General features: G+C 42.4%; 5 protein-coding genes and 1 pseudogene across 13 annotated transcripts; 3 read left to right on the forward strand and 3 right to left on the reverse strand.

Moving 5' to 3' along the window:
• Positions 1–73,146: 73,146 nt before the first annotated feature.
• Fam133bl1 (family with sequence similarity 133, member B like 1) lies at positions 73,147–78,038 on the reverse strand. The gene has a single exon (XM_063280434.1). It carries the CDS (start codon positions 75,025–75,027, stop codon positions 74,305–74,307), a length of 723 nt encoding a protein of 240 aa, XP_063136504.1. The 5' UTR covers positions 75,028–78,038; the 3' UTR covers positions 73,147–74,304.
• Positions 78,039–84,166: 6,128 nt separating this feature from the next.
• On the forward strand, positions 84,167–86,247 carry LOC134484119 (large ribosomal subunit protein eL19-like; annotated as a pseudogene).
• Positions 86,248–105,900: 19,653 nt separating this feature from the next.
• Med14 (mediator complex subunit 14) lies at positions 105,901–197,137 on the forward strand. 2 transcript variants are annotated; one of them, NM_001191727.2, is made up of 31 exons: positions 106,216–106,600; positions 111,849–111,875; positions 114,101–114,206; positions 119,134–119,307; positions 120,122–120,251; positions 120,696–120,824; positions 121,095–121,202; positions 121,938–122,070; positions 122,812–122,962; positions 123,939–124,050; positions 140,470–140,595; positions 144,784–144,862; positions 148,215–148,374; positions 151,015–151,209; positions 152,098–152,232; positions 154,160–154,236; positions 161,346–161,506; positions 161,591–161,737; positions 162,799–162,890; positions 164,241–164,393; positions 164,663–164,932; positions 169,753–169,890; positions 172,707–172,818; positions 176,812–176,943; positions 179,233–179,415; positions 180,256–180,491; positions 181,650–181,829; positions 181,929–182,036; positions 191,607–191,732; positions 192,071–192,263; positions 194,849–195,467. In NM_001191727.2, the coding sequence occupies exons 1-31, from the start codon at positions 106,368–106,370 to the stop codon at positions 194,920–194,922; spliced, it is 4,380 nt and encodes a 1,459-aa protein (NP_001178656.1). In that variant the 5' UTR covers positions 106,216–106,367; the 3' UTR covers positions 194,923–195,467. The 2 variants fall into 2 exon arrangements, with proteins under 2 accessions (XP_038955685.1, NP_001178656.1); XM_039099757.2 differs by lacking the exon at positions 176,812–176,943 and having other exon boundaries at positions 105,901–106,600; positions 194,849–197,137.
• A 292-nt stretch (positions 197,138–197,429) lies between these two features.
• Cxhxorf38 (similar to human chromosome X open reading frame 38) lies at positions 197,430–220,127 on the forward strand. 8 transcript variants are annotated; one of them, XR_005497979.2, is made up of 8 exons: positions 197,430–199,116; positions 199,273–199,407; positions 203,706–203,825; positions 205,882–206,031; positions 207,297–207,476; positions 210,531–210,693; positions 212,220–212,449; positions 219,759–220,127. XR_005497979.2 is itself a non-coding variant. In XM_063280042.1 (7 exons), exons 1-6 carry the CDS (start codon positions 198,901–198,903, stop codon positions 210,690–210,692), a joined length of 963 nt encoding a protein of 320 aa, XP_063136112.1. In that variant the 5' UTR covers positions 197,430–198,900; the 3' UTR covers position 210,693; positions 212,220–213,581. The 8 variants fall into 8 exon arrangements, 6 of the variants coding, with proteins under 6 accessions (XP_063136112.1, XP_063136113.1, XP_017457550.1 ...); XR_005497980.2 differs by having other exon boundaries at positions 212,296–212,449; XM_063280042.1 differs by lacking the exon at positions 219,759–220,127 and having other exon boundaries at positions 212,220–213,581.
• On the reverse strand, positions 215,497–216,368 carry Mpc1l (mitochondrial pyruvate carrier 1-like). Its single transcript, NM_001109365.1, has one exon. The coding sequence runs from the start codon at positions 216,011–216,013 to the stop codon at positions 215,654–215,656; it is 360 nt and encodes a 119-aa protein (NP_001102835.1). The 5' UTR covers positions 216,014–216,368; the 3' UTR covers positions 215,497–215,653.
• Positions 220,128–253,202: 33,075 nt separating the features above from the next.
• On the reverse strand, positions 253,203–280,165 carry Atp6ap2 (ATPase H+ transporting accessory protein 2). Its single transcript, NM_001007091.1, has 9 exons — positions 280,041–280,165; positions 273,021–273,151; positions 271,677–271,808; positions 264,668–264,763; positions 264,372–264,509; positions 263,294–263,347; positions 262,451–262,600; positions 260,871–260,990; positions 253,203–253,426 (listed from the first exon to the last, which is right to left on the reverse strand). Exons 1-9 carry the CDS (start codon positions 280,078–280,080, stop codon positions 253,235–253,237), a joined length of 1,053 nt encoding a protein of 350 aa, NP_001007092.1. The 5' UTR covers positions 280,081–280,165; the 3' UTR covers positions 253,203–253,234.
• Positions 280,166–288,358: the final 8,193 nt, after the last annotated feature.

Here is a 288,358-nt window from a genome sequence, read left to right on the forward strand (position 1 = left end):
GTTTTTTTAAAAGATGAGATAGAAAAGAAATTTAAGGGAACATGAGAAAGAAAAAGAGCCCCTCACGCCCCAGAAGCTGCTTTAAGTTTAGTGTCAAGAATTTCAGGATGGTTGACCAAATTGCCTGCCATGGTTATAGTCAAAACATAGTCTTGTCCTCAGTGTGACCCGTGTATACTGAGAGTTCTTCTGGTATTTTTTCTGACTTACGACTTTATTTTACTGGTGCTTCTTTCTTATCTGTAAACCTGTGTGAAGTACCTCAATTTCACCAGAAAATCTCATCCATGAAAGAAAAATCTTCAGATAGACATCAATATACCCAAACTTTTAAAATCATCATTTAAATGTAGGTAGAGATGATGACCTTTGAACAATTTCAAAAAGCCATAAAATCATATAGACAGTTCTTGTTAGACACTCTAGTGTGACTGTCGCAGAAGCCCACATCTGCCTGCTCAGTGTCCCAATGTCCTTTGCCCAGTAAACCCTAACTTTGCTTCATACTTAGTCACCCTGAAATTCTTTTCTGTGGCCTACAAGATCCAGCCTATAGCTGAGAATATAGTTCGGTGATAAAGGATTGCCTACCATTCACAAGGCCTCTGTTTAGAAACAACTTGTGTTTCAAGATGGCTACAGGAGGTTGGAGAGATGGCTCAGTGGTTAAGAGCACTGACTGCTCTTCCAGAGTCCTGAGTTCAATTCCCAGCAACCACATGGTGGCTCACAACCATCTGTAATGGGATCTGATGCCCTCTTCTGGTGTGTCTGAGGACAGCTACAGTGTATTCATATAAATAAAATAAGTAAGTCTTTTTTAAAAAATAAGATGGCTACATATAGACCCAAAGCTGCAGGATTTCCATGACTCTTGCCATAACAAGGTCTCTGAGAGGAGTCTGGGTAAGTATTATAGTGTAGCAGAAGCCAGAGGCCTCGGACAGGACCAATAACTCACTACAATCGGTATTTGCCAGTGAAGCTGTTTGGGCAAAGGGCACATTGTGGGACACAATGTAGCTTCCACAGGGAGGTTTCATTTTTAATTTTAATTTTTTTATTTTCTCTTAAGGGGGGTAGTTACAAGGGTTGAAGGCAGATATGGAAGGGCTGGGAAGTGAGTGGGATTGGGATGTGTGTTGTGGAATTCACAAATGATTAAAATTATATTAAAAATAAATTAAAAAATAAAATGGCTGCACAAATGCATGAGCAGTACATGTGTGCCTGGTGCCTCCCAGAGGTCAGAAGAGGGTGTCGGATGCTCTGGAACTACAGGTATGAATGGTCGTGAGCCACTATATTAGTGCTGAGTGTCAAACGCAGGTCAAGAGCAGCAAGTGCTGTTAACCACGGAGCCGCCTCTCCAGTCCTGGAATTGCCCATAATGTAAAGGCTATGTAGGAGCAGGAGACAGCTTGGCCAGTTATATGCTTGCTACACAAGGGGTAGGACCTGAGTTTGCTTTCCCAGAACCCAGGCACCATAGCATGGACTTTAATCCCAACACTGGGGGCTGCAGAGGCAGGGACCAGAGGGTCTCTAGGTTTGCTGGTCTATAGTGTGACTTTATGCTCCTGCCTGCTGCCAAGAGTTCCCCACATCTCACCAAAGAAACCCTTTCTCTCTTAAGTTGCTCCTTGTCTCTCATTTGGTCACAGAAACAAGAGTAACTGGTATGGTCACTATTAAAAATGGATCATGTACTATACAGTCAGACATTACATGAGATCTTTGCAGTTTTATTTGAATTACTACAAAAGAAATAATACTGGGCAGTGAGTGTGGTAGACATTACAAGGATGCCCTTGAGGACTCTAGAATGCCCTTGACAATTTTGATTATAAAAGAGTGTTGGGGAGGAGCCCAAAGGAAGAGGTTTTTTTAGAGAATGCTGCAGCCATGCTGTGAGTAGAGTCAGATGCTTCCAAACCTCAACCATCATGAAGGTAGGAAGGGGACCTCTTAAATAGGTTGCTGCGTGTTTCCTGGCTTGGGTATCTAGAACTGGAACTTCAGTAACAAACTAGGACAGGGAGAGACACACAGGGGAGCAGCTGGGCCCCTAGTGTGCAAACTCTATGTGAAGACGTGTCAAGCTAAAGCCTGTCTTCTAGAACCTTTCTGGAAATATAAGATGCTTATCAAAGTGGATGCAAAGAACAGGGCTGCAGTTTGTAGACATTTTTTTTTCTGAATCAAATATCCTTAGGGAACCAGAAAATCCACCACCAACATCCCTAGATGCACCATAGCCATCACTACCCACCAAGGGGAACCATTGTCCTAACTTCTGAGAACAGCAATTTATTCTCCCTCCTTTTTTCTTTCTTTATTCTCTCCCCCTCCCTCCCCCTCCCTCTCCCTCCCTCTCCCTCCCTCTCCCCCTCCTCCCCCTCTCCTTCTTCCCCTCTTCCTGTGTTTATTGCTAAAAGAACAAACCCATGGCTACATGCATCCTGGAGTATTGCTCTAACCACCTAGAACTTTCTACTCCTAACTCTAACATCTGGCACTTTCTATGTCAACCAAGTATGCTGGTTAGATTGTTTTTGTTTGTTTGAGCCATCACAGGGAACCCTTAACTAAAAACAAACAAATAAAACCTCAACCAGGTTGACTTGTAGATATTTTCTTTTCTTTTCTTTTTTAAACTTTTGGTTTTTTGAGACACAGCTTCTCTATGTAGCCCTGGCTGTACTGGAACTCACTCTGTAGACAAGGTTGGCCTCAAATTCAGAAATCTACCTGCCTCTGCCACCACCGCCTGGCGTTCCTGATTTTTTATTGTGGGCTTTTGAGGATGGAGCTTGTGTCCTGTTTGCATAGCAAGAGCTTTAGTGAATGAACCCTATTATTTTTTTAAAAATTTTTTAAAGATTTATTTATTATATGTAAGTACACTGTCGCTGTCTTCAGACACACCAGAAGAGGGCATCAGATCCCATTACAGATGGTTGTGAGCCACCATGTGGTTGCTGGGATTTGAACTCAGGACCTCTGGAAGAGCAGTCAGTGCTCTTAACCACTGAGCCATCTCTCCAGCCCTAAAAAAAAATTTTTTTTATTTAATGTATATGTCTGAAGACAGCTACAGTCTTCAGACACACCAGAAGAGGGCATCAGATTCCATTATAAATGGTTGTGAGCCACCATGTGGTTGCTGGGATTTGATCTCAGGACCTCTAGAAGCAGATCTGGAAGAGCAGTCAGTGCTCTAACCACTGAGCCATCTCTCCAGCCCATGAGTCCTGTTCTTTATTTAAATGGTTCTTGGATCTTTGCCCTTAGAGCCTGACTGCATTTCCTCAGTATTGCATTTACGAGCTCCACCAGTATTGCCCATGTCACTGGACTTTGTTCACTTTCTCTTCTGTTATAGCATCCCATCACATGAATAGTCATGGTTTATCTGTTCTGCCATCTGACAGACACTTGTGGAGTACCCTGGGTCTCCCAAAGTACGTGTGATGGAAAAGCCTCTCCAGTGTAGAAGCGCAGGAAGACTGGTCATGAAGGCTCAGCCCTCAGGGATAAATTGATGTTGTTATTTTGGGAGTGGATTAGTTACTTTGGGAGTGTTAAGTTCCAAACTTGGCACAAGCAGTTGAGACGCCTATTTAATCTATCAAAGCCAACCTTGCCTCCGGGTCCCTCAGCATCCCTCAATCCCTACAAGTTACGTGGTATGGCTGCCACACCCTGCCCACTACCCTAAAGTCTTCAGTCCAGGGGCTGAGCTGCCCTTCCCCCAGAGACTCCCCTGGATAATCTAGATGCTTTGGTTATCCACTCTTCTTTTGCTCCTTTTGTACCTTTGTCCTTCTGGCTGCTGTACTTGGTTCCCCCTCTCTCCCTTCATCTCCCCATGTGGCTCCAGGTCATGACCACTCTGGGAACTCTCAGATGTGTCTGCCTCTGGCTCTGCTCTCCCACATCTCTACAATGGACTTTCTCCCCCACCATACCTAGGAACAGTCGTGTCCTTTCCTTCCTGCTTCCTTCCTCCCTCCCTCCCTTCCTCCCTCCCTCCCTTCCTCCCTCCCTCCCTTCCTCCCTCCCTCCCTTCCTTCCTTCCTTCCTCCCTCCCTTCTCCTTCCTTCCTTCCTCCCTTCCTTCCTCCCTCCCTCCCTCCCTCCCTTTCCTTCCTTCCTCCTTTCCTTCCTTCCTCCCTTCCTTCCTCCCTCCCTCCCTTCCTCCCTCCCTCCCTTCCTCCCTTCCTTCCTCCCTCCCTTCCTTCCTCCCTCCCTTCCTTCCTGCTTCCTTCCTTCCTCCCTTCCTTCTTTTTTCATTCAGAGAGAGTCTGTTATTAAAGCTGAGTTGATCTTTCTTTTCAAAAACAAATATTTACTTTTATTATTATTTAAATTTTTTATTTTTTAATAGGAGGGGATATACGTATATGTATATGGGTCTACAGAGGTAAGATGAGGGCATCAGATGCCCTGAACAGACTTCTCGGGCAGTAACTCACTTCCTTTGGAAGAGCAGTTCTCACTGTTAGCCACTGAGCCCTCTCTCCAGCCTCTGTCTTTCTCTTCTGCTTCTTTTGCTTTTCTGCTTTCCGCCTTCCGAGCAACATAGCAGGGGACCCAGCCTCAGATGCCAGCACCTTTCATGTGGGATTTCTTAGCCTCGGAGAGTGAGAAGTCAAATTTTTGCTTTCTTTGTTGTTTCTGCGATAAATTACCCTGACTGTAACATGCTGTTGTCACGACACAGTGAACAAATGCTTGGGAGCTGTGAGGACCCAGTCAGAAATCTGTAGATTTTCTGGGCACAGTGGCCCACGCCTTTGACTCCAGCACTGAGAAGGCAGAGACTGAGTTTGGGGGTAGCCTGTTGTACACAGTGAGTTCTAGGACAGCCAGTGCTACACAGAAAGACCCTGTCTTGGAAAAAGAAAGCAAGAAAATCAGTAAATGAATTATCAGATTTGAAAGTCACTGAGGGTGAACCCTTCACTCCTAATTGACTTCAGGCCCCCGAATCCCTGTTTTTAGGTTTCCTGTGTTCCCTGTAATACACTCACTTTAAAAAAAAAAGTATTTATTATATATGAGTACACTATAACTGTCTTCAGACACACCAGAAGAGGGCATCAGATCCCATTACAGATGGTTGTGAGCCACCATGTGGTTGCTGGGAATTGAACTCAGGACCTCTGGAGGAGCAGTCAGGGCTCTCAACCGCTGAGCCATCTCTCCAGCCTTTGGTTTTGTTTTGTTTTATGTTTGTTTTTGTTTTTCTTTTCGAGGCAGGGTTTCCCTGTGTACCCCAGGCTGTCCTAGAACTCACTCTGTAGACCAGGCTGGCAGAGATCCACCTGCCTTCGCCTTCCAAGCGCTGGAATTAAAGGTGTGGGCCACCACCTTCCGCCTGTTTATGATCTTCACTTGTGTGTGTGTCTGAGTGTCCACGCATGTCACCCATGCAACTGCCATGCGTTTGTGCAAGTAGAGACAGGGCTTTGTGTGACATTTCTTCCTCTATTGTTCCCATCTTATTTTTGTAGAAATGGCTCATCCACTCTGGTTAGAATGTCTGGCCAGGCAGCCTCCAGTCTCCACTCCTCACTTCAGGAGTTACAGGTGTGCACCTCCTAGCCCAGCTCTTTACACAGGTGCTGGGGATCTGAACTCAGGTCTTTATGCTTCTGCCACAAACACTTCATCCACTGAGCTAGCTCCGCAGCCCCGCGATTTAAAACAACTTAACATAGAGCCGGGACCATGAAGGGAAGCCTATTTCTTCCTGATAAGATATTGCTATTTTGACAGATTTAGTTAGGTTCTAATTTTTTTTTCTCTCTGAGATCCCTTTTAACTTACTCTGTTATGTGAGTTTTTGTTAAAAGAATGGCGTGTGAGTCATATGTCTAGCCCTGGATGCAGACATGAAATTTTGAGCTGCCAGGAAGATTATAGGATTACCATGTAGCAGGAAAAAAGGCACCTTGTCGCTTCTTGTAAGAGTTAATCCGAATAGGGCTGTCAATCACCTGAACAGGAAACTGCCTTGCAGGAGAGCTGGTACAGAAACTTTCAAATCGCTTAGAACCTAACAACACCTGAGTCCAAACGATGGCGAGCTCTCTAGCTATGGTCCTTTCCGACTGGCAAAATGTCTTCCTTCAAATGGTCCCTGTTAAGCAGTGCCCACCACTGCCCTTGTGTGTGCCTCGTGCCATTCTGTGAAAACCTTTGCCTGTCTGACCTGAGAATAGAGGGATTGGGAAGACCAGGAGGCCAGAGTAGATTCCCAAACAGGAAGTGTTATGGATACTCTGGCCACTGGATGGAGTAGGGTTGCAGGGTCAAGGTCTGGTAGGCAGGAGCCCAGGAACACAGGCCTGTCTACAGAAATCTTACTCCAGCATAGCATCCGTCCCAGCTCAGTGTGGGTGCAGGAAGGACTTCAGGTTTGGAGACCTGATTTTTTCCTGACCAATTATCTGGCTTGGTTCTATGACCTTGTGACCTCTCCTGCTCTGGGCCTCACGTCTGTGGCTTTTTTCTGCCTCAAGCTGCTATTTCTTTGCTTGCTCTCTCTCTCTCTCTCTCTCTCTCTCTCTCTCTCTCTCTCTCCCTCTCCCTCTCTCCCTCTCTCCCTCTCCCCCACTCCCTCCCTCCCTTCCCCCTCCTTCCTCCCTCCCTCCCCCCTTCCTTCCTTCCTTTTAGTCTCTCTCTCTCTCTCTCTCTCTCTCTCTCTCTCTCTCTCTCTCTCTCTTTCGTGTTCCTATCAGCACAGTAGCCTACTGGACAGTTAGTCTTTTCATTTGATTTTCTACAGAAAAATCTGCCTTTGTGCATCCCATAAAGAGGATTAAATTAACAACATGGGGCCTTGAGAGATGGCTTAGTAGCTAAGGGTACTTGCTACCAGGCTTGAGGAACTGAAAATTGATCCCCAGGACCCATGTGTTGGGAGGAGAGAACAGATTCCCACAAGTTGCCCTTTGTGGCTTGAAGGCACCCACATATACACATGTATACAACAAATAAAATGTACTTTTAAAAACTGGATATAGGGGGCTGGGGATTTAGCTCAGTGGTAGAGTGCTTACCTAGGAAGCGCAAGGCCCTGGGTTCGGTCCCCAGCTCCGAAAAAAAGAACCAAAAAAAAAAAAAAACTGGATATAGTTAATATGGTGGGGGGCTGAGGAGATGGTCCAGTGGTGTGCTTCCAGTCAACCTGGGTTCAATGCTCAGAACCCACATGGCAGCTTAATTCCAGTCCCAGGAGATCTGATGCCCTCTTCTGACCTCCATGGGCACCAGTCACACATGTGCACAGACATACATGTAGGCAAAACACCCAAACACATATAAAGAAAGAAATGCCAGGTATTTTCTTTAAACATGTACACAGTGCTTGCTCAAAGGCAGTTGCTATGCGTTGTACCAACCTTGTGGGAAAATCCACATCCATCCTCACACAGCTGGTATCTAAAGGCAGAGAACAAAGGTCATCTATGTACTACACATTCACTGATGCACTGCTCTATCAGAGGATGGTAAGTAATTACAGATTTCAGCACGGACCTGAAGATTTTTTCTCTTCATCTGGGAACTTGTCTTATCATTTGTATTCAAAGGTTAAATATAGAAGAAGGAATAGGAAAAAAAAGACTCCAGACATTATGTAGTCACTGTCTGGAACGGCAGGCATTATATTTCAACAGGATATTATCACTAAGGCAAAGAGAAATGATTCTTACTGGGTAGGAAATGATTGCACAGAGCGGTGTTGTTCAAGCAATCAGAGATCACATCATGTGGTGAATGAGGAGTTTGCAATTCTATTGTTCATTTAAAATGGGCTGCAGAGAGAAAAGGGCTGAAAAGAGCTTAGGGAGCAATGTCACACACAGCTCCCCACCCCTCCCCCACCCCGCACTCCGCCCAGTAAATTCTGGAGTTCTCCTAAAGTACCCCTCTGACATCAGCCATCAGCAACCTTGGCTCTTTGAATTCCTTGCGTTTAGCTTGCACTGCCACCGGTTCCCCTGGGGCGTTCCTAGGGAACTGAAAAGGGAGCACGAGTGTCTTTCCAAAGGTTTGTTAGGAAATCTTAGAATTCATAACAGATTTTCTTCAGTTCTCTGCCTGACTTCTGTTCTCAAGCAGGCCACTTGAGCGAGTGTCACCCTTAGAAGTGAGCAGTTGCTAAGGATGGCAGTGGAGACTCTGGTTCCTGGCGATCTCCAGCTGAGGTGCCATCTTGGAGCAACGCAGTCTTCCCCCTCCCTTCCCTCCTCGCCTCTGCATGCAGAAGAGCGGGAGGAGAAAGGAGGTGGGAGGCACCGAAGGCTTAGAGCAGAGGTGGGGACTTCCCAACACTAACAGAAAGAGGAAGGGAAAAGTGCTAGGGGTGGCCAGCAGTGAGACAGGGAGCGAGCAGGGAACATTGATGAGTGTTAGCCGCCATCAGGAGGAACTGGCAGGTTGTCACTGGCAACTGCAGTGATAGGAACTGAGGTACTGTTCAGTCAGTGTACAACTTGCTGGTTTAACGTTTTACTCAGGCCCACTGAAACCTAACATTTTTCTTATTTCAAAACAAGCCTTCACTGTATCTCTCTCTGTGTCACGTACATGTACACACACACACACACACACACACACACACACACACACACACACACACACAGAGAGAGAGAGAGAGAATATATAGCAAACATCTGGTTTAAGATAGAAAGCAGGTCTGGGGCTGCTGGGCTTGGTGGTGCACACCTTTGGTCCCAGCACTCTGGAGGCAGAGGGAGGCCGATCTCATGAGTCTGCGGCCAGCTTGGTCTACATAGTGAGTTCCAGAACAGCCAGGACTACATGGAAAGACTCTGTATCAAAAAGCAAACAATAACAAAAAACAGAAAGGAGATAGGGCTGGGGAGATGGTGCTGCACCGTGTTGGCATGGAGACTTGAGCTCAGACCCCTCCCAGCCGGGCACAGTACCCTGTGTCTAATCCAAGAGCTCCTACGGCAAGATGAGAAGCAGAGACAGGAGAATTCCCGGAAGATCTCAGGCCAGCTAGCCTGGTATACCCAGGGGCGAACAGGAGACTTTGTCTCACATAATGTGAAAGATATAGACTGATACCCAAGGTTGTTCTTGGACCTCGAAACATGCAATGTAGCATCCGTGTGAGTGCATTCACACATATGGACAGATACACACCGGCACATATATCATATACATATAAACTCACAAAAGATAATAAATACAAGGTAGAGAATGGCTCAGATATAGCCAGAGGCAGTCCCTGTGTACCCCCAAGACAACCAGAAGTTTTGAGTAGTATTATAATTTCCATGTGGACTTTTATTGTTTTGTTACACACATATTCATTTTGTCAATCTTAAAGGTATATTAGTCTGCTTTGGGTTACTATAACGAGATACCTAAGGCTGGTTGTTTGTAAAAGGTTCCTTTAGCTCCCAGGTCTGGACACCGAATAGTCAGAGCATGGCAGTAGCTACTGACTCCATCACAACACTGCAGAGGACAACATGTTGGCAGCTCATACAAAAGAACAAATCTCAGAGTGGAACAGTAAACTGAAAGTGACCTGGATCGTGACAATTCACTCCTGCAGGGAACAAACTTACAGTCTCATGCCATCACCCTGATCCTTTCTGAAGACACTGAGTGCCCCTAACCAGCTCCAATGACGCTTATCTAAAGGTTCAACCACCTCTTAGCATTGCTACACTGGGACCCGAGCTCTCAACACATTATCATTTAGAGACATACTAAAACCACATCCAGACTACTGTACCATATAAGTGAAATCCCATTAGAAATCACTAGGGAAGTGATTTCTAAGATTTTTGCATATTTTAATATTTTTTAAACACTAGCACATTCAATATAGCCTTCTGAATTGTGCTTTTTTTTTTCTCATTACGCTCTTAAAAACCGTGAGCAAGAGCATCTGACACATCCATTCTAACTGCTGTGTAGCATTTCATCATCTGAATAAGCACACCCTCGCTACCAGCCCCAACCAGGACCCAGCCACACACTCAGCTGCTGCCCATAGGAGGTTTGATTCTTAGTTCACAATTAAAAGACCAAATAGCCCACAGCCTTTATCCAAGCCCTCTTTCCCAGACCTCAGGAGAAGCTGCCAGTGGCTATCGCTGGCTGCTTGGTGTGATAAGTTCAGAATATTATCTGACTTTGAGTGAGCAATGCCTTTGCCACTCAAGTGGTGTCCGAGTGACTCAGGTCACTGAATTCCCTACGTTTTTCCCCTGGATGGAGTCCCAGTCAGGCTCTTGATGGGAAATCAGTTTGCCTATCAGACAAGGGAAAGGCGCATCAACAGTGTAGGAAAACCACACAGCACAAAATAGATTACTGATCTCCCTCTGGAGCCCCAACTCCCAGCCTCCAATACAAGACAGAAGACATTTTGGACATCAGCCTAGCAAGTCATCTGAACCAATTGCAAGACTGTTGTCCCTTGGAGACTTAGAAAGGGGGCCAAGGCAGAACACTGCAAAAGCTGAGTACCACCTTGGCAATCACTCAGTGACAGGACAGCCATTTCTCTCTGGCCTCAGCTCGTCAGGAATCTCCTGGCTGAAGGTCCTGTCTTGGGATTTCCGGCACTCGGTTTTCTGGCCTAAGTCAAACATTCCTTGAGAACCGTCTAGCCAGTCAAGTGCTGGCGCCTGCCACGCTGTTTGTAGCCAGATCACTGAAGGGCTCTTTTGAGCTTAAAGCCAGTGGAGGGAGGCTTCTCATTTCTCAGTTTTTCCAGCACCCTTTATCCTATAAGCAGGAACTGAAGAAGAATCCCAGGAGGGCAGGCTGGCATGAGCTCTTGAGATGGTCTTGTTTAACATCTGACCCGTCATTTGTTAATTTTATAAATAGATGCTAGGTGCCTACAGTGGGCCAGATTCTGGACTAGGCACCACATTAGGCTCCTCTATGTATCAAGATACCATCTCAAAACAAAAGCAAATAACAACATAAAAATCAAAAAACCACGGGCCTGGAGAGATGGCTCAGTGGTTAAGGGCCATTCTGCTCTTGCAGAGGATCAAACTTCAGTTCCCTGCAACCATGTGAGGAAGCTCACAATAGGCTGTAACTCCAGTTCCAGGGGATATTCTCTTCTGCTGTCCATGGTCAGCTGAACTCCTGTACACACGCCTCTAACTATGAATAGACACATACGGAAAACTTTAATATTACAAAAATCTTTTAATCAAGAGACAGACAGACAGACAGAGAGCCTTGCTCTCTTGAAGATTGCACAACAGTGAATGGGAGCCAGAGGTGACCCATGTTAATGGGGCAACCACACAGATTTCAAATCATAATGCTACGGGTCAGAGGAGGTGTCTAAATTACTTTTCTGTTGCTGTTATAAGACACCATGACCAACTTACAGAAGAGTCATTTGGGGCTTACAGTTGGAGTCCACGACCATCATGGCGGGGAGCATGGTGGCAGACAGGCCTGGCACTGGAACAGCAGCTGGGGGCCCACATCTTGAGATATAATCACCTGGCAGAGAGGCAGAGAGAGATGGAATTAGAATGGCAGGAGTCTTTTGAACCCTCAAAGCCCCTCCCTGTGACACACCTCCTCCACCAAAGCCACGCCTCCTAATTCCATCAACCAAGGACCAAGTATTCAAATATATGAGCCTAGGGGGTATTCACATTCAAACCATCACAGCGATTGTGGTGGTTCGAATAGGTTTGGCCCCCATATACTCATGTGTTTGAATGCTTGGCCCATAGGGAGTGGGACTATTAGGAGGTGTGGCCTAGTTGGAGTAGGTGTAGCCTTGTTGGAGGAAGTGTGTCACAGTGGGGTGGGCTTTGAGGTCTCCTATGCTCAAGCTATGCCCAGTGTGGCTCATTATTTCCTTCTGATGCCTGTGGATCAAGATGTAGCACTCTCAGCTCCTCCAGCACCATGTCTGCCATGCATGCTACGGTTCCCACTTTGACAATAAACGAAATCTCTGAACCTGTAAGGCAGCCACAATGAAATGTTGTCCTTTATAAGCGTTGCCTTGGTCATGGTGTCTCTTCACAGCAGTAAAACCCTCAGACAGGGAGCTTCTGGTCACACCACATGAGCCATAAGGCCCAAGGAACTCTCTGTCCTAAAAGCAACAGAATGCCACAGCAGATCTTCAACTAGGCCATGGGGCATGCTGACAGAGAACTCTTGACTGTTGTATGGAAACCGTGCTGCAGAGGTATCCACGGAAGGTGCTTTTAGGCAAGGGACAATAGTGACTTGGGCTGGGATAGTGGAACAGAGAAGGCAGGTCAGACGCATGTTTAAAGGAAAAAATCCACACGATGTCTTGGATAGGGATAGAAAGGCGTTTCGGAGCCGGTTGTGTTGGCTCACATCTATCTATACATGCAGCATTGTAGATGCATAGGCAGGAGGATCACTGCAACTTCCAGGCCAACCTGATCTACATAATGAGCTCCAGGCTAGTCAGGGCCATATCATGAGACACAGTCTCAAATAACCAACAAGTAAAAATCCATTTTTAACAGCCTGGATCTCCAGCCAACAAGCTCTGTAGTTCAGTTTTGCTCAGAGTAGGATCTGGAATGATCTATGACTAACGGGCCTTTTGACCTTTTGAATTTCTACGGTGAAGGGCCCTTGGCAATTTCCTCATCTGCTCAATGCCCACACTAAGAAGAAACCACTGTTTTCTCCATGATCAAGTAAAGGGCTAAGAAGTCTTAGTCTGTTTGGGCTACCATGTAACAGAATTCTACACCTGCTTCTGGGTCCATAGGCAGCCTCACGTGAGAGATGGATGGGCTCTGAGGCTTTTTTTTTTCGGAGCTGGGGACCGAACCCAGGGCCTTGCACTTGCTAGGCAAGCGCTCTACCACTGAGCCAAATCCCCAACCCCATTTCTTTTTTTTTTTAAAGATGTGTTTATTTATAATACATAATACATTGTAGCTGTCTTCAGACCCACCAGAAGAGGGCATCAGATCTCATTAAGATGGTTGTGAGCCACCATGTGGTTGCTGGGATTTGAACTCAGGACCTTTGGAAGAGCAGCCAGTGCTCTTAACCACTGAGCCACTTCTCCAGCCCTCTCTGAGGCTTCTTTTATTTTCTGTGTCTTCCTTAATTCTCCCCTCCTCTTCCTTTCTCTCTCCCTTCCTCTTTCTTTCTTTCCTTTCCTTTCCCTTTTTTTTTCTGGGACAGGGTCTCACATAGCCTAGGCTGGCCCCAAACTTGCTATATAGCCAAGGATGACCATGAACTTCTGATTCCCTGCCTCTACCTCCAGAGTGCTGACATAGCAGGTTTGCACCATCACATTCAGATTACTGGGTGCCAAGGATCAAGTTTAGGGCTTCCTGAATGAAACACACTCTACTAGGTGAGCTACAGTCAGCCTTCAGGACCTGTTAGAAGGGAACTAATCTCATTCGTGAGGGTTCTGCTGATCATGACCTAATTAATCACTTCCCAAACACCTATCTCCTAGTGCTAGCAAATCAAAGGCTACCCACATCAAGGGTTAGAAATTCAAACTGCAGATTTGGGAAGGAAGTTCTTAAATATTCAATCTATAACAAAGATGTGCTGGATAAAACTTATGGGATACTATTTGGACTAAAACCCTCCTATACTATGTCCAAAAGATTAATCCAAAATGGAGTCACTCATGCTCAGGTTCCTTGTCACAAAGGAAACTCAGGCTATTTATTGGTAAAGCTGACCTCCCAAGAAATCAGGAAAGAAATAATGGCCAACTCCCAGCAAGCCAACAGAATTCCCTGGTTTTCCCTAAGGAACGTAACTTCAAAATCAGCAATCTGGCAGAGGGTGTTGGCAGAGGAAGGCAGATCCCAGTGACTTTAAGACCAACCTGGTCTACATATTGAATTTCAGGCCAACCATAGCAACACAGTGAGACCCTGTCTCAAAAAAAATATAGATGTTAGATAGATTAATTAAAACAAATGAATAAATCTGTTCCTTGTTCCTAACTTTCTCTTTCCTCAACCCTTTCGGTTTTAGTGTATTTTGTTTTTGTGGGGCTGTGGTGGACTGAACCCATGATCTCATCCATGCTAGCCAAGTATGCTACCTGTGAGCTTTGTCTTCCAACTGCACCGCCCCCCTTTAGAGGGTCTCACTACGTTATCCAAACCAGCCTTAGAACTTGTGGTCCTTTTGCCTCAGCCTCTCAAATAATTAGAATTAGAGATTTTTACCACCAGGCTTAACTTCCTCAGCCTTTCATCTATCTGTCTCTGCTTAACTTGTCAGAGCTCTTTTCTGTTTTGCAGATCAACTGTTGCGAAGTTCGGGAAGTTTCTAATAAAGTCAATTAGAGTGGCAGAATGTTTTCACTCCAGATAATGTCTCTTGATTTAACTTTCTGCATTGCAAAAAGAAGAAGGAAGCAAACTAACAATACATTAGATTAAAGAATGCAGTATTTCATTTTGTGTGTGGGGGGTGCTTTACTTGCATGTACACTATATGCATGTGTGCAATGCTCATGGAGACCAGCAGATGGCGACAGATCTCCTAGAACTGGAGTTACAGACGAATTTGTATCACCAAGTGGGCTGGGTGCTGGAGATGTAACCTGGGTCCTCTGCTAGAGTGGCCAATGTTCTTAACCACTTAAGCCATCTCTCCAGCCCCTACATTAGATCTTTAAAACTCTGTTGTAGATCTGGCTGTGGTGGTACCTGCCTGTTTTGTTAAAATAGCCATGTAACAGTGTCAAGTTCACTGACCTAGGGTAGGAAGGATGACTAATTACCTCACTTCTCCAAGACTTTCCCACTTTAGTGCCGAGACCTCATCTTTTAGGAGCTCCTGAGTCCCAGAGTAAGTACGCAGTTGGTCACTATATATGCTGCGCCATACCTGTGTGGTTATGCAATTTGTACCATACCCAGCTGCCCAAGGGCTTTTGCTCTGGGAAGTCTGGTTGGATGAACTGGAAAAAAATTACCTATTAAGCTCCATTCAACTCATTTGATTCTTGGCCCCCCACTCCAGACCTATCAGATCTGAATCTTAACACAAATGTACTACATCTTATGCAGCCCTGCTCCCACATCACTTTTATCAAAACTGACTTCACCTGGAAACTATGTCCAACAAAATATGGCCCCTGCTCTCACCTCTAGCACATCTCACATACATGGTTGGCCATGTGGCTCGGATAACTGGTGTTTGTTTGTTTGTTTGTTTATTTTCCAGATCTTTCCCCTAGTGATCCTACTGCATAGCCCAAGTTGAGAAATACCATTCTAAAAAAAATAAAGAATTCAGGGGCCAGCGAGATAGCTCAGTGCATAAAAGTACTTGCGTTGTGTGCCTGACGACCAGAGTTCAATTCCTAAAACCTGTGTAAAGGTGGAAGGTGAGCATCAACACAGATAAAGAATATAAAATAATAAAAACAGATCTTTAAAAAATAATAAACAATCCGGTGTAGTGGAACTCGCCTTTAATCGCTACTCAGGAGGCAGAGGCGGCAATGGGGACAACATGAAGTGTCTTCCTCAATTACACTATACCTTGTTTTTGACACAGGGTCTCTCACTGAACATGGAGCTCCTGATTCAGCCAGCCCAGCTGGCGGACGAGCCCCAGGGATCCTCATATCTCACCTCTTCAGGGTTGGTGTTACAGGTGAGCCTATGTGCCTGGCTCTTTTCCATGGATGCTGAGGGACTGAACGCAGGTCCTCATGCTTGTATAGCAAGCAAGCATTTCCCAGCTGATCCATCTCCCCATCTCTTTTAATTTTTTTGTTTTTTTAAAAATTTACTTATTTATTATGTATGAGTACACTGTCGCTGTCTTCAGACACCAGAAGAGGGCATCAGATCCCATTACAGATGGTTGTGAGCCACCATGTGGTTGCTGGGAATTGAACTCAGGACCTCTGGAGGAGCAGTCAGGGCTCATAACCACTGAGCCATCTCTCCAGCCCTTTCTTTTAATTTTTTAAAAAGATTATTTATTTTATGTCAGAGTGTCTGTCTGCATGTACACTTGTGGGCCAGAAAAGGGCATCAGATTTCATTATAAATGGTTGCAAGCTTCCATGTGGTTGCTGGGAGTTGAACTTGGGTCCTCTGGATGAGCAGACAGTGCTCTCAACCGCTGGACCATCTCTCCAGCCCCACCAATCTTCTTTTATGAGTAGACTCCAGAGTCAGCCTGGCTTCAGTGAAAACTCAGTATACACTCACATGAGAGCTAAGTCCGGGCATTCTACTACTGTTCAGGACTGGAGGAACCCAGGCACTGAGATGTCGTCATCAGAAGATGATGCCCTTTGCCCTTTCACTTACTGTTGTGTACCCTTTATCCTCCGACAGCCTTTCTGGGCCATTTTGCCCATTGCTGTGTTAAAAGCTGCTTAAGGGAGGTGGAAGTTGTTCTGGCTCAGTTCCAGAGGGATTTTACTTCCGTCCCATGGGGCAGCTTGGTAATGAGAACAGCAAGGCACCCAAAAGGTTGCAGGCATGAGATTCAAGAATAATGAGATGATCTGTCCTTTGTGCATGAAGTGTAGTACAGAGGTGTTGATGACATAAACAGACAAGCAGACGACAGCCTTATCTTATGGAGTGGGCTCTGAGGTTCAGGGCCAGTCCTTACTTACACATTTTAGAGGAAGGGGGAAGGGGGGTAGATTGAAAAGTTTCCTTTCTGACCCACAGTTAGGCCCTGCTGGGGGTGACCAGTGAGGAGTGAGCTAAAGAACCTTAAGTTAGATAAACATGAGCCACACATGTAGAAGGAAGGAGTCAGACAGGACAAGAATGCTAACAATCACACTTCAACATGGCAGAAACACACACACACACACACACACACACATATACATATATATACACATATATATATATATATAATTGTAGCTGTCTTCAGACACACCAGAAGAGGGCATCAGATCTCAGTACAGATGGTTGTGAGCCACCATGTGGTTGCTGGGATTTGAACTCAGGACCTCTGGAAGAGCAGTCAGTGTAGTCAGTGCTCGTAACCGCTGAGCCACCTCTCCAGCCCCCAGGGTAACTGTTTAAAATTACTGACGACTGCTCCCAAGGAAAGCCACTGGAAATGGCAGAAAGAAGCAAGTGGAAATGGGATCTGTTCAGCGGGACATCAGAAGACAGAGGGGGAAGGAAGGCTAACTGCAAAAGAGCTGCATCCGACCAGCCCACTTCCAGCATTTAAGAGCAAATGAACACTAGAAGGAAGAACGTTTGTTCCGTGTTGGTCTTCACATGGAGACCCAAATGTGGACTTGAGTTTTGGTCTATGAGTAGGGTGTTTCAGCTCCTCACACTGGGAAGTGCCTGTCTCCTGATCCTGTTTCTTTTTCGTGCCGTTTAAGGTTGGTTTTAGCTTTAGTTTTGTGTCTACCTGTGTTTGTGTATGGTTCTGCGCATGTGAGCACAGCTGCCTGAAGAGCTGGGATTAGAGCCACTGTGGGTATTGGGAACTGAACCCGGGTCCTCTGTAAGACAAGTATGTGCTCCTAACCATGGAGCCAAGTATCAGCCTCCAGTTTGGTTGTTTGGTTGGTTTTGAGATAGGGTCTCACTGTGTAGACTAGTCTCGTCTTAAACTCAGAGATCTGCCTGCCCTGCCTCTGAATTAAAGGATGTACCATTGTAGCTGATTCTCCATGAGCCCTGGCTCTCCTGTCTCACCTCCAGAGTGCCTAGCTTATAGGGTGGTACTGCCATGTCCAGTTAGGGTGAAACATCCCAAAAATAGAAGAGGGGAGAGGTGAGGGCTCCAGAACACCAGGAAGTGGGAAAGAACATACTAACTGGGCTGTGTGGGCCCTGTGTCTGCAAACAATGTTTGCTGGGGCAAAGCCATAGGTGGCAAAGAAACTCTCTCAGTATGCTAGGACTGTGTTTATCATAGACTGATTTTGTACACACCCACACACATATACAACACACACACAACACACACAGCATACACAGATATACCACACACACACCACACACATATAACAGACACACACCTAACACACCACACACATATACCACACATAACTCCCACCACACACATACACACATACACACACCATACATACATACCACATGCACTTATACCACCCTCCTCACACAGCACACATCTGCCCCCATGCCACATATAAGATCCTTGGGGTCTAGAAGGAGGCCAAGTTCTCAGGCTTAACACCCAAACCAAGGGCTGCACGAGGGAACCTCGTACCTTATCAAAATAAAAATGTGTTCTGTAAGCCCATGTAAGCTAAGCTAAAAGGTCTGTCTGGTGGCATCTACCTGGGACACCCCCCCCCCGTGCCCTCCACCTGAGGACTGGGCATCCAGGTGTGCACCCTTCAAGTAGATCAGTGCATCTGTCAACCCTCATCGGAGAAGCTCCTTTTTTGCAGTATAAGGTTTAATACAGACATACTATGGCACAACCTGAGGAAAATAAGAGTCTGTGAAGTGCTCAGCCCTGAATGGGATACACTTAGTATGTGTTGATATGTATATGCACACGTGTAAGTATGTTGTGTGGCACTCCTTCTGGAAGCTCACCCCGAGCTTGAGTGTACTAGTTCAGCTTATCTGAGAGTGACTTTTTTGCTAATATGCTCTTGGGAAGGGAGGAACCTAATGAATCTGGTTAGTTTCAAGGACTTCCCGAAGCTATTGTATGTTTACTTCCTGTCTAAAGATAAAGGATGGAGTATCCCACCTCCCCTTAGAACATCCTGTTGTGGGGCTGGAGAGATGGCTCAGTGGTTAAGAGCACTGACTGCTCTTCCAGAGGTCCTGAGTTCAATTCCCAGCAACCACATGGTGGCTCACAGCCATCTGTAATGGGATCTGATGCCCTCTTCTGGTGGGTCTGAAGACAGTTACAATAGCTGCAATGTACTCACATACTCATGTCAGAAGAAACTGCTACACAACACAGCACAGACTCCTCAAGGGTTAAGGACTATCTCAGAAGAGGAGACAGGAAGACTCTAAGAGCCAGCAGTAGAGAATGGCTACTGGCTCCTCAGGAAGAGCCCTGATTGGTTACTGTGAAACAGTATTCCCTGGACAGGACAGGTCTGCTCTACATGTGACTGCATACACATGACCTGTATCACATCAAACCAACCAAAATTCCCAGGACAGATTGGGGAGGGGCTCAGGAAGGTCACATCCGACTGAGGAGCTACTGTCAAGTGATACTGCTGAAGAGGAAGACTGTTTTCATTAGGGATGCAAGGCCTGAGAAGCTAACAAATGGCCCTGGCCCTACACCCAAGCATAGACCAGCAGCACTAAGGGTTTTCTTTTTTAAAGAATGCATGAAGTTGGGAGGGGAAAGTGGTGAGACATAGGGGAGGGGTTGGAGGAGAAGGTATGGAGGGGGTAGATTAGATCAAAATGCATCATATGTCTGTATGAAATTCTTGCTGGGCAGTGGTGGCACACACTGTTCGTCCCAGCACTTGGGAGGTAGAAGCAGGTGGATCTCTTGAGTTCGAGGCCAGTCTGGGTCTTTTTTTTTCCAGAGCTGGGGACTGAACCCAGGGCCTTGAGCTTGCTAGGCAAGTGCTCTACCACTGAGCTAAATCCCCAGCCCCAAGTCTGGGTCTTTAGAATGAGTTCCTGGGCAGCCAGGAATGCACAGAGAAACCCTGTCTCCAAACAAACAGACAGAAGGAATTTCTCCAACAATTTATAAAAAGGAAGAAAAGAAAGAAAAAGAAGCAGGTGTGACTCTCTAGAAGCCCACGCTTGTCCTGTGTCTGCATTTCACCTCCCCCTCCTCTCTCTTTCTCTCTGCACGCTTTTCCTGTTTTTGACAATATTTTATTTTATGTGTGTGCGTGATTTGCCTGTGCGGGTGAGTGTGTGTGCACCATGTGCCTGCCCGGCATCCTCAGAGTCCAGAAGAGGAGTTACAGATGGTTATAAACCACCACGTGGGCGCTGGGAACCAAACCTAGACGCTCTGTAAGAACAAGTGCTCTTACCTGCTACGTCATCTCTCCAGCCCTTCCTCTCTATTTTTAATACATTCAACTCTGCTTCAGATTTGGCCCACTCTGAAATTCATTTTTGCAAAAGCCGTGAATCATGGGTGGGATTCTCTCGGTGAGGATGTCTGGATACAGCTCTTCAAGTGACTGCCCGCCTGGGAGGGTGCTGGGCATTTATTTCAGGAATAAAATCACTCTGGACAAGAGTTTGTTAGTTTCTTTAAAGCTCGAATCGGTGGGCTATGGATGAGGCTCAGTGGTAAACTAGAGGCTTACCTTGGAGACCCTTCAGCCCAAAATAAATAAACAGACAAATAAATATAATTTTAAAAAGTCTACAAAGCAACCTGCCAGTCAAACTCCTGGTATTAATTCTAGAAGAAGAAAGGCTACTGTCCATGCAAAACCCATACAGAAATGTTCATAGCACCCATCTGTAATGACCTAAGACTAAAAACAACCAGGCTTGACCTCAGCGGGTAAGTGGTTGGCCAGAATGTGGGGCTCTGTACCACGGAATTCTATCCCATGTAGTTTTCACAAGAACACGTATTCTGATTGGTTTCGATTGCTTTGTGACAGGTTTCCATATAGTCCCGGGGTGCCTTCAAACTTACTACTATAGCTGAGGCTAGCCTTGAGCTATTGATTTTCTTGCCTGTACTTCCTAAATGCTAGGACTACAGTGTATAGCAGCATACCTGACTTATTCATGGCTGGGGATCAAACCTAGGGCTTTGTGAATGTAAGACAAAGTACTCCATTGATACAGCTATATTCTTACCTCCATTTAGGCTAAATATTATTTTATTAATACTATCTTAAGCAATTTATATGTACTATCTTTATGTGTATGCATGGGTCTCTTAGAGTGTATGCTGTGTGTAAATGCTCACAGAGGCCTTAAGAGATCATTGGATCGCCTGGAGCTGGGGTAACAGAATGGAACAACCCAGTGTGGGTAGCGGGAACTAAATTCACATCCTCTGTAAGAGCAGTGAGTCCTCTTAACTCCTGAGCCATTTCTCCTGTCCTAATAATACTGAAATACACCCAACATGGACATACCTGTAGAGAATTGTGTTGAGTGAAATAAAGCCAAATCCAAAGCGTCCTATGTAAGATCTTCAAAACGATAACATTTAGAAATGGAGAACAAATCAGTGGTTACAGCAAGTTGAGGACACTGGTGAGGGAGAAGGCATGGTTATAAAACAGGGCACAGCAGGGAGCCTTGGAGTACATTAAAAAAGACTTCATTACTTTTATTTTTCTGTGTATGGGTGTTTTGTCTGCAAGTATCTGTGTACCACACACCGCGTGGTGCCCACAGAGGCCAGAAGAAGAAGCTAGATCTCCTGTAATTATAGTTTCAGGCAGGTGTCAGCTGCCATATGGGTTCTGGAAAATGAACCTGGGTCCTCTGCAAGAGCAACCAGTTCTCTCAATCATTGCGCCATCTTCCAGCCCGCTTGGGGTGCACTTGGATTGTGATGGATATACAAGTCTACACAAAGGACCAAATCACAGACCTGGCTACATCCAGCATCATGTTCAAGAGCTCACATACACACACTTTTTTATTGGATATTTTTTATTTACATTTCAAATGTTATTCCCTTTCCCGCTTTCCTGTCCATAAGAGCCCTATTCCACGCCTCCCCTTCTTCTACAAGGGTGTTCCCCTCCCCAACCACCCCCCATATACGCTTTTTAAAAAGTGTGTGTGTGCGTGTGTGTGTGTGTGTGTGTGTGTAGGTAAGAGGAGGACACAAGGTATTCCCCTGTATCACTGTCTGCTATATTTCCTTGAGACATATTCTCTCAATGAGCCTAGTGCTGGGCTGAGAACCTTCAAGCCCCACCCCACCCCACCCCCACGCCCAGCACTAAAGTCAAATGTACTTGCGCACAGCCAGGTTTAAAAAATAATTTTATGTATGTGTATGACGTATGCATTCCTGTTTATATGTGAGGGTACACACATATGGAGGTCAGAAGACAACTTTTGGTGGCTTTCCCCCTTGTGACTTACATTGGAAGCCTATTAAGGGAAAACTATTCTTGGTCAGGAGAATGGAATCTGTCTCTGGGTGGAGACATGGCATTGTCCCTTGAATCAATCCAGTTGGTCTGGTTATTATATAATCCAGTGCTCTGGGCAAGGACCGCCCTTCTGGAAGTCTGGTTCAAGGAAAGCCATGCTACTAGAGAGACAGGTGGAATGACTAGCCCTTTAATCAGCTAATGTATTTTCCCTCTCCAGAGCAGTTGCTAAAGAGCTGCCATGAAGTCTATTCCAAAGTATAATTTTCCTCCTCCTCCTCCTCTTCCTCCTCCTCCTCCTCCTCCTCCTCCTCCTCCCCCTCCTCCCCCTCCCCTCCTCCTCTTCCTCCCCCTCCTCCCCCTCCCCTCCTCCTCTTCCTCCTCCCCTCCTCTTCCTCCTCCTCTTCCTCCTCCCCTCCTCCTCCTCCTCCTCCTCCTCTTCCCACCCCTCCTCCTCCTTGAGCTCTGGCCTGGTCCCTACCACTTCAGGCTTTCCCACACCCTGCTGTGTGGCTCTGTTCACTGTGTGGCTGACCTCCACTGGTAAACTCTCCTGCTTAACTGAAATAACATAGTTTCCCTCTTCCTCGGCTGCCGCCTTCTGCTGGCTACCAAGCTTTCACAACTTGCCGTCCCCGCTGCTTTTCCCTTTAAACTCCTTCAATTATTTTAGTAACAAGACTAAGAATTCCAAGAGGGGGAATCTCAATTTCCTCAGTACCATGAATGTATCTAAGTGGCGCTTCCTAAAATGTCTGTAACAGCTAGCTTGCCAGAGAGCTCCCAGGGGACTCGGTTTTCCCCGTCCACCTCCAGCTTTGTGGTGATACAGAGTGGAGTCACTGAATCTGGCTTTATCACAGGCCTTCCAGGGATCTCGATGGGCTCGGCAAGCATTTGAAAGCTACTAAAGTGCTCGCCAAGAATCCTAGGATCCCTGCACACTTCACCTGAAGCTTTATTTCTTGCTCTGCTCCTCCACTTTTATCTTCGAGATGGGCGTGGCCTTGTTTTATAATCGCTTGTAGACTTCCTCCTGACCCAGTGAGCTAGTTAAAGTTGGGGCCTTGAGTGTGTTTTCTTGACAGTCCTAGAGTCAGCCCTCTGGGAGCCCCAATATGAGTTTGGAGAATTTAACTATTCAGCTCCAGGGAATTGGACAAACAACGAACCTTCCACACATTTCACTGGCTAGAACTACGTTGTGGTATGGCACACGAGCTAGCTTTGGAGCTCTGTTTTATTATCAAACTTGAGGGTCACAACCTGTGCCCCAAGCCTCAACCCATCCTCAATAAACCAAGTAAAAGAGCCAGATGACCCAGGGTACAATGGTGCATGCCTTTAATCCCAGTACTCAGAGACAGAGAGAGGCGGATCTCTGTGAGTTCAAGGCCAGCCTGGTCTACATAATTCCAAGACTGACAGGGTTACAAAGAGAGACCCTGTCTCAAAAGGGGGCGGCAGGGGTCAGAAAAAGGAGATTTAGTCTGTGTGACCACCTTGAAAAAAGGGGCAAAGACATCTAGCCTCTGTTCTTGTGTCATCGTGCTTCCACCACCACCACCACCACCACCACCACCACCACCACCACCACCACCACCACCACCCCCCCCCCCCCCGTCCCCTATTGCCTCAGCTCCAGTCTCTTCAGCAAGGTAACCTGACAAAATGGAAAGTGTTCTCCATTTCCGGTCTCAGCCTTCCGGTTTCTGAGCATGAGGTTTGTAGGGAAATTGCAATTTTAAGGGTGTCTATTGTTTGAATACTCTGTTTGCCAGGTGTCTCTTTACAATATCCGCATTCTTGCCTAGCAGGCTGGCTACAAACCGGTGGTGGTTGGGGCTGTGTGTGTGTGTGTGAGTGTGTGTGTGTGTGTGTGTGTGTGTGTGTGTGTGTGTGTGTGTGTGACATTTCTGTAGCACACCTTTCCTCCATTCCAAGAAACGGATCATGGTCACTAACAGCTCATCAATTTAGTGCCAGATTTTCAGCCTGGACTAAGGAGACCGGCTGGTACATTTAATTTCAGAAACGGTGATACTGGAGGTCATCGTGCCCCTTTCACTGGAGGAATGGTGGGAAGAAAGAAATGCGTCATTGCAATCGGAAAGGCTGCCTCTTTGTCCTTGGTGATACAAACTAGTTTGCAGAATTGGCTGCTGTAATGAAAAGAGGGAGAGAGAGGCTGAGATTTTCCCAAGCGTAGGAGGTAATTACTGGAGAAAGGTTGCGCGGCTGCAACGAGCAGGTTACAGCACACGAACAAGAAAACCTCGGAGCATTTTTCTAGCTAATAATGCCCATCCAAAAGCAAAGGGTGGGAGGACCCTGCGGCCCCGCAGGCCTAAGCTGTTGACAGCAAACTGCTTGGCTGGGATCCAGGACGCTGCTGGCAGCTGCCCATTGCTCACTTGTAGGGGGAAGGGGCGGAGAGTCAGCTGGAGCGGAGCAGGGATGCAGCCTCTCAAACGCCTCAGCATTAGCCGGCATTGTCATTCCAAATCCCAGCTCCCTTAGGGATTTCGTCCAAGAACTCGGGCTGGCTGTCTTTTGCTAGTTAGGACCAAAATAAAATCCCCTGCTTCTGTAGGATGATCTGGTTGTAGTTCTGCGTAAATCGGCTTCTAGCCCTTTAAAAAAATCTTTTCGCTCTTTTCTTCTCCAAGGTCTGTGACAGATGCTTCAAATTCCTCTTTGGCAAAAGGAATTCTCCTTTGCAGCCTTTGCTTTTAAATGCAAATAAGGCCCGGGTGGGGAAAGTGAATCAGTTTGTCTGCTGTTAGCATGTGGATTCTTGCACAAACATAGCACAAAATGAAAATGATGTGAATCAAGAACTTTATTGAGGGGTAAAGGACCACCTTTGGGACCACCACCAGTCTAGCCTGTTGGCGGAATAATTTCATCTGGTCACGTGCTCCCCCAGGCACTTTTCAAAAATCACTTTCAATTATGTGTGAGTAAACGCCGAGTGTAGATATCCTCAGAGGCCAGAAGAGGGCATCAGATCTCCTTTAAGCTGGAGCTAAAGGCAATTAGGGAACTGCACTCCGGTCCTCTATTAAGAGAAGTAACACTCTTAACCACTGAACCATGTCTCCAGCCTTCCCCAAACTTTCTGATTAAGGGTTACTAAGTACAATAGGTTTGAGATATGAACTGCCCCCCACCCCCTGGCATACCCCCGCCTCCCGATCTGTGCGGGGGTGCAGGCACCAGGCATGCAGTGCTTACACACACACACACACACACACACACACTTCCAGGCACCGAGCCAGGCCCTGCAGGTACAAGGACATGCTTCCTCAGAGGGAGGTTCAGAACCATGCTTACAGGGTGGCACATACAATCGGGGCTGGGTTAGGTAGTCATGGAAGGCTTCTTGGAAGAGGAAGGGTTAGTTAGCTGAGTCCTGAGTAACGTGGCATGTTCTAGTGTTATAGAAGCCATATGCTTTCTCAGTGAGAAACCAGGCCACAAACTAGAGATGATTGAAAGCTCTTTAATAGTGCTTGGCCAATTGGGGCTAATGCCCAAATAAGAACTGACCCCCATCAGAAGGTCTCACTAGCTTATATACACTTTAGAATTATGTATCCACGAACATTGTCATCCTTATATCTCTTTTCAGTCCTAGCTCCAGGTTATATTTTGAACAATTTAAACAGAGACAGGAGACTTTAAGTCTGGTCACTTAGGACGGTAAGGGGTTCACACAGCAAAGACATTGCAAATTGCTAGAATTATTTTTAAGTACTTGAGTGTTCTTTTTTGAATAGTTGTCCCACGGGGTCATCTTGTTAGAGGTATGTCTTTGGGAATGAGAATCAGGGATAAGTGGCTGGTTTTAAGTCAAAGCTGTGTCCTTTGTCATGGGAATAGGGTCTAATAACTGGGAAAAATTTACACCCTAGCACCCTAAATTTTGCTTATCTTTAGCACTGACATCATCGGCTATGCTACCACCAGCCACGAAATGTCTCACGTGTACCTTTTAAAAGGCCATTGTCATCATGACCCGCTCTCTCAATCTTTCACTCTGTCTCTCACTCTCTGTATGTGTCTCTGTGTCCATTCCCCTCCCTGTTCAAATCAATCTCGAGTGTGAGATCTGTTTTGTGGTGTGATCTTTGCTTTAGCCCTGACCTGCCAAGATACTCGTCCACCGAAACCCTATCTGGCCTGGTTAGCACAGTGTTTATCCTTCAGGTATTCTGGAGGCTGTGCTCCCTTAGCTAAATTCCATGCCTCCTAAGCAAATCTATTAATACATTCTTTATAACGTTATTTGTATTTATTTTGAACTTCTACCTTATTAGTGTGGCAGGAGAACAGACTGGAGACTCCAGCAAGATTAACATATAGGTTAATCTAGGCACTCCAGAGGCAGGAAGCAGGCTCATCTCTTATTCGAGGCCAGCCTCTTCTACTTAGCAAGTTCAAAGCCAGGACTACATAGTAAGACCATACTAAAAGAAAAAGTAGAGGAAAGGGGATTAAGAGGAAGAGGAGTAGTGAAGAAGTAAGTTTCATAGATACAAGAAACAAAGCTGTAAGAACGAGGTTCTGGGAACACAGGAGCAAGGTCATGGTGGTCAGAGTGACCAGGCTTAATGGAAACTAGCCAAAGCAAAAACAACTGTTCTCCCTACCCCTCCTTGTGGTAAATTCCGAGAACAACCACAAGATGTCATCCTGAACTTGCCCGACCACCCAGTTCCTCCCCCTCTTCTGAGGAACTTTCCAACTTAGCCCTTTCCCAGTGATTCTCCAAGGCCAGGTGTAGGGCTGGATGAGGAAAGTGACCAACTGAGCCAAGAACAGCCCCTTGAGCAGGCCAGCCAATACCTGACCAGATCCTTTGTCCTGTGTACCACCAATGAGAATGGGCCAGATAACCCTGTTGCTGCCTCTGTAAGGAATAAAAGTTGCGTGCTTTTTGGGTTCGAGGTTGCCTCTCCCTGCGTGGATGAGCAACCCCACTTATGTGGATCATTAAACCTTTGCCATTGCAGCGCTCTCTTTGTCAAGTTGTGTTTTATGGGTTGCACTCCTGAGGTAAGGTCACTCAGGGTCTTACAACAGGAGGAGGAGATTAACTCATAAAAGAAGCCAGTTGGCAAAAAGAATAAAAAAAAGGCCAGGAAGCCCTTCTTCACTTCAGCTTTCACACAGCTAATGAAGGCCATTTGCAAAGACCAGGACCCTTGGAAGGGACTACGAGTTAGCCAGCCTGAGGCAGCCAGAGAGAGAAGCCATGATTAGATAATAAAGGTGGTAAATGTCCAATATGGCTGCCTTTGGCCTCACCCTACTGACCAGCAGCTTAAAATAAAGGCCTGGTGGGTTTTTATCCCTCCAGTCAGTAGGGCCCCACTCCTGACTTGTTCAACAAGCTCAAGGCCAGATCAACATGTGTTTATGTCAAAGTCTTGGGCTTATCAGTTCAAATTGACTAGCACTAAATCAGGGGAGAAACCTTAAAAGAACAAAGCAGTCCTCCAGAAAAGATTGGATTTTTGTTTCTTTTTTTAAAGATTTATTTATTATATGTAAGTACACTGTCACTGTCTTCAGACACACCAGAAGAGAGCATCAGATCTCACTACAAATGGTTGTGAACCGCCATGTGGTTGCTGGGATTTGAACTCAGGACCTCTGGGAGAGCAGTAAGTGCTCTTAATTACTGAGCCATCTCTCCATCCCCGAAAGACTGGATTTTCAACTTCCAGAATGCCATGCTTTTGACAGGTCTTTAGGTCTTGAATTGTTTGTTTCTTGTCCCTAATTAAAAGCCTTTCTTCACCACCAATTCTGTCAGTGGTGTTTGAGATTTTCCCTGATGCTGCTGTCTTTTGCATTTGATGTTAGTTCAAAGGTGATTCTACAAGGTTCCTACCAGGGATCTAGCACCTCCTCCCTCCCCCACTCCCCATTCCCTCCTCCTTCCCCTCCCTCTCTGTCTCTGTTCCTAACATTCTCTCTCTTTCTCTGTCCTTCTCTGTGCCCCCTCCTCTTCTCTGGCCTCATGTTTCCAGCTATCTGTCTTTTCCAGGTCCTTACATCTCCCCCTTCCCTTAATAAACCCTTTTTACCAGATCTGTTGCCTGGGCGTAATTTCTCAGGCAGGCACCTTGTCATGGGCCCATCCTGTACCCCTTGCCACATTATATTTCATAACACTTGAGATTTCCCCTGACATTTAATTGTTTAACTGGCAGAGAAAACAAACCCAATCAAGATCCCTAGAGGTAACAGTCATTCCTGAACTGGTTGATAGAGAGAAGTAAATCCCTGGAATTCACTGGCGAGCCATAACACGAAAGACTCAGTCTCAAAAAGAAAGTCTAGAACCATCAAGTGATGGAGAAGAAAGATGAACAGAATTGATGTTAAAAAGGAATTACTTTGGGGCTGGGGATTTGGCTCAGTGGCAGAGCGCTTGCCTAGGAAGCGCAAGGCCCTGGGTTCGGTCCCCAGCTCCGAAAAAAAGAACCAAAAAAAAAAAAAGGAATTACTTTGTGATTTGTGGTGAAGCAGCCCATCTCCACCTTAGGCTTGAAAGCCATCTTATGGTAAAGACAAACTAGGTCCGTTCCTCTATATGACTACATCTGTTTCTCAAGGAGTGCACTATGCCCTATGTACCACTAACTACAAATGAGTCTCTAGCCTGTTCCGGGAAGCTGCAACCATGCCTTTCTTTCAAAGGCCATTATGACCACCAATTGTTAGGACTACCTTATACCACCTTGCAACGACATGTTTGCTTCAGGAGGTTATTATGAACAACCTACTATGTTTATGTTCTGTTCTGTAACCCTATTTACCTGTCAAATCCCCATTTGGAAACCCCCTACCCCTGAGCTAACCTTGTCTTCCAGACAGGTGGTGGTGGTTCCTCTCTTTAATTCCAGTACTAAGGAGGCAGAGGCAGGCAGATTTCTGAGTTTGAGGCCAGTCTGGTCTACAGGGTGAGTACAGGACAGCCAGGGATACACAAAGAAACCCTATCTGGGAAAAAAAAACCCAACAAATAAACTTTTCTTCCTCACGTCCAAGGATGACCTCTTGAACCCTGCCTAGGGGTTTGGGGGGAAGCACACCATGTACACAAAGAAAAAAGCTTGCTTTAATCTATTTGACATGATGTTTTGAGTCAGTGGTCTTTCTCCCCCATCTTTGACGTTATCATTTGCTTAGGAGACATTAAATCACATGTAGTAGAATTGAGCTAAGGGAGCAGTGGCTCTGAATTATCCCAAGGGTAAGTAGTACACTAAGCAGACCTGTTAGAGACAAGTGGGGTTTTAACAGACTACAAGGTAAGCATTTGTTCACTGACCAGCCATTGGGTTCCATTTTCACAACAAAGAACATGTCTCTAACAGGCAGCTCAAGGGGGCAGTGCAGGCCTGCCTGTCTTAAGGAATCTAGTTCTGTTCTTGACAGAAGCACGATTCTGTCAGGTGGGTCCCAGGTAACAACTATTTGACAAAGTACACCAGTGTCCTTAAAATAATTCTGGCAATACCTTTGCTGTATAAATCTCCTATGTGCCTCAGTGGCCAGACTTGCTGTCTCCTGTTTCTGCTTAAATTATTCAAAGTATAACCTGAGGCCAAAACCTAAAAGAGCTTTAAGGATGACAGCATATGTGGACTACACAAGCCTAAGGTATTCGCATAAGTTTGCAAAATCTTATGCAAGGCCAGCACCTTTTTGAGCATGTGGTAGTTTAAAAGAAAATGCCCCCCCTGCCCCCGCCAGGAGGCCCATAGGGAGTGGCACTATTTAGTAGGTGTGGCCTTGTTGGCAGAAGTATGTCCCCGGGGGGGGGGGGGCTTTGAGGTCCCAGATGCTCAAACCAGGCCTAGTGTCTCATTGTGTCTTCCTGCTGTCTCTGAATCGAGATGTAGACCTCAGCTCCTTCTCCAGCACCATGTCTGCCTGGACTCTGCCATGTCCTGCCATGACCATATGGACTAAATCTCTGAATTGTAAATCAGCCCAGATTAATAAATGTTTGCCTTTCTAAGAGTTGCTGTGGTCATGGTGTCTCTTCACAGCAGTGGAAACCCTCACTAAGACAGCATTATCCAGAATTGGATGCTTGCTATTAAAGAGCCTTTTCTTTAATCGCTTAAGTGTGCTGAGTGACTTCTCAGTGGGCGCACACTTGATATCAACTTCTGACTCACACACACACACACACACACACACACACACACACACACACACACACTTGCTCTCAAAAGCACATATGAACACTATCCAACCATGTACAACACAGACAGAGAGAGAGAGGGGGGGGGAGGGAGGGAGGGAGGGAGAGAGAGAGAGAGAGAGAGAGAGAGAGAGAGAGAAGCTCCATGTTCCTAGTACCAGTCTGGGGATGTAGTTCAGTTGGTGGAGTGCTTACCCCCCACCCCGCATAAGCCCTGGGTTCAAGTTACACCACTCTACAAACTATAGTAGTACTGTAGTACTGGCACACATCTGTGATCCCAGTTCTTAGGAAGTACAAGCAGCAGTATCAGAAGTTCAAGGTCATCCTCTGCTAACTTCATACAGAGCAAGTTCCAAAACCTCCAGGGTTTAGCCTAGAGACCACGCTCTGGGTGCCTTTATTAAAGCACACCCCAGACTAGCAAACACCTTGTCCATACAAACAGGAAGCCAGCCTTTCACAGACAATGCCTGCCCCTGCTACCTGTGCTGCTTGTTGGCATTTCTCATTGGATTCAAATCCGATTCCATTCCTTTGGATTGGGTTGGTTTTTGAACTGGAGGGGCCATCTCTTAAGTCGGCCTCATGAGCCTTTACTGTACCTCAGACGGCAGTTTGGAAAACAGTTTGCTCTGAGGCCTAAGGGTATCAGGACTACCTTTTCTTGGAGTTGTGTCACTTCTACACTTTGAATAATTTAAGCAGAAACAGGAGACTGCAAGTCTGGTCACTGAGGCACATAGGAAATTTATACAGCAAAGGTATTGCCAGAATTATTTTAAGGACACCAGTGTACTTTTTCAAACAGTTGTTACCTGGGGTCCTCTTACCCACCTAAGAGAATCATGGTTTTCTCAAGAACAGAACTGGGAACCTTAAGACAGTCAGGTCTGCACTGCCCCCTTGAGCTGCCTGTTAGAGGCATGCTCTTTGTTGTGGAAATGGAACCTAATAGTTGGTCAGTCCTGGTGAAGGAACACTTATATTCTAATATGCTTTTTGTTTGGAGAGTAAAATGTACTCAGTTGTCCTTTGGCACCTAGTTTTCTGTAAGTGTTGACATGTGACTTTGGATAGGGGACCTGCTTCTCAGACTGGAGATGCGGTATATTTATGTCATGTGGAAATACTGATTGAAATATTTTACTAGACACTGCTATCTGCTGGGTGCCTTTTAAATTTTTAATATTATTTTGAGGAGAATGAGGTTAATAAAGACATTTTAATATAGCGTTTAAGGACACTGATTAACAATGATCTTTTAAGGTTTATTTGTTATGTATTTTATGTACAAATGCTTTCGCTGCATACCCACATGCACACCAGAATCAGGCATTGGGTCCTGTTACTGATAGTTGTGAGCCACCATGGGGTTGCTAGGAATTGAACTTAGGATCTTCACAAGCGCAGAGCAGCCAGTGCTCTTAACACTGAGCCATCTCTCCAGCACCAAGAAAGAAGATTTTAAGCACCAGGTCTTAAGAGCAAAAGAGACAATCAGGAAAAGACTGAGGCACAGTCAAGTATGGGCATGGGCTTCTCAAGATAGAGTCACCTATTTTTATTTGGGATTGGAGGGAGAGGCAGTCAGTGCCAGCCACCTTCTGCAAAAAAAAAAAAAAATCAAGATTGGGGTGGTCTCCTGATCCTTCAATCTTTTAAAGGGCACACTATTAGTAGAATGCAGCTGTCACATCTCTGAAAAGAAATGGACAGACAAAATGACAGACAAGGCAGAAAAAAATTAGGTAGTCAGAAGGCAATTTAAGTTATGGTTATGGAAGGGCCAGGAGTTTTTCTAGCCATAAGCTAAGTGAGATGGTTCTATAGAGGGTTGCTTTTAAAGAGTGACCAAGCAAGCCAGGGAGAAGGCTCAGCAGGTAAAAGCACTTGTAAGCCATGTGTTCTGGTTTGCCTTCTGTTGCTGTGATAAATACTATGACCAAACAAACAACTCAGAGAAGGAAAGGGTTTCTTTCAGCTCTAAGTCCCCCAGTCCATGCTTGAGGGAAGACAGGGCAGGAAGTTAAGCAAGAACTGAAGCAGAAACTGGAGGAATATTGCTTCCTGGCTTACTCTCTGGCTTAAGCTCAGCTAGCTTTCTTACGCAGCGTAAACTCACCTGCCTAGGGATAACACTGCTCACAGTGGGCCGGGCTCTCCAGTGATCATCAGTCACAGTCACTTCTCAGCTGAGATTCCTTCACATGACTGTAGGCTGGCCAAATTGACAGCTGAGGCTAACCAGAGCACTGTACAGGTCTGATACTTGAGTTTGATCCCAGAACCCATGGAGGAAGGAACTTATGTGGATTCATGCAGCAAGGCTTCTGAAATAAGTCAGAAAATGTCCCTAAGTTCTCCAAGATCCTCGCCATTTGCTACCAGTGGGCAAATCAGGGTGTGGCATGACTGACTTTCTTCAATGTCCAAAGCCTTCACTATGTGGATGATTCTTAGTAGACTAATTATATACAAGTATCAGCAGCCTTGATGGTCAGACTATAACAGCACTGGTGGAGCCTGTGCCTAAGGACCTTTGACAAATTCTAGGGGTTTACTCATTAAACATAGTTTTTTTGGGATGGAATTACAATTACAATACCTAGTCTGCCTCTTGGCCCTTATTGCTAAAATTCTTTCCCAGGAGAGATGTAAATGACTTCTACTCACTTACTTATCCTAAGATCCCATCAACAAAACCAAAGTACATTTCCACCAAACTTCACTCTGGGGAACAAGGGAGTTTATTGGGCTTACAAATAGAGCATGGGTGATGAGTTAGTGACAGGAACATGGGTGACCCCAAAGCAGCCACATTGTAAGGTGTACAGGCAGCATGACTGCCCTGTGGCTTTGTAGATGGAGCCCCCAACCCAAGCCTCTAGTCTTCCCCATCCTATATGCTTGTCTTAATTAGGGTTTTACTGCTGTGAACAGACACCATGACCAAGGTAACTCTTATTTAAAAAAAAACATTTAATTGGGGCTGGCTTACAGGTTCAGAGGTTCAGCCCATTATCATCAAGGCAGGAGCATGGCCAGGCAGACTTGGAGCTATAAGAGCTGAGAGTTCCACCTCTTTCCCAAAGGCAGCTAGGAAAAGACTGGCTTCCAGGCAGCTAGGAGGAGGATCTTACATCCCATACCCACAGTGACACGCCTACTCCAACAAGACCACACCTCCTAACAGGACCATTCTCTGGGACAAGCTTATTCAAGCCATCACAATACTGTAGCCCCTTCTTATGATTCTGAGGCCACCTGCAGTTAGTGAGGGCAGAATTGTGTACTGGGAGATATACTAGGGTGAGAGTCCAGTAACTGTCTATACTCCTCCTCTAAAGGTATGTGAACAGCCTACAGACCAGATCAGGGAGTTGCCTGCAGGCCGGCACAGCTGATCTTATGGAGATCGTGACTGGCTTGGAGGATAGTCCTGTACAACAATCCCCCAAGCAGGAAGAGAGCTACACCCTTTATTGAATCCTGTGGGTACGGAGAATGTCTGTGCTTCATTCAGACATAATATGTGGTCTTTTGAATCAGTTCATGCCCTGAAGCAGCATCCTTTGAGTGGGACTTATACCAACATCTGTGCCCTGTAATTTCATGATCTCTATGGGTGATTTGATGACTTGAAGACTCAGACAAGGGCTAGGGCTATAGCTCAGTGGTAGGGTGATTGCTGAGCATGTGTGATCCCTAGTACTGGAAGATGCTGGCAAAGGGAGGGAGCTTCAGTCAAAAATGCCCCTTGGCATTTGGTGTGAGTTTTCTTCCTGACAATGGCTACCGGAAACAACCCTATGGAAGAATATGTCTTAGCCTGTTCCTGGGTTCTGATAGAAAAGGAGGGGGCTGGGGATTTAGCTCAGTGGTAGAGCGCTTACCTAGGAAGCGCAAGGCGCTGGGTTCCGTCCCCAGCTCCGAAAAAAAGAACAAAAAAAAAAAAAAAAAAAAAAAGGAGTGCTTCCCAAAATTTCCTGAACAAAACACCAATGGCTTATGCTCTAAGATCAAGAATCGACAAATGGGATCTCATAAAACTGCAAAGCTTCTGTAAGGCAAAGGACACTGTGGTTAGGACAAAACGGCAACCAACAGATTGGGAAAAGATCTTTACCAATCCTATAACAGATAGAGGCCTTATATCCAAAATATACAAAGAACTCAAGAAGTTAGACCGCAGGGAAACAAATAACCCTATTAAAAAATGGGGTTCAGAGCTAAACAAAGAATTCACAGCTGAGGAATGCCGAATGGCTGAGAAACACCTAAAGAAATGTTCAACATCTTTAGTCATAAGGGAAATGCAAATCAAAACAACCCTGAGATTTCACCTCACACCAGTGAGAATGGCTAAGATCAAAAACTCAGGTGACAGCAGATGCTGGCGAGGATGTGGAGAAAGAGGAACACTCCTCCATTGTTGGTGGGATTGCAGACTGGTAAAACCATTCTGGAAATCAGTCTGGAGGTTCCTCAGAAAATTGGACATTGAACTGCCTGAGGATCCAGCCATACCTCTCTTGGGCATATACCCAAAAGATGCCTCAACATATAAAAGAGACACGTGCTCCACTATGTTCATCGCAGCCTTATTTATAATAGCCAGAAAATGGAAAGAACCCAGATGCCCTTCAACAGAGGAATGGATACAGAAAATGTGGTACATCTACACAATGGAATATTACTCAGCTATCAAAAACAACGACTTTATGAAATTCGTAGGCAAATGGTTGGAACTGGAAAATATCATCCTGAGTGAGCTAACCCAATCACAGAAAGACATACATGGTATGCACTCATTGATAAGTGGCTATTAGCCCAAATGCTTGAATTACCCTAGATCCCTAGAACAAAGGAAACTCAAGACGGATGATCAAAATGTGAATGCTTCACTCCTTCTTTAAATGAGGAAAAAGAATACCCTTGGCAGGGAAGGGAGAGGCAAAGATTAAAACAGAGACTGAAGGAACACCCATTCAGAGCCTGCCCCACATGTGGCCCATACATATACAGCCACCCAATTAGACAAGATGGATGAAGCAAAGAAGTGCAGACCGACAGGAGCCGGATGTAGATCGCTCCTGAGAGACACAGCCAGAATACAGCAAATACAGAGGCGAATGCCAGCAGCAAACCACTGAACTGAGAATAGGTCCCCCGTTGAAGGAATCAGAGAAAGAACTGGAAGAGCTTGAAGGTGCTCGAGACCCCAAAAGTACAACAATGTCAAGCAACCAGAGCTTCCAGGGACTAAGCCACTACCTAAAGACTATACATGGACTGACCCTGGACTCTGTCCCCATAGGTAGCAATGAATATCCTAGTAAGAGCACCAGTGGAAGGGGAAGCCCTGGGTCCTGCTAAGACTGAACCCCCAGTGAACTAGACTATGCGGGGAGGGTGGCAATGGGGGGAGGTTTGGGAGGGGAACACCCATAAGGAAGGGGAGGGGGGAGGGTGATGTTTGTCCGGAAACCGGGAAAGGGAATAACACTTGAAATGTATATAAGAAATACTCAAGTTAATAAAAAAATAAAAAAAAAAAAAAGAAAAGGAGTGCTTCCCTATCACTGCAAACAACAATAAATAAAGCTGATCACTTCATTCACAGAGGTCCCGGGACTGTCTAGGGTGCTTTCCCCATTTGCAGCTGTGTTGGTTTTCAAGGGAATGGCCTTCATGGACTCATATATTGAAATTCTTGACCCCCAGTTTGTGGAATGGTGTGGGAAGGATTAGGAAGGATAGCCTTGCTAGAGGAGGTGTGTCATTGGGGGCATGCTTTGAGGTTCCAAGTCTCTTAACATTCACAGTGCTCTCCCTGTCCTCTCTCCCCTCTCTCCTTGTGTGTGTGGATCAAGATGTAGGCTCTCAGCTACTACTCCAGCACCACACCTGCCTGCATGCTGCTCTGCTCCCCACCATGATGGTCATGGATTTTAACCTCTACAATTGTGAGCCTCAAATTAAACAATTTCTTTTCTAAGTTGCCTTGCTCATTATTTTAGTTACCATTCTATTACTATGAAGAGATATCATGACCAAGGCAACTTAAGAAGAGAGTTTATTTGGAGGCTAGCTTACAGTTTCAGAGGGTTAGAGTCCCATGACCATCATTGCTTTCCATTGCTGTTAGTTAACAGTGACCAAAACTGACCTTGAGAGGAAAGGGTTTATTTAGCTTACTGGTTATAGTCTATCAACAAGGGAAGCCAGGGCAGGAGCTCAAGGCAGGAACATGAAGGCAAGTAGAGACCATGGAGGAATACTGCTTACTGGCTTGGTTTCTCTGCCTTATTCAGCTTCGTATTTTATACAGCTCAGGTCCACTTATCTAAGGATGGCAAAGCCCACAGTGAGCTAAGGCCTTCCTATATCAATTAGCAATTAGGAAAATGCCCTCACCGACATGGCCACAGGCCAATCTGATGTAAGTAACTCTTCAGTTGACTTCCCTTTTCTCAAGTAATCCTGGGATGTATCAAGTGGATAGCTGGAATGAACCAGGCCAGGACCAAACCCAGGCCCTCACACTTGTGCTGCTATTATTTTAGTGACTTAGCTACCTATTGCTGCAGCCTCACAATGGATCTTTGCCCCTCTTTGAGTCTATGGGGTGTAGGGTGGGGGGAGTCATTGCTGTTGACATTCTTCCAAGTTGTGGTGTTGCTGCTGCACTCTGTCTAGCTGAGTTTGAGTAAATCATTGTGACCTGTGAGGCTACTCCATGTCCCGTGGTAAATACCAAGTATATTTGAGGCTGACAATAATGCCCCTTTTCTTACAGAAGTTACACACATTGGGCTCATTGTTAAGGTATTCAATGGGCCTTCCATGGTGCCTAGTATCCACAGACCTCTGTTAGGGGAGAGTATGACCAGTGTCCTTTGAAAAGCCCTCACCAATGGTGTGATAAAAGATGGAACCTTGGGTCCCAGCTTGCAAGTCCCAAATGTCTTGGACCTATATCCCCAGCTCCTCAGAAATCTTTAAAGGACTTCTTTTTTTTAAATATTTATTTTATTCACATGAATACACTATAGCTGTCTCAGACACACCAGAAGAGGGCATCAGATCTTATCACAGATGGTTGTGAGCCACCATGTGGTTGCTGGGAATTGAACTCAGGACCTCTGGAAGAGCAGTCAGTGCTCCCAACTACTGAGCCATCTCTCCAACCCTTTTTTTTGGGTTCTTTTTTTCGGAGCTGGGGACCGAACCCAGGGCCTTGCACTTCCTAGGCAAGCGCTCTACCACTGAGCTAAATCCCCAACCCCCTCTCTCCAGCCCTTTAAAGGACTTCTAACTCTGCTTTCCTCAGAGACTGCCCACTCCAGTTGGCCTAGAAAGAGACTGCCCCTCCCCCAGTTTTAAAAATTTTTATGGTAGTCCCGTGACAGGACAAGACTGTGGAGGTTTTTCCACCTTGTCTTCTTGCTGAGGCCATTTCAGGTTCAACTAGAATTTGATCTCCTTGATATGAGATCTCATTGAATATTACCCTACTCTATTCTAGAAACCCAAGGTTAAAATGCTCCAGCTAACTTACCTTAGCTTTTGTTAAACTACATTTTTGTTCAAACTTCCCTGTCCAGCTGCTGACTTATCTCCCCATCTGTTACTCTGCCTGCTTGCGCAAACCTCCCCCTCCAGCTAACAGCTTATCTTAGCTTCGAAACTGTCTGCTTTCAGATTGCCCTAAACAGTCTCCTGCAGCTGCCAGATAAGGCAATAAGGCCCTAAATGCTTGGCGACCCTTAGATCCCTGACTATCTGGGTGGAATAAAACTTTCAATTGGCTATAAACTGTGTGTAAGTGGCCAACCATGGTGGGCTCCCTGTTACGGTTTAACAAGAGAATGCTGGCACAGTTGAAGATGATTGAAGCTTCAGCACTCCAGGACATTTTTAGGTTGAGCTTAGCCCACCAGTCAAGATGGCTTGGATTTGCCTTGAAGATACGGAAGAAGCAGCATGTCCAGACACAGCCCAGAAAGAATTCGTAATTATCAAACACTGGGGCTGGAGCAATGGCTCAGGACTTAAGAACACCAGCTGCCCTTTCAAAAGACTCAGATTCAGGCCTTGGAACTTACATGGCAGCTCACAACCGCCTGTAAGTCTGGAAGAATCCTTCACTACTCTCTCTGGCCTTTGAATCCACCAGGCATGCATGAGGTACATGGATATACATGCATAAAAAGAAACACCCATACACAGAAAACAGTTTTAAATTAAAAAAAATAAGGGGGGCTGGGGATTTAGCTCAGTGGTAGAGCGCTTACCTAGGAAGCGCAAAGCCCTGGGTTCGGTCCCCAGCTCAAAAAAAAAAAATAAGGGCTGGAGAGATGGCTCAGTGGTTAAGAGCACTGACTGCTCTTCCAGAGGTCCTGAGTTCAATCCCTAGCAACCACATGGTGGCTCACAACCATCTGTAATGAGATCTGATGCCCTCCTCTGGTTTTCCTGAAGATAGCTACAGTATGTTCATAAAATAAGTAAAAAAAAAAAATCTTAAAAAATAAATAAGAAGAGTTCAAGACCAATCTGGGCTACCTAGAAACAAAAGGATACAAAATAACAGCCACAAGAAAAAAAAAGAACAATACCAACACAGCAGAGAGGGACCCAGATGACACAACTTCACATGGAATAGTTGTCAGCACATTCAGATAGCTGTCTGCCTAATCCATGCTCATCATTCATTGACTCAAGTGGACAAAAGTGCCTCTAGCAGGTACTGTGAACTAACAGCCCTCAGATAAGCTCTGTGAAAATGAGGACTAGACTGGACTATTCAAATAGAGCTGGGGACTCGGAGGTGTTCCTAGAGGACCACATGGAACCCACCGTTCATTGGTGTTCCCCTAACTTGATGGATAAGTGTTGTCATCATGCTGGGAGTGGGGAGAATAATTGCCCACCCCTTCACCAATGGACTGCTGGACTGCTGCTTGCTTTCACCCACTTCTGGTTTGTCGTCAGCCCATGGCAAGTGTTGTGTTTTACATCTGGTACATACCCCAATACCCCAGCATAACACACACACACACACACACACACACACACACACACACACACACACACAAGCTATCTTCAGACACATCAGAGGGGGGCATCAGATCCCATGACAGATGGTTGTGAGCCACCATGTGTTTGCTGGGATTTGAACTCAGGACCTCTGGAAGAGCAGTAAGCGCTCTTTTTTTATTTTTTAAAGATTTATTTATTATATATAAATACACTGTAGCGGTCTTCAGACACACCAGAAGAGGGCATCAGATCCCATTACAGATGGTTAGGAGCCACCATGTGGTTGCTGGGATTTGAACTCAGGACCTCTGGAAGAGCAGTCAGTGCTCCCAACTACTGAGCCATCTCTCCAGACCATGATCCAAATTTCTAAATGCTTTTCTTCTTTTGTCTTGTTTTTTTTTTTTTTTTGTTTCATCTCTCTACCCCTACTTAAATTTTTTTATGTCAGGGTGTTATATAACCCAGGCTTGTCTAGAACTATTCACTATGTATCACATGGTGCTAAAGATGACCTTAAAGTCCCAAACCCCTGGCCTCCATATCCCCTGGGCCATCTGGGTGGCTCCTAAATGGCCTGAGCTCAGGCCTTTCACTTAGTTCACTGGGGTTGCTCTAACTGCTGTGTTCGCATCCGTTCCGTGTCTCTTGCTTTATTGATTCCAGTGTGTACACCTGCGTGCCACAGCACATGTGATCAGAGGACAAGTTTCAGGGTTCAGTTCTGTCCTCCCAGAAGTGAGAAGGTGCGGCTGAGGCCAGGGCACTCATTTGTTCAAGGGTGGTATTGCTGCTGTTTGGAGAAGGGAACCATGTCTCTACCTGGATCTGCTTTTCTGTGGGATTCAGGTCTGGCAACAGCTAGCCAATTCACTTCATGGTCTCAGCACTGTCTCAACCACCTATCCTAGTCTGTTTCAGTTACCGTGGCGCTGGAAGCCTACACATGCTATTTCAGATAGAGCTTTGATAGGCTATTGTCATGTCAGACTAGACGGCAGTAAAAAGGGGATGCTATCAAGCTCCCAGAGTGGCAATGACAGCCCTGGTCAGGAGATATAAGTAGCGCAGATGGGCTTGTGACCCCAGGCCCTGGACAGCAGTAACTTCCTCATACTGCTCAGTACCCTCCTCCGGAAAGCAAAGTAGCTCTTTCCTTGTGTCTGGGGCCCGACAGTCCCCTCTAACCTTAATACCTTCCTCATTCCCTGCATAAAAGCCTTCCTTGCCTGAAATAGTCACCACACAGGGTTTAGACACTGTTTTCAGACAGGGGCACCTGTATCCCAGGCTGAGAGTCTCATTGTTCTGCGTCCTCCTCCAGAGTACCCTGAGTTCAGGTGGATACATCCCACATCTGGCTTATGGGTGTTGAGGAGGGCGTCGTACATTCAACGCAATCATTCTGTGGACTAAGCTACAGCTCAAGCCCGATTGCACATGGTGGTTTCGGTTTGTTTGTTTGTTTTACTAGAAATTAACACCATTATTCTCCAGCAGCCTTTTAAACCTCTCTAAGTCATATCTGAAAGCATGTGATTACCGGGAGAACAGAAACTGAGTGCTTACTGAGTCCAGAGACGCCTTGGCCTCTGGCACGTTAGAAAAGACAGAAATGTTCCAAGATAACTACTGCCAATTGACCAGAGATAAAGTTCATAAAACCAGGAGGTTTTTTTTAAATCCATCAGATATTTTCTAACAGTCTCGAGCCAGACATGGTCTTTAATCCCAGCAGTCAGGAGGCAGAGGCAGGCAGATCTCTGTGAGTTCAAGGCACAGCAGGACGGTAACTGTACAGTGAGAAACTGCAAAGCCCAAACCTACAAACAGTTCTAGGATACACTAATAGCAGGAACTGCAAGGCTCCAAGAGTCCTAAATCATCAGATGCAAAAGTCACTGGGAAGAGGAAATGGTTGCACCTGGATCCGAGACGGGTGGGAGAAATGAAATGAGATGGACGGCTGGGGCACAGTTCAGTTGGTCAAAGTGCTAGCTATGCATACGTGCTCAAGGACCTGCGTTCCGGAGAAAACCATGGCCCCAAGTGCTGTTTGTAATTGCAGTGCTGCGGAAATGGAGGCAGGAAGATCCCTGGGGCACAACGGCCAACAGGCCTAGCCTAATGATGTGAGAGCCCCAGGCCTGTGAGAGAGACACTTTGTCCCAAAACTAAACCAAAGAGGATGCACCTGGGGAAGGATTCTATCTGAGGTTGTCCTTTGGCCAGACATTTTGGCCAGACAGTTCTCCGGACATTTCTGTCTTTTCTAACGTGCCAGAGGCCAAGGCGTCTCTGAACTCAGTAAGCGCTCAGTTTCCGTTCTCCGGGTAAACTCGCATGCTTTCAGATATGATTTAGAGAGCTTTAAATGTTGCTGGGCAATAGTGGTGTTGATTTCTAGCAAAACAAACCCAAACCACCATTTATGATGGGGCGGAGACTGTAGCTCAGTGAATAGAATATCCATGAGGACTTGACGTCTGGCTCCTCCTACTCATGCTGCTCCCCAGCCCCAGGCCAATGCTTGCTGGAGTTGGTGAGGGAAATCTAAGCTTGGAATCATGAAAGGAGGTGGGTAGGGCCTCTGTCTAGAATGTCTGGGATGAGTTACTTTTGTCATGTTGGTACCTGTCCATCTGGAACAAGGAAAGTGTGTTTTCATCCAGGGATCTATCCATTAAGGAGAAGGGAAGGAAAATGGACACTGTCCAAAGGCAGGAAGTTGGCTTCACCCCTTTATTTGTGCTGTATATATGCTCTCCTAGAGAACAAAGCAAGGGCTGGGGAGATGGCTCACTCAGTGCTGTGGTTCTCATCCTGTGCGTCTCGATCCTTTTGGGGGTCGAATATCAGATATTTACAATATAATCCATAATAGCAAAATTATAGTAATGGAACCCTAATGAAAATAATATCTGGCTGGAATCACAACACAGGGAACTGTAAAAAAGGGTCACAGCCTTAGGAAGGTTGAGAACGACTAGCTCAGTGGGTAAAATACTTGCTTTGCAAGCTATGAAGGTCTATGTTCAGACCTCCAGAACCCACATAAAAGCCTGGTGTGGTGGTCTCCATCTGTAATACCAGCTCTGGGAATGAAGACAGGTGGTTCTGGGGGCTGTTGCTGGACAGCCAGTCTGATCAAAACTGAGAGCTCCAAGTTCAGTGAGAGATTCTGTCTCCAAAAATGTAAAATAGAGAGTGATTAAACCCTACGATACTGGCCTCAGGCCTCCACATACCACAAGTGCATATAGCGAGAGTGTGCAAACACACACACACACACACACACACACACACACACACACACACACACACACATAACCAAGACAGATCAAAGCAATCAGGTACAGAGCTGAGTCAATGACCAAAGCTTAACTCTGTCACTGCATTTATTCCAATGTCTCGGAGGCCAGCAGGACAGTTGACTTTCCTGGGCTGCCAGAAAGTCATCCCACAAATCCCAGCCCTGTTGGAGTGGGCACTTAACTTCTAAGCCATCATCTCCTCTGTTTGTTGACTGGAATGAGAAGAATTCCCAGATAAAGTCCTTGGTGCTTCCTAATCTGAGGAGCAATGTGAACACAGCCCTAGTGAGAATTGTAGCCCCGGTACAGATGAAGAAGCTTCTAATGGCTACAACGGTTAGGGTTTCTATTGCTGTTAGAAACCATCACGGCCAAAAGCAGCTTGGGAAGGAAAGGGTTTGTTTAGCTTACATGTCAGGATCAGTTCATTATGGAGGGAAGTCAGGGCAAGAATTCTAAGCAGGATCCTAGAGGCAGGAAGTAGAGCAGAGATTACGGAGATGTGCTACTCACTGGCTTGCCCGGCCTGGCTTGATGAGTTTGTTTCTTCCACACCCCATGCCCACCTGCCTTGGGATAGCAACCACGCACAATAGGCTGGGCCCTCCCACACAAATCATTCAGAAAATACCTCACAGCCTTGCCTACAGACCAATCTTATGGAGGCATTTTCTCAATTGTCAGTTGCCCCATTGTGACATACCCACCATACAAGACTACTCGGACATGGATTTAAGCCAATAAATGGTCTTCATTAGCTGGCCAACAAGTTTACTAGGTATTCGGGGTCCCCAGTGTAGCACTGAGCCTTTCTCAGGGTGGGCTTTTAAGTACAAAAACCATGATCTGGGTTGACACACTTCAGTTAACAAGAACAGTTAGGCAGAAGTGGAACTATAGACGCCAATAAGCAAGGTTAGTCCATTCAAGGACTTTGATGGATTAGGTTTTGTTCTTGCTTTGACTGATGGTACTTTCTGCATGCTGGGTTCTATGGCCTGTATGATACTTCCATGAGTTATGCTAGAGGTCTAGGGACTGGAACACATCCTCTCAGATAAATGTAGCCTATGTCAAGTTGACAAAAATATAGTCAGCACAGGTATAAAGGGAGAGCAAGACACAAGGAGATGAAGATCCGTTTTCTCCTGGAGAAGAGGGAGACAGTCACCTTGGGGAAGTTTGAAGAAAGGGAAGCTGGAACCAAAGGCAAGTCTAGGTTGCTCTTAAACTCCTCATAGAGATCTGCATGCTGAGTGCTGGGATTGACGGCACCACCACAATCCACCTCTTGGCTGACACTGCTCTGGTAACTTAATGTGGCAAAGTGTCCAATGGGCCGGAAACACTTTAGAACCAATGCTTCAGCGCCAGTCCTGGTTAATAAGGAATGGAGACTGTGTCACCAACACTGAATGTGGGGCATCCAAATTAGCCATGCCCTATCACCCACAGAAACTTGAGTTGAAATGTGGAGGCTTTGCCTGCTAGCACTGAGGTATTTGTGGTGGGCCGATGACTTGTTAGCTTGCAAGTAGGGAAGACCTCAGAATTTTTCAGTCTTCATCTTTTCTGGAATTGCTATAAGTATCATTTGCATTTATTTTTATTAAGATGTATTGGGTCTTAGTATTTATTTAAGAGTGTGTGTGTGTGTACGCACATATGAGCAGGTCAGAAGAGGGCATCAGACATGGGTGCTGGAAACTGAACTGAACTGAACTGTGGTCCTTTGAAAGAACAGCAAGAATTCTAAACTCTCCATCCCTATCATTTTAGTTTACTTCTAAAAACTGTTAAATTCTATTTACTTATTGGTTGTGTATGATTGTGGGCGAGGGCACATGTCCCTAGGAAGGCAGAGGAGTCGGAGAAGGAAGAGGAAGTCTGAGTGAGGCCTGAGATGCCCAGGAAACCCTACTGCCTTCTTCCCTCACCCACTCCTACCTATGGATGCCCTTTCTCTTCTCATTCATTTGGTTCCCAAGCGACAGATTCACTTAATGACCATGAAATGGTTTAGAGCCCCTGGAGAATGGAGTGAAACGTGATGAATCCACATGTGGTACGTTTTTCTGAACAATGAACTGTAGTAATAAACAGCCCTCAGACACTGAATAGGAAACACTCAAAATATTTAATTTTAAAAAGCATTCTGGGGGCTGGGAATTTAGCTCAGTGGTAGAGCGCTTACCTAGGAAGCGCAAGGCCCTGGGTTCGGTCCCCAGCTCCGAAAAAAAAAGAACCAAAAAAAAAAAAAAGCATTCTGGTAATGCATGCAAATAACTAAGAGGTAGGGTCAAATTAAGATGCAAAATAGCGAGGTGGGCACTCCTGAGGCTGCAGAGCAGAAGAGACCACCAACACTGCTCACCCCTGCCCACATCCCTGGCCCAAGAGGAAACTGTATAAGGCCTCTGGGCTCCCGTGGGGGAGGGCCCAGGAGCGGCAGGACCCCTGCCTGAGACACCACCGGAACCTGAAGGAAACAGACCGGATAAACAGTTCTCTGCACCCAAATCCCGTGGGAGGGAGAGCTGAACCTTCAGAGAGGCAGACAAGCCTGGGAAACCAGAAGAGACTGCTCTCTGCACACACATCTCGGACGCCAGAGGAAAAAGCCAAAGACCATCTGGAACCCTGGTGCACTGAAGCTCCCGGAAACGGCGGCACAGGTCTTCCTGGTTGCTGCCGCTGCAGAGAGCCCGTGGGTAGCACCCCACGAGCGAACTTGAGCCTTGGGACCACAGGTAAGACCAACTTTTCTGCTGCAAGAAAGCTGCCTGGTGAACTCAAGACACAGGCGCACAGGAACAGCTGAAGACCTGTAGAGAGGAAAAACCACACGCCCGAAAGCAGAACACTCTGTCCCCATAACTGACTGAAAGAGAGGAAAACAGGTCTACAGCACTCCTGACACACAGGCTTATAGAACAGTCTAGCCACTGTCAGAAATAGCAGAACAAGGTAACACTAGAGATAATCTGATGGCGAGAGGCAAGCGCAGGAACCCAAGCAACAGAAACCAAGACTACATGGCACCATCGGAGCCCAATTCTCCCATCAAAACAAACATGGAATATCCAAACACACCAGAAAAGCAAGATCTAGTTTCAAAATCATTTTTGATCATGATGCTGGAGGACTTCAAGAAAGACGTGAAGAACTCCCTTAGAGAACAAGTAGAAGCCTACAGAGAGGAATCGCAAAAATGCCTGAAAGAATCGCAAAAATCCCTGAAAGAATTCCAGGAAAACATAAATAAACAAGTAGAAGCCCATAGAGAGGAGACACAAAAATCCCTGAAAGAATTCCAGGAAAACACAATCAAACAGTTGAAGGAATTAAAAATGGAAATAGAAGCAATCAAGAAAGAACACATGGAAACAACCCTGGATATAGAAAACCAAAAGAAGAGACAAGGAGCTGTAGATACAAGCTTCACCAACAGAATACAAGAGATGGAAGAGAGAATCTCAGGAGCAGAAGATTCCATAGAAATCATTGACTCAACTGTCAAAGATAATGTAAAACGGAAAAAGCTACTGGTCCAAAACATACAGGAAATCCAGGACTCAATGAGAAGATCAAACCTAAGGATAATAGGTATAGAAGAGAGTGAAGACTCCCAGCTCAAAGGACCAGTAAATACCTTCAACAAAATCATAGAAGAAAACTTCCCTAACCTAAAAAAAGAGATACCCATAGACATACAAGAAGCCTACAGAACTCCAAATAGATTGGACCAGAAAAGAAACACCTCCCGTCACATAATTGTCAAAACACCAAACGCACAAAATAAAGAAAGAATATTAAAAGCAGTAAGGGGAAAAGGTCAAGTAACATATAAAGGGAGACCTATCAGAATCACACCAGACTTCTCGCCAGAAACTATGAAGGCCAGAAGATCCTGGACTGATGTCATACAGACCCTAAGAGAACACAACTGCCAGCCCAGGTTACTGTATCCAGAAAAACTCTCAATTAACATTGATGGAGAAACCAAGATATTCGATGACAAAACCAAATTTACACAATATCTTTCTACAAATCCAGCACTACAAAGGATAATAAATGGTAAAGCCCAACATAAGGAGGCAAGCTATACCCTAGAAGAAGCAAGAAACTAATCGTCTTGGCAACAAAACAAAGAGAATGAAAGCACACAAACATAACCTCACATCCAAATATGAATATAACGGGAAGCAATAATCACTATTCCTTAATATCTCTCAATATCAATGGCCTCAACTCCCCAATAAAAAGACATAGATTAACAAACTGGATACGCAACGAGGACCCTGCATTCTGCTGCCTACAGGAAACACACCTCAGAGACAAAGACAGACACTACCTCAGAGTGAAAGGCTGGAAAACAACTTTCCAAGCAAATGGTCAGAAGAAGCAAGCTGGAGTAGCCATTCTAATATCAAATAAAATCAATTTCCAACTAAAAGTCATCAAAAAAGATAAGGAAGGACACTTCCTATTCATCAAAGGAAAAATCCACCAAGATGAACTCTCAATCCTAAATATCTATGCCCCAAATACAAGGGCACCTACATACGTAAAAGAAACCTTACTAAAGCTCAAAACACACATTGCACCTCACACAATAATAGTGGGAGATTTCAACACCCCACTCTCATCAATGGACAGATCATGGAAACAGAAATTAAACAGTGATGTCGACAGACTAAGAGAAGTCATGAGCCAAATGGACTTAACGGATATTTATAGAACATTCTATCCTAAAGCAAAAGGATATACCTTCTTCTCAGCTCCTCATGGTACTTTCTCCAAAATTGACCATATAATTGGTCAAAAAACGGGCCTCAACAGGTACAGAAAGATAGAAATAATCCCATGCGTGCTATCGGACCACCACGGCCAAAAACTGGTCTTCAATAACAATAAGGGAAGAATGCCCACATATACGTGGAAATTGAACAATGCTCTACTCAATGATAACCTGGTCAAGGAAGAAATAAAGAAAGAAATTAAAAACTTTTTAGAATTTAATGAAAATGAAGATACAACATACCCAAACTTATGGGACACAATGAAAGCTGTGCTAAGAGGAAAACTCATAGCGCTGAGTGCCTGCAGAAAGAAACAGGAAAGAGCATACGTCAGCAGCTTGACAGCACACCTAAAAGCTCTAGAACAAAAAGAAGCAAATACACCCAGGAGGAGTAGAAGGCAGGAAATAATCAAACTCAGAGCTGAAATCAACCAAGTAGAAACAAAAAGGACCATAGAAAGAATCAACAGAACCAAAAGTTGGTTCTTTGAGAAAATCAACAAGATAGATAAACCCTTAGCCAGACTAAGGAGAGGACACAGAGAATGCGTCCAAATTAATAAAATCAGAAATGAAAAGGGAGACATAACTACAGATTCAGAGGAAATTCAAAAAATCATCAGATCTTACTATAAAAACCTATATTCAACAAAACTTGAAAATCTTCAGGAAATGGACAATTTCCTAGACAGATACCAGGTATCGAAGTTAAATCAGGAACAGATAAACCAGTTAAACAACCCCATAACTCCTAAGGAAATAGAAGCAGTCATTAAAGGTCTCCCAACCAAAAAGAGCCCAGGTCCAGACGGGTTTAGTGCAGAATTCTATCAAACCTTCATAGAAGACCTCATACCAATATTATCCAAACTATTCCACAAAATTGAAACAGATGGAGCACTACCGAATTCCTTCTATGAAGCCACAATTACTCTTATACCTAAACCACACAAAGACACAACAAAGAAAGAGAACTTCAGACCCATTTCCCTTATGAATATCGACGCAAAAATACTCAATAAAATTCTGGCAAACCGAATCCAAGAGCACATCAAAACAATCATCCACCATGATCAAGTAGGCTTCATCCCAGGCATGCAGGGATGGTTTAATATAAGGAAAACCATCAACGTGATCCATTATATAAACAAACTGAAAGAACAGAACCACATGATCATTTCATTAGATGCTGAGAAAGCATTTGACAAAATTCAACACCCCTTCATGATAAAAGTCCTGGAAAGAATAGGAATTCAAGGCCCATACCTAAACATAGTAAAAGCCATATACAGCAAACCAGTTGCTAACATTAAACTAAATGGAGAGAAACTTGAAGCAATCCCACTAAAATCAGGGACTAGACAAGGCTGTCCACTCTCTCCCTACTTATTCAATATAGTTCTTGAAGTTCTAGCCAGAGCAATCAGACAACAAAAGGAGAGCAAGGGGATACAGTTCGGAAAAGAAGAGGTCAAAATATCACTATTTGCAGATGACATGATAGTATATTTAAGTGATCCCAAAAGTTCCACCAGAGAACTACTAAAGCTGATAAACAACTTCAGCAAAGTGGCTGGGTATAAAATTAACTCAAATAAATCAGTTGCCTTCCTCTATACAAAAGAGAAACAAGCCGAGAAAGAAATTAGGGAAACGACACCCTTCATAATAGACCCAAATAATATAAAGTACCTCGGTGTGACTTTAACCAAGCAAGTAAAAGATCTGTACAATAAGAACTTCAAGACACTGAGGAAAGAAATTGAAGAAGACCTCAGAAGATGGAAAGATCTCCCATGCTCATGGATTGTCAGGATTAATTTAGTAAAAATGGCCATTTTACCAAAAGCAATCTACAGATTCAATGCAATCCCCATCAAAATACCAATCCAATTCTTCAAAGAGTTAGACAGAACAATTTGCAAATTCATCTGGAATAACAAAAAACCCAGGATAGCTAAAGCTATCCTCAACAATAAAAGGACTTCAGGGGGAATCACTATCCCAGAACTCAAGCAGTATTACAGAGCAATAGTGATAAAAACTGCATGGTATTGGTACAGAGACAGACAGATAGACCAATGGAACAGAATTGAAGACCCAGAAATGAACCCACACACCTATGGTCACTTGATTTTTGACAACGGAGCCAAAACCATCCAATGGAAAAAAGATAGCATTTTCAGCAAATGGTGCTGGTTCAACTGGAGGTCAACATGTAGAAGAATGCAGATCGATCCATGCTTATCACCCTGTACAAAGCTTAAGTCCAAGTGGATCAAGGACCTCCACATCAAACCAGACACACTCAAACTAATAGAAGAAAAACTAGGGAAGCATCTAGAACACATGGGCACTGGAAAAAATTTCCTGAACAAAACACCAATGGCTTATGCTCTAAGATCAAGAATCGACAAATGGGATCTCATAAAACTGCAAAGCTTCTGTAAGGCAAAGGACACGGTGGTTAGGACAAAACGGCAACCAACAGATTGGGAAAAGATCTTTACCAATCCTACAACAGATAGAGGCCTTATATCCAAAATATACAAAGAACTCAAGAAGTTAGACCGCAGGGAAACAAATAACCCTATTAAAAAATGGGGTTCAGAGCTAAACAAAGAATTCACAGCTGAGGAATGCCAAATGGCTGAGAAACACCTAAAGAAATGTTCAACATCTTTAGTCATAAGGGAAATGCAAATCAAAACAACCCTGAGATTTCACCTCACACCAGTGAGAATGGCTATGATCAAAAACTCAGGTGACAGCAGATGCTGGCAAGGATGTGGAGAAAGAGGAACACTCCTCCATTGTTGGTGGGATTGCAGACTGGTACAACCATTCTGGAAATCAGTCTGGAGGTTCCTCAGAAAACTGGACATTGAACTGCCTGAGGATCCAGCTATACCTCTCTTGGGCATATACCCAAAAGATGTCTCAACATATAAAAGAGACACGTGCTCCACTATGTTCATCGCAGCCTTATTTATAATAGCCAGAAAATGGAAAGAACCCAGATGCCCTTCAACAGAGGAATGGATACAGAAAAAGTGGTACATCTACACAATGGAATATTACTCAGCTATCAAAAACAACGACTTTATGAAATTCGTAGGCAAATGGTTGGAACTGGAAAATATCATCCTGAGTGAGCTAACCCAATCACAGAAAGACATACATGGTATGCACTCATTGATAAGTGGCTTTTAGCCCAAATGCTTGAATTACCCTAGATCCCTAGAACAAACGAAACTCAAGACGGATGATCAAAATGTGAATGCTTCACTCCTTCTTTAAATGAGGAAAAAGAATACCCTTGGCTGGGAAGGGAGAGGCAAAGATTAAAACAGAGACTGAAGGAACACCCATTCGGAGCCTGCCCCACATGTGGCCCATACATATACAGCCACCCAATTAGACAAGATGGATGAAGCAAAGAAGTGCAGACCGACAGGAGCCGGATGTAGATCGCTCCTGAGAGACACAGCCAGAATACAGCAAATACAGAGGCGAATGCCAGCAGCAAACCACTGAACTGAGAATAGGTCCCCCGTTGAAGGAATCAGAGAAAGAACTGGAAGAGCTTGAAGGGGCTCGAGACCCCAAAAGTACAACAATGCCAGGCAACCAGAGCTTCCAGGGACTAAGCCACTACCTAAATACTATACATGGACTGACCCTGGACTCTGACCCCATAGGTAGCAATGAATATCCTAGTAAGAGCACCAGTGGAAGGAGAAGCCCTGGGTCCTGCTAAGAGTGAACCCCCAGTGAACTAGACTATGGGGGGAGGGCGGCAATGTGGGGAGGGTTGGGAGGGGAACACCCATAAGGAAGGGGAGGGGGGAGGGGGATGTTTGCCCGGAAACCAGGAAAGGGAATAACACTTGAAATGTATATAAGAAATACTCAAGTTAATAAAAAAAAAGATGCAAAATAGCTATACACAAAGAGATCTATGCGGGCCGGAAAAGTCAGTGAGGAGCAGTAAAGACAAATAGCGGAATATTTTTCTCTCATATTCATAATAAAGAATGTTATTCATGTTCAAGGCTCCTGAAAACTGAACTGAAAAGAATAAATTACATATTATATAATGATGCTTTTAAAAGGCATTTGGAGCTTTACAAAAAAAAATAAAAATGAAAACAAACTACTGTTTTGGCATGACCTTTTCTTTGTGGAGGGATGAGTGTTTGTGTGGGTACAGGTGTGGGGGTGCACGTACATGTGTAGACCAGAGCCTCAACCTTGGGCTATTCTTCAAGAGCCATCTGCCTCCCCTACACTGTACTGATTTAACTAGTTGGGGGTGGTGCTTGCAAGCCACAGTGCAAGTCTGGAGGACAGGTCAACCCACGAAGCCCATTCTCTTCTTCCAACATGTAGTTTTAGAACTTGAGCTCTGGTCACCAGGCTTGTGGGACACTATCTACCAAGCCATCTTGCAGCCCCCAACCTTGTTCCATAAGACAGTCTCTGCCTCCTCCAGTCTGGGATTGCAAACTCAGTACCTGAGTGATTTTACTTGGGTTCTAGGGATGTTTTCATGCTTGTATGACAGGCACTTTACCAAACGAACCATTTCCCCAGCCCTGCCATGACATTTTGCTTGTTTTGTTTTGTTTTGAAGATAGGGTTTCTGTTTCAAGACAGGTAGCCCTGGCTATCCTGAAACTTCCTCTGTAGGCCAGGCTGGCCTCCAACTCACAGAGCACACCTGGCTTTCTTTTTCCTTCTTGACACTGGCTTGTTAAAAACCTTACAGGCCCCCAAGGTACTGTCTTAAATGACCACCTTCTCCAAAGATGCCTGTAGTATTTCTTATCTCTACTACTTGTTTGGCACTTAATAATAATAGTTAGCACTTAGCTATTCTATGTCAAATTCCGAACTAATTCTTTAAGGACAATTACTTAAGTAAACGCAACAATTCTTAAATTAGCACTATCATGCCAAATTACATTGAAGGAAGAGGAGAAAGAGGAGGGGGGGAGAGGAGGAGGAGGAAGAAAAGGAGGAGGAGGAAGAAAAGGAGGAGGAGGAAGAGGAGGAAGATTTAAAATCAATAATGCCAGTCTCTTATCAATCACAGCTAACTTTTCAACTCCAGCTAACTAGCATCTCCTGTCCCAGTAAAACAAAGAAAGCATCACACGAACAGCCCCGATAGTTTTACTTTTCTCTAAAATTTCATAAACCAGGCTTCTATCTTTGACATTTATCTTAGCATTCTTTCAAGTTCCCACAACAGCTCCTCAAGCAATGGGCATTCAGTGGATTTTCTAGCCCAAAGCTCCAAAATCGTCTGCCTTCCTCCCATAAAACAGTTTAAAGCTTAAAAGCTACATGGTGAGGCCCATCACTGAAACATGCAACTCTCTGGTACCAATTTCTGTCCTAGTTTGCTTTCTGTTGCTGTGAGAAACACCATGACCAAAAGAAACTTGGGAAGGAAACGGTTCATTTCATTTTATACATTTTCAGTTCCTCATGAAGGGAAGACAGGGCAAGAGCTAAAGCAGAGAGAATAGAGGAATGGCACTTACTGGCTTACTTCCAGGTCACATTCAGCTACCTTTTTTATCACCCAGGACCATCTATCTGTCCAGTGGTGGCACCATTTATGGTGGGATAAATTCTCCTCTGTAGCTAGTCTTTGTTTCTTTGATGGTTTTTCTTTTCCTACCTTTTATCCCCCATTTTCACCTATCGCTAGCTGCCTCCATTAGTTAGCAATCAGGAGAATGCTGCACACAGGCCCATTGGCCAGTCTCATAGAGGCAACTCCTCAAATGACATTCCTTCTTCCCAGGTGCCTATAACTTGTGTGGAATAGGCCTGTAACCCAACACTCAGGGCATTGAGGCAGGAGGATCAGGAGTTCAGGATGATTCTTAGGTATTAGTCCTCTAGAGTAACAAAATTTATAGAATAAACCTCTCTATATAGAAAGGGGATTTATAAGAATGGCGTACAGGCTATGGTCCAGCTAGTCCAATAATGACTGTCTACTAACAAAAGGTCCAAGAATCCAGTAGTTGTTCAGTGCATGAGGGTGAGTGTGTCAGTCAGTCTTCAGTATATGTCAGAACCCTAAAGAAGTAGGCTCTGATGCCGGTGAAGGAATGGACTTGCCAGCAAGAGAGGAAGCAGGCAAAGAGCAAGCTTCCTTCTTCCATGTCCTTCCTATAGGCTGCCAGCAGAAAGCATGGCCCAGATTTAAGGTGGGTCTTCCTACCTCAAATATCATGATTAGAAGTGGATCTTCCCATCTCAAATTAAGCAAAAACCCCTCACAGGTGTGCCCCTCCATTTTCTGGGTTTTAGTTAATTACAGGTCTAGTTGAGTTGATAAACAAGAATTGCCTTCACAGGTATGTACTAAGTTCAAAGGCTAGCCTGGGAGACATGAGGCCTTGTCTTAAAACAACAGAAACAGTAACTAGAACCTTCTACGCACAACCCACTGGTAGAACAAGCACTTAGTCTGTACAAGGCTCCAGCCCCAAGACAGACAGACAGACAAATGAATTTTCTGTTATTAAGATTACCCTTGGATCAGGGGTTGGGGATTTAGCTCAGTGGTAGAGCGCTTGCCTAGGAAGCGCAAGGCCCTGGGTTCGGTCCCCAGCTCTGAAAAAAGAAAAAAAAGAACCAAAAGAAGATTACCCTTGGATCAAGGAGCAGTGGAGCCAAGTCCCAGTTGATACATCTAGCAAACACTCCTATACAGGAAACATTGAGAAAGAAGGGGCAGAAAGAGTGTAAGGGCCAGAGGGGATCACCAAGTCTGCTGTAACAGTATGTCTCCTAGTAATAGTAGAAGCTCCACTCATAATGTCTCCCCAATATGACTGCAAATGTGAGCTGAACAAAGATGACGCTAATGAATGCCCCAAACTGGATAGGGAAAAGTCCATAAGACCTCAATCCCATACATACCACAGAGTACTATAGGCATCCCAGTAAAGCTGCGGATGAGAGAGGAGGCTGTAGTCAGAGTTTGGGTTTCTTTAAAAACACAGTTATGTTCTGTGAATATGTTTTTCTTTTAATCCCAGCTGTGGGATAAGAGGCTGATTCACAGCAGATGATTAAGATTTGCCTGGTGCACTAGCAGGGCATGATTTTTGTCAGCTGCAGAGAGTTTAATTCTGGGGACTCTGGAGGGGACAGAAGTGGGAGACCACTGAGAGGGCCTGTGGTGATTGCTGCTGCTGGGTCCTGCTGCACTGCTATTTCTGGGTTGCTAGATAGCCTAACTATGAAGACTGGACTTCCCCTAGGAACCTGACAGTTCTAATCAGCAGCAAGTAGTCTAAAGAGGTCTATGCCCCCAATGCCCTCTAACCTTCTCTCTCCCATCTAGTTTTGGGGAGTTGATTAGGGTAGAATAAGGATTGGAAGGGTGGTAGTTATAAGAACTCAATAAAATACCTAAACAAATACGCCAACAGGGGCCTTTCTCTGGGGAAGAAAAAACATCAATTGGCTGTCAAGTGCCAAATGGTCAGCCCTGAAAATATAAAACAAGTAATATTATATGAGCGGAACAGGTTATAGTTAGGAATGTATGTGTATGTACATATATGCAATTAGTGAAAAAGAGGCCATGAATTTGAAGTAGAGTGTGGAGGGGTATATGGAGGGGTTTAGAGGGAGGAAAGGGAAGGGGGAAATGTTGTAGTTAATATAAGCTCAAAAAAATTAAATTTGAAATTGTTTTGGATGGCCAACTAATATTTGTCTGAAAGTCCTGCAGACAGGGCCATCACACAGGTTAGCTGCATGTGGTTTACATATACGATGTTATTTGTTTTTAATGAAGAACCCAATTTTGCTCAGTCGGTGGAGGCCTGGGTACAACTGTGTAGTGGTTAATATTCCAAGCCACACAGCTTCTAAGAGAATTAAGGCACTCTTTGGTAAGTCAATAAATGTATGCTTTTTGCCAATACTCATTCAGATGACAGACTCTAACAGGTATCCAGAAAATTCCTCTAATCAAGGTGCTTTGTGTGTCCTTCTTTCTTCTCAAATACACACTGTTCCTTCTGAGACCGTGTCTTCCTCCCTAGAGTCCGACACTATGCTGGGCACACAGTAGGTGGTGGGTTTCTGCTGTGTGCATGGAATGTTCTAAAGCTGTAACAGTCCGGCACTGCAAGGCATGGCATTGGGAAGAGGTTGGGGCCAGTTCTCTAGTTTGCACTGTTTTTGCTCTTGGAGTGTCTGTATCCTGTGTTATGGTTCTGTTCTTTGTGGGGCTGGGGTTCTGCCAAATATGATTGACAAAGTGACATTGAAAGAGGAGATGATTTGGGCTAGCAATACAGTGCAGTGGGTAAAGGTGCTTGCTGCCAAGCCTAATGACCTGAGTTTGATCTTAGAAACCCACTTGGTGTAAGGAGAGAAGCCAGCCCTGGAACTTACCTTCTGATTTCTCCATTTTCAAGTGTGTGCATGCATGTGAGTGTCCATGCTCATCAGATTTAAGATGGCTCTCATAACACTGGTAAGAGAGCAAAAAGAACTGAGGCCAAGGTGGTGGCCGCTTTCCTGTCTTCACAGAAATTCTAATAGGTGACAGTGCTCATCCCCCTGCCCCAAATGTGGCAGTACATGCCTATAACCCTAGCACTGGGGAAGCAGAGATAGGAAGATGCAATGGCCACACAGTCTTATTGAATCAGTGAACTCCAGGTTCAGTGTGAAACTCTGTCTGAAAAACCATGATGAAGGATGGAGGAAGACACTTGATGTGCATCTAAATGTCAGTGCCATGAAAGGTTAAAAATGTTTTCTCTCTCTCTCTCTCTCTCTCTCTCTCTCTCTCTCTCTCTCTCTCTCTCTCTCTCTCATGAGTGCACTGTCACTGTCTTCAGACACACCAGAAGAGAGCATCAGATCCCATTACAGATGGTTGTGAGCCACCATGTGGTTGCTGGGAATTGACCTCAGAACCTCTGGAAAAGAAGTCAGTGCTCTTAATGGCCAAGCCATCTCTCTTACCCCCCCCCCCCCGTGCCTTTAATTCTTTTTTTTTTTTTTTTGGTTCTTTTTTTTTGGAGCTGGGGACCGAACCCAGGGCCTTGCGCTTCCTAGGCAAGCGCTCTACCACTGAGCTAAATCCCCAACCCCCGTGCCTTTAATTCTTAAAAAGGTTGGGGAGAGTCTCTCTCACTTGAGAGAAGCCACTTTATGTCCTGGACCTTCTACACACTCACACAGGAGCACATACCTTCTCTCCACTTGTGCTCTGCCAGGCCTCCTCTTGTAGTCAGTGCTCTTAACCACTGAGCCATTTCACCAGCCCAAGTTCTTTCTTTTGAAAAGAAAGTACACGGGAGGCAGAGGCAGGCTGATCTCAGTGAGTTGGAGGCCAGCCAGGTCTACATCATGACTTCCAGGATAGGTCAGCTAGAGCTGCATAGTAAAACCTTGTCTCAAAAAAGAGAAAAGAATAGGGAAACAAAGGAAAGAAAAAAAAAGAAAAAATGGCACTTCCAAGGTTAAATGGCAGATGAGAAATTTTCTCTGAATGGTTCTGCATATAGCAGGAGTCAAGATAACAAAGATCAGACTATATTCCAAGGTTGAGAGAGAGCATCTCCAGTCAGACACGAAAGGGAAGTTTACCAGAAAAAGATAATTCACTAAGAAGCAGGGAGAGGTCCTCAACCCAAGTCCCACTTCCCTGAGAGTACTGGAGCTGAAGGGCACAGCACCACCTAAACCTGGAGAGTGCGGATAGCCCTAAGGACACGAGTTATCAAGGACAATGCCACAAACAGCTAAGAGTAAGGTATGTTCTTTCCTGAAAATGTCTAGTGCCAAGAGAAACCCATGGCTCTCAAACCTTAAAGTAGGGATTTGCTGTAATACTTAGCAATTGAGAATACCATCACACAGCTCCTCGTGAGCACTCTCTCCAGGCACCATCCTGAGACGGAGCTTCTTTGGAGACCTGAAAACAAGGACTAGCCAGTCCCAAGTCAAGAGCCTGGGCATTCCTTGTGTGGTGACTAATACTGTCAGTTTGACAGGATCTGGAATGGCCTAGGGCTCCAGCCTCTGGGCTTGCTCTCAGGGATTATCTAGATTAGGTTAAAGGAGGAGGGAAGATCCTCTTCAAACATAGGTGGTACTGCTAGTATTCCAATACTGGATAAAAAGAAGCAAGCTAATCTGGCAGTGGTGGTGCAAGTCTATAATTCAAGCACTCTGGAGTCAGAGGTACGTAGATCTCTGAGTTTGAGACCAGTCTGGTCTATAGAGTGAGTTACGGGACAGTTAGAGCTAACCAGAGAAACTTTCTCAAAAACAAAAACAATCAACAAGAACAACCATTAAAAAGGGGGGGAGGGGTTGGGGATTTAGCTCAGTGGTAGAGCGCTTGCCTAGCAAGCGCAAGGCCCTGGGTTCGGTCCTCAGCTCCGAAAAAAAAATTAAAAATAAGGGAGGGAGGGGGAGGGGGGGAAGAGGAGGAAGTCAGCTTCCACTCTCTGCTTCCTGACTGTGAATACAGTGTGACCAACTTCCTCAAGCTCCTGATGTCAGGGCTTCCCTAAGGTGGACTACAATTTACATGAACTGAAATAGAACCTTCTTCCTTTCCATTTGTAAATTAATTAAAGTGCCCTGTGATGGTGTCTGAGAGAGGCACGGGCGGGCGGGCAGTCACAGGAGAGGGAGGGTCAGACTTGGACCAGCTGAGAAGTTCCAGCACTAGGGAGATGGGGGCAGTGATAAGAAGACTCCACATCTGTGGTGAAGACAGAGCCCCATTGTGGATGACCGGGGGAATGAGCCATGCAGCCTGTGGTTGTCTCCCTGTCGCAATGTGCGGTAGGTAAGGGCTGAGTAGCAAAACGAAGGCAGGCTGAGTTCCCAGCTTCTCCCCTTCAGGTAGAAGTCCATGCTCTGTTTGATCTCCCCACCCTGGTTTTCTGTTGCTGTCCAGGCAGGCAGCTTTCTCCTCTAAATGGTATGAGGTGTTGCATCCTCAAGAGACAGCTGCTCACAAGATCTTTGCACGAAAGGAGAGAGATCCATTCTAATAGTGGCACAACGGTCATCAGAGACACAAGAAAAAAAGCCATACGACACCTCCAAATGTTTGCAATCTTCCAGGTACTAAATCTAAAGATATCAGACTGGATGAAATGCTGGATGGGTTGTTCTGAAGGCTAGAAAGAAATGGCTTAATTCAGTCACATATGACCTACCACAGCAAACTGAGAGCCTATAAAAATACCTAGTTAGGCTGGGTGGTGGTGCCACGCATCTTTAATCCCAGCACTCTGAAGGCAGAGACAGGTGGATCTCTGAGTTAAGAGGCCAGCCTGGTCTACAGATTGAGTTCTAGGACAGCCAGGGATGATACACAGAGAAATCCTGTCTCAAGCAAAACAAAACAAAGCCAAAAAACATCAAACACAAAAAATAGCAAAAATCAACCTAGTAAGATCAATAATGAACAGAGATTGAAGCGATGATGACCAGTGACCATGATAACCGATGACCATGATGCGATGACCGATGAGCATGATGACCGATGAGCATGATGACTGATGACCAGTGACCGATGACTGATGACCATGACGATGATGATGATGACGACAACGACGACGACAACGATGACCACAGCAGGCTACTGTCAAGGAAAAGCCTCATACCTGATAGATTCACTGAGTAACAGTGTTTCCAGAGGTTGGAAGTGCAGGTGAATTGCTTAGCATGCAGGATACCCTGGGTTCCATCCCCAGCACTTGGGAAGTAGAGGCAGGAGGATCAGAACTTCCAGCTCATTCACTACTACATAAATGAATTTGACAGCCTGGACTGCATGAGACCTTGTTTATAATAAGACAAGACAAAACAACAACAGAATGCTTCCAAAAGAAATAAAGGGTATGGAGTGGGAATGGAGTCAGTGAAAGGATTTCCACTTTCAAATGATGTAATCTATTGATATTGGTGTTGGTTGTAGGTATAGCCAGAGAGAGAGAGAGAATCTCACCAAAATGCTAGCCTCAGTTTCCAAAGGAGCAGAATGGTTCAGCCTTCGTGGGAAAGACTGACACCTAACTAAATCACTCCAACATTCAAACATTATACAAGGTTAATTGGGGCTGGGAAAGGTTCCAGATACCAAAGTTATCTTGCCATTGCTGCCAGTTAGAACAGAAAACCACACAAATCCATCCATTTTGACCATGGCTAGCCACAATCAAAAGTAAGAAAGAACTCCAGGTTTGCCAGGATTGTTTTGGGACCAAGATTAGTGCACCCGCAAGCTCTCATGTAGCACCAAGTGCAGATTCTCTAAAAGAGACATTTCTTCCAGGTTCAAACAGTCTCAAAACAATTTCTCAGCCTTGACTGATTCTCCCATACATAGCAAAGGCTTTGCTGAAACATTTCATTTAAAGCCAGATACAAAGGCTTTACTATACTTTTCACTACACTTATCGATTTTTATTATTTTATTTTTAATTATTCGTTTTCTTCATTCATTTCTTTTATGTGTATAATTGTTCTGCCTGCTAGTATGTCTCTGAACATGCCTGGTATCAGTGGAAGCCAAAAGACAGTTGTGAGCTGCCATGTGGGTGCTGTGAATTGAATCCAGGACCTCTGGAAGAGCGGCCACTGCTCTTAACCACTGAGCTATCTCTCTAGCCCCAATTTCTTTCACTTTTTTTTTTTATGTTTTGTTTTTTTTTTTTTATTAACTTGAGTATTTCTTATATACATTTCAAGTGTTATTCCCTTTCCCGGTTTCCGGGCAAAATCCCCCTCCCCCCTTCTTTCACTTTTTATGTGTCTTTAAAAACTCCTTAACGAGCTGGAGAGGTGGCTAAGTGGTTAAGAGCACCGACTGCTCTTCTGAGGGTCCTGGCTGCTCTTCCAGAAGACCTGGGTTAAATTTCCAGCACCCACATGGCAGCTCACAGTTGTCTGTAGCTCTACTTCCAGGGGATCTGATATCCTCACACACACAGACAGGCAGGCAAAACACTAATGTACATAAAATAAGAATAAATAGGTCATTTAAATATATTAAAAATAAAAATGGAATAAAAGAAAGGGAGAAAGAAAGAAAGAAAGAAAGAAAGAAGGAAAGAAAGAAAATAATGACCAGCTAGCCATCACTGGAAGACATGTTAGAGGGAGTCCTTTGTGCAGAAAGAAATGTGAATCTATATAAAGAAAAACATAGAAATAGCCCCTAAGTATGTATGAGTGGCATAGTCTGTTAGGACTGCTATATAGTATATGTTCACCATAGGCTTATGTTTTTGGGGACTTGGCTGCCAGTGCATGGGCTTCTTCTCAGGATGGGATCGAAGGACTCTTGCCTGTCCATTGGATTCATCTATTCATAGATTCATCGAATGATGATGGCACTATTGGGAGGTACTGAAAAGTAGGAGGCGGGGTCTAATCAGAAGTAGGGAGTCGTCAGGGATGTGATATGGAAGAATTGTTGTTACTGCCAGGGATGGAACCTAGGACCTTGACCATGCCACACAAGCACTCTGCCACTGAGCTGCACCCCAGTCCCACAAAGATGATGTAACTTGTCTCTCTTGTCCCTGCCTCTTCTCTCTTTGCTTTCTGACCTGCCATGAGGCATAGTGGTTTGCCCCACTACATACTCTCTGCTATGATGTTCTGTCTAAATATGTTTTTTTTTTAGTCTTTAAATGTCCTTAAAATACTAGCAAGATAAATATATAAAGTGTAAACAACTAGAATAACAACTATAGTCCATAGGGTGGTGGGTGGGTAGGGGTGGGAATCTCATAGGGTAGGTGTGTTGGTATATGCCTGCAATCCTAGGATGTGAGAGACTCAAGTAGGCAATGACCAGTTTAAGACCAGCCTAGACTACATAGCAAGTTCTAGGCCAGCCTGAAACAGACCAAACAGAACAGAATGGCTGGCAAGATGGCTCAGCAGGGAAGGATGCTTGCCGCCAAGTCTGACAACCTCAATTCAATTCCTAGAATCGAAATGGTTGAAAGGGAACTGACTCTACACATTGTCCTCTGACCTCCACATACATTTGGTGCTGCATGGGCATCTATATCTAAGCCCCTCTACCCTCCCCACAAAAGTAGTAGACATCAAAAGTTTATAAAACAAGACAAAAATAACACAAAACAATAACCAGTGAGTTTTGGCAGGGGTCAACTGACTGTTGCTTTCAGGTAGTTGTTTGTTCTCCAACACTAACTACAGTGGGGATTGACGTCAAAGCATGGAATTACACAACCTGACTGAGAGAGTAATTCTTCTACACTGAGTGACACGGGGTCCCAGTGGAGATGGAAAGGGTCCAGGTAACCAGAAACACCAATAGAACCATTTGCCTGTGGGCTATGGCAACTCTGAGCATCAGGAATCAGAATATCACCAAGTGTGTCATTGCCGTCCCCAAGGATACTCTGTGTGTGTGTGTGTGTGTGTGTGTGTGTGTGTGTGTGTGTGTGTGTGTGCTTTTAATGCAGTTGATAAGGTCAGTTCTACTACATGGTATCAGGCCAGGCTCCAGATGTACTAGAACAACAGAAAGGTTGACCGGAAGGTGGTAATTTCCCTAGCAGCCAGTTCAAGCACAAGGGCCAGCAGGAGGGAAATGCTGTGTGGTCCTCAGAGAGCTCCTTTGGGAATCAGCACTTGGGGGTCAAAAGCATCAAGAAGGGAGGTGGGACAGAAAGTACCACAGAGTACATCTTCACACAGTGCCCCAGGGGGTTTTCTGGGCCCTTCCCACGGACAATGACTTCACTCTGCTGGCAGGGTAGCATGTTCACTATTGCAGAGGCTCAGGAGTGAGGAAGCACAGTCTAATGCATCTCAAAAGAAAAACCAACCTTTCCCCCAAAAGAAAAACCCCAGATAGAGGAAGCTTGTTCCATGAAAAGTGACCTGATCTGTAGTGAATTTGTGCACATTGCTAGAGTATGATCTGAAAGGGCATTATATGTTTAAAAAAATGCTGAACTCCATGTGACCAAGGATGGTAGCTCAAGGACAAAAGACGGGGCTGGAGAGATGGCTCAGTGGTTAGGAGCACTAACTGCTGCTCTACAGGTCCTGAGTTCAAATCCCAGCAACCACATGGTGGCTCACAAATGTCTGCAATTCCAGTTCCAGGGAATCAACTATCAATGCACATAAAATAAAAATAAATAAATTACTTAAGAAAAAAAGAGCAAGGGGCTGGGGATTTAGCTCAGTGGTAGAGCGCTTACCTAGGAAGCGCAAGGCCCTGGGTTTGGTCCCCAGCTCCGAAAAAAAGAACCAAAAAAAAAAAAAAAGAGCAAAATTGGGGAAAAATTCTCAAGGAAAAATTGTTTTGTTTTGTTTTTCGAGACACAATTTCTTTTTTTTTTTTAATTTATATATTTTTTTCTTTTTTTCGGAGCTGGGGACCGAACCCAGGGCCTTGCGCTTCCTAGGCAAGCACTCTACCACTGAGCTAAATCCCCAACCCCGAGACACAATTTCTTTATGTATCCTCATCTGTCATGGAACTCACTCGGTAGACCAGGTTAGCTTTGAACTCACAGAGATCTACCTGTCTCTGCCCCCTGGGAGTGCCAGGATTAAAGGCATGGGCCACTTCCAGTCAACTCAAAAGATGTTTTTTATAAAGTTACAATTCATACACACTCTATTATAAAAACTAGTCTGTGGTAGCATATTTAAAAACAAAAACAATCAAAATCTTCACTGATGGTGTGAATTTATTGAGCAAGTGTGAAATATGGCAGCTATAATATACTCTGAAAAGGGAGTATATTTTTTTATTAGTTTGTCTCACCAAACTGTAGCCAGGAGAATTGAAGAAATTACAAAATCTATCAAGAGAAATCTGGAAAACAGTCATTAATATTCCACCTTATGCTTTACTAACAGACGCTCCTGCTGATGAATATGTCATTGGAGAAATCACTTCCTCAAAGCTGGCATAATGGCTCAATGGGCGACCTGAGATTCATCCCCAGGATCCCCTTAGAGAAAGGAAGAACAGACTTTCACAAGTGGTCCTCTCACTCCACATACACACCCTGGCTTACCCGTGTGTGTGTGTGTGTGTGTGTGTGTGTGTGTGTGTGTGTGTGTGTGTGCGCGCGTGTGTGTTTCCTCCACCCTATACCATAAATAAATTATAAACGTGTTAAAAATGGTTTCTGAAAAAAAAATGGCTTCTGTGGTGCTTTGAATGAGAATGGCCCCATAGGCTCATATACTTGAATGGTTGGTCCCCAGTCCGTGGAACTGTTTGATGGATTTGGAGATGTGGGCTTGTTGAAGGAGGTGTGTCATTGGGAGGGGGGCTTGGAGGTTTTTAAGTTATTTGCTTATGTGTGTTGACATTTTGTCTGCATGTATATTTATATGAGGGTATCGGATCCTCTGCAGCTGGAGTTACAGACAGTTGTGCATGCTGGGAATTGGATCGAGGTCCTCTGGAAGAGCAGCCACTGCTCATAGCCTTTGAGCCATCTGTCTAGCCCCAGGCCTTGAGGTTTAAAAGCATATGCAAGGCTACTCAGCCTGCCCCACCTCTCACTCTGCTGCTTGTGGATCAAGATGTAAGCTCTCAACTACAACTCTAGCACCATGTCTGCTGTCATGCTCCCTGTCACGGTATTTATGGACTATTCCTCTTAAACTGTAAGCAAGCCCCAGGTATATGCTTTCTTTAATAAGACACCTTGGTCATGGTGTTTTTCCCAGCAGTAGAAAAGTAACTAAGACGACAACTTTAACCCAGGCATGGTGCTACATACCGTGAATCCCAACACTTAGGAAGCAGAGTTAGGTCTCTGAGTCTGAGGGTAGCTTGTTCTACATAGCAAGTTCCAAGACAGGCAGGACAAGATAGAGAGAACTTGTCTCAAACACAAAACAATCAGACAGGATTTCTTTAGTGCCATTAAAAGGCATAACTAAATCAAGAGATTTATACAAGGCTATAAAGTTAAAGTGATGTTTTTTGCCCTTTGGCCACATATCTGGTACAAGGAGTGATGGTGCCCCAGTGATAAAATAGACTGTAACTGACACCAAGATCCATGTGTAATGTAGTATCAGAGTCTTTAAGAAATTTCAAAAGCATTAAAAAGTACCCTGTCTTGAAAAAAAAAGTCTGAGAACTGCAAGGATAAATGAATGCTTGTAATTCATTCTGTTTTCATTCTCTCGACTTAATTAATAGAGCAAGTTGACAGAAAATCAGCACAGCCATAGGACACTTCAACAACATAATCAATACGTTTGACCCTTAGATAATTATAAAACATTCCAGGGGTTGGGGATTTAGCTCAGTGGTAGAGCGCTTGCCTAGGAAGCGCAAGGCCCTGGGTTCGGTCCCCAGCTCCGAAAAAAAAAAAAAACCATAAAACATTCCATCCAAAAATAGCAAAATAGAGAACATTTGCCAAGTTAGCCATATTATGTGTCATAAAAATCAGTTTCAATAAATACAAGCTGGACACTAAAACCTGCAAAGCATCGCTGAGATAAATGGAGGTCAATTCAGTAGCCAATGATCTTAGACACTGAGCCCCTATACACTATTTAGACATTTCAAATTACATTTATTAATTTGTTTATTTGGTGTGTACATATATGTGCATGCCTCTGTGTGTTTCAAATTGAGGTCTATGGCATATATGTGTAAGACATAGGACAAGTTTCTGGACTGGATTCTCTCTGTCCACCATATGAGATATGGGGATTAAAATCAGGTTATAAGGCTTGGTGGCAAGTGCCTTGACCTACTGACCCATTTCAACAGCCTTATATATTATTAAACATGGCACATTTGTCTTTTTTGTTGTTACTCTTTTTGTTTTTGAGGGATACATTAAAATTAAACACTTAATGTAATTGTGTGTGTGTGTGTGCGCGCGCACGCGTGCGTGTCTGTGCACACGCACACGCTAATGCATGCCATAGTGCACTGTGGGGGTCTGGAATACTTTCGGGAGTCAGTTCTCTCCTTCCATGATGTGATTCCCACGGATCAAAATCAAGTCATCAGGCTTGGCAGCAAGAACTGTTACCTACAAAGCCATTCCAACCACCTCTAATCTCTATAATAAAAAATCCCAGCAAGCTTTTCCATAGAAACAGACAAAGTCATTGTGCATCTTAAACAGAAGTGTGAAGGACTTAAAATAGCCAAAACAGCTTTGGAAAATAAAAACAAAAACGACTAAAACTACCTGATTTCAAACTCTATAAAGCTACAGTTACTAAGACGATATAAGATAGATGTCAAAATATACCATTAGATGGGTGTAATAGATTACAGGCTAGGAACAGACCTATACATATAAGAACACATGTTTTTTTTTTTTTACAAAGATACAAGATAAATGAGTGGAAAAAAGATAATCTTTCAAAAAATTGTGTTTGCAAAAACAATTATCTGGGTTCATTCCTCACACAACTAATAAAAATAGAACCAAAATCCTTTAGGCCTAAATATACTAGCTATTCACCTTCCATAAGAAAAGATGAGACAAGAATGTATGGGTTCTGAGTTAGGCACTTATTACCTAGAAATGACACCAACAGCTCTATCAAAATAGCAGAAGAAAAAAAATTAATAGGTTGTGGGTTTTTTCCTAATAGGATCGACAACTTAAATTCCATCCTACTTAAAACCTCTTCTTGGACTAGTCAAAGAGAAGCATTCCTATAATCCTAGAGGCACTCTAGAGGCAGAGGCAGGAGGATCTCTGTGAGTTCAAAACCAGCCTGATCTCCACATCGAGTTCCAGGCCAGCAGAACTACACAGTGAGACCTACCTCATCTCAAAGAAAAAAATCCTTTCAAATGACACTGTTTTCCTGGTAAAAAATGAAGATCTACAGACTTGGAACAAATACTGGCAGCTGGAGTCACAGGCAGTTGTGAGCTGCCTGACAGGTGCTGGGACTGAACTTGGCCCTTCCACAAGAACAGAAGCACTTTTAACTGCAGAACCATCTCTTTAGGCCCTTTAGGAGAATATTTTTAAAAGTCTCATAACTCAAGAATAAGAAAACAACCCAGCAAATAACATACAGAAATGAACTTAAATGGGATTCCATACCTGAACTGTTAGGAAGACGCATAGGAGAAAAAACCCGTTTCAGTGACAGACAAACAGTTCTTAGACACAATACTAACACTAGTACCCGCGATGGGCATGATGGCGTACAACTCTAATTCCTATACTTGGGAGGCAGGCACAGGTGGGTTCCTGTGAGTTGAAGGCTGGCCTGTTAGTGAGTCAGTGAGTTCCAGAACAATGACCATAGGGAAACATTTGTCTCAAAAGAAAAACAAATAGAGCACATGTGCGTGAGCGTGCGCGCGCGCGCGCGCGCACACGCACACACACACACACACACACATCCATAAATCAGGTGGAGTAGCACGTGACTGTAATTCCAGAGTTTGGGAGTCTGAGGCAAGAAAATTTCCAGGAGTTCAGACTAGCCTGAACTACAGAATAACCTATCATATACATAAATGTAAGTATTCTTGACTAAAAGCAGGACTTGTATCTATGGTATATAAAGAATATTCTAAACTAAAATATAAAAAGTTTTAAAAGATACTGTATGTTTCCTGTGGTCTAATGTGATGGCTAACGTGTTTTAAGTCTAAATTACTATGATTAAGAATCTATAAAACAAAAACCTCTCTAACCTATAAGCCCCGCTTGCCCAAAGACAGATAACTCTAGAATGTTGGGGGCTGTCGATGTACAAGCTTGGCTGCCCAACTGCATAGGATGTGTGGTTGATTACACAGAGTCAGGATTTACATAGGCCAGAAGGAAGTCAAAATGTATGATAGCCTCTGATTATACAGAGACTGGAAGGATTTAAGTTTTGCCTTTACAAGTCCCTGACTAATATAATTTGTCTGATGCTCTGAATAAAGTGTAAGGATGTTGTGTATTGGGGTTACAAACAGTTGTCAGTTGCTATGTGAGGGCTGGATATTGAACTCAGGTCCTCTGGAAGAGCAAATAGTGTTCTTAACCACTGAGCCATTTCTCTAGTCCCCTTATTAGCTTTTGAAACAGCAGTGTGTATATGTGTGTTCATGTACGGAGGTCAGGTCAAGACACTTGAGTGTTGACAAGCTATCTGGCTCTTACATTTCTGGGAGATCTTTTTCTGCCTTCCATCTGGACACAGATATGCTGGGACTCCAGACATGCCTCCACTGCATCCAGCTTGTATTGGGTTCTGGAGCGCGAAATTTTAGCCATTATGCTTGCACAGTAGGCTTGTGTGGCGAGCACTTTTACACACTGAGCTATCCTCTCAGCCCAAGTTCATTAACTCTTAGAGAACCTTTGTACCCAGGTATGAGGATGCATTTCCTTTGTCTACCTTGTGAGGAAATCGACTTTAAGTTCTCCCTCCTGAAAGCATATATTACAGTAACAGGTGTCGTTATCTCACGTCACCCTGAACCTCCAAGCATCTTCATCTGAAGGATTTAAATCTTTAGCTATCATAAAACCAGAGCAACAGCTCCTATCTGCCTGTTAATCTCCTTTCTCTCCCATTCCTGCATGAAATATATTCCCAGATTTTGTAATATAACTTAATTTTCATCAGCACTGTGAAGAACTGGCTGGAGAGATCGCCCAGCAATTAAAGGATAGGCTCACAAGCAGAAGTACAGAATTGTAAAGGACAAATGAGCCAGGTAAGAATTCCTTCCTTTGGGTTGGGGATTTAGCTCAGTGGTAGAGCGCTTACCTAGGAAGCGCAAGGCCCTGGGTTCGATTCCCCAGCTCCGAAAAAAAGAACCAAAAAAAAAAAAAAAAAAAGAATTCCTTCCTTTTGTTTGTTCAAGCCCTGACCATTCCTAATAGCTTCTGTTGCCTGGTGCACCAATTCAGCTCAACAAAAAGGACACACACACACACACACACACACACACACACACACACACACACACAACCCTGTCATACTCCTAAGTTGAGTCAGCTGACATCTTCTCTTTGGTTTCCCATTTTAACATTCAAGTTATTCAACTGCAGCTTTCTTAGACAAGCTCCTACTCAGAGGGATTTGTATTTCCTTTAAAATGTTTATGATTTCTTTATTTACTACTTCACGTGTATGTGTGGGTTAGGAGTGTACCATGGCACATGTATGAAGGACAGCTTTTAGAAACTGGTTCTCTTCTCCCACCATGTGGATCCTCGGGCTTGGCAGCAAGCACCTTTACTCACTGTGGCATCTTCTCAACGCTGTTAGCTTTCTTTTTTTTTTTTTAAAGATTTATTTATTATTTATTATATATGAGTACACTGTAGCTGTCTTCAGATACACCAGAAGAGGGCATCGGATCTCTTTACAGATGGTTGTGAACCACCATGTGGTTGCTGGGAATTGAACTCAGGACCTCTGGAAGAGCAGTCGGGTGCTCTTAACCACTGAGCCATCTCTCCAGCCCAGCTTTCTTTTATAAATAGGATTTATCTGTACAACAAAACTAATGCTGTTTTATCCCTCTGCAGTACAAATGTAAAAGCCAGGAGTAGTGGCACATGCCTTTGAATTCCAGCACTTGGGAAGCAGAGGCAAGTGGATCTCTGTGAGTCCAAGATCAGGCTGGCCAGTCAGGGTTACACAGTGAGATTCTGCCTCAAATTTAAAAAGACAAAGAGAAGCTGGGGTGAAGCTCAGTGATAACAGTATCTGGCTAGCAAGTACAAGGTCCTAGAGGTCATCTCCAGCAAAACACACACACACACACACACACACACACACACACACACACACACACACACACCCATGTCACCCATGCCTGTGCTGGCGCTGTGACTCAGTGGGTAAAGGTGCTTTTGATGAAAGCCTGACAACCAGAGCTCAACCCCCACGATGAACATAAAAATGGAAGGAGAGAGCTGACTCCATAAAGTTGTCCTTTGACTTCCATACATGTACTATGATGCAATCCTCCTCTACCCCACAACAATAATAGGTAGAATATTTCAAAAAAAAAAAAAGAACACACTCAGTGAGAGAGAGAGAGAGAGAGAGAGAGAGAGAGAGAGAGAGAGAGAGGCAAACATCAGGAGTTATGCTACCCACAGTGTCACTGTTGATGTAGAAAGGTACTCAGGGCAGCAGTAGCACATTGTGGACCCAGGACGACAGCAACTGCACACTGACAAAAAGCATAGAAAGCCGAATAAGAGCAGGAACCACGGTTGTAAGGACTCCAACAGGCCAGTGGTAATGTTCCATGAAGAAGCATCTTCTTGTATGGGGTCATTCAGCTAAAGCATGTTTTGGGGATAAAGGCCTACACTGAACAGAATTGTTCGCTAATCTGGACTGAATGGGACCATGACAATAGAGACAAACAGATCCAGGGTAACTAGGGTAAGGAAACAGTCTGGGCCTCTTGGAATCAAACAGAACCCTTGCTTGCTGGGCTACCAGCATCTACTAGGCATTTACTGAAACGGGCTCACAACTGAAATATGTACCTTTCATAGCTCTGAAGCCTTTTGCAAGGACATGAGAGACATCAAAAGAAGACCTAGGTCATCTGTAAGCCTGAGTGGAAGAACAGGATCCAGTTTTGATCTTTGCAAGCCAATAAACAGCTTGCCCAGTCTCCTTTGTACTCAGCAGTCTCTTCTACTTTTTATATCTGATTCTGAGTTTCCATGCTTTCTTAGTTACTTGCCTTCCGTTGTCTTTGAAAATGTTGCTGCTCATACAGCTGAGTGGTACATTATCACTTTCGTAATAGCTCGGCTGTAGATAACATCTCTGACATGTGAGTCAGGATGATAATGGTTGCCTAGGTTACTCTTTGGAGACTTGAAGGCTGGCTTTATTTTATCTTTGGTTATTGTTTTCCCCATGAAAACCTGTGGACTCTTCTTTGGGGTCTGAACAGGTGTCTGATGGGTGACCTTTTGACATCAGGAGGCTGAAACCTCCATCCTCCGTGCATGGTGTCGCGGCTATCTTCTGAGCACACATTCTATGGGGAGCCAAAGAGACTGAGTACATGTACAGGCCACTGATCCCTTCACCTCCAACCACCCTCCTTCATACCTTCAACTACCCTGCTCCTTTGCCCTGTCACTGGGAGGAAGATTTGAGGCTTGAGTCGCCCATGTTTACTTGGCAACCTCGCAGATGCGTTCTTTGTCTTTTGCAAACTCGTTGTTTCTATAACTGCACGCCTCCAACAAACAGAGCCTGATTTGGTACCAAGAAAATAAGCCACCATATTTTAGGAGAGTTCACAGCAACAGGAGACACTTTCCAGCCATGAAGTTTGAAAATTCATTCCTATGTTCTAAATCATAGACATTTTAAACTTATTTGACAATGGGAAGTACATCAGAACAAAGGACAAAAGCCACATGTCCATTTCTTGTTCCCTTTTCCCCCCTCATAAAATGGTTATTCAGAATTTACTCTGCAATACAATGGTGACAAATTAAAATCTTAAGAAGCTGCCACGCGGGGTTGGGGATTTAGCTCAGTGGTAGAGCGCTTGCCTAGCAAGCACAAGGCCCTGGGTTCGGTCCCCAGCTCTGAAAAAAAAGAAAAAAGAAAAAAAAAAAAGAAGCTGCCACGCCTTAACATTCTGTTGTGTATTATATGCAGCACTGACCCATGGAAAGGCACAGCTTTATCTCCGACTAGCAGAGTTCAAATCTCTCCATTCTCCTTCATGAGCATGGGATCAGCACTGCTCAGGCAGTCCAGAGGAATAAAGACTTGTACTTTCATATGAACACAAGACCAAGGGCGCCGGTTATATTGTCATACATTCACAGCATATAAGAAAATACACATGCAGGGAAGTGAAGGGTTAACAAGAATCTATTCATGAGTCATAGGAACACATGTACAAAACAAGGCTAAGCAAATGAAAGGGGACACAAACCAGCTTTTTCTTTGGAGCTTTTAACTGTACCCTGTGCACATATATTGAGGGGACAAAGGACCACCAACATGCACCAAGACAGGATAGAAATCCTGCATTGTATTCATTTCTTTTGTTTCTCAAGCCAAGGTTTTCCCTGTATAGCCTTGGCTGTCTCAGAACTTGCTCTGTAGGTTAGGCTGGCCTGAAACTCAAGAGATCCAGCTGCTTCTGCCTCCCAGTGCTTGAATTAAAGGTGTGGCCACCATACCCAACTGTATTCATTTTTTAGACATATTTAAGATGAGGCTTTGAGCTGGGCATCCCTTTAATCCTAGCACTTGGGAGGTAGAAGTAGGTGAGTCTCTGTGAATTTGAGACCAGTTACAAAGTGGGACCCTGTCTCAAAACAAATCATATGTTGAACAAAGAGGGGAAGCTTAGAAGTAACACATTGAGTGAGAACAAACATTAAAATGCAGTGCCAGTGAGATGGTTTGGTGGGTAAAGACACTGACCCCAAGCCTGATGACCTGAGCTCCATCCCTCTGACCCACATGATGGAAGGCAAGAAACAGCCTCTTGAAGTTGTCCTCTGGTCGTCATACGATTGCTGTAGCATGCACACCCTCAGCCCCCACACTAAATTTATGTTAAAAAATAAGGTATGATCATTTGAATGGCTCCTATAGGCTCATAGATTTGAATGCTTACTTACCAGGGAGTGGCACTGTTTGAAAGGATTAGGATGTGTGGCCTTGTTGGATGTAGTGTGTCACTGGGAATAGGCTTTGAGATTCCAAAGGCCTATGCCAGGCCCAATCTCTTGGCAGGCAGATTAGGATGCAGAACTCTCAGCTAGTAAGCCAGCTCCTATTAAATGCTTCCTCTTACAAGAGTTGCCTTGGTCATGGTGTCTCTTCATAGCAATAGAACGGTGACTAAGATATAGAGGGTTGGAGGAATTGCTCAGTTGTTAAGAGCACATTCTGCTCTTAAAGAGAGGAAAGAAATGTCAAGCCCAACCCCATGTCAAACAGGCAGATCTCTGTGAGGTTGAGGCTACCTGGTCTATATAGAGTTATAGGACAGCCAGGGCTAGTACTGAAACCCTGTCTGAAAAAAATAAAGAAAAAATTAAATCACTAGTAGCACTTGGTCATATCAATAGATAAATGAAAACATATAACACTCATGTTTATATATATATATATATGTATATATATAATTTATGTGTTTATATTAATTTGTTTTTAAGGTTTTCTTTTTTTTGTTTTGAGAGAGGGTCTTTACAATTTATTTTTTTTATTTGTTTTTTTTTTTTTTTAATTTTTAAAAATTTTTATTTATTTTTTTAATTTTTTTTTTTTTATTAACTTGAGTATTTCTTATATACATTTCGAGTGTTATTCCCTTTCCCGGTTTCCGGGCAAACATCCCCCTCCCCCCTCCCCTTCCTTATGGGTGTTCCCCTCCCAACCCTCCCACCATTGCCGCCCTCCCCCCATAGACTAGTTCACTGGAGGTTCAGTCTTAGCAGGACCCAGGGCTTCCCCTTCCACTGGTGCTCTTACTAGGATATTCATTGCTACCTATGAGGTCAGAGTCCAGGGTCAGTCCATGTATAGTCTTTAGGTAGTGGCTTAGTCCCTGGAAGCTCTGGTTGCTTGGCATTGTTGTACTTTTGGGGTCTCGAGCCCCTTCAAGCTATTTGTTTTTTTAAAACATGTGTTTACTAAGATTCTGGCAATAGCTTTATGTAACAAGATACAGCATACCAGGCCTGCCACTCAACTTGTTTGTGGTAAGTCTCAGCTTCAATATGAAGCCGTTAAAAACAAAGACCAAAAGTCCTGCTTTTTACATGCTAAATATCTTGAAAGTGTGCCATTAAACAGTTATGAACTTAAGACAGCAAGAGTTAGTTAAAAGCTAAACACTGCAGCCTAAACAAAGTTTATACAAAACATGAAGTGTCTATCACTGGCTACGTAGAAATCCCGACTGGTTAAAACTTGTGTAACACATGCGCTTTACAACTGTCAGTTGTCCAGCTCAGAAAGTACCAGTGTCTAGTAAACCATCCCTCTCCAAAGCCAAAGTGTAGTCAAAATGAATTCAAATGTCGCAACACTAAAAACATTCAGTTATTACTGATGTGGAGGCAATTCCAGAGCTTTGGGGGCTTTCTCAGGCTGCAAAGGGCCGGGTACGTCTGGTTCATTCCAAGCAGCATATGACAAAGTCTAAGGATGTCATTAACCTCAGTCAGGGCAGGACCGATGGTGCCCAGCTCTGCCCTCCCAGGAAGCATGGCTACTGTGTCAGTAGGATGTGTGAGATCAAAGGCACGCTGTTCTGGTAGCTAAAGAGATAGCAAACCACCCCCTCTTTAAAAGCTCCTTCCCCAAGCAAATCAAAGCATACGTGGGGAAAAATTAAAATATACTTATCCACAGAGTAAGGATTTTGAAATATTAATGTAATCCCTACTTTGAAAATTTTTACTAGAGTCATCTCATTATTTCTGGTTACATCTTAAAATATGGATCCAGATTCAGTTCCTGTTGAATTATTCTTAAGTACTTCTAGTAAAAAACATTAGCTTTTATTCCAAGTATCTTAGCCACTAGTATGACTGCAAAGTACTATCTCCCAGAGTCACCAAGCACTGGAAGGGGGAAAGGTGTTCAAGCAGCAGGCAACATCCATGGCCCTTCACACAGCGGAATCCAAGTGGTTACTGACTAGTCCAGGACAAGTCTAAAAACAAGGGGATTCATGCACGTTACTAAGTAAGTCATAATCTTCACAGTTGAGAGCTCCTTCGACATCGCACTCTGTGAGGACCCTGGTCTTCTGGATGCTACGGCGAGTCTGAGCTTGCACTGGCAGCCTTCTTTTTCTTCTTCTTGCTGTGTTTCTTATGCTTCCTTCTCTTTTTAGCTTTGTCTGTTGTTCTCTCTCGCTCTTCACCGCTTTTCTTCTTTTTCGCTTGCACCTCTGCACAGTCTGACTCTGACAATGAGTCAGACAATAAAGGCTTATCCTCATACATCTTTCTCTTTTTGCTGACTCGCTTTTCTCTTTCAGTTACATCCCTTGACTTCTTTTTTGAACCATCCTTGCTGTCTGAGTCTGAATCCGACGCGGAGGTCTCGCGAGACTTATGGCAATGGCTCTTCTTTTTCTTCCTTCTTTTTGTTTGCTTTTTATCCTCATCCTCAGAATCTGAAGAACTGCTGGACGAATCAGAGCTCGATGAAGAAGAAGATGAATACCTACCAGATTTCTTCTTTTCTTTTTTCTTTTTCTGTCGTTTTTTGGATGAGCTCTCATTTCCACTTAATACTTTTTCTCTATGTTTTTCTAGTTCTTTCTTCCAATTCTCATTCATTTTCTCTTCAAACTCAGCCAAAGCCTTGGAGCCCTTCTTTTTCTTTTCCAGCTGCTCCTTCACTTCCTCCCAGGTAGGCCTTGGTCGATTCAGATAATCCTGGATTGTTGGTCCTGAAGACTGGATTGGACCCCTTGACCGAGCCATTGCTATTGGATTCATGTAGGCCACGCGATTGTCTCGCTTCCTCATGGTAGCCGGCCGAAGGCGCGAAGGCGCATGAGGCCACAGAGAGAGCAGGCCGGAGAAGGAGCCGAAGCGCCGCCGCCCCCCCCGCCCCCTCCCCCACCGTAAATCCGGGTCTTTACAATTTCAAAGCCTTCCTCTTGTGACGCACTTTCTCCAATAAGGCCACACCTCCTAAACCTCCCAAACACCATCACTTGGGGACCAGGTGTTCAAACATCTGAGCCTATGGAGGATAATTCTCATTCAAACCCCACAAACCAGACAAACCCTGTATGTCTGTAAATGTATGGAACAAGTGTGCCAGTGCCCAAGGAGGAGGATGCTGGATCCCCTGGCACTAGAGTTACCCATTAATTGTGAGCTATGGGTGCTGTTGATCCCGAAAGAGTGGGAAGCATTCAGTAAACTGCTTACCTTGCAGTGCTCATGGACCTGAATACAATCCTCAGAACCCATATTTAAAAAACCCTGGGTGTGGTGAGACATGATGGGGCACACCTTTAATCCTAGCACTGAAGAGGCAGCGATCTTGAGCCAGTCTGGTCTATATAGCAAGTTCCAGGCCAGCTGGGCTAGCTACATGGTGAGACCCTATTGTAACAAAACAAAACTCTATAAAAGCAGGCCATGGTGGCTCATGCTTGTAATTCCAATGTTGGGGAGGAAGAACCAGACAAATCCCTGGGCTCATTGCCAGACACTCTCCTTATAAAGACGCAGGCTGGAGAGATGCAGCCAGGGAAAAGGTACTTGTCGCCAAGTCTGATGACCTGAGTTTAATCCCCAGGGCCTATGTGTTAGAAAGAGAAAACCAACTTCTTGAGGTTGTCTTCTGACCTCCACATATGTCCTGTGACATGAGTGATCTCCCTACCCCCTCATGCATTTTAAGTAAAAATGTTTAAAGAGCTAGCAGTCATCGGAGTAGGTGTCACCCTATTCCACTACGATTTTATCTTAACTGAATGACATCTATAAAAACCTATTTCCAACTGTGGTGGACATATTTTGAGGAGACAACATATGATTTTCTACTGCTGTACAAAAAAAATCACCACAGACTCAGCAAGTAAAACGATGATTAGGCTCCAGTTTACTAGGTCACAAGTCCAGACAGGCTCAGACGATTTCTCTGCTTCGGATTTTACAAGGCTGAAATCTATTTGCCAGTAAATGTTAGCTCTAGTCTAGTTGCTATGAGTCAGTCTCAGAGACTGTTTGGGCTAAGTGAGACATTGTCTGGGAAAAAAACAGGCTAAAAACAAATGACCAGGAAAAAAGGGCTAGAGAGATGGCTCCTCCAGAAAACCTGGGTTTAATTCCCAGCACGCACATGGCATCTCATAACTGGTTGCAACTCTAGTTATCGGGTATCCTGTTTTGAGTTACATGGGATGATCAAAGAAAGCAGGTCATTCCAAGATGAGATGTGGCCTTGAAGACAGCAGGGAGGTCCAGCCTCTGATGGACTGAACCTCAAACTATAATATAGAAACATATTTATTGATTCCTACCCAACGTTGTTTTGGAGGTAAAGCAAGTTTCTCACAGCAAAGCCCCTGACCTAATCTATATGTTTCTTGAAGGAGCACATCACAATCTCTGTCCTTATTGTGCACTGTTTGCAGTACTTGTGAGTAAAACATGCAAAAACTGGAAAGTGCCCTCAGAAAAACAACTCTGTAAATCACAGAAAAATAATCACTATTTTCTACAACCATTTCTTCAAGGTCTACGAACTTCTAGAAACAACTTCATTCTGATGTTCACCTAAGATATAATGACTCTACTAATTATTTTCCCTGTACAACATCCAATGCTCTCTTCTGGTCTCTGAGGGCCTTAGGCATGCACATGGTACACACACACACACACACACACACACACACACACACACACACACACACACACAGGCACACAGGCACACACACAAACGACCCACCTAAGAGGCACTAGGTTAAAGCAGTTTTAAAACCCAGCTGAGAAACTCCTTTAGGTATTGAGACTTGGTAATAAAGTCCCGTAGCTCCCAGTTTTGCCCTTAGGCCTTCCGGCTCATCCCTTTGAGTCATCCTTTTTTCCCCCCTGAAAAGTAGAAAAGTATTTACATCCTGAGTAATTTCATTGTGTGTGTGTGTGTGTGTGTGTGTGTGTGTGTGTGTGTGTGTGTGTTGTGTGTGTGTACCTGAGATCAACCTTAGGACGGCCACCCACGTTGTCTTATAAGATAGGATTTTTTCACTGGACTGACGTTTACCACATAGGGATCCTTCTGTCTTGGCTTTCCCAACACTGAGTTTATAAGAGTGTACCACCCATCTGGCATTTTTACATGGGATATGGAGATCAAACTCAGGTATTCATGCTCAAAGACAAGCATTTTACTGAGCTATCTCCCCAGACCTACAGTCATTTCTCCTAAATTTTCATGTAACTTGTTTGAAATCTGAATTGAAATTGTGTCCTTCAATCCTCATAACAAATGCACAGACCTTAACATACCTCCAATCCCACTTCCAATTCTACATATTAGTATTTTCATTTCATTTTTTTAAATGTGTAGCCCAGGCCAGCCTCGAACTCGTGATCCTCTTGCCCCTGCCTCCTTCAGCAAATCCTACCAGTGTGTGCCACCACGACTGGCTTCATTTCATCTTTAATGTACTCCAATTAATCATTGTTGTATTTGTCTTTTGAGAGATTCTCTCTCTACTTAGCCCAGGTTAGCCTCAAATTCAAAATCCTCCTGCCTTATCCTCCCCAGTCCTGCAATCACAGGTATGCACCATGGGAATTTGGTTCATTTCTATAGTTACAGGAAATCAAGATCATATTTAAATGTTTTTTGTTAGATTTATTTATTATAGATGAGTACACTATAGCTGTCTTCATGCACACCAGAAGTGGGCATCAGATCCCATTACAGATGGTTGTGAGCCACCGTGTGGTTGCTGGGATTTGAACTCAGGACCTCTGGAAGAACAGTCAGTACTCTTAACCACTGAGCCAGCTCTCCAGCCCCAAGTTTAAATTTTTAAATAAATAATGCCAATAGATTTATCTTCATATTTGTTGATTTTTAAATTTATTTTATGTGGGTGGTATGTTTGTGTGCATGTACACAAGTACACACTCGTGTGTGCATGTAGAAGTCAGAGGCTATGGTGGTTTGAATAGGAAAGGTCCTGACCTCATAGATACAGATTTGAAGGCTTGGTAACCAGGGAGTGGCATTACTTGAGAGGGATGAGGTGTGGCCTCTTTGGTGTATGCATGGCCTTGTTGGAGGAAGTGCGTCACTGGGGGTGGGCTTTACAGTTTCAAATCTTAAGCCAGGCCCAGTGTCTCTCTCTTTCTACTGCCTTCAGATCTGGATGTAGAACTCTCAGCTAACATGCTTCTTTGTGTGCTACACTATTCCCTACATTGTAGACTATGGACTAAGCCTCTGAACCTGTAAACCAGCCCCAAACAAATGTTGTCCTTATAAGAGTTGCCTTGGTCAAGGTTTCTCTTCACAGCAATAGAGCACGGACTAAGAGAGCAGCCAACTTGCTGGAACGGGTTCTCTCCTTCTACCATGCAGGTTCTGGTGATCGCACTGAGTACGTCAAGCTGCTGAGGCAGCTGCTGGCCCCACACTTATCGAATTCTTTCCCAAATGTTCCCTAGCTTCTTTTCGTCCCACTGCTGCTTCCATCCTATCCTGTCCTTCTGAAAATATTTCTTTTTGAAGCAAATCCTTAAGAGGTCCTCAGGTGACACAGAAAGCCATGCTACATCTACAAAGTGTCAGTACCAGGCTGCTGGTTCAAAGCCAAAGAGATGGTTAGATGTACAAGGAAATTTATTTGACGTAGAAGACACATGAGTGATAAGCTCACTTAGCCTTTGTCTGAAAATGTCTTCATTCCTTTCTTTTCAGTACAAAATTTAGTCTCATGATGTGGCAGCTACGGAAATACGCCACTCTAATCTCTTGTTCCGAGGAACATAAGTAACAGATGGCCTCAGCCTGCTGTCTGAATCTACCACGGCATCAGTGCAGGCACACACAGTCCCTCACAAAGGCTGCCGGTAGCAAGCAGCCAGTGACTAAGTATGGCATGTACATCAATGCAGATCCATTTCTGCAGGATGTGTGTGTTCTGATGGGTATTTTGGGCCTGAGGCTGCTTCATCAGCCTGTCAAACCTTTCCCAGAACTGCACTGCAGCGTTAAGAATCTCTGGAACAGCCTACCTTCCCCAGGCACCAGAACTGCATTGTCTGAAGGCTCCTCCCTTCTCGCTCTTATAGACATCTCCCTGATCAGTAGTCAGTGGCCAACCCCATCCTGGCTTCTGCTTCTAAGAGAGGCCAGCCCAATGCACCACTTTGATAAGTGAAACCAATAGAAAATGCATACAATTAAAGTCCCAGTCCCATTCCTGCCTACATCACCCCCCCACACACACAGCAAATGCATTGCGTTTAATTTCATTATTTGTCTGTCATTGTGATTGGCGATGGAAATATAATAAATATGAGCACACTGTTTTTAATTTTTATTTGAGATTCAATCTTTGCTTCCAATTGTGTCACAAGTACTGGAATTTCAGGTACCCCAAAACCATACCCCACTTTCTTTTCCTTTCTTACATACAAGGGATCATACTATAAACAGTTCTCTTAACATTACTACTGTTATTGTTGTTGCTGCTGCTACTACTACTATTATTATCATTATCATTACTACTACTATTATTATTATCATTAATTTGTGAGTTTTGAGACAGGATTTCTCTGTGTAGCCCTGGCTGTCTTGAAACTTACTCTGCAGACCAGGCTGGCCTTGAACTCAGAGATCTACCTACCTCTGTCTCCTGAGTGCTGGGATTAAAGGCATGTGCCACTACAACCCGGCTTCTCTTAGGTTCGTATATTTAATCTTCTAAGCCTCAAATGTGTTTATATGTTTCAATTTTGTGTTACTCCAGGTCACAGCATTCAGAGAAACTGCCTTAATCTATTTCAGTGTATTTACTTCTTTTCAGCTATATCTAATCTCCTTTGCAATATATCCACTGACTTACTTTTCAGCTCCTGCATTTTAAAACATATTTTTACATTAATTTAGTTTATGTCTATGAGTGTTTTATCTAGTTATCTGTATACCATGTGCATACAAGGTACTTGTAGAGGTCAGAAGATGGCAAAAAATTCTCCTGGAACTGCTGCTGTTGGGTATAAGCTACCATGTGGGTGTGGGAATCCAACTAAGGCCCTCTGTAAGAGCAACACACATTCTTTTTTTTTTTTTTTTATTAACTTGAGTATTTCTTATATACATTTTGAGTGTTATTCCCTTTCCCGGTATCCAGGCAAACATCCCCCTCCCCCCTCCCCTTCCTTATGGGTGTTCCCCTCCCAACCCTCCCCCCATTGCCGCCCTCCCCCCACCAGTCTAGTTCACTGGGGGTTCAGTCTTAGCAGGACCCAGGGCTTCTCCTTCCCCTGGTGCTCTTACTAGGATATTCATTGCTACCTATGAGGTCGGAGTCCAGGGTCAGTCCATGTATAGTCTTTAGGTAGTGGCTTAGTCCCTGGAAGCTCTGGTTGCTTGGCATTGTTGTGCCTATGGGGTCTCGAGCCCCTTCAAGCTCTTCCAGTTCTTTCTCTGATTCCTTCAACGGGGGTCCTATTCTCAGTTCAGTGGTTTGCTGCTGGCATTCGCCTCTGTATTTGCTGTATTCTGGCTGTGTCTCTCAGGAGCGATCTACATCCGGCTCCTGTCGGTCTGCACTTCTTTGCTTCATCCATCTTGTCTAATTGGGTGGCTGTATATGTATGGGCCACATATGGGGCAGGCTCTGAATGGGTGTTCCTTCAGTCTCTGTTTTAATCTTTGCCTCTCTCTTCCCTGCCAAGGGTATTCTTGTTCCCCTTTTAAAGAAGGAGTGAAGCATTCACATTTTGATCATCCGTCTTGAGTTTCATTTGTTCTAGGTATCTAGGGTAATTCAAGCATTTGGGCTAATAGCCACTTATCAATGAGTGCATACCATGTATGTCTTTCTGTGATTGGGTTAGCTCACTCAGGATGATATTTTCCAGTTCCAACCATTTGCCTACGAATTTCATAAAGTCATTGTTTTTGATAGCTGAGTAATATTCCATTGTGTAGATGTACCACATTTTCTGTATCCATTCCTCTGTTGAAGGGCATCTGGGTTCTTTCCAGCTTCTGGCTATTATAAATAAGGCTGCGATGAACATAGTGGAGCACGTGTCTTTTTTATATGTTGGAGCATCTTTTGGGTATATGCCCAAGAGAGGTATAGCTGGATCCTCAGGCAGTTCAATGTCCAATTTTCTGAGGATCCTCCAGACTGATTTCCAGAATGGTTGTACCAGTTTGCAATCCCACCAACAATGGAGGAGTGTTCCTCTTTCTCCACATCCTCGCCAGCATCTGTTGTCCCCTGAGTTTTTGATCATAGCCATTCTCACTGGTGTGAGGTGAAATCTCAGGGTTGTTTTGATTTGCATTTCCCTTATGACTAAAGATGTTGAACATTTCTTTAGGTGTTTCTCAGCCATTTGGCATTCCTCAGCTGTGAATTCTTTGTTTAGCTCTGAACCCCATTTTTTAATAGGGTTATTTGTTTCCCTGCGGTCTAACTTCTTGAGTTCTTTGTATATTTTGGATATAAGGCCTCTATCTGTTGTAGGATTGGTAAAGATCTTTTCCCAATCTGTTGGCAACACACGTTCTTAAAGGCTTAGCTGAAGTGGAAACTTAAAGGTTCTTTGCAGTCGGTTGTGTTGGATGGTGTTTTGCTGGGGCAAACAAGTAAAGGAGTGTTTTTCTGAAGTGGACACAGGTTTTTAAAAGGCTAAAGCAGACTTGTGAAGGAATGTTTGGCTGAAGCAGACACAGGTAAAAGGGATGTCCTTCTAAAGTGAGCATGTGAAAGGACATGTGATAAGGGATTCTTTGCTAAATACACACATGTATTGGTCCCCCTTCATTGCGTAGCTGAGCTCCATTTGTCTGGACTCCATAGACAGAAATGCACCAAAACCCTTCTGGTGGTGTGCTGCACTTCCTTGCTGCTTCCACGGACTCAGGCTGATTGGCAGAGTGATGTCAGCTGCGTCAGATGAACATGCTGGGGCAAGATGGGTGCTAACACAAGATCTGTGGAGGACATGTGATGTTTCGAGAGAGTATAAATAGGACTTAATGAACAGTGATGGGGGCTGATCTTGGCTTGCTTATAGAGCTAGCTGTGCAAAACTTGTTGGTCTCGCATCTTCACTGATATTTGCTTACCTGAGAGAGGCTGGCACTCCTGCTGGTCCCTCCTGCTGAGTCCTGGCTGTCACTGCTAGGTAGCTGCGCAGCTCTGTAAGCAAGCCAAGCTCAGCCGTGTGTGTCCATGGAGTCCTCTTCATACTCCCTCCAAACATCGGTGTTCTCCATGTGGCTTGCCTCGCCACTTGTCTTGCCTCAGCACGTGCATGTCTCAGCTGACATCATTCTACCTATCAGCCTGAGTCCTAGGAAGCAGCAAGAAAGAAACGGCAGCACACCACCAGAAGGGTTTTGGGGTGTTTCTCTCGATGGAGTCCTGGCAAATGCAGCTCAACTATGCAATGTAAGAAGGACCAATACATGTGTGTTGTTAGTGAAGACTCCTTCATCACGTGTCCTCTCACTTGTTTGCCTTAGCAGAACATCCTCTCTCCTGTGTCTGCTTCAGCCAAACATTCCTTCACGAGTCTGCCTTAGCCTTTTACCTGTGTCCACTTCAGGAAAACACTTCTTTCACCTCTTTGCTCCAGCAAAACACCATCTGATACAACTGACTCTGCAAAGAACCTTTAAGTTTCCACTTCACTTAGCCATCTCTCCTGCACCCATTTTTAAAACCTGTACATTTGTGGCGTTTTTCCCAATCTAGTTTTTATTTTTAAAATATTATTATTTAAAAATAACATAAATGTTTGTGGGTAAGTGCACATGTATGCTGGTGCCCATAGAGGCCAGAAGAAGGTATCTGGCCCAGTGGAGCTGAAGTTATAGGTGGTGGTGAGCAGCATGGCATGGATGCTTAGATCCCAACATGATCCTCTCTGTAATGTTTTATATTAGTGTGTGTGTACGTGTGTGTGAGTGTGTGTGTGTGAGAGAGAGTATGAGTGTGTGTGAGTGTGTGTGTGTTAGATTTTGGAAGCAAGCATCTTTATCCATGGAACTATTTCTCCAGCACATGCTTTGTGTTGGGGTAAGGGGTGTCCTTATTCTTCTTTTAGGTTTTACAGTTGTCCAAACTGAACTTATTTTACACTCTTTTGATTCTTAGCTCACTGTCTCTATTGTAGCAGTGGATGTGGGCTTATATCCTTTTTCTGCCTGTTATAGCTGCAAATTTGTGCTAGTGGTGGATTGGTTTTCTGACAGCTTTTGAAATATTTATGTTTGTCAGTGGCAGGATGTCATTTTTCAAAGGGGAATTTAATCCAACCTGGATTCTTTGCATTTAGTTTTGTCACGTGTATCAATTAGGGTGCAATAAGGAGACAGAAACCATACCAGTAATTTGAGCACAGTTCACGTAAAGAATTACGAAGTAAAGATGTTCACTGAAGGGATGGAGAGTTAGGGAGATGGCTCAGTTAGTAAGATATTTGCTTGAAAGTGTAAGGACCTGAGTTCAGATCCCAGAACCTCTGTCAAAGCCAATGGTGATGCCATTTCCTTGTAATTCCCATAAGGATGAGATAAGAGGTTGAGACAGGCTGACCCCATGCACCTACTGGCAAGGTGGCCTTGCCTACTTGGAGAAGCTCCAGTCCTATGAGAAATCTTATCTCAAAATAATTAAAATGGTAGGAGACTCCTGGCATCCAAATGTATTTTCTGACTTATTAGCATACATGAACACACCTGCGTGCAACCCCCAGATACACCCCCCCCCAAAGGATGACTGACAGAAGACTGGAAAGAATGGAAGAATAGCATTTCAAGAAGCAGCTATCTCTCAGTGGTAGAGCGCTTGCCTAGCAATCGCAAGGCCCTGGGTTCGGTCCCCAGCTCCGAAAAATAGAAAAAAAAAAAAAAAAAAAAGAAGCAGCTATCTCTAGAGTTGAAGGGATGGACCCAAGGTAGGCCAACACATGGCACTGTCTTGCCCTGTAGAGACTAACATTCACACTGTTTGACAGTAGAAAAGCAGCAAGGTAAAAGTGGGCAAGGCTAGGGACAAGGGAGCTGCTTGCCATGGCGCTGTGGGTGAGCTGCTGCCACCAAATAGCCTATACATTGCTAAAAGGGTGCTACCCACCGGGATGCTGGCAATTGCTGAATGGTGGGTTCTACATCTTCTATACACCACTGTGACCATAGATGCCAGGAAAAGGAAACAAGCCAAACTAGAAAGACAAGTTCCTGATGTTCTCTGGCTTTGTACTGTTTCTCCAGCACCCTCACCTGATCAAGCTTGACATTGTGAGACCTAGTAACCACTTACAATGCCAATATTACAAACCAGGCCCCTGAAGAAATAAAGTTTCATAGTTTCATAGATATGAGAGACAAAGTTATAAAAACAAGGTTTTGAGAAATACATCTGGCATCAGGTTGCCTAATGCTATGACAATGTTTTGGCGATCAAGATATTGAGTCAGAAGACCAGGCTATTCTGACCGAGGTAAAGTTAAAACAAAACAAAAACAACTGTTCTCTGAAAGACCCCCTACCCCTCCCTGTGGAGAATCCCGAGAACAACCACAAGATATCATCCTGATTCTGCCCACCCACCCCCCAAGGGACGTGACAACTTAGCCCTTTCCCAGTGATTCTCCAAGGCCAGGTGTAGGGCTGGATGAGGAAAGTGACCAACTGAGCCAAGAACAGCCCCTTGAGCAGGCCAGCCAATACCTGACCAGATCCTTTGTCCTGTGTACCACCAATGAGAATGGGCCAGATAACCCTGTTCCTGAAGTCTGCCCTCTGTAACGAATAAAAGTTGTGTGCTTTTTGGGTTCGGGGTTGCCTCTCCCTGCGTGGATGAGCAACCCCATGTACATGGATTAAAAACCTTACACCCTCTTGCTATTGCAGCAGTCACTTTGTCAATCTGTGCTCTGTGGGTAGCGCTCCTGATGTAGGGCCACTTTGGGGTCTCACAACACCCCACAAAGGGCATAGGGTGTAGCAACTAGGAACTGTGAGGCCAGAAACTTATAAATGGTATAACTTGTTCTAGAGTGGGAGTTACTTGGATGGGTGAACTTTTAATATGGACTTTACAGATTGGGATGACCAAATGGTATGGGTAGTATAAATTAGAAGAGGAAGTTTTGGAGATTTTGAATACTGACCAGCATGGTTTAAATATATTTGGCCCAGGGAGTGGCACTATTTGGAGGTGTGTCCCTGTTGGAATAGGAGTGTCACTGTGGTTGTGAGCTTTAATACCACCATCCTAGCTGCCTGGAAGCCAGTCTTCCACTAGCAGCCTTCAGATGACATGTAAAACTCTCAGCTCCTCCTGCACCACGCCTGTCCAGACACTGCCATGCTCCCACCTTGATGTTGTCCTTTATGAGAGTTGCCTTGGACCTTTTGGTGCTGTGTCTGCAGCCATGTGTATGCTCAGGGACAGAAGAGGCTTGCCTATAGTGTCCTTCACTGTGGTAAAAAGAAGGTCTGGTTGGACCCCAATGAGACCAAAGACATTGCCAATGACAACTTCCGTCAGCAGATCAGGAAGCTGAGCAAAGATGGGGTGATTACCCGGAGTCTATGACTGGCCATTCCTGGGCTTGCTGCTGGAAAAACACCTTGGCCCGATGGAAGGGCAGGCATATGGACACAGGGAAGAGGAAGGGCACTGCCAACGCTCAGATGCCCAAGAAGGTCACCTGGATGAGAAGGATGAGGATTCTGCACCAGCTTCTCAGGAGATACCAGGAATCTAAGAAGACTGACTGACATGTGTATCACAGCCTGGACCTGAAGGTCAAAGGGAATGTATTCAAAAACAGGCAGATTCTCATGGAGCATATCCACAAACTGAAGGCAGACAAGAATCGCAAGAAGCTACTGGCAACCAGGCTGAGGCTCGCAGGTCTAAGACCAAGGAAACATGAAAGCGCCGGGAGGAACGCCTCTAGGCCATGAAGGAAAAGATCATCAAGACTCTGTCCAAGGAGGAAGAAACCAAGAAATAAAACTTCCCTCAAGTCTGTACACAGTGGCCTGGCTGTGGCCTGGCTGTGTAGCCTCACATAGATCAGTCATTAAAATAAAACAAGCCTTTGTCCTAAAAAAAAAAAAAAAAAAAAAAGACTTGCCTTGGTCATGATGTATGTTCACAGCAATAAAACTCTATCTAAGACACTGATGTTTTAGGGCAGATTCTATTACCCTAAAGCTTACTATATAACAATGTCTGCTTGTAAAGGACTCCCCAACTTTATGTGGCACCATTACATATATATTATGGATGTAAAACAACTTACATTTTGGAGCTGGGGATATGCCTCAATTGGTACAGTGCTTGCCTAGCATGCATGAAGCTCTGGGTTCTGTTCCCAGCACTGGACATTGGTGGTACATGCCTGTAAAAGGTATAGTCACTTAAAAGGTAGTCAGGAGGACCACAATTAACAAGGTCATTCTTTTTTTTTTTCTCTTTTCTTTTTTTCGGAGCTGGGGCCCGAACCCAGGGCCTTGCGCTTGCTAGGCAAGCACTCTACCACTGAGCTAAATCCCCAACCCCAACAAGGTCATTCTTAGCTACATAGTGAGTTGAAGAAGCCAGGAAAAAAAACCCTTCCATTTTGGTACTGAAATATCTATTCTGCAGATTAATTCAGCTAACAGAAACCTACCTTGAATCTCTCATTGCTAAAACACTGACTTCCTTCTGTGGAAGAAAAATTCACAGACCAAATAACAGTATTTTGGGTCGTGTTACATGGCTCAGTGGATACTGATGCTTTATGCATAAACCTAGTAACCTGAGTTCCATCCCTAAAACTCATACACAGGAAGGAGGAAAAAAAAACAATTCATAAAAGTTGTCCTCTGACCAGATCTCCACAGGCATGCCCCTGCCCCCTGACAATAATATAACATAATTTAAAAAAAAAAAACAGAGTATAAAACATTCTCCTGCCACCTTTATCTCCACCTTCATCAGACCTGTGAATCCTGAACCATACAGGTAAGCTTCCCTCCGCCCTGCTTGATATCCCCTCTGGGCCAAACCAAGCTGCCCTGAGCAGCCTGCTATCCCAGGGGGACCTTCATTCTCCTGCCACCTCTCTTCCCACCTTCATCAGGCCTGTGACTCCTGAACCACATAGGTTAGCTTCCCTTTCCCCAACCATCTTCACTGCTTTCTGAGTCCTCTGGGCCAAGCCAAACTGCCCTGAGCAGTCTGCTATCCCAAGGGGACCTCCATTCTCCTGCCAGCTCTCCATCTACCTTCATTGGACATGCCACTCCTGAGTCATACAGACCTGCAGATCTGGAACCATATAAGCCAAGGATACCCATCAGAGACCTGCCACACCAGGACCACCCTCCTGCCAATACCTATTACAAGAACATCGGGACCAAAACCATCCAGATGGTTAAAGGCCCTTAAAAGAACACAAGCAACAAAAAAGCCAGGGCCATATGACACCTTCAAAGCACATCTACCTCACTACGAAAAGCCCTGGATATCCTAACACAACCAAAGCACAAGAAAAATGACTGTAAATCCAATCTTATAAAAATGATAGAAGCCTTTAAAGAGGAAATGGATAAATCCTTTGAAGAAACACAGGAAAATACAAACAGACAGAGGTCTTTAAGGAGGAAACAAATGAATCCCTTAAAGATATACAGGGAAATACAGTTAAACAGATTAAGGAAATAAATAAAACTGTGCAAGACCTGAAAGTGGAAATAGAAGCAATAAAGAAAATAAAAACTGAGGGAGTCCTGGAGATGGAAAACCTAGGGAGGAGAACAGTAACAACAGAAGCAAGCATCACCAACAGAATACAGGAGGTGGAAGAAAGAATCTCAGGCATAGAAGATACCATAGAAGAAATTGATACATCAGTCAAAGAAAATGTTAAATCTAAAAACTTCCTGACACAAAACATCCAGAAGTCTGGAATAACATGACAAGACCTAACATAAGAATAATAGGAATAGAAGAAGGTGAAGATTCCCAGATCCAAGGCTAAGAAAATATTCTCAAAAAAATCATACAAGAAACTTTCTCAACCTAAAGAAAGAGAAACCTATAAATATACATGAAGTATATAGAATACCAATCAGATTGCAACAGAAAAGAAAATCCTCCCACCATATACTAATCAAATACAAAATCTACAGAACAAAGAATATTAAAAGTGGCAAGGGAAAAAGGCCAGGTAACATACAAATTACACATGAATTCTCAACAGAGACTCTAAAAGCTAGAAAGGCCTGGACAGACAGATATCTTATAACCTCTATAAAAAACCATAGGTGCCAACCTAGACTACTGTACCTAGCAAAACTCTCAATCACCATAGATGAGAACACAAGATATTTCAAGACGAATCCAAATTCAAACAATATCCACAAATCCAGCCTTACAAAAAATACTAGAAGGAAAACTCGAACACATGGAAAATTACTACATCCATGACAACACAGGAAATAAGTAATTCTATATCAGGAAGAACAAGGAAAGTGTACTTGTGCACGCACACACACGAACACCACCAACATCAAAATAACAGGTAATAAAAATCACTGGTTGCCTTAGTTAGGGTTTTACTGCTATGAACAGACACCATGACCAAGGCAATTCTTTTTTTTTTTCTTTTTTTTTTTTTGGAGCTGGGGACCGAACCCAGGGCCTTGCGCTTGCTAGGCAAGCGCTCTACCACTGAGCTAAATCCCCAACCCCGACCAAGGCAATTCTTATAAGGACAACATTGAACTGGGGCTGGCTTACAGGTTCAGAGGTTCAGTCCATTATCATCAAGGTGGGAGCATGGCAGCATCCAGGCAGGCATGGTGCAGGAGAAGCTGAGAGTTCTACATCTTCATCTGAAGGATGATAGCAGAATTCTGACTTGCAGGTAAGTAGGGTGAGGGTCTTAAAGCCCACTTCCACAGTGACATACCTACTCCAACAGGGCCATACCTCCTAAAATGCCACTCCCTGGGCCAAACATATTCAAACCACCACACTGGTCATTATATCTCTCAGCACCAATAGACTCAATTCACCAATAAAAAGACACAAGCTAACAGAAGGGATACAAAAACAGGATCCATTATTCTGCACCATATAAGAAACACACCTCAACAATAAAGATAGACATTACCTCAGAGTAAAGGGCTAGAAAAAAGTTTTCTAAGCAAACTGACCCAAGAAGCAAGCTTCAGTTAGGGGAAGGACTAAAGGCGCTGAAGGGGATGGCAACTCCATAGGAAGTACAACAATATCAAGTAACTGGACCCTTCAAAGCTCTTAAGGACTAAGCTACCAACCAAAGTGCATACATGGGCTGGTATGTGGCCCCCACTACATATGTAGCGGAGGTCTGCCTTGTCTGGCCTCAGTGGGAAGGGATGTGCTAGATTCTGTGGAAGCTTGATGTTAGAGGGAGAAGGGGGCAGGGGGAAAAGTACCCTCTTAGAGGTAGAGAGAAGGGGGATAGGGTGGGAGGGCTCATGGAAGGGGGACTGGTGGTAATGGGGATAACATTTGAAATGTAAATAAAACAATTAATAGAGAAATGAAGAAAGATAACTTCAGACCAATTTCTCATATGAACATTGATGCAAAGATATTCAATAAAATACTTGCAAACCGATATAAGATTATATCAAAAACATCATCTATCATGATCAAGTAGGCTTCATGCCAGGGATGCAGGGATGGTTCAATATACAAAAATCAATTTACATAATCCACCATATAACCAAACTCAAAGAAAGAAATCACATGCTCCTCTCAGATACCAACAAAGCTTTTGACAAAATCTAACACTCCATTATGTTAATGGTATTAAGGAAGTCAGGGATACAGGGCACATACCTAAACATAATCAAAGCAATATACGGCAAGCCAATAGCCAACATCAACCTAAATGGAGAGAAACGTGAAGCAATCCCATTAAAATCAGGGACATGACAAGGCTGCCCACTCTCTTCTGATCTATTTAATATAGTACTTGAAGTTCTAGCCAGAGCAATTAGACAACAAAAGGAGATCAAGGGGGTATGAATTTGAAAGGAAGACATCAAGATTTTGATATTTGTAGATGATATGATAGTATACATAAGCGATCTCAAAAATTCTTCCAGAGAACTCCTACAGCTGATAAACATCTTCAGCAAAGTGGCTGGATACAAAATTAACTCAAAGAAATTAGTAGCCCCTCTTTATACAAATGATAAACAGGCTGAGAATGAAACTAGGGAAACAACCTTTATAATAGCCATGAATAATATAAAATAACTTGGTGTAATTCTAAGTAAGCAAGTGAAAGATATGTACAATAAGAACTTCAAGTCTCTGAAGAAAGCAATTTTAGAAGATATCAGAAAATGGAAAGATCTTCCATGCTCATGGATCGGTAGGATTAACATAGTGAAAATTGGCCATTTTACCAATCTACAGATTCAATGCAAATCGCATCAAAATTCCAACATAATTATTTACAGAGATAGAAAGAACAATTCTCAATTTATGGAAAAACAAAAATCCCAGTATAGCAAAAACAAATCTGAAAAATAAAAGAACTTCGGGAAGAATCACCATCCCTGACCTCAAGCTGTATTACAGAAGTATAGTGATAAAAATGGCAAGGTATTGGTATAGAAACAGACAGGCTTCTCAATGGAATAGAATTGAAGACTGAGAAATAAACCCACATACCTATGGACACTTGATTTTTTTTATAAAGAATACAAAAGCATACGGCTGAAAAAAGAAAGGAAGAAAGCATCTTTAACAAATGGTGCTGGTCTAACTGGATATCTACATGTAGAAGAATGCACATAGATCCATATTCATCACCCCGCAAAAAGTGCAAGTCCAAGTGGATCAAGGACCTCAACATAAAACCAGATACACTAAATGTTATAGAAAAGAATATGGGAAATACTCTTGAATGTATTGCTACAGGAGACAATTTCTTGAAGAGAACACCAATGGCTCAGGTTCTAATATCAACAATTGATAAATGGGATCTCATGAAACTGCAAAGCTTCTGTAAGGCAAAGGATACTGTCAATAAAACAAAACATCAGCCTACAGATTGAGAAAGGATCTTACCAACTCCATAGGGGGCTAATATATAAAAGTTACAAAGAACTCAAGAAGTTAGACAGTGTGGTGGTCTAAATATGCTTGACCCATGGGGTGGCAGTATTAGGAGGTGTAGCCTTGTTGAAGGAAATGCGTCATTGTGGGAGCAGGCTTCAAGACTCTTGTTCCAGCTGCCTGGAAGCGGTTCTTCTCCTAGCAGTCTTCAGATAAAGACACAGAACTCTCAGCTCCTCTTGAATCATGCCTTCCCAGACACTGCCATGCTCCCATCTCAATGACAGTGGACTGAACCTGTAAACCAGCCCCAATTAAATGTTGTCCTTATAAGAGTTGCCTTGGTCATGGTGTCTCTTCACAGCAGTAAAAGCCTAATTAAGACAGACACCAACCACACAAATAACTCAATTACAAAATGGGGTACAGAGCTCAACAGAGAATTCTCAACAGAGGAGTCTCAAATGGCTGAGAAGCACTTAAAGAAATGCCGAAAGTCCTTAGTCATCAGGGAAATATAAATCAAAACAACTTTGAGGTTCCATTTTACGCCCATCAGAATGCCTAAGGTCAAGAATTTAAGAGATAGCACATGCTTGTGAGGATGTAGAACAAGGTGAAGACTCCTTCATTGGTGGCTGGAGTATAACTTGTACAACCACTTTGGAAATCAACTTGGCAGTTTCTCAGAAAAATGGGACTAGTTAGTTCTACTTCAAGACTTAATTATACCACTCTTGGGCATATATACCCAAAAGATGCTTTAACATCCCACAAAGACACGTACTCAACTATGTTCCTAGCAGCTTTATTTGTAATAGCCAGAAACTGGAAACAAGCTAGATGCCCCTCAACTGAAGAATGGATAAAGAAAATGTGGTCCATTTACAAATGGAATATTATTCATCTATCAAAAACAAAGCCATCTTGAATTCTGCAGGCAAATGGATGGAACTTGAGAATATAACCCTGAGTGAGGTAATTCAGAGTCAGAAGTCATCAATTGTATGTACTCACATATAAGTGGGTATTAGCCATCAAATACAGGTACCAATGCTACACTCCACAGACCCAAAGAAGCTAAACAAGAAGGAAGGCCCAAGAAAGAAAGCTTGAATCTCACTTAGAAGGGGGATAAAATAGTCCTAGGAGGCAGATGGATGGAATGAACTTGGAGGGAGCAGGGATGGGAAGGGACAGGAGAGATGAGAATGAATGGAAATCTGCAACTGACTGGGATGGGGAGGTTGGGGGCATCTCTAGGAAGAAACAGAGATCTGGGATAAGGGAGGTGCCCAAGAATTAGTCAGGGTGATCTTAACCATGACTTACAACACTAGGATATAGAAGAAGAGACCATCTCCTGTAGTCAGGCAGGAACCCCAGTGGAGTGATAAGGACACCAACCGACTCACAAAACTTTTGACCCAAAATGTATCATGTCTACAAGAAATGCAGGGATGGGGGATGGAGCAGAGACTGAGGGAATGACCAAGCAATAACAGGTCCAACTTAAGGCCCATTCCATCGGCAAGCACCAATCCCTGGCACTGTTAATGATATTCGGTTATGTTTGGAGATAGGAGACTAACATAACTGTCCTCTGAGAGGCTCCACCCAACAGCTGACTCAGACAGATGCAGACACCCACAGACAAACAGTAGATGGAGCTTGGGGGAATCTTACAGAAGAATAGGAGGAAGGATTTCAGGCTCCAAGGGGGACAGGAACTTTACAGGAAGACAAACAGAGTCAACTAACCTGGACATTTGAGGCTCTCAGACTCTGAAATACAAACCAAAGAACATACTCAGGTTGTACCTGGGCTTCCCAACACATTTATAGCAGAAGTGCAGCTTGGTCTTCATGTGGATCCTGAACTACTGAAGCTGGAGCTATCCCAAAAGCTGTTGTCTGTCTGTGGGATATGTTCTTCTATCTGAGCTGCTTTGTTTGGCCTCAGTGGGAGAGGAAGCACATAGCCTTGCAGAGACTTGAAGTGCCAGGATTGTGGGGAACTTGGGGGGACATCCATCTGCTCAAAGGAGAAGGGAGATGGGAGAAGGATTGTGGGAGGGGTGACTGGGAGGGGGTAGTGAGTAGGATATAAAGTGAATAAAAAGTTAAAAAAGAACAGAGTATCTTAAAGAAAAAAAAAACAAACAAAAACAAAACACCAAGCATACAACTAAGAGTAATTGAGAATGATCATTAGCACACAGGTTGTCAGGAGTACCAGGCCAGCCTGGGCTACATAGTGAGTTCCAGGTCAGCCTGGGGTACCGAGTAAGACATCTGAAAAGAAACTAAACAATAAAAATAAATGCATGTTGGTTGTTTTGAATACTTAGAGGTCTCTTATATCCAGGATACCCCACTGGCCAGGGGTCTCAGAGCAGCTGCATGTCCCCCAGCCACTCTAGGATCTGCTCTCCTGCTGGCACCAGCGCAGTAGAGGGTGGCACTCTGAAGCTGATGGCATAGACATCGAGGCTCTGAGAGGAGGAAAGATGCTGTGTGAGCATCAGGAATATACCCTGTCAGTCTTCAGAGACCCCACTGATTCTCAGGGACCCTGTTGTTGTGCCTCGGCTGTGAGCTAGCCTGTACTGTTTTGTAGAGGGAGGGAGGGTATCCACAGTGGGGATGTGTCACTCTTGGCTGAGGGTCACAATTCCTGTTCTCTCTGTGTGCTGTGGTGCCAACTGTCACAGGTCAGAGGGGACAGAGGGATATTGCCAGTCTCAGAGGCTGTGGACCCTTAGTCTAAAAGTCTGAACTCTAAATTGTTCTCTGATCTCCACATGGCTGCTGTGGCAGGTACACACTGCCTTACACATGACAAACAAATAAGTTTATAAAATTAAGGAGAGGGGGTTGGGGATTTAGCTCAATGGTAGAGCGCTTGCCTAGCAAGGCCCTGGGTTCGGTCCCCAGCTCCGGAAAAAAAAAAAAAAGAAAAAGAAAGAAAGAAAAAAAATTAAGGAGAGAGCCAGGCATGATATCCTGGGTTTGATCCCTAGGACCTAAAATCTAATATCGCTAGGGTTGGATGCAGAATTAGAGATCTGAGTCAATACTGCTGTAGTCTCATGAAAGAGAAAGAAAGTAACAGGAAGGATGAGCTTGCCCTGTAGCAGTACTGCCTGTACTCATGGGCTGTGACAGAAGCCCAGCTGAAAACATCACTTCTAAGGACCATTTAAGATTGTTTTGGAAGGAGGGTTGGGGATTTAGCTCAGCGGTAGAGCGCTTGCCTAGCAAGCGCAAGGCCCTGGTTCAACCCCAGCTCCGAAAAAAAAAAAGATTGTTTTGGAAAAGGGTCACTGGAGAAACAAAAGTAGGCCTTTACTGAGCTGTACTAGCTACTTTTCTTGTCTGTAATCTCAGCATTCCAGAAGTAGTAGATGGACTGGCAGAAGGACCAGTCCAAAATCATCAGCTACATAGCAAATTCAAGGCCAGCCTGAGTTTCCAAGTCTGTCTCAAAAATTTAATTAAAAAATAAAGTAGTGTTTTCCTCAGGCTGGGCTTCACTTATTTTTGTTTTTGTGAAGTCAGAGCCCACGGTGTTACAGACTAAGATACAATCTGGTATTTGGCTGAGGTCAGCCTGGGACTGGGCAAGTCTATAAATGAGATGTTACAACTACATACCAGGGACAGGTGGGCTAAAGTTCAGTTCCATGACTCATCAAAACAGGATTGTGAATAGTCTCTTCAACCTACTTATTGTTTGTTCTATCTGTAAGCATGCTCTCTTGTAAAGATTTAATGCTGTGACATTAAACCATGACCTGCAGTGTCAGACTAATAGAATGCAACATCCATAAAGGCTTTGACTCACATTCAGCAGGACAGACTGGTACCTTTTGCTAAATATAAGGTAATTTTGTCTAACTTTTCTGGAGTTAAGTGGAGATTCTAAGGGCTAATTAAAGGTTGGACCCAGTGTTAGGATTCAAGGTACAGTTTCATTCTCTTGTACTTGGATATCTTGGTGGCACACTGCTTTAATAATCTTTTGACAATATTCAGAGGAAATCATTTATTTAGCCCTCATAAATAGCAAAACACAATTCAAGTATACAAGAGCAGTATGGAGTTTATATCTATAATCTCAGGCCTTGGGATGCAGATGCAGATGCAGATGCAGAAGTAAAACAAATGCAAGGCCAACTTGGGTCACACAATTAAATTTCAGTTCAATCTGGACCACGGAGTGAGAACCCTCTCAAATCCCAACCCTCAACAAAGCAACTATAAAACTCAGGTTATAATTTTGATTTTCTGGGTTTAGCCACCAGCAAGTCCCAGATGCCAGAAAAGCAAGAGGCTCCCAGGACCCAATAGGGATGAGATCAGCTGAAACTCTCAACAAAGGAGAGGGAGAAACTGTAGATTCCATATCCAGAGATTAGGCAGGGCCCCTGGTTGAGGGATGGGGCCACCCACCCTTGTCAAAATTTTTAACCCAGAATGGCTCCTGTCTAAAGGGAATATGGGAACAAAGAGTGGAGCAGAGACTGAAGGAAAGGCCACCCAGAGACTGCCACACCTAGGGATCCATACCATCTGCAGCCACCAAATTCAGTCACTATTCCTGATGCCAAGAAGTGCATGCTGACAGGAGCCTGATATAGCTGTCTCCTGAGAGGCTCTGCCAGAGTCTTACTGATACAGATGAGGATGCTTTGCAGCCAACCATCAGACTGAGCACAGGGACCCCAATGGAGGAGTTAGAGAAAGGACTGAATGAATTGAGGGGATTTACAACTCCATAGGAAGAACAACAATATCAACCAACCAGACCACTCCCCAAGAGCTCCCAGGGACTAAACCACCAACCAAAGTGTATACATGGAGGGACCTGTGGCTCCAGCTACATATGTAGTAGAGAATGGCACTGTCTGGCATCAATAGGAGGAGAAGCCCTTGGTCCTGTGGAGGCTGGATTCTCCAGGGTAGGGGAATGCCAGGGTGGTGAGACCCATTCACCACTAGGTGGGTGGAAGGGGGAGCACCCTTATAGAAGTGTGTGTGGGGGAATGGGATAGGGGATTTCCAGAGGGGAAATCAGGAAAGGGGATGACATTTGAAATGTAAATAAATAAAATAGCCAATAAAAACATAAAAATAAATATATTCATAATATTCTTCAGAAAAAATAATTTTTATCTTCTTCTGAAATAGTGCTTCTCTCTAAGCTTTATTTAGTTTGGAATTTAGTTTCTCTTTTGATTCATTCCATCTTCTTTAAAACTGTAGGAAATAAAAGAGTTTAAGTTTGGCGGTTTTAGTTGGGAGTGCCAGAATCAAGGTTTCAGGTTTGTTCTTTGTAGAGCTCAGGAAATCCATAACTGCCTTGGGCAGTTCAGACCTGACTGGAGCTCTTTGTCCTCAGCCTTGCTTTGAACCTAGCACAAAAGTGACTCATTTAACGTCACTGGCTTCCCAACTTTACCCTAAGTTTCAAAGTCATTCTTTCCTTCCCTCCATCTGGCAGCCTAAGGCATTATTCCTACTGTCCCACTGTGCTGTCTGCATTTCGGTATACCACCAGTGTGCTCATGGAGGCTAGAAAAGGATGTTGTATTCCCTGGAGCTAAAGTAACTGACAGTTGGGAGGCCCTAACCAGGGTCCCGGGGACTAAACTTCAGTGCTATGAAGGAGCAGCCAAAAGCTCTTAACCACAGTGGTTTCTTCAGAACTATTCCCACAGGCTTTCCTCTGAAAGATACCATTTCAATAGGTACTTTAGAAAAACAAGTTTCTCAGTCAGCTTGGGAGCAGGAGTCACCCAAAGGTGCTGGCTCTTTCGGTACTTTCTAGCTGTAGTGATCCCTTGGGAGAGAGGTTATTTTCTGTTACCAATCAGTTGGCTTTTTCTGGGTATCATTCCAGCTTAATGAAAGGCTGGGCAAATTTGTACTTTCTCACTCTGAGCTGACTTATTTCCCTTTTGGCCAAGAGCCATGAAATTCGGCCCCCACAACATTATTTTGTGAAATCTAGAAGTGTCTTACTGAAATCCAGTCAGTGGAAGGCCATGTAGACAGTTGGAGTGAAGTCAAGCTTTCTTGTTCCTGGCCTTGTGAGAGGAACTGTTAATTTATGTAACAATGACTGAACAGTGGCATTTATGAGTTAAGATAACACACTTGAACTCTGCAACAGACAAATGTAACATGTTTTGTAAGCTTTGTAGTGAGTGCACTTTGAAAAGGAGTCAAGTGCATCTAAACTAAACTCAAACCGGCTATCTTCTCTATTCTGTTCTGAGGAGTCCAGAGGCAGACACCTTATGGGAGTAGTAGGTATATCAGCCTAGTTTTCTAAGAGATTTCCTTATTCCCTATAGAGTACTTGGTGGTGCCATCACCCAGGAAGCTACTTGGTAAACTGGCTGGCCTATCACAAAATGTCTAGACTAAAGGAGTTGGATAGACAGTGAATACAAACTCAATGGTTGCTTTTCCTTTTCTCTCCTGAGACAGAGTTTCTCTGTCTAGCCCTGGGTGTTCTGGAACTCTCTATATAGACCAGGCTACCCTCCAGCTCGCAGAGATTCACCTGCCTCTGTCTCTCAAGTACTAGGATTAAAAGTGCATTCTACCGCCACTGGGCTAAGTTGCTTTTTTACTTTTCAGACAAATCACAAACAAATTGCAGTCAGGTGTATTGTTAGACCCAAGAAGCAATTAAAGCTGCAAAGTACAATATTAAAACTATGGGCACACATATTATCGTAGTTGTTTTACATATTCTCACTGTGAGCCCTGGCTGGCCTATAATCCGCTAGGTAGCCCAAGCTATCTTAGAACTCACAAAGATCTGACTGCCTTTCTCCCTAGTGCTGGGATTAAAGGCGTGTACTACATGCCTGGTTACAGTTTTGAAGATCTCAGCAATTTAATCCTTATGTGGCAAAAAGGAATCATTTCTAGTGTTATGAGTGGATGAAATTTGGCCACATCTGGCTGTGACTCAGTCATCCTGTGCTTTAGGGACATCATATAAAGGGACACTTTGAGATACTTGGCTCTAAGGAGCAATAACATGGAATATTAGTCTTGTGTTAGGTTAACAGTACCGGCCAATGATCTTCTCCTTATACCTTGCAAGATGTTTTCCTATAATTTTTCCTCCAGAGGACAAAGTGTCTGGCTTTCAATTATAAAGAGGTTTCTTGTCCTCAGCACCACTGACCAAAAATTCTCTGCTATAGGAGGACTGTCCTAAGCACTATAGGAGCTTCCCAGTGCCCTTTGCTTCTACCAGCCCCACACCCCCACACCTGAGAATGGAAAGTGCTTCCAGGTTGTGCCCTGGTCCTCAGGTAGTGGAGGAGCTGCTGCAACTGCCCCTGTTCAGAGGATGTACTGAAAAGTATCCTTGGGCCTGTGAAGAGCAGAAGTGATTTGGGCAGTCAAGAGTTGGGTTAAACGTAATCTCTTTTCTTTTCCCTTTCTTTTTAAAAATCAAGGTAAGGTCTGCCTTTGTAGGTTTGTAGGCCTGGTTGGCCCGGAACTGTATTTAGATCAGGGTAGCCTCCTCCTTGCAGGGATTTACCTATTCTGGGATTAAATGGCTGTATTACCGCCATGCCTTATTTCTTGAGACAAGGTCTCCCTTTATAGCCCAGTCTAGCCTTAAATATACACATACTGGAAGACAAACTACAACTTGTTATTCTCCCGTCTCCATTTCCCGAGGACTGAGATTACAGCTACGCATACCATGCCCGACGACTGATAGGGGCTGAAGATAGGCAAAAACTCTACCAACTGGACTCCGTGCCCAGACCAAGATGTGCAATCCTCAAAAATAGTTAGCTGCAGTTATAGCGAAGCATCACTATTATTGGGAAGAAAAGTCAACATTTTTCAAGCGAAAAGTATTAGCAGGTTTTTCTGCTACTGTTATAGTTGTATATTTATTTTTCAAGTTTTGTTGCTGCTCAGAACAAATACAGAATGGACAGACACATTTATATGTTATAGTTGGGGGCAGCTAAATAAAAATCAGAAGGGAGGTGACAGGCTTTGATTCCGGTTTCTAGTTCATTTTTACAGTTTGGACAGATTCATAATAGAGGTGGGAAGGGCATCTTTCGACTTTCCCTACCAGTGCTGGTTTTATAAATTTGTGAATTTGCTGAGTGTGGTGGTACACACACACCTTCAGTCTGGGCGTTCAGAAGGCTGAGGCAGGAAGATCTCTGTAAGCTGGAGGCAGCCTGGTTGCCATAGTGAGTTTTAGGCTTTAACAACAATGAAACAAAATAACAAAGAACAAATCAAGAAGCTATTTAATTTCTTTGGGCCTTGATGATGTGACAGACCAACTCCTGTCAGCACCAGTGGGACAGAAACAAGTGGGAGCCTCTCTTAGGGTAAAACACAATGCTTTTACAAGGACAGAAAAAGTTCTGGGGAGTACGAACATGTCACAAACAATGGGGACAGTGACAAGTTTCCAGGCTTCTTTCCTTTTACAAAACATTTACTTACCTTCATTGCCACAGCCCTCCCCACCACTGCGGGGGTGCCAAAAGAGTACAAGGGATGTCCTAGAGCTTAAGTTACTCGCAGCTGTCAGCCACTTCATGGGCACGTGCTGGGAATTGAACCCTTCTTGGTCTTTAGAAACACAGCAGGCCCTCTTAACTACTTAGTCATCTCTCCTGCCTCCAGCCCTTCTTGATTTTTATCTTTTAGCAGTCTAGCATTACCTTTCATTGACAAGGATACTGAAACCTGAAAGGGAAGCAAATTTGTAGACAACTACGTAGCAATGTATGTGCTATTAGGAGCACATTTACTTTCACTTGAAGGTCCACAATCGCTGACAAGTATTCAAGCTATTTAATTTATATACAAGTGACCTAGGAAGACTGAACTTGTTTGATTGGTTACTCTCACAAATTTTCCTCCTAGTCCCTCCCCACTAAACCTTGGGGCATACAGAATCCTTACAATAGTTTTGAGTTCAAAGATGAAAAGGCTGAAGCAAATCAAACTAGTGTTTCTATTTAAGTAGTATGCCTTCCTATTTGTTTGTTTGTTTAAGACTGTGTTTCTATGTGTAGCCCTGGTTGTTCTGGAACTTGATCTGTAGAATAGGCTGGCCTAGAACTCAGAGATCTGCCTGTCTCTGTCTCTGTGTAATCCTTGGAGGCTGAAGCAGGGGGATCATTATGAGTTCAAGGCCATCTGAGTAGAGGTGCAAGATGTTGGGTAAAGGAAGACAGTGGTTGCTACTGTCTTAGTTTGGGTTTTATTGATGTGAAGAGACAACATGACCACTGCAATTCTTATAAAGGCAAACATTTAATTGGGGCTGGCTTACAGTTTTAGAGGTTTGTCCATTATCATCATAGCAGGAAGCATGGCAGTGTGCAGGCAGCCATGGTACTGGAGAAGGAGCCAAGAGTTCTACATCTTGATCCACAGGCAGCAAAAGGAGACTGTGTGTCACACTTGAGCACAGAAGACCTCAAAGCTCATCCTCACAGTGTCACACTTCCTCAAACAAGGCCTCAAACAGTGCCACTTCCAATGGCTAAGTATTTAAACACATGAGTCTATGGGGGCCGTATCTATTCAAACTACTACACTGACTTAGAATAAAAAGACTATGTGACCTTGGAGATAGTAATAACCCAGTTACCTAAGAAAGACATATTTAGTTCCTAGCAGGTATAAGTTGGGGGTGTAGGTGCAGCATTTAATGTTTTCTTCATCTCCTAGATATAGAACTGTAGTATCACAAAACATCTTGTTTACCTGTGTTTGGTAGCACTTAACGTTATCAATGGGAGCCTGCTACTGATCCTCATCCTCTCCCATGAAAGAAGAAATGTTCACAGTGGCATGGCTGGATCCAAAATACTTTGTGATACTGGGAAGGCAGGATAGCACAGCCATTCAGCTGGGATAGTTTCCATGGGACTATGACAAAAGCAGAAGTGTGAGCAGGTGCTTCTCACCTGAGCTACTTCCTCATCTGTGCACCGAGACAGCCTCATCTCAACAAGATTGAGAAGGATTAAGGCCTGGAGTTGCTGGGGATGTAGTTCAGGTGGTAGAGTGCTTGTCTAGCAACTACAAAGCCCTGGATCCCATCCACAGCAATTCATAAAAATCAGTACTTGTATGATGGTGCAGGCCTGCACTGGGAAGTAGAAGGAGAATGATCAAATAGATGTTGAAGTTCATGTATTCTAGGCAACATATGGAGTTTGAGGCCACCCTGAGCTATTGGAGAACCTATCTTAAAACAAACAAAACAAAATAAAATTGAAACCAAACCAAAAGTGAAATTAAAGCCACCAGAACAAAGGGAACAACATAGTGGAGACCCTGGTCCTGGGGCTCTCAGTTGTGGCTCAACTCATTTTGTATAGTGGCTCTATGACAATGAGCCCATCCATGAGACTTAAGGGCACTGGAACTTGGCCATCACCTATGATGCTGATGATGGCTCTGCTGTTTACTGTGCTGAGATTTATTTGAACCCTTCCTGGAGAGAGGCCCTGTAATCTTTCCAAGCTTCCCGGGTCTGGTAAATTTCACTAGTGTCTTGTAAATCCTTAGCTTTCTGAGTCTGAGGAACCTATTACATTTCTTCAGAACTCAGAACTGAATGTTTCAATTCAGAGGAAATAAATTGAAACAGAACCACAGGTGGGCTACTCCTTAACAAAGAAACAAAGAGGCATGGGAAAAATTCATCTCCTAAGGAAGAATAATTAGATTCTGTCTTGATTCTTTTTTGTTGTTGTTTTTGGTTTTTGAGCCGGGGTTTCTTTGTGTAGGCCTGGCTATCCTGGAACTGGATAATCAACTGGCTGGCTTCTAACTCAGAGATCTGCCTGCTTCTGCCTCCTGAATACTGGGGTTAAAGGCCTGCACCACTCTACTTGGCTAATAATTAGATTCTAAATGGGGACTTCCTTTCCTTCTAAAGTGCCTTTCTTTTTCTTGTTTGCTCACTAGCAACCATTCATTTATAGGATATTAAATTTTGGATAGCTAGAAAAAATTAATGTTCTAAGCCTAGGATTTTCTTTTGAGATAAGACCTCACTGTATATCCCCAACACATAGAAATCCCTATGCAGACCAGGCTGGCCCTGAACTTACAGAGCTCTGCCTATCTACATGTCTCAGCCTGATAGTCTCCTTTACCCACAACTTGGCAAGACTCTCTCTAGGTAGAACCTTACTGCCTAATAAAATACAAAAAGACAAGGTTTGTGACTATGTTTATACAAGGAAACACAACTGAAATCCTTTCAACATCATACAGAACTACAAAGTGTTAGAGAAGGCTCATTGAATCATCTTATACAACCATCTTTGGTATGTGACAGCCAGAATGTCTTAACTGAAGTCAATAGTGTTTTCAAAAGAGAGAAAAAACTTTCAATAAGACAATGTCCAAAAGAAATGTCTGATTCTAGTTGACATGAATGTTGTCTGTTCCCCATGGAAATTAAAAAGAATATGACCTTACATCAGTGTGATGAGTATTCCAGGTTGTCAACTTGACTATATCTAGAATGAACACAGTCCAGAACCTGTGATCCAGACCTTGAGGCTGGAAGACACAGGCTTCTGAACCAGATCTTGACATGGGGCAACACATGCTTTTGATCCAGAATTTGAGGCATAGTGACCATGAAAAGTTAGGCCCAGACAAGGTAGTACATAGCTTTTATTCTAGGCAACTGAGGCAAGCAGATCTCTAAGTTCAAGGCCAGCCTTAGAGAAAGCAAGTTCTAAAACCAGGCGGGGTGGCCACACCTTCGGCTGGAGGACTACGTAAGGAAAAAGGAGGAAGGCTTTGCCTGCTTTCGCTTGCTTGCCAGCACAGCTGTTGGAACCTACGTCTTCAGGATTCCAGCTTACACAGAAGAGCAGCTGAAGCCCCTAGCCTCGTGGGACTGAGCAATTCGGGAATTCTTGAACTTCCCACTTACAGTTGCCCATTGTTGAGTTAGTTGTACTGCAGACTATAAGTCATTCCAATAAATCCTCTTTATAAAGACATTCCATAAGCTCTGTGACTCTAGAGAACCCTGACTAATACAATCTTCTACAATGGTCATGAACAAAAAGGATACAAATGGTAAAGATGGTGAGCCAAGAGAACCATTGTCTACTGTTGATGAGAAATCAAAATTCCTACAGCCATTTTGGAAAACAGCACGAAAGACCTAAATCTACTAAAGAGATTACCAAATGACCCAATAATTTAATTTTCTGGGTATACGTTAAAAGGAAACGAAATTACTATGCCACAGAGATATTCACACTACTATCTCTGTTTTGTTTTTGGGACAGGGTTCTCTTTAAGTTGTCCTGGAACTCACTCTGTAGATCAGGCTGACCGTGAACCCAAAGAGATCTACCTGCCTTTGCCTCTTGAATGCTAGGATTAAAGGCATGTGCCTCCCCAGTTTGGGATCAAAGGAATTTGCCACACCCACCAGGCTAATACTTTTTATTTTTGAAACGGGGTCTCCTACATTGGCCTTGAACTTGTTAGTGCTTTGAGAACATCTTTAATTCCTGGTCTTCCTGGCTCTAATTCCAAAGTGTTTCAATTACAGCAGTCCACTGGACAAATACGGCATCATCCACAATAGCCAAGACACAGAAATAACCTTCGTTATCAATGGAGAGAAATCAAATGGCTAGAGAAGATGTAGCTGAGATGCAGAGGCTATCAAGGTCCTGTGGTTGGTCCCAGCATAGCCACAAAAATGTGTCTGTCTCATGCACAGTCTTCTAGCATTCAGGAGTGAGGCAGGAGGAATTTAGCTTAAAATCAGTCTGAGTTACTGTGAGACTTTGGACATGTGGACTGTATATCATACACACAATGAAATGTCACCTGCAACAACATGGATGGACCATGAGGACATTATATAGTCAAATAAGACAGGCACACAAAGCCAGTATCTCTTCTCACTTTAAGTGGAATCTTAACAAGTTTGATTCATTGAAGCAACAGTAAATAATTTTTATCAGAGGCTGAGGGCAAAGAAAAGGGAAATGTTACTCAAAAGATAAAAAATGTTTCAGTTAGGCAGCAATGTGTTATGCATTAATAATAGTTAATATTAGTTAATATTAATATTAGTTAATATCTCTGACACAGAATAACAGCTCCTATAGATAAGAGTGGATTTTAGTTCCATATAGGTTGCACACCTATAATCCCAGCCACTTGGGAGATTGAGGCAGGGGATCACAAGTTAATCAGTCTAATGTATGTAGCAAGTCCCAGGTAAGCCTGTCAGTTAAGGAAAACCCAACTCAACAAGAAATAGCCGGGGATATAATGGCAGAAAGTTTGCCTGCTATAGGCAAGGATTTGGTTGGGTTCAATACTTGGTCCTGCCAAAAGGCAGGGGTGCAGCAGGGGGTGGTGGTATATTAGCTGTCACCACAAAGAATAAAGTATGAGGGGTGATCAAAATTAATGAGTCTGATTTGTTCATTCGGGAGTGTATTCTTGTACGGTAGCCCATAAATATATGCAATTTAACACTGTATCCCATTAATACATGATTTACCAATCTGAAAAATGGATGAGGTGTAGTGCAGGAGCTTGTGATCCCAAATACTTTGAGTTCAAGAGCCAAAAAAGGCCAGCCCTGACAACACAGTGAGACCAAGAATCAACAGCACTGCAATTGTACAAGTGGAGAACAAAGAGAATTGTCTAACCTTAGGTTCAGCATGAGCATCTGTCACATCTGCGAGAGATGAAGCTGCAAAACGATGTTTAGGTAGGGTCACAAAAATAGACGCTTTTAACAGTGAATTTCTTCGTGAGTTGTGCGTGAGAATCGCTAGGTTACTAAACAAAAAGCAAAAATAAACACACGCAGAGAACCTTTCGAAGCCCAGACATCACGAAAGACCAATTGCTCCTGAATCTATGGAAGTGGATGGAACCCATAGATATTTTTAAAGGCTTGCAGTTGATTTCAAACAGAAGCCAAGCTTAGAAAACAGACAAATCGTGGATTTTTGGAGAAAGAGGCGGTAGGGAAAGATGAAAACCCAGGCAGGATAGGGCGGCTACTGCAAGGGCAGGGACAAAAGCCAAGAGTACCAGCAAAGGATTTAAGGACATGTGTTTCAATGATGGGTTTTGGGTGACAGCACAAGCGCGGCACACAGAAGGCGGCGTTCAAATGACGTTATTGTGCTGTTGCTCCTGTCCCGATTGACAAAAAAAAAAATATTGTAACGTTTTCTCCAAAGCGTCGCGCCAGAGTCGCCTACGGGCAGAGCGCACGTTGGACAGTAACAGCGCGCCGTCACTGCAGGCCGCGTTTTGGGGCCCCAAGAGGGGAGACAGGCGGCTTCTCTGCCAACCCTCTTCTGTTCACCTTCCCACTGCGCGGTTGCCCAGGCGGGGTAAAGGGGCACTTGGGGACTACTGACGTTACTGTGACGAGGCTGCTGGACTGGCGGCCCGGCTTCCGGTGCCGTGCGCACCCCCTTCCGCTTTCCCGCCCACGCGCCGCTCTGCCCCGCCCCGCTCCCACGCACCCTCTCAATCCCCCCTCAACCCCTCCCCCCGCGCCTCAGAACTGCACAGCGCGGGGAACCGTTGCGGGTTGCCTTAGGAAAGGGCCTCCCGCGGGTTCTCCTTCCGTTCTGTCTGGCGACTTCCGCTCTCGGCCCAGCAACATGGACGCTGTAACCTGCCGGCCCAGCGGCCGTTGAGAAGTCGCGGAAGCTTCCCTCATTGAGTGACTGCCCACCCGCCTGCCTCTCTGCCCTCCCGCCCCGCGCTCGCCTCCCTGTGGCCAGCCGGCCGGGCCCTACATGGGGGCGGGCCTCCGCAGCCTGAACTCCGCTTCCTGTTCAGAGGCGGCCTGGCACTAGGCGGCGGCCACTCTGCCTGCGCCCGCTTCTGTGCGGTCACCGAGCCCGGGAGGAGGCTCCAGGGCCGCATCTCAGGCGGTTGCCCCGAGCCGGGCTGTGCGCCGCCATGGCCCCAGTGCAGCTGGAGAACCACCAGCTGATCCCTCCTGGCGGCGGAGGTGGCAGCGGTGGCGGTGGAGGCAGCAGCAGCGGCTCTGCGTCTGTCCCGGCTCCCCCGCCTCCTGGAGCCGCTGTGGCGGCGGCAGCTGCGGCTGCTGCTAGCCCTGGATACCGGCTTAGCACGCTCATCGAATTTCTGCTGCACCGGGCCTACTCCGAGCTTATGGTGTTGACGGACTTGTAAGTACTGCGAACCCATGCCTGCTTCCCGGCGCCTCACTTGCCCTTCCCGCCTTCAATAGAGCCTTATACCTGCCTTTTACTGAGCTAGGCTGCTGAGCGTAGAATTTTGAAATTCATGGGGTTTAGGTTCTGGGGACTGGGAAGAGGTAGCTATTGGGGATCTGGCTGACGATGAAAGCGCGGAGACTGGTTAGTTTCGCGTGTTAACACTTGCGCTGAAGATCGTCTTTGGGATTTTCTGTTGGGATTGAGTTCCCAACAGAACGGTATTGATTTCTATGTGGAATCTTTTTAAAAACCTGAGAGGAAGAGTAAGCGTTGAGGACTACGTAGAATTCGAACTCAACGGGATTTTCAAAGGAGGGAACTGTTTTACAGCCTTTTGACAATATGTTTTAAATGAAGGTTGCAATCTTTGGATGCTGGAGGAAGATTCTGTGTAAAACAATTTACGTTATGAATTCTGAGTCTTTCTGCAATATTTGAAAGCGTGCTAAGTCTTTATGAATGTAGGGAAAGTAGAATACTTCTTTCTAATGAGCCTCCGAATTTCAATCATATAGTTACCTATGAAATGCCTTGGGGCGTGATTAGGGAGTTTAATGCTTACAAGCAGACTACACTGACGGTTCAGTGTGCGAATAAAAGGTATTAGGAAATTTTGGAACTCTTTTGCATCTTCTAGATGAGGTTCATAAAGTTTTCACCTTTTTACCTATTGTTAGGCTCAGTCAGGTTTCCAGGGAAATACATTAGTATGCAGACGCTAGAATCTATCTTGTGATACTTGGCTACTGGAGAATTTGTTTGTACATGACTGAAAGAATTAGAGACGGCTTCGGTTACTCTTGTAAAACACTCTTTTTCAGTTTTGATGTACTATATTTTGTGGAATGAGACAAAAGCTTAACCTTGTCAAAAGAGGTGGTATTATTATTACTATTGAGACGGGGTCTTCCTGTGTAGTCAGGCTGGCCTCAAACCTTCAGTCCTGCTCAGCCTCTTTAGTGTTGGGATTACAAGAATGGGCCACTGACACCTGGCTGAAATTTTTTTAAACGCAGAATTCCCGGATCTACTAAAATCTGGATTACAGGTTGTGTGTGTGTGTGTGTGTGTGTGTGTGTGTGTGTGTGTGTCCGTCCCCACCCCCAACAGCTTCTAAATGAGAGACATAAATTTCAGGCTTAGGAGTTCTTGTAGTATATTGCATGTGTTCATAAGAATTCACAAGAAAGTTTAATATATGTCCTGTGCATAGCTGTGATAAAAAGACTGTGATCGTGGATCATGTGATTGGTTTTCTGTAAAGAATTTGTAGAAATTTATTGTATTCTATTTTTAATTTTAGGACTTAGTTTATGGAGAGGGATCTGTTTTTATTGATGTAGAATAATATAGCTTTAGTCCCCCACCATTTGTATGACTCCTAAACATATCTCAAGCACAGACCTCAGCTGAATTCCAAATTCTGTGTCCAGATCCATTCAACTCAATATCTAACCCAGGAGCTGTGTTCAGTGAGATGGCTTCAGTGTTTGGGAAGCTAAAAGAGGATCACAAGCTTTAGGCCAGAATCAAACTACAAAGTGAGACTCTATTTCAAAAAGGATTCCACAGCCAAACATGGTGGTGCATGGCTTTAATTCCTGCAGAGGCCCCAAGTACATGCCAGTCTTAAGTTTGAGGCTAACCTGGTCTATATATAGCGAATTCTAGGACATTGAGGGCTACACAGTAAGAGCCTGTCTCACCCCAACCACCACCACCCCAGTCCAGAAAAAAAAAAAAAGACCAGGCACACAAACTTACAATAAAATACACAGAAAAAAAGTTTTTAGAATCACTTCTCTATTAGAACATAAAATTTGTGGTCTAAACCAGGATACCTTTGAACATAGGAAAAAATGTTATAAATATATACCCCCGTAGTCCTAGCACTTTAGAAGTCACAGCAGGAGCCTTAGAAGTGAAAGAACAGCCTACAGCCTAAGGCTACACCAGGAAGTTTGATGTCTGCTTGGGCTGCCTTGGTATTATGTTTCAGTAGTAGTAGTAGTAGTAGTAGTAGTAGTAGTTTCAGTTGTAGTAGTAGTAGTAATAATGATAATAATAATAATTATTCTACACATTGGGTACAGAATGTAGCCTTGGTATTGTTTCAGTAGTAGTAGTAGCAGTAGCAGTAGCAGTAGTAGTAGTAGTAGTAGTAGTAGTAGTAGTAGTAGTAATGATAATAATAATAATAATAATACACATTGGGTACAGAATGAAGCCTAGTGGTAGAGCACTTGCTAGGGTCCTGGCTCCAGCTCTCCAGCACCCACATTTTTTTAAAAAATAGAACAAGCAGCCTACCCCTGGGTCTATGCTATATCAACCAGGACATGGCTATTTCCCTTTTACCTTTAAGGCCTTGAGAACTGTGCCTTACCTACTTTACCTCTTTAATTCATGTGCTAATAGTATCATTCTGTTCCGTCTACGTACCCTAACCTTGATAGTTCTTCACAAAATTTATAATTGGATAATGTCTTTGTTCTTTTTTCCAGAAATACATGTGGTTTTCCTTCTCTTTTCCTTTAGGTCTTAGCTCGCATATAACTTCGATCAAAGACTTTGTCCAAGTGCTCATCCTCCTTTGGTGTTTTTTCCCCCCACAATGCTTACTGCTTGAGACATCATTAATATATTGTGCCTTCCCCATGGAATAGGAAATCCAGGAGAACAAGAATTTTGATTTGTTTTGCTTTTCCACATGGCAAGATCAATGTCTGGCATAACGAATGAATTTTCAGCTATATCTTTAAGCCACTGATAATTATAGGAAAAGCAAGTGTTATTCTTGATACTTAAAACAACAAAAACAACAAAACCTTTTGTTGTCTTTTTTTTTTTTTTTTTTTTTTTGGCTCTTTTTTTCGGAGCTGGGGACCGAACCCAGGGCCTTGCGCTTCCTAGCTAAGCACTCTAACCACTGAGCTAAATCCCCAGCCAACAAAACCTTTTGTAACTCAGATTGGCATAGAACTTTGAATCCTTTTCTGCCAGCATATTTAGGTGATTTGGTTTGAGCCCCAAATTTCTAGATTTTTTTTTCTTATGCCTGTTCACCTCTGATATATACTGATACTTTTTGCCTTAATGTTTTAGGGGTTCATATTCTATTCTTTGCTTTTTAACCTCTTTTTTGTGGTTTGGTTGGTTGGTTTTATTTTTGTTATTGTTGTTGTTGTTGTTGTTTTGAGACAGGGTTTCTCTGTGTAACCCTCCCTGGCTGTCCTGGATTCATTTGTCTACCAGGCCAACCTCCCAACTCCCAGAGATCCCGTCTGCCACTGGCCCTCCAAGGGCTGGGATTAAAGGTGTGAGCCACCCCCTACCCCCTACTGCCTTTTAACCTCTTACGTTTGGAAAATTAACATAAACTTTTACTAAAATTGTGGCATAAATATGTATGCTTTGTGCCTTTTTTCTTTCATCATTTGCATCTAAGCTTTTTCTCCATGTGGTGGATTTTCATAAAGGAATTTAAAATAGAAGTGGGAGCATTGGGAGAAAAGGGAGGCAGGCAGCAAGTTTTGTCCTTTGTCTTAGAAATCAGGCTTTCTGGTGGGAGCTGATCCTTTAGTGTGTGTGTTGGGGGGGCAGGTAGGGGCTGGAAGAATAGTTTCTGTCTTCCTAATCGATCCCTAAACTCTACTGTACTCCCATCCCCCAATCCTCACTTTCTCTCTTGAGAACCAGGCTTCTCTGGGAGTACTGTGAGGTGCTTTTTTTTCATGTAGAGGAACTTTCTAGGGGCTGCTTTTATTTGCACTCTTTGAGACAGGGTCTTACTTCCCACCTTAGGCTGGCCTTGTGGCAGTCCTCTATCTCATCCTCCCAAAGTGCTTGTGATCACAGGTATATGAGGTACCATAACTGGTAGTTATTTGTAGCCTTTATAATAGGCCCTTAACTTCTGCTTGACTTCGTAATATCCTAGCCTTTCCAGCCTCTAACTTAGTTTAAACCTTCCCCTAAAGCCTACCTGTCTCCTAGGAATTGAACCCTGGAATGAGCTGTGCAGGTGCTTTACCACTGACCTAGATCCTCTGTCACTCTGATCATACCTGTAGCTTTCATCCATCCCAATGTCTTCCCTGAGAATAAGACAGCTCACTTTAGTAGTTTCCCCTTCTTGTACCCTTTCCTGTTTGCCGCACGTGGTGTGTGTGTAAGAACATGAAGCAGCTGGGTTTATTTTTTTCAGGATCTGATGATTGCTGGGCAGGTTTGACACGTATTCAGGCAATTGAGTCTTGGACTGAGAGCTAGAGGATACTGGAATGTGGGGGTTCAGGAAGCTGATTAGGACCTTTCAAGGCATTAATAGAGTAATATAATTTATCAAGGAGAAAGTTGACATAGGTTACTAGCAACCAGTACTGGAGAAGGAGCAAAAAGAAATAAACACAACTGGAGCTACTTAAAAGCAGTATAAATCCTTCATCTAACCACCATGCAAAGTCATTACTACTATAAAACCTTGATTGCACCCTTAACTTCCAGATTTACCTACAGTAACACAGCATGATGGGATTACTGCTAAGAATCCAAGTGTTCACAGGTTCACAGATGCTGACAGCGAGGTACTATTCCTACAGCTGTAGCCGTTTTGGTCTTAAAAGATACTTTCTCTGCCTCTGATATTTATTTATTGGAGACAGGGTCTCTATATAGTCCTGATTGTCTTGGGACTCACTACGTAGATCAGGCTGGCTTTAAACTGAGATAGATTGTCTTGCCTCTGACTCCTGAGTGCAGGGGTCAAAATGTATGCACTACCGTATCCCCCAGGACTTGAGCTTTTAAACTGTTTAAGGTTTACACAGTATCTTCCGAAGCATTTTGAATGGGAAGAAGTGTTGCTTTTTCAGTTTTTCTTTTCTTTTCTTTTCTTTTCTTTTTTTTTTTTTTTGGTTCTTTTTTTCGGAGCTGGGGACCGAACCCAGGGCCTTGCGCCCACTTCCTAGGTAAGCGCTCTACCACTGAGCTAAATCCCCAGCCCCTTCAGTTTTTCTTTATAGCAATATTGTTAAGAACTTATCAGTGCAGAGAGTTAGCAGCCACTTGAGCCTGTGGTTACTTTTTGCTCAATTTTTCTGAAACATGAAGATAGCAAATACAGTCAGAATAAAGCCCATTATCATATTTTGAGAAGGCATGCATATATTTAAACAAGTTTTTTTCTTCTTTTTAGATTGCCAAGAAAATCGGATGTGGAAAGGTGAGTATGATAAAAGTTAAATCTGTCTCCTCATTGGTTTTTTTCCACTGGGAGCATGAGTGGTGCTATTTATTGGTGCTGTAGGAACATAGGTCCAAAGCAACTTAGGACTGTATATTTTGTTGGGAGCACCAGGGAATGCAGTTTTTGTCTTCTTGGTACTTAAACGTAGAACCTTTCTTTTTTAAACCTTTATTGATGGCTTTATTGATGGCTGACCAAGGCAAGTCCTTGGGAGGGGGAATAAGAAAATGTAATGGAGGTTGAGTTGTCTGGCTTTGGGCAGCTGGCTGTTAATATAGCAGTTGTTGTAATGATGCTGTTAGATCCTTTTAGCACTTTAGTCTTCTGCTATCGCTATTTTATAATGGAAATTTTTTTGATTCAATTTAAACTTGGGGCTTAAAATTTAACACTCTTATGTTTCCATAGGCCAAAGGAACAAAATTTAGAGAGATCATGTTATTGGGATTTAAATTGAAACTATAAGGCTAAGTTGATAATATCTTTGATCCTACCTATGGTCCTTGGTTTTGGTTTTTCATACCAGGTCACTAGGGGGAGGTTTGTAGTATTCATTAATAGTTACCTCTCCATTACCAGCACCAAATGCCATATTTGTAGACTTAGACAGGAATCAAAAAGAGCCTGGAAGACACAATTGAAACTTAACCTGGTTTGTGACTTGACTGGTCAGTTTTCAAAGAAGGAAAGAAGCTAGGTTTGTTCTGCCTGGTGTGGAGTTAGGAATGAACACTGGGTTTTTGAAGGACTGACTCATGATGCACGAGCACACTAACAGTTGAGAAAGTGTGGTGTCAGAAAACTACATTAGAGTAGTTTACAGAGAAGGGCAGCTTTCTGATAGAGGAGCATATTTAGGGAAAAACATCAGACAAGTCTTGTGCTTGTGGTAAGGGAGGGACAGCACTGGCATTCCAAGCCTTGAGGTCAGTGGTGTCTAGGTGGTTGTATATTTGTGTGTGGTGCCTTAACATTCTTGAGCTACAACCCCAGCCCTGTCAGATCTTAATGCACTTTTAACACTTGTGTCTCATTCTTGCTTGCTTTCTTAACTTGACAGAGACTGACAAAGATCCATAAGTGTGCCCTTGGCTTTTTTCCTTTTGTTTCCATGGTATAATCATAGTGTTGACTGTTCTTTTTTTTTTTTTTTTTTTGTTCTTTTTTTTTTTTCGGAGCTGAGGACCGAACCCAGGGCCTTGTGTTGACTGTTCTTAAGGAAGCCTTTTAGGTTGTATGCGATCTTAACACACTCTCAATAGCTACTTGACTTTAATGTATTCAGTCAGCAATAGACTTCAGCAAAAACTTATGTGGGTGCATTGCATCCTGGTGGGTGCATTGCATATTGGCAAGATGGAGAGATGTTGGTTGGATGTGTAGGTCATTGAAAAGTCACATTAAATTAATACATAGCTTCGACTGCACCTAGAGGTTGGTTAGTATTCTTAGAGGTAGGTTAGTATTCTTCTGGGTCTTGTTAGTAATTAGTCCTGGAATGTTGAATTTTTTTTTCAGTGTCTTAAACCACGAGAGGTATGATTGTCAGTTGTAGTGGTCCTGAAGTAAGAGGTCTAGCTAATATATAGAGGGTAGAGAATTTTTTAATGATACTCTTAAAGCTTTATGAGATGATAAATATTGGTGATTGCTGGGTAAAAAAAGCATAGAAATGAATACAGTAGAATAATAGATATGGACAGATCTACCCAAAATCAGCATACTATTTTTAATTTGGGTAAGGTAATGGATTCAACTTTGTCATTGAAATTCATTGGAGTTTTGTTTGTTTGTAATGCTATTGTAAGTTGGGAAATAACCCTATACAAAGGACACAATTTCAAGCTTTGGTAAAAAATATATTTCAACTCCTCTAACCAAAATGGTAACTAATTACCAGTAACTTCAGGTTTATACTTTATAGCTTCTAACTTCCACTATCATATATCCATAGATTTAGTATATTTTAGGAATCATTTATTATAATAAAAAACAATTTCAAATTATAATTCATTATGGAAAAACTATTGGATTTATTGCTCTGTGGTAAAGGTATGAGGACAGAAATGAGATGAAATTAATATTTATGTAAATATTTTAGGTTAATTTTGTTATGCTTATAAACATGCTTTTTTATTCAGATAAAGCAAATTGTGAAAAATAATGTGCTGATTCAGATGAGAATTGTTTTATTTTTATAGGAAAATAGAAATTGTACAGTTTGCTAGCCGGACACGTCAACTCTTCGTTCGATTATTAGCTTTAGTAAAATGGGCCAATGATGCTGGCAAAGTAGAAAAGTGTGCGGTGAGTTAAACTTTTGGTTTTATTTTGTATAGAATAACTTCGAGAGCTGGACATGGTAACATATGCCTGTGATCTTAGCACCCAGGAGTCTATGTAGTGGTGGTCAGGAGGTCTAGGTTAGAAACAAAATGTCTGTCTCAAAAAATGCCTTTAAATGTTATATGTATAATTTAGAGATTTAACTTTGACATCTGTTGATTTCAATGTTCTTACCGATGTCAATAATCATGTTCTTTTATGATAATACATAAATGTGTATCTGTGGAAGGCTAGTATTTGTATATGGGCTCTTGACCAAAAAGAGGAGGAGATATGTGAAAGATATTATACTAGGAGACTTTAGATATAACACTGGAGAAACTAAAAGGGAGGGAAGAAATAGTTAGCTTCAAAATTGTATGATTCTTTACAGCAGTGGTTCTTGACTTGTGAGTAGAGAAAAAGTTCTATCTCCAAAATTATTTATATTACAATTCATAACAGCAAAATTACAGTTGTGAATTACAAAATTACAGTAAAATAATTTTAGGGTTGGGGATCACCACAACATGAGGAATGGTATTAAAGGGTCTCAGCATTAGGAAGGTTGAAAAGTCCTGCTTTGAGGTTAAGGAGATTCTCTTTTTTAAAAGATTTATTTATTAAATATATATGAATACACTGTAGCTGTCTTCAGATACACCAGAAGAGGGCATCAGATCCCATTACAGATGGTTGTGAGCCACCATGTAGTTGTTGGGATTTGAACTCAGGACCTCTGAGAGAGCAGTTGGTGCACTTAACTATGGAGCCATCTCTACAGCCCAGGAAGATTCTCTTGAAGTTTTTTTTTTTAATTGATTTTTGATGTCCTTGTGAGAATGGCAGAGTCTGTATTTTCTGTTTTACAGATTAGATGAATAAATTTCTAGAAAATATGTGGCTTCCTCAAGGTCACAGAACTGATGACAGCATGTATCAGTTCAGTTGTTTTTCATTTACTCAAATTCCAAAAGTACTGAGCATGGGCTGTAAGGGATAGCAGGGAAAGACTTGAGTAAAGCACACTTCCTGCTTTCCAGGAGACTCAGTCTTTTGACTGTTGACTTACTCTTAATTCAGAGAAGTGACTTCATTGAGTGAAGTGTAACAAAGATTAAATCTACCCCCTAAAATGTTTTAGGGAGCTGGGGATGTAGTTCAATTGGTAGAGGGCTTGTACAGCATGTAGGAAGCCCTGGATTCCATTGATTTCCAGCACTGCATAAACCAGGCATAGTAATGTTTGCCCGGTAATTTCAGTACTTGGGAGGTGGAGGCAGGAGGATCACAAGTTTAAGATCATCCTCTGCTACTAGTCAGTTGAAGCCATCCTGGGCAACAGATTCTTTTCCACGCAACAACAGTAACACAAACCAAGTTCAACCTAAGAATGTTAAGAGGATCTCCTAGGGGCCTTGAGTGAGTTCACTGTGAGAACTTGGGGAGGATGATATGGTGTTCACAGATGAGGAACACTGGCTCTTGCTTTACTTACTTCAATCACTCCTAAAGAGGTCATTCTGGAAAGGGCATTAGTGAATGAAGTCCTGAAATGAAGACAGCACTTCTCCACTTTCATTGAGCTTCTCTTTTTAAGCACAGCTCTACAAGACCAACTATATGTCTAGCTGCTCTCAATTAAATTTGTGAATGGAAAGGAAGTACAGAGATCACTAGCTTGGCAATGATTCTCACATTCCTTTTTTGTTTTTATTCTATTATGTAATGACATGTTTAAAAGGTTTCTAGTTTTCATAGATTAAAGCAGATTAACAAATTGGACCTGGCTAGATTAAATTTGAGAGCTTCAGAAGTTCTCTGTAGTTTTTTAAGCTTCTTACAGAAAAATCAGCAGGGTGGTGATGTTGGTGCACATCTTTAATCCCAGCACTTGGGAAGCAGAGGCAGGTGGATCTCTGTGAGTTCCAGGCCAGGTTGGTCCATAGACTGAGTTCCAGGACAGTCAGTCTACACAGAAAAACCCTATCTTGAATAACCAAAGAAAAGAAAAAAAAAGAACAGCTGCCAGGCATGAGATATACATACATATACACATACATACATATACACATACATACATATACACATACATACATACACACATACATACATACATATATATACACATATACATGCACACATATACATACACACTCTGGTAAACTGGTAAATTGAAACTGGAGAACTTTCTATTTGTAAGCTAGTGAGGATTCTTAGTCCACAAAAGTCCTACTCTGCAAAGAAATCTGCAGCACAGCTGTATTTTTGAATGATTTCTGACATTTCACCTCAGTTTAAGCCTGCTTTAGTCTTTGCTTAGCCTGATTTACTAGACTGCCTTATTATTATAACCAAAACTTAGGTGAAAGTTGCCAAACTGAAAGAAGGGATAAGATCATAAAGTTGGACTTTGGAAAATTCTAGAATATAGGTTTGCTTTTTGAAGCATATCCTGTTAGTTTCTATTGTAAGTTTGACACAAACTAGAGTATCCTGGGAAGAGAAAACTCACTCTCCCCAGTTGAATAACTGCCTTGATCAGCTAGGCTTCTGGTCATATATTTGGAGTATTTTCTTGGTTGCTAATTGATATGGGAAGCCCAGTCCACTGAGGGTAATCTTCCCTGCTTAGTATACAAAAGTCTTGGACGATGTAAGGGACACCCCCCCCCCCCCAAAAAAAAAGGCTGGAGAGGTGGCTCAGGGGTTAAGGATACTGACTGCTCTTCTAGAGGTCCTGAGTTCAATTCCCAGCAACCACATGGTGGCTCATAACCATCTGTAATGGGATCTGATGCCCTCTTCTGGTGTGCATGAAGACAGCTACAGTGCACTCATATACATGAAATAAATGAAAAAGAAAGCCAGCTGAATATAAACTAGTGAGTGAGCCAGCAAGCATCATGTCTTTGTGTTTTCTGCTTGTGTTCCTGTCCTGACCTCCTTTAATGATGAATTAAGATATGGAAGTGTGAGTTGTACAAATCCTTTACTCTAAGTTGCTTTTGATCATAGGGTTTTGTCACAGCTGCAAAAAGCAAACTAGAACACGGGGAAATAATTTTTATTGACATTAGTGCATAGTTCTAGTTCTGGCAGCTTAGCCCATGACAGCAGTAGACCAGTTTTGTCAGATATGCTTTTCTGTCGCTGAGTAAGCCAATAAAACCTTACAGAATTATATAGAATATTGATCAGAAGCATATTTGGCCTAGGTTGGCCTTAAACTATCAGTCCTCTTGTCTTAGTTTCTTGAGTGCTGATCTTACAGAAGTGTACCATCACCATACTCAGTTTTTGAGGTAGAGTGTTTTGTATTATATGTTAAATTTTCCTTAAGGTGTGAGGTTGTGCTGGATAGATGGCCCAGTGGTTAAGAACATTAACTGCTCTTCCGGAGGACCCAGTTTGATTCCCAGCACACACATGGCAGCTCATAGCTATCTCTAACTCCAATTCCAGGGAATCTAATGCACTCTTCTGTTTTCTGAAATTGGGCACCAGGTATATACATGCTACATAGACATACATGCAGACAAAACAGCCATGCACAAATAAATACATAATTAAGATTTTAGAAAGAAATTCCTTAAGGGAGAAAAGTGTCCATTGTCTGTGTATGTGATTTGCAAACTTTTGTATGCTAAGCAATATTCAGTGTACTAAGGTTAGCGTATTTTGAATGTGTGTTTCATTACACAGATGGAGTAGTGCAGGCTGGATAAACTGATACCTCAGTTTATCTCCCATCATCCCAGAACGAGGTCTCTGATTTTATTTTCCCTTTACTTGGTCTCAAGAATATTTTCACCTGAGTGGCAAGATTCATAAAATGGCCTAAATCAGAGTTAAAACCAGTTCAACAGTTGAGACTGTTTTAGTAGTTTCATGGCTACGAATAAGAAGTTAGAGTTGGTGACATTGATAGAACATTGTATCAGGTAACATTTCAACATATGCACTGGGTCTAAAACTAAGAGAAGAAAACCCATTTTCTGCTTCTAGCTTCTCTAATTATTAAGCCATATTGAATATGTGAATCAATTTTCTCATCTCTAGGGTGATAGTAATCATCTGGTTCTGTTTTCTAGAGTTGTAGAAATTACACAATAAAACTGGAACTATAAAAAAGATCACTGTCTATGTATGATGCCCTCTTATATTAAGTCTGGTTTGAAGGACATGAAAGAAAGGGAAGTTAGATATTGATATAAAACAGAACTAAAGGTTTGAAGGAGATGGTTTTCAGCCCTGTGATGGCTCTACTACTGAAATGACTAGAAAAATGATAGAATTTCTGTATTGGGCAGATAGTTGTCCTGGATCTCATACTGGGCAATATGTACTGTTTCCTGTGTTCTAGGCACTGTTCTTATCCTCAGAACAAATTCATTAGGTTGGGAATAATTACCTCCATTTTACTGTTGAAAACCTGAGTCATCTATGGGCAGTGGTGGCACATGCTTTTAATTCCAGCATTTGGGAGGCAGAGAGGCAGAGGCAGGCAGATCTTCTGAGGTTGAGGTCAGCCTGGTCTACCGAGTTCCAGAACAGTCAGGGCTGCACAGAGAAACTCTGTCTCAAGAAGAAAACCTTAGGCATATTTGCCCAAGTAGACAGAGCTAGTAATTACAGAGTTAAAATTTAGATCAAGGCAGTCTGGGAGTCTATGGTTTTAACCACTTCATTGCTATCCAACACTTAAAATCTGTCAGAATAATTTTTACTCTTACTATTTGATATTATGAATGTGTGATGTCAAAAGTAGAGAATGAGAGAAAACTATTTTTAATATCAAATATAAATAGATATTTCATTGAATTAATAAAAAACCACCTATATTAATTTCTTTTTAAGTTTGCTTTGGAGTTTAGAGTAAATGATATATTTACCCTTTGCTTTAAAGATGATCTCGAGCTTTTTAGACCAGCAAGCCATCTTATTTGTGGATACTGCTGACCGCTTGGCCTCCTTAGCTAGAGATGCCCTGGTCCATGCACGCCTGCCTAGTTTTGCTATCCCATATGCCATTGATGTACTGACTACTGGTTCTTATCCACGACTTCCAACCTGCATCAGAGTAAGTGCTTTCCCCCTGTACTCAGAAAAGTTAAAGGCTTTTTTGGTTTGCATTGCCAGAAACTGTTTTTTAAAAACAAGTAATTAGTTTCATGTTTTTTTTCTACAAGTAAAAGTGTGGTAGTTTGAAATAAATAAATTGTGGTAGTTTGAACTGGGAAGGCTTTTTTCCCCTCCTTTCTTTTTCCTTTTTTTCTCCCATTTCCTTCCCCTACCCTGTCCTTGTTGGGAGTGAGTAGATGTGCAAATATAATTTAGTGTGTATTTCAGCTGTGAACATGATTCCACAGCAGTGGTATTTTGGAAGTGCCTAAGATGTATTATGGTAATTGAATGAGTTGTTGCTATTGTATTCTTTTTTTTTTAAATATTTATTTATTTATCTTATGTGTAAGTACACTATAACTGTCTTCAGACACACCAGAAGAGGGCATCAGATCTCATTACAGATGGTTGTGAGCCACCATGTGGTTGCTGGGATTTGAGCTCAGGACCTTTGGAAGAGCAGTCAGTGCTCTCAACCGCTGAGCCATCTCTCCAGCCCCGTTGCTATTGTATTCTGTTCACTTGAGAAGTAGAAGTCATCTAGTGATATTAACTCCGTGTATTAATGGAGCATGATGAAGAACATGATTTTAGCAAGGTGACTGAAAAGTATTCACTCAAATGTATAGTCACTATTGGATGTAGACAACAGAAATGAGTGTTATGATTGTCTTGAGTATAGTAAGAAATACTCAAGAAGTTCAGTCAGGTACAGGTAAACATTTACATCTTTTGTATATTTAAAAAAATTTTTTCTTTTTTTTTTGTAGGACAAAATTATTCCTCCAGACCCAATTACCAAAATTGAGAAACAAGCCACACTTCATCAGCTTAATCAGATTCTTAGACATAGGCTTGTAACGACAGATCTTCCTCCACAGCTAGCAAATCTTACAGTGGGTATGTACCTGAGATTGTTTTTGGAATATTTTCTAAGTGACCGTTTGGATTTTTTTCAAAGAACAAGTAAATGAAATTTTGGTTTTTGTGGTGGTTGAACCTATGATTTGCCAGCCATAACTGTTCTCTTTTTGATACCTAAAAATAATATGTTGGTCTTTGCACTGGGGAGAAATGAGTGGGATTACCTGAAACTGGAAGAGAAAAGAGGTTCCGAAGTTGAGCCTGGAGGACATACTCTGGTGTTTATTCATAATGTGGGAAGAGTTGCCTTTGGTTTCTTAATGACCTGGGCATTGTGCTTTCTCTGACCCCCTGACTTGTTTCAACACTTAGGACCAAAGTTAAGTCTATTTAAAATGTCTTATAAATGAGACTGAAACTTGGAGATTAGCTAGAAGCTTATTGTTTTAAAGCAATATATACCTTTTCCTCTTCTAAAAGCAAATGGCCGTGTGAAGTTTCGAGTTGAAGGAGAATTTGAAGCAACCTTGACGGTGATGGGTGATGACCCAGAAGTCCCATGGCGTCTTCTCAAGCTAGAAATTCTAGTTGAGGATAAGGAAACAGGAGGTAAATCATCATAGTAATGGTTTTGACATTCTTATATTATTGAAGTATTCCTGTGGAAAAATATGTATAGCAGTTCTATAATTTGAAACAAAATTTTGATAAGCATAGGTACTAATGGAAGAATTTTCAATGTATAATCTATAGTTTTCTCAAAATAATCTGTTACTCTTTTTATAAATTTAAATTTATTTTTAGTGTACACTTGTCTCAGTTAATGCTCTAATGCTGACTTTTCTAATTAACTCCCTTCCTTTCTTCTGCCCATGGAAGATGGGCGAGCTTTGGTTCATAGCATGCAAATTGACTTTATCCATCAGCTGGTCCAGTCTAGGCTCTTTGCTGATGAGAAACCTCTTCAGGACATGTACAACTGCCTACGTATCCTTCTGCTATTTGAGACATGGACTGTAAGGATTTTATGTCTCCCTCTTTCTTCTACACTTTCTGTTTATCCTTTGTGTAGTAGTCTAGCCTCTCCTTCCCATATCCTCCCTTTTTTGGGTATAAATGGGCATAGTGAGTCAGCCATTCTGTGAACATTAATGATACATCTGTAAGATATATTTCAAATCTTACCACTGCTTTGCAGGCAACTCCTAGAAGTGATTGCTTAGAAGTAGCACTGCTTGCTCAGCAAGGTGGTAGGTGCCTGTGATCCCAGCCCCTGAGAGGAGAGGCTGCAGGGGGACTTAGAGACCATCCTTGGCCAAGTGGTTAGTTCAAAGTCAGTCTGTTTTACATAATGAGAACCTGTCTCAAGAAAAGGTGCCATTTTGATCTGAAAATGTATTATTTGCTCAATTTGTATTTTCTAAACAATAATCAGTTAAGGGGCAAACCTAGACCTTAGTTTTGTTTATTTAGGCCAAAATTATTATCCTCTTTTCTAAAATTATGCCACATATTCTACTACTACTTATGATGAGTCATTTGAGAATGTAATTCAGAAAACCACAAATTGTCATATTTAGGATGAGTTATTATATAAAAATGATTCTAGAAAATTTCTCCATAGCCAGCTTTTTTGGAATAGATTCCTTGTTAGATGAAGTTTACCTGTGCTTATTAGCTGCTTGAATAACGTGTTGTATTTTGCTTAACAAGATAAATCAGATTGTTTCTGCTTATCACTTCAATTAGAAGTCTTACATTCCCAGACACTAATGTTAATCCGAGAGAGGTGGGGAGACCTTGTACAGGTGGAAAGATACCATGCTGGAAAGTGCCTCTCCCTCTCAGTTTGGAAGTAAGTAATATTGGTTCTGGTAGTCATTGTAAGTAAATCCTGTCTGTTTGGTTTCTTTCCCTTGTACGACTGATATATTACACGTGAATAGCCATGTGTGCCCGTGGAAATGTGCTTTAATTTAGTAAAGTCTCAGTATCATGTAGATCACATGAGGCACTATTACCTTACTGTGGGCACATGCCATATTGAAAAACTAGGAGAAAATTAGGTTTTGGGTGATGGTGATAATCAATCTGGTCTTACTCATGCAAAGTCAGCACTCTGCCAATGGAGCTATATAGATCCCCAGTCTCCAAAGGTTAGAGCGTTGAGTGTCACCTTGTAAACCATACTTGCTTATCACAGTTTCCCATTTTAAACTGTAACTTTGAAACCTGATTGGAGAAAATTACTATGAAGCTATTTGTTGTCTTTAATTCCTGTTTGAAATAGACTATGTTCTGATTTTCTGTGGATAAGTCAGAGGCAAATACTTATAAGACAGTTTCTGTTTCCAGATTTTCTTTTTCTGTGAGTGCATGTATTTTATTTTTAAATTCAGTGTCTATTTCTAAAGTGCAATAGAGCAAATGCTGAATTGGATTATGGGAGGTCTTCTCAGTATTAATTTATTCCCTGCACAAACACTGAGGGCCTGCTATGTTCAAGGTTCTGACTCAGTAGCATAATGCATGTTTCTATTTGACTATAAACGATACAAAGCTGTGTTTATGTTATTCTCCCCCTACCCCCTTTCAGTCAACAGGTTCTAGGGAGAAAAACAGGCACAGCATCTGTTCACAAAGTTACAATTAAAATCGATGAGAATGATGTCTCCAAGCCTTTACAGATTTTTCATGATCCTCCTTTGCCAGCTTCTGATTCTAAATTAGTAGAAAGAGCCATGAAGGTAAAGGGTTCTCAGTGTATTTTAATATTGATTTGATTAAATAAATATAATCTAGCACATATAAAACTTTTAGCACAAATTCTTCAAGATATGTAATCATTTCTAAAACCCTGTGTGAAACTTGTTTTAGGTCAGTGTTATACTTCTGTATTTGTTTTTGGTCTTTTAAACATCTGATACTATCTGTATAAGATTAATTTTAATATCTTCTTTCAGTTTTAGTTTATAGGACAATGCTATGGGTTGCATCTAAGCATACATTTTTTATGAATTATGCTGAATTATGCCCCTAGCCTAGTTTAAATTAGACTATTTTGTTTTTAAGGTCTGACATCTGAGAACTGTGACTATAACTATATGTAAACTCTAGATTTACACTTATCAAAATACTTTTTTGTTGTTTTGAGGCAGTGTCTCACAGTGTAGCCATGGCTTGCCTGGAACTTGCTGTGTAGACCAGAATGACCTCAACTCATATAGATGGAGCTGCCAGCCTCTGCCTCCCAAGTATAAGGAAGGATCTCTCATGTCACCCAGCTGGCCTCAGTGCTGTTATGTATCTGAGAATGACCTTGAATTTCTGATCCCCCTGCATGTATCTGCGGAGGGCTGGGATGATAGTCATGGCCCCCACACACAGTTTTCAATTTGCTGGGAATCAAATCCATAGCTTCTTGCATGCTGAGCACTCAACCAACAGGACTTCTCCACTCTCCTATACTTAGCAAAAAAAAAAGATTAATTTTAGTTTGGAAGCTTCCAATATAATTAAAATAATTAAATATAGCTAAATATAATTAAAAGAATTAAAAGCTCAAAATCATTAAGTTATATTTTTACTTTACCTAAATTTGCTTATACTGGATAATCTCCAATACTGAAAGGAAGTATCTTAAGGCATAGCTGTGTCCATTCACATACTTATAGTGAAAACATGTTAATTGTATGTTGGGTTTTATTGTTGCTGTTTATGCAGATTGACCACTTATCAATAGAAAAGCTCCTGATTGACAGTGTACACGCTAGAGCCCACCAGAAGCTGCAGGAACTGAAGGCCATTCTTAGAAGCTTCAATGCCAACGAAAACTGTAGGTGTTTTCAGTTGATACTCTTTATTTTTCTTTTATTTAAGGATTTTCCTCATATGACTTTTCTCTGATGTACAGTTATGTTGAGGATGCTGGACATTTGTTGCATTTAACCTGAAATCCACCAAATTTGTCCTAATTTTCTCTTTCTCTTACTTAGCTTGTCTTCATTTTTGAACTGTTTGCATGCTGCCTTTTCCTCAAAAATTTATACTTGCTGAAATAGAAACATTTTAACGTGGCTCGTAATTTAATGCTTTTGACAAAGCAGTACTGCAGATGCTTTTATAATGTATTTATAAAATATGGCTGAGTAAAGCAGAATTCCCCCCATTTTCAGTTTTAGAAAAATGCGTAGATACATTGTATCAGTCTTAGTAAGAAATGCACATGTATAGAGTAAGTATTATAAGTCATAGAAGACATTGAGTCTTCCTGGTTTACTTACCTATCTAGTCTATTATGAGCTCTAGAAAGCAAATTCTGTTTCACCTGCTTCTCTATTTACTATTCTTACTTCCACCCCATCCACTTTTTTCCCTGGATACGGGATATCACTGTATAACCCAGGCTGGCTTCAAACTTGTAGTCTTGCTACTTCAGTTCCTCATTGGCTAAGATAACAGGCATGGGGCAAGAACTCCGGCTTCTTCAAATGGTTTTAATCATAATTACCTTGTGTTCAAAGTTCATGTGTAATGACAGTAGAAATTAGTAGTAGGGAAGGAAAGAGCCTAGATCACTCCATTACACTTAACAGAAAAGGGACTTCTTAGGTAGCTTCTAGTAATTGTAGATTAAGGTCATTCTGATAGAAAGATAAAACCGCCTTTAGCAAAGATAATTTTGAGAAATGGACAGTACATATTTATCCAAGAACGTTGAATAGTAGGCATACTAACTAATAACAATGTACTATGTATTTTAAAATAGCTACAAATGAAATTTTTGGTTCTCATCACATAAATATTTAAGGAGATGAATATACTAATTACTGACTTGATTATGGCACAACTTATATTATTATAATATGACATAATCTATAAATGTATGTAATTTTATCAGGAAAAATTCATTCAATGAAAAATTAAAGAATAGATGTAAAAAGTAGGACTGATAAGCCAGAGTATTAATGGATGAATATATATTAAAATTTTTCTTTAAATTACTATGCAAAATAATAGGTCTCTTTCTTTTCACCATTACTTTTTCTTTAGACTTATTTATTTTTACTTTATGTGTATGGGTGTTTTGCTTGCATGTATGCCTGATGCCCTGAGAGCCAGAAGAGAGTGCTGAACTAGAGCCCAGAACTAGAGTTACAGACTATGGTTAACTGCTGTGTCGGTACTGGGAATTGAACGAAGGTCTGCTGGACGAATAGTCAGTGTTCTTAACAGCTGAGCCATCTTTCCAGCTCCTTCTTTCTCTTCCTTCACTAGCTTTGTAGACCAGACTGGTCGTGAACTTGCAGCAATCCTGGATCAGTGCTTCCTCTCCTCAAGTGCTATGACAACATACATTAACCCTTCAAACCAGTATGATTTCATTGGGACATTTTCAAATGTGTATGTTGTGCTTTGCTCAGATTCATCCCCACTATTACTACCTCTTGTTCTCTTTTCCCCTCTCTGATGGCTTCCGTTCTCCCCTCAAATATCCCCCATTCTGCTTTCATGTCTTCTGTATATTGTTAAATATCTCTTTTCATACATTCTCTATATTAAATTTTGGTTCTTCATATCAAAGAAAACATACTTATGTCTTTCTGAGTCTGGCTTATTATGGTTAACATGATATTCTCTAGTTGTATTGATTTTCTGAAAATGCCATAGTTTTGTTGTTTTTGTAGCTGAATGAAAATTCCATTGCATATATATTTCACATATTAAAAGACACTCATCTCATGATGGGCGTCTAGGTTGATTTTTCAGTCTTGGCTATAGTGAATAGTGCTGTAGTGAACATGCCTGTATATGTGTGTTTGTGGCAAGCTGACTTAGGCTCCTACCCAGGACTGATGTAGTTGTGTTATAAAATACTCGCAGTTTTTTAAGGAAGTTAAATTCTGCATACTGATCTCCCCAGTAAATGTACTAATTTACAGTCCTGTCATTGCCAACATGTTTTGTTTGATTTCTTTGTAGTAGCCATTCTAATTAAATTGAAATAGAATCTCAGTGTATTTGCATTTTTTTTCTTTTCAAAATTTATCATTTTTTTGGCTCTTGTTGGGAGATGTAATTTATTTATTTTATCTCCATCTTTATTAAATTGGGTACTTCTTATTGACATTTCAATTGTTATTCTCTTTCCCAGTTTCCAGGCCAACATCCCCCTAACCCCTCCCCCAGCCCTTTCTGTGTGGGTGTTCCCCTCTCCATCCTCCCCCCACTACCGCCCTCACCACAACAATCATGTTCACTTGGCAGGACCAAGGGCTTCCCCTTCCACTGGTGCTCTTACTAGGCTATTCATTGCTACCTATGAGGTTGGAGCCCAGGGTCAGTCCATGTGTAGTCTTTGGGTAGTGGCTTAGTCCCTGGAAGCTCTGGTTGGTTGGCATTGTTGTTCATATGGGGTCTCGAGCCCCTTTAAGCTCTTCAGTCCTTTCTCTGATTCCTTCAACGGGGGTCCTGTTCTCAGTTCAGTGGTTTGCTGCTGGCATTTGCCTCTGTATTTGCTGTATTCTGGCTGTGTCTCTCAGAGAGATCTACATCTGGTTCCTGTCAGCCTACACTTCTTTGCTTCATCCATCTTGTCTAATTGGGTCGCTGTATATGTATGGGCCACATGTGGGGCAGGCTCTGAATGGGTGTTCCTTCTGTCTCTGTTTTAATCTTTGCCTCCCTATTCCCTGCCAAGGGTATTCTTGTTCCCCTTTTAAAGAAGGAGTGAAGCATTCACATTTTGATCATCCATCTTGAGTTTCATTTGTTCTAGGCATCTAGGGCAATTCAAGCATATGGGCTAATATCCACTTATCAATGAGTGCATACCATGTGTGTTTTTCTGTGATTGGGTTACCTCACTCAGGATGATATTTTCCAGTTCCCTCCATTTGCCTATGAATTTCATAAAGTCATTGTTTCTGATGGCTGAGTAATATTCAATTGTGTAGATGGAATTCTGTATTTTCTGTATCCATTCCTCTGATGAAGGGCATCTGGGTTCTTTCCAGCTTCTGGCTATTATAAATAAGGCTGCTATGAACATAGTGGAGCACGTGTCTTTGTTATATGTGGGGCATCTTTTGGGTATATGCCCAAGAGAGGTATAGCTGGGTCCTCAGGTAGTTCAATGTCCAATTTTCTAAGGAACCTTCAGAATGATTTCCAGAATAGTTGTACCAGTCTGCAATCCCACCAACAATGGAGGAGTGTTCCTCTTTCTACACATCCTCGCCAGCATCTGCTGTCACCTGAGTTTTTGATCTTAGCCATTCTCACTGGTGTGAGGTGAAATCTCAGGGTTGTTTTGATTTGCATTTCTCTTATGACTAAAGATGTTTAACATTTCTTTAGGTGCTTCTCAGCCATTCGGCATTCCTCAGCTGTGAATTCTTTGTTTAGCTCTGAATCCCATTTTTCTATAGGGTTATTTGTCTCCCTGCAGTCTAACTTCTTGAGTTCTTTGTATATTTTGGATATGAGCCCTCTATCAGTTATAGGATTGGTAAAGATCTTTCCCCAATCTGTTGGATGCCGTTTTGTCCTAACAACAGTGTCCTTTGCCTTACAGAAGCTTTGTAGTTTTATGAGATCCCATTTGTCGATTCTTGATCTTAGAATCGGTGTTTTGTTCAGGAAGTTTTCTCCAGTGCCCATGTGTTCGAGATTCTTCCCTAGTTTTTCTTCTATTAGTTTGGGTGTATCTGGTTTGATGAGGAGGTCCTTGATCCACTTGGACTTAAGCTTTGTACAGGGTGATAAGAGTGGATCCATCTGCATTCTTCTACATGCTGACCTCCAGTTGAACAAGCACCATTTGCTGAAAATGCTATCTTTTTTCCATTGGATGGTTTTGGCTCCTTTGTCAAAAATCAAGTGCCCATAGGTGTGTGGGTTCATTTCTGGGTCTTCAATTCTGTTCCATTGGTCTATCTGTCTGTCTCTGTACCAATACCATGCAGTTTTTATCACTATTGCTCTGTAATATTGCTTGAGTTCAGGGATAGTGATTCCCCCGGAAGTCCTTTTATTGTTGAGGATAGCTTTAGCTATCCTGGGTTTTTTGTTATTCCAGATGAATTTGGATAATTGTGCTGTCTAACTCTATGAAGAATTGGATTGGAATTTTGATGGAGATTGCATAGAATCTGTAGATTGGTTTTGGTAAAATGGCCATTTTTACTATATTAATCCTGCCAATCCATGAGCATGGGAGATCTTTCCATCTTCTGAGATCTTCAATTTCTTTCTTCAGAGGCTTGAAGTTCTTACCATATAGATCTTTAACCTGCTTGGTTAAAGTCACACCGAGGCATTTTATATTATTTGGGACTATTATGAAGGGTGTCATTTCCCTAGTTTCTTTTTTTTTTTTTTGGTTCTTTTTTTTTCGGAGCTGGGGACCGAACCCAGGGCCTTGCGCTTCCTAGGTAAGCGCTCTACCACTGAGCTAAATCCCCAGCCCCTCGATTTCCCTAGTTTCTTTCTCGGCTTGTTTCTCTTTTGTGTAGAGGTAGGCTACTGATTTATTTGAGTTAATTTTATACCCAGCCACTTTACTGAAGGTGTTTATCAGCTTTAGTAGTTCTCTGGTGGAACTTTTGGGATCACTTAAATATACTATCATGTCATCTGCAAATAGTGATATTTTGACCTCTTCTTTTCCGATCTGTATCCCTTTGATCTCCTTTTGTTGTCTGATTGCTCTGGCTAGAACTTCAAGAACTATATTGAATAAGTAGGGAGAGAGTGGGCAGCCTTGTCTAGCCCCTGAATTTAGTGGTTTTGCTTCAAGTTTCTCTCCATTTAGTTTAATGTTAGCTACTGGTTTGCTGTATATGGCTTTTACTATGTTTAGGTATTGGCCTTGAATTCCTGTTCTTTCCAGGAGTTTTATCATGAAGGGGTGTTGAATTTTGTCAAATGCTTTCTCAGCATCTAATGAAATGATCATGTGGTTTTATCTTTCAGTTTGTTTATATAATGGATTACGTTGATGGTTATCTGTATATTAAACCATCCCTGCATACCTGGGATGAAGCCTACTTGATCATGATGGATGATTGTTTTGATGTGCTCTTGGATTTGGTTTGCAAGAATTTTATTGAGTATCTTTGTGTCAATATTCATAAGGGAAATTGGTCTGAAGTTCTCTTTCTTTGTGTGGTTTAGGTATAAGAGTAATTGTGGCTTCATAGAAGGAATTCGGTAGTGCTCCGTCTGTTTCAATTTTGTGGAATAGTTTGGATAGTATTGGTATGAGGTCTTCTATGAAGGTCTGATAGAAGTGTATTTGCATTTATTAAGAGCTAAGGATGTTGAACATTCACATTCATTGGCCGTCGTCTCTTTTGAGCCAGTTCATTTGCTCATTTATGATTTGGATGATTTTTGTGTATTTAAAGTTTTAAGTTTTTTATGGATTCTAGACACTAATATCCTTTCCATCAATCCATCCATCCATCTATACATACATACATACATACATATATGTACATATGGCAATGATTTTTTTCTTTTACTTTTTTTATGGTCCACCTGTTACTCCTTCCCAGTGTCCAAGAGGATGTCCCTACCCCGCCAGGCCTCCCCAATTCTTTGGGCCTCAAGTCTCTCTAGGGTTAGGTGCATTTTTTCTCACTGAGGCCAGACCAGGCAGTCCTCTGCTGTCTGTGTTGAGGTGCTCAGAACAGTTAGTGTAGGCTGCACGGTTGGTGGCTCAGTGCCTGAAAGATTTTATTCTATAGTCTCATCTCTTTTCGCTGGTAATTGTTTACTGTGTGTAACAGCCCTTTTTTTTTTTTTTTTTTGGAGCTGGGGACCAAACACCCAGGACCTTGTGCTTCCTAGGCAAGCGCTCTACCACTGAGCTAAATCCCCAACCCGTGTAACAGCCTTTTAATCCCACATAATCCTCTTTGTCAATTCTTGCTATTATTTCCTAATCTACTGGAATCCATTGCATAATAAAATATTCTTCCTGTGTTTTATTTTAGCAGTTTCAAGTCTTTTAAGTTTTAGGTTTTAAAACATTTTGAACTGAAGTCTTAGAGACCTGATAAGGAGATCTAGTTTCATTCCTCTATAGACAGATGTTAAAATTTTCTAGGGGTTGGGGATTTGGCTCAGTGGTAGAGCGCTTACCTAGGAAGCGCATGGTCCTGGGTTCGGTCCCCAGCCCCAGAAAAAAAAATTTTCTAGCACCATTGTGTTGAAGTTCCCCCCACCTACCCCCAGTGTGTGTTTTTGACACCTACATTAAAAATCAGGTGTGTGTAATTTAATGTTTTTTTTTCTTGGGGTTTATATTTTATTCCATTGGTCTGCAGATCTGTTTTGTGACAGTACCATGCTATTTTTATTTTACTACAGAATTACTACAGTTTAGTTGTATAGTTTGAAATCAGGCATTATGATGCCACCACTCTTAATGTGTGTCAGCGAGTGCAGGCCATGGGACAGTATGGCTCTTATTCTTTAGGAATGATGTTTTACCATAGGGTTCGTTTCAATTTTCTGTTCATTTAGTTTGATGTTAGCTACTGGCTTGCTGTACATTGCTTTTACTATATTTAGGTACGGGCCTTGTATTCCTGATCTTTCCAAGACTTTTAACATGAAAGGGTGTTGAATTTTGTCCAATGCTTTCTCAGCATCTATTGAGATGGTCATGTGGTTGTTTTCTTTGAGTTTGTTTATATAGTGGATTACGATAATGGATTTCTGTGTATTGAATCATCCCTGCATACCTGGGATGAAGCTCACTTGGTCATGATGGATGATCATTTGGATGTGTTCTTGGATTCAGTCTGTAAGAATTTATTGAATAATTTTGTGTTGATATTCATAAGGGAAATTGGTCTGAAGTTCTCTTTCTTTGTTGGGTCTTTGTGTGGCTTAGGTATAAGAGTAATTGTGGCTTCATAGAAGGAATTTGGTACCGCTCTATCTGCTTGTATTTTGTGGAATAGTTTGGACAGTATTGGTATGAGGTCTTTTATGAAGGTCTGGTAGAATTCTGCACTGAACCCATCTTGTCAGACCCTTACCTTTTAACTGACCTCATGTGTCTTGCAAGAAGTAGCTGTATTTGGGTCAGGTCATCTCTCTTGGCTCCAACCACTGCCTGGGGTTTCACCACTGCCTGGCTTGGAATATATTCTTTTTTTGAATTAAATTTATTTACTTATTTAGTTTACAACCCCATATCAGCCCTTCTTCTCCTCCTAGTACCCTTTCATGTAAATTTCACCCCCTCAAGTCCCATGCCCCCATCACAGAACACACACACACACACACACACACACACACACACACACACACACACGGGGAGTCAAGAAAGCAAAGCACTGACATCTGTCCTGGAAGACTATGTATCTCAGTGCTTTGAGTACAGCATATGTATATATATGTGTGTGTGTATGCGATATTTGTTTTTTATTCATGTGCACAGCATATTTGTAGAAGTCAGTTTTCTTCTACCCTGTGAGTCCTACAGATTGAACTCAAGTCCTTAAGCTTTGTCGTGAGTGCCTTTACCTGCAGTCATCTCACTAGCTCTGTGAGAACATTTCAATGTGCATTTCTTGTTTCATGTTTTTGATCATATTGGAATTCGGTATTTACAGTTGTCTTATCCTGTGAGAATGTTAGGTAAAACAAATTCTAGTGCTTTTCTCGTGTTCAGAGTAGGTTGACTTGCAACATTGACATGTATTTGGAACTGCAAAGAAAGGTATAGTACAGTAGGGATTTAAAGTTTACAAAGGAGACAGAGCCTCGAAGTGCTTTTAAAACTCAGTCATCTTTCTCCTTCATTCCATGGATTCTTAATTTGGCTTTTTGTCATGCTGGTCTGATCTATTTTCTTTGATGTCTGATAGACATCCTTGTCTTCTATCTCTGGTATTGTTTTCTGCTTGATTTAGTCTATTGTTTTATTTAATTATGTATGAATGTTTTGTGTTCATGTTTACCGTGTGTGTGTGTGTGTGTGTGTGTGTGTGTGTGTGTGTGTGTGTGTCTGCCTGATACTTGCAGATGTCAGATGAAGGCATTGGATCCTATGGAACTGGAGTTAAAGACTAGTTATAAGCCACCTTGTGGGTTTTAGCCATTGAACTGGTTCTTCTACAAGAAGCAACAAGTGCCCTTAACTACTGGATCTTCTCTAGCTTCTTAACTTTAGTGTACTGGTGAAACTTTCCACTGTGCTTTTCATTCCAAGCATTTCTGTTCCCTTCCCCCACTCTCAAAGTCTCTTTTTGGTGAACTTAACAGTGATGCTAATTTCATGTCTATATTTCAGGCCTTTGAAATCTGGATCCATAATTGACTTTCTTACTTAATTCATCTGTTTGTTATTTTCTGACAATATTTCTCCTGCAGAAATCCTTTCTCCAGTATTGGAGCTACCTTAGTATCTTTGGATTTGTTGATTGAGGAATTAGGATCTTTTGTATATGCTATGTTGCCTTGTTTATGCACCTGTCTGAATGGGATCTCTCTTCCACTTTTTTTTTTTTTTTTTTGGTTCTTTTTTTTTTCGGAGCTGGGGACCGAACCCAGGGCCTTGCGCTTCCTAGGCAAGCGCTCTACCACTGAGCTAAATCCCCAACTCTCTTCCACTTTTAATGGGGGATTTCTTACTGAGAAACTTTTTCTTGGATCAGTCTCCACTATCATTCAGAGAGGAGAAAAATGAGGTGCTATAACACTAAATCAAACCTGATATGGGAATATACTGAAAATCAGTTAATGCTAACTTGCATAACTTCTATGGCCACAGAACAGAAAATAGCTAAAAAGGGGCAGAATAAGTTGTTACCTTAAATTTTATTTAGAATAAAAGTAAAAATGATTAAATGAATAAAGTAAAGGTCAAAAGAAAGCAGAAAGAAAAAGAAAGAAAAAAATAGGATTAAAGTATTGGACATTAAAGAGAAATGCATAAACACCATTAGATAAATGTAAGAAGAATGAAAAATTGAAACAAAAGTTTTACGTGGGGGGAAAAGCTACCATTATATAGCCTTTTATATCTGGACTATGGCTATATTTTTGTGATTATTTTTCTGTAATGAGAACAACTAAAATTCACCAAATATTTACCTGTTTTTTCTGGTTTGTTTTATTAAAAAGTCTCAGTATGATAGTTCACACTTAGAATGCCAGCACTTAAGAGGATGAGGCTGGCAGATCTGGAGTTCAAGACCAGCCTGGACTACATAGTAAGCTCAAGGTCATCTGACCTAACATAGCAAAACGCCGTTCAAGCCCCTCCTCCCTGTACATAAAGTAAAAAATAATACTGAAATTATAATAAAATGACTACCGGTTGGTAGTCAAGAGGGAAAAAAAAACTAAATAAGTGTCAGTATTTTTTCTGTGTACTTAGAGTCTTCCACATAGGAAGGGTACGCAATTGAAGTTGGAGTTTCTTTTTTTTCCTATTAGGAGGGCGCTGAGCCTGGACCAGTTAAGTGTCAGATGTCCAACAGAGCTGTCTTCATTTTAGGAGCTTCCCTTCTTTGCATACCAGAAACCTCTTAGATTTGCAGCCTGTGGTCTATGCAGGTTGTCCCATACTCCAGAGACTCCCCAGTTGATTGCATTGGGGAGTCAAAGCAAAGCACTGACATCTGTCCTGGAAGACTATGTATCTCAGTGCTTTGAGTACAGCATTAAACACCCTTTGGGAGGGAGGAGGCTGCAAAAATTGAGAGAACTCCACTGGACCTGAGCTTCAGAGTTCAGTCCCAGCAGCAGAGAACCGTGCAGCTGACAGGTGGCTCCAGAGGTTGGGCTGCCTGCTGATCTTGGGCTCAGGGGCTGTAAGATGAATGGGGTCTATTCTTATCATGGACCACCAGACCCTTCAACGCCCAAGCTTCCTGTTGCCTGAACTCAGCATGGCCACATCTGGCTTTCCTCCAGGGGCTCTAGCATGTTGCTTCCCCAGGTCCCTTGACTTGTGATTGTTCCAGAATAGTTTGTGCTTTATATAGTAGGCCTTTTCTCAGAGTGGCACCCAGTCACAGCCCTTCTAGACATGAGTGAGAAAACGGATCTCGTCTCCACTTCTGACTCATCAACACAGATGGAGTCATTCTCTTACCAAATCCCCAGCGGAGAATGTAGAGTCTCCAGTCATTATCAGGGCTTCCTGGCCTACCTTTTGGATGAGGCTTCAGTTTTTGGGTCTTGTCCCTCCCAGACCCTCCTCACCAGGGAGTCCTAATATCTCCCAGAACTAGGAAAAGGGAAGCTTAGCAAAAAATGCAAATGCAGGCCTTAGGGAAGAAAGATGGGCAGTCAAGAACTGCGGTGCATGTATTGGTTGATTTTCTTTCTCCAAGTGTGTGTTAATTGTCAGTGTTCACTAATAGTAATTATAAGAAGCTAACCCCTTTCATCTGTCAAAATAAAAGTGGATTAGAAGGTATAATTGAAACTCATAGGAACTAGAAAGGGCAATAATCCCCCAGGTTTTTCTTAGCAATATTGTTGAAATATTCATGTACACTTAATGGGACTTTTAGTAAATTTGACAGTTCAATTTTAGAATATTTCAGTCATCCTCCAAAGAAACAGTTATACCCACTAGTGGTCATTCTCTATTTACCTCTCTCTAGCTCCTTACAGCTACTCATCTGCTATATATATATTTATCTGTATAAACATTTCATATACATGAATCATGTAATGAGTGTTCTTTTGTGTATTGTTTTTGAGGTCTATCCATGTTATAGCATGTTTTTAATAATTTTGTTATCTATACCATTCTCTGTGGTTATTTTTAATTTTCGACTATTGTGAATATAGCTGTGAACATTTGTCCACATTTTCATGTGGATGTACACTTGTATATATGCCTTTGAGCGATCTGGCCACTCTGTTTAACCTTTTTTCATACTGAGCACTACACATCCTCACCAGCAGTGTGTAAGGGTTCTGCTGTCTCCATATTCTTAACTTGTCTGTTCTATATTGGGCATCTTTTCATTTATCTTTGGCAAAAACTGTCTGTTCAGATCCTTGGTCTATTTTATAATTTCATTTATTTTTTCTTATTAATGAATTGTAAGAGTTTCTTTTTATATTTTGTATGTAAGTCCCTTTTCATACATTATGATTTGCAAGAATTTTTTTCCACCCTTGGTAACTTTATTAATGGTATTTCTGCTACTGATTTCTTCCTGGCCTCCCTCCATTAGGGTGTCATGTGGTTTAGGTTGGCCTCAAACTTGCTATGTAGTTGAAAATGGCTCAAACTCTTGCTTCTTCTACTTCCATTTTCCAAAGTTTTCAACTGCTAGGACTAAAGGTGTATAGCACCATGCCTGACTTCTTTTTGAGATAGGCTCTCCCAATGTGCCCCGGTTGACCTGTTACTTTGCGTCCATCAGGCAGGCCTCGGACTTGAGGCAGCCCTTCTGCCTTTACCATCCCAGTTCTGAGATTATAAGTGTATACCACTATGCTCAGCTTTATTTTACTTTAAATGGCACTCAGTGTAAACTTTTATGTTTATACTTCTTGTGTTGAACTTAAGAATCCGGGCTGGAGAAATGGCTCAGTGGTTAAGAGCACTGACTGCTCTTCCAGAGGTCCTGAGTTCAAATCCCAGCAACCACATGGTGGCTCACAACCATCTGTAATGAGATCTGGTGCCCTCTTCTGGTGTGTCTGAAGACAGCTATAGTGTATTCCTTTATAATAAATAAAGAAATAAATCTTTAAAATAAAAAAAAAGGGTTGGGGATTTAGCTCAGTGGTAGAGCGCTTGCCTAGCAATCGCAAGGCCCTGGGTTCGGTCCCCAGCTCCGGGAAAAAAAAAAAAAAAGAATCCATGTGTTAAAATCCTGAGATCCTGAAAACATACACTACTGTCTTTAAACGTTAATATTTAGCTCTGAATCATTATGAGTTAATTTTTGTGTATAGAATCAGGTGTTGAAGAAGATAGGCAAGTTGTACCAGTAATAGTTCTTCTCAAGGAAAACTCTAAGCATTCTACAATCTTTTTTCCCTCCACGGAATCAGGGGTTTGCAATGTAGCTCTGGCTGTCCTGGATTTCACTTTGTAGACCAGGTTGGCCTGGACAGAGATCTGCTTGCCTTGGCCTCGTGAGTGCTGAGATTAAAGGCCTGTGTCACTCACTACACCTGGCCAAGCATTTTGCAATCTATTTCTTATTTCTAATTTTACAAAATGGGAAGATTCTAAAATTCTGTTGTCAGAGCTGCAGAAAATGAAGATTTGTGGTGTTTTGATAGGCTTTTGTTTACTCTGGTTTATATTATCAGTAAACAAAGCTTAGTAAAAACTGTCAGAATGATTGCCCAGAGGATGTTATTTTCAAAGCGGTCTCTAGGGCCAACTATGCAGCTCAGTTGGTAAAGTGGTTGCCTAGCATCCATAAAAACTGAGTTCAACCTCATTACCACATAGCATACGTTACATTGGCCTGTAATGTTAGCACTGGTAGGTAGAGACTTAGAAGTAGAGGGTAGTGGGTTAGGAATTCAAGATTATCTTCAAGTACACTGGTTAGCTTATGTGAAACCAAATGTGAGCTCTTATATTTGAAATCAGGGTCTCCTTAAGTAGACCTGGTTGGCTTGGAAATCACTGTGTAGTAATTTATGTAGTAATTTGAGGATACCCTCAAACAGAGCTCTGTCCACCTCTGCTTCCAGTTTAAAAGTGTATACCACCACACCTGGTTAGGGGTAAAGTGTAACTGGTAGTGGTAGTTTGGTGCACCGATTTAAGTTCTCAGAATTTCTCTTACATGTATATTGTAGTCGTGTCTCTACCTGAACCAGAAGGCCTTGAATTCAGGTGCATACTCTCAAACAGATATGTGCTTTTAGCTCCACTCTCCAACTGTAATTGGAAGCCGTTGTTAGCATATGTTCTTTCTAGATCTCTAGTTCCAGTTGGAACATGTGCTACCTCAGTTGCTTTAAGCAGTTGTTCCTAATGTCCTAGGTGTTTGAAATAGTGTTATAGGGACTATGATTTGGAAATGAGGAAGGAGCTTCCTTTTGCGATTGGTCCCTCAAGTATCAGTGCTTTTCTACAAGGGAGAAGGGTCTGCTAGTCTACTTTGTTAGGGTATAAGTCGTTCTTGGTTTGGTTTGAGAAAGTCTCACTATTTAGCCATGGCTACCATGGAACTCAGAGATCATCTTGGCTCTGCCTCCAAGTCAGCACTGGGATTAAAGGTGTTATGTGCCTGGCCTATAGAACTGGAGCCCATTCTTTGAATCTGTTAGTGCTGTTGCTCTCAAGCTGTTGAATTTATCCAAATTTCTAACTGGAATGGCCTGAAGTGAGTGATTTAGAGATTAGAATATTTCAAGAAAGGCCTAGGGGATGGACGGCATAGCTGCCGGGATTTGAAGCACGTAGTTTCCCCAGAGTAGTTACCTCAAGGGCAGCCAGGTGTAGAGAAGACTAAATAGTGCAAGGTGGAGAGATGTGATATGGCCAGTTCTCAGTGGTGTCTGAGTCTGGGAGTCTCCACCCACTAGGCCTGGTTTGGCATTGTCAGGTGGAAGCAATCTACTACAAATAACCTTTTCATCATGCTTAATTTCTTATTTCTCTTCATTTTCTCAAAAAACAAAACCAACTAACCAAACAAACCTGCCAAAAGTAGATGTTGGTGGCTATAGGATATATTCAAATATATGTATAGACATTATTTTCTTTTGGATATATATCTTGTGATGCATGTTTATATGAGATCATTCAGGTTTTTTTTCTTTTTCTTTTTTTCAGAACTGGGGACCGAACCCAGAGCCTTGCGCTTGCTAGGCAAGTGCTCTACCACTGAGCTAAATCCCCAACCTCAAGAGATCATTCAGTTTTGATAATTATAATTGTTATCCCAATTGACAGTTGTACTTTATTGTTTAAAAATGATTTTGATTTAAAGAATGCATTGTTTTGTACCCCATTACAAATTATAACTGTATAGAAATGTTTTAAAAATTAGTAACCCCTATCAGGTGATGGGACTCAGTAATTGAGTATGGGCTTAGCATGTTTAAGGCTCCAAAGCCACATAAACGCAGAGTCAGCAACCCTTCTTCAAAATTGTAAATACTTTCTATTCTACTGCATAATGTACTGTTTTCAAGACACTATTAGTTTAATCTCATTTGTTGCACTGGTGTTGAATTATAAAATACTGTATCAAAAATTTTTAGTCTCGAGGTTGGGGATTTAGCTCAGTGGTAGAGCGCTTGCCTAGCAAGCACAAGGCCCTGGGTTCGGTCCCCAGCTCCAAAAAAAAAAAAATTTTTTTTTTAGTCTCCTTCAGTTTTTTACCTTAAAAATTTACATTACATTTTGTTTGCATAGATAGTACCTATGGCATTTTAAATATTGTAAATTTATAAGAGGTAATGGACCAATTCTGTGATTCACAAATGGTGACTTGTAAAAGTATCTTTTATTCACTGTCTCAATCTGCTAACTTATGGCCTAGTCCTGGAAGCTTCTAGCCTCCATACAATCTAATCCAGGCCTAGAATGTTTTCAGCCACTGAGACTCATTGCTGAATAAAGTCATCCTCTCTAGCTCTTTCTGAACTCTGGCTAGCTGGTTCAATTCAGCTGTTCTGATTCAAAACTCCTCTCCAAGCTGACTGACTCAAACTTAGCTTCTTTCTGCTTCTTACTGAATTGCTCTGCTTAGCCTAAAACTAACTCTAGCAATCTTTTCTAATCTTCTGGCTCCTTTTCATTGTTTGGCTCATTCTATCTTTAACTGTTGTTCTGCTTGCAAACCTGTGTCTGTAAAGCTTTCCACCTTTGAATTCCACAAACTGAACAGGACTGACTAGAAAGAACTAAGATCTGCATGCCTGTCTCCTGAGTATTGGGATTAAAGATGTGTACATGCCTGGACCTAAGCTTTTCTTTACCTGAAGCTTACTCTATACCATGCTGGTCTTGAACTCAGAGATGTTTGACTCTGTCTTCTCAGATTAAGACATGTCTATCCTTCAGCCAGATTACACAGACAAGAAGGTTTTTGGGTGTGATCTCTTGCCAGAGCAGCCATGTTCTGAATTAAAATTAAAATTCCTCTACAGTGGTTCATGCTTCTAATACCTTCACTTGGGAAGCTGAAGCAGGAGGATTGCTGAGATGGAGGCCAGCCAGGCTTCCATAGTGAGTGGCTACACAGTTAGAGCCTGTCTTAAAACAAATGTGAATGCAATAATGTGTTTTTCCCACCATGCCATAAGCAGGCCTGGCCCTGCCCGGTCTGCAAGATGACACTGGGGCGTGTTCAAAGTTGTGTGGGCACAGATGACATTTTTTATTTGTTTGAGGCCAGAGGACTTTCCTTTTGTAGGCCTCACCACTCTGAGCCCTGGCGTGGTTTTTAGTGCTTTGAGTTTGCCTATTTGAAGTATTAAAGGACGAGTCGGTGGGGCCTGGTGCAAGTACCACCACACTCTTAGATTGATTATCAGCTTTAGAGGTTTGACTGTAGCAGTTTGCTTCGTTCTTACCTCAGCTAGGACTTAAAAATTAAAAGAAAAAGTCCCATGTAATAGTACAAAAGAGTTCTTAAGTGCTTCTTAAAAACCATGAGCTCTTGATGTCAGGAAAAAAAAAAACACCTGTTGTTTTTAAAATAAAAATTGGATTGAAAATCTTTTTGGGATATAAATTTGTGTTCTAAAATATGTTTTTCCTGATATTTTTCAGCTAATTAAGAAAATCTCAGGTGGGCAGTGGGGACTCACTCCTTTCATGTTTGGGAGCAGAGTCTTGGGAAATGGAGACAGGTGGATCTGTGTGAGTTCAAGGCTTGCCAGGCTACAGAGTAAAACCCTGTCTCAAACTAAAACCAAACCAAAAAAGGGTGGTGGGTGGAAAAAATTTATAAACATTGACTTAAACCTGACCTACTGAATGGAAGGAACTCAGTTAACTCCTGGGATTGGACTTTTACTAGATAAAGTAACTCCTTTTTAATGGAATTTCAGGTTTTTTTCCTGTCTTTTTTATCCTTTCTATATATGTGTGTGTGTTTTGTGTATCAACTAGAAAATGCCATTCTTCCTTTCAGCTGCTAGTAATTGACATTGTGATCCAGTTCCAAACTTTATAAAATTCTGTCTTTTACATTCAGACTTCCTCGTGTTTCTACTATTGAAAAATAATTTTGAGCACATATTCATATAGAAAAATAATTTTTAATTCTTAACTGTTCAGCTTCCATAGAGACTGCACTTCCAGCTCTTATTGTGCCCATCTTGGAGCCCTGTGGTAATTCGGAGTGCCTACACATTTTTGTAGATTTGCATTCTGGAATGTTCCAATTGATGCTTTATGGACTTGGTAAGTTACTAAATGTCGTCACTCAATGTAAGTATTTGTGTGTGTGTGTGTGTGCGTGCGCGCACGCACGCGTACTGCTTGCATATATGCATGCACACCACATGAGTGTTTAGTGCCATTAGCACTAAGGTCAGAAGAGGACACCAGATCTCCTGGACTGGAACTGGAATTACAGATGGCTGTGACTCACCTTGTTGGTCCTGGGAATTGAACCTGTATTCTCTGCAATAGCAGCAACTGCTCTTAACCCCTAATCCATCTCTGGCCCAAGGAAAATTTTGTAAGAAAAGCAAAATAAAAATAATGTGTAGAAAGAGGTGGCGAGTGCAGCACTGAGTAAGTATGAAAGGAGTGATGAACTGTCTGACGTCTCTTTCCTCTGACCTCGTTTTTTTTAAAGTCTGATTTGAAATTTTTTTTTTTTTTGGTATCAGAAGTTAAACTTTTTTATTATGTAAAAATAACAGTAATGTCTTGTTTTTAGATTATCTGTTTAGGAGTTCAGTTTTTTCATCACTAATAAATTGACATAGAAATGACTACTAGGAATTGCTAGTATCCTTTGTGACTAGAGACCATATTTATGACAAGTCTTTATAATGACTTGAAATATGGAGCCCTAGAGGGATTTTCTCTGGACTCAACTCAGTGGAAATGAAAGTTTGATTTCTAGTCAAGTATATGAACTGAACTATATTCCCAGCCCTAAAATTGGATTTCTTTCGAGGCCAGCCTGGTCTACAGAGACATCCAAGGCTACACACAGAAACCCTATCTCAAAAAAAAGTTTGATTTCTAACTTGGTTCTTTATTGTGTGGCTATTCTCAAATGATACATATTTACTAGGAACAAAAATGTTTTCTATGACTGCTCAAAGAATATTCCTGAATATGGTTTACATAGTCTATTTGAAGTTAGTATTAAACAACAGAAACTGATTAAGGAATTTTTTATTCTATTATGCAGCTATAGAGGTAAGTTAAATTTTATTATTAAAATTGTTTTTGAGACAGGGTATGTAGCTTTGGCTGGCCTGGAACTTGCTATGTAGTCCAGGCAGGCCTTGAATTCAAAGAACTATCCCTATCTATGCTCTGGGCTGGGATTAAAGGCATATACCTACTTGGCTAGAAAGGTAGAATTTTGAAACATATTAGCAGCTCATGGAAAATAGGACTTTGAATTACATTTATGATAGGTAAATGGCATGTGACAGTGGTTTGTTTTTAAACTGCCCACATCATTTAAAATGGAAATATCACTTATTTGTTGCTCAAGTATACAACAGATAGTTCTATATAACAGCAGACAATCCCAAGGAAATACGGAAACTCCATCATCTGGTTACTACTCACCCTTTCCTCATCATTATTTGCTCTCTAGGGTAGCCATGTCTTCACAGGCTTCAGAAAACTTTCCTTTCTCCATCTCTTCCCTGATATACCAGTTGACAAGGGTAAATTTGGCATCTGTCAGGTCAGACATGATTGATCCAAGTAAGCCTGGGCCTCAGCAGTGACTGTGATTTTGTTCGGACATCCATAGCTCATTGCATGTTGGCTAGGTCCACAAGCTACCTTAGTAGCGGCTGCTAAGGATGCTAATCTTGAAGCTAGTGAATAACCCAGCCAAACTGGATAGTACAGTTTTGAGGCAGCAATGACTGCTTTAACATTTTTGGGAACCATGTCACTGTGATGTAACAAGTTAATACTGTTATAACTGTTAATGCTGTTAATACTGTGCATTTATCATGCTATGGCTGACCATCTCGTTGGCTGAAGTAGCAAGATGATGGGCATTTGGGGACAGAGGAAAGCCAATATGGGATAGGGCACCATGAAATGTCTCCCAAAGGAAGGCAGTGATTGGAGGCATGGATGGCCAGTAAGGTGGTTAAGGTTGGTTGGTATAGTACTCAATCTCAAGGTTTTTGTAATGGATGGTATAGAGGCCCTGGTTTTTCATTATGAAGGCATACAGTGCTCCAAGTCGGTATGGGCAATAACTGGAGAGCTAGGTAAGTAGACTTCTAGCTTAGAGTTCTTGCTGTGATCAGTCTGGACATTCCATCAGGGCAGTGACAAATACAGCTAGCCAGTTCCACCATCAAAGCTACTGAAAATCCTCAAGTTCTGTGTATTAGTCAACATATTGGGTACAAATTCCTAGCTGTTGATGAGCTGCCAGAGTGTAAGTTCATAAATAAGCTGGGTTATTCAAACACAACTTTGGATTCATGCCTGCCACTCCCAATGCTCCTACTCGGGACCCACTGAAAAAGGATTACCATAGTGATCCTTTCTCTTGTACTTGACCACCTACCGAATACTGTATTCTGTTTAGTAGAGCAGGCAATCATAATTAATCTGGAAACTAGCCTAGCCAGTTTGGATGGATATGCTCACATGTGTATCACATGTTTAACATACATAACTTTTAGGTTTCTATTCCACAAGTCAGGAGAGAAGTGGACTACAAGGAGCCTCCACTGGGATACTTCCAAAGAGTCTGAGGGAGTAGAGTGAAAGGTCAGCTGGCTCTGAGGGTTCAGTATATGGCACACATCCCCAGCTGGGAGGTTGGGCTTATGGTCCCTGCTCCAGCTCCAGCTCCTCCACCCCTGTATCCCTGTATGTCTTTTGTTTCCCAAAGCCTTTTCTTTATCTATTTTCTCTAATTCATACTACACACTCAGATAAGCACATAAAAATTGAAAAGGATCGACAGTAGGATTTTCTGCATGGAAGTCAAGATGGTCTAACAAGATGCAGTAGAAATGTATTTCCTCACTGTTATGGGGGCTGCAGAATAATAAGCTAATGTTAATGGGGTTCTTTTTTTATTCAAAGGAGCAGGCATTTAGTGTTTCCTTTTAATGAAAATGCTAGTAATGAAAGTAGAAATGTCTTCTGAATTGGAGGCTTCATGCAATCTTGTACTTCCCATCATGCCGTGTAAAATCATCCTATAATATGGAAGGACCACAGGCATTACTATGCTGGGGCATTGGGAAGCAATACCTACCTTTATTGGCTAGAATTTTCTGGCTAAAAGCATATTCCAATGCCTTGTGATCATGAAACAGATACTACACAGAAGAGAATAAAGAAATACTAATCCAACAGCTACTATTAGAGAACATTAGAGTTTTTAAAGTTACATGACGAATGGGGTTCATTTTAGTGTGGGCTTCACTCCTGAGTCCTAGGCTTTCTGCCCATGTCCTTACAAGGGGTACACACTCTCCTTTCCATTCCTGTAGAGTAGTGGTTCTCAACCTTCATGCTGTGACCCTTTAATGCATTTCCTCAGGTTGTGATTATCCCCACTTTAAATTATTTTCATTGCTACTTCATAAACTGATTTTGTTACTGTGATGAATTGTAATGTAGATATGTGATATGTAGGGTATCTGATATGCGATCCCTGTGAAGGGGTCGTTCACACCCCCCTATAGGGATCACCACTCATAGGTTGAGAACCACTGCTGTAGAGGTGCTCTTTTCTTTAGAACCCTTCTGAACTTAGCTACCTCACAAAGTCTGCCTTTGGACCGCATTGCAGTGGAGATGAGGACCTAATGTGAGTTGTGGGAGATAGAACTGCAATGGCTTTTTTTTTTTTTAGATTCTAGTTAGTTAAAAACATTTTGTGCCCTCCGTTTTTTCCCTTCTTTTCTTTTTGCTAGATTTTGATCTAGTTAGTTAAAAACATTTTGTGCCTTTCTTTTTTTCCTTAGTGTATTTCTTACTAATATTTTCTACCACCATTAAAAATTTGGACTGGCATTTAATAAGTCAGTCATTTTTGGACAACGTATCTTGTTTATGCTTGAGAATATTTGTGTGCTGTTAAAAGCAACTTTTTAATAGGCGGTGATTTTTTTTTTTACTTTAGTTAAGATTCTAAGTCTAGTAGTTTTCTGAATTTTAAGTACTTTATAAGTTGGAAATGCTATTTAATTTATCAAACACAGGCAAAGAACTATTTATGCATTTGATACTTGTTCTTGCCAGTGAAATGGAAAGGAGGAAAAGCAAGTTGATTGATGGTTCCTGTTGGATTTATTTTATTCTATCACTCACAACATGCTTTTCTGCCTAAAAAAAGTTTAAAGTTTGGCTACATAGATAAAGATTTTGTTTGTCTTTAAGCAGTGAGTGAATGAATTCTTTATTCTGTAGATCAGGCCACTCTGGAGGACATGGAAAAGTCTTTGAATGATGACATGAAGCGGATCATCCCTTGGATTCAGCAACTTAAGTAAGCTTACTTAATTTAGCTCAAGACTGGAAAGGGAAACTTAGCTTGACAGTATTTATTTTCTTCTCCATCATTAGTCTTAAGCAGTCACTGTCCTTAAAGTTTGTGACATGAAACCTGAGGACCTTTGTTGCCTTGGAACACATCCAAGATGGCTGTCCTCATATCAGATTCCCCTCTAGATCCAATGTTGGTCAAAAGGACATGACACTAAACTTTCCTTCCTCAGCATATTTTCTCCAGAACAGGCACTTCACAAACTCTTAGTGAGTATTTGTACCATGTCCTCTACTAGAATCCTATTTGTTCTAGTTCAGAAGCTTTGTGGTATTGGTCTCTCAGCAGATACTGTTCTTTTTTCCTCTAACATTGTCATTTAGTCTGTTTCAAAATTACCCTTGGAACAGGACCAGAGACAATTGTCTGGGCTTTCATTACCATTCTGGCTCCACTGAGGTAGCACTAAGGCAACTGCTGGCAAACTCTTACTCGTTTATTTCTGTTTGTGACAGGGTCTCACAACAGAAGCGAACCTCAGAATTTCTATGTAACTGAGACAAGTTTTGATCTCTTGATCCTCCTTCCTCATGGAATTATATACACGTGCTACCGTGCCCAACTCAGAATCTTTAAAGTACTTTCTAGGATTTATTAATTTGTAGGAATTTTACCACGTTTGACAGCTGTCTCAACAGTCTAGTTGTACAACATTTTTTTTAGTACCTTTCTATTGCCCATGTACAGTTAATCATCATTGCTAGCCTGAGGTAATCACAAATCTATTTCTCTAAATTTGTTTTTTTTTAATAATTTTTCATACAAACAGAAGCATAAGCTGTATGATCTGATGGGCTTCTTCCACTTGTATTTTTAAGAGTTATATTGTAGCATATATCAGTATTTTTTCCTTATGCTTTAATCATATTTTACTGAATGGATAGACCACATTTTCTTTTTTCTATAATAAATGGGTTTACAGTAAGTGGAGGTGTTACCGCTTCTTGGCTGTTGTGTGAACTTAAATTTTCATTTTCTGTGGCCAAAACTTGTCCATGGAATTGTTGACATAGAGAGTAAAAATTATGCTAGACTTTTGAAAGAAATCCCCAAACTTCTTTCCAAGGTACCTGTCACTTTGCCATTCAGTCAACATATGAGAGTTTCAGTTTTTGCATGAATGCTCAATATTGTCTTTAGTATAAGGAGGTATCTCAGGGCAATCTTGGAATACTTCGCCCTAATGGCTAATGCTATTGAGCATCTGGTTTACAGGGTATTTTTGTATTATGGAACAAAAACAGATTCTATTTAAAGAAACAGCTGGGCATGGTGGCACATGCCTCTGATTCCACTCCTTAGCAGAGGTAGGAAGATGACTGAGTTCAGCCTGGTCTCCATAGTGACTGTTAGGTCAGCCAGAGGTATATAGTTGGGGGTCCTAATCCCCAAAATTACCAAGCCAAACTAAACAAACCCCCCAAATACTCATAGATAAAATATAAACCCCAACTTCGTTAGTCAACAGACATGAAGTTATATGTACTCCAATAAAGAAAATCAGACAAACATACCCTAGGAAAATAATTATGGAAGCCGCACAGTTTTCATTCAGAATGTTTATGGGAAGTTAGTGTAAAGTACACATAGACATTTATTTTTGTCCAGAATTAAAGAGTCAAGGGTGAGATATTAAGGTGGGCATGTGGGTACAAGGCTCTTGTCCTAGCCCTCGAGTGGGTGAGATAGGGATGCAGATGGACTACAGAGTAAGACTTTGTCCCAGGGACAAAAAGAAAAGAGAAAAGGCATATTTCCACATAGACTTTAAAGTGCTACTGTATATATTGATATTTATTTGGTTTTGCAAGACAGGGTTTCTCTGCTTAGCCCTGGCTGTCTTGGAACTTGCTTTGTGGACTTGGCCGGTCTCAGATTTAGGATTTTCAATATAATGGTGAACTTGATCTTATCTTATACCTTATGTAGGTGGTCTGATTTAACTTAGGATTATGTGTATGTTAATTGTTTATGTGTTTTCTTTTAATGACATTAGTACACATAATAGTCTCAAAAAGATTTTGGTTGGTATGAACATTTATTTGCAACACTTGCCACAAATGAAGCAAAGGATACATTTTTAAAGTTTACCTTTAGTTTTTCTAGTTGATTCTTTAAAGTCATGATTAACGATAGGTTTTAATGATTAAAAAACAAAAGCTTTCTAGGACTCGAGGGAGAGATGGCTGGATTTGTGAGTTTGAGGCCAGCCTGATCTATATAGTGAGTTGCAGGCCCAATAGGCTGCATGGTTAGAGCATGTCTCATAAAAACTGAACAAACCCCAAGGACTCCCCCCACTTCCTATTTCACTTTTGGGGAAGCTGGCCCACTACTTTTAAGATGTAATATATTCTGGCACAGTTTCAATGCACATGGCTAGCATACCATTTGTAGCACATGTTGTGTGCGCTAGAGTACGGCTTTCCAAACTGACCTACAGTTTGATAAATGGAGCAAGTATCTCTCAGTATTTGGCCACTTTGGCACTGCTACATTGGCGTGAAAGTCCCTTAGCTCATTGGGCATCAGTGAGTCTGAATGGGTGCTTATCTCTTTCTCTTTAGTTACCTACATTTCATCCTAGTCACAAGGATGGTCACATATAAGCACTGGGATGAGTACTACAGCAAACTCATCAAAGTAAAATCCTGTGTCTGACCTAAAAAGGAGGGAAGAGGGCAGTTAATGCTTTATACATACTTTTTATAAAAAGTGGGGCTGCCATCTATAGTGATGACAGAAATAAAGTGTTTTGTGCTTGCTTGTTCAGTTGTATGAACACTTTAGATTATTTTTTATTTTATTTTTGAGACTATACTGTAAGTCCCTCCAAACCCTCCCATTTACCCATCCCTGCTCTTCAAATTCTGGCCTCCTTTTTCACTAATTGTTATTGTATGTACAGATGTCTATGTATATACATTCATATTCCTAAATATGGCCAGTTGAGTCCATATACTGTTCCATGTATGTATGTTTTTCAGTGCTGACCTTTCAGCACTGGACAGTTGGTGTGCTTTTCCCAGTTTACATAGTCTTTTTGTTTATTTGTTTTGCTTTTAGTTTTCATTTTAGTTTTCCTCGTGTGGTCAAAGTTACTGTGGAACTTAACTCTGTAGACTAGGCTGGCTAGAACTCATAGAGATTCCTCTGCCTCTGCCTCTTGAGTGCTGGGAGCCACCACTGTCTGGCTTTTCCAGTTATTCTTTAGTGCTCTCTAATTTATTTGTAAATCAGTGGCATATAGTTAACCAGAGAAGTTGTGATTTTACGATGTGCATTGTCTTTTAAGGTTTTGGCTGGGACAACAGCGTTGCAAACAATCTATAAAACATCTGCCTACCATAACCACTGAAACGTTGCAGCTTGCCAACTATGCAACACATCCCATTGGAAGCCTGTCTAAGAATAAGCTGTTTATTAAACTTACTCGCCTTCCACAGTACTACATTGTAAGTATGCGAAGCATGAGTGGTGGGTGTATACAGAAAGCTCTCTTGTCTAATTTCACCTGCCTATGAATTTTACTTGGTGCCTGACTTTCATAGAGGAATTTTCAACCCGGGGTGTATGATTGAAGGAATAAAAGAGGTCAAGTGAGTCTCGCTGGGGAATGTAAGGTAGCCGCCATCTCTTACCCTAGTGCCTCTGCCACAGTGAGAACTTGCTTGTTGGTGAGGATTTGTTTATATTAAGCAAGGAGGAAGGCTTAGTTTCTGATTGGAATTAATCTTATCTTTAGCTGGAAACAAAAAAATTGAGTGAAACTAACTATAACTATTATGAAGATTTGGAGATGTTTGGTATCAAGACAAACTTGCTTGGTTTTATTTGAACAAGAATTTGCAAAAAATATAGGATGACCAAAGTACCTTTATTTTCTCCTTTATTGAAGGCATACTCTATTTTGCAGATGGCATTCTTTTAGTGCACAATGACATTTTTCCTTTTCATATTTCCATTCTTCCTAGATTTTGAGATTTGACTTTTAATATCTTTATTTTTCAGTTTGGTTTTTGTTTTGAGATCTTTGAATTGGTTAGAATTAATTTTAAGAATTTAGTATAAATATATTTTCACACTTAAAGAAGTTTCTATTGACAACAAATATTTTTCGATGAACTCTATGGTGCTCATAAGTTTTAATTCAAGGTTTTTGGTTGAAAGGAATAGGAATGAACTTTTAAGATTTTCAGTTGTACCTTTTCATCATACTATCTTAAAGTAATACCAGGTACCGGGTGATCTATTGAGTTAATAGGATCCTGAGTCTATTGGTGACACGAATTTTATCGAAATTCATAAAACACCACGTGTAGAAGTAGATTTGAGTGCGGTGAAGAGCCGTGATTTCAGTTCTCAGTGAGGTGCCTGAGCTACATGTAAAGGATCAACCTGTGAGTATGCGCAGAACTCTGTGCTAAGTCACACCAAGAGTAAAACTGAAGGAAGTGCATACTGTTACGTTTCCGGCTTGATTTAGTGTCAGTGAATAGTGTCAGTGTCCTGGTAATAAAACAAAAATTTGTTTCAGTGGTTTAGTTCAAACCTGAGTGGAGGTTCTTCTCCTTCCCTTAGATTTGTCTCTACATTCATAAACAGAAAAGGAACCACAACCATAGCCATTAACAGTATAGGAGCCAGGGGGTGCAGGCATAGCCTTTAATCCCAGCACATGTAGGACAGAGGCAAGCAGGTCTCTGGGATCTCTGAAGTGGAGGCCAACCTGATCTACATAGCAAATTTCAGGATATACAGGGCTATACTCAGAAACTCTGTCTAGGAAAAAAGAAACAAAACAATACAAAAAAAGGAAAAGAAAGTATTGGTATCTAATTGATTGCCTCAGAGTTTCATTGTCCTTTATATTTTGTCACTCACCTCTGTGTTATAATTAGATACTGTGACAATCTGGGTTTTTCAGTTTCTGACATTTATTATTTGGGTGATACAAGAGATTGATTCCATGATATAACACATGCTGGGTGAGCAATTTATTACTGGGCCCTTGTTTTTTATGTTTTAAGACAAGGTTTCATTAACTTGCTGAGTTAGCTTGGGACAGAGCTCTCTAGCAAGGCAGGCATTGAACTTTTGTGTTTGTTTTAGTGTTGGTGGTTTCTTTCATGTATGTTTGTGCTCCATGTGTGTATCGAAGCCCAAAGAGAAGATCTGATTCCCTGGAATTGGAGTTAATGTATAGTTGCGAGCTGCCTGTGGGTGCTGTGAATTTAACTGAGGTCATCTGGAAGAGCAACCAGTGCTCTTAACCTCTTGAGTCCTTTTAGCATTCCCCAGACCTTAAACTTGTAATGTTCGTGCCCTGTCCTAAATACCTGGGATTAGAGGCCTGACCCACCAGGCGTACATCAAACATTTTTATTTTTGTACAGTATACATTTTGGTAAGTGAATACTGTTATAACTTCTATCTCTGTAAGGATATAGATTTATCATGACACTAAGTGTGCTCACGTTCTGGTTTCTGACTACATGTTGACATTTGTGAGATGCCATAGTGAATAACAGCAGCTTAGCCTCTTGGAAAAAAAAAGAAAGAAACTGACACAGGGCACTAAACTAAAGACAAATTGTGGCCCCTTGATGGCACTCTCAGCAGGCACGTGCAGCCCTGGTGTCCTCAGCTCTGTTTCAGTGCTGCTGCTTTCTTGTGTTGTGCTCACAGCGACTCAGGGTTCAGCTGCATGTGTTGGCACCAGAGGTTTATTCCCAGTCCATGGGTGGTAGAGGCAGGAGGAAATGTCTGTTCCCTTGTTTCCCAGTGACAGTCACGTCAGTACTCTAATCCCACTTGTTTTTTCCTTAGTTACAATAATTGAGGTTTTAGGGTGTATTCACAGGAAAGGGAGGTAAAAGGGCAATTTAAAATTAAAGGATAATAAAAATTAAAATATATAACTATAGAAGACCTGGTTGGCTTAAAACAGGAACTATCAATATCAAGATAAGGAATGGCAATAATTTAATTATCTCATTTCTTGTGTTTACTGTGTATAAACTGCACTTGATGTAAGATGTACAATGGTTCTTATTCTTCTGGGTCTCACCTCTTTCTGATTTGGGTCATTTTAGGTTGTGGAAATGCTTGAGGTTCCTAATAAGCCCACACAGCTATCGTACAAGTATTACTTTATGTCTGTGAGTACTGCAGATCGTGACGACAGCCCTGCCATGGCACTGCTGCTGCAGCAATTCAAGGACAACATCCAGGACTTGATGTCCTGTACAAACACTGGGAAACAGACAAGAACTGGTACCAAGCACAAGGTATGCTCACATAGAAATCAGCACAGAATTGATCAGTGTTGATGTTTTTGCAAACCCCTTCCCATTTATTATGACTATTTTGGCTTTTCTTTTTTTAAAAGATTTATTCATTTATTATATATAGGTACACTGTAGCTGTCTTCAGACACACCAGAAGAGGGCATCAGGTCTCATTACAGATGGTTGTGAGCCACCATGTGGTTGCTGGGATTTGAACTCAGGACCTCTGGAAGAGCAGTCAGTGCTCTTAACCGCTGAGCCATCTCTCCAGCCTTATTTTGGCTTTTCAAGACAGGGTTTTTCTATTTAGCTCCAGCTGTCCTAGAGAACTGGCTCTATGACCAGGCCGGCCTTAAACTCATAGATCCTTCTGCCTCTGCCTCCCAAGTGCTGGTTTTACAGGTATACGTTAACCATGCCTGGTTTCATTCTTTTTAAATGGAAAAGAGGTAACTGGTTTTTAAGGTACACAGCAATGAAACAGTTCTGCACATTTTCCTTAAAAGACTTCTTCCTCTTTTGAGAGTAAGGAGTGTTGATAGAAGTGGAACCCAGGGCCTTGTGCTTCTGTAGGCGAGCATGCTACCATGAGTAATTCCCAGCCCTTTTGTATGTTTTTGAGAGAGATTTCGAACCTTTGTTTGTCATGTTACCTTTTCTTTGTAGTCCTGGCTAGCCTGGAGCATATAACATCCTTTTGTTTTTTACTCCCTGTGTGCTAGAATTGCAGATGTGTACTTTCACATTTGACCAAATGCTTTTGTTTTAATTAATAATAATATATCATTTGCCACAAAGGAACTTGCTAAACACAAAGTATTTGCTACTTAGTTAATTGTGTCTGTGTTTTTTTTTTTTAACACATTTTAAAAAAAAATTATTTTCTAGTTGTCTGATGACTCGTGCCCGGTAGAATGTAAGAAAGCCAAACGATCAGGAGAAACGTGTGCCTTCAATAAAGTTCTAGCTCACTTTGTCGCTATGTGTGATACCAACATGCCATTTGTAGGACTTCGATTGGAGGTGAGTTAGGACTTTTCAGATGCTAACTGAAATATCATGGCTCCAGCATGAGAAGCAGTCTCTTGGCTACACAAGCTCTTTTGTCTCTGATACCATCACCTCATAATCTTCTCCTTAGATTAATGGAAATTAAATTCTTACCAGTTAAAGAAAGTAGACAACTTTTAAGAATTAATGTCTTCTACCTCATACATTGTTTAGGTCTTATTAGAGATGACTCTTGGGGAAGTAATGTGTGTTGTTTGAGCACTATTTAATACTGGGCTCCTGAGAAGTAAATCAGAAAAATCTTAAATAAATGTTACTTTGATATTGTGGAAGAACATCAGGTTGCTGATGCAGAATCCGTGTCTTTCATGAATATGGTGTTGTAGGGCTGAAAAGATGACTCCGACATCAGGGGCATTGGCTGGTCTTTCAGAGAACCCAGGTTCAGTACCCAGCACCAACTTGGCAGCTCAACACTGTCTATAACTCCAGCCCCAGAGGATCTGACATCTTCATATAGACATACATGCAGACAAAATAACAATGCATATAAAATAAAAATATGTCATTAAAAGAATATTGTGTTATGTCTACCACGGTCATTAACTATGAACGCAAAGTGAAGTGACAGTTCTGTTGGATTTTGTTTTTTGGAAAAGGGTCTTAATGTTTAAGACCTAGGCTGGCCTTGAACTTGCTATGTAGCTAAGTTTAACTTAAATTATTATGTTTTTGTTTCTACTTTCCTACCCTAAGATTATAGTAATATGCCATCATGCCTGCTGCAACTTTCCATTTTTCCTCATCATTATTAGTCTTTTTTATGTGCATTGGTGTTTTACCTACAGGTATGTCTGTGTGAGGGTCCCTAATCCACACTCTTTCTCTCTTGGATCTTATTTCAATTGATTATAGGAGTGTCACTGACTTATTGCTTTGGTGGTGGGAAGAGAATAAGTACATGATTTGGGAGCGGTACAATGCATTCCTATCCTCCTCACTGTGCACTGGGGAGAATTGAAAGAAATGTATGGTTTTACAGGTGCCACATGGCTTTGAAACCTGTACACGATGTCTTTGTCTTTTTCTTCTGTGATCCATGCATGCTGTGCACATGGGAACTTCATGACAGTACTTTCTTGAATCTGTTCAAGCTCTTAAAAACTTAATTACAGTCTCTCTTTGAATTGATAGATAATGTTAAAACACCAGCTCATTTTCTGCTTATAATGAATGATGTACCCTGAGTTGTGAATAACTACATTTAATCTTAATGGCAGTGTTTTTTCTCTTTATGATAACAAGTCATTTTTTGAACTATTCTAGACTTACTTCTTTTGAGTGTGAACTTGTATTGTCTATTTGGTCATCAGCTAGCTTTCTAAACTTCTTTTCTTCCTGACCCTCCAAGTCAGGCTAGACAAATTTGTGGAAGAGGGTGTGTAAGAATTCAGTCATAGAAGATCTGTCATTGGTTACTGAGGGCAAGCCTTGCTTCACTCCATCAGAGGATCTTCTAGCATGCATGACTTTCAGCCCGCCCTACATTTGCTTGACTTGGAGTTTCATTTTGATCGAACAGTAGAATCACACATAAAACCACTCTTCATTTTTAGTTGCTTCATTTGGAACCGCTGGAACTGATTCTGGATTACTTTTAGCTTGTAGCAAAAAATGGGTTTGTTTCCTGAATTTTGAAGATTCCTGTACTGTGGAGATTTTCTTTTTAAGCTAAGGGATGAGTACCTTCGACTTGCCCTTGCTTTACTATAGTTTCCAAGGAAGTCTAATAACAGGAAGACTGCTCACACTGATAGAGTGTCACTTTGACAAAGACTGCCTGTAGAAGAGATTGTGTCAAAAATAGATAGCATGCAGAGAGAAGCTGATTTCCTGTGTGAACTCAACAGTTTAACCCCCGTGCTTTTTCTCGTTTCAGTTGTCCAATTTGGAGATACCACATCAGGGAGTGCAAGTGGAAGGTGATGGCTTCAGCCATGCAATTCGCTTATTAAAGTAAGCGTGTGTTCTGGGTCTTACTTGGCACCACACGTTACAGTCACTCTGGAGAACAGTTTCTCTACTATGAAACAGCATAAAGCAGCTCTCACAGTCTGTGTATGTCATGGATTTCTGTGTAGAATTGCAGAAGTCCAAGGGAGGTTCTTCTTTGCTTATTTGGTGGCAATCCAGCACCATCTGGCATTTTAGAGTATCATTTGTTAAACATATTATCTAGTTACTGTAACTGTTTCAGGCTTGATATTTTTAAGGCCCTCCAGGATGCTTTGGCTTTACATAGCAGGAAAATGTGGACTAGTTCAAAGTCAAGGTGGGAATTCCCAAGAAAGTGTCCTTTGTACTCAGACTGAAAGAGTCATGAGAATTAGCCGGAGGAAAGCCAGATGGAGTTAGAGTAGAAGCTTCTAACCAGAAGAGGTAATCGCTAATATGAAGGGCTGCAGGTAAAAGAATGCTCAGCATGCTGGACTTGATAGTTGAGCAAGGCAGGAGATAAAAGATGCACACAAATGTGTAAGCCTCACAGTTACCTTCACAATTATTCAGGAGCCTGATGCCAGAGGACTAAATAAAACCAGTGTAGACATTACAGTGAGATTCCCATTTTAAGGAACAAAAACAACACAAAAGGAAGCCAGTAGGTGATTTAAAGTACAAGCTGCCATTACTAGACAAGTTTTCTGGAAATTGAACCTTAGCTCAATATGCAGAGTAAAGGAGAGTAGGATTGAAGCAGCAACACTGTTGCTGAAGTGCTTCATGTTACAGTTGCTGTTGGTTCCTATAAGGACTTAGGAGACAAAATAGTCAAGGGTTGGGGGCTGCATAGATTTCAGACGTACAGGGATGACAGCAAGGGCACATATTAATTTTTCTAAGTTTTCTACAAATCTATTGAGCAGACATAACTGTCTCAAGCTCAGGGCAACAGATTTGGATAGGTGACAAAGTCACCATCCCAGTTGTTAGTAACTGAGCTGAGGTAGCAAATTAAATGAATAGGAATGTGCAAACAAATGGAGTTGGGTGCTGGTGCTACACATCGTATTTCTAGCACTTAGGATCTGGAGGCAGGAGGATTGTCATGAGTTCACTTTCAGTCCAAGCTTGGTAGTGAGATCCTATGTTAACCACCCGATCTGCACACATACACAGAAGGGGAAATCAAAGATGGGCACAGGGCCTAGTTTTAAACGGACAGAGGCTAACGACCCAAAGAATCCTGGGAAGGATAGGTAGTTGGGAACGGTGAATATGAGAAACAGATAAAGATAGGGAAATGTCACATGAACCTTCGTATTTTGCACATAAAAAATTGATACTTGGAAAAGGGGAGCTGCTGATCTATTTCACTTGATAGCATATTTTCTTGATATACAGGAGGCCCTGTATTGATCTTCAGCAACTCATAAACCAGATTTAATCCATGCCTATAATCTCAGTACTCAGAAGGTAGAAAAGAGAAGATCAGTTCAAGGTTTGAATTGCTTTGCATAAAATATAGATACAAAATCGGGGCTGGGGATTTAGCTCAGTGGTAGAGTGCTTACCTAGGAAGCGCGAGGCCCTGGGTTCGGTCCCCAGCTCCGAAAAAAAAAAAAAAAAAGAACCAAAAAAAATATAGATACAAAATCAACAAGTTTTATTTGGCCATCACAGATAAGTAGATGAAAATAGCATTAGTGTTTTATTCTTTTTAGTTTTCCCAATCTTTAGAAGCATCTTGTCAACATTTTTCCGAGTGCTTTCACATTTTGTCTCTGATGGAGCCCCAGGGCTTCGGACGTGTCAGATGAGCTACATCCTAGTACCCATTCTACTTGAACTCAAGCAAACTCAGAAGTGTCCTGCCTAGAACACATGCATTTTTCTTTTCTTTTTTAACTTCCTTTCGTAACATTTAAGGAAAAGTTTTTAATTCTTCCTTTCCCCTCTATATTTACAATGTCAAGGGAAAATAAAAAAAAAAGATAGATTTAAAGATATCGTTTTTCAGTAAATTCCATTATCATGGTAGGGTGTTTAAAGGGAAGAAGGCAAAAATAAATAATTAAATTTATGATTTATTAAATTAAAATTTTATACTGGTTATTATAAGTAAAATGCATTTGATTTTAAGAAACTCTTCTTTTAAACATTTAGTCCTAGATGAATTAATATCAAAAAAGAGAATGAGTCAAACTTTTTAAGCTCTAAGTTTGGGCGCCTTTTCTTCTCTTTGCTGAAAATATGTTCTGTTCTTATTCCAACTTATTTATTTCAAAGCATTAAGCTTTGAAAGCCTGTTGAATGGGCATCTGAAATGAAAGTACCAGTTATGACACAGTAACTTTCTTCAGATGCTCTGGTTCACTCACCTGGTACCTTTGCTAACTCAGAACCTTGATCCTTTAGCACAGATGACATGGGACTCATCTGAGAGAGTTCGCTCATGCTGCTTATCTTTTGAGCCCCAAGGTAAACTTCAGTTTTCACCTGAACTCAACACGGTCTCAGCCATGGCTAGTTTTTCTTTGCTTTTTGTAGCCAAGGCCTGGCAGATAGGGATGATTCTTCTTTCCAAGTCCTCAGACCTCTATTCTGAGTGTATGTGCATGCATAACCTTCCTCCTTTATTTTCCTGCCACATTTGGATATTGATTTTACTCTTCACTCCTTCAGTAACCTTTCTGCTTGTCACCATAAGGCTATAATATATAGTTTGTGATGTTTGTGAACCTTGCTCAGGACAGAGCTGACATACATTACATGTCCCCTATAGGAGTTTAGTTTAATTTCTCAGGTTGTTCAGTGCTACAGAAACATCACCCAGGAGTACTATTTAAGTTAAACTTTTTAAAGTTTTTTTTGAAGTTTTCAAATCATGTTAACCCTCTTTGTTCATGAAATAGTTTCCATAGTTCTTATTTTTTTGTGTTGATTTTTTTTGCATATGGTTATTTCATCTGCATGAATGTCTGTGCACTCTGTGTGTGTGTGTGTGTGTGTGTGTGTGTGTGTGTGTGTGTGTGTGTGTGTGTGTACATGAAAGGCGTGCGCAGTACCCTTGAAGGTCAAGGAAAAGCAGTCAACTGGAATTATAGGCAATTGTGAATTGCCCTGTGGGTACTGGGAATTGAACTCAAGCTCTCTGGGAGAGGAACCAGTGCTCTTCACTGCTGAGCCGTGTCTCTTGATCTCTCAGTTCTTCATTCTTGTGTATTTTACAGTAATAGTTTTTATCACATTCCTTTAGAGGGATTTGGTTTTATTTTCTCTACTAGTATAATCATACTAGAATTATCAAAGTTAATCCTGTTTCAAAAGCTTAACACTAGCAACAAAAACTAAAAATGCCAAGGGTGCCCTTTCAGAGGTCTACTGTAATTGAGAACTTGAATGGAGTCTTTATTTCCTTTAGTCCTCACTTCGGATATATGTAGGTTCTGTGCTTTCATTTTTTTGTTCAGATGGATGTGATGAAAATCTTCCCAAGGTGAACCGAGTACATGTCTGCATTTATATTCTCAAACACAAGGTGAAATGTCCAACTGAATTAGCTGCTATAGAGCTTTCCCAAGAATGACTGTGTTGTGAGGTCTAAGGGTGAGCAAGTTGAAAATCACTTATCCAACATAGGCGTGGTAGTTTGAAAATGGTTAGCTCATAGAGAGTGGCATGTTGGGTTCCCTTCAGATGAAGATGTAGAACTCTCAGCTCCTCTAGCACCATGCCTGCCTGGATGCTGTCATTTTTCTTGCCGTGATGATAATGGACTGGACCTCTGAACCAGAAAGCCAGCCCCAATTAAATGCTGTCCTTTGGTCATGGTATCTCTTCACAGCAATGGAAACCCTAAATAAGAGTTGCGCTGTCAGTTAACTTATACATTGAAGCAACATAAAGTTGAGTGGATTAAGTGGAAGTCAGCTTTTAGAGTTACCTTTAAACAACCAGCTCTATCTAGTTCCCTTACTCTGTGCCAGGCAAACGCTATAGCTAATGTTTCAAAATAATCAATAAAGGGGGACAAAGCACTTATATTCAAAATATTTTTGGAGAGTTCCAAGAAAACTGGTTAATACAAATAGAGATTGAGCTATCTATAACATGGCATATTCAATTTCAGTCTCAGGTTTTGCTATGCAGTCGTTATTAGTATTAATGCCAACACAAAGCACAGTTTGTTAAATGAATCACACTGTTGTCCTTCTCCCTTGGTGTGCATGTGCACCTGTTTGTGTGTGTGTGTGTGTGTGTGTGTGTGTGTGTGTATGTGTGTGTGAGTGTGTGTGTGAGTGTGTGTGAGTGTGTGTGTGAGAGTGTGTGTATGTGTGTGTGAGTGTGTATGTGTATCCCCCTATCCACCTTTGCATATCAAAATGTAAATATACATCTACATAGAAAGAGAGGCTTTTCTAGGAGTAATTTACGGAAGTAGTCTGGGATATGCCAGATGGTATAAATCTCTCCACAACAAGTTGCTAAACCAAACTTAAGAGATGGCTTGTTGGATAAAGGTATTTGCTGCCAATCTTGTCTCTCTTAATTTAATCCCTAGGGTCCCTATCATGGAAGGAGAGAACTGAGTTGTGCAAGTTGTCCTCCGACACACCAAGGCACATTATGTATACTTTTACTTCCAAAATAAATGAATTTTTAAAAAGAAAATATTTTAAAGTATCATCTAATTCTATGATAGTTACCTGTTCTTACAACAATACAGTAATTGGGCAAAAACAATAACTGCATTCTGATTTGGCACCCACATTACCCTCTATTTAAGCAGTCGGGCATGAGAAACCAGTGCTAGAGTAAAGATTTTTCGAAATGGCTTGTTTAAATACTGCATGGTGAAATCCCCCATGTACTATGATTGTCTGGCTCTGACTGACCAATTGATTATATCTGCTCTTCACGTGGCTCCTACACCATCCCTGACTTTTAATATGGATGGAGAGACCACTGTGGAACATAATATTTGTCTGTCTACCAAAGCTGTGGGTGAAAGACACATTTCCAAACATTGCGATCTCGGTATGTTTTTGGACTTTGATCATAAAAGCCACACATATCTGAGTCATTTGTCTGTTTTACAAGTGCCTTTCAATATTGCCATGCATTCTGGGATTTTTGCCCATTTTTTTGAGACTGTTTTATGTAGCTTAGTCTAGTCTTGACTGAAATAGCAAGTTGATCTTGCTTCTGGTCCCTAGTGTAGGAATCGAATTGCCTTCCTAGTGGAGGCGGTATCAGCATGTTATTGAGCCCTACTTTTGTAATGCATTTTGGATGGAACTGTTTCCTTTCGATGTATTTTCCGTACAACTGTGCTATATCCGCAGGGTCTATGTGAGTTCTAGTTGCTCAAGATGGGCTTGAGTTAGAGATCCCTCTGCCTTCATCTTAAGTAGCTGGGATTACATACACACTTGGGCTACCATATGCACTTATTAGAGGAGTCATGTTCTTTAGGGAATAATTGCCTGTCTACACTAGTGCCTATCAATAGCTAGATATCTTGAATACTTTCATTTCTTTTTTCGCCAAATTCTAGAGTTTTATAAGATATGGAATTGGCCCTATACATCTCCACAGATTCTAGAAAGATTATGCACATTTGATTATTGTATTCTAAACTCCTGGCCTTTTCATAATCTGTGTACTAGGTAGTGTTTCGGCATTCACCATCTTTCTGCTGCATGGCCCATGCGTTTTTCTTGGTAGTTAAGCAGTTTTTTTTATGACAGTGTTTATTGCTCTTTCTGGGTGTTTTTTACTGGTCCTGGAGGCCTCATTCCTTCTTCAGGCCTGTGACCTTCTACTTCTTTCCACCTACTTTCTCACCTGCCCTCCTCTCTTGAAGCTACCTATCTCTGTCCCTGCCCTCAGCTAAAAACTACCAGTGGGAGCTCAAGGAGTCTGGTGCCTGGTCCAAACCCTTCCACTGCTGGCAGTCCACTTCTGAGGCTGCCCTGGAGGCCCCAGTGGGCACCTGACTAGTGTTGCCCAAACTCTGCCTTTGGAAGCCAGTAAAGATGTCCGCCAAGGGCCACATGCTCACATTTCCTGTGTACCCTCTGGTTCATGCTGCCTGCCAGCCCCATGGGCCTCACCAGTGCACTCATCTTTCTGACATTTTTCTATTGGGCTAACTTTATCTGGTGATGATTTGGTTTCTGTCAATAATTTCAAAACTCAGTCAGCTTAGGCATGAGGATTGCTGCAAGTTTCAGGCCTGCCTGGACTCTAGAAAAATAAAACAACAAAGCAAAAATCTGCATGTTGAAGAGAAGATGTTTTGAAAGCTTCAATTGAGAACATTGCGGTACTATATTTTAATGCAGTATATTTCACTCGCTCTACCGCTCTACCTATATATTTATTTTTTTGCCATATGCAAAAACAATAAAAACCCAAATCTGTCTCTTACTGTTTTTCAATTCCAGGTCAGTGTTTTCAACTTGGAGGTGGGCCATTTTTACCCTTCAAGGAACATTAAGGGCAATGTCTAAAAATAATTATCATTACTTGAGAAATAGGGGTCAAGTGCTATTGGCATGTAGTAGATTGAGGCCATGAAGGCCCAACACACCCCCCTCTCCCCCTCAATAAAGAATTGTCCAGTCAAAATTAGTAATATTGCCAAGACCGAGGAGTCCTATCCTGGGTATTCTGAAGAAGAAAACTAAAACAAGTTTCTGTATTTCTTGTTACATACATTTTAGTGTTTTTGCCTTCATAGGAGTAACTATAAAATCTGAGTTCCAATCTATGAGTTGAGAGATACTATATAACACCTATTATTTCATCACTACTGAAATGCCAGCTAAAATATATTGTCTCATAGCATTGTATGATGTAATTATATAGTCTTCAGTGCCATAGAAGGAAACTAGAAACCCTGTCTCTGATGGGGGGGTAGTTGAGGAGGAGTTAAGATGAAAATTCTAATATAGGTTGATGTGAACTGATGTGGCTTAAATATTACCAATTGCTGGAAACTGTTGCTTTGTAGAGGGGATCCAGAAACCATGTTGAACCTAAAGCTCTGTCGTTATACCCTGTGTGCCATGTTTACTCTGTGCATAACATACATTTCATATGCTGTCTTTCATCACCAGAATTCCTCCCTGTAAAGGAATCAGTGAGGAAACACAAAAGGCCCTGGACCGTTCTCTTCTTGATTGCACTTTCCGATTACAAGGTAGAAATAACCGCACATGGGTGGCAGAGTTAGTGTTTGCAAATTGTCCGCTTAATGGCACTTCTACCAGGGAGCAAGGTGAGATCTTTACACACTGTTTTTGCTTATGTGTGTAGTTTTAAAGCATTGATTACTATTAGTCTTCTCTTTTGAATCCTTTAGGACCATCCCGACATGTTTACCTGACATATGAAAATCTGTTGTCTGAACCTGTTGGCGGTAGAAAAGTAGTTGAAATGTTTCTTAATGACTGGAGTAGCATTGCCCGATTATATGAGTGTGTGTTGGAATTTGCACGTTCTCTACCAGGTACATGTAATAGTCTTCCTTTTAAATTAAAAGTACCTTCTTTATGTAAGAGAAAAGGTAAAACCTATATATTGTTTAAAAAAGAATATAGTCCAAAGTGTATCTGAGGAAAATTATCTCCTTTACCTCGGTGTGCCTGCTGTCTTTTCTCCAATGAAAATAGCTGGTTTCTTTTATTTCTAGAAATTTGGGCACATAGACTTATGAGTAATACACTTTTGCGTTATAATACGGTACTCATCTACTGTGCACGTGCAGTCTAATAAACATTGTGCTGTGTCAGCTTGACACCACTCTAGAGGACCTGAGAGGATGGAGGCAGTAAATGAGGCAGACGAAAGTCTCATGCATTAGCCAACTTCATTCAGGACATCATGTAATTTATGCTGCGAGGGTCAGCACTCCTATGTGCTACACCTAGGAAGGGAACAAAAGCACTTTCCAAGAATGATTCTGTGTTTTTGAAGAAATTGAGGCCATAGGATACTTGTCTTGTTTTGGGGGGTGTTTTCTCATAAATGCTCAAAATTATCCCACGGCTCAATTCTTGGGCTGGGACTAGCACCAGCATATTTAAATTGAACAGCTTCTTAGGAAATAGGTAATCCCCTGTGTTACAGATGACAAAAACGTTATAGAGACTTAAAAGCTTGGCCGAAAGTCGTAGAGCTGGTATGTGTAAGAGCATAAATCGGTAGCAGAGGAGGCAGAGAAAGTGCTTTGCTGTATTAGCCACTGCACTAGACATTTTCCGTGTCTCTCCTCCTCTGTCCTGCCTTTCCATGCTTCTTTTACTACTGTCTTTTTAAAACAACGAACAGCAAACAAACAAACAGGCATGGCAGTGTGGGCCTATACAGGCCCTTGACAGGTAAAGTCAGCAATATCCAGGAGTATATCCATCATCCTTAGTACAGAGAGACTCTAAGGGAAAATCTGGGGTTCAAGGAGATCTTATCACACCAAATTAGGCATTGAATTTGCCAAAATGCCCTCCTTTTCATACCTGCTTTTTAAAAATGTGCATGTCCTATCAATTCATTTTATTTGTTTCTGCTTAGAAATACCTGCTCATCTGAATATTTTCTCAGAAGTTCGTGTTTATAATTATCGCAAACTTATCTTGTGTTATGGAACCACCAAAGGAAGTTCAGTAAGTATATGAATTAAAACAGGGAAGCTCTGGGGAGGCTTGAGAGATGGCTTAGTAGTTATGAGCAAGCACTGTCAGTATTTCCAGAGGACCCGATTCAGTTCCCAGCCCTCACACAGAAGCTCACAAGACATACATGCAAGCAAAACACCAATGCATGTGAAATAAAATAAATATAATAAAAATGGAAGTTCCTTTCTTATGTATCTTTTTTTAGTAGAGAATAGAGTTTATTCAGGGCATGGGGAGGGGAGTTAAGAGGGTATTAGGGGCAGAGAGAGAGAATAGAGAGAGAGAAGTAGAAGATTATGGAGAGAAGGGGGAAGGTAATGGGGAGAGAGGGGACAAAGGGGTAAGATGGTGAGAGCAAGAGAGGAGCAAGAGTTCTTATGTACCTTTTAAAAATAAAAACCTTAAATGACAGTTGCCAGGCATTGTGGCTTGGAAAAGAAACAAAGAAAAGAAAATTGCCTTAAATAAAGGCTCAAGTAACATCATAAATTCTAAATGCTTTGCTGAAATAAAAGTATGATATATGCTTAATTCTTTAAAACTGTAAAATAAATTATAGTGTCTTTAGAGCATATGATCTTGATTATAAAACAAGCACTTTGACTTTTTTTTCCTTCACTGACTTCAAATCAATTGAGATTCATGTCTGTCTGTATATGAATGGCTGTGAGAAATACAATTTATCTTTGGTTTGAATTATATGAATATATTCATTCTTTGTTCATGTCTTAATCCTAAATAATACTCCCTGTAATCTATACTTATTTACTTCTTTTCCTTAAAAATCTAATCAGTTGGGAACTAAAGAGAGGACTCAGTGATTGAGATGTTGTACTTGTCTCACAGAGGATCCTGCTCTGGGTTCCCAGCAGCCATCTGTAAATCCACTCCTAAGGTTCCTTGCACACCAGCTATGTACATGGTGCACAGAGACTTATAGAAAACGTATACTCTTTCTCTTTAGACATTCCTAACTAGTGATGTCTGAAGGCACTAGTCATTGAATGAGCATGCATCTAAAGTAGCTTCCTCTTCCATTGTAACAGTGCTTCTTAGCTGGTGGCATTGAGAATATGACTCTGCAGTTGAATAGAAAAGGGAGGCCTGAGAATTAAAGATATTTTTTTCTAGTTTATATAGAAAAGGGGAGCTGATATACATGCTCATAGGCTCTGTTCATCTATTTGAATATCATATTTGGAGTTTGGGACCAAATTTTGCATTACTCATTTTTACAAAAAGATCTCATGTCAGTGTTTGCTTACTTGTCTTTTATCATGTTTTCATTTCAAATCTGTAACTTTGCAATTTGTTCAGCAAGTGCTCTCTTTGATCTAGATTAGTATCCAGTGGAATTCCATTCATCAGAAATTTCACATTTCTTTGGGAACAGTTGGCCCAAACTCAGGTTGCAGTAACTGTCACAATACCATTCTCCATCAGCTTCAAGAAATGTTCAACAAAACACCAAATGTGGTTCAGTTATTACAGGTAATTACATTCACTTCTCTGTCTTAAGATCTATTAGTGTGTTATTACAAAAGAACTCAAAAATTATCTGCATTTGTCTTTAATGACTAAGATGAATGTCTTTGTCTTTCATGTTTGAAGCACTTCCTTGAAGAACTTAATTAAAGTGATCTAGTCTACGTCAAGAGAAAGTTTTTTAGAATGTCCCAGAATGCTCATTTGGGACAGTGAGACATCAGAAGTTTTCTGCAGTTGTCAGGCAACTGAGTGATCTCTCCTGTTTCTTCTAGGTTTTGTTCGATACTCAAGCACCATTAAATGCCATCAACAAACTCCCTACTGTCCCAATGTTGGGCTTGACTCAGAGAACTAACACCGCCTACCAGTGTTTCTCCATATTACCACAATCATCCACCCACATCAGACTGGCCTTCAGGAACATGTACTGCATTGACATATACTGCCGTAGTCGAGGTGTCGTGGCGATACGGGACGGTGCCTATAGTCTTTTTGATAACAGCAAGTTAGTTGAAGGCTTCTATCCTGCACCAGGATTAAAGGTACACACTTCCTTGTTAGAGAATAAATGAACATATCCTTGAAAACAGTCCTCTGAGGGAGAAACGTGGTCCCATTAGGATGTAGTAAGCAGTAAAGTTGGTGTATCTCTCTGCAACCTCATTTTGGAGGAGCTAGGCTTTGCATGAAGTTCTGTGTCTTTGTACATGAAATGCTTGGAGCCCCTTGTTTCCTATTCTCTGGTAAGTAAGATGGAGCCGTGCATTTGCTAATTGGGACCTTAAAGGAAGACTTTATTGCTGGAGATCCTCATGAAAGGTATTTGTGGGGTCAAATAGTTCTAAAGGCTGGTTTTGAAAACTTCCTCCCTTACCCCACTTCTGCTGTGTTCCTGCTCCTTGGATAAACCTGTTTTCACTTGTCAGGTAGCTCTTTATGTTTATATAGCCATGTCTCTGAGTACCAAGGAACACTGTCCTTTGTTGAGTAATTTTCATCCTGAAAAAGGAGGATTCACACCTTTGAAAACTTGGTTTTATATCCTCTTTCCTCCTTCCAGTACATAAATAAATACATTGGCCTTTCTCCTGATTTTACAATAAGATTAAGTAGCAATTGTGATTCCATAGTCTTTTTCTTTTTAATATTCTTGTTGTTCTTGAAGATACATGATGTCCTTTTGGGCCTCCATATTCAACTACACACAATGCGCTCCCACAGGTCTACATGCAAAGGAACAAAAATCCCTAGTCAAAACAAGGTTGCGGGGATTGGTGTGGCTCATGGTATGGCATGGCGGCAGGAGCTTGAGCTGTGTTGCTCTGTTGTGCTCCTGGTCAGGAAGCAAGAGCAGGTTGCTTTCTCCTTTATTTAGTTCAGTACCCCAGACCCTGAGCCTAGGAAAGATGTTACCCACGTTCAGGATGTGTCATCTCAAGTCTCTTAAACCTCTCTGGAACCACTGTAGGACCTATGAAGGATTAGCTTACCCTGTCTTGGCAGAGCTTATTTAACAGTTGATGATCCTGTGTCTGTTCATTTTTTTGGACAGCATTTTGTCTGCATATGGAGTCAGGGCATTTCTTGCCCAGTGAGTGGCTAGCCTGCCACAACTGAAGCAATGCCACATGGAGGCATTGATGCTCAACATTTTCTTTGAAGTGGAATGGGGAGACCGTCAGGAACAGACATGTCTCGTAGTAAAACGATCTTTTAAAAATGAAATAATATTGAATGTCAGATTCTGTGGTTCTCTGACGCTTTTGAAGACCATCTATCTATATATAGCATAACTGAATTGTTAAACATTATTTTTAGCTATTTACTCTTTGATTGAAAATGAGAACATTTTATTGTAATTAACTAAATTAGAATCTAATACAACCATGAGTTTACTATCTGACCCTTAACTTGTATTAATCACCCTAAACAGTTTGTAATAGCAGCTTTTAAAAGGACTGAGTCTAAGCCTTGTATTCTCAAATGAGTTGCATAGGCGCAATTCCTGTCTAAGAGTAACAATAGCAATTTTAGATTTTGTATCTTCAAAGCTTTATACTAATGAAAACCTTAAATCTGTATTGATAATGAAATTCTCTATCAATGTAATGACAAAATATAGCCTCAATTTTGCAACAAAACATGAAGATCTCTACCATTGTAAGATTATGGCTATAAAATGCTTTTATTTAAGAGTAGATATAATAATCTATCCTTAGTCACCTAATTTCTTAGGACATTTCTATATGCCCCTATTTCTTACCAATCTTCTTCCCTTTACCTGAAAAAGAAAGGATAGAGAAGGAAAGCTAGAAATTCCTAAGTGTAAGCCCCCTATCTTATTTCTTCTGTGTCCATGACCATAATTATTTGTAAATTATCCCTTAAAGTAACAACATTTATAATTCATAAAAACCAAAACCATCTACTCCAACTTAAGGTACTAGGACGACAGTATTCTTTTAATTGCTTCCTTCTGAATTGGGGAAAGGAAGTTGAAAAAGAGGTTAAGTCAAAATAAAGCTAGCTAACATTTGTTGTCTAGTCTTCATGTGTTGAGAAAGTTCAGAGCTTTTACTGAAGTTCTGACTGGAACTGTCTGAAAGGCTGGATGAACTGAGATCATTGTGGATTAGCAGCCTTTCCTCAAGCTGTTCTGGAAACAAGTCTCTGGAAACAGCATCAGTTGAAGCAGGATCAGGCAGGGAGCCCGAGCAACAGATCATTTCAGCATCCCAAGGGTGAATCTTGTCAGGCCTGCCCTCTTGGTGGTTCATTCTGTAATATATGAATCTTATAAACAATATTTAGTTCTATAAAAATATTTGTATGGAATATGCAAGGTACACAGATCAGTTAAGGATACATTTTTGCTCCTTGTTTGAGCAGGTGAAAGACAATAGTCTTTTTTATGAATTAGTTTGGTCAATAATCAATTGTAATAAATGTTCATTCATGCCACATGAAAAGATGGCATGATGAATTTTGAAAATTCTGTATCCAACAAGATTCATAAGCTATGTATAGCTGAAGCTGTGGCTAGACCATTTTTATGTCTCAGCCAGTTTCAGGGTTGTTCCTATATAGCGGGATCAACAAATCACGTTACCTGTCCTGTTTAGTCTTCTTGATTTCTTTTTCCTTCCTGTCTGCAATGAAGGTCTTCAGGGGGTCTTCCTCCATCAAATCTGACCCTTATTACTTTGAGCCTTTTTTTCTTTCCTATTAACACAGATATAGAGCCCCCTCTCCCCAAATAGCATGTCCTTAGTCTAGCAACCCAAAGTCATAAAAATATAGATTAATTCAGTTTATCAGCCTTAAGAGTTTGGTCTACATATATGTCTGTGCACCATTTATGTGTCTGCTTCCCCAGAACTAGAGTTACAGACGTTTGTGAGCTGTCATGTGGGTGCGTAGAATTGAACTGGTGTCCCTCTGGAAGAGCAGCCAGAGCTCTTAACTGCCAAGGTAACTGGCATTGCTACTTCCAAAGTGTCTCGAGAATCTGGATGGAAATAGCTTTGCTTCTTGGCTTTCCCGGTGGCTTGCTTAGATTATGAGTCTTCTCATTGTGTAGTTCAGCCATCCGCTCTAGCAGCTTCCAACAGCTTCAAGAGTTATCACTATTTTTTCCTTCTCTCATTTGAAAGACCATGTTCCTTTAATAATGCTCTATGATTTTAAGGAAATAATGACATGCTTATTTGAAGATGGTAAGGGGGTATTAAGTGGAGAATCAGGGACTAGAAAGGAGGCTCGTGGGATAAGAGCACTTGCTCTGAAAGAAAGAGAATCTGAGTTCAAATTCCTAGTACCCATATATAAAAAGGACAGGCCACGCCTGGCTGTGTGTAACTATACATCCATTGTTGAATGAAGACAGCTGGTTTCCTGGAATTTACTGGCCAGCAAGCTTAACCTAAATGGAGAGCTTCGGGTTCTTTGAGATACTATGTCTCAAAAAAATAAGAATATGACACCCAGTGTCCTCCACTGACCTATACCTGAACATGGAATCTATGCACATACTGAGAGACACACACAGAAGGCATTGCTTGGGACATAAACTCTAGTAGTTTTGCTTAAGTTTTTGATAACATGTCGTATTTGAAAAGACTGTCTCACTCCAGATGGTTCAGGATTAAAATTATGAAATCTAAAGCACCAATAGTTAACTTTGTGTGTGCAAGTGTATGAGGGGGGTACATGCTTGTATTGTAGGAATGCGTGTGTAGGTGTGGAAGCCAGAGGTTGATGTTCAACTATTTTGATTCTTTATTTTACTTTTTGAGATGGAGCCTTTCCGTGGTCTTGGAGTTCACTGATTCACATGACTAGTTAGATTACAAATCCCAGAGATCCTTCTAGCTGCAGCTTCCCAGTGCTGGGATTATACCTGTGCAGTGCCACACCTGGCGTTGTATCAGAAACCCTCTTATGTAGAAACACTTTACCAACGGAACCATCTCCCTTGTGTAGATCATATCTTTTTAAAAATAGAGTTTTGTTTTTTTGTTCAGCCTGGGCTCTGTTCCAACAGTCCTCTTACTCTTGCCTCCTACATGTCATGGTTATTGGCATGTGTTACCGTGCTAAGATCATTCACTTAATTCTTACTCATTTTTCTAAATTTTATTGTCTAGATTAAGGTGTGAGACCTTGTGCCTGTCATTGTGGCAAATGCTTCTAATTGTAGCAAATCAAGGTAGATAGATGTCTGTATTCAATGCCAGTCTGGTCTTTATATATAGTGAGTCCCCAGGTCAGCCAGGACTAGATAGTGAGATCCTGCCTCAACATCCCCCCCCAAAACAAACAAACAAAGGAAAAAGGAACCTTTTACTGATGAGTAATTCCATGCTTATGTAGACGGCCTTCATTTCTGCGTCAGAGAATGCCATGTGGTTAGTGCTCTTAGGGTATTCTTAGTCTACTTAACTATTTTTCATTGCTTATAGTTTACCTCAATTGGCTATCTCCCTCCAGAACTCATAGTGTCTCATAAGGTTGTCACAATATCATTTTCAGGGATATACGTAATATATGTATTATACGTATACGTAATACGCTTGTGTTATAGTATTCTCATAGATTATACATTTTTTTACTTAGCTTGTGAGATGTCTCAGCAGGTAAAGGCACTTGTCGTCATGCCTGACAACCCAAGACTTGGCCATGGAAGCCACTTGGTAGTAGGAGAGAACTTACTCTTGCAAGAGGTTTTTTGGCCTCAACCAATATGCCATTGCAGATACATACACATGCACACACAAGCATACACACATATACAAACAAATGGGTACATGGGGAAAAACTTGGAAGATATTTTGCTACCGTAAATGTGTGTTTCTATCTGTAGACTTTCCTGAACATGTTTGTGGATAGCAATCAAGATGCTCGGAGAAGATCTGTCAATGAGGATGATAACCCTCCTTCTCCTATAGGAGGTGACATGATGGACTCTTTAATATCACAGCTCCAGCCACCTCAGCAACAGGTAAATGTCTCCCTGAAATTCTCCTTTCCCATCTGTGGAATAGCTTCTATAGGTGTTAGCATTTCTTTGTTAAAAGACAGGATGTCTTTGGAAGGCCTAAGAAGCCCAGGAAACCCCTATCTGTCAGAGACAGAGACAACAAGGAGACCTCTATCAGTAGGGAATGAGCACCTCCGGTCAAAGCCTTTTCCATTACTACACAATTCATTTTCTTTTTTTCTTTAAATATTTATTTTTATGTATGTGAGTACACTGTAGCTGTCTTCAGACACACCAGAAGAGGGCGCCAGATCTCGTTTCAGATGGTTGTCACCATGTGGATGCTGGGATTTGAACTCAGGACCTCTGGAAGAGTAGTCAGTGCTCTTAACCACTGAGCCATCTCTCCAGCTCTAGTATTCATTTCCAATTGGGAAAAAAGTCACCTGCTGGATGCAGGGCAACCTTTTATACAGCAGCCTTGCTCTGTCTTTCAAAGGCAGTTGTTGTAAGTTTGCTGTTGTTCACTAAGGAATCTGCAGAGCCAGCTAGACCATAGTTTCAAGGGTTCAGTAAGCCAGCCGATCACAGCTCCAAAGCTTTCAGCTCAGCTCTCTTCTGACTCCTTCCCATGTCTAGTTGGAACAGTCCTCAAGCCAGCCTTTGTTTCCACCTTGTCTCTCATGAAATAGAAAGTAGTCTGTCGTTAACCTTGTACTCCTCACCCAGTGCCTTGTGACTCCCGAGCATGGAAGAAGACTCTTGTGTGTCATAGCACATACTGCCTCTTGGCTGGAGCCTTTAGCAGTTGATGTTAGTTGTATGTGAATATACAACCTGTTGGCAAGGTTCCAAGGAACAGCCTTCAGAGGCACTTTATGAAGTAACTGACTGCTCCTCATCCAGAATCTTTTTCAACTAGCACAGTACTATAAATGCCCTTGGGCTGCCTTGCTTCTGGCCTGGTTACTTAGTAAGTCCAATTTACTGGTGCTTGTGTCTTTAATAGAGTACTAGCCTCTTAACAGCAGGAGAGTTTGTATATTATTCCTGACAGCTATTTAGTTTTCTTTCCTCCCCTGTATTTGGTTTTCTAACTGACATTCATAAACAGGGCAGCCCAGTAAGACCCAATATGAATGCCTCTGTAGCCAGAGTGGGGCTGTGACTGATTTTGAATTAGATGAAGATGGTAGACCATCATAATGGAGGAGGACTTTGTCCAGCAGTGCCAGAGGAGGGCTATTGCTGCTGCTGCTGCTGCTGCTGCTGCTGCTGCTGCTCCTGCTGCTCCTCCTCCTCCTCTTCTTCTTCCTCTTCCTCCTCCTCTTCTCCTCCTCCTCTTCCTTTACTCAGTAGCTTTTGAAACAGTCTGTGTTTGCTAAGAGTTTTATGTACCAGTAACTTTCATACTGGATATGAGATTTCCAAGTGGGAGGATACTGAGGCTCTGGCAGAAGGATTAGCGGTGGGTAGGTTAAGGAAGTTAGCGTGTTCTGCTGATATTCGGAAGATTCACCACTTTGTTACAACTCCAGAGATTCTTTGTTTCAGTTTTCTTTTTCTTGTTTCTTTGTTTATTTCTAAATCAAATGTCTGACAATGACACTCACAATACTTTGGGGTAAAAAAAAAAAACAGCAGGGGAAAAAAACATTACCACCAACAACAAAAATTGTGTTTTCAGACATAGTCTCACTAAGTAGTCTTGGCTCTCTTGGGAACTCCCTGTGTAGACCAGGCTGGCCTCAATTTCACAGAGATCTGACTGCCTAGTCTTCCAAGGTCTGGATTAGAGGTATGCACCACCACACCTGCTACTTAACTTTTTGAAACATTCATCAAATGATGCATTGAAGATTTCTTTATTTTTGCCTTCTCTTTTTCTTCTTGTGGGGCTGGTACTTAGAGGTACCCAGAATGGTCCAATGATAAATATACTGTTGTGGGCTTTCCTACGATGCAGCCTCTGACAAAACTGGGCTGTCTCGAACCTCTGGCAGTACAGTCGTTTGTTCATACCGAGAATGCTGCTAAGGCACCAAAATCTGCATGTTGTGAATGCTCAGGCTGACTTCAAGAGGTTCGTTTGTGCTGCGAGGTTAAAGTTCTTATGAGATTATCTAACACAAAGAAGCTCATCAACAGGGCCTTTGCTGGTTCCATGTGGGCAGTGTCTGTGAGAGGATACAACATGCTTTTCTCATTGATGACTGAAAATCATGAAAGGGTTGAAGGCACAAACATAGAGTCAAGCAACATGAAGTAATTGAAGTGCTTTTAAGTAATTGAAATGCTGTTCTATATTTTACTATATGTGATCAGTACCTTAACTTTAAAAAACATGCTTGGAGGGGAAATGTAAAATATGCCATTCACGTGTGTACACTTGTACACATGTGTGAGTAACAGTATCACTGGAAAATGGATCAGGAGAAAGTGCACTGCTATGGAACTATGCTTACCACTTTTTATTTACTGCAAAAAAAGGTCCTAGTTAAAGGAATGGGCATTAAAAGATTCACCCTGATTTTACAGAGGTTAACATCAAGGATAGAAAATAAAACTGGCAGGAAAATGGGAGGCAGAAATGGTTATATTGAAGCAGGTAAGAAATGAGGGGTTTGGTGGTTTTCAAACAGCTGCAAGCCACCATTCTTCCAGACTTCATAGTTTGCATGGTCAACGTGTATTAGGAATAGATCTGTATCTAAATGGTTTCCTATATGCCAACCAGTGAAGCAGCAAATCCTGATATTGGTCTATGAGGAAAAACTACACATTAATTCTCTGGTTGACCAGCATGCCAACATTAATTTATCTCTTTTTTCCCCCAGCCATTTCCAAAGCAGCCAGGGACATCAGGCGCTTACCCTCTTACTTCACCCCCTGCATCCTATCACAGCACAGTTAATCAGTCCCCCTCTATGATGCACACACAGTCTCCAGGTAAGAAATGTGTTATTCTCTCTTCCTGTCCACCTTGAGAGGGAGCACTGCACAGGTGACCTCAAGTGTCACACAGGCTTTTCCCTGTTCTCTGTCCCAATAATTGCCTGCATTCATTGGAGTAGTGCTGCGACATCCACATTCGCAGTGCTTTAGGAGCATTTCAAGATGGTTTTACATGCCTAGAGCCAGACGTGTGGCACTCTTTCCAAGATTGCTAGTAATTTCATGGTCTGCATTAGAGGTTGACAGTCTTAGGCCTAGGGCCAAATCTTGACTACTCTGTTCTTAAGTAAACAAAGAAATGGAACAAAGCCATGTGAGCTTATATGTTATCCATGCCTGCTCCTTTTCTCTCTCTCCATACATATACATACATATACTATATATATATATATATATATATATATATATATATATATATATATATTGAGACTGGGTCTAATATTGCCTAGGCTGGCCTTAAACTCAATATGTAGTCAAAGTCACAAGGTGATGAGGACGCTTCTCTGCCTTTTCCTCCCTAGTACTGGGATTAGAAGAGTACACCACCATGCCTGACTCCTTCGGGAACGTCTTTCTACTCCTGCTCCATTTGTGCAGCTTTGGGAGATAGAGTGATTTGTTCTCCAGCTCCCAGAGTCGGGCACATCACATATTATTTCTCCTGACAAAATGGCTTTGCTCAGCAGTCCTATGCACTGTCAGATGGGGGTGGCATGGGAAATTTTTACTTTTGATGAAATAGTTCTGTGGAATCTCTTCAGCCTGAGGTTCAATAGGAAGCTGGGTCCCAGCCCTGGGCTCTCATTTACCATCTAACAATGACAGGCATCAGATTGCTTAAGGAAAATAACCTCTCACCTTGCAGTTCCCATATTCGAATTAATATGATAAAAAGTTAAAACTGTTTTATCACAGAAGATGTATTAGTTAAAATTACATGTAAAATAGAAGACATTAAATAAATTTTCCAGGCATGGTGATGTAAATCTGTAATCCCAGGTACTTGGGAGGTTGGGGCAACAGTTTAAGGATCAAAAGTTTAATATCACAAAAAAAAAAAAACAGAAAAAAACAGAAAAGTCTGGGGTACAATTCAGTGGTTGAGTGGTTGCTTAGCATACATACATGAGGCCCTGTGTTCAATTTTTAGTAGTAAAAGAAGAAAAAAATTTAAAAATTACATAGTATCAATGAACTAATGGATGTTTTTATCATTTGAAGATGCTCAGCTTATTAGCTAGGGGTGTGTGTGTGTGTGTGTGTGTGTGTGTGTGTGTGTGTGTGTGTGTGTGACTAAGGATGGGACTCAAGGTCTCACATATGCTAAACAGATGCTTTACCAGTGACATTTCCAAACCCTAAGAGTTTTCATATTATAAAGCACAATTGCTATTAATATATTTTTCTTTTTTCTTTATAAATTACTTTTCCAAAATTCCTTAATACAGATATGTATGTATATGTGTACATACATATAAGAAATGTGCATGTACCTGCAGAATATGCTAATCTGAAAGATAAAGAGGTCTGGCTTGTTTAACCCACTCACTCTGTTATTATAAATAAGACTAGCATAAAGCACTGGCTATTCCAGCTACCACTTTTCCTCCGGTTTCATGGCAGCTTCCTATTCTGCTGCATGCTTCTCACAGCCACTCAGATTGCTCAAGGTATTAAAGGTTTTTGTTGTTGATTTTTAACGTCAGGTCCTGGGGGAAGTAAACAAGCAGCCAGATCTTTATTTTTTAGAAAAGTCTTTAAATTTCTTACTTTTCGGAGGCTCTATGTATATGTATGGTTCCTTCGTGTAGACACGTGTTACACCTTGCTAAGGAGCCATTCAGACTTTTGAAAGACTTGTTTGGTAGAGGACTGACCATTTCTGCCCTGGAGATGCTTCTTTGCTTGCCTCCTTCACCTTGACACAGCTCAAGATGAGACCTAATGGATGCCTTGGAGAAGGCCAGATGCAAGGACGTAGACTAGGTGGGTGGGTATCCTAGACACACCCATACCGTGTGTGGGGGGCCTGTGCTCCCAGAGTACACTGTCTTGAATGGCCAGAATATGGGTATGCTGGACTCTTTTGAAGAGTTCGGTCTTTACTGGATCACCCTTCCATATTTAGACTTTACTAGAGTAACAAAGGGGTTCTTTATTATTATACGAGAGAGGAGCTGATTTCAGAGCTACAGAGTTCTCTCAAAGTTCTCCTGGAGATTTTCAAGTGTAAGTGTGCTGTAGACATGTGGCTCTATGGAGGCCTGTGGCTTATCAGAGCTTCTTGGACCATAGGTTGAACATTTGGAACTTGTCACCCCCAGGGTCATTAAAGGCTGAGTGGGTGGGAGAGCTTAGCCCTTGTGAATACTAGAGGTGATCACAGCCGGGGAGGATGGAGGCAGAGAGGTGCTCCGAAGTCCCGGGGTGTGTCTAGGAATAGCAGAGACTACTGTTTAGGAGGAAGGGGAGACTGCATTTTAAGAGATTATAATAGGAGACAGTTATGCTTGCTATGAATATGCCAAGCCTGATTCTAAGCGCTTTACTCATTTAATCCTCACAGCAAACTTATGGCATAGGTCCCATTATTATTTCCATTTTATGGAGAAAAACCGAGGCATGGAGAAGTTAAGTCACTTGTCAGATCATACAGCTAAATAGGTAAATATAACGCATGAAGGTTAATCAACATGGTTGACATATTTATTGAGTACACGATATCGCCTAAGTACTTTAGACCATAAAAGTGAAATTATCCTAGATTATAGTGAAGAGTTTGAAACCTGCTAGTACTGAATAAATAAATAATAAAGCAAGAATTTATATGTTGAGTTTATTTTTTAAGTTTTGATAGTCATAGTTCCCCTTTTGAAATCCTTTAAAGTTAAAAATCACTCACATGGCTTTAAGTGCCATCTCTAGGTGCCTATCTCCCAGCTTTTGTATGTATTTTAGATCTCACTTTGCAACTCCAGCCTCTTGTTTTCTAATTATCTATTCAGTACTTCCACTTAATGGCTTGCCAAAACTCACCAGGGCTGAAACTAAATTTCTGATTTCCCAGTCCTGTGTCCTGATTCTTGCATAGACATACAAATTTAGAAAGGGGCAGTCCCTTCTTTAATAGTCCCTGAGCACATTCTGCTTGTATCAGAGATATGTAGAATATGTTTTGCTTTTATACCCATGTTGAGTTATTTTCCAAATACTTTTGACCCTGTCTTTTATGTTTAAACCCAAATCGAAGCCCTTTGCAATACCCCAGCCAGCCTTCAGTCACCCTAACATCTTGTACTGGCTACTAGAGTGATCCTTTCTAGACCAATATTTGTTAATGCCTTCCATCCCAGACTCTAATGGCCACCCAACACGTGGTCTCACCTCTAAACTCTGTTATCTCCTCTCAGGCCACCCTTATTCACTCTTTTCCAGCACTCTGGCCCCCTTCCTATCACACAAACTGTATCTTTCAGGCCTTTGAATTGACTCTCCTGTCTGCCTGGATTATCGCTCCCTGTGTTGTGCCCTGCAGTTTTCTGCCTGTCTGGTTCACTTGTCAATTTAGAGTCCTTAACTCTGCCACCAAAAGAAATTGTTCTTTTCCTTTGCACTGGTTTTTTCCCCAGCACTTGCTCATTTTACTAGACTACATGCTCCGAGAGGGCAGAAATGGTCTCTGATGTTAACTATGTCCTCTGTGCCTAGAACAGTGCTTGGCAAGAAGATGGAACTCTCACCTACTAATGAAGTACATAACTAAAGTTCACTGGGTATATTTCTTTGCAGTTAGTATAAGAGTTACAATGTGGATCCATGGATTTGAACTTCTGGCCAATAGAGAGGTCTTTCCAATTTTCCTTCCTACTATTTATGGGACCTATTCAGTCTCTTTAGTTTCTAGGGAGTTTTTCTTTTTAACTTGTGCTCCTTGGTCAGGACATACTGTGTCCTGCGAGATCATCTGTCATTATTTTCCTTTATTAGGAAATCTGCATGCTGCCAGCTCCCCCAGTGGGGCTTTGAGAGCCCCATCACCAGCGTCATTTGTTCCAACTCCTCCCCCGTCCTCGCATGGAATCTCAATAGGACCAGGGGCCAGTTTTGCTAGTCCACATGGTGAGTCCATACATGGAAATCGCTATAGTATTTAGAGCTTAATGGGAATTCATTTTTACTAAATAAAATTTCTTATTGAAATATTAGTATTTATTTATTGAGAAGTAACAAAAATATGACTTGAGCAAAAAGACAAGACATTTTTTCATAGTTTTCTCACACAGAGGCTCTGACTGGTTGGTCTGTGGCTGTCTTCCTCTGCTTCTCCTTTTTTGTTGCCTGCTCCTTGCTCGTTGGCCTGCCTGTATCTCTGTGTTTGCTTTCAGCTATTGGCCTATCTCCTCCTCAGGTACCTCCACCTAACCTGGGCAGGTACCTTCCCAAATGAATTGATTTGAAACTTGAATTTTCTATCTAAAAAAGATTCTGAGTGGATTCAAATAAACATTAGGAGGAGGTGGTCAGTGAGATGTCCCTTTGTTTTGTCTTTATTGAGATAAGATCTCAGTGAATAGCCAGGCTGGCCTCTAAGTTGAAACAGTCCTTTGCCCCATGTGCTGAAATTATAAGCAGGACACAGGACACCTGGCTCAGATGTTTCCTTTCATGTCACGAGCCAGGCACCTTACTTCTCTGTTGTTGTACTGGTTTCTGATAGCTTCTTTTTTAGTTTATGTGTGTGAGTGTTTTGTCATGTGTGTATGTGGATCATGTGCATTCCTGCGGCCCCTGCCTGGAGATCAGAAAAGGGCATCAGAATCCCTGCAGTTGGAATTACAAGTGGTTGTGAGCCACCCTGTGCGTGTTGGAAATCAAACCCTGGTAGATCCATTGTACAAGTGATCTTAATCACTGAGCCATTTCCCCCTCCCCAGGTTGCTGATACATTCTTGCAGATCTGTTACACACACACACACACACACACACACACACACACACACGCACGCACGCACGTACGCACGCATATACATACCCCTACCTCTCTCCTCCCCACCCCACATGGCAGCATATGAACTTCCTCAGTGTTTCAGCTGTGTCCAGCTATGACTTTACTGTTTATTAATACTGTTGTTTTTTATATTTGTTAGTGAACACTCTTCGCTGCCATTCTGCAGAGCTTTATAATTATATAGCATTTTGAATGTTTCCCTTTTTCACAACTAAAAATGCTGCCATATGGGGCTGGGGATTTAGCTCAGTGGTAGAGCGCTTACCTAGGAAGCGCAAGGCCCTGGGTTCGGTCCCCAGCTCCGAAAAAAAGAACCAAAAAAAAAAAAAAAGGTTGCCATATGTACTCATATCCATGATGATATCCTTACATAAGTTCCTAGAAATGTCATTGAGGTCACACAACGTTTGAGAAATTTGCAACATTGGGCACATTTCTTACCTGAAGGGCTGTACCAATTTCTTGTAGCATTTGGGGAGAATGTCTGTTGTCCTGCAACGTAGCCAACATAGGATATTAAGGAGCTTCTAAAAGTAACCAGGCCACTTTTCTAGGTTAAAAAAATGACATTTTAATATTGTATATCTTTCTCTTCATTAGTAGTGAAATTTTACTTACTAAATTCAAACTTTTTTTTTTCAAATGCCCATTTGTTTCTAGTATCTCTTTAATTTCCACCAATTCACCTTGCCTACTTTCCCGGGCTGTCTTTTCCTTACTTATTTGTAAGACTTTTTTTTAAAAATAAGACCATTTATTCACTAAAACAGTAGAAATACTTTGTCAGTGTTTCATTTGGTGGTAAAGGGATGTAAACAATATATCAAAGGTGTCTTTGTGGTGAAATTTAAAATATCAAGTTATTTACAAAGCCAGTGCTTTCAAAACTTGATTCTCAGTTCTATTTCTTGGTCAGTGTGGCCTTCAGTAAGTAAAGAAAAAACAGTCTCCCTCCCTCGTCCTTCCCTCAGAAGAATGGAAACATCATTTGTCAGAGCTGGTTTTCCTTTCAGCAGAGCTTGGTGTTTTCTTTAAATGTGTGGAACTTTGTCTGAAGTCTTTTCACTTCTCTTAACTCTGTGACCCTGCTTGAAAGTACAGAAACCCTAGTAGGCCATGGTGGTGCACACCTTTCATTCCAGCACTATGGAAGCAGAGGCAGGTGGATTTCTATGAGTTCAAGGCCAGCCTGGTCTACATGGTAAGTTCTAGGATAGCCAGGGTTATGCAAAAAGACCCTTTGTTAAAAAACAACCAAACAGAAAGTCCACAAAGTCCATGAAATAGAGACTTAGACGTAATGTGGAAGAGAAAACGAAATGGCTCCCTCTCTACGGCTATGGATGTCTGCACAGACGCGAGGATGCTTTGAGGATCATCTGTTTTATTTTTTTTTCTAGGAGCCCTTGACCCTAGTTCTCCATACACTATGGTGTCACCAAGTGGACGAGCAGGAAACTGGCCTGGGTCTCCTCAAGTGTCGGGACCCTCACCAGCAACCCGTTTGCCCGGAATGTCACCAGCTAACCCATCTCTGCATTCTCCTGTTCCAGATGTTTCTCATTCCCCTCGAGCAGGCACAAGTGAGTGTGGTCGGCACTGTTTCTCCAGACCATCACTGGTGCATGATTTCACCTTCACATTGGAAAGCCAGTGTATTTTTCAAGGGAGACTTTCCAAACCTTAAACTTTTTTCCTTTGTAAATCAGTTTGGAACATTAATTAGCAATGTCATGGAAAATATAGTAAGAAAAGGGTTGTATTTTTTAGACATCTTAAGCAACTAAGTGTCTCACCTCTGTCAATGACCGCTAACTTATGTCTGCAATATTGAACCATAAAAGATACCTTAAGTTAGCCACCAAAGGCATAGAAGTAATATAACAGATTTGTACAAGTGTATCTGTTTGCTTTTGCTTCATAACTTTTAGTTCAGTGCTATGTTAGTTCATAATTCTGTGCTTTGACAGACTCTATTGAGCTAGCTCACTCGTGTGTCTTCGGTAGATGGCCTAACCACAGCCTCAGCTGGCATGGGTTCTCTCTGCTCTGTGTGGTCTCTCACTCCATCGTGACTTGTTTGCACAGTGGGTAGGTAGAGCACATGAAAGAGCACATGGAAGTCTTGTAAACTCTCTCAGTGTCCCTTCCAAAAGCAGGTCACAGGACCAAGCCGACTTTAGGTTAAGAAGCAGAACTGACTCCTTTGAAGGAGTCCCTACAGGATCACATTATAGGATACCTGGATACAATCAGAAGATTCAGGGTAGCTGATTTTGCTATCTGACAACTGACATAAGATTCCTTGGTAACAAGGAATAATTGCAAGTATACAGTTAGCTGACAACCCTTTGAAGACAAAGCAGGCAGTATTGAGATAGTATGCATTTACATTTGAAGTTACCTGTTTTCCTTCCCAAAAGGTTCCCAGACAATGCCAACCAACATGCCTCCACCTCGAAAACTACCTCAGCGCTCCTGGGCAGCATCCATACCCACCATTCTCACTCATAGTGCCTTGAACATCTTACTGCTACCCTCTCCAACGCCAGGCCTTGTGCCTGGCCTGGCAGGTAGTTACCTTTGTTCCCCACTCGAGAGATTCCTTGGCTCTGTCATCATGAGACGACACCTTCAAAGAATTATCCAACAGGAAACGGTATGAGTATTCTGCGACTTTCTAAGTGCTCATTGTCAAAGGCAGAAGAATTTTGTGAGGGATACTCTGTCACCTTAATCATCTTGTTAGAATTAGGCTTCAAGTCTTTACCTAGCATTAAAGATGGACCCCATTGTTTTCTGTCCTTAGATTAGAGGGGTTGTACAGTTTACTGTGCTAGATAATGTGATTAACCAGGACCTAGGAATGGATTACCACACAACACAGTAACAGTGAACATAGGGTTCACTGTTTGCACATACAAGTGAATATTTGCTCTCTGATATGCTTTTGTAGACAGACAGACTTTGAAGTTGAGTCTTCATCAAAATCAAAATGTTGGTCATAGGCATTCTGGCTTGCTTTTTAAAAAAATCGTGAGTAATTAGATTTGCTTAAAATGTTGTAGGAAAAGGCATCTCGCCAATCTTAACGGTGGTAACCTGCTTTATTCCTACTTACCACCATTACCAGTAGCTGTACGTGTCAGTGAAGTTGCCAAACTGTTTATTGTTTGTTACATACACTGTACACTTGCCTGAAAGTTAATTCACAGTCTTTATAATCAGATATTTTAAAAAGAATGTAAAAAGTATTTTAATTTGGATTGTATAAAACTGGGTTTTCTTTTCTTTTCTTTAATGTTAATTGTATTAATTCATTAATCATTAATTACTGGTTAATTAATGAAATTGCTTAATAAGTTTTAATTGTTTATTAATAAATGAGAGTGTTGCCTTCATTTCTGTGGACAACTTGCACACAGTGCACATGGGGGCCAGAAAAAGCCATCAAATCTTGGAATTGGAATTAGAGTCATGAGTCACCATGTGGGTGCTGGGTGTCGAACCTAGGTCCTCTGGAAGAGCAGCTCCTACTTCAGGGTTTTTCATATGTGGACATAAGATACTTTTTCATACTCTCTCCAATTGCCTTCTCTTCATTCTACCTCTACCCAGCATTAAGATATGTTAAGTAAGTTATCATTCAGATAGGAGCTCTGTTAGCCTTAGTTCTGCTACTCATGACCAGCCCCTGTAGAACTATGCTTTGGGACTCTCATCAGCCTTACCTGGATCAACATGTTTTCTATTGAGACAATTCTGCCAGCATTGTTTGTGTCTTTCCCCGTTTATTTGCTGCATCCTTGTTTTGTAGTTGCAGCTGATCAATTCCAATGAACCTGGTGTAATCATGTTCAAGACAGATGCCCTGAAGTGCAGAGTAGCCCTTAGTCCCAAAACCAACCAGACCCTTCAGCTAAAAGTGACACCTGAAAATGCAGGACAATGGAAACCTGATGAGCTTCAAGTTTTGGAGAAATTCTTCGAAACAAGAGTATGTGTCTCCCAATGCATGCTTGTGCTTTATTCAGTGACTCAGAGAAGTCAAAGTAGAACAAAGAGTAAGGTGATCTCTCTCCCCCGACTCCTATAGGTTGCAGGACCACCGTTTAAAGCCAACACACTTATAGCCTTCACCAAGCTGTTGGGAGCACCGACACACATTCTCCGGGACTGTGTGCATATCATGAAGTTGGAGCTGGTGAGTGAGGAACAAAAGCTTTTCTGCTGAGGTCTGTCAGAGGAGGCTGTACCCAGAGCTAACGGTCCAGCGCACTTACTTTGTCTCTTGCTCCATCTCTCCTAAATCTCTTTTCAACTATATCTAGTCACAATTGATTTAGTTTGAAAACATTAATAGGAACTTACTGTGTAGCCCTGGCTATCCTCCAATTTATGTGTGCGCCTCTAGTCCCTAAGCGTGGAGTTAAAGGCTTCAATTTAAGAGGTATATTCTTAATTTTGACCTAAAATGTGTCCTTGACCTAAAAGATGTAACCTCTCTCCAGCCATTCTCTGTTAGCAGAGTTCCTAGCAGCTAACTTCTCTTTGCAGAGATGGTCTGATGGGAAGAGCAAAGATCTCTCTTTTACTGGTATCTATTTTCATTATAAAACACTATTTCTTTATTTATTTATTTATTTATTTATTTATTTATTTATGTATTTATTTATGTATTTATTTATTTATGTATTTACTTATTTATTTATTTCTAATCTGACTCCCCGCCTTTGTTGGTCATAGACTTTGTGTCCCCTTAATAGCCGTGAAGTCTCAAGTGTTGAGTCACACAGAGCAGATGCCAAAAGGGCAGCAGCCATCTTTAGTGCTCTAGGTATCTGTTGTTGCTTTTCTTTGAGCCTTCTCAGGATTGCTGCTGTTTTCTGTACAGCTTGGTTTTCACTTGTATTGGGTTTCTAGAGCCAGTAAAAGAATTGGCTACTGGCAGAGTGGTTTAAAACAATAGCTCTGGAGAGAAGTCCTAAACCAAGGTATCATGAAGGACATGCTCTGTAAAGGCTCCCCAGGAGGAATATGTTTCTTGTCTCTCCCCTAGTAAGACAGCCTTTGCTTATCCACCCACCGCTCTGGCCTATGCATCCCAGTGTGTGCTTCTACCTATCTTTTTCCCTCTTATGAAGGATAGCAACCATGAGGGCTCAACCTGGTGACCTCTTCTTAACTGGGTTATGCCTGCAAAGACCTCATTTTCAAGTGAGGTCATACTGAACTGGTGGTCCTGAGAATAAGGACTTATCTTCTTCTAGCACTCAATTCAACCAATAACAACCCCCAGTATTTGCTAGTGCTTGTGAGAGAGACCATCTTTAGGACGTCCAGCTTGAGCTCTTGCCAGAAATGGAAGTACATCACATTTGTCCAGAGTAAATTTTGGAGTACTTTCCTCATTTTAGAGCATAAAATGTTTCCCATTTTCAACAAAGCTATTGTTCTTTTAAATAAATGAAGTAAGGTGGCTAAATAACTGCTCCTCCCTAACCTTCATTCCTATCCTGGAATCGAACCCAGGACCTCATGTGCTCCATCATTTTGCTACATCCCCTGCCCCACAGTGTTCTCCGATGATTATTTTGTTGGATTCTCACACATCAGCATTACAAAAGGACACAACAAAGTACTTCTCAAATAGAGGTGTTGGTTTATCTGTAGTGTCATTTTCTAGGAAGAATTGATGAATCAAAGGATATGGAGATGTCATTAGGCGAATTATTCTCTGTTGAGATTACCCCAGTTTCTGTTCCCACCCCCAGCTCAGTTACCAATCTTTTTTTTTTTCATTTTATTCCGTTGGTAGTTTTAGCTATTATAAAACCATTGGTATAAATAGCTATTTTTATTATTATTATTTTTTTTATTAACTTGAGTATTTCTTATATACATTTCAAGTGTTATTCCCTTTCCCGGTTTCCGGGCAAACATCCCCCTCCCCCCTCCCCTTCCTTATGGGTGTCCCCCTCCCAACCCTCCCCCCATTGCCGCCCTCCCCCCATAGTCTAGTTCACTGGGGGTTCAGTCTTAGCAGGACCCAGGGCTTCCCCTTCTACTGGTGCTCTTACTAGGATATTCATTGCTACCTATGAGGTCAGAGTCCAGGGTCAGTCCATGTATAGTCTTTGTGTAGTGGATTAGTCCCTGGAAGCTCTGGTTGCTTGGCATTGTTGTACTTTTGGGGTCTCGAGCCCCTTCAAGCTCTTCCAGTTCTTTCTCTGATTCCTTCAACGTGGGACCTATTCTCAGTTCAGTGGTTTGCTGCTGGCATTCGCCTCTGTATTTGCTGTATTCTGGCTGTGTCTCTCAGGAGCGATCTACATCCGGCTCCTGTCGGTCTGCACTTCTTTGCTTCATCCATCTTGTCCAATTGGGTGGCTGTATATGTATGGGCCACCTGTGGGGCAGGCTCTGAATGGGTGTTCCTTCAGTCTCTGTTTTAATCTTTGCCTCTCCCTTCCCAGCCAAGGGTATTCTTTTTCCTCATTTAAAGAAGGAGTGAAGCATTCACATTTTGATCATGCGTCTTGAGTTTCGTTTGTTCTAGGGATCTAGGGTAATTCAAGCATTTGGGCTAATAGCCACTTATCAATGAGTGCATACCATGTATGTCTTTCTGTGATTGGGTTAGCTCACTCAGGATGATATTTTCCAGTTCCAACCATTTGCCTACGAATTTCATAAACTCGTTGTTTTTGATAGCTGAGTAATATTCCATTGTGTAGATGTACCACATTTTCTGTATCCATTCCTCTGTTGAAGGGCATCTGGGTTCTTTCCATTTTCTGGCTATTATAAATAAGGCTGCGATGAACATAGTGGAGCACGTGTCTCTTTTATATGTTGAGGCATCTTTTGGGTATATGCCCAAGAGAGGTATAGCTGGATCCTCAGGCAGTTCAATGTCCAATTTTCTGAGGAACCTCCAGACTGATTTCCAGAATGGTTTTACCAGTCTGCAATCCCACCAACAATGGAGGAGTGTTCCTCTTTCTCCACATCCTCGCCAGCATCTGCTGTCACCTGAGTTTTTGATCTTAGCCATTCTCACTGGTGTGAGGTGAAATCTCAGGGTTGTTTTGATTTGCATTTCCCTTATGACTAAAGATGTTGAACATTTCTTTAGGTGTTTCTCAGCCATTCGGCATTCCTCGGCTGTGAATTCTTTGTTTAGCTCTGAACCCCGTTTTTTAATAGGGTTATTTGTTTCCCTGCGGTCTAACTTCTTGAGTTCTTTGTATATTTTGGATATAAGGCCTCTATCTGTTGTAGGATTGGTAAAGATCTTTTCCCAATCTGTTGGTTGCCGTTTTGTCCTAATCACAGTGTCCTTTGCCTTACAGAAGCTTTGCAGTTTTATGAGATCCCATTTGTCGATTCTTGATCTTAGAGCATAAGCCATTGGTGTTTTGTTCAGGAAATTTTTTCCAGTGCCCATGTGTTCCAGATGCTTCCCTAGTTTTTCTCCTATTAGTTTGAGTGTGTCTGGTTTGATGTGGAGGTCCTTGATCCACTTGGACTTAAGCTTTGTACAGGGTGATAAGCATGGATCGATCTGCATTCTTCTACATGTTGCCCTCCAGTTGAACCAGCACCATTTGCTGAAAATGCTATCTTTTTTCCATTGGATGGTTTTGGCTCCTTTGTCAAAAATCAAGTGACCATAGGTGTGTGGGTTCATTTCTGGGACTTCAATTCTATTCCATTGGTCTATCTGTCTGTCTCTGTACCAATACCATGCAGTTTTTATCACTATTGCTCTGTAATACTGCTTGAGGTCAGGGATAGTGATTCCCCCTGAAGTCCTTTTATTGTTGAGGATAGCTTTAGCTATCCTGGGTTTTTTGTTATTCCAGATGAATTTGCAAATTGTTCTGTCTAACTCTTTGAAGAATTGGATTGGTATTTTGATGGGGATTGCATTGAATCTGTAGATTGCTTTTGGTAAAATGGCCATTTTTACTAAATTAATCCTGCCAATCCATGAGCATGGAGATCTTTCCATCTTCTGAGGTCTTCTTCAATTTCTTTCCTCAGTGTCTTGAAGTTCTTATTGTACAGATATTTTACTTGCTTGGTTAAAGTCACACCGAGGTACTTTATATTATTTGGGTCTATTATGAAGGGTGTCGTTTCCCTAATTTCTTTCTCGGCTTGTTTCTCTTTTGAATAGAGGAAGGCAACTGATTTATTTGAGTTAATTTTATACCCAGCCACTTTGCTGAAGTTGTTTATCAGCTTTAGTAGTTCTCTGGTGGAACTTTTGGGATCACTTAAATATACTATCATGTCATCTGCAAATAGTGATATTTTGACCTCTTCTTTTCCGATCTGTATCCCCGTGATCTCCTTTTGTTGTCTGATTGCTCTGGCTAGAACTTCAAGAACTATATTGAATAAGTAGGGAGAGAGTGGGCAGCCTTGTCTAGTCCCTGATTTTAGTGGGATTGCTTCAAGTTTCTCTCCATTTAGTTTAATGTTAGCAACTGGTTTGCTGTATATGGCTTTTACTATGTTTAGGTATGGGCCTTGAATTCCTATTCTTTCCAGGACTTTTATCATGAAGGGGTGTTGAATTTTGTCAAATGCTTTCTCAGCATCTAATGAAATGATCATGTGGTTCTGTTCTTTCAGTTTGTTTATATAATGGATCACGTTGATGGTTTTCCGTATATTAAACCATCCCTGCATGCCTGGGATGAAGCCTACTTGATCATGGTGGATGATTGTCTTGATGTGCTCTTGAATTCGGTTTGCCAGAATTTTATTGAGTATTTTTGCATCGATATTCATAAGGGAAATTGGTCTGAAGTTCTCTTTCTTTGTTGTGTCTTTGTGTGGTTTAGGTATAAGAGTAATTGTGGCTTCGTAGAAGGAATTCGGTAGTGCTCCATCTGTTTCAATTTTGTGGAATAGTTTGGATAATATTGGTATGAGGTCTTCTATGAAGGTTTGATAGAATTCTGCACTAAACCCGTCTGGACCTGGGCTCTTTTTGGTTGGGAGACCTTTAATGACTGCTTCTATTTCCTTAGGAGTTATGGGGTTGTTTAACTGGTTTATCTGTTCCTGATTTAACTTCGATACCTGGTATCTGTCTAGGAAATTGTCCATTTCCTGAAGATTTTCAAGTTTTGTTGAATATAGGTTTTTATAGTAAGATCTGATGATTTTTTGAATTTCCTCTGAATCTGTAGTTATGTCTCCCTTTTCATTTCTGATTTTATTAATTTGGACGCATTCTCTGTGTCCTCTCCTTAGTCTGGCTAAGGGTTTATCTATCTTGTTGATTTTCTCAAAGAACCAACTTTTGGTTCTGTTGATTCTTTCTATGGTCCTTTTTGTTTCTACTTGGTTGATTTCAGCTCTGAGTTTGATTATTTCCTGCCTTCTACTCCTCCTGGGTGTATTTGTTTCTTTTTGTTCTAGAGCTTTTAGGTGTGCTGTCAAGCTGCTGACATATGCTCTTTCATGTTTCTTTCTGCAAGCACTCAGCGCTATGAGTTTTGCTCTTAGCACAGCTTTCATTGTGTCCCATAAGTTTGGGTATGTTGTATCTTCATTTTCATTAAATTCTAAAAAGTTTTTAATTTCTTTCTTTATTTCTTCCTTGACCAGGTTATCATTGAGTAGAGCATTGTTCAATTTCCACGTATATGTGGGCATTCTTCCCTTATTGTTATTGAAGACCAGTTTTAGGCCGTGGTGGTCCGATAGAACGCATGGGATTATTTCTATCTTTCTGTACCTGTTGAGGCCCGTTTTTTGACCAATTATATGGTCAATTTTGGAGAAAGTACCATGAGGAGCTGAGAAGAAGGTATATCCTTTTGCTTTAGGATAGAATGTTCTATAAATATCCGTTAAGTCCATTTGGCTCATGACTTCTCTTAGTCTGTCGACATCACTGTTTAATTTCTGTTTCCATGATCTGTCCATTGATGAGAGTGGGGTGTTGAAATCTCCCACTATTATTGTGTGAGGTGCAATGTGTGTTTTGAGCTTTAGTAAGGTTTCTTTTACGTATGTAGGTGCCCTTGTATTTGGGGCATAGATATTTAGGATTGAGAGTTCATCTTGGTGGATTTTTCCTTTGATGAATATGAAGTGTCCTTCCTTATCTTTTTTGATGACTTTTAGTTGGAAATTGATTTTATTTGATATTAGAATGGCTACTCCAGCTTGCTTCTTCTGACCATTTGCTTGGAAAGTTGTTTTCCAGCCTTTCACTCTGAGGTAGTGTCTGTCTTTGTCTCTGAGGTGTGTTTCCTGTAGGCAGCAGAATGCAGGGTCCTCATTGCGTATCCAGTTTGTTAATCTATGTCTTTTTATTGGGGAGTTGAGGCCATTGATATTGAGAGATATTAAGGAATAGTGATTATTGCTTCCCGTTATATTCATATTTGGATGTGAGGTTATGTTTGTGTGCTTTCATTCTCTTTGTTTTGTTGCCAAGACGATTAGTTTCTTGCTTCTTCTAGGGTATAGCTTGCCTCCTTATGTTGGGCTTTACCATTTATTATCCTTTGTAGTGCTGGATTTGTAGAAAGATATTGTGTAAATTTGGTTTTGTCATGGAATATCTTGGTTTCTCCATCAATGTTAATTGAGAGTTTTGCTGGATACAGTAATCTGGGCTGGCATTTGTGTTCTCTTACGGTCTGTATAACATCAGTCCAGGATCTTCTGGCCTTCATAGTTTCTGGCGAGAAGTCTGGTTTGATTCTGATAGGTCTCCCTTTATATGTTACTTGGCCTTTTTCCCTTACTGCTTTTAATATTCTTTCTTTATTTTGTGCGTTTGGTGTTTTGACTATTATGTGACGGGAGGTGTTTCTTTTCTGGTCCAATCTATTTGGAGTTCTGTAGGCTTCTTGTATGTCTATGGGTATCTCTTTTTTTAGGTTAGGGAAGTTTTCTTCTATGATTTTGTTGAAGATATTTACTGGTCCTTTGAGTTGGGAGTCTTCACTCTCTTCTATACCTATTATCCTTAGGTTTGATCTTCTCATTGAGTCCTGGATTTCCTGTATGTTTTGGACCAGTAGCTTTTTCCGTTTTACATTATCTTTGACAGTTGAGTCAATGATTTCTATGGAATCTTCTGCTCCTGAGATTCTCTCTTCCATCTCTTGTATTCTGTTGGTGAAACTTGTATCTACAGCTCCTTGTCTCTTCTTTTGGTTTTCTATATCCAGGGTTGTTTCCATGTGTTCTTTCTTGATTGCTTCTATTTCCATTTTTAATTCCTTCAACTGTTTGATTGTGTTTTCCTGGAATTCTTTCAGGGATTTTTGTGTCTCCTCTCTATGGGCTTCTACTTGTTTATTTATGTTTTCCTGGAATTCTTTCAGGGATTTTTGCGATTCTTTCAGGCATTTTTGCGATTCCTCTCTGTAGGCTTCTACTTGTTCTCTAAGGGAGTTCTTCACGTCTTTCTTGAAGTCCTCCAGCATCATGATCAAAAATGATTTTGGAACTAGATCTTGCTTTTCTGGTGTGTTTGGATATTCCATGTTTGTTTTGATGGGAGAATTGGGCTCCGATGGTGCCATGTAGTCTTGGTTTCTGTTGCTTGGGTTCCTGCGCTTGCCTCTCGCCATCAGATTATCTCTAGTGTTACTTTGTTCTGCTATTTCTGACAGTGGCTAGACTGTCCTATAAGCCTGTGTGTCAGGAGTGCTGTAGACCTGTTTTCCTCTCTTTCAGTCAGTTATGGGGACAGAGTGTTCTGCTTTCGGGCGTGTGGTTTTTCCTCTCTACAGGTCTTCAGCTGTTCCTGTGCGCCTGTGTCTTGAGTTCACCAGGCAGCTTTCTTGCAGCAGAAAAGTTGGTCTTACCTGTGGTCCCAAGGCTCAAGTTCGCTCGTGGGGTGCTACCCACGGGCTCTCTGCAGCGGCAGCAACCAGGAAGACCTGTGCCGCCGTTTCCGGGAGCTTCAGTGCACCAGGGTTCCAGATGGTCTTTGGCTTTTTCCTCTGGCGTCCGAGATGTGTGTGCAGAGAGCAGTCTCTTCTGGTTTCCCAGGCTTGTCTGCCTCTCTGATGGTTCAGCTCTCCCTCCCACGGGATTTGGGTGCAGAGAACTGTTTATCCGGTCTGTTTCCTTCTGGTTCTGGCGGTGTCTCAGGCACAGGGGTCCTGCCGCTCATGGGCCCTCCCCCACGGGAGCCCAGAGGCCTTATACAGTTTCCTCTTGGGCCAGGGATGTGGGCAGGGGTGAGCAGTGTTGGTGGTCTCTTCCGCTCTGCAGCCTCAGGAGTGCCCACCTGACCAGGCGGTTGGGTCTCTCTCTCACAGGGTCTCTAAATAGCTATTTTAAACTTTTGGTAAGTTTAGCTATTTCTTTCTTTTCATTATTATTTACTTTCTCTTGTTCTTTCAAAATTACTTATTATTATGGAATATTTGCCTGTACCTTTGTCTGTGCACTGTATGTGTGCCCGGTACCATAGGAGGACAGAGAGCTGTCAGATTCTCTTGGACTAGTGTTATAGATAGATGATTGTGAGCCAAAGCCGGATCCTCTGAAAGAGGAGTCAGTGCTTTGAATCAGTGAGTCATCTTCAAGTCCTCTGTGTGTTTGTGTGTGTATCCTTTGGAATTGGTTATGAGTTGTGACATGGGTTCTGGGAAACAAACCCAGGTCCTCTGTAAGAGTAACAAGCTCCCTTAACCTCTCAGCCATCTCTCCAGCCCAAGATTTATGTTCATTTTACTTTGCGCGCACGCGGGCACGCACACGCGCGCGCACACACACACACACACACACACACACACACACGTATCTGTGTATATGCCATATGTGACTGAGCACTGGCATAGGCCAAAAGAGTGGGCACCAGACGCCTTTCAGCTGGACTAAAAGTTAGTTGTGAGCTACCCCACATAGGTGTTAGGAACCAAACCTGCTGACCCATCTCTCCAGCCCCATGTTTTAGGTATTTCTTAAAACTATATAGTTTGAGTCTTGGTGATAGCAGATTGCATTTAATCTTCTAGTCTTTTGATTTTAATATTTACTTCTGGTGTCGATTTGATTAACCTAATCATAACCCCGTCCTTCATTTTGCTTCCATTTTAGTATCAGGTTTGGGGAGGCAAGGGGGTTTTTTTCTCCTTTTTCTTTTTGGTTTAATTGTTTGGATTTCCATCTGATAGGCTATATCAGACATTATATGTCAGAAAGATCTGCGAGATTTGGAAGGAGTGAATGTCTTATCTATAAAACTCCTGTGATTTACTCTTCTACACTATCACCATGGCTTCCCTAGTTTATTTAGGGAAGCAGTTAGAAGCAGGAATTAGAAACCAAAATTGACCTCAGTCAGCAAGAACCTTAAGTGACATGTGTTGGTCCTTATCGTAGGAGGGAACAGCATATGTCAGAGTGTGACACTGAGCGTTCGTGAGCATGAATAAAGCCTCACTTAAGATGTGGCTCTAAGAATAGGTGTAAGTGTACCTGTAGTGGAAGAAGGCACTGGTTGGGGTGCGGGAGGAAGCAGTGAAGCCCTGAGCTTTGTCGGCTCCAGGAAAACAGTGAGGCAAGAGTCGGTGTTAGAGACACTGCAGCTGCTGGCCTTTGGCCGAATGAATGAGAACATAGTTTTTAGTTATTTTGTGGATTTTTTTTGAAGTAAAAGTGCATGGTGTGTGAATGAACAAATGTAAGATGAAGTTTTAACTCCTCAGACTCCGTAGCAGATGTGATTCTTCAATGTTTACAGGCTTTTGTCATTATTTTTCTCCCTTTAAAACAGTTCCCAGACCAAGCAACGCAGCTAAAGTGGAATGTTCAATTTTGCCTCACCATCCCTCCCAGCGCGCCACCCATTGCACCTCCTGGGACACCAGCTGTGGTCCTGAAATCCAAAATGCTCTTTTTTGTAAGTATCACCTGGCATCATCTGAGCGTGCTGAGTTTCTGAGGAAAAAGTCACGTGAGCATTAGAGAGTATCTTTTGAGTGAGCTCTTCCTACTGACTATGTGCCTAGAGTTCTCCACTGTTGACTGTCGGGTTCTTAGCTCCCTTAGTAACAACAGAGATTTAGCCAACGTAGCAACTGGGAGAGAGTCATGACACTCGGGTGGGTCTCACTTTTTTTTATCATATTTAATTTTCTTGTACTTGCTGTGTCTTAATCGGAAAGTAAATGATAGTACCTCTCACAAATCGAGACAAATATTTGATTTTCTGTTTTTATTCTCTTTGTGTATCTACAGCTTCAACTAACTCAGAAAACATCAGTCCCTCCCCAAGAACCTGTTAGTATAATAGTTCCAATTATTTATGATATGGCTTCAGGTACCACTCAGCAGGCAGACATTCCCAGACAGCAGAACTCTTCTGTTGCTGCGCCAATGATGGTCAGCAACATTCTGAAGAGGTTTGCAGAGATGAACCCTCCACGACAAGGTACATGAGCACTAGACGGTATTTTGTTGCATATATGTTATAACACTTCCTTTGAGAGAGACCTCCCCCGTTCCCTCTCTTATCCCCCCTTCCCCACTCTGCATCCCAATTCTAGTACTAGTACTCTGTTGCCATGGCCCTCTTAGTGTCTGCCTGTCGCTTTCTTTCTTTCTCACTGGTTCTTCAGTTTTGTCCATTTCTCTGCTGCCTGGACTTCATTTTTGTTAGCAAATTACTATTGGGACTGAGCCAGTTGCCAATGCCAGAAACTTGTATTTATAGCACACATTGCCACAAAGCCCTAGGTTAGGATGATAGAATTTTCCATGGCTGTGAATCCCTGCCTTGCCATCAGTTCCTGCCACTCTGTACATCACAAAGTTGGAATGCATGTTGGGTTTTCATACTCCATGGTTCAATCATGAATAGAATACTATTATCAAAAGTTGTGTATCTTCTAAATGTTTTGTGAAGAATAAAAGCTGATACAAATGGCATCACTGCTTTTTGGGCTTCTTATGTAAGTGTCAGGCGGGTGCAAGTGAGCCTTTTTCCTGAGTGCACAGTGAAGCTCTGAGACTGGACATTTCCGAGGAAAGCAAACAGCCCACGCTTAACATGTATGTGACTCCTGGCAATGCCAAATTTGGGGTTCGAAAACATGAAGCTCAGCAAAGAGAACTTTTCAATTTTGCTCATTTCTAATATTTAGAAAATTTAAGCGAATGTTCACTCGTGCCTGATGCTCAGGAAGTCCTCTTTATATCCTTAGAATGGCTCGCAAATACAATTACGGTAAATGAGGAAAAAGTTGTTGTCTGAAACATTTTAAAATATCACAGTGTCAAAAATTTTAGAAATTCTGAGGAAAGGGGGAGTCTTTAAAATCTGTTTCCCCATCCCTTACCTAGGTAAGTTCTTGCTTCAGTTTCTAAGGACTACACTGGACAGTAGAGACCAGTACACTTCATTTGTTAGAGTACTTCTGATCTTATTTCATTCTTTAACCTTTCTCTTCAGCTGAGGATAGGACCTCAGGAATCAAACTCTCAAGCTACCACAATTCTCAAGTTAGCAGTTCAGTAGAACTAAGATGGTAAACGTAATTCCTTCATATAGATAACTTTTTAAATTAAAAGGGCAATTGTTTGATCGTACTACGATCAAGCAAATTTTCTACCTATGACTAAAAGTGTCAAAGAAGTGTGTATGTGTATCCCTGTGTGCACAGGTGTGCATGCATACACTTGCGCGCGCACGCACGCAGGCACGCACGCACGCACGCACGCACGCACGCACGCACGCACACCTCAGTTCCTTAAGAAATTAGTAAGGTATTGTGGCGGTGCTTTGTTGTTTTCCTTTGTTCCTCCTTTGCCTGGACAAACCTTTGGATTTCCTTTGTCCTTTTGTTCTGTACCTTCATTTTCCAGTGCTTGGTGCCAAGGCTGGCAGTGACTTGCACTGGAACACAGTGTCCTGCAAGACAGAAGGCCATAATTCATATGAGGGCTTCAGTTCACCCCCTATCAGCCATAAGGAGTGTCAAAACATGTTCTTGCAGCAAGGATCCAGTTTTGCTTTATACTTGAGGGGGAATTGTAAGGGAGAGGTGTGAGTCGTACCTCCACAAATCACGTTTTTAGATCCTTGCTATGATATACTTCAGCTTCCTCACCCTTTTCCCACATTGCAAAAGTTTTGAAGGAAAATACTAGTTTGGTTCAGTGATGTTATATGGTAATCTCCACCCATGGAAGCTGTGGCAGGAAAATTGTGAGTTCTAAGCCAGTCTGGGTTACATAGTGAGACCATCCATTGTCTCATAACAACTAAAACGAAAGAAAGGGGGTAAAAATAACTTTAAGCTTAAATAAACCTTTTCTCCTTTAAAAACAAAACCCCCTTTATTTTTGTATTTAAGTGACCTCAGTCTTAATGTTCAAGTTGAGATGTCAAATATTTCCTTGAAGCCAACAATCTCCAGAAGCTGTCATAGACCTTCATTGTCCAATAAATATAACTGTCACTAGCTAAATTAAAAATTTTACATAAATACAATATAAAATAAAAATGTTGAATTTTTTTAGCGAAAGTAGTGCTTTGTAGAGCACTCACATTTCCTTCGCAGCCAAACATTCTGTCGGACAGTAGTATTCCAATAATGTAGTGGAAGCATTCTTATCTGGCCTTAAAAGCAGCATTAACAGAAAGGATGTCACTGAAGTCATGACCAATGCACAAATATAAATGAGAACTAGCCTTAGATCTAAAACGCATTAAGTATTCTACAGTGTTCAGTTCTTAAGCCAGACTGTTAAATGCGGCACTGAAAAGCATCTCTCTCCTTCTCTGCTTAAACTTGACATGCTCTCCAGGTTTCTTCCTGAGATAAAAACAAAGCCCAACCCAAATATAATAAGTTATAGCACACCAGTTTCCAGTGCCTAAAAATCTGAATAGTTTAAAATACTTAAGTCTTTTATTTCAAATTCTTGGCTAATTTTAATCATCCCTTCCCTCACTGGTGTGTTAACGTCTCTCCTGTACTACGAATAGCTAATGACCATTTTTCTCTGTTGCAGGTGAATGCACAATATTTGCAGCTGTTCGTGATTTAATGGCTAATCTTACACTGCCCCCTGGTGGGCGTCCATAGACACTATTGTTTTTAAACCAGGAAGGCTGACAAATGAAACAAAACAACACACACACACAAAAAGGCTGAATTCAGCCATCAGTTTTAAAAAGGAAAAGGACTTTTTTTTAACCTTAAGAGCTAAATATTCTAAACTGGCAACATTTTCAGGGTGCACTTCATCAAAAAGACCATCAATTTTTTTTTTTGTATAGTGATCTTGTATAGTGTGTTTAAATGCGACACATTTCAAACTAGGTAACAGATCAGTGTCCACGTGCCAGTAATAGATTTAATATTCTGTTTTAACCTATAAAGTAATGAAAATGCCAAACATGTTTATTTAATTGTTTTCTTATGTTTTGGGTGTAATGGTCCTTTTTGATTTTTGTTTTGTTTTTTTAAGGCAGGTCTGTCAGTTTTAAATACTGTAAAACTGTGACAAACTTTATATTGAAGCTGTATTTTAATATGACCGTTTTGAATCCTGACTCAGAAATGGTTTTGGGAGCTGTTAGACATATCCCAGAAAAGCAATATTTAATAAAACAAGGATATAAAAGAAACACTCACTTGTGTGTGTGTATAAGCTCTTTAGAGTTGTTAGGGCCTCCCTTCATCGTTAACCTAGTGGGGCCAGTCAGTTTTTAATTATGTATGTCTGAAATTTGACCAAAAACACTTTGTTTTAATGTTAGTTTCTTCAGACATTCCTAACATGACTGGTGATAACACTTAGCTCCTCATTGTTTCTCAATCTAGGATTTGGATTAAATTGGAAGAGCTTTGTCTTTGAAAAGAGACAGTGATTTATAATGATCAAGGGTCCCAAATAATGCAATTCTCCTGTGTGAGAAAATGGGAACCATTTTACTAGGAAAATGTCATTTTTAAGGTATACTTCTGCATACAGCATTAACTAGGAAGCAAAGAACGTGAATGCTCAAGTTTGGATGAAGTTTTGGTGACATTTCTTTATTTTATTTAACTTTTTACCTTCCCCATCTGGGGTTGTTCTAAACAATCTGAATTTAATCCGTTGTCAGCAAAACAATAGGACGTCAACCTAGTCCAGTCATTTGGAAAGTCCACAGTGCAGGGCGTGTCCCGTGTCCAGTGGGGTTTCTGGCACTGGCACATGTCAATAGTTCTTTTTAGAGTACCGTACTGTCTCTTGCAGCCAGTCAGAGACTTTTTAAACTTTGATAAATATGGTCTAATCAAAATGTCTTGATGTTATTCGGATCAGATTTTCTTTTTGTTTTGTGTGTTTTTTTTAAATGATAATATGCTGAGTTATCTAGACAATGTATTATGATCCTTGGTGAAATTTTAGATGTTTGTCTGATTATATTTTAAGATGATTGAGCTTCTACAACGATAACCATGGGATTCTAGTTTGTTTTTTTTTTTTAAGTATCCTACTGCAACTGTATCATGTATGTTCTCAACTTCGCTTGAGTCTCCCTTTGCAGTCAGAGTTGAGGCCTTCTTTGTCTTCTCTGTCTCTTTTCTGCCCTCATCTCCTGCTTTTCACCCAACTCTGCCACTGTTCCAGAGTAGGTGACTAAACTTTTATTCTTCCTTTAGCTTAACCTTTTTCTCCTTCTGTTTTCAGTTCTCTTCGCAGTACTAATCACGTGGGTTTGGCAATCTAAGATGTCTTGATCAGGAGTCAATCCTTTTCTATCTGGAGCTGAATCCTATCTTTCATGTAGAAATCTACATGTATATACAAGAAATGTATTTTTATCTGCAGGATGATATTGTTTCAAATAATTTTATTAATAGAATTAACTTTTCAGGTATTTTCTCTTTTAAGTGTGGTTTTGAAATGTTAAATGCGTTTTTATACATGATGCAGTCAATGGCTACTTTTTCCTAATTGAAACTCACCTTTGAGTGCATCATGTAAATCAAGTGAGATAGGATTCAATGAACAGAATTTGATTTGGATGCTTATTAAGAGTAAACCAATGAATTTGAATTTTGATATCATGCTTGGTACTTGGAATTGGTATATACTTTATTAAAGCTTGGAAATACTTAGCATTTGAATCGTACCTTTCATCACGAACCATGTCTTCTGCCTCTTTTGTTAACCAGATTCAATCAAAGAAACTGGATACCATAGTGACTTTTCTCTAGTAGGTGGTTTGGAACTTGATTTTGAGGTGTTTTCAATGTGATTTTAGTATTTGCGGTAATAAATAAAATTTATACAAGTTTCAGAGAACTACCAACTCTCTTTGGTGAAGATGTTTTGGGTTGTAATCTTGGCTTAGTATCAGTTTAACCCTGGAAAAGACATCAGTCCTGAATCACTCTTTTCCCTTTTACATCTGCAGAAATTTCATTTCCAAATGTATAAAAGGACTTTTAGAGTTAAGAGAAAAGGGAGAACATCATCAAAAGTATGGCCACTTAATAATTACAGGAACTGAACATTGTTTGAAAATTAACTGACTTAAGGGTAGCCATACATGGCTTTCTTGCCATGCCTTTTCCCTCCAAAATAAATACCAATTAAGTTTCCTTTTCTTTCTTTTTAAAAACAAGACAGGGTCTTTCCCTGTTGGCCCAGACTGGCCTTGAACCCAAGTATCAGGAAGCAGGAATGCCCCCTCTCCTGGCCCCCACTCTCAGTTGTTCTTGATACAAAATTCATACTTACAGAAAAGTTTTCAGAGAACTTATGATGGCAAATAAAAAGGAAGATCCTAATGTAGATTTCATTGGTTTTTTCTTATTTTTTTTTATTTGGTTCGATGGGAATAGGGTATTTGGATTTGCTTTGAATGGGTCTAATGTTGAGGTTACTAAGACAAACTTAAGAGCCTGCCTGCAGTGTAATTTAAGTCTCCAGATTGTCGCATCTGGTCTTATTTTTTATAAATTGTCCCCACTTCTGACTGGCCAGTGGTTTGATAAAATGTCCAATGATGTAAATGGTGGATGAAAGGGCATATGTGGGTCTTTCATTCTAAGTGTTCCCATGTGTATAAATGCTCCTCACCATACTGTGAGGTAAGTATTAATAACCTCCTCTTACAAATGATAAACAGGTGCAAAGAAGTAAATAATGTCTTAGATTAAAATTAGGATCAGCCAAAATCAAACCACAAACACTTGACAGTTTGAACCCAGAGCTAGTAATCCTTAACATTGCCTGTGCTGTGTGAACCATACAGTCTTGGCAAGGTTTCTCTGTTTACAGTGTTCCTTCAGGGTCGTTCGATTACATACCACTTCGACATGTTTTTCAAGTTCAAAAAACTCACAAAAGGCATATAAAACATGCCGTTTTCTCCCTTGACGTTGACAATCAAATTCATTCTGATCTCTGTAGCATATGACTGCCCTGTGCTGCTGAAATAACTTTTCTGAAGGCTTCAGCTTCTGGCTGTACAGTCCTCCCTCCAAATCCAGGAAATACGTTCTCCTTGCTTCTGCCAGGTGGTCCAATTCCAGTGTTTCTGGCCCTACTGTCACTTTAGCATATGTAGCTGGCACACAACACAATAAACCCACGCTGCAGGTGGAGGGCACGCATGTTATTGATGTCCTGAATTTGCTATTCTATATTCCTAAACTTTGTTTAGGAACGAGTTGATTTTGTAGAATTGGCACAATGCAAGGAACATAAATAATTAAAGAAACATGCCTTGAGTATTCCTCCATCTTTACAATAAAAAAGGTCAGCACATTAGGAGGGAATCAGGTTGGTTAGACGGTTGACAGGGTATTTGGGGAATGAAAATGAAAGCTTAAAGGACTAGTCTCCATGGCCACAAACCAAGATGGTTCCTTTAAGCGAGGGTGGAGTTGTGGCTTCCTGGAGCGGAAACCAATGCTAACCTCTTGCTTCTGAAGTGTACGCCGCCGCCCCAGTGATGCTAAACGCTGGACGTTTGCTGGGTTGGGCTACGCCTGCGCTGTACAGGAGCATCCCAGGGTGCTATGCGCCCTTACCACAGGCCCCGCCTTCAGGAGTAAGACATGGTGCTGTCGGAGCTAGCAGCGCGCCTCAATTGCGCCGAATACAAAAACTGGGTGAAGGCAGGACAGTGCCTTCTGTTGCTACGCAGCTGTCTGCAGGGTTTTGTAAACCGCGAAGTGCTCTCCTTTCATCGTGGACTGCTGATCGCAGTCCCTGGCCTTGGTCCCCAGGCCACCTGCCGCGGCGGTTCACGGTGCAGCCCGCGCGCTCGCCAGGTGAGCTGCTTGCCCTTGACTTGAGCACACATCCACAGCTTGGCTCCGTGTGCTTGCTGTGTTTTTCCTTTGCGGGGGCTGCTTACCACTCCCAGGAGGGTGTTCCTTTTTGCTGCCCTGCCCATCCCGGCCCCTCCTCACCTCTGCCCCCTGTAGTTTCAGCCTCATTGTCAGGTATGCACAGATTGGAAACGCGAGATCTTGCGGCATCACATCAACAGAAATGGAGACGTGCACTGGGGAAATTGCAGGCCTGGCCTCTGGCCAGTGGACCCTTGGGAGGTAGCCAAGGTAAGCACTTGTAGCCTGGAGGAAAGCAGATGAAGTTTTTTTCTGGTGTCCCAGGGAGGAGGGTGGGTTTTGAGTGCAAGCTGGGACTTCAGAAAGTACAGGTATGAGAGGGTTGGTTCTCTGGGGTCTAGTGTCATAGTGGTTAGGGGATATTAGAGTGGACCCATCAAAGCTCAGAAAAATAGAAGTCAATGTTTTTTCGCTTTCTGCAGGCACTTGAGCTTTGCTTCTTCTCAGAAATTATACTAAAGATTCCAATAAGAGATGCTGGGGGAAATGTAGCATGAAGCCAAGTGCAGTGACTCGTGTATTTAAATAATAACCACCACTGGAGAGACTGAGGCAGGTTCGCTGCGTGTTTGGGGAAATCCTGGGCTATAAATTGTAGCACCCTGTATTAAAGTAAGGGGAAAAACAATACAGACCTAGGGACAAGGGAGAACAGTTAAGGTGTGCTTTACAGCGAGCTTACTAAAAGGCTTATTTTTGCTGTGAAGTACCAAGAGGATGCCTAGCTAAGGTACAATTTTTTAGAAAGCGGAAATACAAGTTATGAGGTAGGGGTCATTAGGCCTGTGTTTAGATTTTGTTACTGTAACTTAATGCCTAGTCTGATCGGGAATTTGTTTTGATTTCTTCTTGATGTTTCCTGGAAGCCATTTAGTGAGTGGAGGGAGGGGTCGGAAGTAGCTTCCTAATCCAAATTGCCTTTGGAGTTACTTTATGGGCAAGCCCAACGATTGGGAGGTAGAGGGAGCACTTCTTGGACTCTATGTTCCGTCTACCTCTGCCCGCCTCCTCTTCCTCCTCTTCATTTTTGTTTTTTAGATTAAAAAGTGTCAGGCTTAGCTTGGTGATGGCTTCCTGTCATCCAAGCACTTGTGTTAATGTGTGACTGTATGCCACCTGTATTCTGGTGCACACAAAGGCCAGAAGAGGAAGGTGAATGCACTGGAGCTACAGTGACAGGTGCTTGTGGGTCTCCCAGCATGAGAAACTGAACTCGGAAGAACAGGAAATCCTCTTAACCTGTGAAGCCACATCTTCAGCCTCGTCCACTCCCACCACTAATACTGGTTTTTACTGCCACTATTGTGCTGCCAATTTCTTTTACCTAGAGCATATGGGGGAAGACACCCGGAAGAAACAAAACTCCCCTTTTGTGGCTGTCTCTGCTACAGCATTCATAGCTTTGGAGCCCTTCTGAGGCCTGTGCCACCTACTCTTGCCAGCCTTTCACTTTGTTGCTGACCACCTGCAGACCACTTGGTTGAACCTTGTGTATGTATTTTGGCTCTAACTCCATTGTCTCAGTTCCTGGCCTCCCTGGCTTAGCATCCTTGGTGTATTCTACCTCTGCATAGTGATGTGTGCCCAAACCCTGTCTCTGTCCACACACTCTTCCCCAAACACTTGACCCTGCTCCCTGCTTTCACTGCTTCTCAATCCTGGTTAGTCTCCTCCCTTCTGCTTGGCTTTGCAATCATCTTCACTGTTTTCTTTCTCTGAACCTGCTTGGCCCAACTCAGGCACACACAACACCATATGCTTCTACTTGAGCAAAGTAGCTCAGAAGGGAACTCACTGGTTTCACTTCGTTCTTGTTGCTGAGCCCTAATACCTCTCTGTGGGCTTCCGTTCCTGGAGTTTATCTGTTCCTGCCTTGCTTCCCCAAGCTCTTCTTCCCATTTCCCCTCCTTCATCCCAGCTGCTAGCATTACTCATGCTTCATGGAGTTGATGGATGCCCCAAACACAGACTTCCATGTCTTTGTGTTGAACCTATAATTCAACATGTGTGTGTATTACTTCTTTCTGCTACAAACTACCTTCCCACTTGCCCTGTCCTTCCACTTACGTATTGGCTCTCATCCTTTAAATCGTTGTCTGCTTCCTGGATTAATCTCATCACCATACAAATAGCTTTACTATTGTCTTACTTTGTGCTAGCTAGTTGGATGTCAACTTGACATAAGTAAAACCATCTGGAGAGGAGGGAACCCAAATAAAGTAGATGCCTCCACAAGATCAGACTGGAGGCAAGCCAGTAGGGCATTTCCTTAGTGACTGATATGAGAGGGCCCAGCCTACTGTGGGTGGTGCTGTCCCTGGGCTGGTGGTCCTGAGTTCTATAAGAAGGCAGACTGAGCAAGCCATGAGGAGCAAGCCAGTAAGTAACATCCCTCCATGGCCTCTGCATCAGCTCCTTCCTCTAGGTTCCTGCCCACAGTGATAGTCACTTAAAACTATCTGACTCAAAACCTCTGACTTACATACTTCTAGGGTATATCATAGCTCAGTAGAGCTATATTTATAATCTCTTGAAAAATACTTAGAAAATAAAATTGGGGGGAGAGGTTTTCTCTAAATCCATTCCTTCCTACTGTCTCACCATTTATCTATTAGCCGTCTGTACAGCTACTTAACAGAACTTCAAGAAGACTGGATGCCTGTTACTCCTTAGTTTCCATGTGTTGTTCTTCAACTCATGCAACCCTGGCTTCTGCCCCTGCATCTGTGACCTCTGTTCTCCAGCCTTCTTCCTTCCAAGGCTGGCAGTGTAACCCAAGACCTTACACATGCTAGGAAAGCACTCTAACACTGAGCTATACCCCCAACCCTGGGTTTATTGAGTCTCTATGTAGCCCAGGTTGGGGGCTCGCGCTCACTCGCGCTCTCTGCCCCCCCTACTTCTCAACCATTAGGTTTGCAAGTGTGCACTGTAGCTTCACTGTTCTTACCTATCAGGCACGCACCACTCACCACTGGCCACTTGGGTTCAGACACTCCCTGCCTTTGTGGCATCTCCTCCTCCTCCTCTAGCCTTTCTAGCAATGACCTTAGCCTTGCCCTTGTAATTCAGAGCTACTGATGTGCATGGCCAGGTGTTTCCATGCCCCCTTTGCTGCATCTCCTCAGCACTTGGCATTTGTTCTACAGTGGGATTTAGCCACCTGATTCCCAATCAAAGAATATTCTCCTTTTCATGTGCCTGTGTGTGGTTTTGCCACACTGAGGAAGAGAATCCATGATGTTATGTGTGCAGTATAAGTACTCTACCATAGGGGTACATCTCCAGCCTCTCCCTAGAATCATTCTAGTTTCATCTTGCTGCCCTCCGGAATCCTGCCCAGGATTTTTGGGGTGCTTCTCCTATCGACCACTGCAACACATCTTTTCATCTTCTGCCTAGATTCTGGCTGCAGCCACCCATCTGGCCTGCTGCACTGTTTGTGGCTCCTCTGGATAACTATACACACTGAGATGGGTAGACTTTCACATAGGACTTTGATGGCTTTGTTTCCCTGGAGAATATTTGGGGGCTGTTTCTTGGTGTCCGTCTAGTAAACCCTATACTTACTGCAGAGCCAGTGAGGCCCAGCCTGGCCTGCCTGGGTTCAATGCTCCAGCTCCTCAGTGAGGAGATAGTGGGAGGCAAGGGGCTTTCCTAGGTGTTTCTCTGTTATGGTCACTGAGTCAAACATGTTGGTGTGCAGTACTATGAGGAGGCAGCAGAGGCTTCCTGTTAGCTTCTGCTTCTGAAGGAAAGGGAATAATTACAAAAATAGAACTAATATGGCAAAGACAAGTTGTTTGTATTAGCAAGAAGATGTTGGATAGAATCTACTATACACCGGGAAAGTAAAGCTAGGCCAATTCAGAGGCATTGATGGACCGGCTGAGTTTTCCCTTCAACAGCAGCTGAATTGGACTGCTGGTTTTCTTTAATCTCCTTATATCACTTAGCTTCTGTGGCATTCCTAATAGACAAAGGAAGATTGTGACAAACCTGTGTTAGGCTGAGTACACAAAATTCTTTTGACTTATGGGAGGCTCAAGCATGGTGTTCTCCTGCTAAGAGAGCTCAGTCACCTTGACAGTGTCTCCCTGTGCTTACTGCCAGCCTTCGGAGTATCATTATGAGCAGTCCTGGAGAAAGTGTCGGAGCTACTTCTGACTGGCCTGTGTTTGCTTTCAAATAGACCTTTAAGTTAGAGTTTAGGGAGTTTGGAGCCATGTGGGCCTACATATTGAGCTCCAGGATAGCCGGGACAGTAGAGAGAGAGCATGCCTCAAAAAAAAATCAAAACAAAAGGGCAAGAAGGACAGTTTATCAACCATGTGTAATATTGCAGAGGGATAGTGCCGCCCTGCTTAGCTGTGATAGGACTTTCCTCACTTACACTTCAGAGAATAAGAGAACATTAGTCATCAGTTAGGAAATGGGGAAAGAATTTACCTCTGCAGCACTCAGAGTCTGGGGACACTCAGGTGACCTAGTATCTCCCTTTACTGTAGGCCTTCATGCCCCGAGGACTGGCAGACAAACGAGGGCCTGAGGAATGTGATGCGGTTGCTCTTTTAAGTCTCATCAATTCCTGTGATCACTTTGTGGTTGACCGGAAGAAGGTCACAGAGGTAAGAGCTGTCAGATTCAGAGCTGGCCACACACGCAGTCTGTCTGATCAACACTAGGAAGACTATAACAACCTCCTCTGATAATAAGCCAGCCACGCAGGTAGAGCTTAGCAGCAATCAAACACTCGATCCCAAAGTCGGCATCACTAAGCAGCTCATGGACCTCATTTCATGTGTACCCTGTATGTCCAAGAATCTGAATGTGACTTTGATCAAGCAATAACCCTACACTTCTAGAATTACTTTCCTGACAGTGTGTTACTATGCTGTCTTATTCACTATTCATTGCTGTGAAGAGACACCATGACCAAGGCAACTCTTAGAAAGGACAACATTTAACTGGGGCTGGCTTACAGTTCTGAGGATCAGTCCATTATCATCATGGCAGGAAGGAAGCATGGCAGGGTGCAGGCAGGCATGGTGATGCAGAAGGAACTGTGAGTTCTGCATCTGGATTGGCAGGCAGCAAGAAGAGAGAAACTTTGGGCTTAGAATGGACTTTTAGAAACATCAAAGCCCACTCCAGTGACCCACTTCCTCCAAGACCATACCTAACACCACACCCTATGAGCCTATAGGGAGGGGGCATTCTTATTCCAAACTGTTGGCCATTCGAGTAGATGGAACTCAGATTTATCTTTTCTGCCATAAACAAAAGTAAAGAAATTTTCTGGATAAAATAGGTCTGAGGTCTTAGGGAGATGGATTAGGCAGTAAAGTGGTTGCTAAGCAAGCATGAAGATCTAATTTCAGTTCCCGAGTACCCATGTAAATGCTGGGTGTGGAAATGTATGTCTAACCCCAGTACTGGGCCAGGAACAGAGGCAATAGTATCTTGGGGCCTTCCCGGGCAGCTAGTCCTTAAAATTAGAACACTCCCAAGTTCACTGAGAGACCCTGTCTCAGAGTAAAGGTGAAAAGGTATGGGGTGTGTGTGTGTGTGTGTGTGTGTGTGTGTGTGTGCGCGCGCGCGCGCGTGCATGCATGTGTGCGTGTTTTAAAAGGACCTGGAGAGGAAAGGCTCTATTCAGCTTACATTTTTTCCAGCATGGTCCATTGTTAAACAAAGTCAGGGCAGGAACGTAGGAGCACTGTTTCTCATGCCTTGCTCACCCTGCTGTTTATACAGTGCAGGATGATAGAGCTTTTCCTCATTGAACCACCTCACCAGGTCTTGCCTACTTACTTCAAAACAATTTCCAAATTTCTAGTCATTTAATCTGAATTTCCATCTTCTTTGGGAAAAAACGAAGAAGACCTGGCGGCACTGGGTTCATAAAGCTCCTACAGCAAAAGCAATGAGCTGCTGCTTTAGATGGGACACACATTCTCCAGTTCATGCCGGTCCCTTCTGCCTTCATCTTTCTACCTGCATAGAAACCAGATTCACGAGGGCTATCATCCGAGCCTTTCAGTTTGGGATCCACAGGGACTTCATGGCGTGGCAGGTGCGCTCTGGGCAGGCAGAAAATAAGTCACGGTCTGACGTACAGGCTAGCCAGTTTCATTTTCCTCTATGCTGTTTTAAGTACAAGCCAGGTCATGCAGTGGTCTCATGAAAGGTCTGGATACCAGACCACACTGGTCACTTTTGTAATTTAGTAAAGTATTTCTGTCCAGAAATACATGGTCCTAGTTTACCCTATTCACTTACAAGGCTTTTAAAAAATGTTGATTATGTCCAGTTTGTTATTACTTTTTCTTACATTATACACCCGTGGAGGTCAGAGAACAAGTTGAAGGAGTTGGTTTTCTTCTTCTGTATGGGTTACTTTTCTATTGCTATAGTCAAGGCAACATATGAAGGGAAGGTGTAATTGGGCTTCCAGTTTCAGAGGGAAAGTCTGCCGTGGTAGAGCAAAGGCTTGGCAGCAGGACAGCTGAGTGAGTACATGTGCTGCACGCAGGAGGAAGAGAGCACACTCGGGATGGCATGGGTCCTTTGAAAAACTAAGGCCTGACCCCTGTGAAGCACCTCCTCCAACAATGCCGCACGCTCCTATTTTTTCCAAACAAGTCTGGATTCGGAAGACTCTTGTCTTTGTTTTTTCTGTAGGTAATTAAATGTCGAAACGAGATAATGCACTCTTCAGAGATGAAAGTTTCATCTACTTGGCTTCGAGATTTTCAGATAAAGATCCAAAATTTTCTCTACGAATTCAAGAATATTCCAGAGATTGTTGCAGTATATTCCAGAATAGAACAGGTAAAAACTTCATAGATTTATTTGGGTTTTCTTGAGACAAGATCTTACTGTTAGCCCTGCCTTCCCTGTAACTCTGTATGTAGACCACACTGTCCACAAATGTGTCTGCAGCAGTCCGCCTCTATGTAACTAACGAGTACTGGGGTCATAGGCATACACCATCCTGCCCATCCGAAACTGTAGTTAACAGTTCTAGTATACAAAACTTGATTCAAAAACGTCCATAGTCATTCATTTAGAATTTGATGTTAGTGGTACATGTAAATCCCAGCACTTGGGAGGTTGGGGCAGCCTATATTATGTACTGAATTCAAAGCCAGCCTGTACGGTATATTAAATTCCTAGGAAGCCTGGGCTACATCCTGAGACCCTTTCTCAAACAGAAGAAACCCAAATTTGATGCTTATTTTAACCAAAATGCATTTCTGTATTAACTGATGTGATGCCGATGATAGCACACACACTGGTCCTCTTGAATGATAGGCAAGTGCTCTACACTCCTAGTCTATTCTATTACGAGTCGGAGGGCCTTCTTGGGGAAGAACCTAGGGCTGGGCCTCACTGAACTATAGCCCCAGCTCCAAGCTAAGTTTTATAATGCGAACAAAGGGAAAAAAACTGATAGACAATCAGAAAGTAAAAACTTTCTAATGGTATTTTGCTATAAATTCTTTGAGTAATGCAGTAGAATTTCTTTTCTGCTAAAGTAGTTCATTTATGTTATGTGTATGTAGGTATGCCCATGTGGGCACCAGTACACACACACACACACACACACACACACAGAGAGAGAGAGAGAGAGAGAGAGAGAGAGAGAGAGAGAGCGCGAGAGAGCGCGCGCGCGAGAGAGATATGTGTGCATTTCACAGTGTACATGTGGAGACTAGAGGACAACTCTTCAGAGTCTGTTCTTTTACCTTATGAGATCTTATGAGATGCAGGAGTGGAACGCGGGTCCTCAGGCCTGCACTCAAATCCAAGCCTTCTGCTAATAGAGTGCAAGTGGCTGGGGGTGTTGCTGGGTTGTACATTAGTTATCATAATTTAGTGTCTGAGTTCCGTTACCAACACTGCAAACAGTGACATATCTAGGGAATGACGTTTTAATGTACAGGTGACTCCAGAAGAAGTCATGAGGAGTAAAGTGACTATAACCAAAGTACATTGTGTGTATATGAAACTCTCAAGGAATTGATTAAAAAAATAGTTTAAAACATGAACTTTAAAACGTAGTTTGTTGATGGATTTGTGTGGTTACCCCACAGCTGTTGACATCTGACTGGGCTGTTCACATCCCTGAGGAAGATGAACGAGATGGGTGTGAATTTGAAACAGAAAGTTACTTGAGTGTGAGCCAAATCCATGAAATCGAAATAGAACTGCTGAAGGAAAAACTGCAAGAGATGTATCTTCAAGCAGCAGCAGAAGAGGTGTTGTCAGAAGAGGTACGAGAATGAAGTGTGGGAAGGAAAGAGGTGGTGGTGGCAGCTTGATGTGACACTTTCTATAGCTGTGATAAACACAACTTGGGGAGGCAAGGGTTGACTTCAGCTTACAACATAGGTTACTCCATCTCTGAGGGAAATCAAGGAAGGAACTTGGAGGCAAGGACTGATACAGAAGCCATAGAAGGGTGCTGTACTGCCTTGCTCCTCATAGCTTGTTCCGCATGCTTTCTAATACAACTCGGGCCCACATGGAGTTCCCCCATCCATCCTTAGTTAAGAAAATGCCCCACAGGCTCGCCCACTGACCAATCTGGTGAGAACATTTTCTTAATTGTGTTTCTGTCTTCCAAAATGACTCTAGCGTGGGTTGACATAAAATTCTAGCCTGGACAGACACCAAGAGCAAGGTTTCTGATTAAATCAAGTGTTGTCTAGAAGTATGTATTATTTTAATACTTAACTGGTCATACATTTTAATGAGTATGTTCACTTAGCAAATAAATGCTTGAGGACCTAATAGGTGCTGGCATAAGAGCTCCAGCAGAATTTGGATCTGGAATTTGTATCATCTGCCATAAGGGGAACCCTCCCCACAAAAACAGAAAAGAAGCTATAACTCAAGGATTTAGTGAGAACTCAGTGGTTGGCCTGGATCGAAGGATGCTCTCAACAAAGGTGTAAAGTGCTAGTTAGTTTGTGCTCACCAGTGACCGGCAATGAAGATGTTCTGGGATAAGACCAGTGCAGATACTCTCATACTTACCACTCTGAGTTTCCTCGTACTGGCTAAAATATTGAAAAGGATGTTGTTGGGAGACTTAAATCAGTAGAACTGCTGTACATAGCATTTCTGGCTAACTACTAAAATTAAGACAGATTTCACTCAATCAGAGTTAAAGTTGCTTTCTATTCTATAAACAGAAATGTCATTCATATGGGCCGTGTGTGTGTGTGTGTGTGTGTGTGTGTGTGTGTGTTGGGACATGGTTACTTGTCCCAACAAAAGGTTCAGAATGTATTGAAAATGGACTTCCGTAATTGGAGTATTATTCAGCCATTTAAAATCAAGCTTATGGGACTAGAAAGGTGACTTGATACTGGCTGCTGTTGAGAGAACCCAGGTTTGGTTCCCAGCACTCACATGATGGCTTATGGCCATTTACATCTCCAGTTTCAGGGGGATCTGATGTCCTCTTCTGGTCTCTGCAGGCGTCTCACTCACTTTCTCTCTCACACACACACACATAAGATAATGAGACTTGAGGCAAGAGAATCCTATGTTAAAGGCACGTCTGAAGGAAATAACAGGAGCTTCACTTTCTTTTTTAAACTGGTTGGTGGTGGTACAAGCCTTTAATCCCAGCACTCAGGAGGCAGAGACAGGTAATATCTGAGTTCAAGGCCAGGTGGTCTACAGAGTGAGTTCCAGGATAGCAAAGACTACACAGAGAAACCCTGTATTGAATATACATGTGTAAAAGGTCTTGACCTCTTTGCTAGTAGTAAATTCAGAGGGGCGGGGAGGAAAGGGAGAGGAAGTGGGTGCCTGTAGTTAATGTAACCCCTGGTGATCTTAGTAAGCTCCTGTGGATAGCCCCAATCAGGCAGTCATACAGATGGTCCTGATTAAACTCAGTGGGTTCCAGAATAAAGCCAGAAGTCCTGAATCTAGGAAAGGGACAGTTAGGGAGGAGTGAGAGGACAAGAGGGGTAAAGACTGGTAGGGAGAAAGCAGAACACTTTGTACATACACTCTGTGATTTAAAAAATGTGTACACACAAACACATGGCATATTTTTAGAAGAAATTGGATCATTTGTTATGCTCACATTTAAAGATTTATTTTATTTATTTATTATATATAAGTACACTGTAGCTGTCTTCAGACACACCAGAAGAGGGCCTGATCTCATTACAGATGGTTGTGAGCCACCATGTGGTTGCTGGGAATTGAACTCAGGACCTTTGGAAGAGCAGTCAGTGCTCTTAACCACTGAGCCATCTCTCCAGCCCCTATGCTCACATTTAAAGGAGAGAATGGAATAACTAGGGTCAGATCTAAAAGACTTTTTAACCTCATACCCTGTTGACTTGGAATTTTGGTATATGTACTGTTTTATAGATTTATCTTCTATCAGTAATATTTATATAGTCACAAACTCTCAAAAATACAAGATGAACACTTCCCATATAAATTCTAGTTTTGAAGCAAACAAACAACCCCTTATGTGGCTGCTGTTTCTGTGATCATATTTGGTTTGAGGGAGAGTGCTTTTTTATTTTGTCTTATTTATTTTTTGGTGCAGGCTTACAATTTGTGGACGTCTTCATCCCTCAGCTTTCCAAGTGCTGTCTTTAACAGGCATGAAAACCATGCCTGACTAAGTGTACTTTTTGTGTGTATGTGTGTGTGCAGTAGGTTTTGTTTGTTTGTTTTGAAACAAGATTTCTGGCTGGCCTGCAGCTCACTATGGGGATGAAGATGGACAGAAAATTTCAGAGATTCACCTGCCTCTGCATTCCCAGTGCTGGGACAAGGGTTTGGGCCACACACACATGGGATGAGTGTGCCTTGTTTTAAAGAATTTGTTTGCTTTTTTTTTAAAGGACTGTTTTATGTATGTGAGTACACTGTTCCCTGTCTTCAGACACACCAGGAAAGGGCATCGGATCCCATTACAGATGGTTGTGAGCCACCATGTAGTTGCTGGGAATTGAACTCAAGACCTCTGAAGAGCAGCCAGTGCTCTTAACCACTGAGCCATCTCTCCAGTCTGAATTTGTTTGCTTTTAATTTGCAAACCTAACCTATGTGTTACTGGATACTTGGGTGTAGTCAGGGTTTCTGTCTTGTGGTAAATGTATAGATGGAGCAGGTGTTTTAGGGGATGAGCGAAGCTGGACGCCAATACCTTGCACGTGCCAAGTGTGCTCCTACTGCTGAGCTATACCTGCAGTCCTGGAACCAACCTTGAAATTACTGTTTCATTTGAACTGAATTTTGTTCTGATAATTATCCTAAGCAGCATTTTGTACACTTTGTTCTTACAGATCTCAAATCAACTGGATGTAGTGAAAGGGTTTCTGCAAAGCAACACAGATCTTAGAAATGCCCTTACAGAAGACTTGCAGAAACTAGACAGCCTCCATCTACAGCATCAAAAACAAATTTCAAAGGATGCAGGGAGTCAGACACCTGAAAGGAAGACTTGAGGTGAGTGAAGGTCCTGAATGTTAAAGAGGGACACAGTACCTCATCCCTTTGATGTCTGACTTCTAAGATGAACCAGCAGTCTCATCTACTCTTCCCCAAGCCCTTACTATTAGAAAAGAGGGTTAGGTATGGAGGTACATACCTTTAATCTTGGCATCTGGGATGCAGAGACAGGTTGATCTCTGTGAATTCAAGGCCAGTCTGGTCTACAAAGTGAGATCCAGGCTAGCCAAGACTATACATAAACAAACATACAGACCTTTTCAAAAGAAGGCCAGGTGCCCGTTCTGTCATTAATGGCTCACAGACCTGTGAAACCTCAATATTCTATAGCAAGGTCAGCCACATATCCCTGAAATCAGGGTCTGGTATTAGGTGGTCAAAAAGATTCCATTTTCAAACGATGCCAGGGATGCCCAGATTTTACTGTAGCATTAATTGTGCTTGGCTAGTATTAATTAGAAAGCTGATTAACATAGATCTATTTTGTTTTTCTCCCAAATAATAAAAATGAAAATATTCTCTTTTATTTTACATTGTCCTTCGACAACATTCAGGCATGTTTTGTGAAAGTTGTTCTGGCTTCCAGATCAGGCATCCATCCTTCTCTGTGCAAAAATGAAACATTTCCAAAGCACAGGAGGTTGTCCTGGCCTTTCAGTAATGTAGCAGAGATACTTTTTCATATTCATCAACTTGGAATTATGTATTCAGTCAAAAATACTAGTCTTGTGCCGGATTTTGTTATCACCCAGGGACTTTTTGCTATTTCTAAGGAGAGTCTTTTTCTGGTTCTAAACTACAGCTGTTTACATGGTGAGGACTAGATCTGTGAGGGAGTATTCTGCCCCTGGCAGAGGTGTACTGTACCCCCTGCCTCTGCCTGGAAATTTTACTTTGATTGTGCCAAAGAATAGTCTGGGATGTAAGTGTCCAAATAAAAGTTTTAAAATTTGATTTTGCTTGTGAGGCAAAAGGAAAGTGATTGTTTTTTTACCATTTCCTCTGAGTGTGGAACTATTACTATGGGCTAACGTAGCCAGAAACCGTAGGGAAGGAATTACCAGGCTGCTTAGTGGCAGACTAGAAAACAGCTTGACTGAGCTTTGCAGGGGAGGGCTCAGGCCACTGTCCCAGAAGGAGTGTCTGTAAAGGTCAGTTGTTCCTTTGCTGTGGACAAGACATGAATGAGAAGTAAACCCCAGCAAGGTGAGAAGGCTTGTGCCTGTAACCTCAAGTACTTATAAGACTGAGTAGGAGGAGCCCAAGTTCTAGGCCAGCCAGGGCAACTTGGGCAACTCCTATTTCAAAAATCATAAAGAGGTGGAGGTGTGGCACGGTTGTAGAACATTTTCTTCCTACATCAGGTCCTGGAGTCAGTCCTCAGCTCCCTATCCCCAAAGACCAAGTAAACTGTGAATTCTTCCATCATTCTTAGCAGTAGTCAAACAGCGTACTCTTTCAACGTACTCATAGATTCATTCCCAACTCCTCTTTCTTTTCTGTATTCCTGAACTGTATGGAAGCCTTGTACTGTTGGATGCAGTGTTCTATGGGAGTCAGATTCACTTCCACCTCTCCGTCCATCTGCTCATTCCCAAGGTCTGTGACATCAGACTGCCTCATGTCACCTCTGGACAGAATGTTGCTGTGTTCCCAGAACTACCCAGAAGAAACGCTTCATGCCAAGGCTCAGGAAAGATGAATTCACTGTCTCAGCTGACTAGCTGACTGCCCAGCAGGGACCGTCCAGAGAGTGGGTAGCAGTAGAGACTAGATTGGCATGTATTCTGACTTTCTAATCCACATGGATGCAAATGTGCTTACAGCTTGCTGTGTAGTTTTCAGTCTTCCGTTTTCTTTTTTTTTTTTAAGATTTATTTATTTTATTCTATATGTACACTGTAGCTGTCTTCAGACACACCAGCAGAGGCCATCAGATCTCTTTACAGATGGTCGTGAGCCACCATGTGGTTGCTGGGAATTGAACTCAGGACCTCTGGAAGAGCAGTCAGTGCTCTTAACCGCTGAGCCATCTCTCCAGCCCCAGTCTTCCGTTTTCTTCCTCCCTTCATTTGTGAAGGTCCTCGAGAAGACGTCAAGAGTAAAGCAAGATTTTGCATTTTTTTTTGCAAGTTTGTCAAAGAAAATCAATTCCCTTCCCTACAAAGACCTGTTTTCTAACTGTAGGAAGTTTAAGATCTAGACCTTTCCTTTTACACCTGTGTCTAGTTAGTTTGTCCTTATCAATTCAGCACATACCAAGTCTCAGCCCTGTGCCAGACACTGATTAGATACCAGTGTAAGGAGTAGATGTGGTGTATACAGAGGTCTCAGCCTGTCAGCATCTCTGCCGCGGAACTGTGCATCTAGGTGAGGGCATGTCCGGATGGATGATTACCACAGCATTGACACCCAGCCACCAGTAGAGGACCTACTAAGTAAGGGCAAACCATCTGTACTCTGCCCCATAATTATGATCCCATACTGAAATGCAGTCATGTGAACTACCTATAAAGCATCTAAAGTAAAGAAATGGTTTGAGAGGGTGGAATGAAGCTCAGTGGTGGGGTACTTGCTTGCCCAGCGTGTACAGTGCCACTGCCAAAGCAAGTAAATAGAAAAGCAAAGTGTTTAATAATACCTAGCACGCTGTAGTGGTGTTTGTGGTCTATAATAACCGAGGTCTGCAAAGGTATGGTTTGTTTTCCAAGTCATTCTTCTGTGTTATATCTCTGAGAAGAATTGTGGCTATGGGGAGTAGTCAGAAGGAATTTAGCTTTTCTGTTTTGTATAGTCTCTTTTAAAATAAGCATGCATCCATGTATATTGAAAATGTATTACTGTTTTTAATTTCAAAACAAAATACATGAGCAATATATACCAAATTGTATGCCTTTTGTGTCAAATTTCATGGATTTTGCTGTGGCCTCCATTTTGTAGCTCCACCTTGAGGGCTCCTTTTGAATCCTAGCACCAGGGGAGGAAACCCTTCTACTAAGGCTGCCTTCATCTCCCTGTGGAGTGCTTTCTCTTCATCCAGAAGTGTGGTTTATACTCAGTCTCTCCCTGGGACACAGGCTTGATAATTTGAAAGAATTTATAGAGAAGAATGGCTAAATCCTAGTTGCAAAGATAAGGAAATTATCAGAGATGCCCTCCTTTTCCTTTAGTAGGTTACTTAGAAACTTACCTGCTCTGGGAAGCATTCACTCAGCAGTGGCCTTTATTAAAATATATTCAAATTATAAAATAACTTTGAGACAGCCTAAATATTAATTTATACTCATGTGATACTCAGTGAAGTGAAAAAACCCTTTAATGTTTTAATAAAAATCTTAATATAGTTCACTTGGCTGAGCACTTTATGCTAGCTCTTTGCAAGGTGAGTCTCTCTTACTTTATTCTGGCTGTCAGAGAAGCAGGGCGGTTTATATTTCAGAGCCTTGTGGGGCAGGCCAGCCTCCACAGGTGATCCCTAGTGATCCTTGCCTTCTGGCATTCCACCGTCATCCAGCATCAGGATTACTGTGTGAACACTGCAAAAATAATGACACATCACTTTATGATTAAGCTTCAGCACAGTAAGACGTTCATCTTCCATCCAGTGCAATCACCATGATGGGGGGGAGCCATGCTGTCTCTTTTGGAGACTGCTACAGGAAAACATGGGGCTGAAGCCTCCCAGAAACACCCATGAACCTGGAAATAGATCTTCCAGCCAGAGACCACACAAACTATGAAAGTGTTTGTTGTTCTAAGCTGTTAAGTTATGGGGCGGCTGGTTATATTGTGGCAGGCAGCTAATATACTGTCCTATAATTTGTGCCCTGCTCTCCACCCTCTTATTCAGAATGTGAAAGGGACTTCCCACAAATAAAACTAATGCCTGGATGCTGCAGAAGGTGAGCCAAGAGCAGACAGCTTCAGAACCTTTCAGAAGGGATTTTAAGACCTTTGCATTCATAAACTTGATCAGAAGCAGGTTCAGCACTTCTAAATATGTGTATTGGGTCCCCAAGAAACCGCATGGGCTTTCAGCAGAATTCTAGGCAAGGCACCCCCAGATGTCAACTTGTCCTAGCTATAATCTTACCTCATAATTTCAGTCTTCCCTTCTTACAAGTTCTCTGGTTTATTACATCATTGGCACCCAGAGAATTCCTAGAGGATACTCTGAGCCACTGCTGCTGACCGGTGACCCTCACCCCCCCACCCCATCCCTAGCTAGTTATCACCCCTGGGGCAGGGCTTAGCAACTGCACAAACTCCTGTAATTTTCCACTTTAAAGAGTAAAGGGAAAGCATTATAATTTGGGCATGTTTACCTAGAACTTTCTGAATTGACAGCAACCATTCTGAGCCCAGAAACCATTTTGAGTCCTTTATCCCATCTCCGTGGCAACTTCCATTATTGTTCTAGGTAACCAAGAGACAGTAAACTCTTATTGTAAACTGGAATTTCACTACATTTATTTAAACCCACTTCTACACATTTCCCTCTACAGAAACAGTCCCCAACCCGACCCTCTTTGATGTAGGGATTTGTCACTACCAAATTTTAAGTCACCTGTGACACCAAACACCCTGGGCACCCAAAAGCCTATTCCCTAGAGAGGTTTTTTGGTTGGTTGGGTTTTGTTTTTGTTTTTTAAGCAAAGCTATGAGTAAATAGTTTGATTTTCCTCCCACATCTAACCCTGAAGTCTTTTGAAGAGGGAGACCCACCAATCTGCCCTCTCTCTTACCTAGGAAACCTTTCCCCTCCCAGTTCACAAAACAGGCAACACTCAGTATCAATTTGATGCCTTTTTTTTTTTTTAATTAACCAAACTGCAGGTTTAAATCGGGTTTGCAAACCAAAGTTTTCCTTGGCTTTTCTTTAGGAGGAGCAGAGTCCAGTGCTTGCAGGCTGCCAAGTCTGGTTCAGGCTCCCCCTCTCACCCCCCAGTCATGAAGCTTATTTGGCTGGAGGTTTGGTGGCTTTGGCCGTGGCTCCGCCACCATAGCGGTGGTTCAGGTAACGGCTCGCCTGGATGCTCTGCGCCAGCACGTTGGTGAAATGGCACGCCATCAGCAGGTAGTTTCGAGGCTGGACTCGGTAGGCAAAGCGCATGAAAGCCATGGAGTAGAAGATGAGGGCGGTCGTCATGCGGCCGCTGATGATGTCCGGAGGCGCCTTCATATCCTTAAAGGCGGCCAGCGGAAGGCCCCAGTTGGCCACAGGGCCCCAGAAGTGGGTGCTGGTTATATAATCCCGAAACTCCTTGGTCTTAATATAATCTCGTGTTTTCCGCATTAGCGCTACTACTGCCGCCATGGTTGCCTCAGTCGGAGAAGTGCCAATGGCCAAGCCACCAACCAACAGTGGAGCGCGGAATGATGACCTCACAGAAGTTCCTGACGCAACAATGGCCAGCAGCTTTATGCTTTTGCGCCTCTGCCATAAAGCACACCAGTTCACGTGCTATTGACGTGAGGCTTTTGGCAAGGAAAGAAGTGGCTTACGGCTGTAGCACATAGGGCTTGTGCACCTGTGCCCCTCTGTATTATCCCTGTGGGAGGAGGGCCTGTATGGAGCCTGTTCCTCTTCCTATACCCAGACCCATGCGCAGTAATGACGCAGCCTGCTGCTTCTCTTCAGTTAATTTATTTCATCCAGCCTTTAGCTCCATTTCTCAGATTATTAATTTGAAGTCAGTGTGCCACTTTACCCCTAAATATTTTAGTATCTGTTTCTTAGGAACAATAGCCACAATACCTTCAGACACACATAAATATTCAGGTCTATTACAGCACTGTTAGCTGATATCCAATATATAGTTGAATGTTAGATGACTATCTTTGTGTTTTCTTCTATCTCATTCTTATAGGACAGACTCACAATCCAGTCGAAACTCATATTTGATTTATTCCTGGAGTTAATCTTTAATCTAGGATAGTTTCCCAGACCCCTCTTTCTGTTGTTTTTCTGTTTGTTTGGTTTGGTTTCTGTTTGTATTTTCTGGCTTGGTGGGGTTGTTTTGGGTTTGTTTATTTGTCTTCTGTATCAATATTATTGAAGAGTCCAGCCCTTAATTTAGATTTGTGGATTTTTTAATAACTCAGTTAGGAAAAAAATATATTTGTAAAACAAGAGAAGCAATACCAAGTTATAGTGTGTCTTTAATGCATCACCAGGGAGATGCTTGGTGTCGCTTTGTTCCATTATTGGTGGTAAGCCGGATACTTGGTTAAGGAGTTGTCTGACAATTTCTCCATTGTAAAGGTTTTTTTTCCTCTTCGTGAATTGAATAATCTCAGACATTTTGATAGTATATGGGCACCCTATTCTCCAACAGCTTTCTATAACAATTTTTTTCTGACATAGTATTTTTATTGATTATTAGGGAATTTCACACAATGCACCTCATGACACTTGTTTCCCATTCCTCCCAGATCCACCTTCCCACCTTTGTGCCTTCTGCCCAAAAATGAAAAAAAATATGCCTGCCACCCAAAAATAAAAAAAAAATTCACCAAGTCCAATTTGTGTTACCCATATATACTCACTGGAGCATAGTCAAACTCCCAGGGCCCAGCTCCTTCTCTACCCCTAACCCTATCTCCAGCCACCAGAAACTATCACAATTTTTAAGGATCCTCTTCAGTGGCTTCCTTCTAGACTTTTTTTTTGTGAGGGGAGGGTGGAGAGGTGTCACAGAATAGTTTTATGCCTCTCATTCTCAACTATGAGTCTACAGTTATTGTTACCACTGCAAAAGAAGCTTCCTTGTCCTAGGTTAGGGTTAGGGTTAGGGTTAGGGTTAGGGTTAGGACAGCCAGCAGCAACAGGGACCATGGACACCAACATGGCCTCCAGTGACAGTATGGACCACAGACTCTAGCTTGGCTCCTGGCTGTAGCGTGGACCACATACGCCAACATGGCGTTCAGCAGCAGCACAGACCATGCATGTCTTTCTAGGAGATCACCACCCTGTCAGCCCTACTTGCAACAATGTGTTCTTGTGTTGCTGCTGCTGCTGCTGCTGCTGCTGCTGCTGCTGCTGCTGCTGCTGCTCTCCCAGATCCATATCTCTTGACTATACACATCTCAGCCATCTTTTCTTCCAATTTCATGAGTGCAGTTTGTAAAAGCATCTTCCCACAAGACCCATCTTTTTTAGTTGTTCCAGTTATACTGTGGGCTCTTCAGACTCCACCTCAGCCTCCAGTCACCCTAGGAGCTTCTGTGGGTCTCTCTGGTTCCCCAGAGCTGTTCTGCAGTCCCTCCAGTACCAGTGGCCATCACCACGTTGAATCAAATCTCCATTACAATTTTTTGATATCTGTTAATGAAAATTCTTTTCTCCAAAGACTTATTTCATGCATGTGTGTGTATATGTGTACACGTGTGCCTGTTGTGTACTGGATCTACAGAGACCAGAGAAGGGTGTCTGATCACCTGGAGTTTGATTTATGGGTTATTGTCAACCAATAGACATGGGTGTTTGGGAATTAAACTCAGGACCTCTGGAAGAGTGACAAGCACTTTTAACCACTGAGCCACCTCTCCAGTCCCACTGAAAATGACAAACTTAGAGCTTATTTTCCCAGTGATTTTACTTTAATAAAAATAGCAGTTGCAGGGCTAGAGAGATGCTCAGGGTTCAGGAGCCCTTGCTGTTGCAGAGACTAGGGTTTAATTCCTCACATCTCATAGCTGCTTACAACCATCTGTCACTTTAGTCCCAAGGAATCTGAAGCCCTCTCGTGACCTTCAATGACAAGGCGTAAATATTTTACACACACACACACACACACACACACACACACACACACACACACACACATATGCAAGAAAAACCAGGAATATTAGGCACCCAGGATTGTCCTTTCAAAGGGAAGGAAATATAAGTTGTTTTCCAGAAGGCTGGGAATCAGAGATGATTACTAGTCTGATGATCTGCATTATCTGTTGGGCCAGGACATACCAAATTCCTACAGTCAGGACCAGAGGTCGCTAATAATCTAAATGGCCCTTCCATATTACCTGTATAATCAAGGGACACCCCAAACTCACAGCCAGGACCAGAGGTTGCGAATAGTCCAGATGACCTCTATGCTATCTTTATGACAGAGACCTGGCCAGATCTTGCCTTCAGCTAGTACAAGTAGCCTATTTCTAGAACCCATCTTGGAAAAAATGGCATGTATTTTGAGTTGAGTTTCAATGTAATTATGCTCCTTTATACACTGCAGATTGTATTACACCAGGAAATCCCAAATTATATTGTGTTCAAATATGCTGGCAATAAACTGTCTGGCATCAAACTCTCTAGGAGTCTCACAAGTCAGCCTGAACCGAGCTTTGCTCCTCCCATTCTCTTTGTGGTTCATTTGCCTGCCTACCGTGACACTGGAAGGGACCCCCTCAGTGTAGCTCTCAGCTGGTTCGTAGATGCAGCTTAAATACATAGCACAGCTAACAGTGAGACGTCCCTGCGCTTGAAAAGCTTCAGTGTACTAGGGTTCTAAACAAACAGAATTGATATGAATATGTAAAAAGGGGACTTATTAGGCTGGCTTACAAGGTGTGATCCAAGTAGTCCCAATATTGGTTATCGCATGATCTGTTGAGAATCTGGTAGTTCTTCGGTCCACAGGGCCGAGTATCTCCTCCTGGAGGATTCCTAAAGAACTGTTGCTCTTTACTCTACATTGGAATCCTCAAGAAATTGGACTTAAACCTGCAGCAACAGGATAGACAAGAATGCCGGTGAGAGTGAGGGCAAACAACATGTTTCCTTCTTCTGTGTCCTTTTCTGTCAGCTCCCACCAGAAGGTGGCCTGTCATGTGACTCAACCAAGCACCAACATGCACGTGACATGTAAGCTCACTATCACCCTTCAAGAGACAAGCAAACACAAAGACCCCTAGCTTAGGTCTGAGGAATGTACCATCATATTCTCAAGTTCTTGCTTACACAGCCTGTAGACTTTTACTTGACATGAATGACCACAAGCCAACACAATTTTCTGGTGAGTCGCAGTACATTCAACTGTTTTTTTTTTTTCTTACAGGAAACCTGGACTACTCTTGCAGGAAACCTGGACTATTCCTTACATTCTCAAGAAAGCAAACGACACCCCCCTATTTCCCACATATACCCTTTACTTAGATTCACACCAACCTCCATCCCCGCAGAACACACTATGTGACTGAGGATGACCTTGAACTGCTGATCCTTCTGCTTGCACCTCTTGAGAGGTGATATTACATGCCTGGCTCTAAGAGTATTTCTTTTAAACTTTTTGTAGATTCCTTATGAATTTCACATCATGTACCCCAATCCTACTTATCTTCCCTTCCCTTTGTATCTACCATGCACCCTTGCGACCTCTGCCCAACAAAATAAAAAACTAAAATTAAAAAAAAAAACATTAAGAAAACCTTGTCATGGAAGCTTTCGTGTGCCACAGTGTGCTCCACAGTTCACTCTTGTCCACATGTGACTTTACTCACAAATGTTCATTGCAGTGAGTCACTGGTCTGGTTTAAGGCCTCTGGCTTCTGCTCTACTATCCATATTGGATCCTCACAGGGCCTCCTCCCATATACCCTGTTGTTGCCCTGTGTCATGGAGATCCTGCAGCTTTGGATCAGCAAGACCTGACCTTTCATGCACTCTAGCAGTTCATCTATAGGGTAGATGTTGTGGTGGGCCAACTCAAGGTCCCGGATCTGGGCCTGGCTGGTAGCTGAATTGGTCTATTAATTGTGATCTTGAAAGTTCAATTGAAGCCTGCGGTTTAATGGAATGTCCCTCTGCTTTCTCGATGCCTACCTCTATGATATGAAAATGTTCATATTGAAAAGTCCGTGCCTGGAGTTGGACATGGTGGCACACATCGTTAATCCCAGCACTTGAGAGGTAGTGACAGATGAAGCTGTGTGAGTTGAGACCTTGGGAGACTGTCTCTAAACTTCATACCTTGGAACTTAACTCCCAAGGTGACAGTTACACGTTGGGCCACTAGGCCTGGTGGTATAATCTAGCCCTTGGGAGGTAGAGGTGGGAAGATGGGGGTATTTAAAGATCATCCTCAGATATTACATTAATCAGGCTTCCCTGAAGCAGTCCCATTCCAGGTCTGGAGGTTATCTGGAGAGTTGCTGGTCTTCATGTTAGAAGGCTGAAATAGCTGGCTTCTGCTATCACTGACAGATGGTGGCAGTGTGACAGTGGTGTCAGCAGCAGCCCTCAAAAAAAAAAAAAAAAAAAGCATGCAGGCAAAAAGCCAAAGATTTTCTCTCAGAGCTCTTTATGTCTGGGCCACTGGAAGGTGCTGCCCGCATTCAGGGTGGGTCTTTTCCACTTCAGTTAACCTAATCAAAATCACTCCCAGGCCTGCCAGAGGCATGTCTCATGGGTGATTCTTAGAAGCAAAGAAACCCATCCAATGCTGAATTGCCCAAATGCTGAAATTTTGGACCTCCCAGCTTCCAGAACTACGTGGACTATATTTCTGTTATTTATAAGTTACTCAGTCCAAGTCATGCAGTATAGATCTCGAACTGACAGCTATCTTGAAGGCACTCGTTTTGGACAAGCACAATGGAAGAGATGTTGTACCTCTCCAGTATTGTATTAGGAAGCACGTGGTCTCTGTGTGGCTCTTTATGATGCTACAGTTGCTCCCTCCCCTCTAAAGTCAGGGTTCCATCCTTTGCAGTTAACAAGTAATTTGTGGGACGATACTTTGAGACCATGTAAATGTCTCCTCATTAAGTATTTGAACCTTGACTGTTAACATCCACTGATGATTCTTACCAAGAATTAATGATAACAACATTTTACTTTTTAAGAGTTTCTGTCTCCTAATTTAAAACACTAAACACCAAAAAATGTGTTTCATTACATTTGTCCTGGAATACTGGCCAGTGTTGTTGCTGTGTTTGTTTTTAATGTAGCTGGGGCATTTAGGAGTTGAGTAATTTAGGAAGCATTTCTTTTTTGCTATCTCTGGTGCTGATTTCCTTGGACTATTTGCTCATCATTTCTACCAAAGGGAATAAATAACGCTGGGCCTCATGAGGCTGGATGAATAAAACAATAGGCCGTTATATTGGCTCTGCTATTTTCAGTCACTGCTGAAAGCAATTTTCGAGCCATCTGTGGCCCTGATGCTAATCTCTCTCATTCTTTACTGGTTCTCTCATGTGTGTGCAGTGACCGAAGGTCAGGTGCCACTCTCAAATATACCAGGAGCTACAGAGACGATGTTAGTTTGACATGCTGTGCCTCAGTTTACCCAGTGGCCCACTGTATGCTCATTTAGTCAGGGTCTCTCAGTGCAATGAAATGGCAGAAGGGAGTCAGTTGGGCTTGGCCCCTGTGGAGCCCAATATTTCCCACATACAGCAACTTGGCCCTTCTGTCAACCATGAGCCCAGCAGAAGGTGCAGTTTTCCTCCACACACCCTCTCTGCTTAGGGCCCACTTTGGAGGATCCTATTGCAGGGATGGCAGAATTTTCTACTCACCAAATAGGGTCCCAGCTGGACCTGAGACTAAAGTTGACATGAGAGATTAGCAGGAGAAAGGCATACAAATTTAATAAGTGAGTTCCATGACCTACAAGGAGTTGGCAGGACCATTATGCTTTTGTATTAGGTTGAACAAAGACAGGTAATTGTAGAAGTCAATCAGCGGGAAGACAAAGGAAGGTGATAGTTATTTTAACAAGGTTGTGTGCACAGGGTTCTCTCCACTAAAAATTGTTTCTCTTGCTACACAAACGGCATCTTTATGTGGGAGAGTTCACCTGTATTCTGAAAAAATTAATCTGCTGTGTGTCAGGTACCTTTAAGCGAAAATAATCCCTTGGCCTAAGTGGCACATTTTGGGATGGCATGTTGACTGCCACAGCAGTTGGTTAGTGCTTGCTCCTACTGCCCACTCTTTGCACCAGAAATAAACACTTAACCTTTCGGCGAGACAATCAACTACTATTTTACATCTCAGAAAGATGTATGTATAAATCAGGATTTGGGGACTGGAGAGATGGCTCAGCGGTTAAAACACTAACTGCTCTTCCAGAGGTCTTGAGTTCAATTCCCAGCAACCACATGATTGATGGCTCCCAACCATCTGTAATGAGATCCGATGCCCTCTTCTGGTGTGTCTGAAGACAGCAACAGTGTGCTCATAAATAAATATATCTTAAAAATTTTTTTGACTTTAAAAAACTTTGTGTGGGTATTGAGGATGGAACCAAAGCCTAAACAAACACTCTTAGCACTAAAAACTTTTTATCTAAAAAAGATTCTGTGCTTATTGGCTGGGAAAATAGCCCAGTTAATGAAGTATTTGACTTGCAAACAAGGAAACCAGAGTTACAGTCCCAGAACCCACATTAAAAAGTCACGTGTGCCCGGAAACCGGGAAAGGGAATAACACTCGAAATGTAAATAAGAAATACTCAAGTTAATAAAAACAAAAAGTCACGTGTGGCAGTGCACTCCCAGTGTTCTCCAGCTGGTATGGTGGTGCACACCCCCAATCCCAGCACTCAGGAAGGAGAAGCAGGTGGATCTCTGTAAGTTCAAGGCCAGCCTGATCAGCATAGTGAGTACAGCAAGGGCTATGTAGGAATACATTTTCTCAAAAGAAAGAAAAATAAGAAATCATACTACTCTTGAAAAGTACCAGAGTTCAATTATTGCCAGCCATATCAAACACATTAAAATGGCCTTGACTCCAGCTCCTGGGTGCCCCAATGCCTGTGGATTCTACGGGCATCAGCAGTCGGGTGCACACAGACACCCATACACATAACATATTTGTAATTCTGTTGGGGAGGGAAGCAAAAAGCAGCAGTTAGCTGGTACATCTTGACTTACCAGTTTCTGGAACAGGTTTGGGCAATTTTTAGGGGACTTTCCCTAGGGAAGTCTTGAGAGTTGTCAGCTCTGGATCAGACATAAGAGCTATGACAAAGACAACATGGAGGAAACTTGGCCCTGTCACATACTCTGGACTCTGAGACAGGAGGATTCTGACTTTAAAGCCAACCTGGGCTATATAGTGATGCGCTATCTCAAAAGAGTACAGAGGAGTTCTGATATACTCTTGGTTCAGACACCAGTGTCAGCTTGTATCAGGGAATAAATGACCAAGGACTCAAGTCCTGGCACAGATTATATGGGACAGAGTTGAAGGAGCTAGAGAAGAGATTATGTCTGAAAGGCAGTTTGGAAGATTACAGGAAGCACCAGACAGCCTGAGAAGTCAAAGCAGAACCTAAGGAAGAAGGCTTAATCACTGTTTTAATATGATGAGACACCAGGATCATGGCAACTCTTATAAAGTATTGGGGGGGGGCTTTAATGAGTATTTAATTAGTTCATTATCATAGCAGGCATGGAACCCGAGAAGTAACTTGAAAAGTATATCCTGATCTGTAGTCCAAGAGAGAGACTGGGTCTGCCATGGGCTTTTAAATCTTTTTTTATTGGATATTTTTTCTTTAAATTTCAAATGTTATTCCCTTTCCCGGTTTCCCATCTATAAACCTCCTATCCCCTCCCCCTCCCCCTTCTTCTATGAGGGTGTTCCCCCACCCACCCACCCCTTCCTACCTCCGTGCCCTGACATTCCCCTACACTGGAGGGTTCAGTCTTGGCAGGACCAAGGGCTTCTCCCATTGGTGCCCAAAAAGGCCATCCTCTGCTACACATGCAGCTGGAGCCATGAGTCTGTCCATGAGTACTCTTTGGATGGTGGTTTAGTCCCTGGGAGCTCTGGTTGGTTGGTATTGTTGATCTTATGGGGATGCAAGCTCCTTCAGCTCCTTCAGTCCTTTCGCTAATTCCTCCAATGGGGACCCCATTCTCAGCTCAATGGTTGACTGCTAGCATTCACCTCTGTATTTGTCATGCTCTGGCAGAGCCTCTCAGGAGACAGCTATATCAGGCTCCTGTCAGCATGTACTGCTTGGCATCAGCAATATTGTCTAGGTTTGGTGGCTGTATGTGTATGGGCTGGATCCCCAGGTGGGGCAGGCTCTGAATGGCCATTCCTTCAGTCTCTTCTCTACACATTGTCTCTGTATTTTCTCCTATAAATATTTCTGTTCCCCCTTCTAAGAAGGACTGAAGCAATGAATTTCATGAAGTCGTTGTTTTTGATAGCTGAGTAATATTCCATTGTATAGATGTACCACATTTTCTGTATCCATTCCTCTGTTGAAGGGCATCTGGGTTCTTTCCAGCTTCTGGCTATTATAAATAAGGCTGCTACGAACATAGTGGAGCTTGTGTCTTTTTTATATGTTGGGGCATCTTTTGGGTATATGCCCAAGAGAGGTATAGCTGGATCCTCAGGCAGTTCAATGTCCAATTTTCTGAGGAACCTCCAGACTGATTTCCAGAATGGTTTTACCAGTCTGCAATCCCACCAACAATGGAGGAGTGTTCCTCTTTCTCCACATCCTCGCCAGCATCTGCTGTCACCTGAGTTTTTGATCTTAGCCAATCGCACTGGTGTGAGGTGAAATCTCAGGGTTGTTTTGATTTGCATTTCCCTTATGACTAAAGATGTTGAACATTTCTTTAGGTGTTTCTCAGCCATTCGGCATTCCTCAGCTGTGAATCCTTTGTTTAGCTCTGAATCCCATTTTTTAATAGGGTTGTTTAATTCTCTGGAGTTGAACTTCTTGAATTTGTTGTATATATTTTATGTTAGCCCTCTATCAGATGTAGGATTGGTAAAGATCTTTTCCCAATCTGTTGGTTGCCATTTTGTCCTAACAACAGTGTCCTTTGCCTTACAGAAGCTTTGCAGTTTTATGAGATCCCATTTGTCGATTCTTGATCTTAGAGCATAAGCCATTGGTGTTTTGTTCAGGAAATTTTTTCCAGTGCCCATGTGTTCGAGACTCTTCTCCACTTTTTCTTCTATTAGTTTGAGTGTGTCTGGTTTGATGTGGAGGTCCTTGATCCACTTGGACTTAAGCTTTGTACAGGGTGATAAGCATGGATCGATCTGGATTCTTCTACATGGTGACCTCCAGTTGAACCAGCACCATTTGTTGAAAATGCAGAGTTTCCCACTGGGTTGTTTTAGCTCCTTTATCAAAGATCAGGTGACCATAGGTGTGTGGGTTCATTTCTGGGCCTTCAATTCTGTTCCATTGGTCTATCTGTCTGTCTCTGGACCAATACCATGCAGTTTTTATCACTATTGCTCTGTAATACTGCTTGAGGTCAGGGATAGTGATTCCCCCTGAAGTCCTTTTATTGTTGAGGATAGTTTTAGCTAGCCTGGGTTTTTTTTGTTATTCCAGATGAATTTGCAAATTGTTCTGTCTAACTCTTTGAAGAAGTGGATTGGTATTTTGATGGGGATTGCAGTAGATTGCTTTTGGCAAGATGGCCATTTTTACAATATTAAGCCTGACAATACAGGAGCATGGAAGATCGTTCCATCTTCTGAGATCTTCTTCAATTTCTTTCTTCAGAGACTTGAAGATTTTGCCATACAGATCTTTCACTTGCTTGGTTAGAGTCACACCAAGGTATTTTATATTATTTGTGACTATTGTGAAGGGTGTCATTTCCCTAATTTCTTTCTCAGCCTGTTTATCCTTTGAGTAGAGGAAGGCTACTGATTTGTTTGAGTTAATTTTATACCCAGTCACTTCGTTGAAGTTGATTATCAGGTTTAGTAGTTCTCTGGTGGAACTTTTGGGATCACTTAAATATATTATCATATCATCTGCAAATAGTGATATTTTGACTTCTTCCTTTCCAATCTGTATCGCTTTGATCTCCTTTTGTTGTCTGATTGCTCTGGCTAGGACTTCGAGAACTATATTGAATAAGTAGGGAGAGAGTGGGCAGCCTTGTCTAGTCCCTGATTTTAGTGGGATTGCTTCAAGTTTCTCTCCATTTAGTTTAATGTTAGCTACTGGTTTGCTGTATATGCTTTTACTATGTTTAGGTATTGGCCTTGAATTCCTGATCTTTCCAAGACTTTTAACATGAAAGGGTGTTGAATTTTGTCAAATGTGTTCTCAGCATCTAATGAAATGATCATGTGGTGTTTTTCTTTGAGTTTGTTTATATAGTGGATTACACTGATGGTTTTCCATATATTAAACCATCCCTGCATCCCTGGGATGAAGGCTACTTGATCATGATGGATGATGGTTTTGATGTGTTCTTGGATTCGGTTTGCAAGAATTTTACTGAATAATTTTGCGTCAATATTCATAAGGGAAATTGGTCTGAAGTTCTCTGTCTTTATAGGGTCTTTGTGTGGTTTAGGTATAAGCATAATTGTGGCTTCATAGAAGGAATGGGTAGTGCTCCGTCTGTTTCAATTTTTGTGGAATAGTTTGGATAGTACTGGTATGAGGTCTTCTATGAAGGTTTGATAGAATTCTGCACTAAACCCGTCTGGACCTGGGCTCTTTTTGTTTGGGAGACCTTTAATGACTGCTTCTATTTCTTTAGTAGTTATGGGGTTGTTTAACTGTTTTATCTGTTTCTGATTTAACTTTGGTACCTGGTATCTGTCTAGGAAATTGTCCATTTCCTCTAGATTTTGCAGTCTTGTTGTAGAAGGATCTGATGATCTTTTGAATTTCCCCTGATTCTGTTATTCTGTTGTCGTCTCCCTTTTCATTTCTGATTTTGTTCATTTAGATTCTCTCTCTCTCTCTCTCTCTCTCTCTCTCTCTCTCTCTCTCTCTCTCTCCTCCCTCCCTCCCTCCCTCCCTCCCTCCCTCCCTCCCTCCCTCCCCCCCCCTCTCTCTGTCTTCTCCCCTTCTCTCTCTCTGTCCTCTGGTTAGTCTGGCTAAGGGTTTATTTGTCTTGTTGATTTTCTCAAAGAACCAGCCTGGCTTTGGTGATTCTTTATATAGTTCTTTTTATTTCTACTTGGTTAATTTCAGCCGTGAGTTTGATTATTTCCTGCTGTCTACTCCTCTTGCGTGAATTTACTTCTTTTGTTCTAGATCTTTTAGGTGTGCTATCAAGCTGTTGATGTATGCTCTTTCCGATTTCTTTTTTGAGGTACTCAGAGCTATGAATTTTCCTCTTAGCACAGCTTTCATTGTGTCCCATAAGTTTCGGCATGTTGTGCCTTCATTTTCATTAAATTCTAAAAAGTCTTTAATTTCTTTCTTTATTTTTTCCTTGACCAAGTTTTCATTGATTAAAACGTTGTTCAACTTGCATGTATATGTGGGCTTTCTGTCATTTTTGTTGTTATTGGAGACCAGTCTTAGTCCATGGTGATCTGATACTCTAATAGTTTCTCTGTGTCTCTGTTTATTTTCTGTTTCTATGATCTGTCCATTGATGAGAGTGCAGTGTTGAAGTCTCCCACTATTATTGTGTGAGGTGCAAATGTGTGCTTTGAGCTTTAGTAAAGTTTCTTTTATGAATATTAGAATGGCTACTCCAGCTTGTTTCTTGGGGCCATTTGCTTGGAAAATTGTTTTCCAGCCTTTTACTCTGAGGTAATGTCTGTCTTTGTCACTGAGGTGTGTTTCCTATGTGCAGCAAAATGCTGGGTCCTATTTACGTATCCAGTTTCTTAGTCTATGTATTTTTATTGGGGAATTGAGTCCATTGATGTTGCGAGATATTAGGGAACTGTCATTTTTGTTGTTATAGGTGGAATTATGTTTGTGTGGCTATCTTTTTGGGGGGTTAGTTGAAATTAGATTACTTTCTTGCTTTCTTGGGTGTAGTTTCCCTCCTTGTGTTGGAGTTTTCCATCTATTATCCTTAGTAGGGCTGTATTTGTGGAAAGATATTGTGTAATTTTAGTTTTATCATGGAATATCTTGGTTTCTCCATCTATATTCATTGAGAGTTTTGCTAGATATAGTAGCCTAAACTGACATTTGTTTTCTCTTAGGGTCTGTATGACATCTGCCCAGGATCCTCTTGTATGTTTATGGGCATCTCTTTCTTTAAGTTAGGGAAGTTTTCTTCTATAATTTTGTGGAAGATATTTACTGGGCCTTTATGTTGGGAATCTTTGTTCTCTTCTATTATCTTCTATTATCCTTAGGTTTGATCTTATTGTGTCTTTGATTTCATGGATGTTTTGGGTTAGGGGCTTTTTGTGTTTTGCATTTTCTTTGACAGTTGTGTCAATGTTTTCTATGGTATCCTCTGCCCCTAGATTTCCTCTTCTATCTCTTGTATTCTGTTGGTGAAGTTTGCATCTAGGACTCCTGATCTCTTTCCTAGTTTTCCTATCTCCAGGGTTGTCTCCCTTTGGGATTTCTTCATTGTTCCTATTTCCATTTTTAGATCCTGGATAGTTTTGTTTTTCCTCTTTAAGGGCTGTTACCTGTTTACCTGTGTTGTCCTGTGTTTCTTTAAGGAAGTTATTTATTTCCTTTTTTTAAAAAAAAAAGATTGATTGATTGATTGATTTATTTATTATAAGTATAGACACACAAGAAGGCATTAGATCCCATTATGGATGGATGGTTGTGAGCCACCATGTGGTTGCTGGGATTTGAACTCAGGACCTCTGGAACAGTGCTCTTAACCAATAAGCAATCTTTCCAGCCCTTATTTATGTCCTTCTTAAAGAACTCTAAAATCATGAATTGTGATTTTAAATCAAAATCTTGCTTTTCTGGTGTGTTGGGGTATCCAGGGCTTGTTGTGGTCGGGGAACTGGGCTCTGATGATACCAAGTAGTCTTGGTTTCTTTTGTTTAGGTTCTTGCCTTTGCCTCTTGCTATCTGGTTATCTCTGGTGTTAGCTGGTCTTCCTCTCTCTGACAGTGGATTGACCCTCCTGTAAGCCTGTGTGTCAGTACTACTTGGGAGACCAACTCTCTCCCAGGGGAATCTGGGTACAGAGAACTGTGGCACGGGGTCAGCTCCAGGGCTCAGGCAGAAGCAAGAAGGATCCTGTCCCAGAGTGCTAATCAATTCCTGTGTCCTGAGGGTTCCAGGCGGGTTCCTCTTGGGCCAGAATTGTGAGCAGAAATGGTGGTCTTACCTGTGCTCTCGGATGTGTCAGTACTTCTGAGAATCCAGCTCTCTCCCAGTGGGATCTGGATACATAGCGCTGTGGTACAGGGTCAGCTCCAGGGGCAGGCAGAAACCGGAAGTGAGCTTTTAAATCTTAAAACTAACCCTCAGTGACACACTTTCTTCAACAAGGCCACACCTCCTAATTCTAATCCTTCTCAAGTATTACCACTCCCTAATGACTAAGCACTCAAATATATGAGCCTATGACGGCCATTCTTATTCAAACCACCAGAGAGGGCATGGAAGACTAGGACAGTGTTGGCTAGAAAGAGTCACAATCAGGAAGAAGTGCTGGACATGGGGTGAAGAATGCAAACAAACCAGAACCTGCCTCACCCTTGCCTGTATCTTCTGTTGTCTATATGGCTACTGTAACTGACCTGGCAGAAAGAACTATAAAGGGACACTTTGGCTTTCAGACTATTAAAACACTGGGACCCAAGAAATTGGAATTTCCACCAGGAGTCTCACAATCAGGTAAGAATTGTCTGGGCTAGCCATGTCGCGCCCACCTCGACCGGCAAGGAAGACGCAACACCGTTGGATCCTTCTCAATCAGCCTTTATTGCAGGAACACCTAGTTGATGATACGGGGACCCCAAGGAACAAAGGCACTTGCCTTATATACAAGACAGGCTGTGGCTGTAAATTTGTCCACTGGGGATTGGTGGAGCATGAAATACCTATTTAGCATGAATATCACCCTGGCCTTGTAGGTGCTGGGGGTCTGCCAACACATGCGCTGTAGGTGTTTACCACAAAAGACCACCGGATGTCGGCGCCATCTTTAGCCGCTCCCTACATAGCCAGAGAGATGTGACTCCCTGGTAGAGAGATTTGGAGCCTCGCAGAGACAATGATGGGTCAGTGGTGGCTAGTACCTCATCTTGACTAGTAATGGCTGTATATGTGTATCCAGACCCTGGCTCTCTATTAAATTTTAATCTCACTTTGAGACCCCCCAAAATGGACTGGAGAGGATCAGCAGATCTCTTGGTTCTCTTCACACCATAGCCATGTTGAATAAATTTCCCTTCTCTGCCTTTTCCTATTAATTTGACTTCTTGAGGATGAGGGGCCAAACCTGGCTTATCAAGGTTCAGACTGTATGTGACTAATTGGTTCACTAAAGATGGGTAGCCAAACTTGCCTTCTTAAGCTCAGAGTGTGCTCCCAAGTTTGTTAGACCTACTTTCTTCCAGCGTTACAAATCTTTCACAGTGATCTCTACAAACATGAGATTCTAAGAAACATCTTGAGGTTACCTAAATCAGTCTAGATCAAACCATTGCAATTCATTTCAGCAGATTGCTTTACTCTCTTCATGATGCCTGTGTGTACATGTAACTATATATACACAATATACACATGCATCAGTGTGTGTGTGTGTGTGTGTGTGTGTGTGTGTTCCATGACTACATTATTATTCTCTCTGAGTCTTTGGAAGTAGGGTCCTTCTGCTTGCCTTCTTAGGTCTTCCATCTAGTATAGCCATTATCCCATTATCCTCTTTAGGAAGTATAACATGGATACGATCTCTAGCATTGGCCAGCTGCCCCAGTAATATCCTTTAAGGCATTTATTTCTTCAGTACACAATCTAGTCGTGTGTCAGGCAGAGAGTTTAGCCTCCTGAATGGAGAACAGTTCCTTGGCTTTGTTTTGTAATTTCATGCCATTAAGTATTTTGTGTTTTTCTTTTGTTTGTTTTTGAGATGCCATTTCTCTGGGTAACAGAGCCTTGGCTGTCATGGAACTTAGTTTGTAGGCCAGGATGGCTTCAAACTCACAAAGATTCATCTGACTCTGCCTCCAGCGTGTGGGATTAAAGGCAGCAACACCCCCAGCAGTCATTGGTGCTTTTGAAGAATACAGTTGCCTCACAAAATGTTTCTTGGTTGGGTGTTATCTGTTGTTTCATCAATATTACATTAACATTGTATGGTTCCATTCAAAACACTGTTCCCAGAGCACTGGGTCCCCCGTGTCCCCAGAGCACCACATATAGAAAGAAGCACAGCTTGTCTCTCCTCCAGGATGTACCTTTTCAAAACTATAGTTACTTATTTCATGGAGGAGCGCAGGCCACAGTCAGATGACAACTTACAAAGGAGTCAGTTCATTCTTTCTACAGCATGGTTCCGGGGATCAAATTGCAACAAGTGCCTTCACCCACCAAACCATCTCAGCACCCCCAGAAGGCGCCTTTTGATCACCCAGTCAGGAACTGTCCAGAAGGTAGATACTGTCAACCTGGAAGCATTCTGCTCCTTACCATAGGATTAGCATTTGTCAGTGACTTTGTCCAATCAATGCTCTCATGAACTACTTTTCAACTCGTCCAGCACCACCATGTACAAAGCAGCCAGCATTTATTTAGCTGTAAGAGAGACTCTGCCTTCTCTCCCTATTTGGTTACCTATCTATCATCAATATAGAATCAGAGAGTCTCAGTTTACCCACTGGGTTATGATCTTGGACTAGTCTCCTAATATTAATGCACAAACTGGTCCAGTGTTGGACAGTATATCCCCCTGAGGTCATCTACTCTCAAAGTGAAATTCGTCCCCTTATTTACTCTATTCTGTCCGATTTCACACCTTGTAGGAACTAACTCAGGCATTTGAGTTAGTTCTGTTTTCTGCTTTTTACTTCCTGGTTTGTTTGGGGTTTTTTGCTCTTTTACACCCCTTTCCCCAACACACACACCTTTTTTTGTACTAAACCTCATAGGGCATGCCTTTAATCCCAGCACCAGGGAAACAGAGCTATGTGGAGCTCTGTGAATTAGAGGCTAGGCTAGTCTACATTGCGAGTTCTAGACCAGTCAGGGCTGCAGAGTAAAATTCTGTTTCAAGGGGTTGGGGATTTAGCTCAGTGGTAGAGTGCTTGCCTAGGAAGCGCAAGGCCCTGGGTTCGGTCCCCAGCTCCGAAAAAAAGAACCAAAAAAAAATTCTGTTTCAAAAGAAGAAGAGGAGGGGGAGAGGGATGGGGAGTAGAGGAGGAGGAAGAGGAAGAGGAGGAGGAGGAAGAAGAGGAGGAAGAGGAAGAGGAGGAGGAGGAGGAGGAGGATGAGGAGGAGGAAGAGGAGGAGGAGGAGGAAGAGGAGGAAGAGGAAGAGGAGGAGGAGGAAGAGGAAGAAGAGGAGGAAGAAGAGGAGGAAGAGGAAGAGGAGGAGGAGGAAGAGGAGGAGGAGGATGAGGAGGAGGTGGAGGAGGAGGAGGAAGAAGAAGAAGAGGAGGAAGATGAAGAGGAGGAGGAGGAAGAGGAGGAGGAGGAAGAGGAGGAGGAGGAAGAGGAGGAGGAGGAGGAGGAAAGGTGGTGCATCTTTAATCCCAGCACTTGAGAGGCAGAAGCAGGTACATCTCTGAGTTTGAGGGCAGCCTGATCTATGGAGCGAGTGACCTCTAGGACAGCTAGGGCTATATAGGAAAAACAATTTCTCAGAACAAACAAACAAACAAGAGAGTGGGGATTGGACCTGGCATGTCTTTTGAAACCTTAGAGCCCACTCCTAGTAACCCACCATCTCCAACAATGGCAAACCTACTCCAGCTGGGCCACGCCTCCTAATCATTTCAGTTTATCAACTAGAGACTAAGCCTATGCGGGCCATTCTCCTTGAAACTGCCACAGAGACAGTCATATGTAGCCCAAACTGACCTCAAACTCTTTGAATTAGTTTCTTTTCTGATGCTGTTATAAACACAATGACCAAAGTGACTTATAGAAGGAAACGTGTATTTGGGCTCATAGTTTCAAATGGATAAGAGTCCATCATTGTGGGAAGGTATGGCAGCAGGTAGGCGTGGCAGCCAGAGCAAGAAACCAAGAAATTGCATCCTCGACTCAAAGCATGAAGCAGAGTTAGTGACCTAGATGTGGGGTGAGGCCATGTAAATCTCAAAGTCTGCCCAAAGGAATGTACTTCCTCTAGCAAGGCCATACCACCCAAACCTCCCCCAAACAGTGCCACTAACTGAGGACCAAGTATTAAAATGCCTGAGCCTATGCAGTATCTCATTCAAACATGACATTGTACTCCTTGGAGCATATAGGTTTGCCACATAATGAGGTAAAATGCACTTAGTCTAACTTCAAAAGTCCCCATAGTCTTTCACAGTCTCAATACTGTTTAAAAGTCCAAGGTCTCTTTGGGACCTCAAGGTATCTCTTAACTATAGCCAATTACATACTTCTAACATAAATGGTGGAGAAGATATTGTTCCAAAAGAGAGGAACTGGTGGATGGCATTGTGAGGAAATACTGGACCAAAATAAGACTGGAACCCAGCAAGGCAAACACCAAATCCTGTAGCCCCATGTCAAGTAGAAAGGGCTTAGATGACGTGACCCCTCCTGCTTTGTTGCCTACAGAATACATTTCTCTATTGAGCTGGTCCCATTCCCTATATGCAGCTTTCCTTGGTAGAGGTTTCATGGCTCTGGCTTCTCCAGCATCTTAGGTCTCTATTACAACCTAGTAGTAGGCATAATTTTTTACAGCCTACTTTAATAAGGGTTCAACCTCCCTCTAGCCCACCACCCACCAGAGGTAGTGGAAAAGAAAGGTTATTAGGATATAAGGGGATCTGTTATTAGGATATAAGGGGATCTGTTATTAGGATATAAGGGGATCTGTTATTAGGATATAAGGGGATCTGTTATTAGGATATAAGGGGATCTGTTATTAGGATATAAGGGGATCTGTTATTAGGATATAAGGGGATCTGTTATTAGGATATAAGGGGATCTGTTATAAGGATATAAGGGGATCTGTTATTAGGATATAAGGGGATCTGTTTAGAAATGGTTCTTTGGGGTGACTCCAATCTTTGTTCTTCTCAGTCCCGTCCAGAAGCAAACATGAAACACAAATCAGCAGTGGCATCCCGGTGTACTCAGCAGACACCAGATGCGAACGAGCAAGGGTAGTCAATGTAGAAGAAACCAAGAGGCTTATCAACTGGCACATCTGGGGAAGCACAAGAAGCCACAGGAACACAGGAGAAGGTCTTTGGCAAGTGTCTAGAAGTCAGCAGAAGTGCAGCTCAGCAGTGTAATGTAAAGCAAAGCAATACATGAACGTCATCGGCGAAGACTAGCGAGGGGAAGCAAGCAAACCAATGCTTGAGCCACCACTGTCTGTGGGGTCATATTTATATTCTTCATAAATATCATACATCTTTTACATATTTGCTATCGCAAACACCCTTTCACCTGTGTCTGCTTCAGGAAAACATCCTTTCATGTGTCAGCTTTGGCAAAACGTCATCTGACATAACTGACTTTCCAAAGAAACCAGCTTTCCTCTTCACCCATATTTCACTTTCATAGCTTCATACAGTGCTCTCTCAGGGCCTCCCCACCAATGGTGTCAATGACCTCTGAAACCAAAGAGGAAGAACACACAGTTCCTACACTCTTGCATTCTTCATGACTCCAAAGACAATAGTTTAGGATGGACTCCGATCTCCCGGAATCACATTAGCAGCACCCCTCTCCTTTTTCTTTTTTCTTTTCTTTTTTCTTTTTTTTCGGAGCTGGGGACCGAACCCAGGGCCTTGCGCTTGCTAGGCAAGCGCTCTACCACTGAGCTAAATCCCCAACTCCCATTTTTTTTTATTCTGTTGGCTTTCACAAGGTGGATGCTTAGCTGGGTGAGGTATTGCCCTGAGGGCACTCTACCCTCCCCCTTTCCAGTGTGAAGCTGGCACATCTCTTTTACTGTGCCGATCCCCTTAACATTTACAGCCCTTTCTTCCAGCACTTGCTTTGGTTCTAACATTAAGTTTCCTAGTGTTTTTCTCTCTCCAATGTATACATTTTGCATTTCTTTCTGCCCTACTTGTTCTTTCTCATTGTAGACCAGCATAAGTGTTATCAATAAGAACCGCACCACAGATTCAATGTTACGATGTCTTGAAATTTTCTCCACCAAAGAAATGAGTCCATTAGCCTTAGGCAGGTTTTAAAGATAAGGGCAGAGGTAGCTAGATTATGTGCTGAAGTATCTCTAGCCTAGTAGCCGTTAAAGTACTTACTTGGACTGACTTCCAGGTTCTCAGCTGTATGCATAGTGATTATTTTTCTGAAAATATCTCTTGTCTTTTGAGATTGAACTTTTTCAGACCTTGCAGCTAAGTTAATAATATGCCTTGAGATCATTTAAAACTACGTACTCAACCTGCTATCCTTCTGTGTACTTAGCCTGTTTAAGTGTAGCCTGCCTTTAAGAACGATGTGACCAACCTGACTATGCCTTGGATTTCCAATGCAATCAGCTTTTACAACCTAAGTCAAATGCATAGCTTTCATCTTAAATGATGTATTTTTATACACTGTTTCTGTGTGCTTGTATGTTGTAGCAATTGTTTGCTGAAAGCAACCTTAAACAAAAACAATATTCTCTATAAATTTTGGAAGCAATGTATGGAAATAGGTTAATTACATGTATGTGTTTTGGCATGTTATTCTGGGTCAGAGGCAGTCAGTAAAGTGATACCTTCCATTGTAAAGCCGTTACAGATATCTGCACAGAATCCCTCATTCCTTTCCCAAATCGTGTTTTTCCACACTGTCAAAAATACAGAGCAAAACCCTATGTGAAAGACACACACAGGGCTGGAGAGATGGCTCAGCGGTTAAGAGCACTGACTGCTCTCCCAGAGGTCCTGAGTTCAATTCCCAGCAACCACATGGTGGCTCACAACCATCTGTAATGGGATCCGATGCCCTCTTCTGGTGTGTCTGAAGACAGAAACAGTACGCACATAAAAAAAAGTTGAAAGACACACACAGGCTCAACAGACATGTAGACACAACACCTAGATCAGACAGGCAACAGGGACAGACAGATCAAGACATACACAATAGACAGACTACAGACAGGCCAGTTACCACCTACTACAGACAGACAAAAGACACAGAGAGAAATAGAAGATTCAAATTTGGGGTCACTCTAGGTTTAAGCAGATGAAGAGGAAGTTACCCTTTTAAAAAAATTCTTTAATGTGACATTGACACATTTTGATGTCCCTTCTGGGACTTCTTTAATACATTAACAAAAGCAAGGATGGCCCTTTAAGTTCTGCTTATAGCCTTCAACTGTTTTTAGAGACCAGAGTTCCAAAGTCTTCCATGTAAAAGCATCCTGAAGAAAACAGACATATTTTCATGCATTTGTGGGTCTCGTGTCCCTCGGAAAGGTATGTCCAGTGTAACTTCTATTGGCATCGGGTCACTATGGTGTAATTCACCAAGATAAAGTCATTCTGAAGTAGGATAAAACTGAAATTCAATGGCAGTTGTTCTCTTACAGAAGTCTGCTCTAAGCACATAATATAGAAATGCTGCCCGACTCTCCAGCATTCTTCCCTGTTTTGGTAATCCATGCAAGAACTATAAAGTCTTCAAAAATGTGTGAGCATGGAGAATTTTGAGTTTTAGAGACTTTTTTCCATATTCTCAAGACTGTACTATGTATGTATGTATGTATGTATGTATGTATGTATGTATGTATGTATTTTTATTTTATTTGCAGGGCTGTGGCTCAGACCCATAGTCTTTAACATGCTTTAACTCTACCACCAAGCCACATCTCTTCATTTTAAGAATGTTCAGTTCAGGGGTTTAGAATACTTGCTGCTCTTGATTACCAGCATCCAGGTAGCAGTTCATAATCATTTCCAAGGGGGAATTAGTAATAATAATAATAATAATAATAATAATAATAATAATAATAATAAACCTCAAGAACGAACATTTCCATTGAAATCATTTTCATACACAATAGCTAGGCTAGTTAGAAAATTCTTGGCTTGCCTTTTTCCTTGTGTCTCTTGATAATACTGTTCCACTCTTCCAATCTTCCAGGGATTGAACTGAAGTCACAAGGTTTCCCCACTGAGCCATCTTGTCAGCCCTACTGCTTTTCTTCCTGAAGTAGCATAACAACAAATGGGTTTCACCTCCCTGATTCGCTTCCCTTCTGTGAACAGCTTCTAGTTCAGTACACTGTGCTTTCTTCTCCTCGGGGAGATAGACTTCATATGAGATGAGGTGACTGGAGAACAGGACAGGCTAGGGATCAACTGGGACAATCTCTGGGAAAGGACCAGGATTTTTTAATTAAAATTGTGTTTTTTGTATATGGGTGATTTGCCTGCATATATGTCTGTAGATCACATGTGTGCCCAGTGCCGATGGAGGTCAGAAGAGCCATCTCTCCTAACTGCTGAGCCATCTCTCTGGCCTCAAAGACCAAAGTTATATTTTTTAACTTCAAATCTAAGGTGCACCAATATTTTAGTAAAATACAATAAAATTGATTACTTTGCTGAAATCTTTAAAATGGCATCAAACATAAGGTCAGTTATGTTCTTAAACTTAAAGAGATACCATTGTATTGTAACTAAATGTAGTTAGGAGAAACAAAAACTCGTAGCTTTGAAAGGGAATAAAGGTGATTGAAAGATGACCAGTGGGGCTGGGGAGACAGCATGAGGGTCTGAGTTGGAGCCACAGAACCCACATAAAGCCAGACGTCACACTCAGAGACAGGTGGATCTCTGGAGCTTGTTAGTCGGCTAGCCTAGCTCAGTTGCGAGCTCCACACCAAGGAGAGACCCTGTCTCAAAAAACCAAGATGGAGGACACTAGATTTCAGGACCTCACACACAGGTGTACACACACACACACACACACACACACACACACACACACACACACACACACACTATCCATAACTTTTTTACCCTACACATACAACTAAATAGGAATCAAAGTAGTTTCACCATATTAAATGCCTGTATGCTTTTTACTTATTTATTGTATGTAAGTACACTCTAGCTTATATATAAGACACACCAGAAGAGGACATCAGATCTTATTACAGATGGTTGTGAACCACCATGAGGTTGATGGGATTTGAACTCAGGACCTCAGTGCTCTTAACTGCTGAGCCATCTCTCCAGCCCAGGACTAAACTTTTTATAGTGTCAATTATTAAATTTGTTGATCTTTAAAGAGTTGAATTGTTAACAGTTGTACATGTAGATGGTGATGCGTATCATAAATATTCTATGTTTTGTCTCAATTATTTACTTTTTCAGACAGGCCTTGCTATGTGTTCCTGGTTGACTTGCTACCCACTGTATATTCCAGGCTGGTCTCAAACTCCCAGTACTCCTGCCTTACCCTCCCAAGTGCTGGGATTACATATGAGCACAACCACTCCCAGCTGTAACTAGTTTTACAGCTACCAGCAATGAAAAAAAGATATTTATGTAATCCATCTTGCTGAGTATACTCATTTGAAATATACATAATACAATTTCTTTCCTGCGTCTTCTAATATATACCCACCAATTTATGATGTTGATGTTGGAGTTAAAAAACAAATTGGGATATAGCTCATCTCCAATGTCTTAAGATTGCTGTGAAGAGACACCATGACCAAGGCAGCTTTCATAAAGGACAACATTTAATTGGGGCTGGCCTAGAGAGGTTCAGTCCATTATCATCATGGCAGGAAACATGGCAGCATCCAGGCAGGCATGGTGCAGGAGGAGGAAGAGTTCTACATTTTCATTTGAAGGCAGCAGGAGATTTTTTTGCATATTGGGTGGAACTTGAGCACTTTGGAGTCCTTAAAGTCCACCTACACAGTGACTCACTTCCTCCAACAAGGCCATGCCTATTCCAACAAGGCCACACCTCCTAATAGTGCCACTTCCATGGGCCAAGCATATGGAAACACATGAGTCTATGGGGGTCAAACCTATTCAAACTACCCCACCCCATAAAACACATAGCCATATGTTCTTGAACGTATATAAGCATTCTTTCTCTCTTTCTCTCTCTGTCCCCGTGTTGCTGTAGCATACAAATATAATCCTAGCATTCAGAAGATGATGGTGGAAGGGTCATAGATTTGATACTAGCCTGGGCTATAAGGTGAATTTCAGGACAGCCTAGACTATATACAGACCCTAACTCCAAGGGTGTAAATGGTACACGCCTTTAATCCCAGCACTCAGGAGGCAGAGGTAGAAGGAACAATCTCTGAGTCCAAGGCCAGCCTGATCTACAAAGCAAGTTCCATAACAGCAAGGACCACATAGAGAGACCCAGTCTGAAAACAAAACAAAAGTTAGAGTTAAATAGAGATGTCATGTAACTGTGGTAATAGTTGGCAAACCGCCTTTAACTTAACTCACTTGCCTTTATGACATGGTTTCCTTGTGTGTGACTTAGGTTATATAAGGTCAATGTGTATATGAATCACTGTGCAAGCTTTATGACAACCAAACTCGTTCAACAAGTTTTATGATCACTTGGCAATCATAGAATGTCAAAATGCCAAACTCTCACAGCACATGCCCGAAATCCTGGCATGACACAGGAAACCAAACAATTTGAAGACAGCCTAGATTACATAGCAAGTTTCAGACCAGCATGGGCTACATCATGAGGCCCCATCTCAAACAAACGCCTCCCATCTGAGTACTCACTAGGCTCAACCCTGCTTAGCTTCACAGAGCAGAGATCAGGGATATTCAGGTTAGTATGTCAGTACACGACTTCTCAACACTAATTCCATTGTTGTTTTGAACTTACCCGCTGTGCCGGTCCATTTTGAGTAGGCTCCTAGTCTAGAAGTTGCTTTCTGTCTTCAGGGATAGAAAAGTGTCAGTGATAAGAGAACTAGCTGAAGTGCCAGTTGAGTTTAAAAAGACATGGAGTTGTGGACAAAAAAAAAAAAAAGCCGTAAAATGGAAATATGACCTTGTCTCTTTAAGATTTATTTATTTATTTATTTATTTATTATATATAAGTACACTGTAGCTATCTTCAGATACACCAGAAGAGGGCATCAGATCTCATTACAGATGGTTGTGAGCCACCCTGTGGTTGCTGGGAGTTGAACTCAGGACCTTGGGAAGAGCAGTCAGTTCTCTTAACCACTGAGCCACCTCTCCAGTCCCCATGATCTTGTCTCTTAAAGCAACAAACACAAATATGCCTCCCTCCCATTTTGTGTGTAAGGTTCATTTTCAACTTTTGCTTTTTTTAGCCCCTTCATGCCCCCCCCCCAAGTCTTTCTCCCCAACATGTGCCTATGGTCAACTTGAAAATCCAGTCCATACCCTTCCCCTGCAGCCAAAAACTCACACTGGGAAGAAGACAGCATCTTCAACAAATGCTGCTTCCAACTGGATGTCTGCATGAAGAAGAATGCAAATAGATCCATACTTATCTCCCTGCGCAAAGCTCAAGTACAAATGGATCAAAGGCCTTAACATACATCCAGGTACACTGAACCTGCTAGAAGAGAAACGGGGACTGGCCTTGAACTCACTGGTACAGGAGTCAGCTTCCTGAACAGAACACTGATAGTGCAGGCCCTGAGACCAACAACTAACAAACGGGTCCTCATGAAACTGAAAAGCTTCTGTATGGTAAAGAATACCATCATCAGACAAGCTGGGAGGATACAGAATGGGAAAAGATCTCTACTAATTATACAGTCCGTAGAGGGTTGGTGTCAAAAACATAGAAACAAACTGGACATCAAGAACACAGTAACCCAGTTAAATAGTGGGGTACAGACTTAAGCAATGGGTTTTCAAAAGAGGCAACTCAACTGGCTGAGAAACAAAGAAATATTTAGCATCCTTAGCCATCAGGGAACTGCAAATCAATACAGCTTTGAGATTCTATCGTATACCTGTCAGAATGGCCACAGCTCATGCTTGGGAATATGGAGTAAGGGGACACTCATCCACTGCTGGTAGGAACGCAGACTTGTACAGCCTCTAGAAGATGGTGGTTCCTCACGAAGATGGGAGTTGATCTACCTCAATATCTAGTTATACCACAGTTGGGCATATGCCGAGACTCTAGATCCTACTAGAGCGAGCCACTTGCTTATCCGTGTTCATCGCTGCCCTACTCCTAATAGCCACAAACTGGAAACATCCTAGATGTCCATGAATAATATAGAAAAATGGCCATTTTTATAAATGGATAATGAAAATGTGGTGCATTTACACAATGGAATACTAATCAGCTATTTTAAAAATTATTGAAAATCTCAGGTAAATCTCAGGTCTTAGGGTTTTGTTTTTTGTTTTTTTGTTTTTTTTTTCAGAGCTGGGGACCGAACCCAGGGCCTTGCGCTCGCTAGGCAAGCGCTCTACCACTGAGCTAAATCCCCAACCCCAGGTCTTAGGGTTTTTATTCCTGCATAAACATCATGACCAAGAAGCAAGTTGGGGAGGAAAGGGTTTATTCAGCTTACACTTCCACATTGCTGTTCCTCAACAAAGGAAGTCAGGACTGGAACTCAAGCAGGTCAGGAAACAGGAGCTGATGCAGAGGCCATGGAGGGATGTTTCTTACTGGCTTGCTTCCCCTGGCTTGCTCAGCTTGCTCTCTTATAGAACCCAGAACCACCAGCCCAGGGACGGCACCACCCACTATGGGCTGGGCTCTCCCCCACTGATCACTAATTGAGAAAATGCTTTACAGCTGAGTCTAGTGGAGGCATTTCCTCAAGGGAGGCTCCCTTCTCTGTGAAAACTCTAGCTTGTGTCAAGTTGAAACACAAAACCAGCCAGTACGTAGGTAGAACTAGAAAAACCTGTCTTGAGTAAGGTAACCTAGACCCAAAAGAGACAATTACTATGTTTTCCTTTATATGTGGATGTTAGCTCTTACACTTTCAGAAGGCATGCTACAATCCATGTAACCACTGAGGTTAGATACAGAGCAAGGGACTGGGAGAGTAAGGGACTGGGGGAGTAAGGGACTGGGGGAGGTGGGATCTCCCAGAGTGGGAAAGAGAATATATAGTTATTCAGAGATGGGGGAGACTAGCATGGGAGATATGAGACAAAAAGTCTACACAAATACCATTGTTTGTGTTGTGTTGACCATCTACTGATAAGCATGGGGCCTACCCTTAAGTGTGGTTAATATATCCAGTATTTTATGATGTTATGGTTTTTTTTATTTTATTTATTATATATATAAGTACACTGTAGCTGTCTTCAGATACACCAGAAGGGGGCATCAGATCTCTTTACAGATGGTTGTGAGCCACCATGTGGTTGCTGGGAATTGAACTCATGACCTCTGGAAGAGCAGTCGGGTGCTCTTAACCACTGAGCCATCTCTCCAGCCCCGATGTTATGGTTTTTATGGGCTTTGCTTTCGGGTATGTGTGTATGTGCTATGTTGTGTGTGGTGTTAGGTATGGTGTGGTGCGTGTGTGTATATATGTGTGTGTGTTGGTTTTAAATTCTGAGGTTTTTTTGCCTGTTTCTTTTCCAAAGAGGGGAAACTATGATTAGAATACAGTATATGAAAAAAATTTCTTTCAATAAAATTTCAGTCCACAAAATATGTAGTACCAGAAAGTAAAATGCTTAAAATATGATGGGCAGAAGGACACATGAACCATAGGAGGGGCCCTGCTGGTCTATAATCTTAGACAAATAACAAAATAAGTGTCGGTAATGAGTCCAATGAAGAGACCAAAACAGGTTTCCTGAGACCATACCAATATGAAGACTGAAATTAGCTAATGGAGAAGGGAAAGTTCTTTTTTATACAATTAAAATTAATATATGGAAACTTGGCAAACATCATAGAAGTGTTAGGCAAAAATCAGTGATGGATACTGATGTCCCAGTGAGTAGCCGAAGGTATGGTTTTTAAAACCAGATCCTGCACAGCACTGTCCTCTGAGCCAAACAGCCACCACCTTCATAAGACCAACTATGTCTGCCTGCAAAGGACCCTCACACCTGGGGTGCTGGCTGCTGATACTCACTCATAGAAAGAGATGGAGCAGTTCATGTCACTGTCACTTGAGTATCCAGCCACCTTAAACCCCTACCCCACCTGTCAGTTATATGCAATTCTTTCTAATTGCATGTGGGCTTGGGGATTCACCAGGGTTCATAGACTGAGGAAGACTAGGTGAAGGGGGGCTCCATGTAAGCAGCTTTGGGGAAGCCATCTTCCACCTCCATGCTGGCTGAAGACTTTTCCAATGGGACTACTTTGGGGTCAACCATGCTCTTGGAGGTAATCCCTGGACGGTTGTTTTTTTTTTTTTTTAATAAATCCAATAGACTCGTTGATTCTCAAGGGTGAACTTTGGTGGAATCAAACTTGGCTTTGTTATTGGGACCTCATGACAGGGATGTACACTGTTCACACCACCCCCAAACAGGGAGAAAATTCTTGAACTGGGAAAGGAAGCTAAATATTAGTCTTTTTTTTTTTCTTACACTGAATAAAAAGCAGTTTCAATCGGCCTTTGGAGCCCTGTACCTGTAGCTAGGAGCCTAGGTCAGCTGGAGAAGCTGCCTGGGGGCGGAGCGTCTACAGGAGCTGATCTTTTCTTTTTTTTTTTTCCAGGAGCTGGGGACCGAACCCAGGGCCTTGTGCTTGCTAGGCAAGTGCTCTACCACTGAGCTAAATCCCCAACCCCTTTTGTTTTTGTTTTTGTTTTTTTTTTTTGTTTTGTTTTGTTTTTTGTTTTTTTTTTGTTTTTTTTTGTTTTTTTTTTTTTACAGGAGCTGATCTTAAAGGCGCCAGCAGCTCCTCAGCTTCTGTGGTGCGGGAGCTGATGGTTGTTTCTCTTAGAAAAATCCCTGACTTATTATTAGACTTAGCAGGTGACAAGGTGCTTCTCTTAAAATCATAGCTAGAAAAGTAAAAATGGTGTTTGGTCTAAATATTAAAGAATAAAGCTACAGGAGTCTCTCTCTTCCTCTCCCGGCTTGACACGAATAACCTGTGTGTGAGTGTTTCTTTAATCCCGCAGGCTTTCGCCCGATTCTCGGTACTGTGTCGGTGCCGGCGCCTACATTACATTCTTTAAAATTTGTGTATAGATGAGGGAGGGTATGCAAGCCATGGCACATGACTGGCAGTCAGATGTTGAGGTTTGGTTTTGCTGTCTATTGTAATGCTATGTATGGGCCCCCAAGACTTGGAATCTGCACATAGCCCTGTGACCCTGCCCCCAAGTTATTTCTGAATGTAAAGATGCCAACAGCCAAAAGCTTGGCAGAAGAGACATAGTTGGGGTGTAGGTTTCCTGGGCTTTGGGGTCAGAGGAGAACCCCAAGGAGAAGAAGGTGAAAGAGGAGGAAGAGAAGCCGCCATGGGTTAGGTGAGCCATAAAAACGTAGCCCTGAGGGCTGGTCAATTGCAGTTAAGAGCAGCCCAGATGAAACATAATCATAACTTGGGATTATCAATAAAAACATGGATTCTAATAGCATAGAGGGTAGGTATCTGCCCAGCTCTTGTGCTGTTTAAGGCTTATTGTAAACATAAAACTTGTGTGTATCTTTTATCCAGGAACTAAATGGTCAAAAGCAGGGTAGAAACCCCCCAGGGTTGAGATTAAGTAATTTCTACAACAGTTAGAGGACAACCTATAGGAGTCAGTTCTCACCTATCACAATATGGATCGCATGGACTCTCAGGGGACAGGCTTGGCAGCAAGCACCTTTCCCATTTCTCCAGCCCCATGACTTCCAATTAACCATGAGCAAACATCAAACCCAAACTGAAAGCACTCTATAAAATAACTTGCCAGTTTTCAAAAGCAGTCATGTGTCCCAGATTAAAGATGACTAAGTAAACATGACAACTAAATAGGACATGTGCTCCTGGACTGGACCCCAATTTAGTAGGAGGATATTAGGACAAGCAACAAAGCCGAAGGGTAGTTTGTACCTCTGCTTACAAGCACGACATCATCAGTGGCCCAGTGGGGAGCCAGAGTTCCTGGGACTCACTGCTGTTAGTTTGTTTATATTTATTAAGCACTCACACATCTTATAATGTGCTCCCTGCCTACTGCCAGTTCCCACAAACCTGGGGTCTAGCTAGATTAAAAACTGATTCTGAGACTCTGGGATTTGCTCCAAATTGGTCAGCTAGTAAGTGAAGCCACAAATTACATCTATGTGACTGCAATACGTTTCACCATGGTACTGCCAACAGCCTACCCGAATTACAGTTCTCAAAAGAAACCAACCCAGGTCCCATTCTGTCAATAAAGGGCTGGACAAATAACTTAGCAAACTGTAAGGCTAGAGAAGGCCTGTTGCCAGAACATAGGCATTTGGCAGCGGGAATTGCAGGGGGTTTTGTTGTTGTTTTGTTTCTGGCTTTTTGACAGCGATACTTGCTATGTAACCCTGCCGGATTCAAACCTGTGATTCTCATGCCACAGCTCCCTGAGCATTGGGTGTAGGTGAGTGGGGGAAAAAACAGGAAACAGCCACCCAGGCTGGTCAGCATCTTAAGTGAGGGCAATGTTACCACACATCTCCTGTAACTCTTTCCTCCCACCCCGCCTTCATCATTCTAGCCCCTTTAGCCTTGCTCCCCAGTATTTTAAAATGCCCAGTCAGAATGTAGGCTATTCTATATGAGAGACAAAGAATTCAACATTATATAAAAACTCTAGGGGTTGGGGATTTAGCTCAGTGGTAGAGCGCTTGCCTGGGAAGCGCAAGGCCCTGGGTTCGGTCCCCAGCTCCGAAAAAAAGAACCAAAAAAAAAAAAAAAAAAAAAAAAAAAAAAAAAAAAACTCTACTCCACTGTATTGGGGTGGTCTTTAAGGGGGGGCACCCAGGAGTCTGAGCTAACATATAATAAACTGCTTTCTGCAAAAGAGCCTTTTTCTTTTTTCTTTTTTATTTTTTTTATTAACTTGAGTATTTCTTATATACATTTCGAGTGTTATTCCCTTTCCCGGTTTCCGGGCAAACATCCCCCTCCCCCCCTTCTTTATGGGTGTTCCCCTCCCAACCCTCCCCCCATTGCCGCCCTCCCCCCAACAATCTAGTTCACTGGGGGTTCAGTCTTAGCAGGACCTAGGGCTTCCCCTTCCACTGGTGCTCTTACTAGAATATTCATTGCTACCTATGAGGTCAGAGTCCAGGGTCAGTCCATGTATAGTCTTTAGGTAGTGGCTTAGTCCCTGGAAGCTCTGGTTGCTTGGCATTGTTGTACATATGGGGTCTCGAGCCCCTTCAAGCTCTTCCAGTTCTTTCTCTGATTCCTTCAACGGGCCTTTTTCTTATACCACTACCACTAGACATAGTCCATGAAATTGCTCATTTAATAACCCATTAGAAAGTTTATAGACTGGAGATAAAGCATGTCAGACCCTCACACAATAATAGTGGGAGACTTCAACACCCCACGCTCGCCAATGGACAGATCATTGAAACACAAACTAAACAGAGATAGTGAAAGCAACAGAAGTTATGAACCAAATGGATTTAACAGATATTTATAGAACATTTCACCCTAAAACAAAAGAATATACCTTCTTCTCAGCACCTCATGGTACCGTCTCCAAAATTGACCATATAATCCGTCACAAAACAGGCCTCAACAGATACAGGAAGACAGAAATCAGAGCACCATGGAGTAAGACTAGACTTCAATAACAACAAAAACAACAGAAAGCCCACATATACATGGAAACTAAATAACTCTCTCCTCAATGATAACTTGGTCAAGGAAGAAATAAAGAAAGAAATTAAAGACTTCCTGGAATTCAATGAAAATGTTGACACATCATACCCAAACTTATGGGACACAATGAAAGCTGTGCTAAGATGAAAACTCATAGCACTAAGTGCCCTTGTAAAGAAATTGGAGAGATCCTACATTAGCAACTTAACAGCACACCTCAAAGTCAAACTAACTAGAGGGCACAGAGACAGTATCTGAATTTAAAAAATTAGGAATGAGGGGTTGGGGATTTAGCTCAGTGGTAGAGCGCTTGCCTAGGAAGCGCAAGGCCCTGGGTTCGGTCCCCAGCTCCGAAAAAAAGAACCAAAAAAAAAAAATTAGGAATGAAATGGAAGACATAACAGAAACTGAGGAAATTCTTAAAATCATCAGATCCTACTACAAAAACCTATATTCTACAAAACTGGAAAATCTAGATGAAACTAGACAGATAACATGTACCGGAGTTAAATCAGGAGCAGGTACACTATCTAAACAGGCCCATATCCCCTAAGGACAAATAGAAGTCATAAAAAACCTCCCAACCAAATAAAAGCCCAGAGCCATGGCTTCAGTGAGGAATTCTATCAAGCATTCAAAGAAGAGCTAATACCGATACTCCTCAAACTGTTCCATAAAACAGAAACAAAGAATACTGCTAATTCATTCTATGAAGCCACAATTACTCTAACATCTAAACCACACAGGACCCAACCAAAAAAAAAAAAAAAAAAAAAAAAAACAAAACAAACTTCAGACCTATTTCCCTTATGAATATTGATGCAAAAGTACTCAATAAAGTTCTAGCAAACCAATTGAATCCAAGAACACATCAAAACCATCATTTACCACAATCAAGTAGGCTTCATTCCAGGGACTCAGGGTTGGGTCAATATATATAAACAAACTCAAAGAGAAAAATCACATGATCATCTCATTAAATGCTGAAAAAGCATTTGCCAAAATACAACCACCCCTTCATGTTAAAAATATTGGAGAGATCAGGAATTCAAGGCCCATTTCGAAACATAATAAAAAGAATATACAGCAAACCAACAGCCAATATCAAATTCAATGGAGAGAAACTTGAAGCAATCCCACTAAAATCAGGGACTAGACAAGGCTGCCCACTCTCGTATCTATTCAACATAGTACTCAAAGTCCTAGCCAGAGCAGTAAGACAACAAAAGGAGATCAAGGGGATTCAAATTGGCAAAGAAGTCAAGATATCACTATTTGTAGATGACATGACAGTCAGTATAAAAGCAACCCCCAAAATTCTACCAGAGAACTTCTACAGCTGATAACAACTTCAGCAAAGTGGCTGAATATAAAATTAACTCAAGCAAATCAGTACCCTTCCTTTATATAAGTGATAAAAGAGCTGAGAGAGGGGGTTGGGGATTTGGCTCAGTGGTAGAGCGCTTACCTAGGAAGTGCAAGGTCATGGGTTCGGTCCCCAGCCCCATAAAAAAAAAAAAGGAGCTGAGAGAGAAACTAGGGAAACAACACCCTTCACAATAGTCACGAATAATATAAAATATCTTGGGGGTAACTAATCAAACAAGTGAAAGATCTGTATGGTAAGAACTTAGGGGCTGCAGAGATGGCTCAGTGGTTAAGAGCATTGACTGCTCTTCCAGAGGTCCTGAGTTCAATTCCCAGCAACCACATGGTGGCTCACAACCATCTGTAATGGGATCTGATGCCCTCTTCTGGTGTGTCTGAAGACAGCTACAGTGTACTCATATACTTTAAGTAAATAAATCTTAAAAAAAAAAAGAACTTAGTCTCTCAAGAAGAAATTGAAGGAGAGCTCAAAAAATGGAGAGATCTCCCATGCTTATGGATTGGTAGGATTTATATAGTAAAAAGGCCATCCTATCAAAAGCAATGTACAGGGGCTGGGGATTTAGCTCAGTGGTAGAGCGCTTGCCTAGCAAGCGCAAGGCCCTGGGTTCGGTCCCCAGCTCCGAAAAAAAAAAAAGAAAAAAGAAAAAAAAGAAAAAAGCAATGTACAGATTCAATGCAATCTCTATCAGAATCCCAACTCAATTCTTCATAGAGTTAGAAAGAGCAACTTGCAAATTCAAATGGTAAAACAAAAAAATCCAGGATAGCAAAAACAATTCTTTTTTATTTTATTATATATACTGCATGTATGCCTGCAGGCCAGAAAAGGGAATCAGATCCCATTACAGATGGTTATAAGTCACCATGTGGTTGCTGGGAATTGAACTCAGGACCTCTTGAAGAGCAGCCAGTGCTCTTAACCTCTGAGACATGTCTCCAGCCCCTTGAAAACAGCTCTTAACAATAAAAGAACTTCTCTGGGGGGAATCAACATCCCTGACATCAAGCTATATCCAAAAGATGCCCCTCCATACCAAAGGGGCACGTGCTCCACTATGTTCAGAGTAGCCTTATCTATAATAGCCAGAAGCTGGAAAGAACCAAGATGTACCACAGCAGAAGAATGGATACAGAAAATGTGGCACATCTACACAATGGAGTACTGCTAAGCTAAAAAGAACCAAGACATCATGAGTTTTGTAGACAAATGGATGGAACTAGAAAATGTCATCCTGAATGAGGTAACTCAGACCCAAAAAGACATGCCTGGTATGTACTCACTAATAAGTGGGTATTGGTCAAAAAAAGTACAGAATGCAGAAATCAAGAAGGTTAACTAGCAGGAGGGTCCAAGTGAGGATGCCTCAATACTACTTGGGAGGGAGAAGAAAGCAATTATGGGAGAAGGGAGGGAGGTATCTGAGTGGGAGAAGGGAGTGGGAAAAGGGGAACATGATCAGGTATTGGGGTGGGGGAACTGTAGAAGTCTTGATGCCCAGCAGAATGAATGGAAATATGCAACCTCAGGGAGTGGGAGGTGAGGGACCCTCTTGAATGTAACAGACCTGGGAGGTGAGAGACTCTCAGACTCAAAGGGAGGGACCTTAGACGAAATGCACAACAGTGGGGAGAAGGAACTTATAAAATCCACCACCAGCAGAAAAGACAAGGCATCAAGAGGAGGGATGGGGTTGCCGTCCCAGTCAAAAATACTGACCCAGAATTGTTCCTGTCTAAAAGAACTGGAGGGACAAAAATGGAGAAGAGACTGAGGGAAAGGAGGTCCAGTGCCTGGACCAACTTTGGATCCAGCTCAAGAGGAGGCTCCAAGGCCTGACACTATTACTGATGCTATGGTATGCTTACAGACAGGCGCCTAGTATGGTTGTTCTCTGAGAGGCCCAACAGGCAGCTGACTGAGACAGATGCAGATACTTACACCAAACAATGGAAGTCGGGGACCCCTGTAGTTGAATTAGGGAAAAGCTGGAAGAAGCTGAGGAGGAGGGCAACCCCATAGAAAGACCAGCAGTCTCAACTAAGCTGGACCCCCAAGATCTCTCAGACACTGATCCACCAACCAGGCAACCACACCAGCTGATAAGAGGCTCCCACATACAGCAGAGACTGCTGGGTCTGGCCTCAGTGAGAGAAGATGCACCTAACCCTCCAGAGACTTGAGACCCCAGGGATTGGGGAGGCCTGGCGGGGTTTGGGGGTGGGAGTGTTGGGGACATTTTCTTGGGGACAGAGGGAGGAGGAAAGGGATGAGGAACTATGGGAGGGTGTACTGGGAGGGGGAAATGACTGGACTATAAAAAAATAAAAATAAAAAAATGCCAGCACTTGAGAGCTAGAGGCAGGAACATGAGTTCAAGGTTAACCCCTCTATGAACTGGCCATGGTGGTAGCACTCACCTGTAACCCCAGCACTCAGGAGGCTAAGGCAGGAGGAGCAACCTGGATCACATAACCTAGCCGATATTACATAATGAGAACATGTCTCGGAAAAGCAGTTTATGGCTTCTGGTCAACTGAGGGGGATGTGAAAGGAAAAGACATGACCAGAAAAAATAAAAATAGATTCTGTTAGTCCTTGGGGTTGGGCCAACAATATTAACCCACATAGAAGCTCAAACATTTTATGAAGGTGGGGTACTTCATCAACTGTAGAAGTGACCCAACAGCCCGCCACAAGTCCGCCTTGGCTCTCACACAATCTCCACACTGTGACTTATGTTCCTGAACAAATTAGACTTCATCTCGGAGCAAATGGACAGCAACAGGTATAATAATCCTGGCAGAACATTTATTTTAATTAATTGCTCTCTGCCTAGTATAGACCGAGGGATGCCAGCACCATTTACCCTATACAGGATAGTGTTGTCTTGGGGCTCATTCTGCTTCCCTAGAACTTACTTCCCTCAGTTTGCAATTCCAAAGATCCTGGTTGACTTTGTATTTAATCATAACAGTCTAAGTTCCATGGCAAAGGTTGTGTCAGATACTTGTGAGGAAAAATGAACTCTAAACTTGGTGAGGGGTAAGCGTGTAGGACACTTGTGTGGTTTTAGGACAGTGTTCACTTTCTCTCCAGGAAGCCATTGCCTTTACTCTGGCTTAACTCCAATAAGAGGCAAAAAGAAAGATTTCCTCCACTGAGTAGAGATTTAACATCTGTCAAAAGCAAACGACTGTCCCCTTTCAAAGCTGCCATGCTCCATGTTGTCTCGAAGCGAGCTGATGAGTGTTTCTGAAGAGGTAGACACAGCTACAAGTAAACTGAGGACCATTCTGAGGAGGGTGCTGTGCCATATAAGAAGGGAAATGGAAATTTCAAATACGTGTGTTTTAAGAAATAAAATTGTAACCATAATTCCTTACCTTACAAAGCCCTTTATTTTCTAACCAAGTGTTTGTTCATCTTTTAAAGGGCTATGGGAAAATTTAAACCTCTCCTACATAGGAGAAAATTTATCATGTATGCTGCACAAGTTCAGTCAGGAATGGCAATTAAAATACCTTCTTTACATTGATACAAAATCTCAGGAGGCAATGGGAAAAAGCGAATGTAGAAAACAGTATGAAGTCACCCTTTGTATAATGAAACAGCCAGTCCTGGTGAAATAACAGCCTGTTTAATTAGGTTTTTATAATACAAATTCAGAATTGCAGTGACACAGATTTTGAATCATTAACTTTATTTGTCACTCTATACAGATATTGGTCCATTTCCACATGAACAGTAGCAATCATCCACTTCCACTTAATAGTCTACAGATTGAAGCCATATCGCACACAAACCAGAGTAACTTCACAGGGGGAAAGTTACGGAAATAAAAATACTTTATATTCATGCTTCAAGATATCCCTCCACAGATTTGATTTTATATATCTAATTACAAGCATTTATTCCACAAAGCTAGTCTCTTCTGAAATCAACATAGTATTCTTAATATTTTTAATATCTCTACTAAACCACACGGATCACCAAACTTGCAGAACAGATTAAAAACAGCTAGCTTGCCAGTCATAGACACTTCCAGAGCTAAGCGATTGTATAAGCATATGCAGTATTTTTGGGCTGCTCTTAGTTAACATATTTCCTCCTGTCTCAGAGATATTTACATCAGTTCAAGACATTTACAAATGGTTCCTAGTGAGTAAGAGCTGGACTAGGTAGCCTGTGCAAGGAACTCAAGCATTTGAAAGCTTCTTTAAGAAACCCAGTGCATTCTCTGACACAAATAACACAACTATTCTAAGTGGTTTACATATCTTTCAGTGCATATTTCCACATGTATTAAATGGAATGAAATTACATTATTAAATGGCTATGTCAATGATATTTGAGCATATTATGGAATCTATATCACAAGTCAACTTATCGACACTATAAAATCACTCTAAAGAAACAATAGGGCACACACAAAATAGAGAACAAAATCTATGGTTTCATTTTAATAAATTTAAGGTATACTGTCTACTTTAAACAACACTAAAAGATACATTTTATCAAAACAGCCAATTAACAAACCTGTTGTCTAAGTAAGTCTAGCATAAGGAAAATCAATCCATTCGAATCTTCTGGTTTGTCATCCTATAAATGATGCTATCATATCCAGGATCCATATTCCAAATGTTGTAAGAGGTGATTATCACAGCCAAGGCCAAGCCAGTCATAATCCACAGTACCAAGTTGAAAACCACCGAATACTCCAAATTATACTTATACGCAAGGTTGTAGGGACTTTGGGTGTTCTACAATGAAGAAAGGAAAACACATCGATAGGAAAGAACTTAAAGCTTTGAAGATCACTCAGATTAAATGCCTATGATTTTAAGTGTCTACGATTTGCTACCTAACAGACACTCGGGATTTCCTGAGTGGAGTAATAGCTGCCTATCTACTTGCGGAGGAGCTAGGAACAGGCAGCTTCCTGGAGAAGACACTGGTACTGGTACTAAAAGAAGAAAGTCCAACTTGGTGAGAATTTTCTGTGGTAACCAATGCAACTGAAGGTTTGCAGATCCCGTGATCCATAAGCCCAGCCTGAACAGAACCATCTCTATGTGAACCAAAAGACACCCACGAAAATATCTCTAACAATGGACAACTGGGGCCTGTTCAGACAGTAGAGCACCGAGCAGGAAGATGACTCAGCACCACTGTTACTTGTGTGTTTGGGGTTTTGAGACAGGGTTTCTCTATTTGTCCCCTGGCTGTGCCGGAACTCGCTCTGTAGACCAGGCTGTAGATCAGGCCTGCCTCTGCCTCAAGTGGTGGATTAAAGATGTGCACCACAACTGCCTGGCTTCCAGTGATGAGTTTTAAAAACAACATTGAACAAAGAACATCTAAGCATACATGCAGTGTGGTTCCATTTGTACCGAATTCAAACCTGGGAAACACGAACCACTGCTTAAGACTTTATAGGCCCAGCATGGTAGTATACATCTTTAACCCAAGCCCTCAGGAGGCAGAGGCAGGAGGATCTCTATGAGTTTGAGGCCAGCCTGGTCTATAATAGTGAGTTCCAGGACAGCCAGAGCTACATAGAGGGGGGGGGATGAGAATATATATACACACATGATTCAATTATAAAGGAAGGAAGGAAGGAAGGAAGGAAGGAAGGAAGGAAGGAAGGAAGGCAGGCAGGCAGGCAGGAAGGCAGGAAGGAAGGAAAGGAGGAAGGAAGGAAGGAAGGAAGGAAAGAAGGAAGGAAGGAAGGAAGGGAGGAAGGAAGGGAGGAAGGAAGGAAATGCTTCACAGGTAGATATCGGGGACAGCGGGGTAAGGGGTAGCTCAGTGCTAGACGGTTGCCTGCAAGGCCAGAATGTCTGGTTTCATCGCCAGCATCATTTTTTTAAAAAGGGTCAAACACAAGAGAAAAAAAATCCCCTCTATACAAGAGAGGGCAGAGGGCTAAGGGGACATGCCAAGGACAAGCATTCTCTCGATACAGTATTATATTTACCCTTCAATTAGATTAAAGATTAGCTACTTAGAGTGGAAAATGTGATGTTGTAGCTGTCTTTTGCTAAAGTGGTACACATCAGGGCCAGTTGGAACACAGAGGGACAAGGTGGGAGACACGAGGACAAGGGCTGTCTGGCAGTTCCTACTGTACACCAGCACCTGCACTCTGCATACCCAGCAGTCAGGCCTGTAATTGTAAGATGCTGCTGCTGCTGCTGCTGTCTTAATCTTCCTGTGCTAAGCAACAAAGCAGAGAAATCCAGAACCCATGTACACTTGGCAGGTGTTCCACAGATCTAAAGTCTTTTTTTTTATTTTTTGACTTATTGAGATGGTTGACTTGCTATTTAGGCCTGCCAGCCTGGATTTAACAATCCTCCTGCCTCCACCTCCAGAATTATGGATTGCAGATGTGTGTTCTCACGCATAGCTTAATTCCTTAAACTCTCACCACAGCTTAAAGTAACAGAAGAGAGAAGAAACAATGGGCCCACCAATATGTGCACTTCCCTGTGGGGAGCTCACAGCTGACACAAAGGACTTCACATCATTACACTCCTCTTTCTTGGATTTATGTACATCTGCTGAGTCAATTCCACTTCATGTGCATTTCGACTGTATATGTATTTATTGCACACTACAATCTAATCCAAGACCATCACGTACTTAAAGCTCACACGGGAGCCTCTTGTTCTGTGAAGCAGAATGCACTAGTAGAGTGACAGTGCTGAAAGCGGGTGCCCAATCACACTGAAATGATGTTCCAGGGAATGTTTCAGACCCAAGTATATACAGTCTTGCTAATCAATTCTGTCTAATCTGTTATGTCCATATGTTATTTGATGTTCTGGGGACCTAATTTTGATGTTTTTGGTCAATTAGCCCTGCCAATGTTTTATACTTTTTGAGTCTGTACTTGGAGGACTAGCTGTAGGAGGCTCACTGCACTGTGCACTGACGGCAAGGACTAGCAGGGGTTTGACATTTACTCTAGCTCGGCACCAGAGAGCTGCCATTGATCTGGGAGCAGATTTTCTGTTAACTTCTCAATTGGAGGCTTCCTAGGAAATATAAATTTAACCCTCAAATCCATATTAAGAAAGCTCTGTGATTAACAAGGCCCCAGGGAATAATCCCTGCTCCTAGTGCATACATAGGCAGACCACTGAATGTCTTTGTTTCCTTTTCCTGCTAGGCAAACAATTCCTGGTAGTTTGCATGTGCTGGGCCCATAGGAAGTGATACAGTTGGATGTGGCCTTGTAGAACACCTGTACCAAGGGTGGGCTTTGAAGCTCCGCCCGATGTGCAAGAGTCACTTTGCTCCTGGCTGCAGTCAGCTCAACATTTAGAACTCTCAGCTCCTCCTACACCACAACTGCCTGGACACTGCCATGTCCCTGCCTTGATGACAATGGACTGAACCTCTGAACTGTAAGCCAGCTCCAATTAAATGTTGTCCTCATGGGGTTGGGGATTTAGCTCAGTGGTAGAGCACTTGCCTAGCAAGCACAAGGCCCTGGGTTCGGTCCCCAGCTCCGGAAAAAAGAAGAAAGAAAAAAAAATGTTGTCCTCATAAGAGCTGCCTTGGTCATGGTGTCTCTTCACAGAAGTAAAACCTTAAACAGGACACTATCACTATCCCCCTTACTGCAGGTGCAGCTGTTTCTGCCACCCTAGCTTTATAAGGAAGCGTTAGTTCAATCTCACAGAGAGCTGATCCATGTCTTGGCACACCCAACTGGCAGAGTGCGAACTACAGGTTCTTTCTCTTTACTTTGTAGGGATGCCTTATTTGAGAGCTGCGCTATGCATTTGAAACTTTATTTTTTTTATCTAGAATTTCTAGAAATTTAGTAGTGGGAATTGAGGTGGAGGAGGACGAGGAGGAAGAGGAGGAGGAGGAAGAAAGAGCTCCAGGTCTTAGCTGTGGTTTTATTTTTTGGTGGTGGAGGGGTAACACAGTCTTGCTATGTAGCCAAACCTGGCCTTCAATTGACACCAAATATTCTGGTGGTTTGAATATGCTTACCCCAGGGAGTAGTACTATTATTTGGTATAGCCTTGTTGAAGGACGTGTGTCCCTCCTCCTAACCACATGGGAGCTAGTCTTCTCCTGTCTGCCTTTGGGTGAAATCATAGAACCCTCAGCTCCTCCAGCCTTATATCTGCCTGGATGCTGCCATGTTCCTGCCTTGATGATAATGGACTGACGCTCTGAACCTGTAAGCCAGCCCCAATTAAATGTTGTCCTTTTTTTATTATTCTTTTTTCGGAGCTGGGGACCGAACCCAGGGGCTTGCGCTTGCTAGGCAAGTGCTCTACCACTGAGCTAAATCCCCAACCCCTAAATGTTGTCCTTTATAAGAATTGCCTTGGGGGCTGGAGAGATGGCTCAGCGGTTAAGAGCACTGACTGCTCTTTCAGAGGTCCTGAGTTCAATTCCCAGCAACCACATGGTGGCTCACAACCATCTGTAATGAGATCTGATGCCCTCTTCTGGTGTGTCTGAAGACAGCTACAGTGTACTTATATATAATAAATAAATAAATCTTTAAAAAAAAAATAAGAATTGCCTTGGTCATGGTGTCTGTTCACAGCAGTGGAACCTAAGACAGGAGTTGGTACCAGGGACTGGGGTATTGCGGTGATAGGTCTGATCATGTACTCATTAGAGGAATGTGGATTTTGGGACTTTGGATTTGGAAAGCAGTGGAATGCTTTAAGTGGGCTTAATGGACTATTCTAACAGAATATGAAAAACTTTGTTGCTGATGGTGATTTGAACTGTAGAATCCATGCTTGAGCTGTTTCAGAGGAAAGGAATTTTAATATGTGGCCAAGACACTATTCTTGTGATATTTTGCCAAAGACTGTGGCTGCTTTTTGCCCTTATCTGAAAAGTCTAACTGAGGCTAATTTAAAGAGATTTATAGTAATTGCATTGACAAAGGAAGTCTCAAAAAAGCCCATCAGAGACTTTGTTCTCTGGGTAAGTCTCCTGAAGAGCACTTGGAACAAGCGTAGCAAGCTTAGAAAGGAAACATAAAATTTACGGTTCAAGTAATAATGAGGCACCAGGAAGTGAAATGGAACTGAATCCTTTGTTCCAGGAGAGAAACAGATTGAGGGAGTGGTGACTGTGGCAAGATCACACCCAGAGAGCAGGAGAAGTGACTGAAGCCCTTTGGAGGAGCCCAGATCATGTGTGGATCCTAGACACTGGAACAAAAAGCACTGAAATTGAAGGAGACCCCAAAATGTTCAAGATGCCAGAGCCGTGGGACCCTGTCAAGGAAAGCTGCTAACAGGGAGTGGAAGCAGCCAATGCATGGTAAGGGAGCTTGTTCCACTCAACAAAGATGAAAACCGGGTTAGAGGTCAGCTTTGACATCAGCCATGGAGATGCAGAGTTTGGAGTTTGCCCAGCTGCTTTCCTGTCTTGCTTTGGGGATTACAGTTAAGTGATTGGGTGAATCTCAGAAGAGACTTTGAACATTGTTGAGACTGCTATAGATTATGGGGACTTTGGAAGTTGGACTAAATGTATATTTTATCATGCTATGGCTAGGCATGGCTAATCCTGGGCTGTCAATTGCAACTGAAGCTCCCCTGTCACCAATGGCCTTCCCTGGTCTCAGTGCCCAGTCTCAGCTGCTGTCCACCACCCTTTTATGCCTTCAAAACCAGTACCACCTGGGAGACTCTTACACATTACCAAGTCCAGCTGCAGCCCAGGTACAGCCTTGGCTCTCTGGAGCACGGCTTCTTTGTGCTTTCAGAAAACACTTCCCAGGAGATTTCACCTCACTGATGCTGGTCTCTTAATTACCACTAATTTCTTAGCTCCTGCTAACCAGCATCAATTTTCCCAGTAGTCCCTTCTATTCTGGACTCTAAAGACTGAGCCACATGGCTGAAGCTGTTGAGTTCTGCTGCTTGCTGGGGCTGGAACATGGCCCCCTTGTTCTATTACATTATCACCAGCTTTCTGTTTTCCAACTCCTTTACTGCCTAAGTTTGGCTGTCCTAGAACTTGTTCTGTACACTCAGAGATCTGCCTGCCTGTCTGTCTCCTAAGCACTGGGATTAAAGGTGTGGTCCACCAAGCCTGGATTTAAGGTCTTCTTCACCTAGAACTTGCTCTGTTCTAGGCTGGCCTTGAACTCAGAGTTTTGCTTGTCTTTCCCTGGGATTAAAGATTTTTACTAAATTGCCTGGAGCTAAACTTAGCTGGGTGGGATCTTGCCCCAAGGTTATTATTCTCTTAACTCATAGAATTCAGCTCCATTTCACTTCCTGATGCCCCTTTAATACTGGAATCATTTATTCTGTAGTTTTCCTTTTTCAACTTGCTCCTTTTCATTAAAACACTCTTCATAAGAGTGAACTTTAGAGTGCTTGCCTAGCAAGCGCAAGGCAAGGCCAGGTTCAGTCCTCTGCTCTTGGGGGTGGGGGTTTGGGGGAAGGGGAGTGAACTTTAGTAACCACACAATAGAATTTACACCAGGCTGTTTTGAAACTTCCTTTTTTAAAGCAATTACTCTAAATCACATCACCTTAGTCTTAGGCAGACTCTTAAGCATGGACAGGCCTATTGCAGCAATACCCCAGTCCCTGGTACCAACTTCTGTCTTAGGGTTTTACTCCTGTGAACAGACACCATGACCAAGGCAACTCTTATAAGGACAACATTTAACTGGGACTGGCTTACAGGTTCAGAGGTTCAGTCCATTGTCATCAAGGCGGGAGCATGGCAGTGTCCAGGCAGGAGGGGCTGAGTGAAGGCTGATCTGAAGGCTGCTAGTGGAAGACTGACTTCTAGACAGCTAGGGTGAGGGTCTTATAGCCCATACTCACAGTGACACACCTACCCTAACAAGGCCACACCTTCTAATAGTGCCACTCTGTAGGCCAAGCATTTAAAACCATCACACATCTGGAAGGCAACAATCGCCACCCGGTCATCTCTAGACTGTCTTAAACCGGTACTGGCTATATATACTCCAACTCTCACACTAATCCTTAAGACTGAGCATGGAGGACCCTGGAAATGGGCCCAAAGGAGCTGGCATACAAACTACTGTGATCTGATGACAGCAAGTGATGTGACCAACCAGAAGTAATGTTTGTTTTTCTTAGACAAAGTCTCATGTAGCCCGGCCCAGGTTAGCTACTAACCTATCCTGTAGGTGAGGACGGCCTAGTCCTTGATCTTCCTGCTTCGACCTCACAAATGTTGGGATTACAGGTGTGAACTGTCAGGCCAGTCTAGTAACATCGGTAGTAGTTTCTTTCCCATTACCGTCAAGTGTGCCGAGGCTTTGTGTGAGACCATGTACCTGACACACATTTTACCATGGGCAGCAAGCTTCTTTCTGACCCTCTATATGACTGGATCTCAAACCTCCCTAATGCTAGAACCCTTTCATACCATTCTTTGTGTTATGGAGGTACTGTACTGTGCTCCTGTTGTGAAGTATAATGCAGATACCTGCGTTTTTCCATGGTCTTAGCCCCCTGTGAAAGAGTCATTCAACAGCCAAAGGGGTCGTGACCCACAGGTTGAGAACTACTGACTGGCTGCTCATTCGACCTTCAAGCAAAGCAAGATGAATCCTGAAATACTGATAAACTCAATTAAAATTATACAGAGGTGTATGCAGAGGGTCCCAGAAACTGAGGAACTAGGTCACAAAAATGTGTTTCTAGAAAAGCAGAATCCACAGGCTGAGAGAGACGTACCACACACTACCACTAACTTCTGATGGTTCCTTAACATTAACTATCTGAAACAGCACTGAGAGGTGTACTTTCCCTCCCAGCTGAACATTTTCTGGGTTTCTTCTGTGTGGGGGCGGGGTTATTGAGACAGGGTCTCATACAGGCCAGGATGACCTCAAGGTCATTATGCAGTCAATTCCTGGGCCTCCTGTCTTTACCTCCTACACCAATCATCCTGAGCTTCAAGATTTCTAATTTCTTAATTCCATTCTATTTATTTTGTGTGTATGTACGTGTGTGGGTCTGGAGGTCTAAGGACAACTTTCAAGAGTCCTTTTGTCTCCTTCTACCACGCAAGTCCTGAGAATCCAACTGAGATTGCCAGGTCTATGGCCCAGATATTTACTCCCTGAGCCATTTTGCTAGAAGCACCAGCTTTTACCCTTTAAAGTAAGCCAATTTCATGCTTTAAAGCAGGATCACCTCTTTAAAGCTTGCTCACCTCTTGTTTCGTCTCAAGGATGGTCCTTGACTTCCTCACCAGGGATGTGTCGAATGATTTGACAGTCACCAACTCTACCACTGCATTCCCACCATAGAGACTGTACATGTCATCTGCAAACTGAAAGTCACTTATTAATATTATGACCAGTGGTGAAATACATACTTTTTTTTACATGTGTATCTTTGGTTAACAAAAATTTTATAAAACTGTCCCTTGGGGAACTGGTTCTAGAACTTTCTACAGACTCTGAACTATATACTCTTTCATGAAATGGCATAGTATTTGCATAGAATCTATGTGCAGCATCCTGTATATCCTAAATCATCTCTAGAATATATATATCACTTAACATTACTGAAATGCTATGTGGCTAGTTGTTATACTATATTGATTAGGGAATCAAAGATAAGAATTATAGATATAAATGTCATATACATGGTATTATTAGCAAATTAACACATACACTATCTTACATACTGATCATTTTTGTGTCTGGACAAATACATACTTGTTAAAATTATTTGTAGCTTTACAAGAAATTACATATTATGCAATATTAATACACATTAGTATCAATATGTTTAAGCTTTAATATACATTATCTTAGATAGGAAAAAGCCTTACAGGCTTGCTTATGTTAAAGTCAGTACAATGTTAAGCCCTAACAGACATTCACACATTTAAGTAGAATTAGGGAGTGAACTTGATGCTGGGGTGATGGCTTTGCACAAAGTATAAATATACTTAACACCTCTGAGGCAGATTTAAAAATGGCTCAAATAGGGTTGGGGATTTGGCTCAGTGGTAGAGCGCTTGCCTAGCAAGCACAAGGCCCTGGGTTCGGTCCCCAGCTCTGGAAAAAAAAATGGCTCAAATAGTATGTTTTAGGTTCTACACATTGTCAGACTCTACAAATGTGCAGTGCCACCACTGCCAGCACTGGAAAAAAGATTCAAACACACTTGTTTTAAAATTGAGGGCTAGTTGATGTTGGTCTTTTGAGGTGTAGCTCTTACCATGTAGCCCAGATATGTCTCAAACTTGTGATCCTTCTGCCTTCACCTCCAAGTGCTGGGATTAGAGACATATGTCGCCATACCTCCCCACATCCACCTCTGACCCTACACATTCTTTACTTGTTATGGTGGTGTTACTGGGATTTGAACTTAGGAGGGCCTCACGCATGCTAGGTAAGCACTTGGACACTGAGCTGTATTCCCACCCCCGCCCCCACCCTGTTCTTAGACATCAGAGTTAGTGAACGTTCAAAGAATCGAGTGATCTTTCAGTTGGACTGAGGGTGAGGCTCAGTGGTGGAGTGGCTGCTTGATTAGATGTGAGAGACCTAGACTTCCATGTTTGCACAGAGGAAAAGAGAAAACAACCAGCAGCATTCCTCAGAAGACCTCTCCATCAAGAAACTACAACGGGAGGTTGGGGATTTAGCTCAGTGGTAGGGTGCTTGCCTAGCAAGTGCAAGGCCCTGGGTTCGGTCCCCAGCTCCAAAAAAAAAAAAAAAAAAAAAAAAAGAAAAGAAACAATGGTTACCCTCTCTTACCAGCAGCGCTGGCATTTACCTTTTGGAGAGCATCAACAAGGATCCGAGAAGCATCCCGGAATTGTTCAGAGTCTTCTCCATAACGCTTCCCAAGCTCATCCAAACCTGCCAGCTCCAGTGAATACAAGTCGGGAGAATGATCCTTGGCGAGATGCTTATGACGAGACAACTTCGAACAAATAGAACAAATGAACAAATGAGATGTCAAATGAGATGTCAACTACAACTAAGTGAAGTATTACACCTGAATATGTTATGCAGCCACAGAACCACCCCAGTGTACTGCAAGGAATTCCTGAACCATCTGTCTTCCTCCTGCAGCCCCTCCCAGACCACCGCACTGGTCCCCAGCACTAAGCTCCTTCAACCAGGCCCTGACACAAAGGTTTGGCAAAGAACTTCAGAAGCCAGCAAACAAGTAAGAAGATCGATTTCAGTCGTGAGAATGGTTTTAAAAACCACTTACTTGCAGATAAATTTTTTTTTCCTTTTTAACTTGGTTAATGCTATGAGTCACCCATAGCAATCTTCCTATTTTTGATGCTCAGCTATGGATAATGGAATTAAGTCCTACTGTCTGACAAGAAATACATGGCCAAATTGCAACTACAGCCAGGGTAGTTTCATTCCCAGGCCTACCTTCTCTGAGGATTTACAGCCTCTCCCAAGGGAAGAAATGCAGAAGAAACAGCTACTAACACTAGACAGACGTCAGTGTTCCCCCACCACCAATAGTTTCTCAGTGTTCGTGCGATCATGAGGCCGGGGCATACTTAAGCTTTTCGACTGGCCTCATTTTCACTTAAAGATTTTTCTAGGAACCAAAACAGACAGGACTTGAAAGTCTGAGAAGTCTACTTACCAAACTTGAAATATCATGCAGCACTTGCAGTTCAGAAAGAAATAGCAGGTCAACCTTCAGAGACCAAAGAATGGACATTGCTTTAAATACACATCAGAGACCTGTTCTTCCATTTGGTGAGTACAACATAGTACCAATACTACTCAAGTAACGTATACTATTTCCCTCCTCTGTAGGCTCACTGTAATTGAAGTGAGGACAGTCACGGGTAGAGAAATGCCTACTGTGTGTAAGGCCCTGGGCTCAAGGCCCAGTATCAGGGAAGCATACACACAGAACAGTATTTCCTACCAAAAAAGGTGGTGGTCACTCTCTAGCATTAGTCTAGTGACCACCACTTGATAACTCTACTTCGAACGAAACCATGACTGAGCATGGAGCCCACTGTGGTTTTCCCTCGGGGGACCGAGGGATCCACATATACTCTTAAGATCCTACCAGTGGACCAGATTACTCACTTGCCTTGAACACTTTCCAAAGCAGAGAATTAAGAATAGTGGTTCTTATACCCTCAATAGCTATAAAGGATAAGAGACAAATGCAGGGATGGCTGGCAGGCATGGTGGTCCATGTCTTTAACCCCAGTACCCAAGGAGAGGCAGGCACATCTTTGTGAATCTGACGTCAGCCCCATCTACACAGTTAGTTCCAGGCCAGCTGGTGCTAAATAGTTAAGTACAAAGAAAAACCCAAACAAACAAAGCGGGAGTATCTCTCTAGTGCAGCATCCTGCATACACACAAAAACTGGGAGCCCATATTAGCAACAGCTGTGAACAATGACATCGAGTCACCAGGTCTTCACAGCTCAACCAAACTCCAAGAAGATTGGTTTGGGGCCTGTCTGGATCAACTGGCAACTCTGGTAGGAGAATGTAAGAGTATTTACTGAATGGCAATTCAGAAAAGGTGTGTTTACTCATGAACACAGTGCCAACAAAAGGAAGAATGTACTCCAGCAGTAATGAGCCCAGTTCTTCATTCTCTACAACTCTGTCTTGCTAAGGTTTCAAGTAGCATATGGAACTGGAACTCAAAAATGACATTTATTTCACTCACTCGACAACTGAACCACTTACTTCATTATTCCTACTCAGAGAATTGAGGGGGAGCGAGTTGAGAACAGAGTTTTCTTGAAACAGGCGATTACGGAGCTGACGCAATGTGACTGAAAGGTCTTCAAATACAGAGTTTGCTTTCCCCACCATATACACTCTCTACAAGAAAAATCCAGAATGCTAGGTTAGCTAGCTGCCTTCTATGGCTTCATTCCAACACACAAACACAGAACATAGCATTTTCATACAATCACTTTTAAAATGTCAATAAATAACACTTCTCTATAAGGATCTTAAAGAAAAACTTAGTTACTTACTTCCTCACTGGGGGCCAACTGCAAAACTACAGGAGTCTCCTCCGAAAATAAGGAGTGAATGGAATTGGCCACACTGTCAAGACTAAAGGGAACTGCCTGAAAAACAAGAGTAAAACTGCAATTATTTTCTGAAACAAAGTGGAAAGAGAAATGATCCAGCTAGTATAAGCAAGCAGCCTCAGGAAGGCTCGCTCACAGGAGGAACAGAGTTTTCTATTATTAGTCTTGATATGTGTGAATTGTGCACATTAAAGGGTTCACCGTGATGTCCAGGCTCCCATGTGTGCTCTGAACACGAGGGTCTTGTCCCCCATCCTTCACTCTCCCGTCGCCCCTCCTTCCCAGGCTCTTTCTTCCCTACTCCCTCTATTATTTTTCAGTTGTCTTTTTTCTTTTTGAATTCTGGTTTCTACAGGAGAGAAAAATGTGTCATACTGACTTTCAGATTCTGGGTTTTTTTTCGCCTAACATTACTGCTTCTTGATCCATTCATTTTTTTCCCCTGCAAATGACATGATTTTTCATGTCTTTATGGTTCCACATAACATTGACCAGGATTTTTTGTGGTAGTTTTTTCATACAATATCCTACCCAACTTTATCTGTTTTGTTTCTCTTTCACAAAAGAACAAAAACAAAAAAACAAAAAACAGAAAAACTCCACACAAACCAAAAATCACACCAGCACTTTGGATGAAAACTTTGAAGGCTCAAATCTTTTCCAAACACAAGAATCTCTTTGAAGGCACAGGAAATTCAAGAGCCTTAGTGGCCTAAGTCTATCTCCCAGTACTTAAATGAAAAATAATTTGCAAATATAAAAGATAGGACACTATTAAACACAAACTAGTTTGGTGATACACACACACACACACACACACACACACACACATATATTTTTTTTTATTTTTATTTTTTGCTTTGTTGAGACATGGCCTCCTATAGCCTGAATTGATCTTGAACTCAGTTCGTAGCTGAGAATGATCTTGAACTTCTGATCCTCTTACCTCCCGCTGCAAGTGCTGGGATCACAAGTATGTACCAGTATGCTCAGCTTTGTGTATTTTACAGAACAATATATTTGGGTTGTAAATTTATCTGTCTGCATTGAAAGAGATAGTTTGAGGAAACCTGAGATACTGAATTTCACCAAAAGAGAAGCAGGCCTCATATAATCTTCTAACAATATTTACTGGTCATCTTTAGACAGAGGTAAGTCCCTTAGATAAGGTATGACGTATACTCCATCTCTGTGTGTCTGTATACCATTTGTGTGCCTGGTTCTGGAGGCCAGGAGAGGGTGTTGGGTCTAGATTACAGAATGGTTGTGAGCTGGCTACCATGTAGGTACTAGGAATCAAAGCCAGGTCCTTTGCAGAAGCAGTCAATGCTTTTAATTACCGAGCCATTTCTCTAGCCCCTTGAATTTATTAAACTGTGACCTGCGTACAACACAGTACACAAACCCTGCAGTTAGGAAATTCAACTGTATTTACAAATGGGTGCCCTTTCCTAACACAACTAGATTAAGACAAGAACACCAGCAGTGCCCTCAAAGCTGTCCACTTCTACCCTCAGTGGTGACAAACTTTGGACTTCTATGCTATGCTGGGTTGTTTTGTTCTACATTATTTTAAAAATAATAGATTACAAAAAATTTTGCTCTCAAAAAATATTATAGTTCTGATATTACAGTATTAAAATAACAAGAGGCTAGAACAAAAGCCCTGTCTGCTCTTTCATTTTTTTCCGGAGCTGGGGACCGAACCCAGGGCCTTGCGCTTCCTAGGCAAGCGCTCTACCGCTGAGCTAAATCCCCAGCCCCTCTGTCTACTCTTTCAAACAGAAGACTCAGGTTTGGTTCCCAGAATCCACATGATGGCTTAAAACCTTCTATAATTCAAGTTCTAGAGGATCTGATGCCCTCCTTTGGCCTCCACAGGCCCCAGGCATGCACATACTTGCAGACGATATGCTCAAACACAAAGGGTTTTGTTTGTGTGTTTTTGTTTTTCGAGACAGTTTCTCTGTGTAACAATTGGGGCTGTCCTGAAACTCACTCTGTAGACTGGGTTGTCCCTGAACCACAGGATCTGCTGGCCTCTGCCTCCTGAGTGCTGGGATTAAAGGGTGCATTACCATCGCCTAGTTACAAAAGATTTTTTTTTTGGTTCTTTTTTTTCCAGAGCTGGGGACCGAACCCAGGGCCTTGCGCTTCCTAGGCAAGCACTCTGCCACTGAGCTAAATCCCCAACCCCTACAAAAGATTTTTTTAAGCAGTAGTTTGGTTGTTTATTTTTTTCAAATAAGCAGTAGCTCAAACTGGCATCAAACTTTTTATGCAGCTTCATTACATAGCCTCAAACTTGTGAACCCCCTGCCTCCACTTCACAAGTGTCTGAATTACACTGTACCCGGTGTGTTTCTGCTTTACTGGAGAAACTCTCCAGTACTTCCATTGCTACGTAAAGGCTACTGTGTACAAGCAGCAAATGAATGCCGATGTGGTACAGGCAGAAGTGAATTAAGCAGAGAAACTCTACTGACAAAATACCAGTGTCCAAATGAAGCTGACCGACTTCAGAATTTTATGACTGGAACAGACATGATGCTTTTCTCTTACTCAAGATGCATATTAAATCTTCCCAAACGTCTAAAATGAGGTCACAAGAATGAGAGGGGGAAGAGTAACCAAGCTTGCAAAAACATGTCACCAGCCTGTGCAAGTGCCTGCCTTCTGTGAACACCTCCTCAGGCTTGGGTGGAAACACCTACGACACTAACTTGCCTGCCTCATTCACCCATGGAGCAGCACCTGGGTTAGGAAAGTTAAAGGCTGAAGGGTACAGACCAGTAATCAACCTGGAGAAGCCAATGAGGTAAATACCAGATTTGAGAGGAAAAGAAATAATTATATAGTCTATATAGTAATTATATAGACTCCTAAGCTGAAAGGGTAAAAAAGCCATGGTGATTAGAACATAGTAACTTTTCCCACACTCTTTTACAGAGCTTTGCCTGTTTGTCCGAGAATTTCTTCATCAGGATCACTTGAAACTATAACAGCTGACAAAAGGAAGCCTCACCAAGTAGAATTCAAAGTTCATTTCCCCCTTTAGATTGTGCGTGTATTGTTGCCTAGGCCTTCTATCTCTTTCCCCATTTTCTTCCAAGATAATCAGAAATAGCTAATCAAGTTCAATCAATAAAGTGAGCTCTCGTCATAGCTTCTTCCCATGTGAAGTGAGGCTATTCTACTTCAAAATGTTTAGTTTGGATAGGGCTCAGAGTGCTTGTTACACATGAATCCCTGGGTTCAACTCCTAGCACCACATATACTGGTGCTGCATGCCTTGGTAACACAGAGTTCAAGGCCAACATGGGCTACATGAGACTCTGTCTCAAAAATCAAATTTGGGGTTCTATGCTAATAAACTTTAAATGGTGCTCTGGAATTTATATATTTGTGCATAAGTGAAACAGATATGCATTAATAAAATACATGGTGATTTTCACAGTAATCACATAATACATTACAGAAATTGTCCTGGCGAATCTGCCTTTTCATCGCCATCTTTCTGAATAAAGCATTGTCAGGATTATGTCTTGATTTTCTGGTGTAGGCACCATCCATTACCAATATGAAGAGTTAGCTTCCCTGTATCACGGAGCACAGCCTGCTCTCTGCCCCATCCACCCACCCGCTCCAGAGAATGCTGGAGTCTGCATTAAAGCAGGGAGCATTCACTCATTCTGAGGACCGTGGGATTCCATTATTCTGCTGCCTAGCTTTATACTAGATGTCATACTCTATACTTCTGGTCTTGCTCTTCTGGTTTACAAGAGAAATGATGAGATTTCTATTTTGGGTGGCAAAAATACTTAAAATCTAACAGACAATTTTAAAATGTACAATATATTTATGCTGGTTGTGTTCTGTCAATTTGATACAATCTAGTGTCATCTGGGAAGAGAGAACTTCAATTGAGAAAAATGCCACCATCAGATTGGCCTATAGGCATGTCTGTGGGGGCATTTTCTTGATTAATGCTTCATAGGAGAGGGCCCAAGTCCAGCGCACTGTAGTAGCACCCTTGGGCAGGTGAGCTTGGGTTGAGAAAAAACAAGCTGAGCAGCCATGGAAAGCCAGCTAGGAAGCAGTGCTCCTCCATGGCCTCTGCTTCAGTTCCTGCCTTGAGGTTCCTTCCCTGAGTTCTTGCCCTGATCTCACTCCATGATGGATTGTGAGCTACAAGCTGACACAAACCCGCTCCTTTCCAAGTTGCTTTTGCTCGTGGTGTTTATCACAGCGAGAGGAAAGAAACCAAGGCAGTAGTTTGTTTATTACAATCCCCGTCATTCTGTGTATCACCCCACTGACACATGCTCCAGTAGTGCTGCTTCTTGGGATATACCTAAAGGTTCACTATTTTATTAAAATTTTATGCAGATGTGTGGGCCTACGTGTATGTACATGTAATGTGTAGCCTGACAAAGCCAGAAGAGGGTATAGGATGATCTGGAACTGGAGTCAGAGGCTGTTGTGAGTGGCTTGATATGAGAGCTGGGAGAGTCCAGCTGTTGGCAGGAGCAGCAAATGCTCTTAAGCCCTGAGCCATCGCTCTTGCCCATTAGGCACTTATAGAAAGGTAGGAGAGACCACGATGCTGAGGAATCCTACTATGCTCCCAGGTTCACTGCAGCACTAGATAAGAAAGCAAACAACGTGTCCTTTTTTAAAAAGGTTGGATAAAGAAAATGCCCTGGGCTGGCTGTAGGTCAAAGGTATGTACAGTCTTGCCTGGTGTACAAGCCATCCTAGGCTCTACCCCATGATGGGGGTAGGGAAGAAGAAAATGGAACATATACACACAACAGAGATACCATTTACCCTTCAAAGGGCCACAGGGCAGGATGGGGGCGGGCTGTGGAGACTTATCTTTTTGACAAGATGGGTGAGAATATTATGCCAACTGAACTAATCCTGGTGTTGAGCAAATACCATGATCTCACTGATGTGTAGGATCTAAAGAAGTTGATTTCATAGAACTCAGGAGTAGGATGTGTGGTCAGGACTGGGTGGGAAGTGGACAGGGAAAGGGTATGACCCAAATTCATGGATTTTGGATGTCTTTGAGACAGGGTCTTATGCCACCCACGCTGCCTCAAACTCACTACATAGCCCAGAGCGGCCTCAAATTGTAGTACTCCTCCTGCCTTAGCTTCCCAAGAGTTATGATCACACAGACATCAGTTCTTTATTGTGTTCAGATTTGCCTTGTGGTCTAGATCATGGCTGTGTGTGTGTGTGTGTGTGTGTGTGTGTGTGTGTGTGTGTGTGTGTGTGTGTGTGGGTGGCTGGGAATTGGACCTAGCGCTTCATGCACACTAGGTAAGTTCTCCACACCTGCGCTATGAATAGATTTGCAGCCCACATAGTGTGTTTCTGTAAGCATGCCGCATGTACTTGTAAATACAATCACAGCAGAGTCTGAAAAGGAATTTTCCCAAAGTGAGCATCAACACAGATCAGTCTTACAACGTAATGTAATTAGAAATTAAAACAGTAATTATTGAAAAAGAGCTCATACATTTGTCAATAAAAATATTTGTAACAAATGAGTTAAGGAATCACAATCTACAGTAAAATTAAAATATAAACAAAAATACCACCCGTCACAAATGTCTTGCCCTTGCTTTATAGTACATTCTGCCCTCTAAGTTGCAGCCTTGATGCCTGTGTCTTGTTGCTGGCATCTTTGCAGTGCTTGGAATGGGACCTAGGACCTTGCTTATACTTGGCTACACATCCCACTACATCTTCAATCTTAATGCATTTACAAGTTTCTTTGGGATTGACCTGTTAACTGTTGGTCTAGGGGAGCAAACAGCTTACTACACCTGTTTTCTGATTCAAGTTGTAAATTCAACTCACCTTCATTTTTCTTTTCTTTTTTTTGAACCAGGGTTTCCCTGTGTAACAGAGCCCTGGCTGTCTTGGAACTCACTCTGTAGACCAGGCTGGACTTGAACTCTGCCTGCCTCTGTCTCCCAAGTGCTGGGATTAAAAATGTGTGTCTCCATGTTCAGTTCACCTTCAATTTTCAATCACAGGAGCCCTGATTGTAGAAATGCCCCCGAAGTGTAGATTATCTGAATTTGGAAGGAAGCTCTCTATAACTATAATTCTGATGTTTTTCACGTGATTCTTGGGGCCTCGCAACCCAGAATAGCAAGCCAGACCTTCTGAGGCAGCTGGAGTTTTACTAGTCTTCTTCCCAAGAACAAATGGGATCATTTTATTGTCCCTAGCCTTCTGCAGGAAAGACAATTTCAGTGTCAACTGCTGTTCATGGTACCTTCCTCTTCGGCACCCTGTCGGAAGTGCCACTGGAGTGACCTTGCAGAGCATCAATTTTGTGCCCTTCTGAGCTTGCTCCCGCTGCGTTTGCTTTAAAGATATAAGCTCTCGGCTTCCTGCTCAGTCACCATACCTCCACCCCACCATCATAACTATTATCCCCCGAACCGTAAGCCCCAAAGCCCTTCGATAAGTTGCCTTGGTCACAGCAGTCTATAACAGCAGTGGAAAAGGAACAGGAGGCGGTACCTCTTAACTCAGACCTCTCCCCCATAGAGCATGACCACGTTCTAGTAAATTTACAACCGCCATGTAATTTTTTTGTCAAAAGGAACTACTTTCAAAAGAATTTCAAAAGTAGTTGTGTTTTTAAAGAGGTATGTGTTTAGACTATAATTCACTTTTTAAATAAGAAAACAAGCAAGCTGATAAAGGCAGTTCAAAGAAAGATACAGAGATTGAAATTACATATGCACACACAAACAGGCAAATTCAATGGAGATACTGCAACGAGCCTGCATAGGTAATACTGAGGTAATATTTAACAGAGTAAGACTAATCTTGGGGGCTATTTACAGAGATCATTTGCATTCATGTCAATTGACAGAGAAAGTCCCCAGCGCACCAAGTTTATGTAAGAAATACTCACATTCTCCAAAGGGTAAGAGATGACGCTGCCTGTGGGGAGAGCCAGTTTATCTACCCCCTTCACTGTCACCATAATGGTAGCCCGGGGCCGGTGGAATAGGTTGCCCACAGCAAGCCCTGGCCAAGACAGGTCCTAAAAATTGAAATGCACAAAACAGTTCTTAATTCTCAAATATGGAAACTATCTCCCCAGTAACACCTAATAACCAGAGTGAAGGGGTCCTGGGATGGCACTGGCTAGGGACACTAGGCTCAAAGGTGACATAGGCATCTTATTGAAGCAACAGCTACAGTCTCCTAAGGAGGGCCATGGATACCTGCCTTCTTTATGTTCTTAAAATTGTACTTATCAGAAAGTTCCCTCACAACTTTTGTGTAAAAAGCTAAACAAAACTCACGTGCTTTGCATGTTTCTAGCCGGTGAACTGTTATTTTCTTCCCCTGAAACATTTTTCCTTTATGCACAGCATTGCTTTTACCTTGTAGAAACAGCAAGAACTGTCAAAATGTTCTCTCTCCACTAAGCACTTTATACACAAAATGCCTTTAACAGTGACTCATGTTGCTTTAGTAATAATTACTTCTGAGGCTTACTGGACAGCCATTTATAGTCAAATTTAAGCTTGCAGAGAACTAGGTACAAATCTCATCCTTCAGTGTAAACAACCGATCCTGCTCACGCAGGCTGTCCAAAGAAACCAGAGCTTGTGGGCTGTACCCTAGCCCAACTGCCAAGTAGTGCCCAAGCAGAGCTGGGAGTTGACTGATGATGTCAGCAGCCAACTTATAAAGTAGCAAGAGGCTATAAAAGCAAGACAGAGCAAGTGGATCCCCTCCTCCTAAGTTCTGAGTTTCAGGCCTCTTGGACCGAATGGGTCCAGGCCCCTCTACTATAGTTCTATTAGTGGCCAGGGACTGCCACAGGTCACAGCTTCATTTTAGGAAAACACAGCCCTGGCTACATTCTCTAACTTCAGATGAGGTGTGTAGGCATTTTAGCATTTGTAGCAAATTGACTGTACTGCAAAACAAAAGACACAGCCTATTAATAGCAACACACCTGTAATATGTAAATTACATGTAATTCAACATAAAAATACACTTAAATTGCTAGATGGATACATCTACACATATAAAGGTTGTCACACTGATGAACACAGGTTTATTGACAATGATGCATAAAGACTTGGTTTTAGAAGCACTTACTTAATATCACCCCAAATACTGATGGCCCTTTAAGGTTTTGTAATAGCAAATGTACCTGTGTTTGTTCTCCTTGACTATAGGAAGAAATTAATAAAAAATGTTTTAAAAGCAGTTACTACTTATTTTTAAGTGCACATACTTCCTTCACAGAGAAGCCCATGGACAGTGCAGCTACATCTGGGATTCGATCTCCTGGTATAGGCCAATTTCCATTTCGGAAAACAACAGACCCTGGCGATCTTAATATGCTAAATTCATTCGCTAAAGCACCTAAGGAGAAAAGAGATTGGTAAATGAATGATCATCATTATATATCTTTTGCATCTACCTTGAAGTTTATTAACATGATACGTTTCCCCATTCTTCACTGGCTGAACATGCTAAATTATATTTGGACAAAATACTGAATCATAAATCTGGAGAAATCTAGGGTGGGATTGCAGAGCTAGCACGCAAGTCTTCACAGTGTAGGCACACGAGCTACTGCAGATTTCAAAACAGCCCAGTCCCAGATTAGAGCTATGCTCCAAGACCCATCAGCAATTTATCCCCCAAAGCATCAGCTAAGAAGTACATATACTGTGCTGTAACAGGGTACCTAAGGAACTATGCCAGGGAATATTCTTTCAAAATTGAAATCAGCAAATATCAACTATGCATAACGAGTTTCGTTATGGTATATTTATAATGCTGTAATGAATTCTGATCATATTCGCCCATTATTCTCTCTTGCCACCTCCTTTCCCATGGACCCCCTTCCTTCCTCGTCCTAACTAACCCTCTATTTTCATGTCTTTTGGTGGGAGGGGGGTAGTGAACCAGAGTTTGATAAGGCCCAAACACAGTATCACACAGTATCACGGGTAAAGTATTATTTACAAGTGTATGGGTTCCTTATCAGTGGCTACACCAAGAAAACACACCTCCCCCACAAACATTCACTGCCTATAGCTCTTCAGGGATGAGTAGGGGCTTCACAAGACTCCCTCCCCCAGCTACTGCTAACGGCCTATAAATCCTCAGGGAAGGGTGAGGCTTCAGGAGCCCTTCATAGTATATGCAGGGTGTTGATGCGCCCAATCTTGTGCATCTAATTACAGCTGCTGTGGCTTTAAGAGTGCCACGGCACGCTTGGAAGACAGTGTTCTACCGCAGCCTCTCTTCAGGCTCTTACATTATTTTTATGTATTTATTTTACATGTAAGAGCATTTGCCTGCGTGTACCTCTATGTACCATGTGTACCATGTGTGGGGGCCTGGTGCCCCCAAAGACCAATAGAGGGTACTGGATACCCTAGAACTGGAGTTTCAGATGGCTGTGAACCACCATGTAGGTGCAGGGAACTGAACACAGGTCCTCTGGAAGAGCAGTGAGTGCTCTTAACTGCCGAGTTCCTCTCCAGCCCCAGGCTCTTACATGCTTTCTGCCTTTGCCATAATGTTCCCTGAGCCTTGGAAGACTGAAAGAGGTTCCTTCTAATGCTATAGATACCCGCCTACAGATGGCCCTTAACAGGGGAGCGTGGCAGTTTAGCAAAAATTAGACATCAGTGGCAGTTCTCTGGACTTTAAAAAACCAAAAGGGTCTTTGTTGTTGTTGTTCTTTCTGGTACAAAAGGGAAGAAAACCTGAGGTCTATGCCACCAGACCTCCTCTCTAGAACATGCAACATCACGATGTTCCTATTTTACTACTAGTCTGGTGGGCCAGTGCATCCTCACGGGTTAGTACACATCTTCAGATACAGGGTGTTTCCTTATGCTGCCACGTAGGCAACTGAGGGGAATGAGGACTGTCAAGGATGCGTGTCCATGTGTGCACAGGTGTTACTTCAGCCTTCAGAAGTCAAAGTCCATGAATAGTGTTTTCAGTTGACACACCAGGATGGTGAGAAAACGTACCCCGCAATCACTAATCAAAGTGTACAGTGTCTACAGCTAAAAAGTGAAGGACGACAAGCAGAGGGACTGATTTAAAGCCCCCCTCTAAGGATGGACTATGGGACCCGTTCACCCATGTTCAGGGGCTTTGTGTGTTCACTATACTGGAGATGGTCTCCAAGGCTTGAAGCATGCTATAGCTAGCACCCTACCCCTGAACTACAACCCCAGAATACAAGTAGCTAATAGAGACTTTTGGGTTCCTGTGAAAAGAATGAGTTCCAAGTCTAAAGCCAATCTTGGCCAGGCCTTCTATGGGAAAATAAGGCTTTGGTAAGGTATCAATGTTATCCCCTTGACCTCAAGAAAGAAATGCTTAAGCCCATGCTATGTGAATGACGCAGGAAGCAACAACAGCCAATGTTTTAGTTTTGCAGTATTGACAGTAAATACAAGGCCTCAGGCTGGTACAAATACAGTAGGGCCAGTTAGGAGTTTCAGTTCAGCCCAGGGTCAGAGCAACAATTTCTAAACTTTTAGCTGAAGGCAAATTTAAAAAAAATTACCAGAATGGAATGGTCATCTGTAGGCAACAGAAATCTTGGTTTATTACCCAGTAGAACTGTACAGCGCCTCCAGGGCAAAACTCACAATGTAATCCCTCAGGCATAGTTTGTGAAGGCTGGGGAAAACAGGCAAGGAACCTATACTTTCCAAGCACAGACACATTTCAGGAACGTCTCTGGACACGGAGCTAGCTTTACTCTGAGATGTGGCCCCATACCCTCAAACCCCATGAGACGGCATGATGAAACTGCCTCACCTCTGTGGTTCCCTTCAACCACAGCTGCACAACACTCCTTTAGCAGCCCACTGCTCAGAAACCCTTTGTCAGGGTCCTAAGAAGGGTGACATCGTCTAAGCTTCTGCACATTACAGGCATCACACCTCAGGGATACCTGGCAGAAAGCCAGCTGTCCCTTACCCAAATGTTACCAGTGGCAGGGGGAGTACCACCTCAACTTACAAACACTGTTTGCCAGGTCAGCTCCACTGCCCCGGCATTCTAGTTCTTTGGGAACCTTTTCCTTGTCCTGAACTGAAGTAGGCTTCCACCCCTCCAGTCAGTCTCCAGATAACCTGTGCCCAGCTTCATGGAGAAAGCGTACAGACTCTAGGCCACCCACTTGCTCTCCTCACCTAAAGTCCCTAGCCACAGCCCTTCACCCTCTAGTCACGAGAATACCTTGTCTAACACAATCTTCTCTTTGGCTTTCTTACAGACTTCCATTCTGTCTGAGGAATTATTCACTTGGCATTTACTGACCCACTTTTGAGACATATGACAGAGCAAGAGAAAAGTGACTACATGGAAGCAGGCAGGGATTTCAGTGTGTCCTGTTCATACAGTCCCAGAGCTGAGAACAGCAGCTGACACACACTGCCGCAGATGTTTGCTGGGTTGATGAACAAATGAAGTCACACCCGGAACTACCAAATTTCCCCTCTCATCAGCACAAAGCCAAGTCCTATGTGCTGCCTAAACTTAGAACCACTAAAACCCCCTACAAGTGTCTTGTCAAAACAAAAGCTGTCTCAAAATGCTTCCCTTCGGGGGAAGAACCCTGGGACTGACTGTATAGTCCAGTCCTTTGCTTTCCTACTTTATCTTGTGCTGCCTGCCTTGTCCCCCCCAGTCTCTGCCTACACCCTGAAACAGTACACCGAACCCTGAAACCCCATTCTCCGCCCTTAATTGCCTCACTTCCCCACACCCGACACTGAGTCCCTCTTTGAAACCCCACCTAGGCCTTCATGAAGACGAGGCCCCCTGTTTTCTTTCCAATTCCTCTGACTGTTGCGTTTTCCTGCTCCACCCTTTAAAGCTATGGTGCTGGGCTTTCAATATCAGTTCTGTCTGCCTGTTTTTGTAATACATATGATACGTGTATGTCCAATCATTGATTACAAATCTATACCGTATTATAAAGCACACTCAAAACATTTTGACCTCCAGTGTTCTTCCCAATGTAATCATGATATAAACCCAAGTTTTAAAAATCTGACCATTCTTATTTAAAATAAAAGGATTAAAAATCCCCACATACATGGAAATTCTAGTACGTACTCCCAGCACTCAACTGAATCATGAGGCATACTCTCTTATTTGAAAGAGCCGAGGTCTACATCACACTCCCTGACTGAGCACACCTATCCCTAAGGGGTAAAACACCCAACAATAGCCAGCTCCTAGGTTTTTATTCCCGGTTTAGCTTTTCCCCAGCCTTAGGCCTACACACAATACTGACATTTCTTTGTAAGTCTTACTACCCCCTCAAACTCAACAGTTGGTTTGAATCTGGACTCACTAGCTTTCCAAAGACTTCTGTAGGCTCTCCTCCATTTAGTTGCTCGAATACTTCCTCTTTAAGCCTTTCTGCCATACCACAGCCAATCACCCAGTGCTTTCAGCTACTCTCTTTCTTATTATTTCCTGACCCCCCCCACACACACACACTACTACCACCATGCCCATCCCATACCAGGTTTGCTGCAGCTGGCTGCCTATGACCTTGTCAGCCTGCCCTCAGCTCCATATTTCCAAAATACAAATCCATTTATTCACCCCTCAGCTTAAATGCCTGTGCTCACTACCTAGAGTCTTGTTGGGGGAAAACCAAAATATCCCCTGGCTATCTCACTGACCTGACTTCTGAGATTCCAGCAACGCCGCTCCTCAGCTCTCACTACCCTGTGCTTACATGCACATACTGTTCTGCTTGGATTCCCCCACCTCAGCCTTCCACACCTGGGGAACATTCCTTGGGCCTCCGCCAGGCTGTGTCTAAGAGGAGCTAGCGTCTCTTCCTCAGAGACTCCACTGTCTTGTGCAGCAAGCTTCTAAGAATGACGGAATGGAACCAATCAACTTTAAGAAGGACTAGGGGCTGCTTCTGTCCTTTCAGATATCAGAGACCAAAATGAACTCCTTCCTCCTTTACAGAGTCTCTACAGATACCATGGGTTAACTCTTGGTCCTTTTCCTCCAGGCTAAATATCAGAAGTTTTTCAAATATGCCTCAGAACATGGTATTCATAGCCCAGGTTCCCTAGTTCTTTCTAGTTCCCTAACACTGTTTCAAAGTAAACAGTGAAATCTGAGCTCTTAAAGATGTTTTCCACCAAATCACACTTAGTCATTGTGGAAAATAACACTGTACCCTCACCTGACAAGAGCCAGCAGCTCAGAAGCTCAGGCTGTTGTATGAACTAAACCATTTTAGCAAGGATAGCATTTCCAAACCACATAGAGAAATAATTATTTTACCTTAGACAAAAAAACAAACCTCACGGACTCAAAATGTCATAGAGCTGAACACAGTGGTGCTCAGAAGGCAGAGACAGGCGGGTCTCTCTGAGGTCAGAGCCAGCTAGGACTTAATAAGATGTCAGATAGGATATTAAAACAGGGAATTCAACAGATGTCCAGCTAAACTACAGTGTCAATGGAAAGGTTTTGTTTTTAACTTTTAAACCCAGTTAAAACAAAAGAATTATCCCAAAGTGTGTGTGTGTGTGTGTGTGTGTGTGTGTGTGTGTGTGTGTGTGTGTGTTACGTACATACACATGGATGTACATGCAAGCATGTGGAGTCGGAGGTCAACCTCCAGTGTCTTTCCTCAGGAACTGTCCACCCTATCTCTCATTGGGAAACGAAGCTCATCTATTAGACTACAATGGCCAGCAAAGAACTTGTACAGATGCACCCGTCTCTACCTCCCCAGCCCAGAGTCTAAGCCTGCACGGCTATACCTAGTTATTTATATGGGTGCTGGGGTTCAAAGTCGTGTCATCATGCTTTTGTGACCAGCACTTACCAAGTACCTTGAAAAATCCCCAAAGTATCTTGATTAAATCAGAATGGCCTTTCCAGAGCCAACAACAACAATGAAAAAGACCCTAACACTTTGGAGGCCTGAATTTATATTATATGTAACTATTAACACAGAGGGCTGGGCACCTCCAGGGCAGAGAAGAGCTTTGGTGTTCAAAACCATCACTAGGTCTTTTTCACTTCAACTGCTATCCCAAAAGTAGGGCCTCTCAGCATCTCAGGCAGCATGGGCACTAGGTATCCCCTTGACACAAAGCACCCATTCCTCCAAGTTTTTCTCCACTTGAAGTTTTTCTTGAGACAGAGTTTCTCTGTGTAGTCCTGGCTGTCCTGGGACTCACTCTGTAGACCAGGCTAGCCTTAAACTCAGAAATCCACGTGCCTCTGCCTCCAGGGTGCTGGGATTAAAAGTATGCGCCGCCATGCCTGGCTTCACTTGACTTCTTGTATCCTATTGTCTGCAACCCCAGTCTCTGTCCCACTATTTTCATGTTGCCACAGAGCATTCCCTGTGCCATACACGTATAGTGGAAAGACATCCTCTACTTGGAAGTCATCTGATCTGCCTTCAAATCCAGCTTTGATACATATTAACCTTGTCATGCCGCCCTTGATTTATATTCTGCAAAATGAGGAGACTTTCTTCAAAGGATTACTGTAAAATGAAATGCATTACTACATGATACTCAAGCCACAGGCCAAATATAAGCTCATTACCACTCTTCTTATTCCACGTTGGAGAACATAGGTTCCACTCAGAAAGCTACCATTTATTTGACATGTGACTCTAAAAGCATGACTCATACCCTACCCTCCCTTTAAATTGGGAACTGAAATCAATATTAAGAAACTGTCTGCGTTAATCTTAAGACATAATCATTATATATATATTAAAAAAAAAAAAACACGAAGACTCAACTCCGCATCCTGATCTGTATATACACGAGGGAGGTAAGGTTTCATCCGCTGTTAATAACAACCATTAGAAATGAAGGTGGAAAAAAGACGGCAGCAGGCGGCAGCTAAATCGTTAGTTAACCTTCCCTTCTTGGTAGTGGATCGTGGCTGAACGCTGTATTGAGAAATGCAAACCCTTCCTCCAAAGGGCCTCGAACAGGGAAGGAGTGATCCGGCAAATTGGGAGACAGGGTTCCAACCAGCGACGCGCATTTCCCCGAAAGGCTGATGCCAGCTCCAGAGTCCCCAAGGTGGCCCTGCCCGGCTCCAGAGACCACAAGGCCGCTCCGCCCGAGCCAGATCAAGGTCCAGAACCCCAAAGAGGGCGCCAAACCCAGACCGCCCCCACTGCGGCCCCCGCCAGCAGCCGCTCCCGCCCAGGGTCCCCGCGCCCCCTAGCCTCTCGCAGTGCTTCCTGGCTACTCACTCGACACCAGAGAAGAGAGGAGAACGACAAGCACAGCCATGGTGCCACGGCTGCTAAAGCGGAGATGAGCCACACGAAAAGGGACGCCGGGACTCGAGCGAGCACCGCAGTCAGACCGAGTGACGCGCTCCCGAAGGTTCCGATCCCCAAGTCCCTCCCCTTTAGACTCTCCAAGACAAGGTCTCGGCCAATCGCCAACTACGCCGCTACAGGAGAGAGACGTAGCCTGGGTGACGTTCGCAATTGGGGCGGGGACTAACGTGATGAGTGGCATGCTCTGCCAATAGGAGTCAAAGGTTTTAAGAGCAGGGCGGTTCTGTGCTGCCGGCCCACAATGACCGGTCACGAGATGAAGGGTAGGGCCGGCGGTTAGAGCAGGTACCCCCCTTCGGTTGCAGGTTCTCGAAAGCCCACAGTGAAGCTTACTCCCAGGTGTGGATCCTTTTTCCAACCTTCGGTGACGATTTTCAACATGGGCATCAGTCTTTCCCGATCTTGCACCTCCCTCCCGCTGCGACTGACAGCTGTGGAAAGCGCTGGGCTAGCTCAGGTTTTGCTCTCCGGAGTACACAGACATTGAGTACCTGCGGAAAGGAAGCCTGGCGCCTGGGGGAACCCCTGCCCGCCTAGTAGACGTGCTACTTAAAATATAGGGCTCCCGCTTGAATCTGAGTTCTAAAGAGTAATTTTTAGTGTCTGAAATATTTATTTTATTTATTTTTATATATACGAAGTATCCATTGTCTGAGGGTCAAATATAACTGGGTATCCTGTTTTTCGATTTACTGTATTGAACAACCCTGCTTCCAAATACTACATACGCAAGGAGTGATCCGATAGAATATTATTTCATTCGATCCTCCCTTGGTTTCTAATCCGATTCAGGGAGGCTATGTGATGGCTAGACACACTAATTAGACCAAAATCACCCCTTGGCTCATAGGCTCTTACCTATGATGTGAGGCAAAAAGTGGGCACATAATCTGTGGTTAGAAAACAACTCCCCAGCTGATGACCTTGAAAGATGAATATGATTTTAATATGTAAGTGGAGGATGTGAAAAGATCCAGGTAAGGAAAAAGGGTAGCGTATATGGTAGGGAAAATACCTTCTTTGGTGAACGTTTAACTATTTACTTTGACAAAAGAGATTTTATAGAGTAGGAGGACAGAACTAAAATTTTAGTTTGTTCCTTCCTTTCTTTCTTTTTTGGGGATGGAACCCCAGAGCTATGCATAACCTAGGCAAGGGCTCTCCCACTGAGCCTTACCTCAACTAGGAAAATGTTTTTATTTTTTATGATCGTGACTTGTATGCAGAACTACAATTCATTGAATACAAGTGGAGGAGGTGGTTGAATGTTGTTCAGTGCACAGATGTAAGATAGATTCGGTTGAGTGGAAATGGCTCACTGACCCTCAGTTTAGCGGCTCTGTTTTATCCTTGGAATCGACTGAGGGAGAACAAAGGGGCTGCAGCAGCTCCAGGAGTTGGGTGAAACTTAGCCAGCCCAAGAGCTGGAACCAAAAGCCCCCCACCCCTACCCCCACTATTTAGAATGCAGTTTCTAGAAACTACTATGTTTACCAAAGCCACTCTCAATTTATAATGCAGTCTGGACTTCCAAACTTAACTTCAGAATGCTCTTAACTCTCAATTTTGAGTTTTTGTTCAACAGAGAATTTGCACACATGTGTCTTTAAAGGACTATGAAGGGGGTTTGTCTTTCTATTTGGAATGTAAAATTATTATATTAGAACCAAAAAGTCTAAAGCAGATAATTTCAAAAGCACAGCTGTGCTGTGAACATTAAAAAAATAATTTAAAAATCATTTTTCAAGGGCCAAGGAGTTGGCTCAACTGGTGAAGGCACGAGCTGTGTAAAACTAAATTAGATTCCTAAACCAATCTGGATTTGGTGATGTGCATCCCAGTATTCCTGTGTTGAAATGGGAGGCAGAGATGAGAGAATGATTTGGAAGTTCCAGGGCCAGTTAGCCTGGAGTATACAACATAGCATCAGAAACAAGAGAGACCCTGCCCCAACAACCCCTGAAACTTGTCATCTCTGTCTCTGTCTCTGTCTCTGTCTCTCTCTCTCTCACACACACACACACACACACACAGGGGGAGAGAGAGAGAGAGAGAGAGAGAGAGAGAGAGAGAGAGAACACAAAATAAGTAGATAAAAGAGAATTTAACATAAAGTCCCTTCTGTGCACAGCAGCTAAAATTCATTCTGGTCCATCTTGCTGCATGTTGGAGAACAGGTTAGAGCCAGCAGCCCTGCAAGAGTGTGTCTAAATGATCTCATTTAGGGATGGCCGAGCTCCCACAAATTCAACCAAAAGAAACATACAGCCTTTTCTGCTCTTAAAAGAATCCTAGGACATCCTGATTTATTTTAATTTGAGAAATAGCAAAAAAAAAAAAACCACTATAAGCAGGTTAGAATACAAAATAACACTCTCATATGTCAAATTCACGAATTCTCTGTCCTGAGAAATACCTTTTTTGGTTTTTTTTGACTTGTGAGTCTTTTACATCAAAGGCTTCTTTTCAGCTGAGGTATCAAAGAGGCATTAGCATTCAGCGGGATAAACACTGTTCTAGCAAGCCTTCTCTTTGTGGCATAGATGGAGATGCTGAAACCTAGGGAGAGCAAAGGTCCTGGAGGGCACATAGACTCATCAGCAGTTCTGCTTTCTGAACACAGCCCTCAGGTTCAATCTTTAGTGAAGAGCATACGGGTAACTTTTCCATGGACGCAGTTAGAGGTGGAAATGTGGCAGGACAATGTGCAGTGCTGACCAAAGTGGTATCTTATAAGAAACCTCCCACCTTATAAAGAGCAACAGGAGCCCTCAGCTAAAGCCAGAGAGAGTAAAGACTCCAGCCCCCCAATGCCCTAAGGGGAGACAGGAGACAAAGGTGCCTTTCACACTGGGGTTGGCAGTGGGCGCTAGAGCTAGAGAGGTGGCTTAGCAGTTAAGAGAACTTGCCGTCCTCAGCTCCAGGGCGGGCGGGGGGGGGGGGGGGGACAAAAAGAGAACTTGCCAAGGACCAAAGATAAGTTTGGTTCCTAATAGCCCCATCAGATTCCACGGTTTCCGATGCCCTATTTTAGCCTTCAAGGACATACATGCGAATACCTGTGAACACGTGAATACGCACGCACACATGAATACTGTGGCACATGTGAATACTGCATATGTAAAGGTGAACCTTTAAAAGCAACGATCCATGCCCAGTTTAGATCCATGGACTCTGCCTCGGTCAGCAGTGCCTTCCTTGCCACAATGGCCTGAGAGAGCTCAGAAACCAGGATCCCAAAGCAAGTTTTACTCCTGTAGGTTGTTTCTATTAGGTATTTGGTGAGTGTTATACAAATATGACTGACATACTCAGCCCAATCCACAGGGAAAACATGGAGCACAGTCTAAGAGATGGGCTCTAAAATGCCAGCCCACTCCTCCTTGAAAATGTCAAGACACCCAAAAATAAGTTACTCAAATGAGTAACTGTCACAGCCAAAAGGAGCCTAAGGAGACACGATAACTAAATGTACTGAGGTGTCCTGGACGGGATCATGCAGCAGAGAGGACAATCCGAATAAAGCAGGAACTTTAGAGAACGATAATGAATCCATACTAGATCATTACTGTGACAAATGGGCCATATTAATGCAAATAATAGAAAAGGCTGGCTGTGAGGAATAGAAGCGATCTCTGTCCTGTCCTCTCAAATTTCCTGTAAATGACAAACTGTTCTTTAGCAAAGAAAAGGGACACTGTAAAGTTAGTAAAAATACAAGCCAAAAAAATGGGAAAAGACAAGCAGTTTCTAGATTCCATGTATTACTCAATCAGCAAAGCTGTTAGAAAACTGAGTAGCGGGCTTGCAGGAAGAAGCACTGTATAGAAGAGGAAATCCAAAGGCCAGTTAACATCAACAAGCTGCTCAACCTTGCTATTAGTTAGGGAAAAGCAAGTCTGAAGCCCTCAGATGCCACATCACATTAGATTGGCAAAAATTAGTGGGTCTGACCACACCCTATATAGGCAATATCCTCTGTCTCTGTCTCTTTCTTGTCTCTGTCTTTGTCTGTTTGTCTCTGTCTCTGTCTCTCTCTGTCTCTCTCTCTCTCTCTCTCTCTCTCTCTCTCTGTGTCTGTGTTGTGTCTACAAGGGTGTGCTCACGCATGCATGCATGTGTGGAGGTTTATGTCTAGTGTCTTCTTCACATGCTTACCTTATCCAGAATATTGCCTAACCTGAAGTTTGCCATATTGACTAGCTGTCTAGTGAACTTCGGGAGACCCTCTTGTCTCTGCTTTCTCAGTGCTGGGATTACAGTATGCACTCCTATGCCCAGCTTTTATGTGGCTGCTGGGGATGTAATCAGGTCTTTATATAAGTACTTTTTTACTCCACTGAGTCCATCTCTCCATCGGTACTTGTATCTAACAACAGCAAAAGCCACTTGATGTCTCTGAAATGCATGTGTAGCTGCTGACTTATCTAAGACAGGTCATGCACATAAATTAGAACTTACAGGGTGTTCCAGAAACTCAGAATCCATTCTACTCCCCACCTATTTTTCTTCTCATATTTCAGCTGGAAAGCTAAAAACTACACTACCCAGACTCCTTTTTACTGAAAGTTTCCAGGAATGGTTTGGATTTCAGTGTCGAGATGTGTTTTTTGTGATACTTTGGAAAGCCATGCTCCTGCTGTTGTAGTACTGGCTAGGAGGATGAGGCAAAGGCTCCAGCCACCATTCTCGGGTCCCAAAGAAACCTGGGACAAGGCTTACTCAGTACTTGTGGCTCTTCCCAGCACATCTCATCCTGCTGCTCCCTATTCTAAACCTCTCCAGCCCAAGGGCTGAGCTTCCCTTACTCCAGCTTCTCTTTCCTATATAAACCAGTCATTTTGGCTATGCATTCTCTTGCTCACTCTTGGCCTCTTGGTTCCCATGTGCATGCTCGCTTGCTCCTTTTGGCCCTCTGTTCATTCTCTCTCTCTCTCTCTCTCTCTCTCTCTCTCTCTCTCTCTCTCTCTCTCATGGCCCAGTGTATTCTGCTGATCGTGTTCAGTCTGGACTCTTCCAGATGTCTCTGGCTGTGCTCTCCCTCATATCCACAATAAAACTTCCTCCACTATACCCAGGATCGGTCATGTCCTCATTTTCATTCAACCATATCCCCAGCTTCTTGGTATAACTAACAATCAGGGAAGCAAAATGGTGGCCTCATAATCTCTAGGCTGCAGCTGAGGCCCTAGGATTTTGAAACTGGGACAGTCTCTTAGCTTTTGCTCCTCTAGCCCTTATAGTGATTGCTTCAGCAACTGCAATTCTCAGCCTGCAATCTTTCTGCTTGAAATATTTTGTCTCTTAATTATCTATACCCTGACTAAAATAGAGGGTGATCTCATACAAGTTTTCAGGGTGTTTTATCGAACTGAGTCATGGGATATTGATTCTCATGGATTTGGAATAGTCCTACACACACACACACACACACACACACACACACGCACACACACACATGACGAAGCAATCCAATTATCATAATAGCATATCCACTGTTTTTGAGGATACGGAAAACTTGGAAGGGGCACAAGGAACTTGCTGGGGTACTGGGAATTTTTTGTATTTTCCTATGGTGTTCACATAGGGGGATACAGAGGCATGAGTCGTTTTGCTTAAGATCTGTGTGCACTGTGGCTGAGGATAGAACTCAATGGAAAAGCACTCACCGGGCACACGCAGGGCCCTGGATTCCAACCTTAGCACAGAAAGAAAAGAGCATTATACATTTTACCATGTATAAATCACACATATGATTTTTTTTCTGTAGTGCTGTGGATTGAACCCAGAGTCTTGTGCATATAACATGGTGCATTCTAGCCCTGAGCTCCACCTTAGTCCTTAGCCCCCTCCATTAAAAAAAATTGAATGAGTATTCTTAGATTTTTGTCCGATGGATGAGCATATTTAAATTTATATGAATAGAAAGCATGAACACTCATTGTACAATGTTATGTGTTTGCAGTGTGCTCTGAATCCTGGTTCTGATAACTCAGGGCAGAATCTTTGGGCAATAAGCTTAAATTATGGTCTATTTGAAAATCTATATTCTATCTGAAGTAGAGTACCGAAAAAACAAAACCTAATGAATGTGAGTGTTTCTATTAGTATGTAAAATACAAAGAGGGGGATCAGTCTGATGGTCAAGTACGGTTGCTTTCTGTTCCTCTGACAAGATGCTTGAGGTTGAGTACGAAGAAAAGAGGTTTACTATAGTTTACAGTTCTAGAAGCTAGACATCCAAGATCGGAGATCCTGTCAGCTCAGCCTCTGGTGCAAGCTTTACCAGAATGGCATCAAAGGGGTGAGAGAATGTGCCACACAGTGAGAAGGAAAACCAGAGAGAGTCACAGGCCAGGCTGCTGGTGTCTTAACTAGATGGGTAGTGCAGAATGATCCTTGATCATCTTGTCTTCATTCTGAAGTGCTAAGATTACATATGTGTGCCACAGTGCCTGGCTATACTATAAAATCTCTCTCTCTCTCTCTCTCTCTCTCTCTCTCTCTCTCTCTCTCTCTCTCTCTCTCATTTGGAGGTCTCGATGACTGAACCCAGGGCCTCCCCAATCCTAAGCAAGTATGCTACCACTGAACTATATCTCCCTAACTCTGGGACCAGGCTTGCTCCTGCAGGAACTCATGGGAGTCCTGAGAGGACCATCCCTGTTTTTGTCAGGAGTTCATTACCTATCGCCTAACTACTTGAACTTTCTCATTTCTCTCCCCCTTGAGCAGTCTGATTTCCTTTCCTTCCCAGTCTTCTGGAAGCACGGGGATGTCTGCCAGCCTTCTTACAGCCGGCTGCTGATTAGCAGTGTGGAACTGCTGCTGTCCCTGGGCTCAGCTCTCAGCTGTGCTAATCACCCTGCTCACAACCTCCTCCATTTCTCCCCAATTTCTGCGGTTATTTAAAGCTTCTAGCAAATGTCTTTCAGCTCCTATTTTCCCTTCTTTAATGAATGAATTAACAAATTGAGACAGGCTCTCACTCTGTACTTGCTGTAACAGCCCAGGCTAGCCTTAAACTTGTAAGCAATCTTCCTGTCTCAACTTCCTGATTGCTCAATAGCAGGAGCCACCATGCCTACCCTTCTTGTCTTGGGAGAGCGCACTGCTACAGCTAGTGCTGTTGGCCAAAAGGGAAAAGCCCCTGCCGGGCACGGGCAGTCTATGGCCCATAAGCCCCAAGACAACTGAATTCAGCCCAACACAAAATTGTTTACTTACCCAAAATGAAATTTTTGGGGGTATAATTTCTTTTCCAATAATGATTGGGTGACTCTGGAGCATGTCATCTACACATCTGTAAATGACAATCTACTTATTAATGTTAGAAGGTCGGACACACTCGAGGGACTCGGGAATGTGGATTGTTCATTACCAATCCATCCAAAGCATCAAGAAACCTATGATCCCTTCTTGCTCGTAACCTCTATGATCATGATAATAAAACAAAATAAAACCTCTCTGACCTCCACACCATCCCCTTATCGTCTCAGGAGGGCCACACCAGGAACCCTGCACCTCAATGTGGGAATACCTTACAGAAGCTACTCTCAGATATTGAGGAGGGCAGGGAATGGAGCTTGTCCTGTTATTCAAATTCTCGTTCCCTCTGCATAGCCACTGGGATTCGGGGAGAACTAGGAGTGGTGCCAGAAGATGGGACAGGATGTGTGTGTGTGTGTGTGTGTGTGTGTGTGTGTGTGTGTGTGTGTGTGTGTGTGTGAGAGAGAGAGAGAGAGAGAGAGAGAGAGAGATGCATGCAGGGCTCCATAGAGGCCAGAGAAGGGCACCAGATCTGCATGCCTCTGCCTTCTGAGTGCTGGGACTAAAGGTGTGTGTGAATTTTTACATATCATCACCAAAGTGCTATTTTTCTTCTCTCTCTCTCTCTCTCTCTCTCTCTCTCTCTCTCTCTCTCTCTCTCTCCTTTTTCAAAACAGGGTGTGGAACCTAGGGCCTTGTGCATACTTAGTAAGTACTCTACCAGCGAATCCCTAGACCTCCAAGTGTTGATTTTAAAATTCTATATGACCCACCCCCAGGCAGTGGTGGCACACTCCTTTAATCCCAGCACTCAGGAGGCAGAAGCAGGTGGATCTCTGAATTTGAGGCCAGTCTACAGAGTGAGTTCCTGGACAGCCAGGACTACACAGAGAAACCCTGTCTCAAAAAAACAACAACAGGGCTGGAGAGATGGCTCAGCGGTTAAGAGCACTGAC

Source organism: Rattus norvegicus, chromosome X (genome assembly GCF_036323735.1).
Source record: "Rattus norvegicus strain BN/NHsdMcwi chromosome X, GRCr8, whole genome shotgun sequence".
Taxonomy (NCBI): Eukaryota; Metazoa; Chordata; class Mammalia; order Rodentia; family Muridae; genus Rattus; species Rattus norvegicus.

Bases quoted from the DNA above. Each gene is read 5' to 3' on its own strand.
- Fam133bl1 (XM_063280434.1), bottom strand. From the start codon at position 75,027: ATGAGGAAGCGAGACAATCGCGTGGCCTACATGAATCCAATAGCAATG.
- Med14 (NM_001191727.2), top strand. From the start codon at position 106,368: ATGGCCCCAGTGCAGCTGGAGAACCACCAGCTGATCCCTCCTGGCGGC. The intron at 106,601-111,848 runs GTAAGTACTGCG...TCTTCTTTTTAG, and splicing joins CTTATGGTGTTGACGGACTT to ATTGCCAAGAAAATCGGATG. The intron at 114,207-119,133 runs GTGAGTTAAACT...TTTGCTTTAAAG, and splicing joins GCAAAGTAGAAAAGTGTGCG to ATGATCTCGAGCTTTTTAGA.
- Cxhxorf38 (XM_063280042.1), top strand. From the start codon at position 198,901: ATGGTGCTGTCGGAGCTAGCAGCGCGCCTCAATTGCGCCGAATACAAA. The intron at 199,408-203,705 runs GTAAGCACTTGT...CCTTTACTGTAG, and splicing joins ACCCTTGGGAGGTAGCCAAG to GCCTTCATGCCCCGAGGACT. The intron at 206,032-207,296 runs GTAAAAACTTCA...GTTACCCCACAG, and splicing joins TATATTCCAGAATAGAACAG to CTGTTGACATCTGACTGGGC.
- Mpc1l (NM_001109365.1), bottom strand. From the start codon at position 216,013: ATGGCGGCAGTAGTAGCGCTAATGCGGAAAACACGAGATTATATTAAG.
- Atp6ap2 (NM_001007091.1), bottom strand. From the start codon at position 280,080: ATGGCTGTGCTTGTCGTTCTCCTCTCTTCTCTGGTGTCGA. The intron at 264,510-264,667 runs GTAAGTAACTAA...TTTTTCTTGTAG, and splicing joins AGTTGGCCCCCAGTGAGGAA to AGAGTGTATATGGTGGGGAA. The intron at 262,601-263,293 runs GTAAGTAGACTT...ATTTGTTCGAAG, and splicing joins TGCATGATATTTCAAGTTTG to TTGTCTCGTCATAAGCATCT.